Here is a 288358-nt window from a genome sequence, read left to right as displayed (position 1 = left end):
AAAAAAAATGTTTAAAATTTTAAAAACATTCACTAAAAACAAAAAAATACGAAAATCAAAAAACTCAGTTAGCGTTTGGTAGAGTTTTGTAAATGTGATTTGAGAATATAAGTTATATTTTGAATTTGTGTGTTGTGGAATTATGATTTGAGTGTAGAAAATTTATTTGGTAAAGAGTTTTGAAAATAGTTTTGAAAAGAGTTTTGATTTGAGTGGGGAATTGTTGATGTGACATTTGAAATTTGATACAAAAATTTACAACTCATAAAACTCAAAATTATTTTAAAGCACATAAAAAAATTTAAAAATTTCAGAAAATATTTTTTTTGATTATATATCAATTGCAAAAAAAAAAATTGTAAAAAAAAAAATCACTATTCCGGTCAACCGGCCGGACGTCCCGTTTTGAAAAAAAAATTGAAACACGCGCTCGGTTTTGACAGAACAGACAGAGCGCTTTGCAGATCTATGGAAAATTAATTCCACAGCTCCATCCAAACACCATACTCAAACTACCACGTTGAATCACATTTTGAAATCACAACCAAACACAGCCTCAGTTTTCAAAAAACTAAATTCAAAAAAGTCAAACCAAACACACTGATTGATTTTATTTGATCATATAACAATTATGTCAACAATAAATATAATTTTAAAAATAAATTACTAATATAAATTTGATTTGATTAAGTGATTATCGATATTCGATCAATGCTATTTTTTGTAAAGATAAAATACTCGACAAGTTTTACATATTGAGCAATTCGAATCATTGATGGGGCCTCCATGGTGAGCCATGGAAGCCCAACAACACCATCCAACTAACAAATCCAACTGAAAAGAACCTAAGTCCAATTACAAATATACATTATGATATTTGCTTAAAATATAAAATATTTTATGCAATTCTATAAGTTATAAAATACTTTCTGAGAGGGTAATTTTGAGTGAAAATTGGGCCGAGCTATGAGATGGACTTTATGGCCCAAAGTATGACAAACTGAGTAAAAAGGGCCGAAAAGTTACTCAGGCCCAAGGGAGATAAAGTTACTCCGGCCAAAAGAGATGAAGTTACTTCGGCTCGTGAATTGTTAAACTACTTCGGTCCGGGAGCAACTTGAAGTTAGATCGGTCTTGAAGGTACATCGTTCTTGAATTTATACCGGTTTTAGAGGTATACCGATTTTGGAGTTATACCGGTCAAAGTCGTTGGTTCGGTCCAAGCACACCATGAGTTGAACAAGTAAGAACCGAGATAAGGAAATATAAGTGGGAGGGCCGAACTAAGGATAGTTCGGCTTACTTTGTGGCTCAGCATAGCCAGGTTTATCTCGGTCAGATGATAGTTTGGCCATGGTGAAGACCATCCCACTTGGTTTAAGCAGTGGGGGGTGTAAAAAGATAAGCATTATCTTTTAGGAGCATGAATCCTAGGAGGACTCTGCATGGAGAAATAAAAGTTCTACTAGGATTGGGCCACTCGAAACCTATAAAAGCTCACAAGCATTACCTTGGAAGGAGGTAACATAACGCAACATACAATTTTGCTTCCTGAATACATTGAGCTTTGTCTATTTGTCAAGTTTTCTGACTTAGGCATCGAAGAGGTTTCCGGCACACACCCGCCGGCTAGCTCACGTTTGTGTTTTCAGGTGACAAAGCGACGTCGTACGGAGGAGCGTGGACTTAGTCAACAGGATTATACGAGGAGAATTATTTCTTCCCCGTACAATTGGCGCCGTCTGTGGGAAAAACAGACAGAACAAAACCTCTTGACTAAGCTTCTCATTTTCTCAATCAATGGCACACATTGAAGACTTGCCGCAGTCCGCTGTCGACGGACTAACTCCAGAAGGGGGCGCAAGGCGTGAAGGATTACCTTCTGTCCCTCCCATGGCAGACTCGGAGCCCCAAAGACATACCTCCAGGAAGGATGCTAGGGGGAGACGGACTCACAGCCCCCGTCAATCTCATTCTCAAAGTCTCGACAGACAAAGACGGAGGATTGACCCTCAAGCTCTGGAAGATCGCGTGAAAGAGCAAGATGAATTGATAAAGAAGATGGCAGCGGACATGGAAGCCTTGAAGTGCCAGATGAAGAAAAAAGAAGTGGCGACAGGAGAGGGGCGCAAAAACAAGACGCCCCCTCGCCACTCAGAAAATCGTAGTAGGAATACTACACCCTCACAAGGAGAGAGCAGAAGCCTTAGGACAGGCGACACTCAATCCTGGTCTTCCAAAACTCGTCATTCCAGGTCTGAGAGGACGAGATCTGAGAGATCATACACTGAAGGAAGCACATATTGGCCTTCACATTCGCACCAAACCAGATCTAGACAGACAGAATTACCCAGATCATCCGACTTACGAACCGTGCTCGAAGAGAAAGCACGATGCAAGGAGGATGCCAGGGCAAGGGATCCACATAGAGTTTCAGCATTACAGCGGTTGGCTCCTCGGACGCATGGAAGCGTCGAGGTTGGAATGCCAATACCGCGACCGGCCTACGAACCAACGGACAAAGCATTAGCAAGACCACAGACTTCGCCGTTTGTTCCAGCAATCGAAAACGCGCCCCTACCATCAGGCTTCCTTCAACTGAAATTCACTACATATGAAGGGAAGACGGACCCGTATTCACACTTGAGCCACTTTCGCCAAGTCATGGCCGTATACAGGCGAAACGAGGCCTTAATGTGCATACTCTTCCCATCAAGCCTTGGCGACCTAGGCTTGACTTGGTTCGAAAAACTTCCAGAAGGCAGCATAGCCTCCTGGGCTCAATTGGCAGAAGCGTTCGTAACAAGGTTCCGAACAAACACAAAAGCACTGGTGGAGATCGACCAGTTACTCTCCATCGACATAGGGGATAAAGAGACCCTTAGATCCTACAACAGTCGCTACTGGGAAACATTCAATCAGATTGGGGACTGCCCCACCAATCTCGCCATTGCATAATATAAAAGAGGCCTTCCAGTTGGGAACAGACTGAGGGACTCGATTACCATGACGCCACCTCTCACTATGGAAGCCCTGATGAAAAGAGTGCATCAGCACATCAGGGTAGAAGAGGATGACGCACGTGCCAAAGCAAAATCTAGTGCGACCGCAGTACCTGAAAAGAAGACCTCAGCAAAGGTCAATACAGTAGATCGTCAGAGCAAAAACGGACATGGCAGACGAGATAACGGAGAAGACCCTGATAAAAGATGGTTGAGAATCCGTACTGCCATAACCACGGTGTTCAAGAAACCGATATATCGGATTCTTAGCGAAATAAGAGATGAGCCTTACGTCAAGTGGCCAGCCAAGCTAGGAGAAGCCCAGAAGGATTATGACGAAAGATCGCGGTGCACCTTCCACAAAGAAAAAGGGCACCACACTGAGAATTGCACACCATTGAGACAACACCTGGAAGAATTAGTGGCAGCAGGCCACTTGGATAAATACATTGAAGGAGGGACGCAACCAGCCCCCCAGGATCACAATAACCCCAACGGAATGCCAATCGACGCCCCACCTCAAGACATTATCAATGTAATACATGGAGTCTTTGAACCTGAGCGTGTATGCGAGCTCAGGGGATCAATCAAGAAGGCTGAGCACTTTAGAGAGGTGCTAAGTGCCCAACCAGCCATCAAGAAGGAAAAGACAGAGGCAACAAATGTAATGTCCTTTTCGGATAAGGACTTGGATCGAATATACTGTCCTCACAATGATGCCCTAGTCGTCACTCTCCGAGTCAAGGATTTTGACGTCAAGCGGATTCTGATTGACCAGGGTAGTTTATGTGAAATCATGTACTACGACACATTCAAACAACTGAAGCTACAAGACAAAGACTTGGCGCCTGCAGTTTCTCCCCTAATTGGATTCAACTCCATGCCAGAATGGCCCGTCGGCAAAATAATTCTTCCAGTCAGAGCAGGAAGCGTAACAGAACAAGTGGAGTTCTGGGTACTGAAGGTCCCCTCCACTTACAACATCATCTTGGGCAGAACATGGCTGCACGCCATGCGTTCGGTGGCGTCATCATACCATCAGGTAATGCGGTTCCCCAACGACACCGGTATAATTGAAGAAGTCTATGGAGATCAGATCATGTCAAAACAATGTTTCGCTACGGTAAATGGCAGCCGCGCTGCCAAAGGATACGTTCATTCGGTAGAAGAACCAGAAAGTAATGAACTATTCGCGGACGTCGGTATAGAGGCTGATCAGAAAGCGGTGGAGGACTTGGTGGAGGTAAAAATAGATGAGAAGAACCCGGATAAGTTCTTCTTGCTTGGCTCATCGTTGTCCAGCGCTGAGAGATTAGAGGTCTTGGAATTCTTGACCTCTAACATCGAAGTGTTTGCCTGGACGCCCTACGACATGCCAGGCATTGATCCAAACTTCATCAGTCACCAACTCAATGTCCACCCATCCGCCAGACCAGTCATTCAACGCACATGCAGATCGGCACTCCACCACGCCGAAATAGTGGCAGAAGAAGTAGGCAACCTGCTGGAGGCAGGAGCAATTAGAGAAGTGCACTACCCAAGATGGATCTCCAACACAGTTGTAGTGCCAAAGAAAAATGGCAAATGGCGAGTCTGCGTCGACTACAAAACAGTCAACAAGGCCTGCCCAAAAGATAGCTTTCCTCTACCAAGGATAGATCAACTGGTGGACCTGACGGCAGGGCACAACCGACTTAGCTTTCTGGATGCATACAGAGGCTATCACAAAATCGCCATGCATGAGCCAGACCAGGAGGTCACATCCTTTACAACACCAAGAGGATTATACTGCTACAAGGTCATGCCCTTTGGCCTAAAGAACGCAGGGGCGACATTCCAACGGATGGTCACCAAGATGTTTGAACCATTGTTAGGCAGAACAATGGAGGCTTACATCGACGACATGGTGGTCAAAAGCAAGGATGAGAGTGACCATCTTAAAGACCTAGGCGAGATGTTCCAGATCCTGAAGAAGCACAAGTTGCGCCTCAATGCGTCCAAGTGTGCATTCGGAGTAGGATCTGGCAAATTCCTAGGCTTCCTCGTGACCAACCGAGGTATAGAAGCAGACCCCTCTCAAATCAAGGCAATCCAAGATCTGGAGAGACCAAACTCAGTAAAAGAAGTGCAGCATCTCACCGGCATGGCAGCTGCACTCAACCGGTTCATAAGCAGGTCATCAGACAGATTACGACCATTCTTTCAAGCTTTAAAAGCCAAGTTTGAGTGGGATGAAGAATGCGACCGAGCTTTGGAAAGCTTGAAGGAGTACATGTCTTCCCCACCACTACTTGTTACTCCAGTACCTGGTGAAGAACTCTTTTTGTACCTGGTAATCTCTCAGCACGCAGTTAGCGCAGTGTTGGTTCGTGCAGAAGGAATACAACACTTGCCCATCTTTTATGTCAGTAAGACATTGTTGGGAGCCGAAACAAGGTACTTGCCCTTGGATAAACTAGCATTGGCATTGATGATGGCCTCCAGAAAATTGGCACACTACTTTCATGCCCACACCATAGTCGTCCTCACAGCTTTTCCACTAAAAGCTTTGTTTGAGAGGGCAAACTTTTCTGGGCGAATCTTAAAGTGGGCAGTAGAGTTAGGACAATTCGACATCAAGTTCCAACCCAGGACCGCAATAAAAGCCCAATCTTTGGCGGACTTCGTCGCAGAGTTTACTCCTGGAAGTCATCATATCTGCCCAGTCGACCTAACTGACACAACCGAACTAGGGACGAAAGTTGACGCCGGAATAGCACAACCCCTAGTAGAAGGTACTCAGTCAAACTCCAAGGCAGACTAGACTAAGGACAACAAGGAAGAAACAAACCAAGGCTCACCAACAGTCCAAATAGATGTCAAGGAACAGACAGCAAGCATGGACCTTGAAGAAAACACCACTCTTGACCCCACGACATCATCTGACCCCTCCACTTGCTGGAAGTTATTCGTTGGAGAGATGTGGAAGCTCTTTGTGGATGGAGCATCCAATCGGCATGGTGCAGGACTTGGCATAGTCCTCACCTCTCCAGACGGCCTGGTTATAGAGCAAGCAATCAACCTTGGCTTCCCAGCATCCAACAATGAAGCGGAGTATGAGGCGCTTCTCGCAGGACTCAAGTCAGCACATTACATGAAGGCCACCGAACTAATGGTCTACAGCGACTCACAGCTGGTGGTAAATCAAATTTCTGGCGACTATGAAGCGAAGGATGATAGAATGGCCAAGTACCAAGAGCTGGTCAGAACAGAGATCAAGAAGTTTGATGTAGTAAGGATAGAACAAATTGGCAAGGAGGAAAACAGCCGAGCGGACGAACTAGCAGGCCTTGCCTCAATGGCAGATACATCCATCCCTCATCCATTACTCATCGACTTCTTACCAAGACCAAGCATAGAAGACGCCGAAGCAGAAGAGGTATGTTGCGCAGAATTAGGCCCCTCCTGGATGGATCCCATCATCCTATTCCTAAAAGACGGCATCCTACCAGAAGAGAAAAAAGAAGCCAATAGAATAAGAACAAAGTCGCAGCGATTTTGGCTATCTCCATCTTTAGCATTATACAAGAAGTCATTCTCAGGGCCTTACCTAAAGTGTGTTCATCCCAGCAAAGTAGAAGCATTCTTGTTTGAAATACACGAGGGGGTTTGCGGAAGCCATCAAGGCGGAAGGTCACTAGCCTACAGGGCCATTTCGCAAGGTTATTGGTGGCCATACATGCAGGCAGACTCAGAGAAATATGTGAAGAAGTGTGAAAAATGCCAGAAATTCGCACATCAAATACATCAACCAGCTAGAGAACTCCTACCATTGACTAGTCCATAGCCTTTCGCAATGTGGGGCTTAGACATAGTAGGACCACTTCCAACAGCACTCGACGGCAGGAAGTTCTTTATCGCAGCAACAGACTACTTCACAAAATGGGTGGAAGCGGAAGCATTGGCATCAATCAAAGAAAAAGATGTGAAGAAGTTCGTTTGGCAAAATATCATCACTCGGTTTGGCATACCAAAAGCCCTAATATCAGACAATGGCACTCAGTTCGACGGCAGAATCTTCAGAAGCTTTTGCGAAGAATACAAGATAGAGTTCTACAATTCTACACCGGCATATCCTCAAGCGAATGGCCAAGCAGAAGCATCAAATAAAGTCGTCTTGGATGGACTTAAGAAAAGACTAGAGAAGGCAAAAGGGAAATGGGCGGACGAACTTCCTCATGTTTTATGGGCTTACCGCACCACACCTCGACGATCAACAGGAGAGACACCATTCTCCTTAGCCTATGGAATGGAAGCAGTAATCCCACTGGAAGTTGGCCTCCCCACAATTCGAAGCGAAAATTTTGATCCAGACTTAAATGGAGAAGCCATAACATTGGAACTTGACCTTGCGGAAGAAAGAAGAGAAAAAGCACTGGTTCACATTGCTTCATACCAACGAGAGTTAATCAGAAAATACAGCAAAAAGGTACGTCCAAGACAATTCAAGATCGGCGATTGGGTACTGCGCAAGGTAATGGGAAACACCTTGGTACCAGGAGATGGCAAATTAGGGCCAAACTGGGAAGGTCCTTACAAAGTGGTTGGGTTAGCAGGCAAAGGGGCATACCACCTAGAAGACAAGGACGGCAAAGCAATCCCTAGGCCATGGAACACGACCAATCTCAAGTTATTTTACTTTTAGCTTTTCCTTTTCAAAAATATGTAATTTTTTCTTCCTTCAATAAAACAAGCGATTCTTTTTCAGCATGAATTGTTTTTTGTAAAAGTTAGCTTTAGTAAAAACATTGTAAACATTGTTCTTTAGAGGTTGGCTGGATTAAACCAACCCTTTATACTCTTCAGCCGAAGTATGGGTATGGCTGAAGAGTGGTTGGCTGGAATAAACCAACACTCTTCCTAAGCCCAGGATAAGGATCCAGGCTGCAGGACGTTTGGTCGAAATAACCAAACATTGTTCTAAGTTAGCTGGAAAAAACTAACTTAGAGGTTGGCTGGATTAAACCAACCCTTTATACTCTTCAGCCAAAGTATGGGTATGGCTAAAGAGTGGTTGGCTGAAATAAACCAACACCCTTCCTAAGCCCAAGATAAGGATCCAGGCTGCAGGACGTTTGGTCGAAATAACCAAACATTGTTCTAAGTTAGCTGGAAAAAACTAACTTAGAGGTTGGTTGGAATAAACCAACTCTTGGTACTCTTCAGCCAAAGTATGGGTATGGTCGAAGAATGGTTGGCTGGAATAAACCAACACCCTTCCTAAGCCCAGGATAAGGATCCAGGCTGCAGGACGTTTGGCCGGAATAACCAAACAATGTTCTAAGTTAGCTGGAAAAAATTAACTTAGAGGTTGGCTGGAATAAACCAACTCTTAGTACTCTTCAGCCGAAGTATGGGTATGGCTGAAGAATGGTTGGCTGGAATAAACCAACCCTCGGTACTCTTCAGCCGAAGTATGAGTATGGCTGAAGAGTGGTTGGCTGGAATAAACCAACCCTTGGTACTCTTCAGCCGAAGTATGAGTATGACTGAAGAGTGGTTGGCTGGAATAAACCAACCCTTGGTACTCTTCAGCCGAAGTATGGGTATGGCTGGAAAATGGTTGACTACAAACAAACTCATTGTACCCCTCAGCCGAAGTAATTATGTCGGCTAAGGAGTGGTCAGATGAAGTAAACCAACTCTGAATACTCCTCAACCGAAGTACCTATATCGGCTAAGGAGTGGTTGGCTGATAAGCATAGTTAGTTTAACCATTAAAACCGGAATGACAGTTGAAACAATAGAAGACATCACAAGCGCAAGCACACATCAAAACTGGAATAGAAGTTCAAGCAAATTTTTCATTCATTGAAAAATCATTACAGAAGGGCATAGCCCGGTTACAAAGAAAAGATAACAACAAAGAGAAAAAATCAAGAAAAAAGATCTTCAATTTCGGCGTCAAAGGCAGCGTCGGCATCAACTTGAAGACCGGTTTCAGGCGGAAGGACGTTTTCAGTCGCAAGAATGGTTTCAGTCGGAACCACGGTTTCACTTGGTTGATCAATAGTTAGATCTTCCACCGTGGGCTCTGACCGAACTACCTGATCTACATTCACAACCGGAGTAACCTCAGGGGCAGAGTCTGAGCCCTCAAGAAACTGCTGTTGCATGGCATTGACGTATTCCATCAGGGAGTTCGGTATGAAGTAGGCTGGAGGGTTGAAAACCTCGGTCTGAGGATCATGACCGAGCTTCTCAACGGCTCCCCTCCAGCCGCACTTAAAGAACAGCTCCTTGGCAGCCTCACATTGTTGGGCGTATACATCTTCCGCCTTCTTGAAGCCTCTCTTTTCGGCCTCTTTTGCACTCTCCTTCGCCTTTGATATTTCGGCATCTTTCTTCCTTTCCAGCTTCACCAGCTCGGGTAGATACTACTTGTCTTTCAGAGCAATGGCAGCCTTCTGCTTCTCGGCTTCGGCCGAACTAACCATTCCGGTCAGTCTGCCGACCTCACCCCGTAGTTCGGCCATTTCCTTTCTGGCCTCCTCCAACTCGGTCGCTTTTGCCTCAGCTTCTGCCGCTGCGTGCCTGGTTACTTTCCTAAGCTCCAGTACTTTCCTATGAGTGATTTGGTTTTTCTGAAGGGCCTGACAAAGCAAAGATTTCCCTTTAAACCGAAGTAGAAATTGAAAAAAGAAAGTAAAACAGCAAAACGACCGAAGTTGCTTACCAGAATCATGGATTTAGTCGTAGACCTGATGGCCTTCAGTTCAGTGTTTAACTGTTTTTGGTGATGCTCCATGTCTTTGGGCAGACACACACTCTTAGCCAGATTGATGGCCAACAGGTGGTCTTTCTCAGCAACAACCGAGTCTGTATCTCGAATGTCTCGGTCGTTAAAAGTTAGCTTTGGGGCCCAGCTGCTAGTAGTTCGGTCAGAAGGTTCCGGTTGGGGGCTCGGTGGCAAACTCGGTGGAAGTGCAGGATCTGCTTCATCAACCAAAATTTGTTCGATTTCAGCAGTCCGGGCGCGCTTGGTTCGGCGGGAAGAGGACGGCTGTTGAGAAGGGAGGGCCACAACAGCAGGTTGCGATTGGCTGGGTGGCGTTACTTCGGGCCTTGTTGTCTCGGTTAAAAGAGCCCTGACTCTGTTCTTTTTCGCCATCTCTTCTTCGGCTGTCAGTGGGATCAGTCTGATCTCGGGTAAGGAGGGGTCCGGTTCTGGGGCGTCTTCAAGAAGAAAGTCGGTTACTCTGGCTTTCCGGCGACCACTATATCGGTAGGTCGGCTCGAATTGCAGCAATTTGGCCCAGCTACGTTCAGGATATCGTAGTGCGGCTCGCAAAGTTGCAAGGTTTGGATAACTGTATAGAGAGTAAAGGTGGGCAAAATCTACGAGAAAAGACAACTGTTAGTCCGGCTAAAACATTAAAATGCCGAAGTAAAAAATGCGAGGTAGAAGACCGAAGTTAAATTACCAGGCTCTCCTTTTTTCCAATTTATAGGTCGGCCAGGAATTTGGGCTTAAAAATCCTCGAAGTTCCCAGAGACCCAGAAAAAATCGTCGTCATTAAGGTCTTTGTCCGGTGTATATTTTACTATCTTCTCTCGGCGGCGGCGAATCCTAAGGTAATAGACCCACCCATCCTCTTTTAAGCCGATGGAGTATTGATGGAAAATTTCGGCCAGGCCAAGATTTAGTCCGGCTTTTCGGTTTAGTTCGGCTATTCCCATGATGATGCGGTAAGAGTTGGTGGACAGTTGTGTAGGGCAAAGTCTGGTCTGCCTAAGAAATTCACAAATCAACGGTTGAACCGGAAACCGTAGTCCGGTTTCTATGATAGATAAAAGGGTGAAGGGGACGAAGCCCTCATTATCCCAGGGAATGACGTCTTTTTCGGCCAAAACCAGTTGGACGTCATCAGGGAGTTGGTAGTCTTTCCTGAATTCGGCTAAGCCGCCCGGAGTATCTACTAGGTATCTATACTTCCCCATCTATTGTATAATTTAACAATAAGTTATTTCGGTGCAAATATTGTGCCCAGTAGCTCGGTCGAGCCCACGCAAGAGTGCCTGGGCAACCTAAGTTTGCAAAGTAGAAAACAAAGGGGTTAAGCACAGATCACTGGACCGTGCTACAAATTAAAAGCATGGTAAAAGAGCCCTACTTCAGTTTTAAAGACAGGTTCTACCTCGGTTCAGCAAAAATGTTTGGGAGCTCGGTTTGAGCAAAGTGCTTATTGACCAAGTCTTGGAAGACATCTCGGCATACTGGCTTTGGAAACAATTTTTAGACCGGTTCATCGTCTAGGGGCAGCTTTCTGAGTTTGGTCTAAAAAACTAAGAAAGCTGGTTCAGCCCCAAAGGCCTAAGTCGGTTGAACTAGGAGTTTTGTTATTTCGGTTGAGCCTCTAGGGGCAGCTTTCTGAGTTTGGTTCAGAAACTAGGAAAGCTGGCTTAGCCCCAAAGGCTTAGCTCGGTTGAGACCGAGGTTCCTAAATAAAGGAGTTCAAACTTCGTTCGGTGGATTTATCTCGGCTAGAGTGACTTAAGAGTTTTCCCCCTACTGAAACTGCTGCTGTTTCTACAAGTTCTAGTTCGGTTATAATCTAAAGTGATCTACCTATATAGGACAAACAGTGTCCTAGTTCGATTGCTACTTGATTTTGGATTCAAGACCAGTTTTCTACAAGATAGTTCGTACACGCATGAGTTTTTACTAATTTTTTCATAAGAATACAAGAAGCAAAGCAGAAAAGGAAGAACATGTTTTTCGAAAATACAGTAAACAGAATGCCTAGAACATGTACAAAAGCAAAAACAAGGAAGGAAAATAGATTTACTTACCAGATTGGAGAGAAGGGGACTAGAGATGGAGACAGTAGCTGCAAATGAAGAACACAAACACAGGTTGGAAAGGCAGGCACAGAGAGAGAAGAATGTGAAAAGTATGAGTGAATGATTCAAGAATAGAAAGGTTGTTTTGTGAAAAAGGAGAGAGAAAAAGCGGCAAAAAAGGGCGGGACTGTTCAAAAATTTCGAAGTACGAGGGCGGCGTGATAACAGCTCACAACCTATCAGAACCTGCCACGTGTCATTGGAAAGTGAAGCATTACAGTCAGTGATTGAGGAGACGTTTTGACCGAACAATTAGAGCCGGAGTGAAATAAGCTCAGCTGGAGAGGCTAAAACGATGTTTGAGTTCGGCTGGAAAGGCTTGAAAACATTTAGCTCGGCTGGACACTTGGTAAATCCCAATCATGCTGTGCAAATGGAATTAAGGGGCAATTGAGAGGGTAATTTTGAGTGAAAATTGGGCCGAGCTATGAGACGGACTTTATGGCCCAAAGTATGACAAACTGAGTAAAAAGGGCCGAAAAGTTACTCAGGCCCAAGGGAGATAAAGTTACTCCGGCCAAAAGAGATGAAGTTACTTCGGCTCGTGAATTGTTAAACTACTTCGGTCCGAGAGCAACTTGAAGTTAGATCGGTCTTGAAGGTACATCGTTCTTGATTTATACCGGCTTTAGAGGTATACCGGTTTTGGAGTTATACCGGTCAAAGTCGTTGGTTCGGTCCAAGCACACCATCAGTTGAACAAGTGAGAACCGAGATAAGGAAATATAAGCGGGAGGGCCGAACTAAGGATAGTTCGGCTTACTTTGTGGCTCAGCATAGCCAGGTTTATCTCGGTCAGATGATAGTTCGGCCATGGTGAAGACCATCCCACATGGTTTAAGCAGTGAGGGGGGTGTAAAAAGATAAGCATTATCTTTTAGGAGCATGAATCCTAGGAGGACTCTGCATGGAGAAATAAAAGTCCTACTAGGATTGGGCCACTCGAAACCTATAAAAGCTCACAAGTATTACCTTAGAAGGAGGTAACATAACACAACATACAATTTTGCTTCCTGAATACATTGAGCTTTGTCTATTTGTGAAGTTTTCTGACTTAGGCATCGGAGAGGTTTTCGGCACACACCCGCCGGCTAGCTCACGTTTGTGTTTTCAGGTGACAAAGCGACGTCGTACGGAGGAACGTGGACTTAGTCAACAGGATTATACGAGGAGAATTATTTCTTCCCCGTACACTTTCTTATCAGAATATTTTATTGGGTTGTTAAAAAAGAGAATATTTTATTGGGATTTTAAATTTAAGATCTCTGTTATTAAGATTTTATAAGATAAAAGATATGTTACATTTTCATAATAGTTGAGATCCCTTAATATTTTTACTGAGAAATTTCACTGACAATATGACCAACTAAAATTTCTATAATAATATTATTGAACAATCTTAACTAATAAGAAGAAAAAAAAAACTATTAAATCTCTTCTATTGTTAAAAGTTAAAGATTGGTATTTCACTTGTTTCTATTTTATTTAACAAAATTAGCATAAGAAAAAAAATTTCTAACAACTCTCTTATATAATAATATTACTTGAATTATTAATTAAAATATATTTATGATATTATTAAAACTTATTAATTGATTTGATGATTTATTAATAAATGGATCATTTGTTATGTGATTAAAAATTTGAAATGGTGAAATGTAATTTTCAAAATCACATGAGTAATCTATATTTTAAATAAATTTCAGAGAGAGTGTATTTATAATTTACCACTTTACTTTTTTTTATAGGAGTTGAATTAATTATCAGTTTATAATTTAGATTGGAAAGTGTTGTCCGGGACTATGAGATTCATACAAGTCATGTTTTGATAATTAAAACATTAATTTTGCAAGATCCTTCGTGTATGTCATCTAAAAGAAAATTGAAATCGATCTATAATCATAACATATTCAATTTATCATATTTACCATTAAAAAAATGAACTGCAATAAATTAAATAAACTAAGAAGGAGGGAACTGTTAAGAGACCGGGATGGCCTCTACCCCTCCTGAAAATATAATTTTTTTTTACTGATATTACTATATAATTTTAAGTATTTACAATATAATTAGTATATTGCTCTTAAATTTTAAGTAAATTTGATTTCATCATCTCAAAATTTGAATAATTTTTTTTGGTTGTCCCTTGAGTTATTCTAATATTTTCCAATTACTCTTCATAATTAAATGTAATTAAAGTGTAATATTAAATATCAAGAATTTAAAAGTATCAATACAAATAATATGTGGTCTAAGATTTAATTTTTGTTGGGTGAGGATTAACACATTATTTTTCTTGATACCTTTTCATATCTTAAGTTATTTGTCTTTAACATTGACGTGGTGAGGCCCATAAAGGCCATAGCCCGCTACGAACAACCCAAGCCCATCACTTAGAGCCCAATACATAACCCAATTGATGAGGTCCAGAACAGCTGGAAACCAACATGGCACGAAGGACCAATAATACCCAGGCACGCGGCAGGCAAAGGGCAAGCCACATCAGCAGACAAAGATCTGCAAAGTTATTGCCACTGCACATCGCCATTAATGCAGCCCCTCACAACATTTATTACGACAATACCTCTTCATCGGGACAGCACGCCCTCACTCTGAATAAGGTAAGCTACAGCATAGACTTTTGGCCAAGGTGACAGGTCGGAAGGGACAACGAAATGATTATCAAAGGATATAAGCAGACGTTGAAGACAAGAAGAAAGTTAAGTTTTCTATCTCTACATTCCACTTCTCTCTCTCTAACTTGCTCGTCGGAGGGTTTGCTGGGGGACTCCCCGTTCCCCGTTGAACTCCTGTGTAGGTTCTCAGGTGGACTTGGCCATTCAGATATCGGTTGGAGAAGCGTGGACCAGTCCGACCCATTCCCACTGGAACTGTTGTATCGTAACTGTATTATCAGTTGGCGTCGTCTGTGGGAAAGCTTTGCTCCTCGCACCAGTTGTGTTCACTGTCGCCGGAGACCCTGTCCCAATAACCCTTTCTCGCTACCCATCGAAGTGTATGGTCACGACTAGATCCATGGCTTCTCACCAAAATGTTGCCGACCACCAAGCCGAACCCCCCAATCAAAACAACCTACTACAATATTTCATCGAGCTTACCAACAGCATTAACCGCATGGCTGAGCAAAACCAAGCCCTAATCAATGCCCTACTCCAAAGAAACCTTTCTATGCCCCCTCCACCACCTCCCGATATTCCTCCCAACCACAAACAAGCCCCGAGCCATACTATCCCGCAGCCTAATCCACCCAACAGAAAAAGCTTGTAACCCCTTCCCCTAGGTATAAACCCGCCACCCCGGGGCCCATAACCATCGATCCCGGCACCAATCCTTGAAGGAGAGGCCAGCAGCATCCAGCCCCCGTTGCCCTCCGTAGGTGACCACATCCCTCTCTGGGACGCGGAACTTCGAGCCATGAAGCTCCAACTCCAAGGGGTCATGCAGAACATCCAACATAAACCCTCTACCACAGCAAACTCACCATTTGGCACCTCTATCCGGGACAAACCTCTATCCCCCAAGTTCAAGATGCCCACCATTGACTCTTTTGATGGTACGACAGACCCAGTCGACCATCTGGAGACCTACAGAACCCTCATGATCCTCCATGCATTTCCTGACGAGATCATGTGTCAAGCTTTTCCTGTGACACTGAAGGGGTCAGCTCGGCTGTGGTTTAGCCAGTTACCAGCAGACTCCGTCTCCACTTTCCAACATCTCAGTGACTCCTTCTTCAGCCATTTTATTGGAGCCCAGCGCCAGCGACGCCCGGCAACCCAACTCCTCAACATTCGACAGACCGAGGGGGAGTCGCTACGCAGTTTCGTTACCCGCTTCAACACCGAGGCCCTGTAAGTAGCGAAAAATGATGACAAGGTCATCCTTACTGCTTTCATGGCCGGTCTGCGGTCATCCGACTTCCTGTTCTCCCTCTCTAAAAACCCCCTGACCTCCATAGCAGCCCTACTCTCCAAAGCCCAAAAATATATGAATGCTGAGAATTCCCTAGCCGCCCAACAAGATCCAATAACCAAAAATCCGACCCCTAGAGAAAAGAGAAAAGACTCAGAACCCAGAAACACCCAGTATAATATCCAAACACCACACTATACCGATCGACCCCCCCGAGCTGACCGGTCGGCACCAGCCCAACCGCCTGGTCGGTTCGAGCGGTACACACCCCTTAATTCCCCTAAGGAACATGTCCTCAATCAGATCCAGCGGGACTACCCCCTTAAATGGCCCCAACCTTCACGAACCCCTTCCAATCGGAAAGACCAGTCCAAATATTGTTGCTTTCACCAGGACCATGGCCATAACACCGATGAGTGCGTTAACCTCAAGGATCAGGTTGAGACCCTCATACGCCAGGGACGTCTTAGCCGGTTCACGGACACCCGCCCTCAGCAGAGGCAAAGGACTGAGCCCCTCAGAAACAACCACCGGCGCACCCCCCCGGCAGCCAGCCCAACCTAACCAAGGCTATGATCGCCCTCCACAGCAACCTCGGCCGCCAGGCAACCCCCCCATCTTACCCCTTTTATGGTCGGCCCTCCTCGTGGTCGGCCCCTCCACTCGACCACCCTTCACGGTCGGCCCTCCTCATGATCGGCCCCTCCGCTCGGCCATCCAACAAGGTCGCCCCTCCTTATGGTCGATCCATCCCCTTGGTCATCCCTACCGATTGGCCTCCAAACTGCCGATCTCTAACAACCCTCAACTTCTTCATTAGTATTCCCTTCGTTGGACTAAAGCTACACTCGGGAATGGGGGACTACTGACGTGGTTAGGCCTATAAAGGCCATAGCCCACTGCAAACAACCCAAGCCCATCACTTAGAGCCCAATACACAACCCAATTGATGAGGTCCAGAACAGTTGGAAACTAACATGGCACGAAGGACCAATAATACCCAGGCACGCGGCAGGCAAAGGGTAAGCCACATCAGCAGACAAAGATCTGCAAAGTTATTGCCACTGCACATCGCCATTAATGCAGCCCCTCATAACATTTATTACGACAATACCTCTCTGTCGGGACAGCACACCCTCACCTTGAACAAGGTAAGCTACAACATAGACTTTTGGCCAAGGTGACAGGTCGGAAGGGACAACGAAATGATTACCAAAGGATATAAGCAAACGTTGAAGACAAGAAAAAAGTTAAGTTTTCTATCTCCAATTCATATCTCTACATTCCATTTCTCTCTCTCTCTAACTTGCTCGTCGGAGGGTTCACTAGGGGACTCCCCGTTCCCCGTTGAACTCCTGTGCAGGTTCTCAGGTGGGCTTGGCAATTTAGATATCAGTTGGAGAAGCGTGGACTAGTCCGACCCATTTCCACTGGAACCTGTTGTATCGTAACTGTATCATCAAACATTACTGCACAATTCATATCATTATTTTATTCACCCTCTATATATTTTTATACTTTTTATTATATCATCATTTTCATTTACTACTCACCTCTGAAGTGACAGTGATGATAAAGACTTTACAATAAATATTTATTTTATATTATTTTAGTCACACATATTTCAATATCAATTATAATTTACACTTTAAATAAATAACAAAATAATGGTGATTTTTAAGCGATATTGTTACATGCACCAATTAATATACAAACATATGATATGACATTATTATTTTAAAATTATGACCCCATTTATTATACAAATTACAAAGACTCAAAACCTCTAAAATTATGTCACATCATTCATTAGTATATTAGTTGGTATACTAATTGGTACATATAGTATTATTCTTTTTTAAAAGGATATGAATACAATAATTTATTACCATTATAATTAACATCGTGAATATTAGTATTAGTTTTAAATTTAAGAAAAAAAAATCAAAACAAAAAGTATTAAATAATAATACGCAATGTGATAAAATCTATACATCAACTAGGCTTTTGAAATTATACTGTTGTACAAAAATATATATATATATATATATATATATCAAAAGAATATGAAGGAGAATATAAATTTTTTCTCCCCTTGATTGAAAATCCTAATTCTGCCTTGACTACGATTATCGAATCAACTTAATTTTTTTAACACAAATTTCACTTTACCCCTTATAGTTTGAGCCACTCCGGAATACATCAAAGTTTCAAGCCCAAGTTTCTCGGAATCCATCGAACAATACCTCTTTCTTTTGTAAATGAAATAGTAAAACAAACCCTTTGATGATGTCAATATGAAATTCAAAAATCCATCGATCACTCTCAAATCATTATGGAAACCAATATATAAACATCCTTCAATATAAAAAAATCTTGGTTGCTCTCCTCTCTAAGAACTTGGACAAGTTAAACTCTAAAAATAGCAAACAACACACTTTATACCAAACAAAGTCGCGAAGACCACTCAAGTGCACATTTAACCACTCGAGCTATGTGACTAAAAGGCGATGAAACATATTTCCCAGAAGTTCAGTTTGTAGGTAGAGATATTAAATGAATCACATCACCACTCGAGCAAACAAATGACCAATCCCTGTACATAGTCAGCGAAGTAGCAAATAAGAAATGTTTCAGATACAAAATGTCAGTACAAACTCCTTTATACAGGCACAATTTAAATTGAAATAAAATTATAATTAAAATAAATTTGTCAAATAAAATTATCAATAATAGAAACCTAACAATATTTTTTTCCTTTCATTTGGTCCTTTCTCCCCTTTTAGTTTTCGTCTTTTCTTTGTTGGTGACTTTCTTTTCCCCTTGAAATCACCCCACATTGAATGGTAATTTATCTCAATGTAAATGTCAAAAATTATAAAATATATGAAAAATAATAATATGTAAAAATATGTTAAAATAATAATATGTGAAAATATGTTAACAAATTATTAAAATCTTAACTATTTTAATTTTTTATATATTTTTTAAAGACAATTAAAACCGCCCTTAATATTAGTGTGACCATTGTATTAAACTTTAAATTTCACATAACACACATGTTTTGCACGAATTTTAGATTGACTTGAACGAATATTTGATTTACTCTAAAAATAGTAATGATATACGAATAAAATTTATATGTTATTTGTATAAAAATTTATGTGGCACTTTCTTCCTTCATTTGCAATGCAAGGAATTACTATTACCTTGATAATTTTACAAATGTCACTATCACAAAATTTTTATGTTATTATTATAGATTTTGTAAAAAATTCTATAAGCATGTTGTACGGGAAAGAAATATACCTTCTCGTATAATCCTGTTGACTAAGTCCGTGCTCCTCCGTACGACGTCGCTTTGTCACCTGAAAACACAAACGTGAGCTAGCCGGCGGGTGTGTGCCGGAAACCTCTCCGATGCCTAAGTCAGCAAACTTGACAAATAGACAAAGCTCAATGCATTCAGAAAGCAAAATTATGTGTTACCTCCTCCAAGGTGATGTTTGTGAGCTTTTTATAGGTTTCGAGTGGTACAATCCTACTAGGACTACTACTCCTCCATGTAGAGTCCTCCTAGGATTCATACTCCTAAAGGATAATGCTTATCCTTTAACACCCCCCCCACTGCTTAAACCAAGTGGGATGATTTTTATCATGGCCGAACTATCACATGACCGAAATAACACTGGCTATGCTGAGCCGCAGAGTAGGCCGAGCTATCCCTAGTTCGGTTCTTTTATGTACAAACCATGGTATGTGTAGTCCGAATTACCGAGTAGCAAGGTCCTGACCGATCTATCCAAAATACGTAATGATCGGACTAATTATGAGACCGGACTAACTCCAAGTTGTCCAGACCGAAGTAACTTAACATCTTTTCTGGGCCGGAGTAACTTTTATCTCTCTCGGGCCGGAGTAACTTTATCTCTCTTGGGCCGGAGTAACTTTGTCTCTCTTGGGCCTTTTTACTCAGTCCTTCATACTTTGGGCCATAAAGTCCATCTCATAGCTCGGCCCAATTTTTACCAAAAATTACCCTCTCAATTGCCCCTTAATTCCATCTGCACAGCATGATTGGGATTACCTGTCTACCAGCCGAGCTGAAGTTTTTTAAGCCTTTCCAGCCGGGCTAAAAAACCCCTTTAGCCTCTCCAGCCGAGCTAAAAAACCCATTAACCTTTCCAGCCGAGCTTAATTTACTCCGGGTTCCACTTGTCCGGTCAAAACGTCTCTTCAATCACGGTGACTGTAACGCTTCCCACTCTTATGACACGTGGCACGCTCTGATTGGCTGTGGACGGTTGTCACGCTGTCTTCGTACTTCGTGAAATTTGAACAGTCCCGCCCTTTTTGCCTTTCGTCTTTTTCACAAAACAGCCCTTTCATCTTTGAATCATTCACCTTCTTTATTCATCTTCCTCTCTCTTCGTGCCTCTGCTTCTCCAACCTCTGAGTTCCCAGAGCTCATGTTCTACGCTGGTGCTGTTGCTCCCCTCTTCAGCTTTATCTTCTTCTGGTAAGCTTCAAAAAACCTGTTTTGTTTTTCTTCTTTCTGCTTCCTATGTTTTTGCAAAACATGCTTGTTCATTTTTGTTTTTTGCTTCTGAACTTTCATGGGAAAATCAGTAGAACCTATGAGTATATGCTATATATCCCATAGAAAACTCGATTTTGATCCAGAATCATGTCCCAACTGAACTAGGAAACTGTTTGTCCTATATAGGTAGATCACTTTAGACAATAACCGAACTAGAACTCGTAGAAATAACAGCAGTTTCAGTAGGTTACCAACTCCCGAATCACTTTGGCTGAGATAAGCTCATCGAACAACGTTTGAACTTATTAAACTAGGAACCTCGGTCTTCAACCGAGCTAAGCCTTCGGAGCTAAGCCAGCCTTCCTAGTTTCTGAACCAAACTTAGAAAGCTGCCCCTAGAGGCTCAACCGAAGTAACAAAACTCATAGTTCAACCGATTTAGGCCTTTGGGGCTAAACCAGCTTTCTTAGTTTTTTAGACCGAACTCAAAAAGCTGGCCCGAGACGATGAACCGGTCTAACAAGATTGTTTCCAAAGCAAGTATGCCGAGATGCTTGCCAAGGTCTGGCTAATAAAAACTCTGCTCAAACCAAGCTACCAAGCATTTTTTCCGAACCGAGATAGGACCTGTCCATAAAACCGAAGTAGGGCTCTTTTACCTTGCTTTTAATTTGTAGCACGGTCCTATGATCTGTGTTTAACCCCTTTGTTCTCTACTTTGCAGACTTAGGTTGCCCAGGCACTCCTTCGTGCGCTCAACCGAGCTACTGAGCACAACGTTTGCACCGATCTAATTTATTAATAACTTATACGATAGATGGGGAAGTATAGGTACCTAGTAAATACTCCGGGCGGCCTAGCCGAATTCAGAAAAGACTACCAAATACCCGATGACGTCCACCTGATCTTGGCCGAAAAAGACGTCATTCCCTGGGGCAATGAAGGCTTCGTCCCCTTCACCCTTTTATCCATTATAGAAACCGGACTACGGTTTCCAGTCCAACCATTGATTTGCGAGTTTCTTAGGCAAACCAGACTATGCCCAACCCAACTATCTACCAACTCCTACCGCATCATTATGGGAATAGCCGAGCTGAACCGCCAAGCCGGACTAAACCTTGGCCTGGCCGAAATTTTCCACCAATATTCCATTGGCTCAAAAGAAGATGGGTGGGTCTATTATCTTAGAATACGTCGCCGCCGAGAGAAGATAATAAAATATACACCGGACAAAGACTTAAACGACGACGATTTTTTCTGGGTCTCTGGGAATTTTGAGGATTATCAAGCCCAGATCCCTGGCCGACCTATAAATTGGAAAAAAGGAGAGCCCGATAAATTTACTTCGGTCTTCTTCCTTGCATTTTTTTATACTTCGGCTTTTTAATTTTTCAGCCGAACTAACAGTTGTCTTTTTTCGCAGATTCTGCCCACCTTCACTCTTTATACAGCTACCCAAACCTAGCCACTTTGCGAGCCGCACTACGGTATCCAGAACGTAGTTGGGCCAAATTGCTGAAGTTCGAGCCGACCTACAGATATAGTGGTCGCCGAAAAGCCAGGGTCACTGATTTTCTTCTTGAAGACGCCCCAGAACCGGACCCCACCTTACCCCAAATCAGACTAATTTCACTCACTGCTGAAGAGGAGATGGCCAAAAAGAACAGAGTAAGGGCTCTCATGACCGAAACCAACAGGGCCGAAGTACCACCAGAAAGTCAAACCCAAGAAACAGTGGTGGCCCTTCCTATTCAATAACCATCCTCATCCCGCCGAACCAAGCGCGCCCGGACCACCGAAACCGAACAAAGTTTGGTTGATGAAGAAGAAACTGCTCTTCCACCAAGTCTGCCACCGAGCCCCCAACCGGAGCCTTCTGACCGAACTACCACTTGCTGGGTGCCAAAGCTTACCTTCAACAACCGAGATATCCAAGATTCTGACTCGGTTGTTGCTAAGAAGGATCATCAGTTGGCCTTCAACCTGGCCAAGAGTGTATGCCTCCCCAAAGATATGGAGCACCACCAAAAGCAATTGAACACCAAACTGAAGGCCATCCGGTCTTCAACAAAATCCATGATTCTGGTAAGTAACTTCGGCCGTTTTTCTGTCTACTTTTTTCAACTTTTACTTCGGCTAAAGTGAAATCTTTGTTTTGTCAGGCCATTCAGAAAAACCACATTACTCATAGGAAAGTGCTAGAGCTCAGGAAAATAACAAGGCAAGCTGTGGCAGAAGCCGAAGTGAAGTCGGCCGAGCTAGAAGAGGCCAGAAAGCAAATGGCCGAGCTACGAGCTGAGAACGGCCGACTGGCCAGATTGGTTAGTTCGGCCGAGGCAGAAAAGCAAAAGGCCGCCATTGTGCTAAAAGACAAGTATCTGCACGAGCTGGTGAAGCTTGAAAAGAAGAAAAATACCGAAATATCCCAACTGACGGAGAGCGCAAAAGGCGCCGAAAAGAAAGGCTTCAAGAAGGTAGAGGATGTATATGCCAAGCAGTGTGAAGCCGCCAAGGAACTGTTCTTTAAGTGCGGCTGGAGGGCAGCCGTTGAGAAGCTCGGTCATGACCCACAGACCGAGGTTTTCAACCCTCCAGCCTACTTCATACCGAACTCCCTTGTGGAGTATGCTAATGCCATGCAACAGCAGTTTCTTGAAGGCTCAGATTCTGATGAAGACTCTGCCTCTGAGGATACTCCGGTTGCCAATGTGGATCAGTCAGTTCGACTGGAGCCCATGGTGGAAGACCTGACTATTGAACTTCCAGGGGAAACCGTGGTTCCGACCGAAACCACCCTTGCGACCGTGAGCGAGCTCCCGTCTGAAACCGGTCTTCGCGTTGATGCCGATGCAGCTTTTGATGCCGAAATTGAAGACCTTTTCTCTTGATTTTGTACTTTTTCTCTTTTTTTTTTTTTGCTACCTTTTGTCTTTGTAACTGGGCTAAGCCCCTTTGTAATTGCTTTTCAATTAATGAAAATTTTGCTTGTACTCTTATTCCGGTTTTGATTTGTATGCTTGCATTTGATCTTTTCATGTCCAACATTTATCTCGGTTTTTGCTTGTTCGAACTAACTTATGCTTACCAGCCAACCACTCCTTAGCCGACATAATTACTTCGGCTGAGGAGTACACAGATTTGGTTTAATCCAGCCAACCACTCTTCGGCCATACCCTTACTTCGGCTGAAGAGTACAAAGAGTTGGTTTAATCCAGCCAACTACTCTTCAGCCATACCCTTACTTCTGCCGAAGAGTAACAGGAGTTGGTTTATTCCAGCCAACCACTCCTTAGCCGACATAATTACTTCGACTGAGGAGTACAAAGAGTTGGTTTTAATCCAGCCAACCACTCTTCAGCCATACCCATACTTCGGCTGAAGAGTACCAAGAGTTGGTTTAATCCAGCCAACCTCTAAGTTAGTTTTTTCCAGCTAACTTAGAACAATGTTTGGTTATTCCGACCAAACGTCCTGCAGCCTGGATCCTTATCCTGGGCTTAGGAAGGGTGTTGGTTTATTCCAGCCAACCTCTAAGTTAGTTTTTTCCAGCTAACTTAGAATAATGTTTGGTTATTCCGACCAAACGTCCTGCAGCCTGGATCCTTATCCTGGGCTTAGGAAGGGTGTTGGTTTATTCCAGCCAACCTCTAAGTTAGTTTTTTCTAGCTAACTTAGAACAATGTTTGGTTATTCCGACCAAACGTCCTGCAGCCTGGATCCTTATCCTGGGCTTAGGAAGGGTGTTGGTTTATTCCAGCCAACCTCTAAGTTAGTTTTTTCCAGCTAACTTAGAACAATGTTTGGTTATTCCGACCAACGTCCTGTAACCTGGATCCTTATCCTGGGCTTAGGAAGGGTGTTGGTTTATTCCAGCCAACCTCTAAGTTAGTTTTTTCCAGCTAACTTAGAACAATGTTTGGTTATTCCGACCAAACGTCCTGCAGCCTGGATCCTTATCCTGGACTTAGGAAGGGTGTTGGTTTATTCCAGCCAACCTCTAAGTTAGTTTTTCCAGCTAACTTAGAATAAAAGGTTTGCAATATTCCTAACTTCACTAAAGCCAACTTTTACAGAGAACAACGCATGCTGAAAAGAATTGATTGTTTTATTGAAAAAAGAAATTACACATGTTTGAAAAGGAAAAAAGTTAAAAATAAAATAACTTGAGATTGGCCGTGTTCCATGGCCTAGGGATTGCTTTGCCGTCCTTGTCTTCTAGGTGGTATGCCCCTTTGCCTGCTAATCCAACCACTTTGTAAGGACCTTCCCAGTTTGGCCCTAACTTGCCATCTCCTGGTATCAAGGTGTTTTCCATTACTTTGCGCAGTACCCAATCTCCAATCTTGAATTGTCTTGGATGCACCGTTTTGTTGTATTTTCTGATTAACTCTCGTTGGTATGAGGCAATGTGGACCAGTGCTCTTTCCCTTCTTTCTTCCGCAAGATCAAGTTCTAATGATATGGCTTCTCCATTCAAGTCTGGATCAAAATTTTCGCTTCGAATTGTGGGAGGCCAACTTCTAGTGGGATTACTGCTTCCATTCCGTAGGCTAAGGAGAATGGTGTCTCTCCTGTTGATCGCCGAGGTGTGGTGCGGTAAGCCCATAAAACATGAGGAAGTTCGTCCGCCCACTTGCCTTTTGCCTTCTCTAACCTTTTCTTCAATCCATCCAAGATGACTTTATTTGATGCTTCTGCTTGGCCATTTGCTTGAGGATATGCCGGTGTAGAATTGTAGAACTCTATCTTGTACTATTCACAAAAGCCTCTGAAGATTCTGCCGTCGAACTGAGTGCTATTGTCTAAGATTAGGGCTTTTGGTATGCCAAATCGAGTGATGATATTCTGCCAAACGAACTTCTTCACATCTTTTTCTTTGATTGATGCCAATGATTCTGCTTCCACCCATTTTGTGAAGTAGTCTGTTACCGCGAAGAAGAACTTCTTGTTGCCAGGTGCTGTTAGAAGTGGTCCTACTATGTCCAAGCCCCACATTGCGAAAGGCCATGGGCTAGTCAATGGTAGGAGTTCTCTAGCTGGTTGATGTATTTGGTGCGTGAATTTTTGGCATTTCTCACACTTCTTCACATATTTCTCTGAGTCTGCCTGCATGTATGGCTACCAGTATCCTTGTGAAATGGCCCTGTAAGCTAGCGATCTTCTTCCTTGATGGCTTCCGCACACCCCTTCGTGTATTTCAAACAAGAATGCTTCCACTTTGCTGGGGTGAACACACTTTAGGTAAGGTCCTGAGAATGATTTCTTGTATAATGCCGAGGATGGGGAGAGCCAAAATCGCTGTGATTTTGCTATTATTCTGTTAGCTTCTTTTTTCTCTTCTGGTAGGATGTCGTCTTTTAAGAACAGGATGATGGGATCCATCCAAGAGGGGCCTAGTTTTGTGCAACATACCTCTTCTGTTTCGGGGTCTTCTATGCTTGGTCTAGGTAGGTAGTCGATTAGTAGTGGATGAGGTATGGAGGAATCTGCCATTGAGGCGAAGCCTGCTAGTTCGTCTGCTCTGCTGTTTTCCTCCCTGCCGATTTGCTCTATCCTTACTACTTCAAATTTCTTGATTTCTGCTCTGACCAACTCTTGGTACTTGGCCATTCTATCATCCTTTGCTTCATAGTCGCCAGAAATTTGATTTACCACCAGCTGTGAGTCGCTGTAGACCATTAGTTCGGTGGCCTTCATGTAGTATGCTGATTTGAGTCCTGCGAGAAGCGTTTCATACTCCGCTTCGTTGTTTGATGCTGGGAAGCCAAGGTTGATTGCTTGCTCTACAACCAGGCCATCTGGAGAGATGAGGACTATGCCAAGTCCTGCACCATGCCGGTTGGATGCTCCATCCACAAATAACTTCCACATCTCTCCAACGAACAACTTCCAGCAAGTGGAGGAGTCAGATGATGTCGTGGGGTCAAGAATGGTTTTTTCTTCAAGGTCCATGCTTGCTGTCTGCCCCTCGCCATCTGATTGGATTGTTGGTGAGTTTTGGTCTGTTTCTTCCTTGCTGTCTTTAGTCTGGTCTGCCTTGGATTTTGACCGAGTGCTTTCTGCTAGGGGCTGCACTATTCCGGCGTCAACTTCCATCCCTAGTTCGGTTGTGTCAGTTAGGTCGACTGGGCAGATATGATGACTACCAGGAGTAAACTCTGCGATGAAGTCTGCCAAAGATTGGGCTTTTACTGCGGTTCTGGGTTGGAACTTGATGTCGAATTGTCCCAACTCTACTGCCCACTTCAAAATTCGCCCAGAAAAGTTTGCCCTCTCGAACAAAGCTTTTAGTGGGAAAGCTGTGAGGACGACTATGGTGTGGGCGTGAAAGTAGTGTGCCAATTTCCTAGAGGCCATCATCAAGGCTAATGCCAGTTTTTCCAGTGGCAAATACCTTGTTTCGGCTCCCAGCAACGTCTTGCTGGCATAATAGATGGGCAAGTGTTGGATTCCTTCTGCACGAACCAACACTGCGCTAACTGCGTGCTGAGAGACGGCCAGGTATAAGAAGAGTTCTTCACCAGGTACTGGGGTAACAAGCAGTGGTGGGGAAGACATATATTCCTTCAAGCTTTCCAGAGCTTGGTCGCATTCTTCATCCCACTCAAACTTGGCTTTTAAGGCATGAAAAAATGGTCGTAGTCTGTCTGACGACCGGCTGATAAATCGGTTGAGTGCAGCCGCCATGCCGGTGAGATGCTGTACTTCTTTTACAAACTTGGGTCTCTCCAAATCTTGGATTGCTTTGATCTGGGAGGGGTCTGCTTCTATACCTCGGTTGGTCACCAGGAAGCCCAAGAATTTGCCAGATCCTACTCCGAATGCACACTTGGATGCGTTGAGGCGCAACTTGTGTTTCTTCAAGATTTCAAACATCTCTCCTAAGTCCTTGAGATGGTCATTCTCATCTTTGCTTTTGACCACCATGTCGTTGATGTAAGCCTCCATTATTCTGCCTAACAATGGCCCTAACAATGGTTCAAACATCTTGGTGACCATCCGTTGGAATGTTGCCCCTGCGTTCTTCAGGCCAAAGGGCATGACCTTGTAACAATATAGTCCTCTTGGAGTCGTAAAGGACGTGACCTCCTGGTCTGGTTCATGCATGGCGATCTGGTGGTAGCCTCTCTATGCATCCAGGAAGCTAAGTCGGTTGTGCCCCGCCGTCAGGTCTACCGGTTGATCTATCCTTGGTAGAGGAAAGCTATCTTTTGGGCACGCCTTATTGACTGTTTTGTAGTCGACACAGACACGCCATTTGCCATTCTTTTTTGGCACTACGACTGTGTTGGAGATCCATTTTGGGTAGTGCACTTCTCTAATTGCTCCTGCCTCCAGCAGGTTGCCTACTTCTTCCGCCACTATTTCGGCATGGTGAAGTGCTGATCGGCGAGTTCGTTGAATGACCGGCCTGGCAGATGGTTGGACATTGAGTTGGTGACTGATGAAGTTTGGATCAATGCCTGGCATGTCGTAGGGTGTCCAGGTGAACACTTCGATGTTAGAGGTTAAGAATTCCAAGACCTCTAATCTCTCAGTGCTGGACAACGACGAGCCGATCAAGAAGAACTTATCCGGGTTCTTTTCATCTATTTTTACCTCCACCAAGTCCTCCACTGCTTTCTGATCAGCCTCTTTGCCGATGTCCGCGAATAATTCATTGCTTTCTAGTTCTTCCACTGAATGAACGTATCCTTTGGTAGCGCGGCTGCCATTCACCATGGCGAAACATTGCTTTGACATGATTTGATCTCCATAGACTTCTTCGATTACTCCGGTGTTGTTGGGAAACCGCATCACTTGGTGGTAAGACAATGCCACTGATCGCATGGCATGCAGCCATGTTCTGCCCAAGATGATGTTGTAAGTTTAGGGGACCTTCAATACCCAAAACTCCACTTGTTTTGTCACGCTTCCTGCTCTAACTGGGAGAATTATCTTACCGACGGGCCATTCTGGCATGGAGTTGAATCCAATTAGGGGAGATACGGCAGGCGCCAAGTCTTTGTCTTGCAGCTTTAATTGTTTAAATGTCTCGTAGTACATGATTTCACATGAACTACCCTGGTCAATCAAAATCCGTTTGACGTCAAAATCTTTGACTCGGAGAATGACGACTAGGGCATCATTGTGAGGACAGTATATTCGATCCAAGTCTTTATCCGAAAAAGACATGACATTTGTTGCCTCTGTTTTCCCCTTCTTGATGGCAGGTTGGGCACTTAGCACTTCTCTAAAGTGCTCAGCCTTTTTGATTGATCCCCTGAGCTCGCATACACGCTCAGGTTCAAAGACTCCATGTATCACATTGATAATGCCTTGAGATGGGGGGTCGATTGGCATTCCGTTGGGGTTATTGTGATCCTGGGGGGCTGGCTGCGTCCCTCCTTCAATGTATTTGTCCAAGTGACCTGCCGCTACCAACTCCTCCAGGTGCTGTCTCAATGGTGTGCAATTCTCAGTTCGGTGCCCTTTTTCTTTGTGGAAGGTGCACCGTGATCTTTCGTCATAGTCCTTCTGAACATTCCCTAATTTGGCTGGCCACTTGACGAAAGGCTCGTCTCTTATTTCGCTAAGAATCCGATATATCGGTTTCTTAAACACCGTGGTTATGGCGGTGCGGATTCTTAACCATCTTTTATCCGGGTCTTCTCCGTTATCTCGCCAGCCACGTCCGTTTCTGTTACTTCGATCTACTGTGTTGACCTTTGCTGAGGTCTTCTTTTCTGGTACTGTGATTGCCCCAGATTTTGCTTTGGCGCGTGTGCCATCCTCTTCTACCCTGATGTGCTGATGCACTCTTTCCATCAGGGCTTCCATGGTGAGGGGTGGCGTCATGGTGATTGAGTCCCTTAGTCTGTTCCCAACTGGAAGGCCTCTTTTATACTGCGCAATGGCGAGATTGGTGGGGCAGTCCCCAATTTGATTGAATGTCTCCCAATAGCGACTATTGTACGATCTGAGGGTCTCTTTATCGCCCATGTCGATGGAGAGCAGTTGGTTGATTTCCACCAGGGTTTTAGTGTTTGTTCGGAACCTTGTTACGAAGGCCTCTGCTAATTGCGCCCAAGAGGCTATGCTGCCCTCAGGAAGTTTCTCGAACCAAGTCAAGCCTAGGTCGCCAAGGCTAGACGGGAAGAGTATGCACATTAAGGCCTCGTTTCGCCTGTATACAGCCATGACTTGGCGAAAGTGGCTTAAGTGTGAGTACGGGTCCGTCTTCCCTTCATATGTAGTGAATTTCGGCTGAAGGAAGCCTGACGGTAGGGGCGCATTTTCAATCGCCGGAACAAACGGTGAAGTCTGTAGCCTTGCTAATGCCTTGTCCGTTGGTTCGTAGGCAGGGCGCGGTATTGGCATTCCAACCTCGACGCTTCCATGCGTCCGAGGAGCCAACCGCTGTAAGGCAGAAACTCTGTACGGATCTCGCGCCCTGGCATCCTTCTTGCATCGTGCTTTCTCTTCGAGCACGGTTCGTAAGTCGGATGATCTGGGTAATTCCGTCTGTCTAGATCTGGTTTGGTGCGAATGCGAGGTCCAATACGTGCTTCCTTCAGTGTATGATCTTTCAGATCTCGTCCTCTCAGACCTGGAGTGACAAGTTCTGGAAGACCAGGATTGAGTGTCGCCTGTCCTGAGACTTCTGCTTTCTCCTTGCGAGGGTGTAGTATTCCTACTACGATTTTCTGAGTGACGAGGGGGCGTCTTGTTTTTGCGCCCCTCTCCTGTCGCCACTTCTTTTTTCTTCATCTGGCGTTTCAAGGCCTCCATGTCCGCCGCCATCTTTCTTATCAATTCATCTTGTTCTTTCACGCGATCTTCCAGAGCTTGAGGGTCAATCCTCCGCCTTTGCCTGTCGGGACTTTGAGAATGAGATTGACGGGGGCTGTGAGTCCATCTTCCCCTAGTATCTCTCCTGGAGTTATGTCGTTGGGACTCCAAGTCCGCCATGGGAGGGACAGAAGGTAGTCCTTCACGCCTTACGCCTCCATCTGGAGTTGGCCCGTCGACGGCGGACTGCGGCAATTCTTCTATGTGTGCCATTGATTGTAAAGGGGAAAAGCTTTAATCAAGAGGTTTTGTTCTGTCTGTTATTCCCACAGACGGCGCCAATTGTACGGGAAAGAAATATACCTTCTTGTATAATCCTGTTGACTAAGTCTGTGCTCCTCCGTACGACGTCGCTTTGTCACCTGAAAACACAAATGTGAGCTAGCCGGCGGGTGTGTGCCGGAAACCTCTCCGATGCCTAAGTCAGCAAACTTGACAAATAGACAAAGCTCAATGCATTCAGAAAGCAAAATTATGTGTTACCTCCTCCAAGGTGATATTTGTGAGCTTTTTATAGGTTTCGAGTGGTACAATCTTACTAGGACTACTACTTCTCCATGTAGAGTCCTCCTAGGATTCATACTCCTAAAGGATAATGCTTATCCTTTAACACCCCCCCCCACTGCTTAAACCAAGTGGGATGGTTTTTATCATGGTCGAACTATCATATGACCGAAATAACACTGGCTATGCTGAGCCGCAGAGTAGGCCGAGCTATCCCTAGTTCGGTTCTTTCATGTACAAACCATGGTATGTATAGACCGAACTACCGAGTAGCAAGGTCCTGACCGATCTATCCAGAATGCGTAATGACCGGACTAATTATGAGACCGGACTAACTTCAAGTTGTACAGACCGAAGTAACTTAACATCTTTTCTGGGCCGGAGTAACTTTTATCTCTCTCGGGCCGGAGTAACTTTATCTCTCTTGGGCCGGAGTAACTTTGTCTCTCTTGGGCCTTTTTACCCGGTCCTTCATACTTTGGGCCATAAAGTCCATCTCATAGCTCGGCCCAATTTTTACCAAAAATTACCCTCTCACATGTCATTTTGGATTAGATTTTTTTTCATATTTACATTTCAATATGAAAAATTTGAAGGACCTGTGGAGTCCATCACAAGATCATTTTAATAGTTTGAACAATTCATTTTTCAGGGCTCGTTGAATAAAATATCCATAAAAAAAAATTAAGATGATCGGATATCAGTAGTTACATATTTGAATCAACACTACAAGAATTTTTACTTTTGGCGACTAAATTTTTAGTCGCCAAAAGTCATATTTTAGTTGCCTTAGTCTTTAGCGACTAAATTTTTTGGTCGGAAAATTAGTAGCCAACGAGTAGTCGGGAAATATAATTGCCGACTTAACCTAATTTAGTCTCCAATAGGTTTGAAAATTAATTAAATAAATACATTTTTGCCGACCAATTTTTTTGTCACCAAAAGCCAATTATTTAGTGGCCGAAAAAATTTTAGCTACTAAATTTTTTAGTCGCCAAAAGCAAATACTAGTGTTTTGGCTACTAAAATTTTAGTCGCCTAAAGTCAATCTTTTTTGGCTACTAAAATTTTAGTTGCCAAATACTATTTCTTTTGGCTACTAAAAATTTAGTCGCCTAAACTTCAATATTTTTTGCTACTAAAAATTTAGTCGCCTAAACTACGACATTTTTGGCTACTAAATTTTTAGTCGCCAAAAGTCATATTTATTCTTCAACTTTTGGTTTTAGCTACAAAATATTTTAGTCGCCAAATGTTTGATTTTCTTTTGACTACAAAACTTTTAGTAGCCAAAGGTTTGATTTTCTTTTGGCTACAAAACATTTAGTAGCCAAATGGTTGTTTTTCTTTTGCCTACAGAAAATTTAGTAGCCAAATGTTTGATTTTCTTTTGGCTACTAAACTTTTAGTAGCCAAATGTATGTTTATTTTTTTTCCCTTTTTATTTGCTACAAAACGTTTAGTCGGCAAAAACATGATATTATGTTTTATTGCTAATATTATAATGTGTCCATAACCTGTCTGTATTCCATTCAACCTGTAATATGTATACAAATAAAATGATACATAAATTATCAATCATTACACAATCTGCATCCGTATACAAAAAATAAGTTACTTTAACTGTCCAATTACGTACAAACAAACTATTGTCCAAACTAAAATAATAATTCCATACAACATATTCAATCATACAAAAAGTAAAGCCCTCTATATACAAAAATTACATTTACTATACCATGTGAAATGACCATTTGGCATGGTACAAATTACCATCGTAATCTGTACCACGACAAAAGGTGATGTATGTACCAAGCCAAAAATACATCTATGTACCACGACAAAAAAATCAATTTAGTGGACGGTGTCAAAAGTTGATCTATCTACCATGCCAATAATTATTTGTTCGCTGCCAATAGTTTTCTGTATCAGGAATAGTTAACTGCACAAAAGCTGGAGACGACAAAAGTATTATATTACTTCTATACAAAAGTACAATTTCTTCTCCATACACCAAAATATCTCTGCAAGTCCACGCAACGAAGTCATCTACAAAAAACAAAAAAAAAAAATTAGAATTAGACCTAAAAATGCCCAACTTCATGAATGAATTTGGGAACAAGTGACAAATAAAAATAAGTGAGAAGCAACCTTCCATAATGAATCAATTATCAGTCATTGTACAATCTTTCTATAGTCTTTTGTTATAAGGAACATCCTTAAATTCAGAACAATCATTACTAAATCTTTCATTAGTAACATATAGCAAATGTAACAATCTTTTATTTGTATGCAACATGTATCCAAATTCTGTGGCTAAACCAATATCAAAGCCCAATGTGAATAGAAAGTATTCTTTTTACCAACCTCCTCATTATTTGTTTGCAAAAGGCACTTGAATCATTAGATTGGATATAAAACCATCGGTGCTTATTAATGTATGTCAGTGCCATTTCAGAGAGGAAATTAGAACATGTGATAAAAATAATAACACGCGTATGTACATTCACAAAATTAGCAAGTTTAAAAATTCCGTCAGCTGTCACAATTTCTATTTGTAATGGGAAAGCTGCCCGTGAGAGTCAGACAGAGGTTCGGGGGATGTTTTGAAGTTTCGCCCCCAAGACGCCATTTTTTGACTGAGTTTTGGACGTGTTCGGTTCTAAATCCCAACCTATAAGCCCAAATAACATTTCGTCAGTTGTCACAAGTTATATTTGGCATGGGAAACTGTTCATTTTGGCCACACGATGGTGCGGGGGCTGTTTTGAATTTTCGCCTCCGAAACACCATTTTTTGACTAAGTTTTGGGCGTATTTGTCTCTAAATCCCAACCTATAGGTCCGAATAACATTCCGTCAATTGTCACAAGTCATATTTGGCATGGGGAAACTATTCATTTTGGCCACACCGAGGTTTGGGGGATGTTTGAAGTTTCGCCCCCGAAACGTCCTTTTTCGACTAAGTTTTGGGTGTATTCGGCTCTAAATCCCAACCTATAGGTCCAAATAACATTCCGTCAGTTGTCACAAGTCCTATTTGGCATGGGAAAGCTGCCCGTGTCAGCCACACAGAGGTTCGGGGGCTGTTTTGAATTTTCGCTCTCGAAACGCCCTTTTTCGACTACGTTTTGGGCGTATTCGTCTCTAAATCCCAACCTATAGGTCCGAATAACATTCCGTCAGTTGTCACAAGTCATATTTGGCATGGGGAAACTGTTCGTTTGGGCCACATGGAGGTTTGGGGGCTGTTTTGAATTTTTGCCCCCGAAATGCCTTTTCGACTAAGTTTTGGGCGTATTCGGCTCTAAATCGCAACCTATAGGTCCGAATAACATTCCGTTAGTTGTCACAAGTCCTATTTGGCATAGGGAAGCTGCCCGTGTTGGCCACACGGAGGTTTGGGGGCTGTTTTGAATTTTCGCCCCTGAAACGCCATTTTTCGACTAAGTTTTGGGTGTATTCGTCTCTAAATCCCAACCAATGTTTGACGCACTAGGATGATCATGACACAGTGGAACATGTTCCCTGTGGTGCACCCAAGTTCTATAAGAAAACACGATTCCTCTTCGAATTAAGTGCAGGCGTACAACTTGTGGACTATGTTTTATGTCATTCAAGCAATCAACACATGGACAACGTAATTCATCGTCTGAGCCTAAATCCTTCGTAGCAAAGTCAATAAATGACTTAACACCTTGTTGGTACTCTTTACTTTTCAACCTATCTTTTATCATCATCCAACTCTTGTCCATCTTGAGAACCCTACAAGTGAAGCAAACTTTAACGTAGGAATGGACAACAAATAAACAAAAATACTCAACAACGGAATGATATGTGTAGACACCCCATTTTTGACCGACCTTGAGACTCAGACGTCACCAGTTGAGTGCTTGGTGATATTGCATAATGTGCTCATTCAGAAGTTTCAGAGTCTCGGCTGCAAGCCCTGCCTCCGGACTTTCGAACCCTCTTCTGTGCCTTGCCTCGGTTTGCGAACCAGGCTCGGTTTTCTCTATTTCTTTTCCTGAGGGGAGGGAGAGGTCCCGTAGACCATCTCTCAGTGGCCGTGGGCTACATTTTGTGGCTGTAGGCCATTTTGCCCATTTCGGAGCCTGGTTCCCGGTTTTCGGAGCCATCAGGCCGTGTGCCTCGGTTCGGCACCGCTTAACCACCTCCGTTTGCCCCGGTTTTTGGTATACTTCTTATTTTCTCTCTTTTGAGGGACACTGAGGTCTGAGAGGCCCACTCCGTGGTCGAATGCCACTTTCGGTGCTTAACAGGCAGTTTTCGGGGCCCCGAACTGCGCGTTTTGGCCCCCGAACATTCGTTTTGCATCGATTTTCGTTCATTTTTGGTAGGTACCTCTTTTTCATCACCAGGAAGGCCGTAGAAGGGTGGGAGGCCAGCAATTGTTTCAGCAACCAGTTATATATCCTCCGGCGCCCTCCGACGCCCGTTTTTCTCACTTCCGAGCCAATGTTGAACACCCTTGGGCCATTTTCTTGAACTTTTAACCACATATTTGTGATGTACACACGTGGGGGGACACCAAAAGTTGGTGGCTGGCCAGTAATTCCACCTGACCCTTATGAACCCTTCCTAAAATTGGCATATTCTCTCTCCTGTTTTACAGTTGACAATTTTGAACCACAGGGTTGTGTTGAGGACACCTGGGAGGACACCAATCTGTGGTGGCCGGCCATTAATTCAACTTGGCCCTTTTGACCCTTGGCCGGCCGGCCATGAGAGGTGGCCGGCCGGCCACCTGCAGCTCCAATAAGTGGCCGGCCAGCATCCTTGCAACATGTACATTACAGCTATACACTTTTTTCCCACCAAAAATCTGTATCCGGGGGGACAACTTTTGGGGGAAACTTGGCTTGTTTTTCCCCCACTTTTTCCCTCCATTTCTCCCCCTATTTGGTGTATATACTTGGCTGGCCAGGTCTGGGAGAAGGGTTACAAAAAATTCCCTTAAGAGCTTTGGCATCATAGCTCCCTCTATCTCTCTCATTTCCTCAAAAATTCCTAAGTCCTACACCTCATTTCTTCATCACCACCAAGCACCACCACCACTACTCCATTTCCAGCAGCTTGGAGAGCTTTCTAGCAGCTAGGAGACATCACTTCTCAAGTCAAGAAGCATCCAAAGACTTGTCTTCAAGGGTAAGCATCATTTCCCCTCTTTTGAGCTCAATTTTGCAACATTTTTCTAGCCTCTTTTCTTACTGTTTTGAGCTCCGACCAAAACTGAAAAGGTCATTTGTTTGAGCACATTTTCTTATTTCATTAAGGGCTCAACACTGTTTGAGCCCCCCATATTGCACTTGCTTCAACACCCTCTTGAATGCCATTATCTTGCATAATATTTTGGCCTATGTGTGATCTGTTTTGGAGCATGATGTAAACTGTAAGTGAGCTTATTTTGAGCCCCTCTTCAACATTGGAGAAGGGCTCATCACTGTTTGGGACCTCCATGTGCCACTTGTCATTATACCCCTCTTTGGTCCCCATTTTTGCATGCTTTGGCAGCCCATTGTGCTTCTGTTTTTCGTCTTTTTATAGAACTGAAAATAGTCTTATTTTGGCCCATTATTCATGTTTTATTAAGGGCCTTTCATGGTTTGAGGCATCTTTTATACACTTCATGTTATATCTCTCTTTTGGGCCTTATTTTTGCATAGCATTTTGGACATATTTGCATACTGTTTTGGGTCCGGCCATCAACTGTAAAATGCATTATTTTTGGCCCCTATTCAACATTGTTGAAGGGCCTCTTTGTTTTTAAGGCCATCAATCACTACTTGCTTCTTTGGCCATCTTTTGGCCCTTTTCTTGCATGAGAATTTAGCCATACCTGTGCTGGTTTTTGTGGTTTGCCATAAACTGTAAAAGATCATATTTTGGGCCCTTCTTCATCTTTGTTGAAGGGCCTTAATCTGTTTGGGGTCAGCAGTTGTGAGTTGTTTCATTATCTCACATTTAGGGCCATTTTTGCATGCTATTTTTGCCCTATTTGTGTTTGCTGTTTGGCCATGCTTTGAACTGTAAAAATGCTTATCTAGGGGCTGCCTTGCTTCTTTCTTTTCATCTCATGTTCAAATTGTGCATGCATTGCATAGCTATAGGCCATTTCATGCGCCAAAATCCATGTTTCGGGGCTCGTTCCATGCATCGGGTTTCATTTTACCGGGTTTCGGGGCTGTTTTGCATCTCATTTTACTTCTGTTTTTTGCATTATAGTATGCCATATTCCATGTCTTTGCCATGTCTCATTAGAGTGGCATTTCGGTGCCTGAGGATCGGTCCTCGGTTTGCGTGCACGCGTGCACGCATTTCGAGTTGTCTTGTTTTCATCTGATGGCCTCCTATGTGAGTGTGGCTGAGGCTCTCTCATGTTGGTGTAAGCCCATTATTGCATTGCGTATGCCATTTCATCCATAGCATTGTGCATGCTCGGTTGTGTATTACCTTATTGCATTGTGTATGCCATTCCATAACATTGTGTATGTTAGGATTGTATCTTAGTTGCACTTCATGCATGTCATGCATATTGCATCGTGTTCGGGATAGGAGTTAGCCCGGGCACGGGAGTCGAGGTGCGTTTCGTACTCCGAGTGACGGAACGTGTCTCAATTCCCTAGTCACCGACACTCCGGATCATCCATGATGGAGTTAGGTTCTTGTTGTGTTTACACGTGCATTCATTCTATATTGAGTTGCACATTTCGACTCCTCGGCCATCATGCATCGATATGCGTGATTGGTGGCACGAGGATCAAGGCATGCATATATCTGTGAAAATACATTGCCATGCCCCTTTCCTGCTCTTTGTTGCAGCAAAATGAAGAATCAGTAATTTTTTTGGAGCTTGGCGCGCATTTCAAGAAAAGGTGTAAACAGAGGCTAATTGGGGCATCGTCATGGATTTCCGCACAAAGGCAACCCGGGCATGCATCATTCATCATCCGGAGTGGAGTCAAGGCAGTCCCTGGCTCGCATGCCAGTTTATTTATTTTCTTAGTTAATTTGTTAATTAATTAGGAATTTGTACATTATTTGGACTGTAATATTCTTTTATTTGGGACTGTATATTCATTCGGACCCTCTGTGCGAGGGCATAATTGTAATAAGTGTGCGTGAGTGTGATGTATGTCTTCCAACCCCACGTCTTTCTTCCCTTTTATTTACCTGCTTATGATGGTTAGATTAGGGCATATTTCAATTAGCATACAGTATGACAGCATGTTTGCATCATTCATCTGTTTTGCATGCACCGGGCTCGGCGCATCATACTAACTGCATTTGTATTTCAATTCCAAGTTGAATACATGTTAGCTGTAGCATTCCATATGCCATGTTTAGAATAGCCGAGCCTGCTATAGTTTGCATTCTTGCATGTGTTGCATTAGGCATTTCTGTATACTTAGGATTCATGCATGATTTCTAATGAGTTTTTGTTTTGGCTTGGAGTACTCGGTGAGTTTTGTGCTTTAGCATCCTTGCATGCGTGTGAGTGACTGCCATGAATAGCATGCTTACCATGAGACCATATGCTTATGTGATATAACTGCCTGAATGCCTGTGGGTGAAGGTTGGGTTACTTAAATTGGAACAAATCATTGACTGTGAGTTTTAAGCCCACTAGATAGTGGCAAAACCATCTTTTCTTAAGCCCACCTGAGGGTGGCGAAATCTGCTTTTTTTAAGCCTACTTGCGAGTAGCAAACCATCTTTCAAAAACAAACATGAAATGTTTTGTTCCAATTCAGGCGACCCGGTCTATACTTGTATGCTGTGCGCATCACATAGTAAAACTAGGCTAATAACCGGAATAAGAACACACAAAGTTTTCAAAACTAGATATCATGGTTAGTAGAGGCCGATCTTTGATCGGGCGAGCGGGGGTGCTCACGAAGTGACCTTCCCCAATCGTACCCAAGTTCCTGAGCCGAGGCAACTTTGGTGATGACGGACACGTGGCCTTTGGCACCGAGTCAGGGTTTCCTAAATTTCCCATTAAAAAACATTTAGGTGGCGACTCTGTATCTGGCAAAGCAGTCCATGTTTGGCACTTCTTTCAAAAATCTGTTTTTCTCAAAACGATTTGCTGGATTTGGACTCTTTGGTTCAGACTTAGAACAGTGACAAATTTGAGAGTCCTGAGCTGTAGTGCCCCAAATGAACAGAACGGGAGCTCGTTCCTCCCGGGGCGTTCGGGGACGTCTACAGTTTCTGGCAACTCTGTTGGGGATTTAGAGAACTTGACTCGAACTCGTGATATCTGTTTTTGACTACACTTGTGTGTTTCTTTGCATTGCATTTGCATTGGTGCGCCTAGGACACCGTGTTTGCCATCTGCTATTCCTGAACGGTTTGCCGGAGGCTTGTCTTGTCAAGGCATGACCATAAGGCTGACCGGTTGTGGGCTCTGCCAGTATGGGAACACAAACCCCGGTTTTACCGGGGCACCCTTTTTGACCATTCGACCTAGTGCATATTCGGATCCATAGTGACCATTCCAAACTAGGACAGGTTGCTTACCCGTTTATAGGTTGTTTGAAAACCGCTGCATGCGTAGTGAAACCCTAGCTCCTGACAAAATAAGACAGGGAAACCCTACCCCAACATAGGGGTGTTTTGGCTCTCACTTACTTGTTACGTGCTTTTTGGGGTGCGTCTCCATACGAATGCACGTATCAGTTTACAGGGTTTGGGCATCAGGTCTGCGGGTGTCAGTTCAGTATTATGGGTATCAGGCCTGCGGGCATCGGTCAGTATTTGAGAATCTGTTACCTGTGGGTATCAGACTCAGATTCTGAGGCTGAATTTTGGGGCAGAATTCAGTAGAGGGCGCACTCATTCAACTACGCTCGTATCTGTTCAGATGGAATCAGGCTGAGATACTGACTGTTTTCTCTTTTGCTAGGGTAGTTTGGGAACCATAGCTTCAGAAGGCTCCGATATCCCCCGAGCTTCATCGAACTTGTGCTGATAGACTTTGTCAGGTCAGAGATTCAGTTCAAGGGCAATCAGTGTTCCTTTGCCAGAGGCAGGGTAAAAGGGCCAGTCGGGCACAAATCACCAGTTCAGCAGTTACCAGGTCAGTGGCCCTTATCTACCCCACCAGTGAACAGTCAGGCCGAGGTCTCAGTTTCTACTGCAGGGATAGATACCAATCAGTCAGATGGATCAGCAGAACACGTCAGGGATGGAGGCAATGATGCGCCAGATGCAAGAAAGTATGAAACTCATGCAGCAGGATGCTGCCCGTCAGGAGGAATTTGCCAAACAGCAGGCTGCGATCATGGCTCAGCAGGCCGAGCTCATCATCAAGCTGCAACAGCAAAGCGGCGCGTCCGCTTCACAACAAGTTCCTCCCCCAGCAGGAGCTCCAGCACCTGGGGGGATGCCAAATGTCCAGGAAGGTACGGACATTCCGGTAGGGCCGGCTCCGCCCCCAATTTTACCCCAACTATCCAAAACACCTACCAATCTACCGAACTCTCCCTTCGAGTTTGAGGTCGACCCCACAGCGTTGATGTTGAGCAAGCTTGAAAAGTTGTTCAAGAAATCCCAGGGGGTAAAGTCCATCCCGGGCATTGAGGACGGGAACACCGACGCAGCTGTGACTCTGCCGGACAGGTTCAAGATGCCTCACATCGACCATTTTGATGGGTCAGGAGATCCCATGGTCCACCTGAGCTTGTTTTCAGATGTTTTGCTCCCGATGGGCTTGACAAGATTACAGAAGCTCTCCCTTTTTGGCAGGACCCTGTCGGGTATTGCGGTCACCTGGTATGCCAAATTGGAGGATTCAGTGAAACGAAGCTGGGAGGAGATGGCCGAGGCCTTCGTCGCACAATATTCATACAATACCCAAATCGAGATTACGACCCGTGATCTTGAGACGATGAGGCAGGAGCCGAAGGAGAGCTTCTCAGAATTCGTAGCCCGCTGGAGGGCCAAGGCTTCAATGATGACCCTTAGGCCCATTGACAAAGATCAAATTCGGATGATTGTGCGCAATCTCCAGCCCAAGCTAATGCAGAAAATGATCGTGATCCCCTTTCCTACCTTTCCAGACTTGCATGAGATGGGAGTGCAGATCGAGGATGCTATGAAACAGGGCCTCTTTGACCAGGAGAAGGAACAGCCCAGGAGGGCGTTTACCCGTAGTTCGAATGCGACCACCAGCGGTGACGCAGCTGCAAGATCTTCCGAAGTGGGCATGGTCGCTACCACCACACCAAGAGCATCCACCCCCTTTGTTGGTGCATCTACTTCAAACCCCCGAACTTCAGACTATCTACCCCAAGGCAAGAGGGTTTTCACCCCACTCTATATGTCTTTGTCTAAAGCCCTGGGGGTCCTACTCAGGAAAGGACATCTGAAACCGTTAGAGCAACGGCCTCTACCTGATCCTCTCCCTGCAAAGCATGACCTGACTAAGTACTGTGCTTTCCATCAACGAACCGGTCATGACACCGACTATTGCGTCCGTCTCCGCCACGAGATACAAAATTTGATTGACAACGGGGTCATCCCCGCACCAGGTCCTGCAAAGTCTATCGGCACTTGATAAGTGAACTTGTGGGGGGGGATAATGTGATCTGATCCGAGAATGAACCAGTTGCGGGTCGCACTCGATTTACTCCAGACGTGGGAATGGCACGCACAGTTCTGAGCAATGTGCAAATACCAGTTTTTTTTTTTTGTGCTTTCCAACTTGGGTATTGGGTCGGTTTTGTTGTTTTGTTTTGAGTCTGTTTTTTTGTTTTGAGTCAATCTCTTTTGTTTAGTGTCTGTCTTATCGTATCGAGTCAGTCCTGTTGTATAGGAGTCGGGTGATTCCGGGGGGTGTTACCTTGGGCGTCACCATTTTGTTTTTTGTTTGTCTTTTCATTTTGTTTTGAGTCTGTTTCTGCCAGGGAGCCAGTTGTGCCGACAGATTTGAATGAAACAGCAGTGGTTTTTCACGCTCTTGTGTTTGCCTCGGCCGTGTGCCAATTGTGCCAGAAAGTTTGAATGAAACGGCAGTACTTTTCGCCTACTCTTCTGCACCCCAAAATCATTGCATTGACCTAAGTTTTTCAAAACATTTTGAACACTACGGTGAAAACGAAGAGGAAGGAATTCCTCGGGTTTTGCAAAATTTGATCATTTGAGAGAAAGAGATGCATGCTAAGCCTTTAATGATTGAAATCATGCCTGTCGACATGAGTACTGAGAAGGACCCTGGCTTGATCCAGACTGGTTCCACAATATCTTCAGCGCGAGCGATTTTTCGCTTTCTTAAAAAATTTTCAAAAACAAAATGTTTTGCGCGGTCCTGCGAAGACCTGTGTGGAATCGCTCCTGAGATTGTGCAGCCTAGGATCGCTCTTAGCCTCGAGACTCAACCCCTTCGCTTCCAAACCTTGAACTTGAATTCAGAAGGTTCAACGGTCAACTACAATGTGAGGCCTGTGTGGCCATATTTGAAGCAGCCCTCGAACAAGAGGCCAGGAAAGTCAGATCAAAAGATCAAAAGATCAGAAGAAGCTTGCAAAGCTAGAACAGAAGTACCCCTCGAACCAGGGGCAAAGATATCAGACATGCTCGAAGAGCTGAAGATGAGTCCTCTTGCAAAACAGCAGCCATTCTCCTGGATTCAGATGACTTCAGGATGTCAAAACCATTTGACATGGACAAAGCTACATTTTTACCCATGAGAGGCTCGCTAGGTCGAAAACCCAGAAGGGCGACCCAGGCAGAAGTTAGAGCAAGAAAAGAGGAAAAAGAACAAAAGAGAAAAGAACAAAAGCACAAAAAAGAAAAATGCAAAGAAAAGAACAAAAAAGAGAGAGAAAATCAAAAAAATAAAAAAATAAATAAATAAATAAATAATAAATAAATAAATAAATAAATGCAAATATTGAAAAAAGAAGAACAAAGCTCGCAAGGTTGAAAACCCGCAACGGGCGCCTTGGCAAAAGTTAGAGCCTAAAAAAGAGAGGTTAGTTTTGTTGTTTTGTTTTGAGTCTGTCTTTTTGTTTTGAGTCAATCTCTTTTGTTTAGGGTCTGTCTTATCGTATCGAGTCAGTCCTGTTGTATAGGAGTCGGGTGATTCCGGGGGGTGTTACCTCGGGCGTCACCATTTTGTTTTTTGTTTGTCTTTTCATTTTGTTTTGAGTCTGTTTCTGCCAGGGAGCCAGTTGTGCCGACAGATTTGAATGAAACAGCAGTGGTTTTTCACGCTCTTGTGTTTGCCTCGGCCGTGTGCCAATTGTGCCAGAAAGTTTGAATGAAACGGCAGTACTTTTCGCCTACTCTTCTGCACCCCAAAATCATTGCATTGACCTAAGTTTTTCAAAACATTTTGAACACTACGGTGAAAACGAAGAGGAAGGAATTCCTCGGGTTTTGCAAAATTTGATCATTTGAGAGAAAGAGATGCATGCTAAGCCTTTAATGATTGAAATCATGCCTGTCGACATGAGTACTGAGAAGGACCCTGGCTTGATCCAGACTGGTTCCACAATATCTTCAGCGCGAGCGATTTTTCGCTTTCTTAAAAAAATTTCAAAAACAAAATGTTTTGCGTGGTCCTGCGAAGACCTGTGTGGAATCGCTCCTGAGATTGTGCAGCCTAGGATCGCTCTTAGCCTCGAGACTCAACCCCTTCGCTTCCAAACCTTGAACTTGAATTCAGAAGGTTCAACGGTCAACTACGATGTGAGGCCTGTGTGGCCAGATTTGAAGCAGCCCTCGAACAAGAGGCCAGGAAAGCCAGATCAAAAGATCAGAAGATCAGAAGAAGCTTGCAAAGCTAGAACAGAAGTACCCCTCGAACCAGGGGCAAAGATATCAGACATGCTCGAAGAGCTGAAGATGAGTCCTCTTGCAAAACAGCAGCCATTCTCCTGGATTCAGATGACTTCAGAATCTCAAAACCATTTGACATGGACAAAGCTACACTTTTACCCTTGACAGGCTCGCTGGGTCGAAAACCCAGAAGGGCGACCCAGGCAGAAGTTAGAGCAAGAAAAGAGGAAAAAGAACAAAAGAGAAAAGAACAAAAGCACAAAAAAGAAAAATGCAAAGAAAAGAACAAAAAAGAGAGAGAAAATCAAATAAATAAATAAATAAATAAATAAAAATAAATACAAAAATACAAAAATTGAAAAAAGAAGAACAAAGCTCGCAAGGTTGAAAACCCGCAACGGGCGCCTTGGCAAAAGTTAGAGCCTAAAAAGGAGAGGTTAATACCCGAGTGTACCTTAACCCCGAACTACATAAGGCTTGATTCCCATCTTTGGGATACGTAGGCAACTTCATTCTGAAGTCCAGCCGTAAAACAATTCGATTGTGTCCATGCGATGGTTCTAGCCATCTTTGTCTTCTCTGTATCTGAGGATTTGGTTGTGTTCGTCGCTCTGAGGACTACCTACAATGCGCTGCGGTGCCATCCAAACAAGGGGCAACTTTCCGTTGCCATACAATGCGCTGCGGTGCCATCCAAACAAGGGGCAACTTTCCGTTGCCATTCAACGCCCCACGGTGCCGTTCAAACAAGGGGCAGCTTTCCGTTGCCATGCAGTTCTCCTCAAGCAAGGGGAAATTTTCCTTTGGATCCGAGGTTGCGCATCTCAAGAGTAAGTTCCGTGCTCATTGAGCAGTGGTCGTTTGCAAAAATAGTTTTTTGAAATTTTTACTAAGGTTGACTAATCTTCTCGAAAAATACTCCATTTTTCAAAACCGGACCATTTCTCGGACCCAAAAAAAAGGAAAACTCTCAGTGCTCATAGCCCAACTTACATGATTTTAAATCAGATAATCGAACAAGCACGTTAATCTAACTCTCATGTTGGTCAAAACTGTTTTAGTAGAAAGCAAAAACAAAAATGGTCAAAATGATGAACTAGGGGCACAGTTGAGTTAGGTGTTCTGTCTTTTCCCCTTTGTCAAAATACTTGCCAGAAAGGGCACTCTACTTGTCGGAAAGGGCACCATATTCACCAGAAAAGGGCACAACAAAGGGCAGAAAGCTCTCACATCCTCCAAGCAACGAGGTATCAAGCAAAGTGCGAAGCACGAACTAGAATGGGGCAAGATATTCCACTCCATCATCTAGACTGATCTTATCACGTCCAAACTCCCCAGCAAAGCATCATCAACTGATGTTAGCTGTAGATTTGCTACACACCTAGTTGTAGCGCAACCTTTCCGTGGGAGGAATTCACTAGCTGTGAACGGAAGAAAGAGAATCTAGCAGAATGCTAGGGGCACGAGCCCACAATTTGCTGTTTATCCATCAACCACCCAGGGGAGGGATGAAAAATGAGAGATTGAAGAATAGAGAGATGTGCGATGAGAGAAAAATTGAGAAAAAGGCTTTTTAAGAAAAATAGAGCTTGAGGGCCGAGTGATGTGAGGATCACGAATGAGAGAGGGTGGGGAACGATACCCGGTGAAACAGGCTCCCTGTGCACGTCTGAGTGTCATGTCTTTTTTTTTGTTTTATCTCGATTCTTGTTTTGAGTCGTTTCGAGTGTTACTCGATGTGTCTAGGTTGTGTGCCTTCTATTTCCTTGTTGAGTTGTTTTGCTATGTTCAGTCGTAGGCTCAATACTTGGTTGAAAACTCATCTCTCAATTTCAAAAATAAAATCGTTTTGTGCTCCGAGTGCCGTGCCGTTCTCCACATCTGTGCAAAACGAGATTTGTTCTTTCGAAAACTGCAGGGTTTAACCCAGGTCATGTGAGAACAGTGAAATCAGGGCCTATCTGAAGCTATATAGGTTCCAGACTACAAAGCAAAAGCAAAAGAGGAAATGTCGGGTATCTGAGTTTGTTTCAACTTCAGTAAGTTCCGAGAATACATTCCGTGTGTACCCCTTCAAGTCTTGCCAAATGCTCCGAAGTATGAGTGCGCCTTTACCTCAAGCTCAAACTCAAGCCTACTTCAGTGCCAGAATGGTAATCAAAGTGCTCCCTCAGAAAACCAGCCCCTGCCAGATGCATCTTGGCTGTGTTTGCCACGAGTTCCTAGGAGACCAACTGCGACGGTGGAAACTAGAGTTCGGACGGCTATTGCCTAGAACGCAAAGGTTCGGAATTTCCGAGACTAAAGTCTGGTTTAAATACCCAGGGGTCTATCCTCGGCTTGAAATCTGTATGGCAGCCCCATAGATCGAGATAGCATGTGAATGCGCCTCGATTCTGGATACTGAATCAACCTAGTCTGTCACCCCGTTGGAGAATAGGGAAAGTTGTGAACATGGCCAAGAAGGAAAGGTAGTAACCGCGGTTTAGGAGTACAGTCAAGAAAGTGCAAGAAGAACCCACTCTTTTCAGCTCAAAAGGTTTCTGCGGAATTTTCAACTCATGTCTTCGATGTGCAGCTCATCGTCGGTCGGCATGCGCGAGGTGTATCCTTTTTGGAATGTATCGTGACCCCTCCGAGAGGTAAATCGGAGGTTACGTTTGGAAATTGGTCTACTTAAGGCTTGTATTCCCTTATTCGGCTTTTTGTTTCAAATATGCGTTGTCACGCACATTCCACTTGCATTGTTATGCATCCTTCCACCCGCATTGTTATGCACTTCTCATGCTTACATTGTGATGCACGTTCCAATTGCATTGTTATGCACCCACTTCACTAGCATTGTTATACCCATTCATTGCATTGATTATGCACATCTATCTCGCATTCTTATGCCCATTACTTGCATTTTTATGCACCAATTCACTTGCAATTATCATGCTTTCTCCTCGCACGTGCGACGGGTTAGACCCTCTTCGGTTAAAAGCATTTGGAATACGTTCCAATGCTCACACCATCCTGAAACGCCGGGATACGTCCCTACGTTTCTCCCTCCTCGGCTAAAAGCATTCGGAATACGTTTCAATGCTCACACCATCCTGTAACGCCGGGATACGTCCCTATGTTTCTCCCTCCTCGGTTAAAAGCATTCGGAATACGTTCCAATGCTCACACCATTCTGAAACGCCGGGATACGTCTCTATGTTTCTCCCTCCTCGGTTAAAAGCATTCGGAATACGTTCCAATGCTCACACCATTCTGAAACACCGGGATACGTCCCTATGTTTCTCCCGCTTCGGTTAAAAGTGTTCGGAATACGTTTCAATGCTCACACCATTCTGGAACAGCGGGATACTTCTCATTCCTTGCGGAACACCGAGATACGTCCCTATGTTTCTCATTCCTCGCGGAACACCGGGATACGTCCCTATGTTTCTCCTTCTTTTCTAACCTTGGGATACGTCCCTAAATCTTTGGATACGTCCCTAAACCTCTGGGATACGTCCCTAAACACCGGGATACGTCCCCTTGCTTCTTTGCATGATCATTGAGTTATGTTCGGCTTCTGGCATTCTCATTTGCATTTTGCCCCTGCCTGCGGGCACATCTCTGTTTATCTTGTACGTTTGTCTAAGTCTTCGGCCTTGTCAAAAACGGGTCGTCTCTAGGCTTTGACATTCACTCCCGTCACTTATGACTTTCGAGTTCTGTCAAAGAGGGGCAAATGTAGACACCCCATTTTTGACCGACCTTGAGACTCAGACGTCACCAGTTGAGTGCTTGGTGATATTGCATAATGTGCTCGTTCAGAAGTTTCAGAGTCTCGGCTGCGAGCCCTGCCTCCGGACTTCCGAACCCTCTTCTGTGCCTTGTCCCGGTTTGCGAACCAGGCTCGGTTTTCTCTGTTTCTTTTCCTGAGGGGAGGGAGAGGTCCCGTAGACCATCTCTCAGTGGCCGTGGGCTACATTTTGTGGCTGTAGGCCATTTTGCCCATTTCGGAGCCCGGTTCCCGGTTTTTAGAGCCGTCAGGCCGTGTGCCTCAGTTCGGGACCGCTTAACCACCTCCGTTTGCCCCAGTTTTTGGTATACGTCGTATTTGCTCTCTTTTGAGGGACACTGAGGTCTGAGAGGCCCACTTCGTGGTCGAGTGCCACTTTCGGTGCTTAACAGGCAGTTTTCGGGGCCCCGAACTGCGCGTTTTGGCCCCCGAACATTCATTTTGCATCGATTTTCGTTCATTTTTGGCAGGTACCTCTTTTTCATCACCAGGAAGGCCGTAGAAGGGTGGGAGGCCAGCAATTGTTTCAGCAACCAGTTATATATCCTCCGGCGCCCTCCGACGCCCGTTTTTCTCACTTCCGAGCCAATGTTGAACACCCTTGGGCCATTTTCTTGAACATTTAACCACATATTTGTGATGTACACACGTGGGAGGACACCAAAAGTTGGTGGCTGGCCAGTAATTCCACCTGACCCTTTTGAACCCTTCCTAAAATTGGCCTATTCTCTCTCTTGTTTTACAGTTGACAATTTTGAACCACAGGGTTGTGTTGAGGACGCCTGGGAGGACACCAATCTGTGGTGGCCGGCCATTAATTCAACTTGGCCCTTTTGACCCTTGGCCGGCCGGCCATGGGAGGTGGCCGGCCGGCCACCTGCAGCTCCAATAAGTGGCCGGCCATGATCCTTGCAACATGTACATTACAGCTATACACTTTTTTCCGTCCAAAAACCTGTATCCGGGGGGACAACTTTTGGGGGGAAACTTGGCTTGTTTTCCCCCCACTTTTTCCCTCCATTTCTCCCCCTATTTGGTGTATATACTTGGCTGGCCAGGTCTGGGAGAAGGGTTACAAAAAATTCCCTTAAGAGCTTTGGCATCATAGCTCCCTCTATCTCTCTCATTTCCTCAAAAATTACTAAGTCCTACACCTCATTTCTTCATCACCGCCAAGCACCACCACCACTACTCCATTTCCAGAAGCTTGGAGAGCTTTCTAGCAGCTAGGAGACATCACTTCTCAAGCCAAGAAGCATCCAAAGACTTGTCTTCAAGGGTAAGCATCATTTCCCCTCTTTTGAGCTCAATTTTGCAACATTTTTCTAGCCTCTTTTCTTACTGTTTTGAGCTCCGACCAAAACTGAAAAGGTCATTTTTTTGAGCTCATTTTCTTATTTCATTAAGGGCTCAACACTGTTTGAGCCCCCCATATTGCACTTGCTTCAATACCCTCTTGAATGCCATTATCTTGCATAATATTTTGGCCTATGTGTGATCTGTTTCGGAGCATGATGTAAACTGTAAGTGAGCTTATTTTGAGCCCCTATTCAACATTGGAGAAGGGCTCATCACTGTTTGGGACCTCCATGTGCCACTTGTCATTATACCCCTCTTTGGTCCCCATTTTTGCATGCTTTGGCAGCCCATTGTGCTTCTGTTTTTGGTCCTTTTACAGAACTGAAAATAGTCTTTTTTTGGCCCATTCTTCATGTTTCATTAAGGGCCTTTCATGGTTTGAGGCATCTTTTATACACTTCATGTTATATCTCTCTTTTGGGCCCCATTTTTGCATGCTTTGGCAGCCCATTGTGCTTCTGTTTTTGGTCTTTTTACAGAACTGAAAATAGTCTTATTTTGGCCCATTATTCATGTTTCATTAAGGGCCTTTCATGGTTTGAGGCATCTTTTATACACTTCATGTTATATCTCTCTTTTGGGCCTCATTTTTGCATAGCATTTTGGACATATTTGCGTACTGTTTTGGGTCCGGCCATCAACTATAAAATGCATTATTTTTTGCCCCTATTCAACATTGTTGAAGGGCCTCTTTGTTTTTAAGGCCAGCAATCGCTACTTGCTTCTTTGGCCATCTTTTGGCCCTTTTCTTGCATGAGAATTTAGCCATACCTGTGCTGGTTTTTGTGGTTTGCCATAAACTGTAAAAGATCATATTTTGGGTCCTTCTTCAACTTTGTTGAAGGGCCTTAATCTGTTTGGGGTCAGCAGTTGTGAGTTTTTCATTATCTCACATTTAGGGCCATTTTTGCATGCTATTTTTGCCCTATTTGTGTTTGCTGTTTGGCCATGCTTTGAACTGTAAAAATGCTTATCTAGGGGCTTCCTTGCTTCTTTCTTTTCATCTCATGTTCAAATTGTGCATGCATTGCATAGCTATAGGCCATTTCATGCGCCAAAATCCATGTTTCGGGGCTCGTTCCATGCATCGGGTTTCATTTTACCGGGTTTCGGGGCTGTTTTGCATCTCATTTTACTTCTGTTTTTTGCATTATAGTATGCCATATTCCATGTCTTTGCCATGTCTCATTAGAGTGGCATTTCGGTGCTTGAGGGTCGGTCCTCGGTTTGCGTGCACGCGTGCACGCATTTCGAGTTGTCTTGTTTTCATCTGATGGCCTCCTATGTGAGTGTGGCTGAGGCTCTCTCATGTTGGTGTAAGCCCATTATTGCATTGCGTATGCCATTTCATCCATAGCATTGTGCATGCTCGGTTGTGTATTACCTTATTGCATTGTGTATGCCATTCCATAACATTGTGTATGTTAGGATTGTATCTTAGTTGCACTTCATGTATGTCATGCATATTGCATCGTGCTCGGGATAGGAGTTAGCCCGGGCACGGGAGACGAGGTGCGTTTCGTACTCCGAGTGACGGAACGTGTCTCAATTCCCTAGTCACCGACACTCCGTATCATCCATGATGGAGTTAGGTTCTTGTTGTGTTTACACGTGCATTCATTCTATATTGAGTTGCACATTTCGACTCCTCGGCCATCATGCATCGATATGCGTGATTGGTGGCACGAGGATCGAGGCATGCATATATCTGTGAAAATACATTGCCATTCCCCTTTCCTGCTCTCTGTTGTAGCAAAATGAAGAATCAGTAATTTTTTTGGAGCTTGGCACGCATTTCAAGAAAAGGTGTAAACAGAGGTTAATTGGGGCATCGTCATGGATTTCCGCACAAAGGCAACCCGGGCATGCATCATTCATCATCCGGAGTGGAATCAAGGCAGTCCCTGGCTCGCATGCCAGTTTATTTATTTTCTTAGTTAATTTGTTAATTAATTAGGAATTTGTACATTATTTGGACTGTAATATTCTTTTATTTGGGATTGTATATTCATTCGGACCCTCTGTGCGAGGGCATAATTGTAATAAGTGTGCGTGAGTGTGATGTATGTCTTCCAACCCCACGTCTTTCTTCCATTTTATTTACCTGCTTATGATGGTTAGATTAGGGCATATTTCAATTAGCATACAGTATGACAGCATGTTTGCATCATTCATCTGTTTTGCATGCACCGGGCTCGGCGCATCATACTAACTGCATTTGTATTTCAATTCCAAGTTGAATACATGTTAGCTGTAGCATTCCATATGCCATGTTTAGAATAGCCGAGCCTGCTATAGTTTGCATTCTTGCATGTGTTGCATTAGGCATTTCTGTATACTTAGGATTCATGCATGATTTCTAATGAGTTTTTGTTTTGGCTTGGAGTACTCGGTGAGTTTTGTGCTTTAGCATCCTTGCATGCGTGTGAGTGACTGCCATGAATAGCATGCTTACCATGAGGCTATATGCTTATGTGATATAACTGCCTGAATGCCTGTGGGTGAAGGTTGGGTTACTTAAATTGGAACAAATAATTGACTGTGAGTTTTAAGCCCACTAGATAGTGGCAAAACCATCTTTTCTTAAGCCCACCTGAGGGTGGCGAAATCTGCTTTTTTTAAGCCTACTTGCGAGTAGCAAACCATCTTTCAAAAACAAACATGAAATGTTTTGTTCCAATTCAGGCGACCTGGTCTATACTTGTATGCTGTGCGCATCACATAGTAAAACTAGGCTAATAACCGGAATAAGAACACACAAAGTTTTCAAAACTAGATATCATGGTTAGTAGAGGCCGATCTTTGATCGGGCGAGCGGGGGTGCTCACGAAGTGACATTCCCCAATCGTACCCAAGTTCCCGAGCCGAGGCAACTTTGGTGATGACGGACACGTGGCCTTTGGCACCGAGTCAGGGTTTCCTAAATTTCCCATTAAAAAACATTTAGGTGGCGACTCTGTATCTGGCAAAGCAGTCCATGTTTGGCACTTCTTTCAAAAATCTGTTTTTCTCAAAACGATTTGCTGGATTTGGACTCTTTGGTTCAGACTTAGAACCGTGACAAATTTGAGAGTCCTGAGCTGTAGTGGCCCCAAATGAACAGAACGGGAGCTCGTTTCTCCCGGGGCGTTCGGGGACGTCTACAGTTTCTGGCAACTCTGCTGGGGATTTAGAGAACTTGACTCGAACTCGTGATATCTGTTTTTGACTACACTTGTGTGTTTCTTTGCATTGCATTTGCATTGGTGCGCCTAGGACACCGAATTTGCCATCTGCTATTCCTGAACGGTTTGCCGGAGGCTTGTCTTGTCAAGGCATGACCATAAGGCTGACCGGTTGTGGGTTCTGCCAGTATGGGAACACAAACCCTGGTTTTACCGGGACACCCTTTTTGACCATTCGACCTAGTGCATATTCAGATCCATAGTGACCATTCCAAACTAGGACAGGTTGCTTACTCGTTTATAGGTTGTTTGAAAACCGCTGCGTGCATAGTGAAACCCTAGCTCCTGACAAAATAGGACAGGGAAACCCTACCCCAACATAGGGGTGTTTTGGCTCTCACTTACTTGTTATGTGCTTTTTGGGGTGCGTCTCCATACGAATGCACGTATCAGTTTACAAGGTTTGGGCATCAGGCCTGCGGGCGTCAGTTCAGTATTATGGGTATCAGGCCTGCGGGCATCGGTCAGTATTTGAGAATCAGTTACCTGTGGGTATCAGACTCAGATTCTGAGGCTGAATTTTGGGGCAGAATTCAGTAGAGGGCGCACTCATTCAACTACGCTCGTATCTGTTCAGATGGAATCAGGCTGAGATACTGTCTGTTTTCTCTTTTGCTAGGGTAGTCTGGAAACCATAGCTTCAGAAGGCTCCGATATCCCCCGAGGTTCATCGAACTTGTGCTGATAGACTTTGTCAGGTCAGAGATTCAGTTCAAGGGCAATCAGTGTTCCTTTGCCAGAGGCAGGGTAAAAGGGCCAGTCGGGCACAAATCACCAGTTCAGCAGTTACCAGGTCAGTGGCCCTTATCTACCCCACCAGTGAACAGTCAGGCCGAGGTCTCAGTTTTTACTGCAAGGATAGACACCAATCAGTCAGATGGATCAGCAGAACACGTCAGGGATGGAGGCAATGATGCGCCAGATGCAAGAAAGTATGAAACTCATGCAGCAGGATGCTGCCCGTCAGGAGGAATTTGCCAAACAATAGGCTGCGATCATGGCTCAGCAGGCCGAGCTCATCATCAAGCTGCAACAGCAAAGCGGCGCGTCTGCTTCACAACAAGTTCCTCCCCCAGCAGAAGCTCCAGCACCTGGGGAGATGCCAAATGTCCAGGAAGGTACGGACATTCCGGTAGGGCCGGCTCCGCCCCCAATTTTACCCCAACTATCCAAAACACCTACCAATCTACCGAACTCTCCCTTCAAGTTCGAGGTCGACCCCACAGCGTTGATGTTGAGCAAGCTTGAAAAGTTATTCAAGAAATCCCAGGGGGTAAAGTCCATCCCGGGCATTGAGGACGGGTACACCGACGCAGCTGTGACTCTGCCGGACAGGTTCAAGATGCCTCACATCGACCGTTTTGATGGGTCAGAAGATCCTATGGTCCACCTGAGCTTGTTTTCAGATGTTTTGTGCCCGATGGGCTTGACAAGATTACAGAAGCTCTCCCTTTTTGGCAGGACCCTGTCAGGTATTGCGGTCACCTGGTATGCCAAATTGGAGGATTCAGTGAAACGAAGCTGGGAGGAGATGGCCGAGGCCTTCGTCGCACAATATTCATACAATACCCAAATCGAGATTACGACCCCTGATCTTGAGACGATGAGGCAGGAGCCGAAGGAGAGCTTCTCAGAATTCGTAGCCCGCTGGAGGGCCAAGGCTTCAATGATGACCCTTAGGCCCACTAACAAAGATCAAATTCGGATGATTGTGCGCAATCTCCAGCCCAAGCTAATGCAGAAAATGATCGTGATCCCCTTCCCTACCTTTCCAGACTTGCATGAGATGGGAGTGCAGATCGAGGATGCTATGAAACAGGGCCTCTTTGACCAGGAGAAGGAACAGCCCAGGAGGGCGTTTACCCATAGTTCGAATGGGACCACCAGCGGTGACACAGCTGCAAGATCTTCCGAAGTGGGCATGGTCGCTACCACCACACCAAGAGCAGCCACCCCCTTTGTTGGTGCATCTATTTCAAACCCCCGAACTTCAGACTATCTACCCCAAGGCAAGAGGGTTTTCACCCCACTCTATATGTCTTTGTCTAAAGCCCTGGGGGTCCTACTCAGGAAAGGACATCTGAAACCGTTAGAGCAACGGCCTCTACCTGATCCTCTCCCTGCAAAGCATGACCCGACTAAGTACTGTGCTTTCCATCAACAAACCGGTCATGACACCGACTATTGCGTCCGTCTCCGCCACGAGATACAAAATTTGATTGACAACGGGGTCATCCCCGCACCAGGTCCTGCAAAGTCTATCGGCACTTGATAAGTGAACTTGTGGGAGGGGGGATATTGTGATCTGATCCTAGATTGAACCAGTTGCGGGTGGCACTCGATTTAGTCCAGACGTGGGAATGGCACGCACTGTTCTGAGCAATGTGCAAATACCAGTTTTTTTTTGTGCTTTCCAACTTGGGTATTGGGTCAGTTTTGTTGTTTTGTTTTGAGTCTGTCTTTTTGTTTTGAGTCAATCTCTTTTGTTTATGGTCTGTCTTATCGTATCGAGTCAGTCCTGTTGTATAGGAGTCGGGTGATTCCGGGGGGTGTTACCTCAGGCGTCACCATTTTATTTTTTGTTTGTCTTTTCATTTTGTTTTGAGTCTGTTTCTGCCAGGGAGCCAGTTGTGCCGACAGATTTGAATGAAACAGCAGTGGTTTTTCACGCTCTTGTGTTTACCTCGGCCGTGTGCCAATTGTGCCAGAAAGTTTGAATGAAACGGCAGTACTTTTCGCCTACTCTTCTGCACCCCCAAATCATTGCATTGACCTAAGTTTTTCAAAACATTTTGAACACTACGGTGAAAACGAAGAGGAAGGAATTCCTCGGGTTTTGCAAAATTTGATCATTTGAGAGAAAGAGATGCATGCTAAGCCTTTAATGATTGAAATCATGCCTGTCGACATGAGTACTGAGAAGGACCCTGGCTTGATCCAGACTGGTTCCACACTATCTTCAGCGCGAGCGATTTTTCGCTTTCTTAAAAACTTTTCAAAAACAAAATGTTTTGCGCGGTCCTGCGAAGACCTGTGTGGAATCGCTCCTGAGATTGTGCAGCCTAAGATCGCTCTCAGCCTCGAGACTCAACCCCTTCGCTTCCAAACCTTGAACTTGAATTCAGAAGGTTCAACGGTCAACTACGATGTGAGGCCTGTGTGGCCAGATTTGAAGCAACCCTCGAACAAGAGGCCAGGAAAGTCTGATCAAAAGATCAGAAGATCAGAAGAAGCTTGCAAAGCTAGAACAGAAGTACCCCTCGAACCAGGGGCAAAGATATCAGACATGCTCGAAGAGCTGAAGATGAGTCCTCTTGCAAAACAGCAGCCATTCTCCTGGATTCAGATGACTTCAGGAACTCAAAACCATTTGACATGGACAAAGCTACACTTTTACCCTTGAGAGGCTCGCTGGATCGAAAACCCGGAAGGGCGACCCAGGCAGAAGTTAGAGTAAGAAAAGAGGAAAAAGAACAAAAGAGAAAAGAACAAAAGCACAAAAAAGAAAAATGCAAAGAAAAGAACAAAAAAGAGAGAGAAAATCAAAAAAATAAAAAAATAAAAAATAAATAAATACTAAATAAATAAATAAATAAAAATAAATACAAAAATACAAAAATTGAAAAAAGAAGAACAAAACTCGCAAGGTTGAAAACCCGCAACGGGCGCCTTGGCAAAAGTTAGAGCCTAAAAAGGAGAGGTTAATACCCGAGTGTACCTTAACCCCGAACTACGTAACGCTTGATTCCCATCTTTGGGATACGTAGGCAACTTCATTCTGAAGTCCAGCCGTAAAACAATTCGATTGTGTCCATACGATGGTTCTAGTCATCTTTGTCTTCTCTGTATCTGAGGATTTGGTTGTGTTCGTCGCTCTGAGGACTGCCTACAATGCGTTGCGGTGCCATCCAAACAAGGGGCAACTTTCCGTTGCCATACAATGCGCTGCGGTGCCATCCAAACAAGGGGCAACTTTCCGTTGCCATACAATGCGCTGCGGTGCCATCCAAACAAGGGACAACTTTCCGTTGCCATTCAACGCGCCACGGTGCCGTTCAAACAAGGGGCAACTTTCCGTTGCCATGCAGTTCTCCTCAAGCAAGGGGCAATTTTCCTTTGGATCCGAGGTTGCGCATCTCAAGAGTAGGTTCCGTGCTCGTTGAGCAGTGGTCGTTTGCAAAAATAGTTTTTGGAAATTTTTACTAAGGTTGACTAATCTTCTCCAAAAATACTCCATTTTTCAAAACCGGACCATTTCTTGGACCCAAAAAAAAGGAAAACTCTCAGTGCTCATAGCCCAACTTACATGATTTTAAATCAGATAATCGAACAAGCGCGTTAATCTAACTCTCATGTTGGTCAAAACTGTTTTAGTAGAAAGCAAAAACAAAAATGGTCAAAATGATGAACTAGGGGCACAGTTGAGTCAGGTGTTCTGTCTTTTCCCCTTTGTCAAAATACTTGCCAGAAAGAGCACTCTACTTGTCGGAAAGGGCACCATATTCGCCAGAAAAGGGCACAACAAAGGGCAGAAAGCTCTCACATCCTCCAAGCAACGAGGTATCAAGCAAAGTGCGAAGCACGAACTAGAATGGGGCAAGATATTCCACTCCATCATCTGGATAGATCTTATCACGTCCAAACTCCCCAGCAAAGCATCATCAACTGATGTTAGCTGTAGATTTGCTACACACCTAGTTGTAGCGCAACCTTTCCGTGGGAGGAATTCACTAGCTGTGAGCGGAAAAAAGAGAATCTAGCAGAATGCTAGGGGCACGAGCCCACAATTTGCTGTTTATCCATCAACCACCCAGGGGAGGGATGAAAAATGAGAGATTGAAGAATAGAGAGATGTGCGATGAGAGAAAAAGTGAGAAAAGGGCTTTTTAAGAAAAATAGAGCTTGAGGGCCGAGTGATGTGAGGATCACGAATGAGAGAGGGTGGGGAACGATACCCGGTGAAACAGGCTCCCTGTGCACGTCTGAGTGTCATGTCTTTTTTTTTGTTTTATCTCGATTCTTGTTTTGAGTCGTTTCGAGTGTTACTCGATGTGTCTAGGTTGTGTGCCTTCTATTTCCTTGTTGAGTCGTTTTGCTATGTTCAGTCGTAGGCTCAATACCTGGTTGAAAACTCATCTCTCAATTTCAAAAAGAAAATCGTTTTGTGCTCCGAGTGCCGTGCCGTTCTCCACATCTGTGCAAAACGAGATTTGTTCTTTCGAAAACTGCAGGGTTTAACCCAGGTCATGTGAGAACAGTGAAATCAGGGCCTATCTGAAGCTATATAGGTTCCAGACTACAAAGCAAAAGCAAAAGAGGAAATGTCAGGTATCTGAGTTTGCTTCAACTTCAGTAAGTTCCGAGAATACATTCCGTGTGTACCCCTTCAAGTCTTGCCAAATGCTCCGAAGTATGAGTGTGCCTCTACCTCAAGCTCAAACTCAAGCCTACTTCAGTGCCAGAATGGTAATCAAAGTGCTCCCTCAGAAAACCAGCCCCTGCCAGATGCATCTTGGCTGTGTTTGCCATGAGTTCCTAGGAGACCAACTACGACGGTGGAAACTAGAGTTCGGACGGCTATTGCCTAGAACGCAAAGGTTCGGAATTTCCGAGACTAAAGTCTGGTTTAAATACCCAGGGGTCTATCCTAGGCTTGAAATCTATATGGCAGCCCCATAGATCGAGATAGCATGTGAATGCGCCTCGATTCTGGATACTGAATCAACCTAGTCTGTCACCCCGTTGGAGAATAGGGAAAGTTGTGAACATGGCCAGGAAGGAAAGGTAGTAACCGCGGTTTAGGAGTACAGTCAAGAAAGTGCAAGAAGAACCCACTCTTTTCAGCTCAAAAGGTTTCTGCGGAATTTTCAACTCATGTCTTCGATGTGCAGCTCATCGTCGGTCGGCATGCGCGAGGTGTATCCTTTTTGGAATGTATCGTGACCCCTCCGAGAGGTAAATCGGAGGTTACGTTTGGAAATTGGTCTACTTAAGGCTTGTATTCCCTTATTCGGCTTTTTGTTTCAAATATGCGTTGTCACGCACATTCCATTTGCATTGTTATGCATCCTTCCACCCGCATTGTTATGCACTTCTCATGCTTACATTGTGATGCACGTTCCAATTGCATTGTTATGCACCCACTTCACTAGCATTGTTATACCCATTCATTGCATTGATTATGCACATCTATCTCACATTGTTATGCCCATTACTTGCATTTTTATGCACCAATTCACTTGCAATTATCATGCTTTCTCCTCGCACGTGCGACGGGTTAGACCCTCTTCGGTTAAAAGCATTTGGAATACGTTCCAATGCTCACACCATCCTGAAACGCCGGGATACGTCCCTACGTTTCTCCCTCCTCGGCTAAAAGCATTCGGAATACGTTTCAATGCTCACACCATCCTGTAACGCCGGGATACGTCCCTATGTTTCTCCCTCCTCGGTTAAAAGCATTCGGAATACGTTCCAATGCTCACACCATTCTGAAACGCCGGGATACGTCTCTATGTTTCTCCCTCCTCAGTTAAAAGCATTCGGAATACGTTCCAATGCTCACACCATTCTGAAACACCGGGATACGTCCCTATGTTTCTCCCGCTTCGGTTAAAAGTGTTCGGAATACGTTTCAATGCTCACACCATTCTGGAACAGCGGGATACGTCCCCCTATGTTTCTCATTCCTTGCGGAACACCGAGATACGTCCCTATGTTTCTCATTCCTCGCAGAACACCGGGATACGTCCCTATGTTTCTCCTTCTTTTCTAACCTTGGGATACGTCCCTAAATCTTTGGATACGTCCCTAAACCTCTGGGATACGTCCCTAAACACCGGGATACGTCCCCTTGCTTCTTTGCATGATCATTGAGTTATGTTCGGCTTCTCGCATTCTCATTTGCATTTTGCCCCTGCCTGCGGGCACATCTCTGTTTATCTTGTACGTTTGTCTAAGTCTTCGGCCTTGTCAAAAACGGGTCGTCTCTAGGCTTTGACATTCACTCCCGTCAGACACCCCATTTTTGACCGACCTTGAGACTCAGACGTCACCAGTTGAGTGCTTGGTGATATTGCATAATGTGCTCGTTCAGAAGTTTCAGAGTCTCGGCTGCGAGCCCTGCCTCCGGACTTCTGAACCCTCTTCTGTGCCTTGCCTCGGTTTGCGAACCAGGCTCGGTTTTCTCTGTTTCTTTTCCTGAGGGGAGGGAGAGGTCCCGTAGACCATCTCTCAGTGGCCGTGGGCTACATTTTGTGGCTATAGGCCATTTGCCCATTTCGAAGCCCGGTTCCCTGTTTTTGGAGCCGTCAGGCCGTGTGCCTCAGTTCGGGACCGCTTAACCACCTCCGTTTGCCCCGGTTTTTGGTATACGTCGTATTTGCTCTCTTTTGAGGGACACTGAGGTCTGAGAGGCCCACTTCGTGGTTGAGTGCCACTTTCGGTGCTTAACAGGCAGTTTTCGGGGCCCTGAACTGCGCGTTTTGGCCCCCGAACATTCATTTTGCATCGATTTTCGTTCATTTTTGGCAGGTACCTCTGTTTCATCACCAGGAAGGCCGTAGAAGGGTGGGAGGCCAGCAATTGTTTCAGCAACCAGTTATATATCCTCCGGCGCCCTCCGACGCCCGTTTTTCTCACTTCCGAGCCAATGTTGAACACCCTTGGGCCATTTTCTTGAACATTTAACCACATATTTGTGATGTACACACGTGGGAGGACACCAAAAGTTGGTGGCTGGCCAGTAATTCCACCTGACCCTTTTGAACCCTTCCTAAAATTGGCCTATTCTCTCTCTTGTTTTACAGTTGACAATTTTGAACCACAGGGTTGTGTTGAGGACACCTGGGAGGACACCAATCTGTGGTGGCCGGCCATTAATTCAACTTGGCCCTTTTGACCCTTGGCCGGCCGGCCATGGGAGGTGGCCGGCCGGCCACCTGCAGCTCCAATAAGTGGCCGGCCATGATCCTTGCAACATGTACATTACAGCTATACACTTTTTTCCGTCCAAAAACCTGTATCCGGGGGGACAACTTTTGGGGGGAAACTTGGCTTGTTTTCCCCCCACTTTTTCCCTCCATTTCTCCCCCTATTTGGTGTATATACTTGGCTGGCCAGGTCTGGGAGAAGGGTTACAAAAAATTCCCTTAAGAGCTTTGGCATCATAGCTCCCTCTATCTCTCTCATTTCCTCAAAAATTACTAAGTCCTACACCTCATTTCTTCATCACCGCCAAGCACCACCACCACTACTCCATTTCCAGAAGCTTGGAGAGCTTTCTAGCAGCTAGGAGACATCACTTCTCAAGCCAAGAAGCATCCAAAGACTTGTCTTCAAGGGTAAGCATCATTTCCCCTCTTTTGAGCTCAATTTTGCAACATTTTTCTAGCCTCTTTTCTTACTGTTTTGAGCTCCGACCAAAACTGAAAAGGTCATTTTTTTGAGCTCATTTTCTTATTTCATTAAGGGCTCAACACTGTTTGAGCCCCCCATATTGCACTTGCTTCAATACCCTCTTGAATGCCATTATCTTGCATAATATTTTGGCCTATGTGTGATCTGTTTCGGAGCATGATGTAAACTGTAAGTGAGCTTATTTTGAGCCCCTATTCAACATTGGAGAAGGGCTCATCACTGTTTGGGACCTCCATGTGCCACTTGTCATTATACCCCTCTTTGGTCCCCATTTTTGCATGCTTTGGCAGCCCATTGTGCTTCTGTTTTTGGTCCTTTTACAGAACTGAAAATAGTCTTTTTTTGGCCCATTCTTCATGTTTCATTAAGGGCCTTTCATGGTTTGAGGCATCTTTTATACACTTCATGTTATATCTCTCTTTTGGGCCCCATTTTTGCATGCTTTGGCAGCCCATTGTGCTTCTGTTTTTGGTCTTTTTACAGAACTGAAAATAGTCTTATTTTGGCCCATTATTCATGTTTCATTAAGGGCCTTTCATGGTTTGAGGCATCTTTTATACACTTCATGTTATATCTCTCTTTTGGGCCTCATTTTTGCATAGCATTTTGGACATATTTGCGTACTGTTTTGGGTCCGGCCATCAACTATAAAATGCATTATTTTTTGCCCCTATTCAACATTGTTGAAGGGCCTCTTTGTTTTTAAGGCCAGCAATCGCTACTTGCTTCTTTGGCCATCTTTTGGCCCTTTTCTTGCATGAGAATTTAGCCATACCTGTGCTGGTTTTTGTGGTTTGCCATAAACTGTAAAAGATCATATTTTGGGCCCTTCTTCAACTTTGTTGAAGGGCCTTAATCTGTTTGGGGTCAGCAGTTGTGAGTTTTTCATTATCTCACATTTAGGGCCATTTTTGCATGCTATTTTTGCCCTATTTGTGTTTGCTGTTTGGCCATGCTTTGAACTGTAAAAATGCTTATCTAGGGGCTGCCTTGCTTCTTTCTTTTCATCTCATGTTCAAATTGTGCATGCATTGCATAGCTATAGGCCATTTCATGCGCCAAAATCCATGTTTCGGGGCTCGTTCCATGCATCGGGTTTCATTTTACCGGGTTTCGGGGCTGTTTTGCATCTCATTTTACTTCTGTTTTTTGCATTATAGTATGCCATATTCCATGTCTTTGCCATGTCTCATTAGAGTGGCATTTCGGTTCCTGAGGGTCGGTCCTCGGTTTGCGTGCACGCGTGCACGCATTTCGAGTTGTCTTGTTTTCATCTGATGGCCTCCTATGTGAGTGTGGCTGAGGCTCTCTCATGTTGGTGTAAGCCCATTATTGCATTGCGTATGCCATTTCATCCATAGCATTGTGCATGCTCGGTTGTGTATTACCTTATTGCATTGTGTATGCCATTCCATAGCATTGTGTATGTTAGGATTGTATCTTAGTTGCACTTCATGCATGTCATGCATATTGCATCGTGCTCGGGATAGGAGTTAGCCCGGGCACGGGAGACGAGGTGCGTTTCGTACTCCGAGTGACGGAACGTGTCTCAATTCCCTAGTCACCGACACTCCGGATCATCCATGATGGAGTTAGGTTCTTGTTGTGTTTACACGTGCATTCATTCTATATTGAGTTGCACATTTCGACTCCTCGGCCATCATGCATCGATATGCGTGATTGGTGGCACGAGGATCGAGGCATGCATATATCTGTGAAAATACATTGCCATGCCCCTTTCCTGCTCTCTGTTGCAGCAAAATGAAGAATCAGCAATTTTTTTGGAGCTTGGCGCGCATTTCAAGAAAAGGTGTAAACAGAGGCTGATTGGGGCATCGTCATGGATTTCCGCGCAAAGGCAACCCGGGCATGCATCATTCATCATCCGGAGTGGAGTCAAGGCAGTCCCTGGCTCGTATGCCAGTTTATTTATTTTCTTAGTTAATTTGTTAATTAATTAGGAATTTGTACATTATTTGGACTGTAATATTCTTTTATTTGGGACTGTATATTCATTCGGACCCTCTGTGCGAGGGCATAATTGTAATAAGTGTGCGTGTGCGTGATGTATGTCTTCCAACCCCACGTCTTTCTTCCCTTTTATTTACCTGCTTATGATGGTTAGATTAGGGCATATTTCAATTAGCATACAGTATGACAGCATGTTTGCATCATTCATCTGTTTTGCATGCACCGGGCTCGGCGCATCATACTAACTGCATTTGTATTTCAATTCCAAGTTGAATACATGTTAGCTGTAGCATTCCATATGCCATGTTTAGAATAGCCGAGCCTGCTATAGTTTGCATTCTTGCATGTGTTGCATTAGGCATTTATGTATACTTAGGATTCATGCATGATTTCTAATGAGTTTTTGTTTTGGCTTGGAGTACTCGGTGAGTTTTGTGCTTTAGCATCCTTGCATGCGTGTGAGTGACTGCCATGAATAGCATGCTTACCATGAGGCTATATGCTTATGTGATATAACTGCCTGAATGCCTGTGGGTGAAGGTTGGGTTACTTAAATTGGAACAAATCATTGACTGTGAGTTTTAAGCCCACTAGATAGTGGCAAAACCATCTTTTCTTAAGCCCACCTGAGGGTGGCGAAATCTGCTTTTTTTAAGCCTACTTGCGAGTAGCAAACCATCTTTCAAAAACAAACATGAAATGTTTTGTTCCAATTCAGGCGACCCGGTCTATACTTGTATGTTGTGCGCATCACATAGTAAAACTAGGCTAATAACCGGAATAAGAACACACAAAGTTTTCAAAACTAGATATCATGGTTAGTAGAGGCCGATCTTTGATCGGGCGAGCGGGGGTGCTCACGAAGTGACCTTCCCCAATCGTGATGACGGACACGTGGCCTTAGGCACCGAGTCAGGGTTTCCTAAATTTCCCATTAAAAAACATTTAGGTGGCGACTCTGTATCTGGCAAAGCAGTCCATGTTTGGCACTTCTTTCAAAAATCTGTTTTTCTCAAAACGATTTGCCGGATTTGGACTCTTTGGTTCAGACTTAGAACCGTGACAAATTTGAGAGTCCTGAGCTGTAGTGACCCCAAATGAACAGAACGGGAGCTCGTTCCTCCCGGGGCGTTCGGGGACGTCTACAATATGATCGTCATATTTTGGCTTCTTAATTAAGACATATGACTTTTATATATATTTAACACCTTGTTGGTACTCTTTACTTTTCAACCTATCATTAGACGATACTCATCTATACTTCTAATATGTAAAAAACCAAAAAAAAAAAACTAGTGTAGTATCTATTTAATATGATGTGTTGTCAAGCCAAGTGAGTTGATGGCATCTTATTAGTGTTGTGGTTCACCATATCAACAGATGTGGACATATATATTCTTCTGATATGTTAAAAACTAGTAAATATTAGGACTATTGGCTTCAAATCAACTCGCTTCACCAACGAAACCTTTTTGACAATCACCACCTCCATTGAAATTTGGCTAATAAATAACAGATTTAATTCACATCTAACCATCACAATGTCAATAGTTAAAAAGTCACAATAACAAGGATAAGCTTAATTTGGCATAGCATTAGAGATAAGGATTATGAACACAACAATTCTTATTAGTTGAGCAGCGTCTTAATCCAATCAAACATGAAAAACAAGTCCTTAGACGATTCATCTTAGCAAGGCTCAATCATATATGATTTGATACAAACATTTTATTAAGTAATGATCGCTAGAGTTTTATATCTTCTCTCATTTATCAAATTAATGCAATCCATCCCCAATTTTAAAGCTTGCCACTTCTCTTTGTTGGTGTTTATTATGCATAGAAGATATTGTTTGCATATGGAGGCAAGGCGATAAAAAGTGTACATAAGCACAATGTATGTTGATCAAAGTTAGTATAATATGATATAGCTGTCATATGGAGAGTGAAAATGATAACTCCTCCCACTGTAAAACTTAAAATCTAACACTAAAACATTTAATGAAAACTTCGATCTGAGAGGCTCGAATCAGTTTGTTCTTCATATTTGATAATGTTCACTGAACCATAATAGCCTCTCAATTGTTTATCCATGACCACCTATTTTACAAGAATTAGTCAAATTGATTATACCCAAAACCTTATAAAAGTAAAACTCTAAACCAGATTCTGTTTGCTCCATGTATATATATATATATATATATATATATATATATATATATATATATATCTTCCACAATCTATCTGCTAGTTTACAAAATAAGATAGTCAAAGGCATAATGTATCAAATACGCACAAAATTGAAACCCTAAAACAAGTAAGGTGCAATTTTTGAAATATCTGTAATTTTTGAATCATCAATAAATCTGCAATAAATCTACAAGGATTTCTTTGAAATATATATAATAAATCTGCAAGGATTTCTTTGCAATAAATCTGCAATAAATCTACAATTTTTGAATCACAAGTAAGGATTTCTTTGAATCATCAATAAATTTCCAATTTTTGAAATATATATAATAAAAAAAACAAAAACAAAAACTGCACGTACATATATATATATACATATATATGTATGTATACAGAACAAGTATAGATTGTGGGAGAACGACAAATGAACTATAGGAGAGAGCTCGAGCGAGAGAGCGAGGGATAGACGCACAGACAAAGTGAGAAGCAGAGAGAGAGAGCGAACTTGTGATGTGCGGCTGCAACGGTGGTGCTTTGCGCCGATGGCAGTGGCGGTGGCCGTCGCAATGTCGCCCGTACAGTAGTCTACGATGAGGGGGGTTAATTTGTGTGAGATTTGGTTAGGTGTGTGTTCGATACACTGTTGTGAAGTTGTATACAGTATACAGGCAGAGCAACGCGCGCGCACCAATAAAAGAGGCGCGGGTTTTCTTATTTCAACCTTTTAGCGACTATGTTATTTTTTAGTCGGGAAAGGAATCAGTAATGCCGACTATAATGTTTTGGTAGCGAAATAGAAGTCAATAGCGACTAAAATCTTGGTCGCTAAACGTCATCTTTGGCGACTAAATCATATTTTAGTCGGGAAACAGCAGTATTACAAATTAATTTAATTTAATTTTTTTCAGTGTAAAATGTACAAAAACGACGACTAACAAATTATTTAGTCGCGAAAAAGTTGAATTTTGCCGACTAAATCAAAATTTAGTTGCCAATTATAAATTTTTATCGACTAAAATAATTTAGTAGCTACATATTTGAACCAATGTCGACAAATTAATTTTTAGTCGCCGAATATTATACTTTTGGAGACTAAAAATGTTTTAGTCGCCAAAATTAGTCAGCAAAGGTACATTTTTTTGTAGTGCAAACTTGTATTACAAAAATTAATGTTTATTGTTGAAATTATATTTATCGTTCATTTTTTAAAAACAAATATGATTCAAACTTATAACTATTAATGTCTAATTATCTTAATTTTTTACATAAATATTATACTAAACGAATCCAAAAAAATGAATGGTTCGAATCACTAAAATTGGTTCTAAAATGGCTCACCAAGCCCAAATGTTCTCTCAAGTTAAGAGAAACCAAACCTATCATTTTTCTTTTAAAGGGCTTCTCTAATGTTAGCTATTTCAACTTAAGACAGCGTTTAGATTTGGTAGCGAGAGGGTAATTTATGCGAAAATTAGGCCGAGCTAGGTATGGGCCGTTATGAGTCGCAGTATAAAGGGCTGAGTGAAATGGCCATGTAAGGTACTCCGGTCGTACAGATATTTTGAAGTTAGTCCGGTCCTAAGGCCGTGAAGCTAGACCGGTCCGGTAGAAGATCGAAGTTAGATCGGTCTAACGGTACTTTGGAATTAGACTGGTCTTGGAGTTACACCGGTCTCGACATGTTAGTTCGGTCTGACCACGCCATGGGTTGTGCATGAGGAGCCGACGTAAGAGCATTAAAAGGAAGAGTTAGTTCGGCTTACTCTTCGGCTATGCATAGACATATTTACTTCGGTCATATTGGAGTTCGGCCATGATAAAACCATCTCACTTGGTTTAAGCAGTGAGGGGGGTGTTGAAGGATAAGCATTATCTTTCAAGAGTATGAATCCTAGGAGGACTCTGCATGGAGGAGTAGAAGTCCTACTAGGATTGTGCCACACGAAACCTATAAAAGTTTGCAACATCACCTTTGGAGAGGTAACACACAACTTTTCTTTTTGAACACACAACTTTGCTTTTTGAATACACGGAGCTTTTGTCTATTTGTCAAGCTTACTGACTTAGGCATCGGAGAGGTTTCCGGCACACACCCGCCGGCTAGCTCACATTTGTGTTTTTCAGGTGATAAAGCGACGACGTACAGAGGAGCGCAGACTTGATCAACAGAATTATACGAGAAAGTTTATTTCTTTCCCGTACAATTGGCGTCGTCTGTGGGAAAAACAGACAGGACAAAACCTCTTGATCAAGCTTTGCCCCTTGAGGAACAATGGCGCACAATGAAGAATTACCACAGTCCGCCATCGACGGGCAAACACCAGATGGGGGGGCCAAGCGTGAAGGATTACCTTCTATCCCTCCCATGGCGGACTTGGAGTCCCAACGACATAACCCCAGGAAAGATACTAGAGGAAGACAGACTCACAGCCCCCGTCACTCTCGTTCACAAAGTCCTGATAGGCAAAGGCGGAGGATTGATCCTCAAGTTCTGGAGAACCGCGTAAAGGAGCAAGACGAATTAATAAGGAAGATGGCGGCGGACATGGAGGCCTTGAAACGCCAGATGAAGAACAAAGAAGTAACGACAGGAAAGGGGCGCAAAAATAAGACGCCCCCTCGCCATTCAGAAAATCATAGTAGGAATACCACACCCTCGCAAGGAGAGAGTAGAAGCCTCAGGACAGGCGATACTCAATCCAGGTCTTCCAGAACTCGTCACTCTAGGTCTGAGAGGACGAAATCTGAAAGATCATACACTGAAGGAAGCACGTATTGGCCCTCACATACGCACCAAACCAGATCTAGACAGACGGAGTTACCCAGATCATCCGACTTACGAACCGTGCTCGAAGAAAAAGCACGATGCGAGGAGGATGCCAGGGCACGGGATCCACACAGAGTTTCTACCTTACAGCGGTTGGCTCCTCGGATACATAGAAGCGTCGAGGTTGGAATGCCATACCGCGCCCGGCCTACGAACCAATGGACAAAGCATTAGCAAGGCTGCAAACTTCGCCGTTTGTTCCAGTGATTGAAAACGCGCCCCTACCATCAGGCTTCCTTCAGCCCAAATTTACTACATATGAAGGAAAGACGGACCCGTACTCACACTTGAGCCACTTTCGCCAGGTCATGGCTGTATACAGGCGAAACGAGGCCTTAATGTGCATACTCTTCCCATCTAGCCTTGGCGACCTAGGCATGACTTGGTTTGAGAAACTTCCAGAGGGCAGCATAGCCTCTTGGGCGCAATTGGCCGAGGCCTTCGTAACAAGGTTCCGAACAAACACTAAAACCCCAGTGGAGATCGACCAGCTACTCTCCATCGACATGGGCGATAAAGAGACCCTAAGATCCTACAATAGTCGTTACTGGGAGACATTCAATCAAATTGGGGACTGCCCCACCAATCTCGCCATTGCACAGTATAAAAGAGGCCTTCCAGTCGGGAACAGACTAAGGGACTCGATCACCATGACGCCACCCCTCACCATGGAAGCCTTGATGGAAAGAGTGCATCAGCACATCAGGGTAGAAGAGGATGGCGCACGTGCCAAAGCAAAATCTGGGGCAACCACAGTACCAGAAAAGAAGACCTCAGCGAAGGTTAATACGGTAGATCGACCGAACAGAAACGGACGTGGCAGACGAGATAATGGAGAAGACCCGAATAAAAGATGGTTGAGAATCCGCACTGCCATAACCACGGTGTTCAAGAAACCGATATATCGGATTCTAAGTGAAATAAGAGATGAGCCTTTCGTCAGATGGGCAGCCAAATTAGGGGAAGCACAGAAAGACTATGACGAAAGATCACGGTGCACCTTCCATAAAGAAAAGGGACACCGCACTAAGAATTGCACGCCATTGAGACAGCACCTGGAGGAGTTGGTAGCAGTAGGACACTTGGATAAGTACATTGAAGGAGGAACGCAACCAGCCCCCTAGGACCATAATAACCCCAATGAAATGCCAATCGACACCCCGTCTCAAGGCATTATCAATGTGATACATGGAGTCTTTGAACCTGAGCGTGTATGCGAGCTCAGAGGATCAATCAAAAAGGCTGAACACTTAAGAGAGGTGCTAAGTACCCAACCTGCCACCAAGAAGGGGAAGACAGAGGCAACAAACGTCATGTCTTTTTCGGATAAAGACTTAGAACGGATATATTGCCCTCACAATGATGCCCTGGTCGTCACTCTCCGAGTCAAGGATTTTGACGTCAAGCGGATTCTGATTGACCAGGGTAGTTCATGTGAAATCATGTACTACGAAACATTTAAACAACTGAAGCTACAAGACAAAGACTTGGCGCCTGCTGTATCACCCCTAATTGGATTCAACTCTATGCCAGAATGGCCCGTCGGCAAAATAATTCTTCCAGTTAGAGCAGGAAACGTGACGAAACAAATGGAGTTCTGGGTATTAAAGGTCCCCTCCACTTACAACATTATCTTGGACAGAACATGGCTGCATGCCATGTGATCGGTGGCGTCATCCTACCACCAAGTAATGCGGTTCCCCAACGACACCGGTGTAATTGAAGAAGTCTATGGAGATTAGATCATGTCGAAGCAATGCGTCGTCACGGTAAATGGCAGCCGCGCTGCCAAAGGATACGTTCATTTAGTGGAAGAACCTGAGAGTAATGAGCTATTCGCAGATGTCGGCAAAGCGGCAGATCAGAAAGAACTGGAGGACTTGGTAGAGGTAAAAATAGATGAAAAGAACCCGGATAAGTTCTTTTTGCTCGGTTCATCGTTGTCCAGCACTGAGAGATTAGAGGTCTTGGAATTCTTAACCTCTAACATCGAAGTGTTCACTTGGACACCCTACGACATGCCAGGCATTGATCCAAACTTCATCTGTCACCAACTTAATGTCCATTCATCCGCCAGACCAGTCATTTAGCGCACTCGCAGATCGGCACTTCACCATGCCGAAATAGTGGCGGAAGAAGTAGGTAACCTGCTGGAGGCAGGAGCAATTAGAGAGGTGCACTACCCAAAATGGATCTCCAACACGGTCGTAGTGCCAAAGAAGAATGGCAAATGGCGTGTCTGCGTCGACTACAAAACAGTCAACAAGGCGTGCCCAAAAGACAGCTTTCCTCTACCATGGATAGATCAACTGGTAGACCTAACGGCGGGGCACAACCGACTTAGCTTTCTGGATACATACAGAGGCTACCACCAAATCGCCATGCATGAACTAGACCAGGAGGTCACATCCTTTACAACTCCGAGAGGACTATACTGTTACAAGGTCATGCCCTTTGGCCTGAAAAACACAGGGGCAACATTCCAACGAATGGTCACCAAGATGTTTGAACCATTGTTAGGAAGAACGATGGAGGCTTACATCGACGACATGGTGGTCAAAAGCAAGGATGAAAATAACCATCTCAAGGACCTAGGAGAGATGTTTGAAATCCTAAAGAAGCACAAGTTGCGCCTCAACGCATCTAAGTGTGCATTCGGAGTAGGATCTGACAAATTCTTGGGCTTCCTTGTGACCAACCGGGGTATAGAAGCGGACCCCTCCCAAATCAAAGCAATTCAAGATTTGGAGAGACCAAACTCAGTAAAAGAAGTACAGCATCTCACCGGCATGGAAGAATACATGCGCTCAATCGGTTCATAAGCCGATCGTCAGACAGACTACGACCATTCTTTCAAGCTTTAAAAGCCAGGTTCGAATGGGATGACGAATGCGACCAAGCACTGGAAAGCCTGAAAGAATACATGTGCTCTCCACCATTGCTGGTCACCCCAATACCAGGAGAAGAACTCTTCCTATACCTTGCAGTCTCTCAGCACGCAATTAGCGCAGTGTTGGTCCGTGCAGAAGGAATTCAACATCTGCCCATCTATTATGTCAGCAAGACATTGCTGGGAGCCGAAACAAGGTATGTACCACTGGAAAAACTGGCATTAGCCTTGATGATGGCCTCCAGGAAATTGGCACACTACTTTCACGCCCACACCATAGTCGTCCTCACAGCTTTCCCACTAAAAGCTTTGTTTGAGAGGGCGAACTTTTCTGAGCGAATTTTGAAGTGGGCAGTAGAGCTAGGACAATTCGACGTCAAGTTCCAACCTAGAACCGCAGTAAAGGCCCAATCTTTGGCAGACTTCATCGCAGAGTTTACTCCTGGAAGTCATCATATCTGCCCAGTCGACCTAACTGACACAACCAAACTAGGGATAGAAGTTGACGCCGGAATAGCGCAACCCCTAGCAGAAGGTATTTAGTCAGACTCCAACGCAGACCAGACTAAAGACAGCAAGGAAGAAACAAACCAAGCTTCAACAAACCAAGACTCACCAACAAATAAAGACTTGGTTCAATCAGATAGCGAGGGACAGACAGCAAGCATAGACCTTGAAGAAAACACCAGCAACATTCTTGACCCCACGACATCATCCGACCCCTCCATTTGCTGGAAGTTGTTCGTTGGTGAGATGTGGAAGCTCTTTGTGGATGGAGCATCTAACCGGCATGGTGCAGGACTTGGCATAGTCCTCATCTCACCAGACGGCCTAGTTGTGGAGCAAGCAATCAACCTTGGCTTCCCAGCATCAAACAACGAAGCGGAATACGAAGCACTGCTTGCAGGACTCAAATCAGCATACCACATGAAGGCCACCGAATTGATGGTCTACAGCAACTCACAGTTGGTGGTAAACCAAATTTCTGGCGACTATGAAGCAAAGGATGATAGGATGGCCAAGTACCAAGAATTGGTCAGAACAGAAATCAAGAAATTTGAAGTAGTGAGGATAGAACAGATAGGCAGAGAGGAAAATAGCAGAGCAGACGAACTAGCAGGCTTCGCCTCAATGGCAGACACCTCCACCCCTCATCCACTACTGATCGACTACCTACCTAGACCAAGCATTGAGGACCCCGAAGCAGAAGAGGTATGTTGCGCAGAACTAGGCCCCTCATGGATGGATCCCATCATACTATTCTTAAAAAACGGCATCCTACCAGAAGAAAAGAAAGAAGCCAACAAAATTAGAGCAAAGTCACAGCGATTTTGGCTCTCCCCATCTTTGGCATTATACAAAAAGTCGTTCTCAGGACCTTATCTAAAGTGTGTCCACCCTAGCAAAGTGGAAGCATTCTTGTATGAGATACACGAAGGGGTGCGGAAGCCATCAAGGAGGAAGATCGCTAGCTTACAGGGCCATTTCACAAGGATACTGGTGGCCATACATGCAGGCAGACTCAGAGAAATATGTGAAGAAGTGTGAGAAATGCCAAAAATTCGCACATCAAATACATCAACTAGCTAGAGAACTCCTACCATTAACTAGCCCATGGCCTTTCGCAATGTGGGGCTTGGACATAGTAGGACCACTTCCAACAGCACCCGGCAACAAGAAGTTCTTTCTCGCAGCAACAGACTACTTCACAAAGTGGGTGGAAGCAGAAGCATTGGCATCAATCAAGGAAAGAGATGTGAAGAAGTTTGTCTGGCAAAATATCATCACTCGGTTTGGCATACCAAAAGCCCTAATCTAAGACAACAGCACTCAGTTCGACGGCAGAATCTTCAGAGGCTTTTGTGAAGAATATAAGATAGAGTTCTACAATTCTACGCCGGCATATCCCCAAGCAAATGGCCAGGCAGAAGCATCAAACAAGGTAGTATTGGATGGACTGAAAAAACGGTTAGAAAAAGCCAAAAGCAAGTGGGCGGAGGAACTCCCTCATGTTTTATGGGCTTATCGTACTACACCACGACGATCAACTGGAGAAACACCATTCTCCTTAGCTTATGGCATGGAAGCAGTGATCCCACTGGAAGTTGGTCTCCCCACAATTCGAAGCGAAAATTTTGATCCTGACTTGAATGGCGAAGCCATAACTTTGGAACTCGACCTTGCGGAGGAAAGAAGAGAAAGAGCATTGGTTCACAGCCTCGTATCAACAAGAGTTATCCAGGAAATACAATAAAACAGTTCGTCCAAGACAATTCAAGGTTGGAGATTGGGTGCTGCGCAAAGTGATGGGAAACACCTTGGTGCCCGGAGATGGCAAGTTAGGGCCTAATTGGGAAGGACCTTACAAAGTGGTTGGATTAGCAGGCAAAGGGGCATACCACTTAGAAGACGAGGACGGCAAGACAATTCTCAGGCCATGGAATACTGCCAATCTCAAATTATTTTATTTTTAGCCTTTTCTTTTAAAAATCGGTGTAATTTTTTCTTTCCTCAATAAAACAAATCAATTCTTTTCAGCATAAGTTGTTCTCTGAAAAAAGCTAGCTTTAGTGAAGTTAGGTATATTGCAAACTTTATTCTAAGTTGGCTGAAAAAAACTAACTTAGAGGTTGGCTGGATTAAACCAACACCCCTCCTAAGCCCAGGATAAGGATCCAGGCTGCAGGACGTTTGGTCGAAATAACCAAACACTTTATTCTAAGTTGGCTGGAAAAAACTAACTTAGAGGTTGGCTGGAAAAAACTAACTTAGAGGTTGGCTGGATTAAACCAACACCCCTCCTAAGCCCAAGATAAGGATCCAGGCTGCAGGACGTTTGGTCGGAACAACCAAACAATCTATTCGAAGTTGGCTGGAAAAACTAACTTAGACGTTGGCTGGAAAAACCAACACCTTTCCTAAGCCCAGGATAAGGATCCAGGCTGCAGGACGTTTGGTCGGAATAACCAAACAATCTATTCTAAGTTGGCTGAAAAAACTAACTTAGACGTTGGCTGGAAAAACCAACACCCTTCCTAAGCCCAGGATAAGGATCCAGGCTGCAGGACGTTTGGTCGGAATAACCAAACATTATTCTAAGTTGGTTGAAAAAACCAACTCTTTGTACTCTTTAGCCGAAGTAAGGACATAAGCTAACTCTTTTAGCCGAAGTAAGGACATCGGCTAAAAGAGTGGTTGGCTGGATTAAACCAACACCCTTCCTAAGCCCAGGATAAGGATTCAGGCTGCAGGACATTTGGTCGAAATAACCAAACACTCTTTTCTAAGTTGGCTAAAAAAACCAACTCTTAGAACTCTTTTAGCTAAAGTAAGGACATCGGCTAAAAGAGTGGTTGGCTGGATTAAACCAACTCTTAGTACTCGTTAGCCGAAGTAAGGACATCGGCTAAAAGCGTGGTTGGCTGGATTAAACCAACTCTTAGTACTCTTTAGCCGAAGTAAGGACATCGGCTAAAAGAGTGGTTGGTCGGATTAAACCAACTCTTACTAATCTTTAGCTGAAGTAAGCACATCGGGTAAAAGCGTTGTTGGATGGATTAAACAAACTTTTAGTACTCTTTAGCCGAAGTAAGGACATCGGCTAAAGAGTGGTTGGCTAGTAAGTTCAGACAGATTGCTCAGCTGAGACCGGAATAAAATATCTCGGCCACACTACTATTAGAAAGCAAGCTCAAAACAGGAATTTAAACCGAGATAACAGTTGGAAGTGAAAAGATCATGGAAAAGTCATTACAAGTACAAACATACAGATCAACCGAAGTAAGAGTTCAAAAACAAGAAAATTTTCATTCATCAAAAAGCAAATACAAAGGAGGGGCCGCAGCCCGGTTACAAGAGCAAAAAAGTAAACAACGAAAAGAAAAGTACAAAATCAAGCAAAAAGGTCTTCAAGATCGGCATCAATGTCAACTTGAGCACCGGTTGCAGCAGGAAGATCAGTCTCAGTAGCAACTACGTCAGTCGGCGGCGGTTCAACAGTCAGGTCTTCAGCCGTTGGCTCCAACCGAGCTGATTGATCGTTGCCCTGCTCATTGACTACCGGAGTAACAGTCAGTTCATTTTCTCTGTCTTCATCATCTGAATCCTGCAAAAATTGCTATTGGATGGAAGCAGCATACTCCGCCAGTGAGGCCGGAATGAAATACTAAGGAGCATTATAGACCTCGGTTTTGGGCCCACAGGCGAGTTGCTCCACAGCACTTCTCCAGCCGCACTTGAAGAATAAGTCTTTCGCTCCCTCATATTGCGGAATATAGAGGCCTTCCGCCTCTTTGAAACCTTCAGCGTTGGCATTACCGACCTTCTTCTTCAGCTCGACGATTTCGGCATCCTTTTTTCCTTCAAGCTTGACTAGCTCACGAAGGTACTTGTCTTTCATCACGATCAACGCCTTTTGTTTGTCAGCTTCAGCTGAGGTAACTAGTCCAGATAGACGAGCTACCTCAACCTCTAGCTCGGCCGTTTTTTGGTGGGATTTCTTCAGCTCGGTCGTCTTTGCTTCAACTTCTGCCAGGGTCTGCCTCGTCGTTTTCCTGAGCTCCAATACCTTTTGGTGGGCAATTTGGCTATTCTGAAGAGACTGTAATGAATGGAAAGAAATCAATAAGGAAACCGAACTGAAAGTTGGGAAAATTTTTTTTGAAGAGACAAGGGGCATCATACCAGGATCATGGACTTGGTGGCCGATCGAATGGCCTTTAGCTCGGTCAAATTCTGGTGGTGCTCCATGTCTGCTGGAAGGCATACACTTCTGGCAAGATTGAAGGCCATTAAGTTATCCTTCTCAGCGACCACCGAATCGGTATCTTGAATAAGGCGGTTCTGAAATTTCAGCTTCGGTGCCCACCGGGAAGAGCCAGCCCGGTCAGAAGACTCCGGCTGTGGAATTGGTGGAGGGATGGATTCGTCCTTATCCACAAGATGTTGTTCGGTCGGGGTAGATCGGGCGCGCTTAGATGGGCGTGATGAAGAAGGCTGTTGAGAAGGAAGGGCCACAACGGCAGGCTGCGTTTGACTTGGTGGCGGTACTTCGGGTCTGTTGGTCTCGGTCAAGAGGGCCCTGACTCTGTTTCTTTTGGCCATTTCTTCTTCAGCGGTTAGTGGGATTAGTCTGATTTCTGGCAAGGTTGGGTCCGGTTCTGGGGCCTCCTCTAGCAGAAAGTCGGTCACTCTCGCTTTTCGGCGGCCACTGTATCTATAGGTCGGCTCGAATTTTAGCAGCTTGGCCCAACTACGTTATGGATACCGTAGTGCGGCGCGCAAAGTCGCTAGATTTGGGTAGCTGTATAAAGAATGGAAGTGGGCAGAATCTGCGAAAGAAGAACTGTTAGTTCGGCTGAAAGATTAAAAAACCGAAATATAAAATAGCACGTAAGAAAACCGAAGTAAATATACCGGGTTCTCCTTTTTTCCAATTGATGCTTTGGCCAGGAATCTGGGCTTGGTGATCCTCAAAGTTCCCAGACACCCAGAAAAAATCGTCGTCGTTTAAGTCTTTATCCGGTGTGTTCTTTATTATTTTCTCACGAAGACGGCGTATACTAAGATAATACACCCAGCCGTCTTCCTTCGAACCAATGGAGTATTAGTGAAAGATTTCGGCCAGACCGAGGTTGAGACCGGCTTGGCGGTTCAGTTCGGCTATACCCATTATTATACGGTAGGAATTGGTGGATAGTTGGGTTGGGCATAGTCTGGTTTGCCTAAGAAACTCACAAATTAAGGGTTGGACTGGAAATCGTAGTCCGGTTTCAATTATGGACAAAAGGGTGAAGGGGACAAAGCCTTCATTGCCCCAAGGTATGACATCTTTTTCGGCTAAAATCAGGTGGACGTCATCGGGTATATTGTAGTCTTTTCTAAATTCGGCTAGGCCGCCCAGAGTATTTACTAGATACATATACTTCCCCATTTTATGGTATAAATTATGAATAAATAAGTTCGGTCCAAAAATTGTGCTCAGTAGCTCGGTTGAGCGCGCAGAGGAGTACCTGGGCAACCTAAGTCTGCAAAGTAAAGAACAAAGGTGTTAAGCACAGATCATTGGGCTGTGCTACAAATTAAAAGCAAGATAAAAAGATATCCTACTTCGACTGTATGGGATGCTACAGGTTTTGTCTCGGTTTCTCCAAGGTGATTGGTAGCTCGGTTTGAGCAAGGTTTTTATTACCTCGGCCTTGGCAAACGTCTCGATATCTCGGTTGTGGGAACGGTTCTGTTTGACTGGTTGATCGTCTAAGGGCAGCTCTCCAAGTTCTGTCTAAAAAACTAAGAAAGCTGGTTTAGCCCAGAGGCCTAGTTCGGTTGGTAACCTCGGCCGAGGTAAAGCAAGAAGTGGTTTAACTCGTTAAAACTATTGGTGTAAACATGAAGTGTTAATCCGGTTGTAAAGTGGCTAAACTTCTACCTAGCTTAAACAGTGTCCTAGTTCGGTTGCATCATGATTTTGGATCAAAGACCAGGTTTCTACAGGATATTGTGTGAACTCGTGTTCTATTGTTAAGTTTTTTCCAGAAAAGTACAGAGCCAAGCGAAATGGAAAAAGATGTTTTGCAAAAACACGGAAAATAAAATACAAAAACAAAATAGATGAGCAATACTAACCAGATGAATAGGCAAGGATTGGAGATGGAAGCAACAGGCAGCAAACGACGAGCTCTTTCAGAAGACGAAGAACAGTGAAGAACTCAAAGAAAGGGAAGAAGATGAATAGCAAAAGTGGAGGGATTTTGGCCTCAGGGTTTGTTTTTGTTAGAAAGCCCAAAATTTGGGCGGGACTGTTCAAAACAAAACGCGGAGTACGAAGGCGGCGTGACAGTTGCATTGAGCCAGTCAGCGCCTGCCACGTGTCATTGGAATAAGAAACGATTCAGTTGCTGTGATTGAAAAGACGTTTTGACCGGACAGCTAGAGCCCGACGTGAATTTAGCTCGGCTGGTTGACAGGTAATCCCAATCATGCTAGGCAAACGGAATTAAGGGGCAATTGAGAGGGTAATTTATGCGAAAATTAGGCCGAGCTAGGTATGGGCCGTTATGAGCCGCAGTATAAAGGGCTGAGTGAAATGGCCATGTAAGGTACTCCGGTCGTACGGATATTTTGAAGTTAGTCCGGTCCTAAGGCCGTGAAGCTAGACCGGTCCGGTAGAAGATCGAAGTTAGATCGGTCTAACGGTACTTTGGAATTAGACCGGTCTTGGAGTTACACCGGTCTTGACATGTTAGTTCCGTCCGACCACGCCATGGGTTGTGCATGAGGAGCCGACGTAAGAGCATTAAAAGGAAGAGTTAGTTCGGCTTACTCTTCGCCTATGCATAAACATATTTACTTCGGTCATATTGGAGTTCGGCCATGATAAAACCATCTCACTTGGTTTAAGCAGTGAGGGGGGTGTTGAAGGATAAGCATTATCTTTCAAGAGTATGAATCCTAGGAGGACTCTGCATGGAGGAGTAGAAGTCCTACTAGGATTGTGCCACACGAAACCTATAAAAGTTTACAACATCACCTTTGGAGAGGTAACACACAACTTTGCTTTTTGAACACACAACTTTGCTTTTTGAACACACAACTTTACTTTTTGAATACATGGAACTTTTGTCTATTTGTCAAGCTTACTGACTTAGGCATCGGAGAGGTTTCCGGCACACACCCGCCGGCTAGCTCACGTTTGTGTTTTTCAGGTGATAAAGCGACGACGTACAGAGGAGCGCAGACTTGATCAACAGAATTATACGAGAAAGTTTATTTCTTTCCCGTACAGGTAGGTTTATTTTGAGATTGATTTCGATAATTTGAACTACTCACTTTTTAGGACTTATTGAATAGAATATTCATGCAAAAAATCAATATGATCGGATATCAATAGCTATATGTTTGAATCAAATTTGTATTACAAAAAATGAATAACTATTTTTTAAATTACATTTGTTGTCCATTTTTTTAATCAAATATGATTTACACATATAGCTATCGATGTCCAATCATTTTAATTTTTTGTATAAATATTATACTCGATAAATCTTAAAAATTAAACAATTTAAATTATCAAAATCGATTTTAAAATGAGTTTATTAAATGTAAATGCTCCCACAAATTAAAATGACAACTTAAAATAAGTGAAACCCCAAAAAAATTACAATATTTGGTATGATTTGTTATGAACCAGAATTAATAACAGTGGAAACTAGTTTAGTCCTTCCGTAAACGTAATTCTTATCCAATGAGCTCCACTTAATCCTCCAATTGAATTGATTTCATGTGGCATATTTAAAATTTGAGTAATATTATATGTATCAATTAATATATATATATATATATATATATATATATATATATATATATATATATATATATATTAATTAGTGTATCAATTCATGATATGACATAATTTAAGATGTTTTTTGGTATTTGTAATTTGTATAATGAGTGGGGTCAATAATAATATCATAACTAGTGTTAGTATACTAATTGGTACATGTAGCACCACTCTTGAAATTTTGCAAAATTACATAAATTATCCTAGGATTTAACCTTGTAATAAATTCAGCTGTCATTAATCCATGTAATAAATTACATATATTTTTTTTTAGGGTAAATTATAATTTAACCCTCTGTGGTTTACCCCAAAAACACAGAACCCCCTTGTAGTTTCATTTGTAACACTTAAACCCCTAGACTTTATATCATGTTGTAATTTTTTATGGACGTAACAGAAGTGCACAAAACGACGTTGTTTTGTGCACCGCTTGATAAAAAATAAAATTAAAAAAAGAAAAAGAAAAAACAGGAAAGAGAGAGAGAGAGAGAGATTGCAACCACAGAGAGAGAGAGAGAGAGACAAACACTCTACCTTTTCCTTCAATGACCAAAACCAAAAACCCAACAAAATCCACCAAGAAAAACTAGCCCATGATTCCATAGCTTCTGGCGAAACTAGTGTCTCTTCATCGGGGAATCAAATAGTTCTTCTAAACCCACCACCAGAAAAAGAAAAGAAGAAGAGAAATCTCCTCGGAATGCCAGGTAAGATCACCAAGCTAACCCTTCAAAATCTCTAATCGAATGGTGGTTCATATAGTCACGTTGAATTGAAATTGTGTCCTTTTTATTTCTTTTTCAGATCCAAATGCAGAGGTGATTGCTCTATCCCCAAAGACTCTAATGGCAACAGATTGATTCATTTGCGAAAGCCATGGCCGCCGAGCTTTTTATACTTTGGAACGATTGCGAAAGCAAAGGCTATAGAGAAAGAGAGAGCTTTGGCAGCTGTGGAGTTCTTGAATCGGATCGGAATTGGGTAAAAGACATGGCCGATCAATCGAAGCGTGTCGTTGGTGAGTTAGAGGAGACCATTGTTGTGGATCTCTACATCACCGTTTAGGCTTATGTTGTTGTTGTTGGTAAAACCCTTGAAGCCATTGTAGATGAAGCCATTGTTGAGCTGAAAAAGAATTGTTGAGAGGAAGAGAAAGAGCAAGAGAAAGAGAAGGATAAAGATAAAGATTGATTTGGCTATGAAAGAGAGGACAGAGCTCAAGCACATGAGGGGAGAGGATAGAGCTTAGAATATGTTAAGATGTAATATGACCTACTCTATTCCTGAGAGTGATTGTAGAGAAAATAAAATCTCTCTGGTTGCAATCTCTCTCTCTCTCCTATTTTTTTTTTTTTTTTTTTATCAGGCGGTGTGCACTTCTGTTACATCCCGTCAAAAATTATAACATGGTATAAAGTCTAGGGGTTTAAGTGTTGCAAATGAAGCCATAAGGAGGTTCTGTGTTTTTAGGGTAAACCCCAGGGGGTTAAATTATAATTTACCCTTTTTTTTATAATCATAAATTATGTATTACTAATTAGAGAAAATTTTGTTTTACCTTTCAAACTTTGCCTCGACGATCAATTATACTCTTGACTTTAAATAATTTTAATTTTAGCCCAAAGTGTTTGAAATTGTATCAATTTGACTCCTACCGTCTATTTTTGTCATGTAAGTGGACGAGATGGTGACGTGGCCCCTAAACTTTGCTTCTTGTGGAAAAATTAACGTCTTGTTTGATGATTATGTATTTTAGCAAAAAAATCAAAAAGTAATTATAAATTATCACATCACTCTTTTTTTTTATTTTTCTGCATATATTTTCATAAAAAATCAAAAAATTATTAAAATAATTTGTTTACAGATAAGGCCTAAGCATCTTCATCATCTTCTTTCCCATTTTTCATCCTCATCAACAGTGGCGAAGTCGGGAAATTATGTTAGTGGGGACACTTATTAATTACATTTTTTTTATTTAAAAAAATATGATCAACATTAAGATAATAATAATTTTATAAGCTAAATTTAAGCATAAGAAATTAAAAATTATTATTAATAGGAACAAATCAAAATTCTATAATAGTGTGTAATAGCTCGGTGCGAGATGGTGATGTAAGTTTGTAATTTTAGTACAAAAAATTATGGATCAAAATTCTTAATTTTAGAAAATAAAAACACATCATTTATAACACAAATTATTATAAAATATATTTAATTTTTATTTAACAAAAAATATTAAAGTGATGATATAGCTTATAAATGATGTGTTTTGAATGTAAATAATTAAATAGTCTTAGAATACCATATGGCGTTGCCTATGCGATGCTCAAAGCATGAGAAATCACAAATCATACACAAATGTCAACTACTTGAAAATAATGAGTTAATTATATTTAATCCATACGATTTCCCACTACACTATTGGTTTAGTCTACTACATAAACAATATTACATAATGGTCTCAAAATATTAAATAATTATTTATTATAAATAATACAATAAATCCTTAACTAAATAACAAGTTAACAAAAAAAAAAAAAACATTTTATATATAATCACAAAAGTTTAAAATTGAGGGGGGACATGCGACCACTGGTCTTTCTTTTGCTCCGCCCCTGCTCATCACTTTTCTCTCTCAAATTCTTCAACCCAACCCAACACAAGAAATCATGAAAATAGTAGTTCTAACCTCACCATCTTCTTCCTCTGTGAAATCATCCACAACCCCCACCACCACCACTGCCACCATAGACGATGAACGATCTGAATCCAGAGAAGGCTGTTACTTTCTGGGATATGAAGAGACACCAATTGCAACTGCGAAATCTGCTTAGCAAGCATCAATGCCACTCTCGATCTCGTGGCTTCAAGCATTCACAAAAGCTCTCTCACCAAGCTCGCAAAACCAGTCCCAATAACCCTGTTTTCTTCAATTCCTCATTTTTGTCGACAACCAGATCGGGAAATCCAAGAGTTATGGTCTCGCTGCCGCTTAATTTTACGATGATAATGGTTTTTCATGAGAAGATTAAGAGGAAGAAGACAGATATGGGTTTTGGGTTTTTGCCGATGAGGTTTGTTGTGGGTCTGAGCTTGATTTTCTCGACAGAATGTGTGTTCTTGATTGGTTTCTGGGATTCTAAATCCCCAATTCTCACCCGGTATAGTGAAGAATGTAGCTGAGAAATCATGGGTTTTTCAAGATATAAATGGGAGATGTGAATTATTGTAGACAGAGTTGTGTAGTTTGATCAATAAGGTCTCAAGTTGTAGCTCTAATGATTTTTGTATGGGAAATTATGAAGCTATTCCAAAACCCTAACTTTAATATGTTACATTTTTTCAATCCATAACTTTCTCTCTCTTCCAATCTTGAAACTCGATATTGAACCCTTGAAATTCAATAATAGACCGAAAAGAAGGAGTTGAAGATGGTGAGGTTGACGTAGGAGTTGGAGTAGGCGGAGTGGAAGAGGCCGCAGAAGGAGACGGAGTTAGGGGCTGCCCAGAGCTTGAGAATGCGGTAGATGTCAATGAGATGGTCGAGGAAGCTGCTGTGCTTGCGCTAGTGACGATGGAGGGGAGGTTAGGGTCGATGGACTCGAGCTCGCCGCGAAGGAAGGGACGAGCGGATTCGAGAAGCTTTTGAAGGTATTGGGGGTCTGAATTGGGGATGGTGAAAGTGAAGAAGATGGCATGGTTGATTGATTGAATTGGGTTGAAGAATTTGAGAGAGAAAAGTGATGAGAATGAAGAATGGGGAAGTAGATGATGAAAGTGCCTTAATTTTCCCTCCACAAGCAAAGTTCACGGGCCACGTCATCATTCCATCCACTTACTTGACGGAAATAGCCGGTGTCAAATTGATATGATTTCAAACATTTTAGAGGTGAAATTAAAATTATTTAGTTTGGGAACATCCCAAAAAGTCAAAAAGTCAAAAAGTTACTTAAAAAGTTAAAAAGTTATCACTATTCACCAAAAGTCAACAATTACGGCTGCACAACTCCCAATTCTAATTTTCTCCTACAAATCAATTTTTATAATTTTTTATTACACATTTTTCCATAAAAAGTCAAAAAGTTAACCCAAACATTCATATTTTCAACCTCAACTTTTTAGTCTAAAAAGACAAAAAGTGCACTTATTTAGTCTTCCCAAACTTGACCTTAATGTCTGGAGTGTAATTGATTATTGAGATAAAGTTTGGGAGTAAAATGAAATTTTTTTTACTAATTAATAAAGAGTTAATTATAAAATTTGAACTACTAGTCTTGAGTAGATAATGAGACACTCAAATAATTAAATTAATTGTAATTTTTATTTGAAAATAATTTTTTTGAAATGCTTAGGAATAAAGTATAAATCTAATCCCAAGTGCTTGAAAAATTACTTCAAGAGCTATTATGTATTATAAGTTCGATCCAAATTAGACCAAGATCGATATATTTATTTTAAAAATTCTTTAATAAATGATTATCAATAGATGATATAAATTTAGAACTTTAATAACTCTTTAAACTTTCAAAATATATAGGGTAAATTACACTAACACCCCTAAGGTTTATATTTATTACAGTTCCCTCTCACATTTTGGAAATTACATCTTCTCCCTGAGGTTTAAAGTTTCATTACAGATTTCCTCCCTTAGTCTTCTTAATTTTTTGGGTAAATTACACTGACACCCCCTGAGGTTTAGGTTTATTATAATTTTTCCCTCACCTTTTTGGAAATTACATCTCCTCCTGAGATTTAAAGTTTCATTACAGATTCCCTCATTTAGCAATTTATGTTTTTTAAATACCAAATTTTCCCTCATTGAGTAAATTACATTAACACCCCTCACATTTTAAAAATTACAATCCCCTCCCTAAGGTTTAAAGTAGCATTACCAATTGCCCCCTCGGTTAGTATTAGTTGGAAAAAAAATTCATTGAAACAAAAATTAATTGAAAAAAAAATTAATTGAAAAAAAATTTTGCTAGTAAAATTTTTAAATTTCCGTTTAAAACTAACGTAAACTCATTTTTTGAATTTACGTTTTTTCCTCAAATTTACAAGCCGAGACAACTAGTTATAAACCAAAAAAATTATCAAACAAGTTTTTATGACTTTTTAAAAAATTTTGTAAATATAAATTGAAATTTGAAAACTGAAAACGAAATGGTTACCAAACAGGCTTCAGATGGTAAAAATGTCGTAAAATTTACAAATAATTAAATAAGTTACCAACGTAAGAATTGGCTTATTAAAATATTCTTAGGTTATGTATGGTTTGATTTTTAGAATATTTAAAAAAAATTAAAAATTAATTTGGTTAAGAAATAAAAAATAAAAAATAAAAAATAATTATAATTTAAGGGTAAAAAATAATTATCATTTTAACTTTTGGGTATGTTATATACATACGTATGACTGTTTTAATTTAATTTGTAAAAAATTATTTCTAACCACTTGAAAGATAAAAATTATATAAAAAAGATAATTATTTTTTATTTGTTAACCAAAATAATTTTTAATTTTTAATTTTTTCAAAAAAAATTCTAAAAATCAAACCATACATAGCCTAAAAATCTTTTGATAAGTAATTTCTTACGTTGGTAACTTATTTAATTATTCGTAAATTTTACGACATTTTTGCCATCTGAATCCTGTTAGGTAACTATTTCGTTTTTAGTTTTCAATTTTCAGTTTATATTTACAAAAATTTTAAAAAATGTCATAAAAACTTGTTTGATAATTTTTTTAGTTTATAAATGGTTGTCTCAGTTTGTAAATTTTAGGAAAAAACGTAACTTCAAAAAATAAGCTAACGTTACTTTTTAAACAAAAATTTAAAAATTTTACTAACAAAAATTTTTTTCAAATAATTTTTTTCCAATTATTTTTTTTTTCAACTAATACTAACCGAGGGGGCAATTGGTAATGCTACTTTAAACCTTAGGAAGGGGATTGTAATTTCTAAAATATGAGGAATGTCAATATAATTTACTCAATGAGGGCAAATTTGGTATTTAAAAAAAATAAATTGCTGAAAGGGGGAATCTGTAATGAAACTTTAAACCTCATTGGGGGAGATGTAATTTCCAAAAGGTGAGGGGGGAATTGTAATAAACCTAAACCTCAGGGGGCGTCAGTGTAATTTACACCAATTCCCCCTGAGATTTATATTTATTACAGTTTCACCCCTCACCTTTTGGAAAATACATCTCTCCCCTTGAGGTTTAAAGTTTCATTACAAATTCCCCCTCAGTCATTTTAATTTTTTTAAATACCAATTTTACCCTCATTTGGTGAATTACATTGACACCTCTCATCTTTTAGAAATTACAATCCCCTCCCTAAGTTTTAAAGTAGAATTACTAATTGTCTCATCGGTTAGTATTAGTTGGAAAAAAAATTCATTGAAAAAAAAAATTAATTGGAAAAAAAAAATTGTTAGTAAAATTTTTGAATTTTTGTTTAAAAACCAACGTAAACTCATTTTTTGAATTTATGTTTTTTCCTCAAATTTACAAACTAAGACAACCATTTATAAATTAAGAAAATTATCAAACAAGTTTTTATGACAGTTTTTTCAATTTTTGTAAATATAAATTGAAAACTGAAAATGAAATGGTTACCAAACAGGTCTCAGATGATAAAAATGTCGTAAAATTAACAAATAATTAAATAAATTACCAACGTAAGAAATGACTTATCAAAAGATTCTTAGGTTATGTATGATTTGATTTTTAGATTTTTTTTTAAATTAAAAATTAATATGGTTAAGAAATAAAAAGTAAACAAATAATTTTCATTTCGTTTAAAAAATAATTTTCATTTCGTTTAAGAAATAGCCTAAGAATCTTTTGATAAATCTTTCTTACGTTGGTAACTTATTTAATTATTTGTTAATTTTATGACATTTTTACCATCTGAAACTTATTTGGTAACCATTTCGTTTTCAGTTTTCAATTTTTATTTACAAAAATTTTAAAAACTGTCGTAAAAACTTGTTTGATAATTTTTTTAGTTTATAAATGATTTTCTCAGTTTGTAAATTTGAGAAAAAAACGTAAATTTAAAAAATGAGTTTACGTTGGTTTTTAAATAAAAAATTAAAAATTTTAATAACAAATTTTTTTTTCAATTAATTTTTTTCCAATTAATTTTTTTTTCCAATTAATTTTTTTCCAATTCAATTTTTTTTTTCCAATGATTTTTTTTCCAACTAATACTAATCAATGGGGCAATTGGTAATGCTACTTTAAACATTAGGGAGAGGATTGTAATTATTAAAATGTGAGGGGTGTCAATGTAATTTACCTAATGATAGAAAAATTGGTATTTAAAAAATTAAAAGGACTAAGGGGAGAATCTGTAATGAAACTTTAAACCTCAGAGGGGAGATTTAATTTCCAAAAAGTGAGGGGGGAACTGCAATAAACATAAACCTCATTGGGTGTTAGTGTAATTTACTCTATTTTTTTTAAATACCAATTTTACCCTCATTAGGTAAATTACATTGACACCACTCATATTTTAGAAATTAAAATCCCCTCCATAAGGTTTAAAGTAGCATTACTAATTGTCCCATCGATTTGTATTAGTTGGAAAAAAAAATCATTGAAAAAAAAAATTTGTTAGTAAAATTTTTAAATATTTGTTTAAAAACCGACGTAAACTCATTTTTTGAATTTATGTTTTTTCCTCAAATTTACAAACTGAGAAAATCATTTATAAATCAAAAAAATTATCAAACAAGTTTTTATGGCAGTTTTTAAAATTTTTGTAAATATAAATTGAAAATTGAAAACGAAATGGTTACCAAACAAGTCTCAGATAGTAAAAATGACGTAAAATTAACAAATAATTAAATAAGTTACCAACGTAAGAAATGATTTATCAAAAGATTCTTAGGCTATTTCTTAAACCAAATAAAAATTATTTTTTAAATGAAATGAAAATTATTTTTTTATTTTTTATTTCTTAACCAAATTAATTTTTAATTTAAAAAAAATTCTAAAATTCAAATCATACATAGCCTAAGAATCTTTTGATAAGTCATTTTTTACGTTGGTAACTCATTTAAATATTTGTTAATTTTACGATATTTTTACCATCTGAGACCTGTTTAGTAACCATTTCGTTTCCAGTTTTCAATTTATATTTACAAAAATTTTAAAAACTATCATAAAAACTTATTTGATAATTTTTTTGGTTTATAAACGGTTGTCTCAGTATGTAAATTTGAGGAAAAAACGTAAATTCAAAAAATGAGTTTACGTTGGTTTTTAAATAAAAATTTAAAAAATTCACTAACAATTTTTTTTTCCAATTAATTTTTTTTTTCAATTATATTTTTTCCAATTAATTTTTTTTTCAATGAATTTTTTTTTCAATTAATTTTTTTTCCAACTAATACTAACTGAGGGGCAATTGGTAATGCTACTTTAAACCTTAGGGAGTGGATTGTAATTTCTAAAAGGTGTGGGGTGTCAATGTAGTTTACCAAATGAGGGTAAAATTGGTATTTAAAAAAATTAAAAAGGCTAAGGGGGGAATCTGTAATGAAATTTTAAACTTCAATGGGGGAGATGTAATTTCTAAAAGATGAGGGGTGAAACTGTAATAAAGATAAATCTCAAGGGGTGTCAGTATAATTTACCCAAATATATAAAAAGAAATGTTTTGGATTAAGCAGGTTTAAAACTTTCTATCATCGGTTAACATTATGAAGTTTGTAGTTCATCGTATAATATCATAAAAATGGCCAAAATGATGTCGTTTTGACCATTTAAATCACTTTTGAGCCATAAAATTTGAGTTAAGAGACATTTTTTAATATTTTAACAATAATGCAGCATGCGTGCATTACTCCTAGCTAGGTGTACACATGAGCCGGTTTAGTTTAAGTTGACGCTTTAGAATCAAACCAATGAACAGTTATATAGAAAATTAAAATTGATTTGCTTACTAATATAATATATACAAACTTAGTTTAATTTTAATTTTAACTAACCTACCAAAAAAGGAAACCTTATGGTGTGCACTCTTAGGTTTCGTTTGTTTTCAGAGGTAGAATGGAGGGGATTCATAGTGAGAGGATTAAAGGGTGGTTTGGCATCCCCTATATAATTCATCTTTTTATCTTTTTTTCATCACATCACCTCTCTATTTTTCTGCACATCTTTTCGTAAAAAAAAAATAAAAAAGTGCACTTATTTAAATCATCTCAAACAACCCTTAATAGTAAGAGAATTAAGTAAAATTGTATTTGTTTTTATAATAGTTGCTAGTGTAAGAATTGTTAAATTATTTTTATATAAAATAATAAAACAAATAAAAAAATATAAAAAATTAAACATTAATGTTTAAAAAAAATTCCCAATATGTAAAAAATAAAAAAATTTCTAATCCCCTCACTATTTTTGTAATACCACCTCTACCTTCTCCATCTGAATCCTCCTTCCAACCTCCATCTCAATTTCCTCCTCCATCCTAATCACTTCCCCAACTCTACAAACAAACACAATACTAAATAACCCGACCTCCAACCTAATCCCCTCCCATCTATTACACCACAAAACAAACGGAGCCTTAAGAGGATGTATATCGTACGCACCCTATTATAAATTGACATAATTTTATCACAAAATTTATAATATTAATCACAAAATATATAATCTCGTCACAAATTGACATAACAAAAAAATGTCATAATCATGCTACAAATTTTTGTTATATGAACTACAAAAATTTAAATATTTTGTTAAGCTAATTTGTTACGAAATTACACATTTTATAATTGATATTATAAAAATTTCTAAGAAATTACGCCAATTGTGTAGGGTGCATATGGGGTGTACACCATAAACTTTTTCACTAAAAATTGATATATTAAAACTAAATTTACACAAAATATAAAAGTATTCAAACACAATCCATGCATATAATACGGGTAGAACACTAATATATATGTTAATTTAATGTCATTTTATTACTTATTTTTTTAACTTTAAATGTTAATCCTAACTTTACTATCTTAAAAAAAAAAAATTAAAATAAAATGTCAACCCTACTTTGAAGTACCATATTAGATCACTATCATTATTTTATTAAGTATCCACCGAATTAAAATCGCTTATCAAATGCATCTTAGTGAATTTCACATAGAATCCCACCCAAAGATGGATTAGGGCGGGAAGTTTAATTACGTTATGATCTTTTTATCATACAAATATAAAAAAATATTTGGCCAACCAAAATAGAGGAAATCCAGACTTCGCCGGAATGATATAGTCAGATGATCGGTCAGACGATTATTGTCACCCTTGTCAATCATGGTTGTTATCTTTATCAACCAGTCTATCAACCACATCCGCCTGAATGGTCTGTCGGACGATCGATATGCACAAATTTTGAAAATTTGGACGAGTTCAAATTCGATAGATGTAACATTATTAAAAAAATATATTAATTATATAGATAAAAAAATAATATTATAATTTATTTTGCGCTTAAATATATATTTTACATTGTCTATCTTTATATTTTTACACACTAATTTTGATCCATATTTAGTCTTATTAATTTTTTTTTATACAATTACGTTAAAATTATAAGAGCTATTCAAGTTGTTTGGTTTTGGTTTTTAGAAAATACTATTCAAAAAATTCTAATTTTTTATTTTTCGTATTTTTTTTGTTTTCAATGAATTTTTTTAAATATTTTAATATTTTATTTTTTTAGCACACCTAATATAAATGCACCTAAAAAATATAATATTTGTGAAAAAATCTTTAAAAAATTCACTAAATGTCAAAAATACAAAACAATTACTAAAATTCAATATATTTTTCGTATTTTTCTGTATTTATTAATTTTTTAAAATATTTTTTCATAAATATTTTACTAGTTAGATACATTTAAGTAAGGTGCAACTAAAAAAAGTAAAAAATTGCTTAAAATTTAAAAATATTCAGTAAAAATAGAAAAAAAAATTCAAATATGAGAAAACTAATTTTTTTTTCAAAATTGGAGGTACTCGTCTTCCAATAAAATTTAGGCAATTTGATTCTGTTTTTCAAAAAATAATTTTCAAAAAATTCTACTTTTTATTTTTCATATTTTAATGTTTTCAATGAAAAATATAAAAATGATATGCACAAATTCAGACAATTCGGACGAGTTCAAATTCGATAAATGTAGCATTATTGAAAAATGTATTAATTATATAAATATAAAAATGATATTATAATTTATTTTACGCTTAAAATATATATTTTACATTCTCTATCTTTATCTTTGTAGTCACTAATTCTGATCCATTTAGTCTTATTAAAATTTTTTTATACAATTACGTTAAAATTATAAGAATTATTTAGTGTGTTTAATTTCAATTTTTTAAATTCAGTTTTCTGGAAATAGTGTTTTTTTTTGGGTATTTTTTTGTTTTTAGTGAATATTTTTAAAATTTTCAGTACATTTTTTACTTTTTAAAATGTACCTTACTTAGATGTATCTAAATAATAAAATATTTGTGAAAAAATATTTTAAAAATTAATAAATACACAAAAATATAAAAAAATGTATTGAATTTTTGTATTTTTTATATTTTTGATATTTAGTAAACTTTTAATTTTTTTAAATAAATATTATATTTTTTAAGTGTATTTATTTTAGGTGTTTAAAAATTAAAAAAAATTATTTAAAATATTAAAAAAATTCATTAAAAATAAAAAAAATAATTTTTTTGAAAAGTGTTCAAATTGTAATTTTTTCAAAATTGAAAGGAGATACTCGTTTTCCAATAGGTTGGGAAAAAATCAATTTGCTTGGTTTCTTTTTTCCAAAAACACTTATCAGAAAATTTTACTTTCTTATTTTTTGTATTTTTTTATTTTTACTAAATTTTTTAATATTTTAAACAATTTTTTTTTTACTTTTTAGACATACCTAACATAAATATACTTAAAAAATAATTTTTTTTTGAAAAAAACCTTTTAAAAATCCACTAAATACTAAAAATACAAAAAAAAAAAAGGAGATTTCAGTACATTTTTTTATATATTTTTATGTATTTATTAATTTTTTAAAATATTTTTTCATATTTTTTTTTTTATTTTTTAAATAAATTATAAAAATAAAAATATTTAAAAATATTCATTAAAAAAAACCACGAAAACCAAAAAAAAAACTTAATTTTCAGAAAATTTAATCTAAAAAGCTCAAAACAAAGGCACTGAATAATTTTTTGTTTTAGGGATTCATCAGTTTATGTGGCGAGTGCAAAGCAAAAAGCAATGGCTTGGAGGAGGTTCACGACATTGCTTCGTCAGAGGTATAATTCATCTTTTATTCATTTATTTTTATCATTTTTGTTCTGCTGATGCATTGAAGCTTGATTTGATCGTTGAGAAATGTTTTTTAAATGATCGTTTGGATGAAATCTAAGAAGTAAATTTCATTCAAATTCACTAGGGTTTTCTTCTCATCTGGTTAACCGGCGACATTGATTATATATTCAGATTAGTTTTGTTTGAAACTTGTTTTCTAACATTAAATCGAATTTTTCCATGTGGTGTTTGTTCGCAGAACTGATGATATCAACGATGGAGGTACTTTTTTTCATATGTTTTTACATTGTGATCTATGGCTTTTATTTGGTTGTAACATTTTTCATTGATTTGTAAAGAGAAAGGAGAAGAAAAGAGAAAATATAAAGTAAAAAGATGCTAAAATTATTATTATTTTTTTTTTCACTTTATTTTTCCTCTACAAATCCCTGATCCAAAATAGCATGAGCTTTTCGTTAATATTCTTCATTACAATTGTATGGCAGCTAGGAAGATAGTCTCATTGGGAGTTAGAGGTTGTATTGGGTGTCTGTTTTGCGATTGGTATATTCACTTGTGCTCTCTTGCCCATTTTTTTGTTTGTCCACTGTTTTTGTTGTTTCAACTTTTTTTCTTTTCAATCAATTTCTACTTGGATTATTATTAGTCTTTTATGTTAGTAATTGCTATTTATCATTCAATACTCATTGATCTAGTAGAATTAATGAACTAGAGGATAAAAAGTCGAGTACTTAAAAGATTTGAGATACTGGTAATTGGGCTTTGGTAGAGTGAAGAAAGTGACCAAAACACATGATGGCTTGTTTGGTACACACAATAGTTTGAAGAGAAAAAAAAGAAAAAAGAAAAGAAAAGAAAAGGAAAGATAATGCTGCTGAGGCTTGATGAGACCCTAAGAGATTTTTTTTATTATTATTATAAATAACTTGCTAGAATAGAATAACAAGGCTGCTTCTATGACTTCTTGTCAACAATGAATAATAAGACTCTAATATCATTTATTGATGACTATAAATGTGGCTTAAATTAAAAAACGCATGACAAGCAGAACACACTAAATAAAAACTAGGATCTTAATAACAATTTACATAATCTAAAGTTCACTTGGGCTTGCCTTGCATTATCATGATCTTTTGGCTCAAAGGTTGCTCGTTATTTGTTCTTGATATAAATTTGACAAATGCAAATAATGATAGTTGTTGTTGTGTTTTTTTTTTTTTTTTTTAATAAATAATGAAAACTCTCTTGAAAACAGGTTTTATGAGATACAAGGAATGCAGCCATCCAAAGAAAGAAGGTATTTGGATCCCTTTTCTTTTTAATTGTTTCTCAAGTCTCACTCTTGTGTCTAATCGGGTTTGAGTAATAACGATGTGGCTAGTTTGAATATGTTTTTCTATTTGTGCTAGGTGATGGGAAATAGACTTTTTGCCTTGTAAAGTAGACGGTTCTATATATTTTCTTATGAGCTGTGCACTTTATGATATTTTTTCAGGAAGTAAATATATGTATTTTTTCTATATATTGGCAGTTTTTTTAACCAAAAATAAATAAATTTATACATTTAATTTATAATCTTTTTTAACTTATGCCCATTTTGGTAAAGTGCCTATATCATTATCAAAACCATGGTCAACATCAGTATTGAATAAAACTGAAAATGTTATTGGCTATGAATTGTTTTCCAGACTCGTTCTTTCTTGCATATTAATTATTTTTTTGTGTGCATAATATATCTGTCAACTGTTCATACACAGTGGGGTAACCATTTCATAGGGAGACATGATAATTTGATTCAAGAATCAGGTAACTGGTAACCTCTCTATCAAACCCTTTTGGGATGGGGATGAGAAGCGTCCCTGAGGGTGGTATCTTGGGTTTGTCTTTGGTGGGTTTAAACTAATCCTGCTCCTCACTTCATTGCTTATAAATTAAACTTCAGTTTTAACATTTAGAACTGACTTTCCACCTCACAACTGACATTTCCTAAGGCAAAAATTTGGAATCATTACAATTATATGAATAATGGAGCTGGAAAAAGTACCTGTAGCTTTAAGGTAAATGCATTTGTGTGCAGCCAAGGGCCCAAAGTTTGTTTGGGTGGTCCTGCTCCCCTGCTCTCAATTCTCAATTTGCAAATAGGGCTTGGAGCCATGGTAAATTTGTGGATTCCACTTGACGAATATGCAAATCATGCTATCAATGTGGATTTATGGCACTCCAAATGAATTCTAACATTTTCATTTTCTAATGATTTCCGACTTGCTATACCAAAGTTACAAGCACCTTAATCTTCGTTAGTTTTTCTTGGTTTGGCTTGTCGCTTAGTAAATTGGAACCTTCAATGAGTTTAATATCAAAGAGCACAATCACCTGGTGGATCTCCCTCTCTCTTTCTCTCTCGCTTAGTTTGTTAGGGGAGTCATATGTTTCTTAATGTATAAATTAAGTGGAGAGATATTTCAGCATAAATATATGTATATGTGTTTGCCTTCGTATGTATATGTGAAATGCTAACTTTCCTTCAATAGGTGATATTAGCAACATCCTTGTAAATGCCTCAGGTTAGAATCTAGTCATATGGCCAAATATTTGTATAGAACATCAAATATGACACATTTGTCATTTGGATACAGTTCAAACATTCCTGAATTTGGAGGATAGTGCTATTGTTTGGTGATGTAGAGTGCTTCATGGCTTGGATAGTGCTATTGTTTTCTTGTCAGTTTTCTTGTTAGTTAAGTGAAAAAATTATTGAGTTTGCAATTTTATTGCATGGTTGAGCTAATATTACCAATTTTGATCAAATAGTGTACTCTTGCCTCCTTTGTCGCTATGTTTACCTCATGTGTACATGTTTTAAATATACATAAATATATGTATATATGCACACACACACGTATATATATATATATATATAGAGAGAGAGAGAGAGAGAGAGACTAAAGGTAGGTCTTTTTGTTCCTTTTCGTCATTTGGCTTATGTTTTTTTACGTAGCATTCTGTTAAAATTCAATGTATAAAGAGAATTGTATAGAGAATGAATGATGTATTATTGATTGATATTTTGATACTTTTTCTGTCTATTACAAATGGTTCCTTATATAGATGTAGGTGTAGTGGATGGTGTGTAGTGGATGGTGATAGTGGTGTAGTGGGTTAGGTTTAGTGGAGTAGGTGAGGTGGTAGTGGTGTAGTGGGTTAGGTTTAGTGGAGTAGGTGAGGTGGTAGTGGTGGTAGGTGATGGTAAAATTCTAACAGCCCCCCGCAAACTCAAGGAGGATAGAAACTAACCAACTTGAGTTTGAAGAGAGGAACAAAACAAGAAAATACATAAAAAAATGATAGGAGACACTGTATGGTCGTGTCAGACCGTTGGTGAAGACACTGTATGGTGGTGTCATAACGTTGTAGAGGACACTGTATGGTGGTGTCATAACGTTGTAGATGACACTGTATGGGGGTGTCATAACGTGGTAGAGGACACTGTATGGTGGTGTCAGACCGATGTAGAAGACAGTTTATGGGGTCATGTCGGACCGTTGTAGAAGACAGTTTATGGGGTCATGTCGGACCGTTGTAGCAGACAATGTTGTGACAGTTGTTGTGACAGTTTACAGAGTCTTGCTGGACCCTTGTAGAAACTAACCGGAATCAATGTCGGGACAGTTTACAGAGTCTTGTCGGACTCATGAAGGAGCTAACCGGAATCAATGTCGGGACAGTTTACAGAGTCTTGTCGGACCCTTGTAGAAACTAACCGGAATCAATGTCGGGACAGTTTACAGAGTCTTGTCGGACCCTTGAAAAGTACACTCTCAAAAGGTGTGCCCAATCTTTCAAAAGGCGTGCCATCAAAAGGCGTGCCCAATCCATAAAAAGGCGAGCCATCAAAAGGCGTGCCCAATTCATCAAAAAACGAGCCATCAAAAGGCGCGCCAGACACGCGGTGATGCACGTGATCGACAGTGCGCGTGTCGGCCTCTTCGTCATGTTCTATATAAATCAATGCGGAGGCTGAGGCAGAAAACCTGCTAAAATCTTCTGAAAAACTCTTCCTTGCCTGAGAGAGAAACTCGGTAATACTCTGTAACCAACCCGTCTCTGAAACACTCAGCAACATGGCCTCTTCTTCCCGTCCAGCTACCCAAAACATGGCCTCCTCTTCTCGTGGTCTGCTCACGCTCTTTCCAGAACTGAACGAGCCCACAAGAGAAATAACTGGTGCGGTGGCCAGTGAACCTCAACCAAACACCTCTGGTTTTGCTCCGTTGAACTTTCCGATGCGGTCGGTGGAGCAAAAAATGGCGGTGCAAACTGATATTGAGGCCAATCAGTATACTCTGAAGTCATGTGTGGAAACCATGACTGCGGTCACAAACTTGTCGCACCGGCTGCAGAGCAGGACAAATGAGGTGCAACAGTTAAACTCCCAGCTGGCTCTGCTCCAACGCATGTATAAGGATGCGCGAGCAGAGATAAGTGTGCTGAAAGCAGAAAATAAGGAGCTGAAGCGGAAGGCCACCGTGATGTTCCGATTTGGAGGGACGCCATATTCTGTAGTGGAGGAGCAGGGAGGAGTGATCATGCCCAGTGGAGTGGGAAACACGAAGGCAGCACCGTCAAGGGCCGCCCAGGACGGAGGCAAAAAGAAAAGACCGGCGGCAGAGTAGAGAAGAAGTGAGGTCGATGTGTGGCCGCTGCAGAAAAGACAACAAAGCTGTTGTTGTTGTTGTTTGTTTGTTTTTTTTTTTTTTTTTTTTTTTTTTTTTTTTTTGTAGAAATGTGATGGGGGTTAATTCCCTGTCATGAATAAAACTATGTGCGGTGTGTTTTGGTTTATGATTTGTTTTTTTTTTTTTTAAATAGATATGTGATAAAATAAATGAAATTATAAAATCAATGGGGAACAGGTTGGCAGAAGAAAAGTTTAAAAGAAATGATGGGAAATATTAAAAGAAATGTGGGAGAAATGATGAGTGTAATGTCATGATGATAAAAGAAAATAAAAAACATGAAGAGACATGCCACGTGAGTTGAAGAATAAAAAATAAAAAAAAAAGGAAAAGGTTGAAAGATTAAAAAACCAGAGGTGCATGTGTGAGTGTGTGGGTCTCTTGTTTATATTAAAAAACCAGTGTATGGGAATTTGCCTTCAGCATCAGGTTGCATCTTCTGTATCTGGGTTTTCACATAATCAAATGGTAAACTGCAAGCTGCAGCAAAGAATCCTGAAACACTACTCGCCCCTAATATTGTAGCAGCCTCACCAAAACCCACAGAATCCTTGAAGAACTCCACACTCTGGTCATATGAGGCAAGCATTCCCATATTCAGTGCCATTGCTCTCACTACAGTAGGGCCTGCACCTTTCCAGAGTGCCAAAACTCCTTCATCTGCAACAATACGATAAAGGGCATGGAATGCATTCGTGTAGTTCCGGCGCTGTGCGAGAGGTAAGGTAGCATCTGTCTGCATACGAATGAGTGCTAAATCTGCTGGACTACCAACTGATGCTCCAATTGCTCCAGCAGTTAAGCCACACAAAGCCTTCTGATATAAAGGTAGGGGCTTCCCATCATTGGCCTCAATTGCTTTATTTGTCAGAATCCTAAATGATCCAAGTCGGGCAGTTGTATATGTAGCTTGTCTAAGCAGCCCAGCAGTCAGCCCCTTGTAAAAGGCACCAATACCCTCATTCTTGAACATGTTCTTTGTCACATCAGTGGTTGATCCCTGACCTAATTGAATTCTGACCTTGATCATGTCGATAGGTTGGATGACACAGGTAGCGAGCATTCCAGAGGCTCCGCCATTGACGAAAGGCTTCACGGTGGGCCAAACACCACTGGCTTTTTGCTTCGTCTCTCCCATTTCTTCTTTCTTTTTGCTAATAGTTAGCCCCCAAAATTGAACAAACAAAAAAGCAGACAGAGAGAAGAGAAAGAGCCTTCGTCAAAAACAAGAGAGAATTTTTGCAGACTAGGTGAAGGTCCGGCGGACGGCTAAGGTGAGGTTGCCGCCCGCCGGTGAAGCGAAAAAATATTAGGTTCTAAACCTGCTCTGATACCATGTAAAAAATAATGTATAGAGAGAATTGTATAGAGAATGAATGATGTATTATTGATTGATATTTTGATACTTTTTCTGTCTATTACAAATGGTTCCTTATATAGATGTAGGTGTAGTGGATGGTGTGTAGTGGATGGTGATAGTGGTGTAGTGGAAACTTAATGACTATGTAATTAGATTGATACCTTCACATATTATTGGTGTGTTTAGTACAAAGCAAGTTTTTTTTGTTTTTTTTCCATTCCATTTACACAAGTAGAATTGCTGGTAATTTAACTCGTTGAAAAATTTTGTCACAGGGAATTGATTGTCGCTGCAAGAGAATTGATCAAGAAAGAGAGGCTAAGTTACTTTCAATGTTTTAGTTCTTTTAGTAATTGTAACTACTTCATACCAAATGAATATAACTCGAGCAAATTTCTGTATCAGTTATGTACTTGTGCTTCAGTTTTTTTATTCTAAATGTTTAATGTCTTTGGGATTTTTTCACCTACTATTTGCGGTTTTCTGGTTATTAGATTCTTTATGAATAAACAATAGATAACGGTTCTCTTTGTAGTTGTTACATGGCATTTATCCTGATCGTGAGAGTTAGTTGCAACTTTGTAGCATTTGACAAAATGGAGAAGCCCATTTGTTCCCTACCTGCCTGTCAACTTACAGCATCCCTTCTTTGTTCCAGTAAGTAATAAATATTTGCATGTTTCCGAACTTCATTTCACATTCAGAAAATAGCATGCATGTTTATCATATGCCTTTGAGCATTTACACGTAGCCTTTTGTCCTTGCTTCCTTTGACTAAATGGTTCTATATGGAAGGTTCACAACTTTCCATGATTAGTCACATTCAATGAACTTGTTTTCTAACAAAGCATTTACATGTTTGCTTTAGTGTGTCTACATTAATTTTGAGACTAGCCACACTCGTAATTGAGCAAGCATAACATGTGCTAGCTTATTTGAATTACTACGCTCAGTAATCTTGTGACTTGGAGGAGCCTTTAAGAATAATAAAGTACCAAGTATATGTTTCACATTCTTAATTCTCAAGAACATTTATTTCCAACATTAATTCTATGGATTTATCATGCAAACAATAAGACACAAGTAAATGTGATGATGAATACACTTGTCATTTTATTGTTGATCAAAAAATACGCTTGTCGTTTTATTAATTAAATGATAAGATTGGTTATAAAATTGTCCAAAATACATTTCTTTGGTTGGCATTTTGGGTGCAATCCAAATTACGTAGTCCCTATTGGCTCGGATGGAGGGGCCATCAACAGTGTAGGTATGATCATCACTATGCGTGGGTGGCCGCCCTGAGCCAAATTGTGGGCACAGGTTTTGGGGCTTATAGACAATTGGCTGCTTTAACTTTCTCGCTCAAGTTACGGGTGGCCACACAGACCGGAGAAATCAAGAAAGTGAAGGTTAACCAAGTGAGCTTTGTGCGGAGCAAAATCTACACACAGCCTTCACCATTTGATCTTATGGAATATGATCTTGAACATCCATAGCTTTTCCCAAAAATGACGAACAAATGTAAGAATTGCTTCTCCACTTTTATGGTTTAATGAATGAGGTGGAGAGTAGTGAACCTGTCTTTAACATAAAAGAACTTAGGCATACGATTTCTTGACTAAGTCCTGCTATGAGTTGAGCTTCCTGGAGAAGGTAGGTATATCAACCGTAAGCTTTGTCAATAAGGGATTTGGAGTACTCTATCAATTGGAGGTTGTGATCGGAGCCATGAACACCATGTAAATCAATGAAACAAGCTAAATGTTCAACAAATTTGTATGTAGTGTACCCATTGGATAGGGCATGCTTACTTTCTCAGGTGGATATGGCGGGTGGAGATCAAGATCTGGAATGTAAAATTTTTCCTCCAATTCCTAATATGTACGTTCATGTATGTAAATGTATACAAACATGACTACCTCAAACAGTAAATCCAATTCAACGCTAGATTTTTGAGGTCACTCTAATGCAAAAGTCATTCGATCACTTGACCTCCAAAAGTTTCCACATGGAGCAAATCTTGAACACAAGCACTCTTGAACTCACAAGTATTCTCGAGAGACAAAAAGAGGGAGAGACAATCAACTACAATACCCTTACGAAGAACTCTCTTATTTATAAACCTAGGGCAAGTTTGGATAATAGCCAAAAAGTCAAAAAGCGAAAGAACTATACAAAAAAATCGAAGATTCCCTTTCCTCTCAATTTTTTACACGTTTTTTCTTAAGAAGTCAAAAATTCATCGTAAACATGTTAAGTTTTTTCACCTCATATTTTAGCCAAAAAGTTAAAAAGTTACTAAAATAGCCTATTTCCAAAACAACCTCTAGTACTTGTGGTATGGGAGGATTACAGGATAAGGGGTCACTGCTGTGCGTGAAACACAGCAGTGACTGTGGTGCCTTTATTTGAGGTGTATTATGACCTTATTTTTATGATATAAACCGTTCATTTTGTAGGGTTTGTTGAGTACTCCATGTCCACTAAAAATCATATTAATCGGATATCAAAAACTATATGATCGATAACCAAAAAAATAAATAATAAGTTTTATTTTGAGAAATAACATAAATAATATGCAATTCGATCATATAGTTGTTGATATCCGATTAATATGATTTTTGGTAGGCATGAAGCACTTAACAAACCCTACAAAATAGACGGTTTAGATCATAAAAATAAAGCAATAATACATTTCAAATGGATGCACCACAGTCACTGCTGTGCTTCACGCACAGCAGTGACCCCTTATCCAGGATTACATGTGCCTTAGGGACTAGTTAGGACAAAGCCCCAAACACCCTTGTTACAAAAAAATAATAGTAGAAACACAAAAAAGTAATGCTCTTTGGTTTTGTTTTTAAAATTTGTTTATTGAATTTTTAAAAAAAAATAAAAATTAATATGTTAATATGTTGAAAAATGAAAAACACTAATTTTTATATGATTTTTTGAAAATCTCTTTTTTGGTGTTTGTTTTCATCAAACTAGTTTATATGTTTAAAATAATAATAATAATAATAATAATAATAATAATAATAATAATAATAATAAATAATAAATAACGTTCAATTAGTACACATTAATATGTGTTTCGGAGGGAAAAGATTGGGTACACACCTGACCTTTGGCATAGTGCACAAAGTGGTTGTCTTGTGATTTGAACCCATAACCTCAAGGTTATTAGGCCAAGTTTACCATTGAACCAATGGTCTAAACAGAGTATAAATGTTGAAAATCAATAAATAAATCTTGAAAATCTAACCAAACAGAGTATAAATGTTAACAAGGCTAGAAGTTTATACTTTTTCACAGTTGTAAGGCCATGTTTGTTTGGCGATAGAGGATAAAGAATGTTTGTTTGTATTTGGGAAGTAGGTTAAAAACTAGCTTTTTGCCTTTTTTTTTTTTTTGAAAAAACATGCAAAAAAGTAGAGACGAGATGTGGCCCAAAAAGGTCAAAAAGTTGCTTTTAACCATGTTTCCAAAACAAGTATGGGATAAATATAGGAAATTACATAAATGCCGCCAAACTAACAAATGTTAGAATAATTACAATTTATATATAATAAAAAAATTAAAATGGGGAGACAATCCCCTGTGGGTGTGTCTTGCCCCTTACATAAATGCCTCCAACCTTTTTTTGTTTTTTTTTCGCCATTTCTTGTTGGAAATGGTTTGACATTGTTGAAGAGGAAGAGCAAAACAATAATAACACCAACAATCCTTGGACTAAAATTTGAATCCCATACCCTCTACAGTTTAGCTAATCCAACTGTGCAATGGGATTACCAGTCAAGCTGGAAAAATAATCCAGTCATAAACTCCTCAACCAAACATGCTTTGAGAGGTCCCACCTCACTATCACTCCAATCCCACCATTCATGTGGGATGACAAACGTGGCCAAACTGTTTTGTTGGAGGCAACTTTTGTGGCAACTAAGAACTTGCTTCAGGAAAAGGCAATATATCTAAGTTGGTGAGTTCTATGATGTAAGGTCTCATTTTGTCATTGTGACCAGAATATCCTAAAATGTGTGATTAACATAGATTCAATTTGTTTAAAAAATAGCGAAGCTTCACCAATGTTATTAAATTGAATGCTCCTTACATGTGGGCTAACATGAATATTGACGGAAAACAAAAAAAATCAAAGCCACCTGCAACACGCTGCTACTACATTTGTTAGGTTTTGTAGTTGTTGGTAGTTTTCAAGGGGCTATTTGGTTGAACTTATTTCACCTTGAACCAATTCATATGAATAGGAATTGATATATTAGAAATTTTTTATTGTTATTATTATTATTATTAACCCTGTGTTATTTAAGAGTGGGTTGTCTTTGCTAGTTAGAATTTTCCCCTTTTTTCTTTCTACGACCAATTGGACAATTTGATACTCTATATCATACTTGAGTTCTAGAGTTAAATCTAAAAAGAAGTAATCAAAGTGATCATACCCTCCATAAGGAAATTCTGTGATGAAAATAAGCTGACAATTTTTTCAAATTTAAGTAATGGCATAAGCTGCAGTTCAGAAAAAACTGCAGATGATACACTAGTTACTCTGGAAATCTTCATTCCTTCAGATGGGCCTTCTTTCATGATATGAGGCTTTTATCTTGAGGGAGGATATTTTTTGGGATAGGTGCAGTTTAATTTGATTGCTATTTTTGTAATAATATACTCTGTGTATGTAGTGCACCTAGCAGGTCTTCAATATGTTGAAACAATTACTGTCTGGTACAACTTATTGCACTTACTGCAAGAAATACTCTTGTTATTGAGAACCCTATCATGAGAAAATAGTGATTATGGTTAAAAAAAACTTTCAGGGATTTTATGATGGTCTGTCATACTTGACATTGGACTGTTGCGTGCATAGTTTCTAATAGTTTGTTGTTTTATGTTCTTTGCTTTTGGTGCTTCATCCAAGTTTATCATCATCAAATAATATAATCATAGAATGACCTCTTATGCATGAGACTTCTCAAATACATATTTGTTTTGAAGTTCCTGGTTTTGTAGTCCAAATTGTTGAACTATGAATTGGTCCTCTTAAAGGACTGTATTTTGCATGGATGTTCAAGGAATAGGCGAGAATGTTCCTTGAGATGTTCTCATCTTAATAAATTTGACCTTTAGTTCTTTGATTGCAAGAGGCAACATGTTACGATGCAAGTGAGACTAGTACTTTGTTCTACAATGACCACCGGTATTCTACAAGGATGCCCATGTTATAGATTTGTATAATGTCTTAGTTCCATTGTGATTAGTGAAAAACTTGCTGCAAATATCTCGGTCTTTACCCCTTGCACATTTTTATTTTGATAGGTGTTGTTTTGGCTTTAATGAACGATTAAAATGCAACACTGCACAAACACAATTAGTAAATGCGGGATTTCTGGGAGCAAATTTCTGTGTTCACTTAAATTTCCACACCTTTGTCTTGTTTGCATAGTTGTCAAATCGGAATTCGAATCGTGAATCGAAATGGCCTCATACCGAATCACAAATCGAATCGTGAATCGTAAAGATTCGGTCACTTTTTCTAAATTACTTAGAAAAATATATCTACACACTTTAATGTTAAATATATTTTATGAATATGAAATATTTAGACTTAGATCAATGAAAATGTTGTTTTGAATGATGATTGTGTGAGTGATTTTCCGATTACACTGCCCAACTCAGTATTCAGCTGGAGAACACTGGCAGAATAGATGACACCTGGCTAACCTGTAACAGAAAGAGAAGATTCCAGCGGTGGTTCGTCCACCCGGGGGCACTCCGACGATCAAGTCAGTATATCTCTCAAAAGATAATCAATAGTGCTTAACTCACTAGACAAAATATAAATTGCGTACCTTAGACTCATGGAGGTGCCTCTCTTTTATAGTTACCTCAATCCTAATCGCAATAGAAGCCTGACTTCTATGGATTCCTGTTCAGTACTTACTTTGGACTCCTCAAGAGATAAAGATAAACTCTCTAAGAGCTTTATCCTTATCTTGGCTAAGTCTCTTTTTTATTCTAAGACTCTTGTCCCTCATCTCTTATCCGCTTATCTCGGATTCCGATATCTTTGGAGATAACCTCGGCCTAACCAAGATGACCTCGGCATATCAACCAGGACACGTGGCACCTCGGCCGACACGTCGGTGCCACCTTGCCACGTGTTGGAACTCAAAAATATATCCCCACAATGATCATGTAGTTTAATAGGTAATAAGTTAACAAAGGCTCCTATATGAGATCACCATCTTACCTTTTCCCGTTTTTAATATTTTTTATCAACCATTTTTAATAAAAGACAGTAAACAATGACAAACTCTCAATTTTCAAAGTAACAATAATTTGACAACGATATTGATATTTGAACAATAAGCATATATACTTTTTCATGTAAAAATGACCAAATAATAAAAAATTATTATTTAGGATCTTTTATTTTAAAGCATAAAGCATTTTAAAAGGTATAACTAGCTTCACTCATGTAATATTAAACTATATTTAATTTAATAAAATAGCAAGAGATAATTCATGGTGTAAGTTACTTTAATCTTAAATATCTTTAGAAGATATATTATGATTTTTTAAAAGGAAAAAATGAGGAGAAAGGTTAAAACCATATTGAGTCTGACTAAATTTGATTGGATCTTATTAAAAATTGAATGATCACTAAAATAATATCATATATATTGATTATTTTGGCATTAAACGCTATTGGAAGTTGCATTATGTCATTTTTACCAAAAGAAAGAGAAAAAAAGAGTTGAAAATATGCCAGATACAATAGTTTCAAGAATTGCATGAATCGTAAAAAGTGAATTGAATCATGAATCGATTGTGAATCGTGTGATTCACTAGAGATTCATTTCCAAAATAGATTTGCCCATAGATTTGTATCGATTTTGCAAAAATTGCGAATTGAATCGTAAATCATAAGACTTTGATAACAGGACTTGTTTGTTGTAGTAAAAGTTATATATTAGAAGCACGAGGCAATAGGGGTGGTGAGCAGAGTTCTCAAACTTGCTCACACCGTCATTGAAGCCTTCATGTTATAGAAACTGTGTTTGAAATCCACACTTTGTGAAACTCCTTTTTTTATTGTTGTTTAAAAATTCTCAATGTTGCTAGAAACTAGAGAGTTGTCATTCTTGAAGGATTCTCTGCTTGTGCTGTCTCTGAAAGGATATTGATGCAAGCAGGCTTGCCTAGCTCAGTAGCAAGGCCTAGGAATCCCCTCGGGGTTGGTCATGGAGTGTGAACCCATGGCTTAAGGTAAGGATTTTTAGAGATGAGTTGTGGCTTGGAGGCTAGAGCTCCCATCCTTTTGGGGGACTTGCACCTTGACCATTGGGGCTTTGCTTGGTTGAGCCAAGGTGACACCGTAAGACCGCACCAGACCTTTGTGAGTACACATGATCATACCTACCCACTGTAGTGCCAAGATACAATCTTCAATGCTCTATACCCACTGTAGTCCCATGATATAACCTCCGAGGCTAAAGCTGTTTAATTTAGATTGTTGAGTTTAATTATTTTCAATGTCTCTACCAACTAGTGAAATCCAATCCTTTTTGAGATGGTGTTGTATTCTGTAAGGGGTGATTTTTTCATTTCATGAATTTTTTATGATTTTCTGAAACGGTATTAAAATACTTGAATTTGTTTTTCTAGGAATGTGAAGAGACAGGAGCAGTGGAGCATATTGCTTAAAAGAATAGGCTGGCAGTAGGAGGACAGAGAAGTGATACTGTTGCTTAATTATTAACTAATTTGTAGGATTTTTGTTATACTTTTCACTATTAAGAGCATCTCTAACAATTTAGCAAATTTTTCACCAAATTTGATTAAAAAAAAGGCAATTTCCTCAATTTGATACGAGCAGTTCCAACTGTTGCACTGTAGCGTGCATCAAAACAAAGGGGACGTTTGGTGGGATGACCGGCCGGTTGACCGGTTAGGGGTTGTGAATTTTTTTTCCCTCCCCTTCTATTTCCCATTTCGTTTTCCCTCCATTAAATATTTTTCATTTTTTGTTGCTTCCAATAATGATTTCCTTCCAAAAGTGAAGTAGAAGCAGCAATGTCAATTGGAATTTGGCCAGTTAGACTGTTGTTTGCCAAATCAAGCCTTTGAAGCCTCCCAAGTTTGCCAAACCCAATAGGGATTGTTGCTTGAAGCATTGAGTGCTGTCAATCTCACAGCTTTGCCAATGCCGATTGGAAAGGAATAAAAAATGCAGTTTTGGTTGAGATCAATGGTTTGAATTGAAGTGAGATTAGAGAGAGATTTTGGCAATGGGGATGAGAACCCATTGAGTAGAGGTTGAGAGAAGTGAGACTCTGTAATTGTTGGATTTCATTTGATACGGTGCCACTGAGATTCATGTGAAAGAGGTCAAGCTTCTCAACAGCTCCATTAGAGTTGCACCACACACCAGTCCAATTACAGTAGGGTGAAGTGTTTCCCAATAACCCATTGTTGGGAACTTTCTAATTTTGAAGCTAATTCAATGGATCAATCAGGCTTGTTTTTATGAATAGTAAAATAGATGTTTCATTATGATCATCAACCAAGACAACTGAAAAAAAGTAGAATAAGAACAACCAAACTTAATGTGTTTGGAGCTTCATGCTAGTGTTCTTCTTGATTGATCTTTGGTTGATTTCTCAGTTTCCCATTGTGCATACCGGATTCCGCACTAGATGAAAGTGGATCGGGGTTCCGCACTCAGTTGGACTATCCAGGGACTGAGATTCCTGCCACAAGAAGCACCGTTAGAGCTGCCCGGCCGGGGTTGGCCTGATAACCCCTCCGGTGTGGGAATTAATGATCCGAGAGAGAATGTATATCGAGTTGAGCTTATAGTTGTACTTGGAATTGTTCAGTTACCTTCAATGTGAAGTTCATGTTGTACATATAGTGTTCCTTGCTTGCTTCTCAAGGTGAGTTCATGGAGCTTGGATGCTGCCGGGTGTCCTTTTAGCATTGCCCATGGTGGGGGACCACCTGGTAGTTGCCATTGAATGCATATACTCATTGTAGTCATGCTGATAACAAACCACATTCCTTTGGTTCAACAACTTCCATGATTCTAGGTGTAGGGGACCAGCTGAGGTGGCAACTTGCACGTGCACAGCTCGGTACTGATGTTCCTCAGCTCGGCATCATTATGCCTTGTCTCGGCCTTTTACAGGATCACTTATGGAAATGGACTGGCCCATTCAGGTATCTTTGTATGGGCTCAGCCTATCATCTGTTCGGCCCATAGATTCAGTCTCGCAGCTCGGCCCAGCCCAACACCACGGCTGGACTAGCCTTTCTACTACGGGTTGGGCCCAAGTGTTTGAGGACTTGGGTGGACTGTTGATCATGAAGTTGGGCTTAATTGGTCTACATATATGCTCATCCAGCCCACTTGGATCTGGACTTCAGCGGATTGGGCCGGCCCAAGGCTTGGACCCGACCCATTTCACATTTAGCCCCTTCATTTGCCCCCTAGCTCGCGCTAAGGTTCCCCTTAGAGGGAGCTATTGCTCTGCCTCCCAAGCATCACGTCGTTTCAGTTTTCCCCAGTTCAGCCTTGGTGACGGTTCAATCCTGACACACAATTCCTGCATGCGTCCTTTCATAGTGACACGTGGCGATATGAGATTGGTGTGCAGAGATAGTGCGTCGATCCCATACTGAAGGTCGTGCTCCGTGTACTTGCGCGCCGGCTAGTGCAATTAATGTTCTGGCTGTCAATACAAATCCCTTCATCTGCTTTTTCGTTCCTCTAGAGAGTTTCAAAGAGAGAGAAAGGTCTCTTGCCGTTCCTCTGAACCAGTCTCGTTGGTGCCTTGCTCAGATTTTTTCTTTCGTCGCTGATCTTGCTCTGCTACCACTATTCTAATCTCTGTAAGTCCTCTTGTTACTCTTCTTCTCTTGCCTCTTTTTGTCTTAATCATTTTGTTTGGCCTACTCGCTGTCTGTGTTTCATACTCTGTTATTTGAGTCCTTTCTCTGTCCCGTTAGGTTTGTTAAATGGGGAAGTTCCGTTCTCTGGTTGATACCCTCGAGGCCATGGCTATGTTCTGCCTGGACTATAATATTCCCAACGACGTTACCCTTTCGTTAGCGAAAGTAGATGCCAAGCGAATGGGCACGAGGAATATCGTTGCTTTTCCTATTGCGGCCATAGTCGAGGGAGGGGTTCGATTTCCTTTTGACCCGTTGGTACGCCGGTTTCTGCATCAAGTCCAGTTAACCCCGATGCAAGTATCTGTGAACCTTTTTCGTGTCGTTTGCGGTGTCTCTGCCCTTAATAAACGATTGGGTTTGAACCTTGACATATAGGATATCTTAGGTTGTTATACTCTTTCTCATAACAAAGACCACAACACATATTACTTGCGTGTTCACTCATTTGATTGCCATTTGGTTACTGGGCTGCTTGATTCGGATAAACACAACGATGATTTCTTACAAGTTGGTGGAAACTGGGAGTTTCTCGCCGAAACTGAGTTTCAGTCTGAGATGATGCCCCAGAAAGACAGCTATCCAGGTTCGGGTCTCTCCTTCTAATGCCTTTTGTATTTCTTGCTTTATTTTGGATGTTGCTCTAATGGATCACTTCTTTTTTGCAGAGGCCTCTCGTTTCCAACGAAGACCAAACTGAGAGAATGCTGAAGCCATAAAAGCGGCCCTGAGGTATAAAAAGAGATCTGCACCCAAGTTATTGGAATACCAGTCTACTTATCGTTCTACTATTCCAAAGAAGGCGAGGCTCGCTGCTACCCTTCTGGACTCTGATACTGAGACCGACACGTCTCTCACTCCTTTAGTCACGAACCGTCGCAAGAGTCAAGGTGCACTTTCTGAAAGAGCGCCCTCCTCTGCCCCTAGTTTCGCAGGGAACGGGTCTGTGGCGAAGAGAAGGGTGTTGGTGGATTTAGAGGCTGAGGGCTTCGGAGCCTTCGATGCCTTGCAAACCCCTCTAGAAAAGACCGAGGTGAAGAGTCTCATGGAGGTGAAGATGGAGGTTGGAGCTTCTGGAACCCCTGCGACTGCTGCCGAGCCCTCAGCTTCAGTAGCTGCTCGAGCGAAAAAGAAAGGGAGGGAGGCTGGCAAAGCAGTGGTGGAGGAAGCTTTTGAGGATCCTGCCGAGGATGATGCTTTTGAGAAATGGGAGCCGCCAATATCGCATAAGGGTAGGCCCATTTCCACTTCTGATTCAGTTGTTGCTTCACAAGATTTTGCCTTTGATTTGACTAAGTTTTTGTTGATGCCGGTTGATATGGCCGACCATAATGGGCCCCGTGATATTCCTATCCTGAAGGGGACCCTTCAGATGATGACCGCTGTAAGTGTTTCCTGTTTTACTTGTCTTTACTGTTGCGTTGCTGTCTCCTTTTCTCTTAATTCTTCGTTGTCCTTCGCAATGTATCCAGAGAATGCATCTGTCCATTACTCGTGCTAAAGAGCTAGAAAGGGCCGTGCTGGAGGTCGCAATGAACGCTGAAAGACTGACGGTAAGCTTGGAGATAGAGAAGGAGGGGCACCGAACTGCAAGGAGGGGTGCCGAACTGCGGAGAGGGAAGCATTTCATTTGAACAAGATTGTCCCTTCGGTTAAAAGATCGAAGGAGGTTGCTATTGGGACATAGGCTCAACTCGAGGGAAAAGTGGCCGAACTGGAGGCCGTTATTGCCGTACTAGCTGCCGAGTGTTCTGTGCTGGAAGCCAAACACTGGCAGCAGGGCTGGGATGAAGCTGGGGCTGCCTATAAGGAAGAGGTGCTAGTGCTGCGAGATAAGCTCTTCATGAAGGGTTGGACGAGTGCCTTGACTGCTGCGCTGGTTCCTGAAGGCTCTTCCCTATTTCAGGATATCCCCGTTCCTTCGAGATCCTTGGGTTCGAAGACTGTTTCCACCCCTGCTGTTCTTCCAACTGAAGTTTCTCCAGAAGATGATTCTACAAGAAAGACCCAGGACAGGAATGTTGCCGCTGAAACGGTGGATGTTGAAGGGATTGAAACCCCAGAGACTGAAGCCACAGGAGATGTGGTTAGGGAGGCTTCTATTTCTCAGGAAGTTGGAGTTTCCTCTACTTTTCCTCCCGCAGACGGCCCCGACAAAATTGCTGATGCTGCTCTTGAGTTGCCTACTGTTGATGAAAATTGATGTTGAAAGGATTGAAACTTTTTTACTTTTCTATTTTGATGTATTGTGGCTCGGTCCCCATGACGAGCTTTCTTTCTGCACTTGCCAAGACAATTTTTCTTTTCTCTTTTCTTTTCTTTGCTGCTGGTTATGAGGCCATCTGTGCCTTTGGATGGTAGAATTTTCTCTTTGAATTTGCAATCTAATGTTGTTTGGCTTTTATGTCTGAATATTTTCTATACTGCCTGCCCCCGGCCGAGTACTATTGGGACCTCAGGGCCGAATAGAGCTCGGTCTGGCTCTATACTGCTTTTAAATAGATGCTTTATTTGATTTTGTACTGCTTGCCCCCGGCCGAGCATTATTGGGGCCTCGGGGCCGAACTGATGCTCGGTGCGGCATTGTACCGTTTGCCCCCGGCCGAGCACTGTTGGGACCTCGGGGCCGAACTGATGCTTGGTGTGGCTAACGGATATGTGGTATGGCTGTGCTTGAGTTCGTAAGTGGGTCTTACTTAGGTCCAGGTTGGTTTTGAAAAACAATTGCTTGCCCCCACCTGGAGCTAAGTAAGATCGGCACTGAAGACTGTGCTCTTTAGGTAGAGCTGTTTAAGTCTATTGCAACTTTGATAGCATAAGGGCATTTGAATACGATAAAGGCATGAAGAGGTGTCTTACTCAGGTCTAGGTTGGTTTTGAGAAACAATTGTTTGCTCCCACCTGGAGTTGAGTAAGACTAATGCTGGAAGTTTACTCCTGATAAAACCTGGTCATGCTTGTTTCAATGCTGTTTGTTTGAGTCAGTACTAAAGTGTCGACGTGTTGGTACTTAAGAGGTTCTGTAGATACAAAGATGTTTACTTAAGATATGTTAGTGTGGTTTCCACCAAGCAATTCCACTTGGCTAAAGTCCAATTCAGTTGCCAAACATTATTCCACCAAGCAATACCACTTAGCATGTTTGAGTGCTAACCAAATTTATATTCCGTCCAGTCGTTCTGAAACTAAGTCCATTTGGGCAAAGACCAAAGTTAATTCCGTTTGATAAACATCAAAGCTAATTCTGTTTGGTGAGGACCAAAGCTAATTCCGTTTGATGAACATCAAAGCTAATTCCGTTTGGTAAGAACCAAAGCTAATTCCGTTTGATGAACATCAAAGCTAATTCCGTTTGGTACGAACCAAAGCTAATTCCGTTTGATAAACATCAAAGCTAATTACAAGAATTTGATAAATTTGAGAAAATTGGGGAAGTATTTGCATTGGTCAACAGATAATGCCTTTACATTCTGATAGAGAAGTTGGGGGATAATTCTACTGATAGTATTTCTTGAGATTTGCTACGTTCCAGGGCCGAGGTATAACTCTGCCATTCAGATCCTCTAGGTAGTAAGCTCTGTTTCCAACAACGATTATGACTTTGTAGGGACCTTCCCAGTTAGGCCCAAGTTTGCCCTCGCCAGGCACCTGTTTATGATCCGTAACTTTCCTCAAAACTAGTTCTCCAAGTGTAAATTGCCTTGGGAAAACTTTTTGATTGAAACTTCTGATGAGCTACTGCTGATACGCTTCAAGTCTGATCAGCGCTGCTTCTCTTCGGCCCTCTGCCATATCCAGTGCTTGTGCAATAGCTTTCTCGTTACTGGAGCTTTCAAATAATTCAGACCGAAAGGTTGGGAAACCTACTTCAAGTGGGATGATGGCCTCCATTCCATAAGTTAGGGAATAAGGTGTTTCCCCCGTTGAACGCCGTGCTGTGGTTCGGTAGGCCCATAATACGTGAGGTAACTCTTCAACCCATTTGCGTTTTGCATGTTCAAGCTGCTTCGTTACTCCGTTGATGATGGTTTTGTTTGATGCTTTTGCCTGTCCATTACTCTGCGGGTACCCTGGAGAAGAGTTCCTATACTCGATTCTGAGGTCGGCACAAAACTTTCTGAAGACCTTACCATCGAACTGTGTTCCATTGTCTGCAATCAGTACCTGCGGAATGACGAAATGCATCACCACATTCTTCAAAACAAACCGCTTCGTGTTTGTCTCTTTGATACTTTCCAGCGCCTCAACTTCAACCCACTTAGTGAAATAGTCAGTTGCAGCAATGAAGAATCGCCTGTTCCCAGTGCCTCGCGCCAATGGTCCGACAATATCTAGTCCCCATTGCACAAAGGGCCATGGGCTGGTGAGTGGAGTAAGAGTTTTGGCTGGTTGATGAATGAGTGGAGCAAACCTCTGACATTTGTCGCACTTCTATACGTACCGCTGCGTATCTTGTTGCATCTGTGGCCACCAGTACCTGTGAGTGAGGGCTCGGTGTGCCAGTGACCTTCCGCCAACGTGGCATCCACAAATCCCATTGTGAATTTCGTAGAGAACATTCTCAACGAGATTTGGATGTACACTTAGAAGGTAGGGGCCAAGATAGGAACGTCTGTAAAGCTTTCCAGATGGTGAGATCTAGAACCGAGCTGACTTGTGTCTGACCTTGTTGGCTTCCCTTTTGTCTTCGGGGAGTGTACCAGATTTCAGAAAAGCAAATATCGGATCCATCCAACTCGGCTCTAAGTTGTTGCAGAGGACTGGAGATGCAATACTTGGTTCTGGTACAAACTCAACCCAAACTTTTATGGCATCCTTCGTATCCACTAATGAGCCAAGGCATGCCAAAGCATCAGCATGATTGTTTTTATCCCGACTGATCTGTTCCACCTGTATGGATTGAAATTTTCTGAGTAGGTCCTTGGCCTTGCCTGCGTACATAGCCATTCTTTCATCTCGTGTTTCATAGACCCTAGAAAGCTGGTTTACCACTAGCTGTGAATCACTGAAAACAAGAAGCTATTCTGCACTGAAGTGTTCGGCGCTACGCAATCCAGCCAATAACGCTTCGTACTCGGCCTCGTTGTTTGAAGCCTTCCAACCGAGCCTGAGAGCTTGTTCCCAGATGAACCCTTCTGGTCAAATAAGTACTACTCCTGCCCCCGAGCCTCGGTTATTGGACGATCTATCAACATAGAGCTGCCAAATGTTTCCAATAAAGAGTTTCCAAGCTTCCGAAGCGCAGGGTTTCCCTTGTTCGGCAGTGCATGGCACCTGTGCCAAACTCGGATCCCTCGGTTCGGTACTCTGGGTGGGAGCAAATTCTGCGACAAAATCCGCTAAGACCTGGGCCTTGATCGCTGTCCTGGGTTGATACCGAATGTCAAACTCACCAAGTTCTACCGCCCATTTTGCTGTTCGGCTTGAGAAATCGGCTGGGCTGAACACAGATCTAAGGGGGAATTCAGTGAGGACGTTAATGGTATGCCCCTGGAAGTAATGTTGCAGCTTTCTTGAGGCGATAAGCAGCGCGTATGCTAACTTTTCCAACGGTAGATACCGTGTCTCGGCGTCTAGTAAAGTCTTACTGACATAATAGACAGGCCTCTGTTTCTTGTCAACTTCTCGAATTAATACTGCGCTTACGGCGTGATCTGAGACTGCTAGATAGAGGTACAGCTCCTCTCCTTGTTCTGGAGTGGACAGCAGAGGAGGTGTACTGAGGTATCTTTTGAGGCTTTGCAGTGCTTCGGTACATTCGTTATCCCATTCGAATGCTGCCTTTTTCCGTAAAAGCTAGAAGAAGGGCTTCATCCGATCTGAGGATTTGCTAATAAACCGATTCAGTGCGACCGCCATTCCGGCCAGCTTCTGCTGCTCTTTAGCCTTTGTTGGTACTTCAAGATCTCGTATCGCTCTGATCTGATCCGAATTCGTTTCAATTCCTCTGTGAGTGACCATGTAACCCAAGAACTTCCCTGTTCCTACTCCAAAAGCGCATTTCGAGGCATTGAGGCGAAGCTGGTGGTTTTTTAGGATGTCAAAAACTTCTCTCAAGTCCGTGAGATGGTTTGGAGCGAGCTTTCTTTTTACTACCGTATCGTCTATATATGCTTCCATGGTTTTTCCCAGTTGGTCCTTGAACATCCGTGTAATCATTCGTTGGTAGGTTGCCCTGGCGTTCTTGAGGCCGAATGGCATTACTTTGTAGCAGTAAGTTCCCTTTGGAGTGATAAACGCTGTCTTTTCTTGATCCGGACCGAACAGTGGTATCTGATGATAGCCGCTATAAGCGTCCAGAAAGCTCATGCGCTCATGCCCTGCTGTTGAGTCTACTAGTTGATCAATGTGAGGCAGTAAAAAGCTATCTTTAGGGCAGGCTCTGTTCAAGCAAGTGAAGTCAACACAAACTCTCAATTTTCCGTTCTTCTTCTTGACTACAACTGTGTTGGATAGCCATTGTGGGTACTGAACTTCCCTGATTGCTCCTGAAGCCAGGAGTTTTTCGACTTCGGCAATTACTGCTTCGGTGTGCTCGACTGACGATCTCCGACTTTTCTGCACAATGGGCCGAGCTAAAGGGTTGATGTTGAGATTGTGGCAAGCAAATTCTGGGTCCAACCCTGGAGTATTATATGCTGACCACGCGAATACCTCCATATTCTCCCTCAGCAGTTCCAGCAGCTGAAGTTTCTCATCAGCGCCTAGCGAGGTACCGATAAGGAAGTACTTTTCTGGGTCATCCCCTTTTACCAAGACTTTCTTCAAATCCTCTACCATTTTTTCCCCTGGGGTTCCCCCTACATCTTCCAAGACTGGCTGTTCAGCCACTTCTACCGTCTGTACCCGATTGCGGAGCTGTTTTGCCTTTAATGCTACCATGAAGCAATGTTTGAACGCAACTTGATCCCCTGAGATCTGTTCTACTCCGTGTTCCGTTGGGAAACAGATGAGCTAGTGGTAGGTTGAAGGGACTGCCTCCATTTGATGAATCCACAGACGGCCAAGTATGGCGTTGTAAGGGGATGGTGTATTAATAACTAAGAACTCTATCTAGAGGGTTTTTGTTCCCGCTACGACTGGCAACACTATTCTGCCAAGCGACCATTCTGGATGTGAATTGAAACTGACCAACGGGGCTGCTGCTGGGGTGATGTGCTGCTCGGAGAGACCAAGCTTTCTGAACAAATCATAATACAATATATCTGCTGCACTACCTTGATCTACCAAGACTCGTTTTACATCAAACCATTTCCCAATTTTCACAGTTATAATTAATGCATAAGTATGTGGGTGATGTATGCCTTCTAAATCTTTGCTAGTAAATGAAATAGTGCACAAGGGGGATTTAGGTACTGTACGTACCTTTTTCGATGCAGGCTCCACTGACATGACTCGCTGAATTTGCGCAGCCTTAGCAATCTCTTCCTTCAGTGCCTCCTCGGACTCCTGAGTCGTTGTCCTGTGGATCACATTTATTATCAGTCAAGGTGGATGCTCAATGTTTGGTTCTGGCGGTGGGTTTCCTAGTTCGGTCACTTCCTTATCCTGATTAATGTAATCCCTTAGGTATCCAGTCGCCACCAGGTCTTCCAAGTGTTGCTTCAGTGCCCTGCAATTCTGAGTCATGTGCCCCCTGTCTTGGTGGTAGGTGCATCTGAGCTTCTGATTCCGCCGAGCTGGACCTCCCAACATTTTCGGCAGCCAAACGAAGAAGGGCTCTCTCTTGATCTTTTCCAAGATTCGATAGATCGGCTCTTTGAATACAGTTACAACAGCTTCGTGGGATTTGGACTTATCCACTTCATTCACTGCAATCCCCCAGTGTTCTCCTCAGTCTGATCTTTTCTTGTGTCGAGCTGTTTGTTCTGCTGACGCTACCTCGATGGGGATCTGATCGTCTTCGAGGCGTGCGTTCTGCTCAATCCTGGCACACAAATCTTTCAAAGCTATGGCCGGGGGCTTGGTAAGTGACTGTCTCAGTTTACTTTCCGGGCTTAGACCATGTTTTAAGGACATGACGGCTGTAGACACCCCATTTTTGACCGTCCTCAAGACTTGGACGTCACCATTGGAACACTTGGTGATTACCCTTGTTTGTGTTCGTCTTGAGTTCCCGGAGGTCTCGGTTGCGCGCCTTGCCTCAGGATCTCTCGACTCGACCATGTTGTGTCTGGTTTTGCACCAAACACTTGTGTTTTGCCTTGGAGGGACAGGGAATGCCTTGTGAGGCATCCCCACACATCACCGGCCATGGCTTGAGGCCACTAGCCAGTGATTTTGTGCCATCGGCAATGTATATTGCCGGTCGGCACTCTTTGTTGCCGGTCGGCCATTTATTTTACCAAAATGGCAATTTTGAATGGCCGATCACTGTTTATCTACTTTTAGTAGATATTTTGTGCCAACTGTGATAGCTGGCACCCACTTTGTTCCCCTCCATACACGTGTATGGAGGGATTTCTCTCTTGGATGGCTTGTTTTGGAAGCCTTACAAGAGGGCATTGCCTATAAGAAGAGGCTTCCTCTCTTGGCATTAGGGTTACAAAAATTTCAGATGGAGTTCTAGATTAGGGTTAGGGTTGATACATATTTCCTATCTCTATATCTTTCTCTTGTGTGTGTCTAGTGTGTGTTTGTCCATACTATTGCACACAAACACATAGTGTTACACCTTCTCTTGGTTGTTGAGGGACCAGAGGGTTGTTCTTGGTGTTCTTGACTGGATTTGAGCTTAAGGAGGCAACAAGATCATCATTTGTGAAGGAGGACTTCAAGGGTAAGAAACTAGCCCTTTTTATCCCATTTTTGTACACCACTTTTACCTATCTTGCAACTGTTTTTTGGCTTTGCATATAATACATAAAAGTTCTGTTTTTAAGGCCTCTAAATAGTTTGTTAAGAGTGTTTTAAGCTTTGGGATTGTTTGACCCCTCTCAAGCCTTGTTTGGTCCTTGTTTTGTGCTATTTTGTGTGAGCTCCGGGACTTTGGTGTTTGGGCCTCCTTACCATTGAAATCTTGAGGGATTTCAGTGGTAAGGATGGTGCCTTGAGGTCCCAAGAAGGAGAGGGTCACCCCCTCTCCTTGTTGTCCTTGAAAAGGACCATTTTTGCCTCTTGAGGGAGCACCTAGCTTAGGCTCTTGTTGACCATGTCTTAGCTGTTATTTATGCTTATTTTGCCATGAAATAGCATTGTTTTAAGTTGGTTTTGGCACACCATGCTTGCTTAGCATACATGCCTTGTAATGCCATTTTGTTGCCTTAACATGCCTTAGGTTGTGAACCATTGTTCTAGCATGTTTTAAGCTTGGCTTTGTGAAACTTTCATGTTTATTTTGCCATGATTAAGGTCTGTCCTTAGTTGTTTGGGTCGACTTTGGCATGCATTGTATAGCCCCTTTGCATTTTGGCTTGTTGGCCTTAAGGGTGTGAGTGTATAGCATGCATTACTTGCTTTGATTTAGTGGGTTGGGACCATTTTCCATGTCATTTCAGTCCACTTAGTATGCTTGTATGCTTGCATTTCATGGTCCCTTTGATGTGTCAAAGGCTTGTGTTGCATGCTCCATGTTTTGGTCATTGTGCATACTTTTGAATTCAAGTCATTTAGATGCCATCTAAGTAATCTTTTGGGCTGTGTTTTATGTGTTAAAACTCTGTTTTGGGTCATTGAATTCGTGCCATGTTTGGTTTTGTTAAGTGTGGTTCAATACCCCTTTAGCTTGCTTTGAATCTTGGACTTAGCTTGCATACCTTGATTGCATTGTTTGGGTTGGTTTGGCACCATGTTCTTGCATGATTTTCAAAGCTTAATTCACATGCTAATCGTCCATGTTATGCCTCTTTCAAGTGTGCTTGAGAGTTGCCCTTTTGTGCATAAGTATTAGCCCTTTAACATGTGTGTGTGTGTGCGTGTGTTGGCCTCCATGTTTGAGCATTTTGGCCACTGATTTAGGCTTGTTTGAGAATTGCCTAATCATGTTTAAGTCCATCTCTTTGCTTGTTTGCATGCTCACCTTGTATGTTTGCTTGCATACTTGCATGTACACATTGCATTGCCTATGTTGCATGCTAGCTCACATGCTTAGGATTGCATTGCATTAACATGCATGCTATACCTCTTGAGTTGAGCATGATAGAGGTTGAGCCCTTTTGCGTGTTTATTTGCATTGCATTACATTTTAAATTGAAGTTGCACACTCGATTCCTTGAGCCATCATGCATCGAAATGCGTGATTGGTGGCCCGAGAATCGAGGATCATGTCCCTTTGAGTCATAAACATGATAAGGGATATGGTTAGTGCATACATTGCTTGAATTGCATTGCCATGCATAGCTCTGTCCTCTGCTGCTGTCAAACAGATTCTGTAGGAACTTTTTGCCGATCGACTGCACAGAGTGCCGACCGGCAACCAATCTGTGGCCGATGGATTCATTTTTGGCCGATCGACACCAAATCACAGCCGATGATGATTCTCCTCAGCCGGTGGTGTCTCCCAATGTCCAGGGAAGCAATTCTGAGACTTTGGCAGTTTTCAGAGGGGCAGAGCAGGGAAAACAGAGACAGCCTACGCATGGCAGTGGACTTCCGAGCAAGACCCGAGCACGTGTGCATTGATCCCTCTTCCCAAGGCCCTTTTTCTTGTTTTCTTATATTAATTAATTTAGTTGGTCTGTAATAATTGATTAGCTAGGATAGTTAATTCATTATTCGAATTGTATTATTCTTTTGGTCCCTCCGAGCGAGGGCGAATTTGTAATAAGTGTGGGTGAGTGTGTGCATGTCTTCCAACCCCCACTTCTTTCTCCCTTTTACTTATCTGCTTTGATGGTTAATAATAGGTCATGTTTAATTTAGCATACCTTATGCTATGCATGCGTGCATCATTCATCAGTATTGCATGCACCGGGCTCGGCGCATCATGCTAATTACATTAGTATTTCAAATCTAACTTGAAATACATGCTACTTGTGCATTTTCACATGTCATTTATAGACTAGCCGAGCCTACTCTAGTGACATTCCGTATGCGTTGCATTAGACATTTAAACATGGACTTGGATCATGCATGGATTGCTAACGAGTTCTTTGTTTTGGCACGGAGTACGATGTAAGTATTTATGCTTTAGCATCCTTGCATGCATGTGAGTGTTGCCATGATAGCATGATTACCATGAGGCTAGCTGCTTATGTGATATAACTGCTTGAATGCCTGTGGGTGAAGGTTGGATTGTCTGAGTTGGAATAGCTCATTGAAATCCGTGTTTTAGCCTACTTGCGAGTAGCAAATTCCAAAACATTTTTTCAAAACAAACGGATATGCAATGCTTATTCCCAAATTAGGCAATCTAGTCTATACTTTTGTGCTGTGCGCATAACATAGTAATTCTAGGCCAATAATCGGGATAAGAACATATAACGTTTTCAAAATTGGATATCACGGTTAGTAGAGGCCGATCTTCGGATCGGGCGAGAGGGGGTGCTCATAGATGACCTTCCCCAATCGTACCCAAGTTCCCAAGCCGAGGCAACTTTGGTGATGACGGACACGTGGCCTTTGGCACCGAGTCAGGGTTTCCTAAATTCCCCCAAAATAAAATATTTAGGTGGCGACTCTGTATCTGGCAAAGTAGTCCATGTTTGGCACTTCTTTTCAAAAATCTATTTCTCAAAACGATTTGCCGAATTTGGACTCTTTGGTTCAGATTAAGAACCGTGACAATTTGAGAGTCCTGAACTATAGTGAACCCAATACGAACAGAACGGGACTCGTCCTCCCGGGGCATGCGGGGACATCTACAACGGCCATCTGCTCGCTGCACACATTTTCCTCCAAGTCATTGTATTCTTCCCAGTACCTCCTAGTATAATTGCGCAGCGTTTCCTCCTGCTCTTTTCGGAGGCCGAACAGTGTATCCAACTCCTTCGGGATCTTAGTGTTGGAGACGAACCTGGCTAGGCACTCTTCGGAGAGCTGCTTCCAGCCATGGATCGATCCAGCAGGGAGACGGTCGAACTATCGAAGTCCGGTTTCTCCCAAGCTGGATGGGAAGACTTTACACATCAGTGCCTCGTCTCGGTTCCATAGGGACATCATCTGTCTATAGTGGCTAATATGTGTCAGCGGGTCCGACTTCCCGTCGTATGAAGTGAACATTGGCGGGTGAATTTCTTTGGAGGTCTTATGGTCTCGATCTCCGGGGAGAATGGTGAAGAGACGAGCTTGTTCAGCGCTCAGTGTTCCCTCTGCTGAACAGTACGGTCTAGATGATCCCGATGTTGTTCATTCTGCCTATTGCCAATCAACCAAGTGCGAAGGTCCTGAGGAGGGTATTCGGTCTGTTGACTAACGGTCTTCTGCCTTTTGGCCCTTTTCCAGCGTGACCCACGGGTGTGACTGCTTGCCGCCTCACTCTGTACTAGGATAGACTGGCTTTGTTGTCCAGAATCATTCCTGGGAAACTTCTTCACCGGTGGTTCTCTGGATGAGCTCCTCCATCGCAAACGAGAGGGCTCCACTTCTGTCTTCTTTTCTGTTGGATCACCCAGTACCCTCTTAAGTTGGGCTTTCAATTCCTGTATCTTCATCCCCATGGAGTCTATGATGCGATCTCTATAATCCTTTTCCAGAAGAAAGTGATGAGAAGAACCTCCACGAAGGGTAATCGGTGCTCGACGGATTCAGGGGTTCGATTATTGTTTCCAGTTTGTTCCTCCGGGACTGTTGGGAGTGCCAAACCTTTGTCCTTTGTTTTCTCCGTCTGTGGAGTATGTGTCGAAGGGGGAATGTCCTTTATCCCCATCGCCGGAACTGAGTGCAGAGCTTAGAGATGAAGTGTTCCACGTTCACCGCACCAATTATGCTTATTGGATTCCGCACTAAATGAAAGTGAATCGGGGCTCCGCACTTGATTGGACTATCCAGGGACTGAGATTCTTGCCACAAGAAGCACCGTTAGAGTTGCCCGGCCGGGGTTGGCCGGATAAACCCTCCGGTGTGGGAATTAGTGATCCGAGAGAGAATGTATATCGAGTTGAGCTTATAGTTGTACTTGGAATTGTTCAGTTACCTTCAATGTGAAGTTCATGTTGTATATATAGTGTTCCTTGCTTGCTTCTCAAGGTGAGTTCATGGAGCTTGGATGCTGCTAGGTGTCCTTTTAGCATTGCTCATTGAATGCATATACTCATTGTAGTCATGCTGATAACAAACCACATTCCTTTGGTTCAACAACTTCCGCGATTCTAGGTGTAGGGGACCAGTTGAGGTGGCAACTTGCACATGCACACGTTCACAATTTCCACGTTTCCTTGCGAGGTTTCCTCAGCTCGTACCGATGTTCCTCAGCTCGGCATCATTATGCCTTGTCTCGGCCTTTTACAGGATCACTCATGGAGATGGATTAGTCCATTCGGGTATCTTTGTATGGGCTCGACCTATCATCTGTTCGGCCCATAGATTCAGTCTTGCAGCTCAGCCCAGCCCAGCACCACGGCTGGACTAGCTTTTCCACTGCGAGTTGGGCCCAAGTGCTTGAGGACTTGGGTGGACTGTTGATCATGAAGTTGGGCTTAATTGGTCTGCCTCTATGCTCATCCAGCCCACTTGGATCTAGACTTCAGCGGATTGGGCCGGCCCAAGGCTTGGACCCGACCCATTTCACATTTAGCCCATTCACCCATCATTTTCTTTCCTAGAAAAAGTGAGAGAAAATGATGGGTCTCTGGTGGGGTAGGAGGAGAGATAGTGAGTGGAAGTTATATGAGAGGTAATGAAAAGAAGATTGATTGATTGGCTTTTAATTAAAATAGAGAGAGAGAGAGAGAGAGCGCGCTCGTGAGGTCTTGGGTTCTAAAACAGGCTGGTAACATGCAAGGGATGAGTGGAAAATTTGAAGTTTATTGGAAGTGAGTCCGACATTAACATGGGAGAGAATGTGTTCTTTCTTACACTCAATTCTTCTTTTCCTTATTCTGTTATTTTGATAGTCAACCGCAAGGGACGACCGGTGGGACATCCGGCTGGTTGTTCGGTGGGCCCACTTCCAACGTAAATGCACAAGTGTTTTGGTGAAATCTGCTATAGCTTCTCATTTTGGTGAAACTTTTGGTCCATTCTCAATTTGATATCCGTTTGGTGAAACTATTGGAGACATAAAAGTGATATTTTTTCACCAAATTCAAATCTGATAATGAATTTGATTCACTGTTGGAGATGGTTTAAGAATGTGAAATCAGTCTGTTTATATGATTACTCACACATGCATGACTTAATTAAATACTAATTTACACTAAATTTCAGATGACAATTAGAAAGCCTTCTCGAAGTATGGATCTTAATTAGATGAATGCAACAGTGCCATTTTTACTTTAGCCTTGTGTTAGATCAGGATGGAGCCATTAACTAATATGTGAAAGGTTATTGGAACTTTTGTGTGGACAGATATATTCTATCATATCACTTTTTCTGATTCATTGAAGAACATTGAGGTTATGTTTGGTTCACAAATTTAGATACAGATTAGAAAAAAAGAAAGGAAAAATGTGTGATATGTTACTCTAGTTTATTTATATTTCATCTATCTATTTTTTATTTTGTTTTATTTATTTTCAAATTCTTATTTATGTTTGGTTCACGAATTTAGATACGGATTTCGTGAATTTTCTAGGGACGGCTAATTCAATCTATGGAAAACCATAACACCCAAAACCATCACTAACTAAAGTGGAATTAAAAATAATAATTTAACTTTTTTATATAAAAATTTAAAACTAAAACAATATCAAAACTCATCCAGTCTTAACACACAAAATTATATCTCATTGACAGTAGAAAAGCAACATTTTTTAAAATGAAAAATTCTAATATACATCCCTAGTTATGCCATATTTTTAAGTTATGACTACTAATATATTTAATTATACCTCATGTAATATTTGGTTATGACTTTTTTTTTTTTTAATTATGACTCAAAAAGTATGAAATTATACAATTTTCTTCTTTAATTATAAGATACATATAGTATACCTTTTGTAAGGTGTGTAGTCTTTCCTTTTAAAAATAAAACTAAAAACATCTGAAACAATAACCCCACCCATAGAATTTTCTAGAGGATTTTTTAACATCTTTGGATGAAAAATGACTTCCCAAATGACTTCAAGTGTTCTTAACCGATGTACTCCATGAATTGGGGTCCATAGAATTTTCTAGAGGATTTTTTAACATCTTTGAATGAAAAATAATTTACTTACTTTTTGTTCAATCAAACAACGAAAAATTACTTTTTGTTCAATCAAACAACAGAAAATGAGAATAATATTTTTGACAAAAATATTTTACGTCAAAACAAAGGTAGCCTAAATAGATATTTGTAAATTGTTGGACTACTACTATTTCTCTTAATATCAATCATTTGTTGGTTGATAGTGAACTAGCAAATATAGGATTTGAATTCATAAATAGGATAACTTTTTTAAAACTTTGACTATTTTATATCCAATATAAATCACATATAATAAGTCCTATGGGCCCATTGTGTAGTCCATTCCAACAAATTTTAAAGTTGTCAAAATATCTTTGTTACCCAAAACACAACAGGATGTTAAACACATGAGCTGGTTGTTCCTCCTTTGGTTGTGGCTTAAAAGCCAATCTTATTGGTTCTTCAGCCATATAAGACAATAAGTTGTACCCTTATTTGGCTATCCACTTGGCCAGAAATAGCAAAAATTTCATTAAGTTTTTAAGCTTATTTTAAGTTGAAAAGAGAAATAAGTTGAAAACCAAATAAGTGAAACCATACGCACTAAATTTTTTTAAGTACATCTACTAAAACATGTGTTTTCAAATTTTAAGATCACTAAGTTCGAAATAAGTGGAAACAGAGAAACACATTAACTTACAGAAAGCATACAATCAAAACTTATGATAAGCCTAAACTTGTTCCAGCAATGATAGGTATCATGAAAAATTTTTCTCAACTTGTTCGCATAGGTTCCTTCTAAGCTCATATGAATTCTTATTGTGCCCCTGTTCTACTTTATTCTCTGCTACAATGGATTTTCTAAAGTATTTTGTTCCTGTTTGCTAGAACTCATTGACGAAATTTTGATAATGGCTAATTTTGTGTCAAGTTGGGGTTAATAAATGCATGCTATGTGAAGCAAGCTTGAACTGCTGGTGATGTCAGGGAAGTTACGAAAATTAAGAGCCTTAATTGTGATTTTGAGAGGGTTAATCCGTCCTTGAATCTAGTTTTGGACTATGTAGAGTCCTTGGAGTCAGCATTTTTTTACATAGAGTTGTCTCCTCTTTTTGTATACAGGTTGGGCACTCCCTTGGTTCCTTTGTTTATATAATATGCCCTTTTTACTGATATATATATATATATATATATATATATATGAATCTAATGTCTTGAAGAGAATAATCAAAAGCAAAATAATAGTCTAGCATCTACAATTTTTATTAACTATGCGCTCTCAATGTAATAGAAATAACTGGAAAAAAGTATTAAATTAAGTTTTTTGAAAATTTAGGGTCCGTTTGGTGGAGTTTTCAAAATCTAGTTCCACACTCACTTTTGAGTATGGTGTTTGTTTAGGGTTTTCAAATCATAATTTTACACTCATTTTTCAAAACTCAATTCAAAACATAATCATTACTTTTCAAAACTCATAACCAAACACATAATTCAAAACTCCATTCAAATCAATATTTTAAAAATATTTTAATTTTGTTAAGATTTTAAATATTTTAATATTTAAATATGTTACGATTTTTTTAATTTTTTGAATATTTTGAATATTTTTAATTTTTTGAATATTTTTAAATATTTTAATTTTTAAATATTACGATTTTAATTTTTAAAATTTTAAAATATTTTATAAAAATAAATTCAAACTCTATTTTATAAAAATATTTTTAAATATTTTAATTTTTTTGTTATGTATTTGGTTACGATTTGAGTGTAGAGTTGTGAAAGTAGCATGGAGTTTCGAGTTATGTGTTTGGTTATGAGTTTTAAAAATAATTTTTTAATTGAGTTTTGTTTTATGTGTTTGGTTGCGATTTGAGTGTAGAGTTGTTTTTAAATTTAAAATATTAAAATTTTAAATTATTTTAATTTTTTGAATATTTAAATTATTTAAATTTTTACGATTTAAAATTTTTGAATATTTATTTTAATTTTTTACTTATTAAATTTTTTAGATTATTTAAATTATTTAAATATTTATAATTTAAATTTTTTGAATATTTATTTTGAAAAAAAATTATTTCCTTCGTAGTATTTTCAATTAAAAAATTGATTAATGTTATTTTTTGTTAATAATAAATTTTTTTAATTGAATTTTAAAAAGAGTTTGGTTATGAGTGTTGATCAAAATTTTCAATAATGTGAAAGTAATGTGTTTTGTTATGAGTTATAGCAATTTGAATTAAGTTTTGAAAACTCTTTTCAAAACTCATAACCAAACAAATTTTCTTACTTCATTGTCAAATCAAACCTTCAAAACTCAATTCTACACTCAATTCCACACTCAATTCAACACTTTATTCAAAAACCATAACCAAACAAATTTTCTACACTCAAATCATAATTCTAAAACACACAAACTCAAAATACAACTCATATTCTCAAATCATAGTTACAAAGCTCTACCAAACGGAGCCAGTTTTTTGGTTTTCGTATTTTTTTGTTTTTAGTGAATATTTTTAAAATTTTAAACATTTTTTTTTATTTTTTTAGATGCACCTTACTTAGATATATCTAAAAAGTAAAAAATTTGTGAAAAAATATTTTAAAATTTTAATAAATACATAAAAATACAAAAAATATACTGAATTCTCGTTTTTTTTTTTTTTTTTTTTTATATTTTGGGTATTTAGTGAATTTTTTTAAAAAAAATTTCACAAATTTTTTACTTTTTAGGTATATTTATGTTACATATGTCTAAAAAGTAAAAAAAATTGTTTAAAATATTTAAAAAATTCAGTAAAAACAAAAAAATACGAAAAACAAGAAAGTAAAATTTTCTGAAAAGTGTTTTTGAAAAAACACAACCAAGCAAGCTGATGTTTTCAGATTTAATAATTTTTGCACACAACTTTTTGCTAATTTGTTCAGTCATACAAGTGGAATTATTAGAAGAATTATTTTACATTGACGCTTAAGCTTTGTCTTTGAGCTGTAATTTGGTTCCTTAGGAAGTAGAACTAATAAGTGTGTTTGATTTGAGTTTTCTGTATTAAGTTTTTTGAAAATTTATTTTTTTGATTTTCGTGTTTTTTTTATTTTAGTGAATATTTTTTAAAATTTAAATAATTTTTTTACTTTTTTAGATGCACCTTACTTAGATGTATCTAAAAAGTAAAAAATTTGTGAAAAAATATTTTAAAAAATTAATAAATACATAAAAATATAAAAAATGTACTAAATTTTTGTATTTTTTTGTATTTTTGGTATTTAGTGAATTTTTAAAAGATTTTTTTTACAATTTTTTTAGTTTTTAGGTGTATTTATGTTAGGTGTGTCTAAAAAATAAAAAAATTACTTAAAATATTAAAAAAAATTAGTAAAAATAAAAAAAACGAAAAATAAGAAAGTAAAATTTTCTTAAAAGTATTTTTTAAAAAGTGGCAACAAGCAAGGTAATATGTTTAATATTTTGGAAGCTTATGTTTAAGATTAAGTTTGGCGTGTCCCTCTTGTCTTATTGTTTTGGATCTATTATTTGAAATGTTGGTGAGCTCAACTTTCTTGTTAAAGTCACCGAGAAGTTGATAAGATTCTTTAGTTTAACTGAAACATGATTGTATATGGATATATACAGTACATGTTATTTGGATACAGTGTGTTTTGGGTGTGACTATGAGCATTAAAGTCGACTAATGCCAAAGCACAAGGACACCAGATCATGGCTAAATATTCATATTTCTTCTTTGTTTCCTTTATGTTGTGTTTGGTTTGGTGATTTGAGGAGATATTTGGAAAGAGAAAGGGAAAAGGTGTGTGAAATTATGTGAAATATAAGCATATTTTATTCACATTTTACCTACCTTTTCTATTTTCCTTTCCAAATCCCTTTCCAAATCTTCCAACCAAACACAACATTAGTAAAATGATATTTTTATATAGCATGCAGCGTTAAGCTTGTTGACTTTACTCATGCTGAAACATTATGACACAAAAGTAACGTAATAGGGGACTTTATTGCAATTATGTAGTAAACTTGGATTGCTGGTCATGCATGCTGGGTACAGTTCCAATTAGATATGTCGAGCACATTCACCGTACCCTTGCCTTGGTGACATGTATCCTGACATGTGTACAATCCCGCTTCTTAAAACTTCTTTTGATGGAAAGGTACTCATTTAGATGCATATTTTGCACTTGTGTCGTGCGTGAGTAGCAAAATATGCTATTGTTTATGGTTTAGACAAAAGATTCATAGATACAATGTTAGCATGATAAAATAAATAAATAAAATTTAGACCTTGGGAATGAGCTCTAACCAAAAAATATTTTAGATTTGAAAGATGAGACGAAGTATGATGACTTGGTAGCATTCTTACTTATTGCTATGGAACTTATCTTTAAGCTTGCACTTTTTAAACAGTCTCCCTACCCACTTGGTTTTTGTTTCTGGGTTTACTTCACAGAGCTTTGCTGTGCAATTTGTAGGAATGTAGTTTGTATGCCATCTTCTCAATTGGGAATGGTGTGTTCTCGTTGTAAGGAGGGGTGGTTTGGCTAGGAGGCTAGGCTAGTAAAGCACTTAAATTTAGTTCTGGTATGTGGTTGGGTGAAGTATGACATGGAAAATGATAGACTTGATATGAGGAAGAGGGTGGTAGTTGCCAATTATGGGGTTGACTGGCAGCAGGTGGTTTCCCTTGTGAGCAAAATCTCCCTCTCTCTCTGGCCAGTTGGTGCAATGAACTTTGTCTCATGTTCAATGTTCTCTCTCTCTCTCTCTCTCTCTGGCCAGTTGGTGCAATGAACTTTGTCTCATGCTCAATGTTTCGGCTTCTCTTCTAGCATCTCACACTTTTTTTTTTGGGAGATGAGTAAAATGTTAAAAATTTTGCTTTGGCTTTATGGGGATATTCTATTTACTTCTTTGGGGTTTATTATTTTCAGGGCTAATGCACAGCAGCCGAAGCTATTTGTGTGTATGATCCTCATCCTCATTTTTGCTGAAGCCCTGGCTCTCTATGGTCTCATTGTTGGGATCATTCTCTCATCCCGAGTAGGCCAATCTCGAGCAGATTAAAATGGCCAAGCCTGTGATTTTCTTGAATTCTTGAATTGTAATCTAAAGTTAGAGTCATCGGCTGTTATGTTATTTTTAAATTTGATACTTTCATGGGATGCCATTTTATTATCTGAGTTCTGTGATGGATATTCTACAAATACGTCTATGATTGTTTTTATAGATGCCTTTTTAAAAAGATGTTATATTGCAAGGAACCTTTGTGAAGGTGTTGATTGTTAAATGCGTTTCACTGCTGTGGTAATGTTTATATTTACTCTTCTATTTAAAAAAATAAAAATAAAAATTGCATACTATATATGAAAAAAGGTTTGACAACATTCTAAAAATGTATTAAGATTTTCAAAATTATAGAAAATAAAAAAAATTATATGTTTTTATTTATTTATTTATTTTGAGAAAGATTAAAATGCATCAGATAGAAACCATAATTATACAACAACACAAATCCAAAATTAGCAGCTCCTGCGTGAAGCTGCTTTCTCCGCCATCAATAAATATCCTTGTCAAAATACTTATCCAGGCACCAAGATAAATTATTAATAACAACAAAACAATTATCTATTACATTTTCTTGATTTTGGCCCTCCATCGTTAGTGGTAAATGAATTTTCGAACTTAGCCTAATTAATAGCAGACCAATCCAAATGATTAATCAACTATACAGTATGTGATGGATTTTCCACAATTTGTTCATGGACAGCCTTGTTTCGATGCAACCTATTAATATATGAAATATATAAATATATATATACATATTATTCTTTGTATTCCGATTATAGACTCCTCCCTATTAGGTATGTTCAAATCTTGCCTTATTCTCTCCCTTCCTTATTCTTTCCTTTCCTTATTCTTTTCCTTGTACTGCACTCCTCATAGTCCTATATATACACCCATAGCTTTGTATCGTAGACACATGAATTGAATACAAAATCTCTTTTCTCTTTTCTCTTTTCTCTTTCGTCATATGATTATTCTGCTTTCACAACCAAATGCCCCAAAGGATTTTGACAGACTCAGCAATTGCATCCTTGTCCGGAGCTTGCTGGAACCAAAACTTGATCCATTCCTATACTGACATTGCCTCAACTGCATCAAAATCAAGACCAAGCCGAGAAACTCGCCAAATATGCTCGGAAAAAAGACATTGAAAGCACATGTGTTCAGGCGTTTCGTCTGATTCCACAGATCGCGGACACACCGGCTGGACATCAATACCACGACCTCTTGAGATTGCTCAAACAGGTAAGATTGTGATGTAATAATTTGCATAAGAACATAGCCCATTTAGGTGGTATATTGATATTTAAGTATTTATAAATTAGTTTGCTAAAAAGCATAAAAAAATTAAAAGCACTTATCAATTTTATATAGTTTTATCATTTTTAGAAAGCATAAATAATTTTTAAAAATATATTTTTGTTGTTTGATTTTGTCAAATTATTTTTTTCTTTTTCGAAAAAGATTTGGAAAACCAAACCAAAACATGGGTAATGACTTGCACTTTTTACAATTTTAAGTATTTTTTGATTATTTGGATATAGGGTTGCAAAGAAATCAAGCAGTTTGTGAGCTCGGCTCGTTTAGACTTGTTTAGTGTATTATTATATTAATATTTAGATTTGTATAAAAAATGTGAGTTACATATAATAAAATATTTTTATATCATGTCAATATATCATTTTTTATTTAATTTTAAAAATAAGTTATCTTTTAAAATAAAATTAAAATAAAAAGAGGCAAAGTGAGAAAAAAAAAAAACTATTTTAAGAGCCAAAAAGTTAGAAAATAGTCAAAGATAAAGGGACAAAATGTCAATTACCCATAAAAAAGGGAATTGCAGTAAGTTGGAGCGTTGGAGTGTTGGGCAAACAAAAGTTTGGGGGTCCGAGTCTCGCTCTCGCTCCGGTCATCTCCGCCGCGAGCTCGTTTCAATCGGTGCTTTCCTTTCTCTTCTTCTAGACTCCATCTCCACAGGTATATATATATTGTTTATTAATTTTGATTTGGGTTTTGCTAACAAATCCCTAGGCCACAAGTGAAAAATAAAAAAAATTAAAGAACACAGACACTTTTTATTAAATTTAATACATTTTTATTGAAATCAATACACCTTATTTTCATGACACTTTTCAACATTAAATAATTCTTAGGGAACGCTTATTAGCATTTGTCTTTTAATTTTGATTTTGATTTTAAATTTTGATTTGGGTCTTGCTAATTGGTGGTGCGTAAGTAACAGGACAAAAAAGTGAAGAGCACATATTTATGCATTTTTTTTTTAAATTTAATGCATTTTTATTGAAATTAATACATTTTTTTACATATTTTCATGACACTGTTTTATACACTTTCCAACTTTAAAGGTCCGATTGGGAATAGGCTATTTTAGTTGATTATTTGACTTTTTAATTATTTTAATCTGGCTAAAAAAAAGTTATATTTGGGATAATAGTTTTTGTTTTTTTACTTGATTTGATAGCTGTGAGAAAAAAAAAAGAAATGATTATTGATTGGATGAGACATTTTGTTATATCGATTATTTTAGCTAAATAACCTCTAGACAATAAGGCTTGAAACAATGCCTATGGTGCAATTGTTAGCACTGAATAGTTCGTGTTATGTTAACTTGGATTGGATCGTGATTTGGATAGAGATTTGAAAATGAAAATAAAAAAATAGGGGAAATGTAGGTATAGGGTTTATTCCATGTAACTTATAATTGGTTTTTTTGTTGCAACTATGTCTTTGGTGATTAGGAAGCCCCCTCCTCTTCCTTGGTGGCAATCACTCTGACACCAATTCGGGCTTGAGCATCTCTCCATTGGTATCTCGATTAGCACGCTGCTAAGAAGCATTTTTATAGAGGCGACACAAAAGCAACAAGAGCATGGTGACTTGATGGCGTGCCTGAAGACCATTTTTATCAAGTTGCGATTCAAATCGAGCTTGTCATCAATACTCTTTACGCGCGCCATCAAGTTGCCGTGCTCTTGTTGTTTGTTCGCAGAACTGATGATATCAACGACGGAGGTACTTTTTCCATATGTTTTTACATTGTGATCTATGGCTTTCATTTGATTGTAACATTTTTCATTGATTGGTAAAGAGAAAGGAAAAGAAAAGAGAAAATGTAAAGTAAAAAGATGCTAAAATTATTATTTTTTTTTCACTTTATTTTTCCTCTACAAATCCCCGATCCAAACAGAGCATGAGTTTTTCGTTAATATTCTTCATTACAATTGTATGGCAGCTAGTAAGATAGTTTTGTTGGGAGTTGGAGGTTGTATTGGGTATCTGTTTTGCAATTGGTATGTTCCCTTGGGCTCTCTTGCCCATTTTTTTTGTTTGTCCTCTGTTTTGTTGTTTCAACATTTTTTCTTTTCAATCAATTTCTACTTGGATTATTATTAGTCTTTTATGTTAGTAATTGCCATTTATCATTCAATGCTCATTGATCTAGTAGAATTAATGAACTAGAGGATAAAAAGTCGAGTACTTAAAAGATTTGAGATACTGGCAATTGGGCTTTGGTAGATTGAAGAAAGTGACCAAAACACATGATGGCTTGTTTGGTACACACAATAGATTGAAGAGAAAAAAAGAAAATAAAAGAAAAGATAAAGCCGCTGAGGCTTGATGAGACCCTAATGCTGTGTCTGGTTGGGGGATTTGAGGAGGGATTTAGAAAAGTAGGTGAAATGTGAATAAAACATATTTATATTTTACCTAGTTTCACATACGTTTTCCCTTTCCAAATCCCTTTCCAGATTCCCCAACCAAACACAACGTAAGAGATTTTTATTTTTTTTATTATAAATAGCTTGCTAGAATAGAATAACAAGGCTGCTTCTATGACTTCTTGTCATCAATGAATGATAAGACTTTAATATCATTTCTTGATGACTATAAATGTGGCTTAAACTAAAAAATGCATGACAAGCAGAACACACTAAATAAAAATTAGGATCTTAATAACAATTTACATAATCTAAAGTTCACTTGGGCTTGTCTTGCATTATCATGATCTTTTGGCTCAAAGGTTGCTCGTTATTTGTCCTTGGTATAAATTTGACAAATGCAAAAAATGATAGTTGTTGTTGTTGTGTGTGTGTTTTTTTTTTAATAATGAAAACTCTCTTGAAAACAGGTTTTATGAGATACATGGAAGGCAGCCATCCAAAGAAAGAAGGAATTTAGATCCCTTTTCTTTTTAATTGTTCCTTAAGTCTCACTCGTGTCTAATGCGGGTATGAGCAATAACGATGTGGTTAGTTTGCAGTGGCGGAGTCAGAAAATTAAATTAGAGGGGGCACTTATTAATTACGATATCGAAAATTTTTACAAAAATATTTCACGCAAGTTTTTACGATTGATTTCGAGAAACATCAAAAAAATAATATTATTTGTAATTAGTATATTATGGACAATACAAAAAAAAATATGGATATAAGTCTTAAAAAAAATTATATAATGATAAATTATTTTTTTATACAAAACTTGATTAAAAATTCAATATAATAATAATACCACATTATGATTGGTATGTGATATCACCCACTGATAGTAAATAAACATATAGAAAGTGAGCCTTACATGTCCAATGTAACTAACAATCCAATAAATTTCATATCTTTATAGTGAGATTACTTATACTTGCATGTCACTAATAATGGCATCACCATTACATTCAAAATTGTTAAAATCCACCTACTCTCCACCTACTTCACCCACTTAAACCTACTCCACTAAACCTAACCCACTACACCACTACCACCTCACCTACTCCACTAAACCTACTCTCCACCTACTTCACCCACTTAAACCTACTCCACTAAACCTAACCCACTACACCACTACCACCTCACCTACTCCACTAAACCTACTCTCCACCTACTTCACCCACTTAAACCTACTCCTTACCTACTACACACTCACCCTCTTCTATATATAGGAATCATGAATCATTGTAATAGAAATAATAACATATCAATCAATAATAATACATACAATTTATTCTCTCTCTTTCTCTATACATTATTTCTTACAAAAATTTTTCATTCAAAATTTTTCATAACATTTTCATAGATAATATGCTATATAGTAGTCTCTTCATTTTCAATCAAAACAACCATTATTATTCTCATAATTTTTAAAATGTCATTGACATTTCACTCTAATAATATTTTTGTAATTTTTTTATTTAAATATTTTCTTTATGTTTGCAAAAAATAGACTTTTTGCCTTGTAAACTAGACGGTTTTATATATTTTCTTATGAGTTGTGCACTTTATGATATTTTTTTAGGAAGTAAATATACGTATTTTTTCTATATATTGGCAGTTTTTTTAACCAAAAAATAAATAAATTAATACGTTTAATTTATAATATTTTTTAACTTATGCCTGTTTTGGTAAAGTGCCTATATCATTATCAAAACCATAACATAAGTATTGTGGCTGGATTGAGATTATCAATTATCATGTAATTCGAATAAAACTGAAAATGTTATTGGCTATGAATTGTTTTCCAGACACGTTCTTTCTTGCATATCAATTGTTTTTTTGTGTGTGTATAATATATCTGTCGACTGTTCATACATAGTGGAGGTAACCATTTCATAGGGAGACATGATAATTTGATTCAAGAATCAAGTAACTGGTAACACTACAACATATAAGACTTTTGGCGACCAATTATTTTGGTCTTTAAAACCATTATTTTGGTCTCTAAATGATTTTAGTGAAAAAAATATATTGGTCACTAAAAGTGCGTCTAGGAAAGTCAAAATTGACTTTTAGCGACGAATTTTCAAAAGTGTCACTGAAAATGACAATTAGCGACGAAATTTATATAGTCACAAAATGTTTGATTGTGCAGAACTAAACATTTGGTCACTAATACTTCATCTCCCCTAATTTGGTCGCAAAAAGCAAAATAATGACATTTTTAACCGCAATTATATTTGGTCGCTAAAAGATAAATGACTTTCTCTATCACACATTTTTGTTGCTAAAAATCAAAGTTGGGAATTTTGTAACCATTTAATTTCATAACTAAAAATGCACAAAAATTAAATGTCATCCAATAATATAGAAAAAGAAAAAATTGACATCCACACATCAAAGGCACTCTATTCCAAAACCATTGAGTATATAGAAAGTAAAATTCTACAAAAATTAAAACTCAAAGTTTCCAAATTCAAAATTCAAATCAAAGTAGTTCGTGTTCTCCTATTTCAAATGAAGAAGAGCAACAATTTCTTCAAAAGAAAATCTCTCAAAATATATCTTTGTCAGCTTCTTTGTATTCTTTCTCCTTCACATCCCTTTCAACTATCTTTGGCTTAGCAGATGATGCCATGCCTTAATAACAATAAATTCCAAATGCTAAAGGAATTAGATTATAGAATAACTAGGAATTAGATTAAAGATGAACAAAACTGAAATTTGTTAGGCTCAATTTGGTTAGGATGAAAATGGTGGAAAGTGAAAGAAATGGAAAAAAATATATATATATTTTTTTGAGTTTGTTTAGCATGAAAATGGTGGAAGTTACAAGAAAGTTAATTTTCTCATACAACTCATAATAGCATGGTAACTAAATTTATAGTTTCTTGCAAAACACAAAAAAATACAAGAAAGTTAAAATATGTTATAAAAAGTAGTTAGTTATAATTAGAATTCCTATTTTCCTGTAAAATTTTCATCGTAATCAAATTTATACAAGAAAATATATTACTTTCTTTTCTTTTACTTCACTCTCTATCACTTTCACTTTCCATCATTTATTTTTTTCTAATCAAACGGAGCCTTAGGCTTCACCTTATTATAGTTCACAATCTTGAAAATGATATATAGCTGCAAATTCTCTGGGATACATCTGATATTCATTAGGGACATCTTTGTCTTCTTTGTTCATCTTGGATGATGAGTAATTTTTCTCTTGATGCTCTATATTTTGAGAATGATTTTAGCAGTTGGAAACCTCTTTACCAGTTACTAAAACTAAAAAATGAAAAAAGTTTGCTTTTCAAAGTTTTGGTAGGGAAATGAAGATGAGGACTAAAGAGCTTCTGCACTGTTACTGAGAAAGGATGTATTTTATCTGGCTAATGGCTGGAAGACCATGATTGTTTGTATTTTGATGTTGGAGAGGGGTGTTGTGAAGTATTTATTGATGGCAAAAATTAGGAAGTGATGGACAAGCGAAAATATTTTGCTTCTTTTTTCCTTTCTTCAATGAAAATTGACTTCTTTTTTTTGTTTATCCTCTCTTTTTGTGCTCGCGGTCCCTGACTGACTTGTGTCTTAATTAATCCATAATCACCCACAACCTCATGTTCACTTGATGGGCTGGGAATTGGGAAGAGTGAATACGTCAAAGTCCTTGAGCAAGAAACTTATTAGGTCACTAAGGACAAAGGGAAGAACAAGGACTGAACTCTATTGACTTAGGGTAGATGAAGGCCAGATTCAATTATTTAATTACCTGTATCGCCTACATATTTTTAATTAGTTACTTTCTCATGGAAAATGTGGATGGAGTAGAGGATCAAAATCTGGAAGCAAGGGTGGAGAGGATCATCTGACCCTAGCATGAGGCCAAAGTTAAATTGGACCCCCTTCCCAAAAATAAATGTTTCTCTAGCCAAGAATGTATAGAGTTTTGCAGTCAGCAAACATACATAGAGTAGGTGTTTAATTAGTGTTTGGATATATGCTTTCTTTGTTGATCACTACACCAAATGTACATGCACAAAACGGTATAATTTCTGAAATGTAATACGACTAATAGACATTGTTTTCTGTCAAAGTACTTGAACTGAATATGATATGCAGCAGCGTGTAGAACATTTGGATATGCATGATCGTATAGATAGGTTTTTAAATTAGCAATTTAATTCCCTTGAACATGTAGATTAGTTAATTCTTGGGCCACTGAAATAAATTGATGGTCTAATGTATAAGTGGGCGTAAATATTTATTTTCTTGAATATGTTAAAAATTAATTAAGAATTAGCTACGGGACTGTTTAAAGATTTCTCGTTATGATTTTTCACTTCTACCCTGTGAACCTGTAGTGCAGTGACAAGCTTGGCCTTAGTCTCAAGTTGGATTCATTTGTGGCTGGAGTTATGATATCAACCACCGATTTTGCGCAGCATACTTTAGACCAGGTAAACTTCTTGGCAAATGTTTGCGGCAGTTGTCCTTCATGTTAAGATATCTAGCATGTTAAGGTAATTTGAACTTCTTCTTGGCTGAAATTTTATTCAACTTAATACTAGCAAAAAATTGCTAGAAAAAACCTAAAATCAATGAAATGGAGAGAGAGAGAGAGAGAGAGAGAGAGAGAAGGGACCGAGATGTAGAAAGATAAGGAAACCCTAGGTTTTGATACAAGATGATAATGAGATCCATCCATGACAATGTGTAGGGCAATCGAACAAAAACGTGAACTACTTATTGTGTTCTTCATAGATCTACAATATATATGTATATATAGGCCGAGAAAGGAAAGAGAGAGAGATAGAGAGACTCACCAAATCTGCAGAAAATTTGAAGAAGAAGATAGATGTATTGTGGATTGAAGCTTGTAGATCTCAAATCTGAGTTGGAATGAAGATATGCAATAGAGAGAGGGAAAATCTGCGATGGAGCTCGAGATAGAGAGAAGTTTCTTCGACGATGAGAGAGCGTTCCATCGAGCATCGTATTTGCAAAACTGAAAAAACAGATGTGTATTTGCATCTGGGGGAGATTTGTAATTTTCCATTATTTGGTCCCTAAATGCCAATAATGTATTCTCAACCAGATTTATTGGTCTAAAAAAGTGACGTAAATATTGCCCAAGTGCAAAAGCTAGAATATCAATAGTCATTTTTGAAAGTAATTTATCATAAGTTTAAATTTGTCCCTATGTCATTATTTTTAAAGACCAAATTTAATTAGTCTCTAAATATTAGTCTCTAAAACATTAATTTCTTGTAGTGTAACCTCGCTATCAAACCCTTTTGGGATGGGGATGAGAGGCGGCCCATAATGAGGGTGGTATCTTGGGTTTGTCTTTTGGTGGGTTTGAACATTTACAACTGACTTATTGCTTATAAATTAAACTTCGGTTTTAACATTTACAACTGACTTTCCACCTCACAACTAACATTTCCTAAGGCAAAAATGTGGAATCATTACATTTATATAAATAATGGAGGTGGAAAAAGTAACTGTAGCCTTAAGGTAAATGCATTTGTGTGCAGCCAAGGGCCCAAAGTTTGTTTGGGTGGTCCTGCTCTCCCGCTCTCAATTCTCAATTTGCAAATAGGGCTTGGAGCCATGGTAAACTTGTGGATTCCACTCAACAAATATGCAATCATGCTATCAATGTGGATTTATGGCACCCCAAATGAATTCTAACATTTTCTAATGATTTCCGACTTGCCATACCAGAGTTACAAGCACCTTAATCTTCATTAGTTTTTCTTGGTTTGGCTTGTCGCTTAGTAAATTGGAACCTTCAATGAGTTAAATATCAAAGAGCACCATCATCTGGTGGATCTCTCTCTCTCTTTCTCTCTCACTTATTTTGTTAGGGGAGCCATATGTTTCTTAATGTATAAATTAAGAAGAGAGACATTTCTGCATAAATAGATGTATATGTGTTTGCCTTTGAATATATATGTGAAATGCTAACTTTCCTTCAGTAGGTGATATTAGCAACATCCTTATAAATGCCTTGAGTTAGAATCTAATCATATGGCCAAATATCTGTATAGAACATCATTTATGACACATTTTTTGATAAACAAAGAAAACTTTATTGATGAAAGGAAGAGACATCTCATACAATCAACAATAAAGAGGGGAAAACTACAAGCATCATAGCTAAAATAAGCAATCCCAACTAGGTTGGCACCGCAAATCTAGTACAATCATATGCAAGCGAACCCCAGGTTGATGAGAAACCAACCAAAGCACAAACAAGAGAGCAAAAAACAGAACACAGAGACCACCCACACCCACTGAAACAAGAACCAAAAACAGCAGTACACCATCCACCACCACTTCAATCAAGCTTTGATCCTATCAAGATTATTGACAATGTCCTCCACTGAATACTGCAAACCTCTAGAACTTTGCTTACTCCATTGTGCTACCCTTATTTTCACCAACTCAGCTAATTTGAGCCCATCAACAATCTTTTCGTGAAAAAGGTACTCATTCCTAGCCTTCCAAACTGACCACATAACAGCTAGGGGAACATTTTTCCACATTGGTTGAACTGCCTTTTTGAACTTAAAACCTGCCCACCAACGCAATAATACCTCAACTGATCCCGGCAACACCCAAACCAAATCCCACCACTGGAACATATCTGTCCACAGTTTCCATACCACAGGACAGGACAGTAAAACATGGTTAACTGTCTCCTCCTCTGCTTCGCACAGTAAACACATCGAACTAACTTCCATATTCAACACTCTTATCCTCTTCAAAAAAGTAGAAGTTTTAAGGCTTCCTTTCCAAGCTAACCAGCCACAGAATTTCACCTTGGGTGGGGCAATGTTTTGCCACAGCATATCAGCAACTCCTACAACAGGAGCTTTCAATAACATCCACCACTTCCATGCTGAAGCTACAGAGTATGAAGTATGAACCTGATGGATTGGCCAACCATAAACATGAATCCTCAGATTCTACTGAGAGTATAGGTTCATCCCTAAGTACCTCGTGCAGCCTTACAATCTCCTCCTCCTCCCAAGCTAATAGAGTTCTTCTAAAAGGAAAATTCCAATCAGGTACTGAACCTCTTCTGTGATACAACTGCAGAATTGTGCTACCCTTCTCCTCGGATAAGCTGTGTAACCTAGGAAATTCCTCCTTCAAACACAGATTATTTAACCACTTATCCTCCCAGAATTGGAGTCTTTGCCCATTACCTGCGACTAGCTTAAAATTTGATAAATAATAACCAACCAACTCAGGACTATGTGTACCAAGCTGGACTATATCTGCCCACAATCTGGACACTGAACTGGACTCTAGTGCAGTAGGTACCCAATTTCCTCCATCCTCACCATACTTGCACCTCAACATTTGTTTCCATAAAGCTTTGTCCTCCACTCCAAACCTCCACCACCATTTAAGCAAGAGGCAAGCATTTATTTCTCTCAACTTTCTAACCCCCAGACCCCCATGCGATCTGTCTACTGCTATGTCCTCCCATTTCACCATATGAACTTTCCTCTTAAGTTCAGAGTTACTCCACAAGAATGCTGCCTGAATCTTCTCGATCTGCTTAGCCACTCCCACGAGTATTTTAAAAATTGATAGAAAGTAGGATGACAAACTAGAGAGGACTGACCTAATCAAAGTTAATTGACCAGCGAAAGACAGGACTTTCCTGTTCCATGCATCTAATTTCTTTTTCACCTTCTCAATAACTGGTTGCCTAGTGCTTTTCCTGCTGGGATTAGCCCCAAGAGGTAGACCCAGATAATTGATAGGGAGCTTTTTGCTGTGGCAATGAAGAATTGAGGCAAATTAATTGTTAGAATTTACCATCACCTACCACCACTACCACCTCACCTACTCCACTAAACCTAACCCACTACACCACTACCACCTCACCTACTCCACTAAACCTAACCCACTACACCACCTCACCTACTCCACTAAACCTAACCCACTACACCACTACCACCATCCACTACACCTACATCTATATAAGGAACCATTTGTAATAGACAGAATTATAACATTATATCAATCAATAATACATCAGTTTTTCTTACATGGTATCAGAGCAATAGGTTAAAGATCTTGGTGTTCTTCGCCTTCCGGCGGGCGGCAGCCTTGCCTTGACCGCCCGCCGGATCTCAACCAATTCAAACCTCCCTCTCCCTCTCGGCACCTCCTTAAAACACACCACCATTGTATTAGATGGAAATGCCAAGTTGGTCTAATCAGGAGTTTCCCTCTGGCTCATCTGAATCAGAATCACTTACATTGTAACCTGGGCGTTTATTGCTTACTTTCCAAACTGAGGATCTAATTCTAGAAGCTCTTGTCATCCAAATTCTTCCCTTCTGGGCATCTTGAGGGACGCCATAGCCGTTGTAATACATCTGACCCACCAACACCTGCATAGACACATCGCTGGCCTTGGCATCCTTGAGGGTGTTTTTGGAACCACCGCTTTGCACAATCGGAAACCCCCCTTGCCAGCGGCGTACGGTGGTTCTGCTCCTCAGCGCCGCCGCCCCCGGTGCTGCTGCTACTGCTCTTGTTGTTCTCCATCTTCCTCTCTGACTTGGGCCTCCTTAATTCGCAGCAGAATCTGGGTGTCTCCAGCGATACCAAGCGGTTCTGGGATATGGGTTTGGATCTTTTGGGAGTCTTGATAAGATGGTCTGTGAGTTTTTGTTGAAGCTTAGTTGTTGCTGCTCTGGGCAGTGATTTTCCCATCAACTGAACAAAGATTCATATATCTACCTGTTCGCTGCCGTTGTAATGGTGAACCTACTTTCTCTTCATCCAACTATCTCCCAACTCTTGTCCCCCTCTTTTCCTTTCTTTTATTTTATTATTGTCCACCCACTCCTTTTTTTATTTAACCACAATGCCTCTCACATGTTTTCATCCGCCGGCTTTAGCCCCTCATCATATCTTCCTATTTGTTTAATCTATCACCATCCACCACATTACACAAACCCAATTTTTTTTTTATTCGTTTTATTATTATTCCAACCGGGGCACATGCTTTCGCCCTTCATATCTCCTTCTTCTTATTATTTAAAATCACCAACAAAAAACAAAAACACAAAAAAAAAAAAAAAAAGAAGAAGACGAAGACGAACTGCACACCAAACTCATTTTATTCATGACGGGGCTCACCCCGATCACCATTTTACACCACATTTCTGCATTACCACACCTACCATTCGAGTTTGCCAAACACACTTGCTTTATTCATTTCAGGGATCAACCCCGATCACAATTTTACACCAAAAAAAAACAAAAACAAACAAACAAACAAACAAGCAACCACATCCACAGGCGGGCTTTTTCTTCTCTACTCTGCCGCCGGTCTCTTCTTCTTACCTCCGTCCTGAGCGGCCCTTGACGGTGCTACCTCCGTGTTTCCTAGACCACCAAGCACGTTGCCTCCTCCCTGCTCCTCCACTACAGCATATGGTGGACCTCCAAATCGGAACATCACGGTGGCCTTCCGCTTCAGCTCCTTGTTTTCTGCCTTTAGCACACTTATCTCTGCTCGTGCATCCTTATACATGCGTTGGAGCAGAGCCAGCTGGGAGTTTAACTGTTGCACCTCATTTGTCCTGCTCTGCAGCCGGTGCGACAAGTTTGTGACCGCAGTCGTGGTTTCCACACATGACTTCAGAGTATACTGATTGGCCTCAATATCAGTTTGCACCGCCATTTTTTGCTCCACCGACCGCATCGGAAAGTTCAACGGAGCAAACACAGAGGTGTTTGGTTGAGGTTCACTGGCCACCGCACCAGTTCTCTCTCTTGTTGACTCATTGAGGTCGGGAAAGAGAGTGAGTAGACCACGGGATGAAGAGGCCATATTCTGGGTAGCTGAACGGGAAGAAGAGGCCATGTTTTTTGGGTTGCTGAGTGTTTCCGAGAAGGGTTGGATACAGAGTATTTACAGATTGTTTCAGAATAACAAGTTCAGAGGTTTCAGTCTGGTTTGGTTTCCTCCGCCTCCGCATTGGTTTATATTGACACTGACGACGCGGCCGACACGCCGCTCTGTCGCTCACGTGCCTCGCTGCGTCTCTGGCTCACCTTTTGATGGCTCGACGCTTTCTGTCGGGCACGACTTTTGATGAAGTGGGCGCGCCTTTTGAGGGCGCAACTTTTGATGGCACGCCTTTTTATGGATTGGGCACGCATTTTGATGGCATGTCTTTATGGATTGGCCACGCCTTTTGAGGGTGCGACTTTTTAGGGGTCCGACAAGACTCTGTAAACTGTCCCGACATTGATTCCGGTTAGCTCATTCAAGGGTCCGACAAGACTCTGTAAACTGTCCCGACATTGATTCCGGTTAGCTCCTTTATGGGTCCGACAAGACTCTGTAAACTGTCCCGACATTGATTCCGGTTAGCTCCTTCAAGGGTCCGACAAGACTCTGTAAACTGTCCCGACATTGATTCCGGTTAGTTTCTACAAGGGTCCAGCAAGACTCTGTAAACTGTCACAACACCTGTCACAACATTGTCTGCTACAACGGTCCGACATGACCCCATAAACTGTCTGCTACATCGGTCTGACACCGCCATCCAGTGTCCTCTACACCGTTATGACACCACCATACAGTGTCCTCTACAACGTTATGACACCCCCATACAGTGTCCTCTACAACGTTATGACACCACCATTCAGTGTCTTCACCAATGGTCTGACACGACCATACAGTGTCTTCTATCCTTTTTTATTTTTATGTATTTTCTTGTTTTGTTCCTCTCTTCAAACTCAAGTTGGTTAGTTTCTATCCTCCTTGAGTTTGCGGGGGGCTGTTAGAATTTACCATCACCTACCACCACTACCACCTCACCTACTCCACTAAACCTAACCCACTACACCACTACCATCTCACCTACTCCACTAAACCTAACCCACTACACCACCTCACCTACTCCACTAAACCTAACCCACTACACCACTACCACCATCCACTACACCTACATCTATATAAGGAACCATTTGTAATAGACAGAATTATAACATTATATCAATCAATAATACATCAGTTTTTCTTACATTAATTAACCTCCATATCAGTTACACCAACCCCACACATCACACTTTTGTGGAAATTGATCTTTAATCTAGACTGTGAATTATGTAGTTTATATTATTCATTAAGGATAGTTTAGTACTTTAGATTATTAGGGATTATTAGGGTTTCGTTTATATATTTTGTAATTCTTCTTTTGATTAATTAACATACACAAGTTTTGTCATCTGTTATCATGGTATCAGAGCCAAGTGACAAACAGTAGCATACCTCGCAGGTCATCATCGACCATTGCAGCTCTGTCTCTCATCGCACATCGTAGCTCTCTCTCCTTCTATCGCAAGGCCATCGCAGCTCTGTCTCTCTCTTCGCAAGGCCATCGCAGCTCTGTCTCTTTCTTCGCAAGGTCGTCATCGAAACCCTAGGAAGCTTCCATCGCTGGTCCCTGGTTCATTCGGAGACCTAGGTTGGGTATCTCGCTGATCTTCTCTCTATTTCGACCTAGCGCGTGTAAACGGTGAACCTCCATCACTGCTCTCTGGTGTATAGGTTGTCGTGGTTATGAGAAGAGTGCATTGCTACTCTTGACAGGTCATTCATCTCTCTCTCTTCTCTGCTGCCTTTCACTCTGTTTTGAATGTACTGTAGTTTGGTTATACAATATGGCTGATGATAAATTGCAAGCTATTACTACTAAATTAGATGGTACCAATTATTCTTATTGGTCTCATGTGATGAAAAATTTTATAATGGGTAAAGGTATGTGGAATTATGTTATTGGTACGACTATTAGACCTGTGGAATCTCAAGAAACTGAGGCCGATGTTGCTAAATGGGATAAGGAAAATGCACAAATTCTTACTTGGTTTCATAATTCAGTTCAAACTACCATTGGTATGAATTTTTCCAAGTATTCTACTTCTAAACAAGTTTGGGACTATTTGAAGACTATGTACCTTGAGTCTAACTTTGCAAAGCAGTATGAACTTGAGATGTCTATTCGCAGTGCTAGTCAGAAAGATAAGTCCATTCAGGAGTTCTACAATGAGATGACTACTTATTGGGATCAGCTTGCTTTGATGGAACCGTCCGATTTGCAGTTACTTGACAGTTATATCAAGTATCGGGAGAAACAACATCTTGTTCAATTTCTCATGGCCCTTCGTGATCAATTTGAGCCACTTCGGGGAGCTATTCTTCATCGGTCTCCCTTGCCTTCTGTGGATGGTGCTGTCCGTGAGCTTATTGCGGAAGAAACTCGATTTAAGGTGGCTCATGGTACTCCTGCTTCCCAGTCAGTTTTTGCCACTCCTCCGCTTTTGCCCACCCCATCTTCTCATTTATTTCAAGTTACTGGTAAGCCCAAGCCTCGGGTTTCCATGGATGAGTGCAGCTTCTGTCATCAAAAAGGCCATTGGAAACATGCATGTCCTAAACTTTTGCAGCCCAAGGGTCGTTCATCTGGTTCACCATTCGCTAAGCCGACATTTTCAGGATCTCGCTCATCTGCCGCCTTTTCTGCACCAGTTTCTGAGAATGATCCATCTTCCAATATGCAGTCTATGTTTGAGCAGTTCAAGTCTTTCATGGTGGCCAATCCAAATCTTTCGTCCCAAGCCTCCGCTATGACTACCACTCAATTCGGTTTGTCTGGTTCATCCTCTTCAGGTAATATCCATACTTCGTGGATCTTTGATTCTGGTTGTTCACATCATATGACCCCTGTTGCATCTCTCCTCAGTAATTGTGTCTCTCCTTCTTCTTCTATCACTATTGCTACTGCTAATGGTTCTTCTATGCCTGTACACTCTGTTGGTTCTATTTCCTGCTCCCATTTGTCTCTTTCTCCTGTATTTTATGTGCCTCACCTCTCACTCAGTCTTATTTCTATTAGTCAATTATCTGATTCCGATTTTGATGTTGTTTTCTCTTCTTCTCATTGTGTTGTACAGGACCGGGTATCCAAGAGGCAGATTGGGATCGGGCGTAGAGTTGGAGAACTATATATCTTGGAGAGCTTGCATGTTCCTCTAGAAGTGTCTTCTACTGCATTGTCTTCTTTTTGTTTAAACAATAAGTCATCTTTGTTTTATATTTGGCATTCTAGGTTAGGTCATCTGTCGAGTGATCGGTTGAGGATGTTAGTTAGGTCTGGACATTTAGGCAATTTTCCCATTAGTGATATTTCTGAGTGTCGTGGTTGTAAACTGGCTAAAATGTCTGCTCTTCCTTTTAATAAAAGTAGTTCTATTTCATCTTCTCCTTTTCAATTGGTCCATACTGATGTTTGGGGTCCTTCCCCTATAGTTACCAAAGGTGGTTCGCAATATTATGTAGCTTTTGTGGATGATTACAGTCGGTTTACTTGGGTTTATTTGATGACTCGAAAATCTGATTTTTACAAAATATATTCTAATTTTCACTCCATGATTCGCACTCAATTTTCTACCACCATTAAAATTCTTCGTTCTGATTTGGGGGGTGAGTATTACTTGTCTGAGTTTGAGGAGTATTTAGCTACTCATGGAACTATTCATCAGTCTTCATGTTCTGACACTCCTGCACAAAATGGTCGAGCTGAGCGCAAACATCGCCATCTCCTTGATACAGCTCGCTCTTTGTTGCTCTCATCTTTTGTCCCTTCTGTTTTCTGGGGAGAAGCTGTGCTCACTGCTGCATATCTTCTCAATCGGATGCCTACTCCTCTTCTCTCAGGCTCATCTCCGTATGAGCGTCTTTTTGGTGTTACTCCCAATTATTCTCTTCTTCGCATTTTTGGTTCTGCGTGCTTTGTGCTCCTTCCTAAACGGGCGCGCTCCAAGCTTAGTTCTCGTTGTGTCCTATGTGTCTTTTTAGGGTATGGCATTAATCAGAAAGGTTATCGGTGCTATGATCCTTCCACCAAAAAGCTATATGTGTCTAGGCATGTCACTTTTTTAGAAAAACTACCCTACTATACTATACCTTCCACCCCTGTTCCTATTACTAAGGATGAATTGGTTCATGTTGACCCATTTCCTCCTAATGTTTCTCCTGATGAGTTTGTTTCTGACCTTGAGGTCTCTACTTTGCCTCTTACTAGCACTTCTAATACCTCTCCAGCTACCTCATCTCCAGCTCCCGCTTCTCCTGCTCCCACTTCTCCTGCTCCTCTTATTGTTTATCAACGCCGCAAAGCACTTCCGAGCTCACCTGTCTCTAGCTCTACTGTCCCTCCAGCTGTTTCTTTGGATCCCGCTCCTTCTGCACATCGCTTCCCAAAGCGAGATCGTCATCCTCCGAACTGGTATGGTTTTGGTAATACATGTTTTTCCCTTTCCTATCAGTCTTTTCTTTCTTGTCTTCATACATATTTTGAGCCCAGGTCTTACAAGGAAGCTTGTCATGATCCCAATTGGATTGCTGCCATGAATGATGAGTTAACTGCTTTGGCTAACACTCAGACTTGGGATTTGGTTCCATTACCTGCTGACAAGAATGTTGTAGGCTGTAAATGGGTCTATAAGGTCAAAACCCTTTCTGATGGGTCTTTGGAACGGTACAAAGCTCGTCTAGTTGCCCAAGGCTTTTCTCAGGAGTATGGAATTGATTACGATGAGACTTTTGCCCCCGTTGCCAAGATGACTACTGTTCGTACTCTTATCTCTGTTGCTGCTGCCCATCATTGGCCCTTGTTTCAACTAGATGTCAAAAATGCTTTTCTGAATGGGCATCTTGCTGAAGAAGTGTATATGCGCCCTCCACCGGGTCTCTCTCACCCTCCTGGTGTTGTTTGTCGTCTTCGCCGTGCTCTATATGGTCTCAAGCAGTCTCCTCGTGCTTGGTATGAGCGATTTCACTCTGTTGCCCTTCAGCTTGGTTTTCGCCCTAGTCATCATGATTGCGCTCTCTTTGTTCGACGCACTTCTGTTGGACTTATTCTCCTTCTCTTATATGTGGATGATATGATCATCACTGGCTCTGATTACAGTACTATTGAGGAGGTTAAGCATCAGTTGTTTCAGGAGTTCGAGATGAAGGATTTGGGATTTCTTCGGTATTTTCTTGGTATTGAGGTTGCTACTTCTCCTACTGGTTATCTTCTCTCTCAGACTAAATATGCCCGTGATATTCTTTCTCGTGCCAATCTCACTGATGAGAAAATTGTTGACACTCCTCTTGAGTTGCATGCTAAGTTTTCTGCTTCTGATGGCGTTCCTCTTGAGGATCCCACTTTGTATCGCGAGTTGGTTGGGTGCCTTGTTTATCTCACCGTTACTCGTCCGGATATCTCCTATGCTGTGCACATTCTCAGTCAGTTTGTTTCTGCTCCTCGTTCCACACACTGGGCTGCCTTACTTCGTACTTTGCGCTACCTTCGTGGCACTTTGTTGCAATGTTTGCTGTTATCTGCCTCGTCAGACTTGACTCTCCGTGCCTATGCTGACGCTGATTGGGCAGGTGACATCTCTGATCGCAAATCTACTTCTGGTCTTTGTGTTTTCCTTGGCGATTCCCTTATATCCTGGAAGAGTAAGAAACAATCTGTTGTTGCTCGTTCCACTGCTGAGGCTGAGTATCGTGCCATGGCTTATGCTACTTCCGAGATCGTTTGGCTTCGCTGGCTTCTTTCTGATATGGGTGTCTCTCTTTCTGATCCGACTCCGTTGTATTGTGATAATCAGAGTGCTGTCCAGATTGCCCATAATTCAGTCTTTCATGAGCGGACAAAGCATGTTGAAATAGATTGTCACTTTGTCAGACAGCATCTTCAGGCTGGCAGTATTACTCTCCCTTTTGTTCCCTCATCTCTTCAGTTGGCCGATTTTTTTACGAAGACTCATACTGTTGCTCGTTTTCGTTTTCTTGTTGGCAAACTTTCGATGCTTTCTGCGCTCGCATCCTCAGTTTGAGGGGGGGTGTGAATTATGTAGTTTATATTATTCATTAAGGATAGTTTAGTACTTTAGATTATTAGGGATTATTAGGGTTTCGTTTATATATTTTGTAATTCTTCTTTTGATTAATTAACATACACAAGTTTTGTCATCTGTTATCATAGACAACACCTTAAAACAATGCAAAGTTCTCTTAATGTGCACCAGTTCCCCCCTCTCTGCCTCACGGAATATAATGGTGTCATCTGCAAATTGCAAATGAGAGAATTTCAACTCATTAGGCCCCACACATGCACCTTTTATCAGCCCCTTCTCCTTTGCTCTTTCAATCAACAGATTCAAACCTTCAGCAACAATGTTGAACAGAAGTGGAGATAATGGATCTCCCTGCCTAAACCCTCTCTGAGGACTGAATTCTGCTGTTGGAGAGCACCAGGACAGAAACTTTAGTTGATGATAGGCATGTTTTAATCCAACCCACCCATTTATCCGCAAAACCAAAATTCTTCATCATTGAGAAAAGGAACTCCCAATTAATTGAATTGTATGCCTTTTCAAAATCCAACTCGAGTATAATACCTTTCATTTTTCCAGCTTTCCACCAATGCACCACTTTATTTGCAATCAAAACACCATCGAGAATGAATCTTCCCCCCCCCCCCCCCCCAAAAAAAAAAAAAAAGCTGTTTGAACTTCACTAATGATTGTTGCCAGGACCCTCTTCAACCTTTTAGACAGCACTTTAGCTAAAATTTTATATGTTTAATTGACTAGGCTAATTGGCCTATAATCACTTAACTCACAGGGGTTCTCCCTCTTAGGTATTAGGGTGATAAAAGAACTATTTAGACCCGAGACCAGCTTCCCATTGGAGTGAAACTCATACATGAATTGTAATATTTCTCCCTTCATTACCTCCCAACATTTTTGAATGCAAGCCAAATTGAACCCATCCGGTCCAGGAGCCTTGTTACCAATTATGCTTCTAGGCTTTCAACCTGCACAGGAGAAATTATGGATGCAAAAGGGCCAAGAAGCTTTGGCCTAGAACACCAAGTTTCAGCAAATAATCTCTCATAGTTCCTATGAACTGATTGCTTCACTCTAACTAGCTCCACCAACCTGACCCCATCTTCCACAACTGAATCAAGTAAATTTCTCCTTTATCTTGAACTTGCCAACATGTGAAATAACCTTGTATTCTTATCCCTACACTTAGCCCACACCATTCTAGATTTTTGATGCCATAAACTCTCCTTGTACTCGGATTCCAAACCTGCCCTCTAACTTCTCTCCTTCTACTTACTTCTAATTTTGACAATGATCTTTCTTCTGCCACCAAATCCAGTGCATGTAAATCCTCCTCTGCTTGCTTTAGTTGAGTTTCCACATGGCCAAACACCTCTGAATTCCATCTTTTGAGGTTGACTCTGAGTGTTGCTAGCTTCCTCATCAATCTGAACCGAGCCCAACCTGGTTGAACTTCTTCATCCCATGAGCTCTTCACCACTGTTTTGAAAGTAGGATGAAGTAACCAAGCATTAATAAACCTGAAAGGTTTTGGTCCCCAATTCCTCTCATCCTCCATTAATAGGACTGGACAGTGATCAGAAATTGTTCTAGGCAGACCCCATTGCTTGAAAGAGAACTCAAGCCAACTACTCTCCAAAAGGAATCTATCTATCCTGCTCCATCTCTCCCCATCTTGTACATTGCACCACGTAAAACTTCTACCCCTCATTGGCAAATCAACTAGACTCAACTGATCTACCAACTCATTAGAATCATTCATGCCTCTCTCCCTTCTTGAGCAACCCTTCCTTTCACTGAGAAATCTAATTTCATTAAAATCTCCGCCCATGCACCATGGATTAGAGTAGGAAATTTTCATTCTCTTCAATAATTCCCACAGCTGCCTTCTCTTACAAACATCATTGGGAGCATAAAGATTCACCACAGAGCAATCAAAAGATAGACCAACAGTACCTGATAGAATGATAAAGTTTCTTGAGCCATAGCAATCAACAAGCTTAAATCTCTCAGGGTTCCAAATACACAATAAGGCCCCAGCACTACCATCAGCATCTACATCCACATACTCCATTTTATCAAATGGCCAAATAGATTTAATAAACATTTCCTCCCAAGTTGCTTCGCTTTGATTCTTGAAATAACATCACATCCACTCCTCTTTCTTTTAACATGTGCTTAATTTTGCTCCTTTTCTGTGGTCTACTTAGACCACGAACATTCCATGACATTATCTTTATAAAGGAATCTATATAACACCTATACGCCTCCACTGATGATTCAGACGTCAGCTACCTGTGCACCAACAGCAATCCTCTCCAAATCCCTGTCTTCCAGCTGGACTATCTGATCTAGCACAACATCCTCCTTCCCACCAAAATCAATACCTAGTGATTTCCCCAGCTGGATTGTTGCTTTAGCCTCCTTAATTAGCCTACCCCGCCTTTTGCTCGATTCACTATTAAACGATTGTGAATTTGAAATTGCAACAGCAGCTGCTCTGAATATGCACCCCTATTGAAGCTTTTAGGTAGTATTCTGCCTTTCTGAAAAGGCTTGCCACACCTTTTTGCTACTCCTCTTCTCCTTTGGGCGTATACTCCCTTGCTGTGAAAGACACTTTCCTCTCTACCCTTAGCTGTTCTACCCTCCCCATCCTTCAAAACTACTTGGGCTCCATCTTCAATAAACTGTGACTGGGCCACACAGTCACTCAAATTTGATAATGAAAGCCCAACTGGCCTAACAGGACAATCTTCAACTTGGGTTCTATGAAGCACTACTTCTAAATTAATGTTCGGCCTAACAAGTTTTGGCCAACTCAAACTCTTTATGAACCCATCCGTGTGTATACTGCCATCTAAACATTGGGGCTGCTCAGCCATCTTTTTTGAAAATTTGTCTACACTCTTCAGAACACCATCATGATCATAGCCCCCAACTGTTGAGTTCCCTAAGCCATCATCTGACTTTCTCACTGTGGATTCAACCACCCTTCTGACCCTGTCTTCCATTACGTGTAAACTACCCTCCACTGTGTCTTTCACTATGCTTGCCACCTCATTAGAGAATGCCACATCAGCCCTGCTGTCATCTTCCTTTCCTGCCTCTACCCTATCATCTTTGGCATCTGAATTCATGTCAACCTCATTGCTGGAGATGGAGAAAAGGCCGTCATTATATTGGTAAGTGCACTCTCCAGATCTTAACCATGCTGGTGAAAGTAATTCTTCAACCACCCTTACTGGATATTGCTTCCCATTACATTCTAACATGATCACTTGATTGATAAACTCTCTACTACTAGTAATAATCCTTACTTTACCACATGGAAATGACTTTGCATTACTTGTATCTTTATCGTGTTGGATAACTTCTCCCCAAATAGTACCAATCTCCTTGAAGGTTCTAGTATTCTAAAGATTGACAGGAATACCATAACATGCCAGCCACACACACCTTTCTTGTTCAATAACTTTTCCTTTCTGCCACTCTTCTATTAATACACACTACTCATATATCCATTCCTCTAGTCTACCCTTCCATTCCTTCAGATGTTCCATTGACTTGAAAGATGGTAGTGTCATACGGCCACCACCATTGTTTATGCTCACCTCCTTTAGACCTCATTTGCAGCATTCTTCTTTGAAGGCATTAAGACAAAAGAAAGATCTGAGCTTTATCACTAAACTTTCATATAGCCATCCAGTTCTAACTTCCTGTGCTCTTATAGTTATCGGAGGATTCTCCTTTCTTATACCTTGGACAACATTAGCATAAGATCTCTGGCCAGTGCCCCCATTTGTAAGCTTGTCGTACATCCTTTGTTCCATCTGTTCAATCTTGCCTTTTTTGACCTCTTCCTTCTTCAGATATTGAGCGTCATTTCCAAACTCTGCTCTTCTCACCTTCAGACTCCTGTCATCACACCAAATTCCATCTGCTTTTTGAACTGCTACCTTTGCTACTATTTGACAATCATATCTAACAAACCCAAATAGTGATCCAGTGGCTTTCCTCCTTTTTTTCGGAATAAAAACGTCCTTCACCACACGATAACTGCTAAATAGAGTGAAAAGACTTTTTGGCACCATAGATTCTAGGAGGTTGTCCACAAAGACCGTGATCAATCCTGGTCCCCTGTGATGAATCTGATGATAGCTTGGCTTTCGTTTCCTTGTCACCAGTGTCCACCCTCCCCCTTCCATTCTCTTTCTCTTGGATGATGAATTATTGTAATGTACAATTCAAATATGACACATTTGTCGTTTGGATACAGTTCAAACATTCATGAATTTGGAGGGAACCTAAAATTGTTTATCTAGTTTGGTGATGTAGAGTGCTTCATGGCTTGGATAGTGCTATTGTTTTCTTACGCGTCAGTTTTCTTGTTAGTTAAGTGAAAAAATTATTTAGTTTGCAATTTTATTGCATGGTCGAGCTAATATTACCAATTTTGAGCAAATAGTGTACACCTCTTGCCTCCTCTGTCGCTATGTTTACCTCATGTTTACATGTTTTGAATATACATAAATATATGTATATATGCACGCGCGCGCACACACACACACACACACACATATATATATATATATATATATAGAGAGAGAGAGAGAGAGAGAGAGAGAGAGAGAGAGAGAGAAGGAGAGACTAAAGGTAGGTCTTGGCTTATGTTTTTCATGTAGCATTCAAACCAATGACTATGTAATTAGATTGATACTTTCACATATTATTGGTATGTTTAGTACAAAGCAAGTTTTTTTTTTTTTTTCGTCATTCCATTTACACAAGTAGAATTGCCAGTAATTTAACTCGTTGAAAACTTTTGTCACAAGAAATTGATTGTTGTTGCAAGAGAATTGAACGAGAAAGAGAGGTTAAGTTACTTTCAATGATTTTGTTTCCTTTGAATATCTCTAGTTCTTTTAGTAATTGTAACCACTTCATACCAAACGATGTAATTCCATAAAATTTATGTATTAGTTATGTACTTGTGCTTCAGTTTTTGTATTCTAAATGTTTAATGTCTTTGGAATTTTTTTACCTACTATTTGTGGTTTTCTTGTTATTAGATTCTTTATGAATAAACAATAGATAACGGTTCTCTTTGTAGTTGTTACATGGCATTTATCCTAATCGTGAGAGTTAGTTGCAACTTTGTAGCATTTGACAAAATGGAGAAGCCCATTTGGAAAATGAAGCCTTAATCCTAAGACAACACTTCCCTACCCGCCTGTCAACTTACAGCATCCCTTCTTTGTTCCAAGTAGTAATAGATATTTGCATGTTTCGCAACTTCATTTCACATTCAGAAAATAGCATGCATATTTATCATATGCCTTTGAGCATTTATACATAGACTTTTGTCCCGTTTTCTTGTTTAGTGCATCCTAATTCATAAGATGTAGCTGAAGCGTGAAGATTCACAACTTCCCATGCAATATTACTGTGATTTATATGTAATTGTTGCTTCCTTTGACTAAATGGTTCTATATGGAAGGTTCACAACTTTCCATGATTAGTCACATTCAATGAACTTGTTTTCTAACAAAGAATTTACATGTTTGCTTTAGTGTGTCTACATTAATTTTGAGACTAGCCACTCTTGTAATTGAGCAAGCATAACATGTACTAGCTTATCTGAATTACTACGCTCAGTAATCTTGTGACTAGGAGGAGCCTTTAAGAATAATAAAGTACCAAGTATATGTCTCACATTGTTAATTCTTAAGAACATTTATTTTCAACATTAATTCTATGGATTTATCATGCAAACAATAAGACACAAGTAAATATGATGATGAATACACTTGTCATTTTATTGTTGATCAAAAAATACACTTGTCATTTTATTAATTAAATGATAAGAAATTGTCCAAAATACATTTCTCTGATTAGCATTTTGGGTGCAACACTAATACTTGGTCCCTATTGGCTCGGTTAGAGGGGCCATCAACAGCGTAGGTGTGATGGTCACTGTGTGTGGGTGGCTGCCATGAGCCAAATTGTGGTCAAAGGTTTCGGGGCTTATAGACAATTGGCTGCTTTAACTTCGTCGCGCAGGTTACGAGTGGCCACACACAGACCGAAGAAATCAAGAAAGTGAAGGTTAACCAAGTGAGGTTTGTGCGGAGCCAAAATCTACACACAGCCTTCACCATTTGATCTTATGGAGTATGATCTTGAACATCCATAGCTTTTCCCAAAAAAGACGAACAAATGTAAGAAGCTTAGTTGCACGAAGCGGGAGCGGGAGCGGGTGCGGGAGCGGGAGCGGGAGCGGGGAAGCGTGAGCTGATAGAAGTTTCTTAGGTTGGGAGCGCCTCGGGGAGCGGTAATATATATATATATATATTAATACAGATTAGAAGTTTTTTCATAAATATTTTTTATAATACACATTAATTATTTTATTTATTTATTATATTTTTTAAATAATATGTTATTGTTAATTTATTTTTTTATTTTTAATTGATATATATTATAAATAAAAAAATATAACAAATAAGGAATAATAAAATATGTTAAAATAATTAATAAAAAATTAGATGATTTATTTTATAAATTTTATTAAATTTTTTTATTATATATGATTTAATTAGATTTATTATATAACAAATTATATTATTTATTATATAACGAATTATATTATAATTATATTATTTAAATATAACAAATTATATTATAATTATATTATTTATTATGCTCATTAGTTACAAACGGGAGGGGACAGATCTGATCGACGAGAGAGAGAGAGAGAGAGAGAGAGAGAGATAGAGAGGAAGAAGAAGACGAAGACGACCAGATCAGAGGAGATCGAGAGAGATGAAGACAGAGAGACAGAAGAGGAGGTCGAGAGAGATGAAGACAGAGAGTGAAGAGGAGATCGTGACCAGATCAGCGGAGATCGTGGCCAGATCAGAGGAGATGTAACAGAGATCGAAGGCTATCTTCGTTGACTGAATCGAAGATGTGTCTGAGAAACCCTACCATTGTTCACTGTAAGTTTCTCTGAAAAACCCTTTTTCCTCTCATTTCGACATGGAAGGCTAGGGTCTCTCTCTCTCTCTTTCCCCTTTACGACCCCGTCTTGGACTGAATCGCGTTTCTCTTTGCACAGAAACGCGATTCCTACACGTTTCTCTCTAAGAAACGCGGAATCGCGATTCTTACTCAGAATCGCCACCTAGTTGGACGATTCCTGCAACTAAGGTAAGAAGTGCTTCTCCACTTTTCATGGTTTAACGAATGCGGTGGAGAGGAGTGAACCTGTCTTTAACATAAAAGAACTTGGGCATACCATTTCCTGACTATGCCCTACTATGAGTTGAGCATCCTAGAGAAGGTAGGTATATCAACCATAAGCTTTGTCAATAAGGGATTTGGAGGTTGTGATCGGAGCCATGAACACCATTTAAATCAATGAAACAAGCTAAATGTTCAACAAATTTGGGGCAGTGTACCCATTGGATAGAGCACGTTTGCTATCTCAAGTGGATATGGTGGGTGGAGATCAAGATCTGGAATGTAAAAATTTTCTTCCGATTCCTAATATGCACGTTCATGTTTGTAAATGTATACAAACATGACTACCTCAAACACTAAATCCAATTCAATGCTAGATTTTTTGAGTTCACTCTAATGCAAAAGTCATTCAGTCACTTGACCTCCAAAAGTTTCCACATGGAGCAAATCTTGAACACAATCACTCTTGAACTCGCAAGTATTCTAGAGAGACAAAAAGAGGGAGAGACAATCAACTACAATACCCTTTCAAAGAACTCTCTTATTTATAAACCTAGGGCAAGTTTGGATAATAGCCAAAAAGTCACTTAAAAAGTCAAAAAGCCAAAGAACAACACAAAAAAAGTTGAAGATTCCTTTTCCTCTCAACTTTTTACACATTTTTTTGTAAAAAGTCAAAAACTCATCCTAAATATACCAAGTTTTTTCACCTCATATTTTAGCCAAAAAGTTAAAAAGTTGCTAAACTAGCCTATTCCTAAAACAACCTCTAGTATGTTGAATTCACCCATGTGTGAAAGGGGTGATCATCCAAGTCAAGTTTGGTTGGCAACAATGGGAAGGCAACCAACCAAAGTCCACCTTGGCGGCCACCAACCATCTTGAAGAGTCAAGGATGGAGGCTGCCCAAAGGCTCTCCCACCTACTCCCTCACCTATAAATGGAGGTTGAGAGGAGAGGCCAAAGTGTGAGTAAGTGAGTGAGGAAGAAAACCGTGAACCAAAGAGTGCGAGAGATGTGAGGCGGAGAGACCGTCTCTCTCGGTGTGAGCGAGGGAGACGGGTGAGTGGCTGAGTGAGGAGAGTGTGAGCTCCTCCTCTATTGTAATCTTTCTGTAATCTCCTCATTGGTATAGTGATAACCGGTTACTCTCCCGTGGACGTAGGCATTGGGCCGAACCACGTAAAATATTGTGTCTCCTTGTGTGTGGGTGTGTTTTTCTGCTTGTTTTGATTTCTATAAGGTCTTGGGCGGGATCCCAGATCCCAACAAGTGGTATCAGAGCCTCGTCGGTGGCGTTTCGGAACAAAAACAGCGTGGTGTTCGAAACTGCCCAGAAATCAAGTTGCTCGAAATCAGGTTTTGAGCATACCAGGAGCAAGGGCTCGAGAAGAGGAGTCCAACCATATAAAGCAGACACCCAGAGGAGTTGGCACGCGCCCCCACGCGCCGCCTGAAGAAGGCGCGTGAGTCCCAGTCTCGGCACGCGCTGCCACGCGCCCTGTAGGCAGCCGGCGCGTCGGCCCAGTCGCAGGCACGCGCCCCACGCGCGGATGAAGGAAGAAGACGAGTGGGGGGAGGCGCGTGTATGGCACGCGCGTGCCACGTCAGCAGCCACGTCATCTGCCACGTCATCCGCAGGAGGAAGAATCCTGTGTTTCGCGGCAATGGTACAGCCGCAGATCTGAGGCGTACAAAATGTTTTGGCTAGATCGAAGCCATTTGGAGTCCGTTTTTGGTGATCCAATAGTGGTTTCCGACTATTTGGAGTATTCCGGACACATCCGTACGGTCAGAGTTTGGAGATGGAGTTTCTGTAAAAAGAAGGCAGATTAAAGTGGCAGACGGCGTTAGGGACAGTGGACGGAATATTTTGTTGGAACACGGAATATTCCCTGAACTTCTGAAAATTGCAATTTGGCCCAACATTTTCAGAAAATTGTGGTGTGGCCCAGCTTTCGGGGATAGTTTTTCAGTGAGGTCCCTGGAAGTGCAGCGAAGGTTGGTCCTAGCTAAACGGACCGCTCCGGACGCAACCGCGAGGTCAGAATAGTGAAATTCTGAACGGTTTGGAAAGATTGTCAAAACATGGGTGTTTGTCATCTTCAATACTCAAAGGAAGGTTGCCGGATATTGTGGAATGTTGCGGATTCACTGAAGAGGTTAGAATGGGCAGATTCTGACCAGATTGGACAACCAGATACAGATTGAGATAGATCATTGAAGACCAGAGGAGATCAGGCTTGATCAAATGGCAGATCGAGGGAGATCAGGATTGGTCAGGGGCGATCAGAGGATTGCAGACATGATTATCTCAAGATCAAAGGTCTAGGAAAGTTCTGTCAAAAAGACACTGTCTAAGGAGACTGGTTCTTAAGTGGGACCGGTTGTGACCCCACCAGTCTTTCCTGGGAACTTTCCTGGTTGTTGAGGTGATCGGAGGATCTGGTTCAATCAAAAGAGAAGACCATTCATCGACGGATAGATGATTTGGCAACCAGTACAGGCTCAGGGAAATACTGTGGCTGTTGGAGCTACTGTATACGAGAAGGTACTAATGGTATGTGGACATGTAAAACAATAGTTGCAGAGGAGCATACTAAGCGCAGAAGTACAATTGCAGACGTGCAACAGTGCAAGGGTACGCTAGAGTGTCGTACAGAGGCGCGAGAAGAGTATGCAGCAGCGAGTTGTTGACAGTTCACAGGAACTTCCAGACAGAGAAATTGAGACAGGTAAAACGCAAGAGTGCGTGCCAAGGAGTGGCAAGTCTTATTTCTCTATGGTGGTTTCTTTAGTTCCATGGCAGCAGATGATAAAGTTGATGCAGATCTCTCAAGCAAGCTTGACGCAGGGAGACCAGAAGCCATGGGTACGAGCACTATGCACGGAGTTGCATAGTGGTAACTTGTACAGACCGGTGGAAGTTGTCTTGACAGAAGGGCTAACTGTCAAACATCAGTACGGACAAGTGAGACAGAACCGAACATCAGGGATTGCAGCACAGACAACAAGCGTATGTGGAAACGCCAGGAGGTTGTTCAGAAGTGCAGAAGGGCAAAGGCTGGTTGTTCAGAAATAAGCTCCGAGCAAGGAAACTTGAGGATGTTGATGTGTCAAACTCTGAAGTTTTCTAGTTGCTCCAGTGTTCATCATGCAAGGAGTTGCATGATAGTCAAGGGCATCCAAGCAGGGGGTGCAGGACATCCAATCAGGGGGTGTCGGATATCTTGGTTGCGCAAGTTCAAGCATAGCAGGTATAGACATTCGAGAGAGGAAGCATGGAAGAGATCTGTGGGAGATAGGAGCAGTGGCTCTCTCCAAATCAGAGAGTGGTGTGAGTTGAGTTGAGGATGTCGGATTCCCTCCTCCTCTTGTATCTCTGGTGTTTTATCTCTAGCTTCAGGGGATGCAGCGTCTCAGTGAAGAGATGCAGACTATGTTGAATTTGGGCGTGACAAGATTAGCAGCAGTGTGTGTAGTGGATCACCTCACATGGGTTGAGGGGGTGATTTGTTGAATTCACCCATGTGTGAAAGGGGTGATCATCCAAGTCAAGTTTGGTTGGCAACAATGGGAAGGCAACCAACCAAAGTCCACCTTGGCGGCCACCAACCATCTTGAAGAGTCAAGGATGGAGGCTGCCCAAAGGCTCTCCCACCTACTCCCTCACCTATAAATGGAGGTTGAGAGGAGAGGCCAAAGTGTGAGTAAGTGAGTGAGGAAGAAAACCGTGAACCAAAGAGTGCGAGAGATGTGAGGCGGAGAGACCGTCTCCCTCGGTGTGAGCGAGGGAGACGGGTGAGTGGCTGAGTGAGGAGAGTGTGAGCTCCTCCTCTATTGTAATCTTTCTGTAATCTCCTCATTGGTATAGTGATAACCGGTTACTCTCCCGTGGACGTAGGCATTGGGCCGAACCACGTAAAATATTGTGTCTCCTTGTGTGTGGGTGTGTTTTTCTGCTTGTTTTGATTTCTATAAGGTCTTGGGCGGGATCCCAGATCCCAACATAGTACGTGTGGTGTAGGAGGATTACATATGCCTTAGGGACTAGTTAGGACAAAGCCCCAAACACCCTCATTACAAAAAAATAATAGTAGAAATACAAAAATGTAATGCTCTTAGGTTTTGTTTTTAAAATTTGTTTATTGAATTTTTTCAAAAAAATAAAAATTAATATGTTGAAAAAAATGAAAAACACTAATTTTCATATGATATTTTGAAAATCTTTTTTTGGTGTTTGTTTTCATCAAAGTAGTTTATATGTTTAAAATAATAATAATAATAATAATAACGTTCAATTAGTACACATTAATGTGTGTTTGGGAGGAAAAAGATTGGGTACACACCTAACCTTTTTCATAGTCCACAAAGTGGTTGCCCTGTGATTTGAATCCATAACCTCACGGTTATTAGGCCAAGGTTTTACCATTGAACCAATGGTCACTCCTAAACAGAGTATAAATGTTGAAAATCAATAAATAAATCTTGAAAATCCAACCAAACAGAGTATAAATGTTAACAAGACTAGAAGTTTATGCTTTTTCACACTTGTAAGGCCTCGTTTGTTTGGTGGATTAGGTTGGATGGGATTACGAGTACGGTGGGTTTAAATGAGGAGATTCGTAATGTGATGGTATTAAGTTGGAGATGGAGGATAAAGGGTGTTTGTTTGTATTTGGAAAGTAGGTTAAAAACTAACTTTTTAGCTTTTTTTTGAAAAAAACATGCAAAAAGTAGAGAGATGTGACCCAAAAAAGTTAAAAGCTACTTTTAACCATTCCAAAACAAGAAAATGATTCGGAGTTTAGTATTTGGGAAGTAGGTTAAAAACTGACTTTTTAGTTTTTTTTTGAAAAAACATGCAAAAAAGTAGAGAGATGTGATCCAAAAAAGTCAAAAAGCTACTTTTAACCATGTTTCTAAAACAAGAAAATGATTCAGAGTTTAGTATGAGATCTGAACAAGAAAAAAGAGAGTATGTGGCATCAAAAATTCAGATTCTTATGGGCTGAAAATGGGGACAAAAACACAAGGTTTTTTTCATACTATGGCCAGTAAATGGCGAAGGAAGAATATGTTGGACTCTGTGGTAGAGAATGGGATCTTGATTGATCAGTTAGATTTGATTAAACAAGCAGTGGTGAGTTTTTTCAATAAGATGTTTTCAGAAGCTTGGCTGGACAGACCTAAACTAGCTGGTGTGTTTGCTAAAATAAGCCCAGAATCAGCAAGTATGTTGGAGGTAAAATTTTCAGAGAAAGAGATTTGGGATGCTGTGAAGGAGTGTGAAGGGAATAAGGCTCCCAGGCCTGATGGATTTAATTTAGCTTGTTAGCAAAGGTGTTGGAATGTTATGAAACCTGAGGTTGTGCAAATGATGAAGGAATTTCATTTAAATGGGAAGCTGGCTAAAGGTGTTAATGGTTCATTCATCACACTCATCTCAAAGGAGTGTCCCATTGGGTTGACTGATTTTAGGCTAATAAGCTTGGTAAGTTCAGTGTATAAGATTCTAGCAAAAGTTCTATCTCGAAGACTGAGGCAAGTTCTTCCTATGATTATTAGTGAAGTTCAATTTGGTTTTTTGAGTGGTCAATGCATATTTGATTGAATCTTAATTGTTAATGAGGTAGTGGACTGGTGGAAGAAGACAGAGAGCAAAGGTGTTATTCTTAAATTGGATTTCGAAAAGGCATATGATTCCGTAAACTAGGGGTTCTTGTTTTCCATGATGTACAATTTTGGTTTTGGTGATAAGTGGGTGGGTTGGATAAAGACTTGTATATCCACAGCTAGAATTTCCGTGTTAGTTAATGGGTCTTCCACTTCAGGGTTCTCTCCTCATAAAGGGCTGAGGCAAGGTGATCCTCTTTCACCTTTTCTTTGCAACTTAGTGGCAGAGGGGCTGAATATTCTAATGGAGAGAGCAAAAAATTTGGGGCTGATCAAAGGAGCTGTGGTGGGTCATAGAGAACTCTAGCTGTCTCATCTTCAGTTTGCTGACGATACGATTATTTTTTGCGAGGCTAATTGGGAGGAAATCATTGCAATAAAAAGAATTTCGAGGTGTTTAGAAATAATGTCTGGGTTATAGATCAATTTTCATAAAAGCAAAGTTTGTGGGATTGGTGTAAAGGATGTTCTGGTTAAAGCGTTTGCCAAAAAGTTGAATTGTTTAACTCAGAAATCGCCATTGAATTATTTGGGTATGCCTTTAGGTTCAAATCCAAGGAGGAGGAGAACTTGGCAGCCGGTAGTTGATAAATTCAAAAGGAAATTAGCACTTTGGAAGAGGAAATGTTTATCCTTTGCAGGTAGACTAACACTGATTAAGTTTGTGTTGTCAGGTTGGCCATTGTTCTTTTTATCCTTGTTTAAGATGCCAGTGGGTATTGCTAAACTGCTAGATAGAATTCAGTCAAACTTTCTTTGGGGTGGTGATGAGGTGAGGAGAAAAGTTCATCTTGTTAAGGGGGAGGAGGTGTGCCAAAATAAAAGCCAAGGTGGGCTTGGTGTGAGGAAGCTTAGTGAGGTCAATGACTGCTTGTTAATTAAATGGTGGTGGAAGTATGGCTTGGAAGATAAAGCAATCTGGAGACAAGTGGTGTGCAGTAAGTATGGTCATTGTGGTGGCAGGTGGTGCCTTTTGACAGTGGAGTCCACGATGTTGTCTGTCATGTGGCAGGATATTATGTCCTTAGCGTCCAGTAACTCATCTTTGAGGGAATTCTTTGTGTCAAATTTCAAGATTGTGATTAGGAATGGTCTTAGGATAAAATTTTGGCTGGATGTGTGGCTTAATGGTCAAAGTTTATCCCTTGTTTTCCCTAGATTGTTTTCACTATCAGTCGAGAAGGATGATTCATTGTTTGATGTTTTTCAAAGGAAAGGTGGGGGAGATGATTGGAATTTTAGTTTCCGAAGACCGCTTTTTGCTTGGGAAGAGGACGAGCTTCAGAACTTGATTGTGTACCTGTAGGGGGCACCCAGTTTAAGAGCTCAAGCAAAGGATTCTTGCACATGGTTGGCTCATCCATCTGGAGCTTTTTTTGTAGCTTCAGTGTGGAGTTGGATGGTTTCAAGTAAAGGGTCTAATCTCAAAATCGCTAAGACCATTTGGAATAATATTGCACCTCCAAAGGTTTAATTCATGACATGGTTAGCTTGGAGAGGTAGGATGAAATCTGTTGTTTTTATGCAAAGGATTGGGGTGTTGAAGCCTGATGCAAACATTCTCTGTGTATTTTGCAAATCTGAGGTGGAATCTTAGAATCATGTATTATTGCATTATAGTTGTATTTGAAAATTGTGGTCTGGGATTATGGGTTGGTGGGGTTTATGTTGGGTCATTCCTGGGTCTATGCATTCTTTGTTGAGTTGGTGGGCTGGGGTTAACGTTAAAAAGAATGTGATGGAAATTTGGAAAATTGTTCCTTTGGCTGTGTTGTGGTCAATATGGAAAATTCGAAATGAATGCTTGTTTAATAATGCTTAACCTAATTTTGTGGATTCAAAAGATCTGGTGAAACTCAGAGTGGCTCTTTGGGCAAAGTCTAAGCTGAAGAATTTTCCTTATTCTGTGTATGATATCATATCCAATTTATGGCAGATTTGTTACCATGTGTAATATATTGGCTCTGTTTTTGGCTGATTGGATGCTGCAGATGGGGGGTTATGTTGCTTATAAGGGTTTGTTGGCTGGTGTGCGGACCAGTTTCCACAATAGAGTAAGATGGAACTTCGTGGACGAACCTTGGTGCACCGATGGGTGAAGGCCTGCACAAGGAACAAATAGTTAGGCTGCCCGACCGGGGGTTGGTCGGAAACCCCTCTGACGGTTGAGTCAGTACCGTAGTTTGGTAGTGACAATATAGAGAAGACCAATGTGTTTTTAGAGTTAAGAGATCCCCCCTTTTCAAGGAGAGTCCGGTTACCTTTTATAAGGATCGTATGACTTATTCATCAAGCTCCCTCGTTCTCCGCCTGGTCGTCAGCCGTGATGGTAGCACATCCCTTAATAGAGAGGAGCAAGTTCCGTCATTCGTGGGCACCACGTGCCTTTTACTTTATATGGTATTGATTGATCTGTTAGCACTCATGTGTCGTTGAATGGGAGCCTTGGAGCCCATGTTATGGACTTACCCACTTCGGAGTGGGAGTGGTGCTAGGCCAGCCCCATGGTCTTTCCTCGTTGGAGTGGGGAGTGGTGCTAGGGCCAGGCCCATGGTCTTCCCCTCTTCGGAGTGGGGAGTGGGCCAAGATTGATCTCTTAGCTCGGCCCATCATAGAGTATAGATAGAGAGCCCACTTCGGAGTGGGGACCTTCGTCCTGTCCAACGAGGCTCCATACAAATAGGCTTGAGTAGGGAGTGGGGACCTTCGTCCAGTCCAACGAGGCTCCATACAAATAGGCTTGAGTACGGAGTGCGGACCTTCGTCCAGTCCAACGAGGTTCCATACAAATAGGCTTGAGTACGGAGTGGGGACTTTCGTACACTCCAACGAGGTTCCATATAAATAGGCTTGAGTAATTGTGCCCCCTTCAGCTGGGGTTCAGAGCAGCAAGGGCCCTGGTGTGTGTTGTGTGAGATGGTGGTAAAGTTGAATGTTATATTTGCTGCTGTTCAGTGAAGAAGTGCAGCTGCTGTGGTTGGTAGATCAATGGTTTGGGTTGGTGTTGGTGGATTGGGCTACTGTTGCTGTATTTGTTATTACTGCTGGTTTGCTTTCTACGGAATGTACAGGAATGGTGGAGTTATTGATAGGTTGTTGGAAGCTCGGTGGTTGGGTCTGGTGAAAGATTGTATGGTATAGGGGGGTTTGCTACTGTTGCTCTGGTCTGGTAGGAGGCCCAAGTTAATCATGGCAGGCCAACCACTTAATTCTTATTAAGGAGAGAGTTTGCTTTAATTTTTGATATAGGAGATGTATGCAGTGGTCTCCCTGCTCACTGGTTTCTGCTGATGCTGATATTTTGCTGTTGTTGTTGCTGTTCAGTTTCTTTGCTGCTTGTATAGTTGCTCTGTTTGTCTTTGGGTGTCTATGATTGGCCTCTCACCAATCTTGGATTAAGTGCTAGCATATGATTGTGTTACCTTTGCGGTGCCAACCTAGTTGGGATTGTTGAGGTTAGCTATGATGCATTTTGCATTTTCCTGCTTTGTTGATAGAATTTTGCATATATTGTGCCTTTTTTCATCAATAAAGTTTTTTATTTTTGCTGATAAAAAAAAAAGTACGAGATTAATATAGGAAATTACATAAATGCCCCCAAACTAACAAATGTTTAGAATTTATATATAATAAAAAAATGAAAATGGGGAGACAACCCAAATGCGTGTCTTGCCCCTTGCATTAATGCCCCCAAACTTTTTTTTTTTTGTTGCCATTTCTTGCTGGAAATGATTTGACAGTGTTGAAGAGGAAGGGCAAAACAATAATAGCACCAACAATCCCTGGACTAAAATCTGAATCCCATACCGTCATTGAAGCATGAGGCAATGGAGATGATGAGCAGAGTTCTTAAACTTGCTCACACAGTCACTGAAGCCTTCATGTTACAGAAATGTGTTTGTGAAATCCACACTTTGTAAAACTCCTGCTTTTTTATTGTTGTTTAAAAATTCTCAATGTTGCTTGAAACTAGAGAGTTGTCATTCTTGAAGGATTCTCTCCTTGTGCTGTCTCTGAAAGGATATTGATGTTACCAGGCCTGCCTAGCAGGAGCAAAGCCTAGGAATCCCCTCGGGGTTGGTCATGGGGTGCGAACCCATGGCTTAAGGTGGGGATTCTTAGAGATGACTTGCGGCTTGGAGGCTAGAGCTCCCATCCTTTTGGGGGACTTGCACCTTGACCATTGGAGCTTTGCTTGGTTGAGCCAAGGTGACACCGCAAGACTGCAGCAGACCTTTGTGAGTACACATGATCATACCTGCCCACTGCAGTGCCGAGATACAATCTTCAATGCTCTGTACCCACTGTAGTCCGATGATACAACCTCCAACACTTAAGCTGATTAATTTAGATTGTTGAATTTAATTATTTCCAATGTCTACCAACTAGTGAAAATCCAATCCTTTTTGAGATGGTGTTGTATTCTGTAAGGGGTGATTTTTTCATTTCATGCATTTGTTATGATTCTCCGAAACGGTATTAAAATACTTGAATTTGTTTTTCTAGGGAAGTGAAGAGACAGGAGCAGTGGAGCACATTGCTTAAAAGAATGGGCTGGCAGCAGGACTGAGAAGTGATACTATTGCTTAATTATTAACTAATTTGTAGGATTTTTGTTTTACTTTTCACTATTAAGAATGTGAAATCAGTCTGTTTATATGATTATTCACACATGCATGACTTAATTAAATACTAATTTACACTAAATTTCAGATGATAATTAGAAAGCCTTCTCAATTTATGGACCTTAATTAGATGAATGCAACAGTGCCATTTTTACTTAGCCATGTGTTAGATCAGGATGGAGCCATTAACTAATATGTGAAAGGTTGTTGGAACTTTTGTGTGCACATATATATTCTATCATATCACTTTTTCTGATTCATTGAAAGAACATTGAGGTTATGTTTGGTTCACGAATTTAGATACGGATTTGAAAAAAAAAAGGGAAAATGTGTGATATGTTACTCTATTTCATTTATATTTCATCTATCTGTTTTTTATTTTATTTTATTTATTTTCAAATTCTTATTTATGTTTGGTTCACAAATTTAGATACGGATTTCGTGGATTTCGTGAATTTTCTAGGGAAGGCAAATTCAATCTCTGGAAAACCATAACACACAACTATCACTAACTAAAGTGGAATTAAAAATAATAATTGAACTTTTTATATAAAAATCTAAAATTAAAACAATATCAAAACTCATCAAGTCTGAACAAACAAAATTATATCTCATTGACAGTGGAAAAGCAACATTTTTGAAAATGAAAAATTCTAATATACGCCCCTAGTTATGCCATATTTTTTAGTTATGACTTATAATATATTTAATTATACCTTGTGCAATATTTGATTATGATTTCTTTTTTTTCTTTTTTTATATTTTAATTATGACTCAAAAAGTATAAAATCATACAATTTTTTTCTTTAATTATAAGATGCATATAGTTCACCCTTATGTGAGGTGTGTAGTCTTTCCATTTAAAAATAAAACTAAAAACATCTGAAACAATAACCCTACCCATAGAATTTTCTAGAGGATTTTCTAACATCTTTGGATGAAAAATGACTTCCCAAATGACTTCAAGTGATCTTAACCGATGTACTCCATGAATTGAGGTCCATAGAATTTTCTAGAGGATTTTTTAACATCTTTGGATGAAAAATATTTTACTTACTTTTTGTTTAATCAAACAGCAGAAAATTACTTTTCGTTCAATCAAATAACAGAAAATGAAAAAAATATTTTTGACAAAAATATTTTACGTCAAAACAAAGGTAGCCTAAATAGATATTTGTAAATTGTTGGAATTCTCTTAATATCAATCATTTGTTGGTTGGTAGTGAACTAGCAAATATAGGATTGAATTTCATAAATAGGATACTAACTTTTTTAAAACTTTGACTATTTTATATCCAATATAAATCACATATAATAAGTGCTATGGGCCCATTGTGTAGTCCATATCCATTCCAACAAGTTTTAAAGTTGTCAAAATATCCTTATTACCCAAAGCACAACAAGATGTTAAACACACGAGCTGGTTGTTCCTCCTTTTGGTCGTGGCTTAAAAGCCAATCTTATTGGTTTTTCAGCCAAATAAGTCAATAAGTTGTAGCCTCATTTGGCTATCCACTTGGCCAGAAATAGCAAAAATTTCATTAAGTTTTTAAAGCTTATTTTAAGTTGAAAACCAAATAAGTGAAACCAAACATGCGGTATGTTTGGTTTGGTTTTGGAAGAGTAATTTTTAAAAATTGTTTTGGGGAGAGAGTTTAGAATTTTTTTTGGTATGTTTGGTTATGTATTTTGAAAGCAGTTTTGGAGTTTGAGAGTTTGGAATGATTTGATATTTTGTTATAATTGAGTAGATGTGTATGAGAGAAAAAGTGATTGAGAAGGAGAAAGGATTGATTAATAGGTAAGAGAGAGAGAGTGATTTTGGAAATTGTTTTGGAAAATTTACAAACCAAACAAATTTTTTAGAAATTTTTTCTCAAAATCACTCTACAAATCCAAACCAATGTTTTCAAATTTTAAGATCACTAAATAAGTGGAAACAGAGAAACACATTAACTTACAGAAAGCATACAATCAAAACTAATGATAAGCCTAAACTTGTTCGCATAGGTTCCTTGTAAGCCCATATGAATTCTTATTGTGCCACTGTTCTACTTTATTCTCTGCTTCAATGGATTTTCTAAAGTATTTTTTTCCTGTTTGCTATAACTCATTGACGAAATTTTGATAATGGCTAATTTTGTGTCAAGTTGGGGTTAATAAATGCATGCTATGTGAAGCAAGCTTGAAGTGCTGGTGATGTCAGGGAAGTCATGAAAATTAAGAGCCTTAATTGTTATTTTGAGAGGGTTAATCCGTCCTTGAATCTAGTTTTGGACTATGTAGTGTCCTTGGGGTCTGCATTTTTTTACATAGAGTTGTCTCATCTTTTTGTATACAGGTTGGGCACCCCCTTGGTTCCTTTGTTTATATAATATGCATTTTTTACTTATATATATATATATATATATATATATATATGAATCTAGTGTCTTGAACAGAATAATCAAAAGAAAAATAATAGTCTAGCATCTACAATTTTTATTGATCACTATGCACTCTCAATGTAATAGAAATAACTGGAAAAAAGTTCTGAAAAATAATGTTTCAGATTTAATAATTTTTGCACACAACTTTTTGCTAATTTGCTCAGTCATACAAGTGGAATTATTAGAAGAATTATTATCATACATTGACGCAAATCTTTGTCTTTGAGCTGTAATTTGGTTCCTTAGGAAGTGTGTTGGGATCTGGGATCCCGCCCAAGACCTTATAGAAATCATTGCAAGCAGAAAAACACACCCACACACAAGGAGACACAATATTTTACGTGGTTCATCCCAATGCCTACGTCCACGGGAGAGTAACCGGTTATCACTATACCAATGAGGAGATTACAGAAAGATTACAATAGAGGAGGAGCTCACACTCTCCTCACTCAGCCACTCACCCGTCTCCCTCGCTCACACCGAGGGAGACGGTCTCTCCGCCTCACATCTCTCGCACTCTTTGGTTCACGGTTTTCTTCCTCTCTTACACCACTCACTTGGCCTCTCCTCTCACCCTCCCTTTATACACATTGGAGTAGGTGGGAGTGCCTTTGGGTAGCCTCCATTCTTGACCCTTGACATGGTTGGTGGCCACCAAGCTTGACTTGGTTGGTTGCCTTCCATTGTTGACCAAGGTGTGTTCCCATGGAAGAGCATCACCTCCTTCACATGGGGTGAATTCAACAAATCACCCCCTCAACCCATGTGAGGTGATCCACTACACACACTGCTGCTAATCTTGTCACGCCCAAATTCAACATAGTCTGCATCTCTTCACTGAGACGCTGCATCCCCTAAAGCTAGAGATAAAACACCAGAGATACAAGAGGAGGAGGGAATCCGACATCCTCAACTCAACTCACACCACTCTCTGATTTGGAGAGAGCCACTGCTCCTATCTCCCACAGATCTCTTCCATGCTTCCTGTCTCGGATGTCTTCAGCATAGTCTGCATCTCCTCACTGAGATGCTTGCACCCCCTGAAGCTAGAGATAATACACCAGAGATATAAGAGGAGGAGGGAATCCTACATCCTCAACTCAACTCACACCACTCTCTGATTTGGAGAGAGCCACTGCTCCTATCTCCCACAGATCTCTTCCATGCTTCCTGTCTCGGATGTCTATACCTGCTATGCTTGAACTTGCGCAACCAAGATATCCGACACCCCCTGATTGGATGTCCTGCACCCCCTGCTTGGATGCCCTTGACTATCATGCAACTCCTTGCATGATGAACACTGGAGCAACTAGAAAACTTCAGAGTTTGACACATCAACATCCTCAAGTTTCCTTGCTCGGAGCTTATTTCTGAACAACCAGCCTTTGCCCTTCTGCACTTCTGAACAACCTCCTGGCGTTTCCACATACGCTTGTTGTCTGTGCTGCAATCCCTGATGTTCGGTTCTGTCTCACTTGTCCGTACTGATGTTTGACAGTTAGCCCTTCTGTCAAGACAACTTCCACCGGTCTGTACAAGTTACCACTATGCAACTCCGTGCATAGTGCTCGCACCCATGGCTTCTGGTCTCCCTGCGTCAAGCTTGCTTGAGAGATCTGCATCAACTCTATCATCTGCTGCCATGGAACTAAAGAAACCACCATAGAGAAATAAGACTTGCCACTCCTTGGCACGCACTCTTGCGTTTTACCTGTCTCAATTTCTCTGTCTGGAAATTCCTGTGAACTGTCAACAACCCGCTGCTGCACACTCTTCTCGCGCCTCTATACGACACTCTAGCGTACCCTTGCACTGTTGCACGTCTGCAATTGTACTTCTGCGCTTAGTATGCTCCTCTGCAACTATTGTTCTACATGTCCACATACCATTAGTACCTTCTCGTATACAGTAGCTCCAACAGCCACAGTATTTCCCTGAGCCTGTACTGGTTGCCAAATCATCTATCCGTCGATGAATGGTCTTCTCTTTTGATTGAACCAGATCCTCCGAATACCTCAACAACCAGGAAAGTTCCCAGGAAAGACTGGTGGGGTCACAACCGGTCCCACTTAAGAACCAGTCTCCTTAGACAGTGTCTTTTTGACATAACTTTCCTAGACCTTTGATCTTGAGATAATCATGTCTGCAATCCTCTGATCGCCCCTGACCAATCCTGATCTCCCTCGATCTGCCATTTGCTCAAGCCTAATCTCCTCTGGTTTTCAATGATCTATCTCAATCTGTATCTGGTTGTCCAATCTGGTCAGAATCTGCCCATTCTAACCTCTTCAGTGAATCCGCAGCGTTCCACAATATCCGGCAACCTTCCTTCGAGTATTGAAGATGGCAAACATCCATGTTTTGACAATCTTTCCAAACCGTTCAGAATTTCACTATTCTGACCTCGCGGTTGCGTCCGGAGCGGTCCGTTTAGCTAGAACCAACCTTCGCTGCATTTCCGGGGACCTCACTGAAAACTATCCCCGAAAACTGGGCCACACCACAATTTTCTAAAAATTCTGGGCCAAATTGCAATTTTCAGAAGTTCAGGGAATATTCCGTGTACCAACAGAATATTCCGTCCACTGCCCCTAACGCCGTCTGCTACTTTAATCTGACTTCTTTTTACAGAAACTCCGTCTCCAAAATCTGACCGTACGGATGTGTCCGGAATACTCCAAATAGTCGGAAACCACTATTGGATCACCAAAAACGGACTCCAAATGGCTTCGATCTAGCCAAAACATTTTGTACGCCTCAGATCTGCGGCTGTACCTTCGCCGCGAAACACAGGATTCTTCCTCCTGCGGATGACGTGGCTGCTGACGTGGCACGCGCGTGCCATACACGCGTCTCCCCCCACTCGTCTTCTTCCTTCATCCGCGCGTGGGGCGCGTGCCTGCGACTGGGCCGACGCGCCGGCTGCCCCCACGGCGCGTGGCGGCGCGTGCCGAGACTGGGTCTCACGCTTCTTCTTCAGGAGGCGCGTGAGGGCGCGTGGAAGCTCCTATGGATGTCTGCTTTATATGGTTGGACTCCTCTTCTCGAGCCCTTACTCCTGGTATGCTCAAAATCGGATTTCGAGCAACTTGATTTCTGGGCAGTTTCGGACAACACGCTGTTTTTGTTCCGAAACGCCACCGACGAGGCTCTGATACCACTTGTTGGGATCTGGGATCCCGCACAAGACCTTATAGAAATCATTGCAAGCAGAAAAACACACCCACACACAAGGAGACACAATATTTTACGTGGTTCGGCCCAATGCCTACGTCCACGGGAGAGTAACCGGTTATCACTATACCAATGAGGAGATTACAGAAAGATTACAATAGAGGAGGAGCTCACACTCTCCTCACTCAGCCACTCACCCGTCTCCCTCGCTCACACCGAGGGAGACGGTCTCTCCGCCTCACATCTCTCGCACTCTTTGGTTCACGGTTTTCTTCCTCTCTTACACCACTCACTTGACCTCTCCTCTCACCCTCCCTTTATACACATTGGAGTAGGTGGGAGTGCCTTTGGGTAGCCTCCATTCTTGACCCTTGACATGGTTGGTGGCCACCAAGCTTGACTTGGTTGGTTGCCTTCCATTGTTGACCAAGGTGTGTTCCCATGGAAGAGCATCACCTCCTTCACATGGGGTGAATTCAACAAAGTGGAACTAATATGTTTAATATTTTGGAAGCTTATGTTTAAGATTAAGTTTGGAGTGTCTCTCTTGTCTTATTGTTTTGGATCTATTATTTGAAAAGAGCTCAACTTTCTTGTTAAAGTCACCAAGAAGTTGATAAGATTCTTTAGTTTAATTGAAACATGATCGTATATGGATATAAACAGTACATGCTATTTGGATACGCGTGGTGTGTTTTGGGTGTGACTATGAGCACTAAAGTCATCTAATGCTCAAGCACAAGGAAACCAGATCATGGCTAAATATTCATATTTCTTCTTTGTTTCCTTTAGTAAAATGATATTTTTATATAGCATGCAGCATTAAGCATGTTGACTTACTCATGGTGAAACATTGTCACAAAAGTAACATAATATAGGGGACTTTATTGCAATTATGTGGTAAACTTGGATTGCTAGTCATGCATGCTGGGTGCAGTTCCAATTAGATATGTCGAGCACATTCACCATACCCTTGCCTTGGTGTCATGTATCCTAACATGTGTACAATCCCGCTTCTTAAAACTTCTTTTGATGGAAAGGTACTCATTTAGATGCATATTTTGCACTTGTGTCGTGCGTGAGTAGCAAAATATGCGATTGTTTATGGTTTAGACATAAAAGATTCATAGACACAATGTTAGCGTGATAAAATAAATAAATAAAATTTAGAGCTTAGGAATGAGCTCTACCCAAAAAATATTTTAGATTTGAAAGTTGAGACTGAGTAGTATGATGATTTGGTAGCATTCTTACTTATTGCTAAGGAACTTATCTTTAAGCTAGCACTTTTTAAACAGTCTCCCTACCCACTTTGTTTTTGTTTCTGGGTTTACTTCACAGAGCTTTGCTGTGCAATTTGTAGGAATGTAGTTTGTATGCCATCTTGTGAATTGGGAATGGTGTCTTCTCGTTGTAAGGAGGGGTGGTTTGGCTAGGAGGCTAGGCTAGTAAAGCACTTAAATTTGCGTCACGATCCTCTAGAGTAAAAAATCTAGAGTGATTTCCTAGGGTAAACAATCCAATTAAAACTCACCAAAACGACATTTTTTTGGTGAGTAAGTTGGAAAAAAAAAAAAAACCCCCACTTTTCACCTCTGCATGCCGATTTCAACCTCCGTTCATCGGAAAACTTCACCGCCGGCACCGAAGACCTCCTATTACCGGTGAGAGCATCATCACCTTCACCATTTATTTTTCCCATTTTTGCAATCTGTTTAGTTTCGGGAATCAATGAGGGTTTTTGCTGCTTCCACAAATCCATGCTTCACGATTCTTGCTTCCATGGTTGTATGTATTTGATTTTACTAGATTCGATGTATTGCTTGTTTGTTTAACAGTTCACCTTCATAAATCAACTCTTTCAAAATTTATGCCCTGTTTATATGTTTATATGTTCGCAGATCTATGTCTTCGTACTAGTTTTAATGGTTTTGATATACTATTATATGCATAGATCTATATATTTTTACGAGTGTTTGATAGTTTTTATGTATCTATATATTCATGGATTTATGTATGTGTACTAGTACTAGTGTATACATGCCATAGACATACTTTCAGTCACAAAAAAAAAAAAAAAAAAAAACCAGAGGTTGAAATCGGCGTACAGAGGTGAAAGAGCTTCACTGCTCTCTTCTTCTCCTTCCTCCTCGCCTGCTCCTCCTCTCAGCCCTTCTCTCTCTCTCTCTCTCTCTCTCGCTAATGCTTCATATTTGCAGGATCGTATTCGTCATTTTGAAAGAAAGCTGTTTTTTTTTTTTTTTCCAACTTACTCACCAAAACGATGTCGTTCTGGTGAGTTTTAATTTCAACTGTCGGATTGTTTACTCTAGGAGATCACTTTAGACTTTTTACTCTAGAGGATCCTGACAGCTTAAATTTAGTTATGGTATGTGGTTGTGTGAAGTATGACATGGAAAATGATATGAAAAATCTAGAAATTCGCTAGATATTGATTTGTGATTATATATCAATTTAAAGTAATAAAACAATCCCAATCAAACAATTAAGACAAATCGACACAACGATTTTAACGTGGAAAAATCACAATTGGAGCACCTCCAATTGCGATAAAAAATCACGGGCAACAGCTACAAAACAATCCACTAAGAAGATATAAAGGAATTACACAGGTATACTCTCAATTACCTAGTGAATCCACGCCCGAATTGAACCAACCCCTATGTGCCTCTTCCAGCCTCGTCTTCACCTCAGAATTGTCTTGACAATGAGTCACTCTAGAATCCACCAAAGCTTCAAGCTCAAATTCTTCAGAATCCACCAAAGAACAAATCTCTCTTTTGTATAGAATGAACAAACAAACCTTTGATGTATTCTTCTTAATCCATGAGTTGAATACTCAATTAAACATCAAAGAAAATTAGCAAAATATCCCCAGATATAAACCTTAATATCCAAAAAGAAGATCTGAAGGAGTAATCCTAAAATCTAACAGAAATACGTACTTATAGAAATCTAGGACTGCGAAGCTCGCTCGAGCGAAGACTCTCTTGCTCGAGCGAGGAACTGAAAATGTGTGTTTTCCATAGGTGGCTTCGCTCGAGCCAAATAACCTGCACTCGAGCGTAAAATCATCATTCTCAGGTTTTTTACAGACGCAGCCTTCGCTCAAGTGAGGACTCCTTCGCTTGAGCGAGCAAGGGCGGATAAGCAACTTCGAATGCAATTTTGCATTTTGCTTCGGGGGCACTGCCCTTTGACCCTGCCCGGGCACTGTCCCGGACCCGCCAAGGGACGCTGCCCCCTGGACCCCCGCGAGCTGACCGGGCAGCTCGATCCCCGTCATAGTCAGCGAAGTGGCAATCTCGAAAGAATTAACATCACAAACTTCTCTTCAACGCACAGTTCGGGCTGGATTCGCATCTAAGTACTTATAACCTCATTGAAATAAAAGAGCGAATAAAGTACAACTGAAAGGAGTTTTGTCACACGGAATTGCCAAGAATATCTAACATGATAGACTTGACTTGAGGAAGAGGGTGGTAGTTGCCAATTATGGGGTTGACTGGCAACAGGTGGTTTCGCTTGTGGATGCAAGCCATGGGCCCTCTCTCTCTCTCTCTCTCTCTCTCTCTGTGGCCAGTTGGTACTATGAACATTGTCTCATGTTCAATGTTTTGGACATGCGGAAAGAATACCCTTCTTCTGTTTTTTTCTTGAGAAATGATGCCCACACTTCTCTTCTAGCATCTCACACTTTTTTTTTTTTTTGGGTGATGAGTAAAATGTTAAAAATGTTGCTTTGGCTTTATGAGGATATGTTATTGACTTCTTTGGGGTTTATTATTTTAGCGCTAATGCACAGGAGCCGAAGTTATTTGTGGGTATGATCCTCATCCTCATTTTTGCTGAAGCCCTTGCTCTCTACGGTCTCATTGTTGGGATCATTCTCTCATCCCAAGCAGGCCAATCTCGAGCAGATTAAAATAGCCAAGCCTGTGATTTTCTTGAATTCTTGAATTATAATCTAAAGTTAGAGTCATCGGCTGTTATGCTATTTTTAAATTTGATACTTTCATGGGATGCCATTTTATTATCTAAGTTCTGTGATGGATATTCTACAAATACGTCTATGATTGTTTTTATAGATGCCTTTTTAAAAAGATGTTATATTGCAAGGAACCTTTGTGAAGGTGTTGATTATTAAATGCGTTTCACTGCTGTGGTAATGTTTATATTTACTCTTCTATTTAAAAAAATAAAAATAAAATTTGCATACTATATATGAAAAAAGGTTTGACAACAATCTAAAAATGTATTAAGATTTTCAAAATTAAAGAAAATAAAAAAAATTATATGTTTTTATTTATTTATTTATTTTTTTGTGGAAGATTAAAATGCATTAGATAGAAACCATAATCATACAATAACACAAATCCAAAATTAGCAGCTCCTGCGTGAAGCTGTTTTTTCTGCCATCGACAAATATCCTTGTCAAAATACTTATCCGGGCACCAAGATAAATTATTAATAACAACAAAACAATTATCTATTACATTTTCTTGATTTTGGCCCTCCATCCTCAGTGGTAAATGAATTTTCGAGCTTAGCCTAATAGCAGACCAATCCAAATGATTAATCAACTATACAGTATGTGATGGATTTTCCGCAATTTGTTCATGGACAGCCTTGTTTCGATGCAACCTATTAATATATGAAATATATATATATATATACACACATATTATTCTTTGTATTCCATATTTAGATTATAGACTCCTCCTTATTAGGTATGTTCAAATCTTGCCTTACTCTCTCCCTTCCTTATTCTTTCCTTTCCTTATTCTTTCCCTTGTACTGTACTCCTCATAGTCCTATATATATACCCATAGCTTTCTATTGTAGACACATGAATTGAATACAAAATCTCTTCTCTTTTCTCTTTCTTGTCATATGATTATTCTGTTTTCACAACCAAATGCCCCAAAGGATTTTGACAGACTCAGCAATTGCATCCTTGTCCGGAGCTTGCTGGAGCCAAAATTTGATCCATTCCTCTACTAACATTGCCTCACCTGCATCAAAATCAAGACCAAGCTGAGAAACTGGCCAAATATGCTTGGAAAAAAGGCATTGAAAGCACATGTGTTCGGGCGTTTCGTCCGATTTTGCACATCGTGGGCACATCGGCTGGACATCAATACGATGACCTCTTGAGATTGCTCGAACAGACAAGATTGTGATGTAATAATTTGCATAGGAACATAGCCCATTTAGGTGGTATATCGATATTTAAGTATTTATAAATTAGTTTGCTAAAAAGAATGAAAAAATTAAAAGCACTTATCAATTTTATGTAGTTCTATCATTTTTAGAGAGCATAAATAATTTTAAAAAATATATTTTTGATATTTAATTTTGTCAAATTATTTTTTCTTTTTTGAAAAAGATTTGGAAAATCAAACCAAAACATGGCTAATGACTTGCACTTTTTACAATTTTAAGTATTTTTTGATCATTTTGATATGGAGTTGCAAATGAACTAAGTTGTTCGTGAGCTCGGCTCAATAATAACTCGGTTCTTTAAGTAAATAAACTTTAAGCCAGACTTTTAGATTCATTTAGTATATTATTACATTAATATTTGAATTTGTATAAAAAATGTGAGTTACATATAATAAAATATTTTTGTATCACGTGACTGTCAATGTATTATTTTTTATTTAACTTTAAAAATAAGTTATCTTTTAAAGTAAAATTAAAACAAAAAGAGGCAAAGTGAAAAAAAAAAAACTAAATTTTAGGAGCCAAAAGTTAAAAAATTGTCAAAGATAATGGGACAAAATGTAAATTACCCATAAAAACGGAATTGCAATAAGTTGGAGCGTTGGACAAACAAAAGTTTGGGGTGAGTCTCACTCTCACTCTTGCTTCAGTCATCTCCGACACGAGCTCAATCTGTGCTTTCCTTTTTCTTCTAGACTCCATCTCCACAGGTATATATATACATTGTTTATTAATTTTGATTTGGGTTTTGCTAACAAATCCCTAGGCCACAAGTGAAAAATAAAAAAAAAAATTAAAAAATACATACACTTTTTATTAAATTTAATACATTTTTTTATTGAAATTAATACAGCTTTTCATATATTTTCATGACACTTTTCAACATTAAATAATGCTTAAGGAACACTTATTAGTAAGAGTGAACAACGGTTTATCCGACCCGCACAATCCGTCCAAACCGACTATACCCGCACAAATCCGACCCTACCCGCATATATAAATAAGGCCGATGTGAATCTATTTTTTCATACAAAATCAAATTCGGGTCAGATCTGGCCCTACCCGCGAAACCGCATTACCCACCCGCAAATTATGTTTAAAATAAAAAAAATCTGATCTCGCATCATTTGTTGAATTCGTTTTGGGCATCCTCCCCCCCCCCCCCTCTCTCTCTCTCTCTCTCTCTCTCTACCCTACCCAGCTCTTTCTCTCATCTGGCCCGTCTCTCTCCCCTCCCCTCCCCGTCGCTGTCACCACCACCATCTCTTGCCTCTTGCTCACCATCTCTTTCATCTCCTCCCGTCGCCATCTCTATCCTCTCCTCTACCGTTGTTGTTGTCTCTAGCAGATCAACCTCGTTCCCCTACTCCATCGCCGCTCCGTCACCACCAGCCATGTCGTTGGCTAGTTGCTGTTGTCCCCTCCTCTTCTCCCCTGTCGCCATCGCCCACCAGATCTGGAGATGCCAGATCTGGAAGATTTACAGCACAAAAAAAAAAAAAAAAGGTTTCAATTAACAAAGGTACCTAGATCTGGTTTATTTATTTATTTTTGTTGTGTTTTGCTTTGCTGGTTTCTTCAGACTTCATTTATTTTTGTTGTGTTGTGGGTTTGCTTTGCAGTATGTTTTCATTGGTGTAACTTGTAAACTTGTAACTGGTATCATACCAGTGGTATGTGATAAAGCCAAGCTCACTGTTTTGATCGTTTTGTTTTTTCATGGTTTCAGAAAATGGTGAAGGCCCTAACGTAAAAGCCTAAAAATATTTTTTTTTTTAAATAAAATAAAATAAATTCACAAACCGCCCTCACAACTGCATGACCCACCCGTTCAATCTGTAGCCCGCACTGCGGCAGACGCGGTTCCATTTTTTCCCAATCCTCACCCCATCGGGCGGGTCCATCCCGTCATCCGAACCGCACAGAGCCGATCTGTGACCACCCCTACTTATTAGTATTTGCCTTTTAATTTTAATTTTGATTTTAAATTTTGGATTTGGGTCTTGCTAATTGGTCGTCCTAGGGCATAAGTAAAAGGACAAAAAAGTGAAGAACACAATACATATTTATGCATTTTTTTATTAAATTTAATGCATTTTTATTAAAATTAATACATTTTTTCACATATTTTCATGGCACTATTTTATATACTTTCCAACATTAAAGGCTTGTTTGGGAATATGCTATTTTAGTTGATTATTTGACTTTTTAATTATTTTAATCTGGCTAAAAAAAAGTTATATTTGGGATAATAATTTTTGTTTTTTTACTTGATTTGATAGTTGTGAGTGAAAAAATGAAATGATTATTGATTAGATAAGACATTTTATTTTATGGATTATTTTAGCTAAATAACCTCTAGACAATAAGGCTTGAAACAATGCCTATGGTGCAATTGTTAGCACTGAATAGTCCGTTTTATGTTAACTTGGATTGGATCGTGATTTGGATACAGATTTGAAAACAAAAATAAAAAAATAGGGGAAATGTAGGTATAGGGTTTATTTCGTGTAACTTGCAATTGTTTTTTTTTTGTTGTAGCTATGTCTTTGGTGATTAGGAAGCCCCCTCCTCTTCCTTGGTGGCAATCACTCCGACACTAATTTGGGCTTGAGCATCTCTCCATTGGTATCTCGATTAGCACGCTATTGGGAAGCATTTTTTTCATGGCGACACAAAAGCGACAAGAGCATGGCGACTTGATGGCGTGCCTAAAGAGTATCGATGACAAGCTCGATTTGAATTGCCATCAAGTCGCCATCAAATCAAGTTTGTCATCGATACTCTTCAGGTGCGCTATCAAGTTGCCATGCTCTTGTTGCTTTTGTGTCACCTCGATAAAAATGCTTCTCAACAGCATGCTAATCGAGATACCAATGGAGAGATGCTCAAGCCCAAATTGGTGTCAGAGTGATTACCACCAAGGAAGAGGAGGGGGCTTCCTAATCACCAAAGACATAGCTGCAACAAAAAAACCAATTATAAGTTACATGGAATAAACCCTATACCTACATTTCTCCTATTTTTTTACTTTCATTTTCAAATCTCTATCCAAATCACGATTCAATCCAAGTTAACATAAGACGAACTATTCAGTCCTAACAATTGCACCATAGGCATTGTTTCAAGCCTTATTGTCTAGAGGTTATTTAGCTAAAATAATCAATAAAATAAAATGTCTCATCAAATCAATAATCATTTTATTTTTTCTCTCACAATTATCAAATCAAGTAAAAAAAACAAAAATTATTATCCCAAATATAACTTTTTTTTAGCCAGATTGAAATTATTAAAAAGTCAAATAATCAACTACAATAGCCTATTCCCAAATGGGCCTTTAATGTTGGAAAGTGTATCAAACAATGTCATGAAAAAATGTATTAATTTCAATAAAAATGCATTAAATTTAATAAAAAAATGCATAAATATGTGTTGTGTTCTTTACTTTTTTGTCCTTTTAGCAAGACCCAAATCAAAATTTAAAATTAAAATCAAAATTAAAAGGCAAATGCTAGTAAGTGTTCCCTAAGCATTATTTAATGTTGAAAAGTGTCATGAAAATATGTGAGAAGGTGTATTGATTTAAATAAAAATGTATTAAATTTAATAAAAAGTGCCTGTGTTCTTAATTTTTTTATTTTTTACTTGTGGCCTAGGGATTTGTTAGCAAAACCCAAATCAAACTTCAAAATTAAAATTAATAAACAATGTGTATATATACCTGTGGAGATGAAGTCTAGAAGAAGAGAAAGGAACGCACTGATTGAAACGAGCTCGTGTTGGAGATGACTGAAGCGAGGGTGAGAGCAAGAGTAAGAGTGAGACTCTAACCCCCAAACTTTGTTTGGGCATAGCTGGTTGCAACCTAGCCCAAAATTTCAAAATTCTGTAGAAATTTTTTTTCAAGCCCAACCCAGCCTCCCAGCACAGTCCCAAATAAGGGCCAATAGTTTTTTTGTTTGTTATTTAGATAGGCAGCCTAACATAGCCCAATACTTGTCCAAAAAAAATAAATAGGCAGCCTAGCCCAATAGGTTTTATTTGTTTAAAGAACAAATCTTCCCTTGGGCATCAATAGCTTCTCTGACTCTTCTTCAGTTCATTTTTTTCTTTTTCCCATCGGTGGTACAGGTAAGATTTATCTCTGACAATTCATGACTTTGACCTTTTTCTTTCTTTTCTTCTTCTTCTTAATCTTAATTTGGTTGAGAATGGATTTGATTAACAATGTTTTGAAATTTTTCTTTATGCAACAAATATTGTATTGCGCTTAGTTTTTTTTATGATGATGCCTTGTTTAATGTTCTATATTGCTTTTAGTTTTTGAACTTTGAAAAAGTTTTTTTGGACATACATAAAAATAATGGAAGCCTAAATAAAAATTATTGAGGATATATATAAAAAACCTAATAGTTAAAATGATTGTGAATATACTCTGGTTTAATATTAAATAGGGCTGATTTTTTTAGGTTATAAATAATGGAACCTCCACCACTCAAAAAAGGCAAAACCATTTTCTCATTCTATCAATCAAAACATAAGTCTAGTAGTACAACATCTAATGTTGTTGAAACCTCATTTTCTGATGTGCAACCGCCTTCCATGCCTCAAGCATATATACCAAGCGAATTTGATTCAACTGTTATTGAACGGGATTTTGGTTTACGCTTGCAAATTTGTGAATATCCGGTTAATCAACAGGATGAGGTTAGACGAGCTTATGTGAACTTGGGGCCCTATCAACCTAAACTCGAGTAACCTAGGTCCTCATTTAGAAAGCAGAATCGCCAATTCCAACATATTTGGTTTAAACAATTTTCTTGGCTAGAGTATTCCCCTTCAAAGAATAAAGCATATTGTTTTTCATGCTTTTTGTTTGATCAGCCGAATAAGTCAATTAGTCGTTCTGCACTTGTTGATGAGGGGTTTAACAATTGGAAGAGAGTAAATGATGGATCCAAATGTGTTTTTTTGCTTCATGTCGGACTTGTATCTTCATCGCATAGTCATTGTGTTATTAGTCATGACAATTTAAAGAAATCTTCCCAACACATTGAAAAAGTGTTGAATACGCAATCAAAAGAAGAAATTTTGAAGAATCGAATGCGGGTAAAGGCAACAATTGAAACTATTCAAGTACTTGCTCTTCAAGGGCTTGGTTTTAGAGGTCATGATGAAAGCTCGACTTCATTGAATCAAGGTAATGTAATTGAATTTTTAAAGTTCAAGGCGAGAGGGAATGATGTACTCGAGAGCATTATATTAAAGAGTGCTCTACAAAATGCCAAATACACTTCTCTGAAGATCCAAAAGGAGATTTTGCATATACTTGCTAATAGAGTAAGGAATATGATTTTTGATGAAGTTGCAGGAGGTTATTTTTGTATTCTTGTTGATGAATCCCAAGACGAGTCTAAAAAAGAACAAATGACCGTTCTTTTGAGATACGCCAAGAATGATGGTTTGCTAGGCGAACGGTTCTTTGATACCGTGGGTGTTGAAAATACATCTGCGTTGACTCTTAAAAAAGGGATATCGAATATCTTTTCTCAATTTAATCTCCCTATTCAAAACATTCGTGGTCAAGGGTATGATGGTGCTAGCAATATGCGTGGCTAATGGAATGGACTTCAAGCTTTATTTCTTAAAGATTGTCCATATGCATATTATGTACATTGCTTTGGACATCGTCTGCAATTGGCCTTAATTGCGGTAGCAAAAGATGGGCCTAGTGTATGGCAATTTTTTTTTTTTCACTTGAGTTGTATTGTCAATCTTGTTGCTTCTTTTCCAAAGCGCCTTGGTGAGTTAAAATTTTTTCACAGGAGTGAGGTTGAAAATATGTTGGCTAATGGTGAGCGTCACTCTGGTAAAGAGGCCAATCAAATAGGTACCTTGTATCGAGTTGGAGCTACTCATTGGAGCTCGCATTATGACTCTGTTAAAAACTTGATTGGGGTATGTATGAGGCATCTTGTGTAGTTGTTGAAAGTCTCAAGAAGAGTACAAATCAACAAATTCGCTGGCAAGCTAATGGTATTTACAAAGTAATGAAGAGCTTTGAATCCATATTTGTCTTGCACTTGATGGACAACATTTTGGGAATCGTGAGTATACTTTGTCAAGCCTTGCAATAGAAAACTCAAGGCATCTTAAATGCGATGAAATTAGTCTCCACAATAAAAGCTCTACTTCAAAAACTTAGACAAGATGATTGGGATATTTTTCTTCCAACTGTGGTGTCATTTTGCAATTGACATAACATTACGGTGCATGATATGAATTCTAACAAGATCACATTACAATTGAGCATCATTATCACTTTGACATATTTAACTCTACAATTGATTTTCAATTGATGGAGTTAGAACACAGATTTAATGATGGGGTAGTGGAACTTCTTTCTCTTTGTTTGGCTTTGGATCCTAGTGGCAATTTTGGATATTTTAATGTGGATAATATTTGCAATCTTGTTGAGAAATTTTATCCCCAAGATTTCACTTCTCAGGACATCCATATTTTGAGATGTCAATTAATGCATTATAAGCTTGATGTTGTTTGTGACCCTGAGTTTCATAAAATATCTACCCTTGTCGATTTGTGCCAAAAACTATTTGTGACAAGAAAGTTCGAGCATTACACCATGATCTACAAATTGATTCGTCTTGTGTCAACCCTTTCTGTTTCTACGGCGACTACAAAAAGAGCATTTTTAGGTATGAAGCATGTTAAAACTGCTATTCGTAATTCAATGAAGGATGAGTTTCTTGCTGATTGCTTGTCTCTCTACCTTGAACGAAACCTTACTTTGAAAATTGATTTAGATTCTGTAATCAATGAATTCGAATCTTTAAAGACTCGTTGAGCACAACTTTGTTAGATTGTTTTTTATCAATAAATTTAGATATTAATCTAGATTATATTATTAAATTCTCTTTTTTCTTATGTGGTTATACTTAAAATATATTGTATAATTTTACCTTAATATTAGCTCACCCCATTGACGAATCCTGGGTTTGCCCTTGACTCCAACGCTCCAACTTATTGCAATTCCCTTTTTATGGGTAATTTACATTTTGTCCCTTTATCTTTGACTATTTTTTAACTCTTGGCTCTTAAAATTTAGTATTTTTTTTCACTTTGCCTCTTTTTGTTTTAATTTTACTTTAAAAGTTAACTTATTTTTAAAATTAAACAAAAAATGATACATTGACAGTCACATGGTATAAAAATATTTTATTATATATAACTCACATTTCTGATACATATGCAAATATTAATATAATAATACACTAAACGAGTCTAAAAGTCTGGCTTGAAGTTTATTACCTTAAAGAACCGAGCTATTAACGAGCCGATCTCATGAACAGCTTGGTTCATATGCAACCCTATATCAAAAGGATCAAAAAATACTTAAAATTGTAAAAAGTGCAAATCATTAGCCATGTTTTGGTTTGGTTTTCTGAATCTTTTCCGAAAAAGAAAATAATAATTTGACAAAATTAAACATCAAAAATATATTTTTAAAAATTATTTATGCCCTCTAAAAATGATAAAACTACATAAAATTGTTAAGTGCTTTTAATTTTCTCATGCTTTTTAGCAAACTAATTTATAAATACTTAAATATTGATATACACCGTTGTAATCTCATCACCCTCACCACTACCATTGCTACCATCAAGCCACCACTACTACCTAATTTTACACACCTTTTCTCTTTTTCTTTCCAGATCTCTCAACTAAACACAGCTTAAAAGATTTTTATTTTTTATTATAAATAACTTGCTAGAATAGAATAACAAGGCTGCTTCTATGACTTCTTGTCATCAATGAATGATAAGACTAATATCATTTCTTGATGACTATAAATGTGGCTTAAACTAAAAAATGCATGACAAGCAGAACACACTAAATAAAAACTAGGATCTTAACAACAATTTATATAATCTAAAGTTCGCTTGGGCTTGTCTTGCATCATCACGATCTTTTGGCTCAAATGTTGCTCGTTATTTGTTCTTGGTATAAATTTGACAAATTCAAATAACGATAGTTGTTGTTGTGCGTGTGTATTTTTTTTTTAATAATGAAAACTCTCTTGAAAATAGGTTTTATGAGATACATGGAAGGCAGCCATCCAAAGAAAGAAGGTACTTAGATCCCATTTCTTTTTAATTGTTCCTTAAGACTCACTCTTCTGTCTAATGTGGGTATGAGCAATAACGATGTGGCTAGTTTGCAGTGGCGAAGCCAAAAAATTAAATTAGAAGGGACATTTATTAATTACAATATCGAAACTTTTTACAAAAATATTTCACGCAAGTTTTTACGATTGATTTCGAGAATCATCAAAAAAATAATATTATTTGTAACTAGTGTATCTGGACAATATAACAAAAATATGGATATAAGTTTTAAAATAAATTATATAATGATAAATTATTTTTTATTCAAAATTTGATTAAAAATTCAATATAATGATATTACCACGTCATCATTAGTATGTGATATCATCCATTAATAGTAAATAAACATGTAGATAGTGAACCTTACATGTCAAATGTAACTAATAATCCGATAAATTTCATATCTTTATAGTGGGATTATTTATATTTGCATGTCACTAATAATGACATCATCATTACATTCAAAATTTTTCATAGATAATATGATATATAGTAGTTTTTTCATTTTCAATCAAAACAACTATTATTGTTCACATAATTTTTAAAATGTCATTGACATTTCACTCTAATAATATTTTTGTAATTTTTTTATTTAAAATATTTTCTTTATGTTTGCAAAATAAAAAAAAATAAAAAAATTTCAAAATCCAAGGGGCACATTCCCCCCACCCTTACTCCCTCCGCCACTGCTAGTTTGAATATATTTTTAATTTGTGCTAGGTGATGGGAAATAGACTTTTTGCCTTGTAAACTAGACGGTTCTATATATTTTCTTATGAATTGTGCACTTTATAATATTTTTTCAGAAAGTAATTATATTTTTTTTTCTATATACTGGTAGTTTTTTAACAAAAAAATGAATTAATTAATACGTTTAATTTATAATCTTTTTTAACTTATGCCCGTTTTGGTAAAATGCCTATATCATTATCAAAACCATGGTCAACATAAGTATTGTGGCTGGATTGAGATTATCAATTATCATGTAATTCGAATAAAAATGAAAATGTTATTGGCTATGAATTGTTTTCCAGACTTATTCTTTCTTGCATATCAATTATTTTGCGTGTGTGTGTAATATATCTGTCAACTGTTCATACATAGTGGTGGTAACCATTTCACAGGAGACATGATAATTTGATTCAAGAATCAGGTAACTGGTAACACTACAACATATAAGACTTTTGACGACCAATTATTTTGGTTTTTAGTGACAAAAATAAATTGGTCACTAAAAACGTCGCTAAAAGTGCGACTAGGAAAGTCAAAATTGACTTTTAGCGACGAATTTTCAAAAGTGTCACTGAAAATGACAATTAGCGACAAAATTTATATAGTCACAAAAATGTTTGATTGTGCAAAACTAAACATTTGGTCGCTAATACTTCGTCTCAAAATGCCCTAATTTGGTCGCAAAAAGCAAAATAATGACATTTTTAACTACAATTATATTTGGTCACTAAAAAATAAATGACTCTCTACCACACATTTTTGTCGCTAAAAATTAAAGTTGGGAATTTTGTGACCATTTAATTTCGTAACTAAAAATGCACAAAAATTAAATGTCATCCAATAATATAGAAAAAGAAAAAATTGACATCCACACATCAAAGGCACTCTATTCCAAAACCATGAGTATATAGAAAGTAAAATTCTACAAAAATTAACCAAATTCAAAATTCAAATCAAAGTAGTTCTTGTTCTCCTATTTCAAATGAAGAATAGCAACAGTTTCTTCAAAAGAAAATCTGTCAAAATATATCTTTGTCAGCTTCTTTGTATTCTTTCTCCTTTGTATCCCTTTCAACCATCTTTGGCTTAGCAGATGATGCCATGCCTTAATAACAATAAATTCCAAATGTTAAAGGAATTAGACTATAGAATAACTAGGAATTAGATTAAAGATGAACAAAATTGAAATTTGTTAGGCTCAATTTGGTTAGGATGAAAATGGCAGAAAGTGAAAGAAATGGAAAAAAAACTAATCAGTGTGTTTGGTTTGAGTTTTTTGAATTAAGTTTTTTAAAAACTGAGGTTGCGTTTGGTAGAGTTTTGTAATTATGATTTGAGAGTATGAGTTATATTTTGAGTTTGTGGGGTTTGGTGTAGAAAATTTGTTTGGTAAAGAGTTTTGAAAATAGTTTTGAAAAGAGTTTTAATTTGAGTGGGGAATTGTTGATGTGACATTTGATATTTGATACAAAAATTTACAACTTATAACTAAACATACAATTTAAAATTATTTTAAAGCACATAAATTTTTTTAAAAATTTCAAAAAATATTTTTTTCGATTATATAAAAATTAACATATAAATTGCCAAAAAAAAAATATCACTATTCCGGTCGGACGATCGGCCAGGCAAAAATTTCAAAAAAAAAAAAAAAATTCTGAAAAGCATGGCTGAGACAGAGCTCTCTGTAGAGTTTTGGAAACGTGATTTCAAAACTCCTATCAAACACCATACTTAAATCAAGGTGCAGAATCATGATTTGAGAATACAACCAAACACAGCCTGATTTTTTTGGTTTTCGTATTTTTTTATTTTTAGTGAATATTTTAAAAATTTTAAACATTTTTTTTTACTTTTTTAGATGCATCTTACTTAGATGTATCTAAAAAGTAAAAAATTTTTAAAAAAAATATTTTTAAAAATTAATAAATACATAAAAATACAAAAAAATGTACTGAATTCTAGTTTTTTTTTTTTTTTTTTTTTTTTTGTATTTTTGGTATTTAGTGAATTTTTAAAAGGTTTTTTTTCAATTTTTTTTTTAATTTTTTAGGTATACGTATGTTGGGTATGTTTAAAAATTAAAAAAAAAATTGCTCAAAATATTTAAAAAATTCAGTAAAAACAAAAAAACATGAAAAATAAAATAGTAGAATTTTTTGAAAACTGTTTTTGAAAAATGATAACCAAGCATAGTGAATATTTTTTTGAATTTGTTTAGCACGAAAATGGTGGAAGTTACAAGAAAGTTAATTTTCTTGTGCAACTCATAATAGCATGGTAACTAAACTTATAGTTTCTTTCAAAACACACAGAAAAATACAAGAAAGTTAAAATATGTTATAAAAGTAGTTAGTTATAATTAGAATTCCTATTTTCTTGTAAAATTTTCATCATAAACAAATTTATACAAGAAAATATATTACTTTCTTTACTTTTACTTCACTCTCTATCATTTTCACTCTCCATCATTTATTTCTTTCTAATCACATGGAGCCTTAGGCTTCACCTTCTTATAGTTTACAATCTTGAAAATGATAGCTGCAAATTCTCTGGAATACATTTGATATTCATTGGGGACATCTTTGTCTTCTTTGTTCATTTTGGATGATGAGTAATTTTTCTCTTGATGCTCTATATTTTGAGAATGCTTTTAGCAGTTGGAAACCTCTTTACCAGATACTAAAACTAAAAAATAAAAAAAGGTTGCTTTTCAAAGTTTATGGGGAAATGAAGATGAGGACTAAAGAGCTTCTGCTCAATTCGCTTCATTGTGGTAAGGTGAAGATAGCCATGACAAGTATGGATTCTATCAATCACATCATAAATCTGGAGTGCAAAGGTACATTATACCCAGTGAGGGTTTGTGAGGAACAAATAATAGTATCTAAATCACCGTCTGATCAGTGTACATCTCAACCCACTGAATGGAAGAACGCATGGAAGACAACTCCAAAGGCAATTGCAGATGAGCAACTTATAGACATAAGCAGCAGGCATGAGGTAGAAGATGATGATGTGGACATCCAGCTGGGCAAGAAAGTAGACTTATGAGATGAGGTGGCTGCAGAGGGGAACAATGTCTTATTTGCTAACTCAGATGAACTGGACAGGGATGAAAGATTGAGTGATGTCTCTGCTGTTGCTGAAACAAATATGATGAAGGATGGTTCTGAGGAAGGTGGCGCATGAGTAAGTCAATTGGCAGGGGTAGGGTTGAGCTCTGAGCAGTATGATGACGGTGGTAGGCGTAGGGTAGATGTTGAAGTATACATCTCGGGGTTTATCAGAAGTCTGAGTAGGTCTAATGGTAATCAGCTGGGTATTCAACTTGAAGTGGATCTCAATTGGGCCCAATTGGCAGTTGGTCTAGATAGGTCAGCCCAAAGGCCTGATGGGCTGGTTCAGTTTCATCACAACAATCCTCAAGATGGTCTTGATGGGTCGGCCCATAGAACTATTGGGCTGGTTCAAATTCATCACAGTAACCCACAAGGTCCGTCTGTTTTTACAGCCCATTCTTTACAAATACCCTCATGTCCAGCTAGTAAGGAGAAATTGAAGTCAAACGAAAGATCAGTATCAAGAACTCAGTTTCAGAAAAAGCAAAAAAAGGGGAAGTTCGGGGTCAACAAGAGATTGGGGGCATCATCTCTGAACTTAAGGAAAGGAGCTGTTTTCAGGTCAGCTGTAGCTGCCATTTCATTATCCATGGCAAGTGGAAATAGTAGAGGTCGGAGAGTGTTATCAGAGGCAGAGGCTTCTATACAAATTAGTAAAGCCCAGGGCCTAGACTATGAAGCTAAAGAAGAGGAGGTGCTGAGCAAGTTAGAGGATTTGGAAGCTCAAGATCAACAGAGAGCAAAGAAGAAGGAAGGGGTGGAAAGCTAGTCTTTTATACCCAGCTGTTTAAGAGTAAGTAATTTTCATACTCATGAAGATACAATAATGGAATGTGAGAGGAATTGGAAGACCTAAAAAAAGGAGGAGGATCAAGAAAAGTCTTTTAGATAGGAAAGTGGATTTTATGTTACTTCAAGAAACTAATAAGCCAGCAGTGGACTCTGACTTGGTTAGGTCTATGTAGCCTGGGGATCATTTTGATTTCATGGGTGCAGATGTGATTGGACGAGCTGGAGGACTATTATGTATTTGGAACCATGAGGTGTTTCAATTGAAGGCTTGTTGTAGCTCTCAAAATCTCATCCTACTATCAGGTACATTATTTTCCAGTTTTGATTGTGTTATCATAAATGTGTATGGTCCTAATGAGGTGGTTAAAAGAAAAGAGACGTGGGACTCTTTAGTAAGGTTGAAATCCAGTTTTCTGGGGCCATGGTGTCTGGAGGGTGATTTCAATGAAATCAGGAGTATTTCAGAAAGAATAGGGTGCTCAAGAAGGGATAGAGGAATAAGGGATTTTAATAATATGATTGATCAACTAGAGTTGATAGATATGCCTACGTTAGGGAGGAAGTTTACGTGGTGTAATTCTCAAGCAAGGGGAAAATGGAGCAGAATTGATATTGATAGATTTTTGCTTAATTATGAGTGGGTGCATAATTTTTCTTTTAAATTATGGGGATTTGCTAGATTGTTGTCTGATCACTGTCCTATTATTTTAATGGAGGATGATAGGGACTGGGGCCCTAAACCCTTTAGGTTTCTTAATGCCTGGCTTTTACATCCAAAATTCCTTTCTTTTGTTTAGCAAAGTTGGTTAGAACTTGGTGTGGTAGGATAGGCAGGGTACAAGTGTCTTATGAAGTTTAAAGCACTAAAACAGGCTCTTAAGAAGTGGAATGTGGAGGTGTTTGGTAGGATTGAATTGAAGCTGAAAAGTGTGGAAGATGAGGCTCATTCGCTGGATTTGTTAGTTGAGGAGAGACCATTACTTGATACAGAATTGATTAGAAGAAAGGAAGTGAGGGGTGAAGTTTGAAAGTTACGTAAAATGTTGGAATAGATCTGGTTACAAAAATCTCGAGTGAATTGGGCCACTAAAGGGTATAAAAACACTAGGTTTTTCCATATTATGGCATGTAGTAGAAATAGCAGGAATTTTTTGTGTTCAATACCAATGAATGGTATGTTGCTTGAAGAGGCTTCGGGAATTAGGGATGCAGTTTAGGCTCATTTTACGAGGCTATTTTCAGAAGATTGGAAAGTCCGACCCAAATTTTCTGGCCCTTTCAAGAGTATAGGAGGACCTCAAATTGTGGCACAATTGGAGGCAGGTTTTACAGAGGAGGAGATCCGGAATGTTATAGTGTTGTGATGGAAATAAGGCACCTGGGCCTGATGGGTTCAACATGTCCTTTTTTAAGAAATGTTGGCAAATAGTGCGGGTTGATATGTTACAGTTTATGAGGGAGTTCCATCAGAATGCTAGTCTGGTTGGTGGAATTAATAGCTCTTTCATAGCCCTAATTCCAAAAGTTTTAAGTCCTTGCTTGAATGAATATAGGCCTATTAGCTTGATTGGATCCTTATACAAAATTCTAGCTAAGGTGTTAGCTAACAGAATGAAAAAGGTGATGCCCAAGATTATTGGTGAGGCCCAGTCAGCTTTTTTGGGGGGAAGGAATATTTTAGATGGAATTCTGATAGCTAACGAAATAGTGGATGGGTGGAAAAGATCTAGCTGAAAAGGTTTGGTGCTTAAGTTGGACTTTGAAAAGGCCTGACTCTATTAATTGGGAGTTTTTATTTGATATGCTGTCGAAGTTTGGCTTTGGAACTAGGTGGGTTGTGTTTCTTCTGCCAAGATCTCTGTCCTAGTAAATGGGTTGCCAACACCTGAGTTTTGTCCGCAAAGAGGTCTTAGACAAGGAGATCCGTTGTCACCATTCTTATTCAACATAGGAGCTGAGGGCCTTAATATTTTATTGAGCAGAGCTAAGAAGTTGGGCCAAATTAAAGGGGCAACAGTGGGTTCTAATGGCCTTAGAGTCACACATTTGCAATTCGCGGATGACACGATTTTGTTTTGTGATGCGAATAGGGTGAAGGTGACCAATATCAAAAGAATTCTAAGTTGTTTCGAGATTGCTTCGGGTCTGAAAATCAATTACCATAAGAGTGTCATATGTGGTGTTGAGGTGGATGAGGAACTAGTGCAAGAGTTTGCTTCCTCCTTAAATTGTCTTCACCAAAAGCTGCCTCTCAAATATTTGGGGCTTCCTTTGGGGGCAAACCCTAGCAGGAGTACTTGGAAACCCGTTCTTGACAAATTCAAACATAAATTGTCCACATGGAAGAGAAGGCTGGTATCCTTTGCCGGGCGCCTAACTTTAATTAAATCTGTAATGTCCTGTTTACCTATCTATTATTTATCATTGTTAAGAATTCCGGCTGGAGTGGCTAAGGAGATTGAGAGATTGCAATCAACTTTTCTTTGGGGTGGCTCTGATCTTCGAAGAAAAGTTCATATGGTCCGGTGGGAGGTGATTACTAAAATTAAGAAATTTGGAGGGTTAGGTGTGAGGAGGATTAAAACTTTGAATCAATGTTTACTATTAAAATGGTGGTGGAGATTTGGTGCTATGAATCAATCGCTTTGGAAGGAAGTGATTTGTGCAAAATATGTGCCAGTGGATGGAAGATGGTTCCCAAAACTGATTGGTAAAGGATCAAAGCTCTAGACTGATGTAATACATGTTGTTCTTTCCAATCCAAAGCTGCATCAATTCTATATGAATAATTCTCAGCTGGTTCTGGGGGATGGGAGAAGAGTTCTTTTTTGGAGGGACAAGTGAGTGGGTAATGTATGCTTAATGAATGAATTCCCAAGGCTTTTCTTATTATCTAATGATAAAAATGGTGTGGTTAGTGTGTTTTTTGAAAGAAGGGTAGAGGATGGTGGATGGAACCTGGGATTTCGAAGATCTTTGCTAGTTTGGAAGGAGGAAGAAGCATATAGATTATCTAGTCTGCTTAGCACTGCACCAACACTGTGTAGCACCAAACCTGATGAGCTTCTTTGGTGTGCAGACCCATCTAAGCTCTTTACTGTTTCATCAGTATATAAATGGACCGAATCACTTCTGGGATCTGCAATTCCAGTGGCTGCCTCAATTTGGAACAACTTTGCGCCCCCAAAAGTGCAATTTTTTGGGTGGTTAGCTCGGCTTGGTAAGGTTAAAACCTCTTCTTTCCTTAATAGAATTGGAATCCTCACAGGAAGTGCAAATCTTGGCTGGGTTTTTGTCATAATGAGGTTGAAACAATGGAACATATTTTGCTCTACTGCCCTTTTGTGTGGCTGCTTTGATCAGATATTATCCACTGGTGGGGATTGCAGTGGGTGATTCTAGGATTTGTGCATGGTTTGTTGGAATGGTGGTCTGGATGTGGAATACAGAAGATGGAGAAGAAAATCTGGATGGTAATACCTTTGGCCACTCTCTGGTCCACAAGGAAGCACAGAAATGTTTCTCAACCAAATTTGGAAGCTTTGTGTGAATTAGTGAAGGTTAGAGTTGCTATGTGGTTTAAAGCATCAAAACTTTCAGTGGATTTCTCTATAAATGATTTGGTCTTTAATCTGCCACAGGTGAAATATTGTATCAGGAATGGAGGTTGAAGGTTATGGCCTAAGTCTGGTGTTTTTTGGCCTCATCAATTTGCTCCTTTGTTTTAATGAATAATGCTTGGTGTTTGGAAGCAGGGCTACTGACTGGAGTTCAAAGCAGCAGTCCACTGATATTTGCTGAGTTTGTAGAATGACTGAAGGGCTGTAGTGTAGTTCATGGGAATTTCAAGGCAGTGTAGTTTCAAGGCAATGCAGTTTCAAGGCTGATGGTTTGTGCTGGTTTCTCTCTGGTTGAAGGTAATGCAGTTTCAAGGCTGATGGTTTGTGCTGGTTTTTCTCTGGTTGGTGCTGGTTTTTTCTCTGGTTCTCTCTGTCTTTGATCTGTTTGCTTTGTTGTTGGTAGTTCATGGTTGTGTAGAATGATTGAAGGGCTACAGTGCAGTTCATGGGAATTTCAAGGCAGTGTATTGTCAAGGCAATGCAGGTTCAAGGATGATGGTTTGTGCTGGTTTTTCTCTGTTATCTGTTGGTAGTCTGCTGCTAGAGGTTCATGTGGAAGCCAATCTGTTGTTCTGCTAACTGTTGTTCTGCTGCTGGAGGTTGTTGTTCTGCTAATTTTGTTCTGCTGGAGGATCATGTGACAGCCAATTTGTTCTGCTGCTGGTGGCTCATGTGGAAGCCTTTTGCTTTTATGGTTTTTCTTTCTTTGCTTGTTGTTGGTCTCTCACCAACTGGAGCTTGGAGCTTTTGCTAGTTCCAAGGCCCTCTTTATTGATGTATTCTTCCATACTTCGTATGTTCCCATCAATCAAGATTTTGTTTTGCCGATCAAAAAAAAATTAATCTGTAATCACCCACAACCCCATGTTCACTTGATGGGCTGGGAATTGGGAAGAGTGAATACGTCAAAGTCCTTGAGCAAGAAACTTATTAGGTCACTAAGGACGAAGGGAAGACAAGGACTGAACTCTATTGACTTAGGGTAGATGAAGGCTAGATTCAATTATTTAATTACCTGTATCGCCTACATTTTTTTAATTAGTTACGTTCTCATGGAAAATGTGGATGGAGTAGCGGATCAAAATCTGGAAGCAAGGGTGGAGAGGATCATCTGACCCTAGCATGAGGCCAAAGTTAAATAGGACCCCCTTCCCAAAAATAAATTTTTCTCTAGCCAAGAATGTTTAGAGTTTTGCAGTCAGCAAACATACATAGAGTAGGTGTTTAATTAGTGTTTGGATATATGCTTTCTTTGTTGATCACTACACCAAATGTACATGCACAAAGCGGGTATAATTTCTAAAATGAAATACGACTAATAGACATTGTTTTCTGTCAAACTACTTGAACTGAATATGATATGCAGCAGCGTGTAGAACATTTGGATATGCATGATCGTATAGATAGGTTTTTAAATTAACAATTTAATTCCCCTGAACATGTAGATTAGTTAATTCTTGGGCCGCTGAAATAAATTGATGGTCTAATGTATAAATGGGCATAAATATTTATTTTCTTGAATATGTTAAAAATTAATTAAGAATTAGCTACGGGACTGTTTAAAGATTTCTCATTATGATTTTTCACTTCTACCCTGTGAACCTGTAGTGCAGTGACAAGCTTGGCCTTAGTCTCAAGTTGGATTCATTTGTGGCTGGAGTTATGATATCAACCGCTGATTTTGCACAGCATACTTTAGACCAGGTAAACTTCTTGGCAAATGTTTGAGGCAGTTGCCCTTTATGTTTAGATATCTAGCATGTTAAGATAATTTGAACTTCTTCTTGGCTGAAATTTTATTCAACTTAATACTAGCAAAAAATTGCTGGAAAAAACCTAAAATCACTCAAATGGAGAGAGAGAGAGAGAGAGAGAGAGAGAGAAGGGACCAAGATGTAGAAAGATACGGAAACCCTAGGTTCACTACAAGAAATTGCACTTTTGGCGACTAAATTTTTAGTCGCCAAAAGTAAAATTTTAATCGCCAAAACATTTTTGCGACTAAATATTTTGGTCGCCGGATTTGTCAAGGGAAGATTGTCGGGGAAAGTATTGGCGACTAAAAACTATTTAGTCGCCAAAAGTCCTATAAACGCCAACTAATTTTTTAGTTGCCAAAAGTAAAGGAATTGGTGACAAAACTAGTATTGAGTCTCATATGAGGCTACATTGGCGACTAATCTGTTAGTTGCCAAAAGAAGCTAATTTAATTTAAATCACATTTTCAGCTACGAAACTTTTTGTCGCCAAAACTTTAAATATCTAGGGCGACCAAAGTTTTAGTTGGGAATATTTTTTTTGTTGTTCAGCTAAGTTTTTTTTAGCTACTAAATGTTTAGTCGCCTAAAGTAAGTTTTTTAGCTGCTACAATTTTAGTCGCCTAAAGTAAGTTTTTTAGCTGCTACAATTTTAGTCGCCTATAATATCATTTTATGTTTTGGCCACTAAATTTTTGGTTGCCAAAAAGTGTTTTTTCCTCATTTTTGGCTACTAAATAATTAGTTGCCTAAAGTGTTTTTAAAATAGTTATTAAATATTTAGTCGCCAAAAGATTTAATTCGTTTTTATCTACCAACAATTTAGTCGCTAAAAATATTCAGCTCCATTTTTAGCTATCAATTGTTTAGTTGCCAAAAATAACATTGTATGTTTTTTTATTATTATTTTAATTATTTTGTCTACAACTTGTATGTATCCACCGCAACCTGTAACAAGTATAAAAACAAAATAATATATGTATATATTATCACCCATTCCACAACGCATATTTCACTTATAACCATCAATCAAAAAGCATAACTTATAATGTTAACTTCTATACAAAGTATATATTCCAATTAGAAATAATAACTTTATACATAACAAATAAGCATACCAAAACGATGTCCTCCGTACACAAAAATTGAACTTACTACTATGCGAAATGACCATTTGGCATGATGTAAATTACCATGGTAATCTGTACCACGACAAAAGGTAATCTATATACTACGGCAATAAATACAAGTTCCATGTCAAAAGTATTATGTACCCCGCCAAAGGTTATATGTACGATTCATCCAAATTCCACACAAAAAGTAGAAGACGACAAAAAAGCGAGACTGTTCAAAAGTGTAAATTATCCTCCGTACAAAAAAATAGGAAGATCCACATGTCTATGCCAAAAGCCATCTACAAAACAAAATTAGAAAACAATTAGTTCCATATGGCATTTGAACATAATTTCCATATAGATTTGTAAAGGGATTTTTTTTCATTTTTTTTTTAAAATTTTTTTTCACTGAGGTGTAGTTTCATCCCTCAATCATAATATTTTCAGAATGAAATTAAAATTATTGAAATGATAGGAACCTAAATAACACAAAGTGCACAGGAGTAAAAGTCCTTTGGCATCTAAAAAAATGACAATCAATGTAAGGTTGTGGAACATATCTATTCAACAAGAATGAGGAAAAATGTAACCCCTAAAAAATGGATAGCAAATGTAAGGTTGTGCAGCATATTCAGCAGTAATGACAAAACATTTAGCCCCTAAAAAATGACAATTAATGTAAGGTTGTCACATTTAGCAGAAATATCATGTTGAGTAAATGTCTCATTGTACTGAGAGATCATTCAAATGGTTTTGACTACTGCATATAAGCTGTGACAATTCAATAAATTAGGCCATTGATTAGTCAATCCAAACCACCTATAATCTTATGTTTAATTTTAGTTCTATTTCACTGCTCCTAATGTTTGTATAATTCATGTTCACTTCATACACTATATATAGCAGCAATTTCTACACTAGTAAACAGAGCTTCCCTTAAAGCAATTTCTACCAAACATCTAGAAAATCACAACAATACCTAAGTTTATTGGGAAAAAAAAAAGCATTGCTATTTCAGACATTTGCATCTAGAATTTTGTCATAAATGTAAGATTTGTTCTTTGTTATATAAAAGTTTTCACAAAAAAAAATTCTTTATATGATTGCACACTTACTTACATTTAACTATTTTTAAATCCATTTTCCAAGTTCTCTTGAAGCATATCTGCATACCCTATATTTGAGTGTTTCAAAACATCAAGAAGAACATAATTCAGCGCAAGGAGCTATGATACATAAAGTATTGACTTTCAAAGTGTGTTTTCAATTTTTATTCTTTTTATCATATGCTCATATAATTGTATTGTCTCTACCTTCTCTTGATGGGCTTGGAAATTGCTTTCCTTTTTGTTTGTGTTGTTCTTGCTAAAATTCTTTCCTTTTTGTTTGTGTTGAGATCTCTAATATTTTTGCCCAAACAATTCTCTTTTGTTATAACCCCAAAAGAACAAATAGAAAAGAAATAAGAAATTTCACATCTCTCTCTCTCTCTCTCTCTCTCTCTCTCTCTCTCTTTGTGGAGCATAGACATGTTCATCTGCTAAATCCAAACCAATCCTTTTGTTTTTCCTTTCAGTATTTGTCTCAAGGAACAATCTTTGTAACCCCATTTCTTGTCTATAATGTTAATCTCTATCAAAAGGGCTATTCACTATTCACTCATATCTTACAAAGCTAGCAATAACCATTTGGTCAATATAGCCCAAAAAGAAACCATTGGTTGCATATTCTTTTCTCTTCTTTTCTTTTTTGAACGTGGCTTGTACCTACAAATAATCTTCAAATCCACAAATATTGTACTTTATATGGAATTATCTTCATCTGGGTATTCAGCTCATCTCATATGAGGTTAGACTCTGTTCTTTTAAATTATATTCAGAGCATGTTTGATATATTAGTAATGGCATTCAATTGGATGGGGCTCCTAATTTGGTGACTTCCCTTATATTCATAAGCTCATCCTACTCAATTCTAGGAAAGTGAATATTTCATTGAAATAATCTGGTTACCTTATGGAAATCAGACTGAAGTCCTTTGGAGTATCGCAACACCATGTCCTCTGTTGCTAAGTCTACTCACATTACGCCTCAAAACCTATTTGAAGCAAAGAAAAAAAAAGAAAAAAAGAACAAAACCCATAATCAACGTTGTAATAGGTTTGAATAGGAACTTTAGAAAACAATTCTACATTCATCATACACAATAATGTCAATATGATCCATTGTTTGTAGAAATTTTAGTAGCATATCAATAAAATTCTTTTTACCGAATAGTAGGATGACCATCTGAACCCTGCAATAGGATTGTGAGCCGTGACACCACGTCGTTTAGATGATTGAGTTGTACTTGTTGGGCCTCCGTGCATTTTTTTCTTGTTCAACTTGTTTCGTAAGTCACTCATGATCTCTTTGGCGCTCCTCTCTTTTCCTCATAAGTTCCTCACGATCTCTTTGACACTCCTCTTTCTCCCTCAGCAACTCCTCGTGATCTCTTTGACGCTCCTCACGAAGAACCTCCAGTTTAGCTCTCATTGACTCCATATGTTTATCACGCGCTCGTGCTGCACTATTAGGTGTCGAAGAGGGTTGTGGGCCTATCCCAAATCCACGCAGGTAATTTTTTTTTAGGCCCAAGCACTTGCCTTGATAGTTCTTCTTGGGTTAATGGCGTCTCCGCATTGATGGCTACCACTTGTAGATTGACCATCTCATCCTGTCATGGTAAAAAAACAATTAAGTATTAACCAGAAGCACAAACAATGACGAAGGATTTTATAACAACTTTGGTAATTGATATTCAACACAATTGGTTTCAACGTTCAATACTCACATGTAGCTCACCACATTTGGGGTCAATCCAGTCTCCCGTCTTCTTGGACGTGTGATTTCTTATGAAATTCAGGAAAATCTAGATCGCCATCCTCATCTACCTGTTAGGTTTGAAATAACAAAATTAAGAGCTGTATAAAGTGGTATGCAAAATTAAGAACAAGCATTGATTTGTACATTACTAAATTAAAAACTTCTCACCATAAGCAACATTGCAACTAGAAATGATCTAGATCCACTAGTGTGGTTGTACGGTAGCATACGCCTATTGGCTTTACCAGCTTTCGAGCGTTTCTGGGAAAAAAAATATTTAGTGTAGAATTTTACATATTAACGCATAATTTAATTTCAAGAATGGGGTTTATAATTATTTTGTTACCAAGTGAGATTCATCTTTCCAAGCCACATCAATTAGATATTTCCAGTCCTCCAAGCTCACTCCAGTAGGTGGATGACTATAGGGGTCATCAACACCCTGTTCCTCAAGTTCGAGGAACTCTTGCTTTAGGTTGTATCTCCAATCCTTGTACAACAAATATGCCTTTCTATCAATGATCTGTTGAGCTTGTTCATCATTATGAAAATCCTCGACGATAACAAACTGGTCCTACAAACATAATAAGAGGAGTATTACATTAATTAATTTAAGCAATTACAAATAATCTAATAAAGACATTATCGTAAGATGAATCTCATACTAGCACAGCTTGGACAACATCTTTTGTACTTTGATAGATTTTTTTCCACGACTTCACGCTCTGAAGAGGGCACAATCGCCGAATTTGCAGTCCCAACTTATTCGTTGCTAGGGTGGTATTCCTTCCAGTTATTGCATTCAACACCCGGTTGACAAAAACATTAAATTTCTCTCCTTTTTTCCTAGTTATTTTTTTTGCACTCCTTTGCCTAATGTGGGTCCTCGAGTTGACCTTGTTTTCCCTGGTACAAAAGGGGAAGCAAGTCGCAAATTACAAATTATAAAAGGGGAAGCAAGTTACAAATTACAAACATTGCTAACAACTAAGCCATAAATTATTGCTGGCTATGCTGCTGTTACTACAGTTGCTGGCTGCTGTTGCTGCTGTTTGGCTGCCTAAAGTACTGGTAAATTCTGCTACAGCTTGAATGTTGCTGCTATTGATGCAGCTGGGTGCAGCTGTCTGTTGGTTGTTGCTGCTGTTGTACCTAGTGCAGCTGGTAGGGTATGGAAAGCTCATTCATATTTAAGAAATCATAATTTGATTGTATATTCTGTGTCTGATTTGTGTATAAGTGATTGATTTGAGACTTATCTGTTAGGAACCTTATTCTGAATATGAAATTGGAAACCTATGAGAAACCAAAATTGAAGAGCTTAATTAATTTAATTTAATATTTAGATCCTTTTGAGGAGTTTAATTAAAATTTGATTAATTAGCCTTAAGATTTGATTGATTATGATAATGTGCCATTAGTATATTAAGCTCATCTAATTCTAATTTGGTAATATAAGAAGGGGAGGTGAGAATGAGTCCATTCTTGTATGTGTTTTGCTGGAGAAGTTTTAGAGAGAGAGAGAATGAGTCCATTCACATAGTACTCTAAGCTAAAACAGAAACTAGTTAGAAAGATGCATGATCCCTAACTATAGAAGATGCTTAATGCAACACATGCAATATGCAATTAATAGGCTCGGCGACTAATATGGCATATGGATCGATTTGAACAACATGTGGTTAAATACGCATTCAAAGAATTATTTGAAATTGCAATGCGGTTTTAATGATGCGCCGAGCCTTGGTGCATGCAATACGAATGAATGAATGTAAGCATAAGGTATGCTAATTAAAACATGTCTTTAATCTAACCATCAAAACTGATTAAATAAAAGGGAGAAAGACGTGGGGTTGGAAAACATAAACACATGCACACACACTTATTACAACATTACACCCTCCCGAAAGAGGGTCCGAATGAATAAGCTAACTAACTAGCTACGCTAATTAAGCCAACTAATTATTACAAACCGAGTTAATTAACTATTCTAGTTAACTAATTATTACTAACCAAATTCGAATAACTAGTTAAACTAATTAATTATTTACAACACTTAATTAGCTACAAATAATTAATTACAACACATATTTGATCTATTGCAAATTAAACTAATGTTAATCCCGGGAAGCGGGGAGGCCCATGCATGCTTGATTTCCACCCGAAATGACACTGCCTTGCTGCTAAATGCCTCTATTTGCACATATGAACACCAACAAAGTTGCCTACTTCCAAAACACCTCTGCTCCACCATTCCAACACACTGTGCAAATTTCATTGGTGGTCGACAGGGGGCTTGTCGGCTACCAATGGTGGCCGGTTGGTCACTGGTGGTGGTTGTCGGCCACTGCTGGTTTGAACTTCCTTACTGCAACAGAGAGCAAAACAGTGTATTTCTCAAGAGTTGTTTGCACACTTTGCCTCTCATTTTCATGGGGAAATCAAAGGAGGGACAAACTTTAGTTCACAAACCATCAATCAAGCAATTTCATTGCATGATAGCTTGTGAAACCAATTGTGCAAGTTTAATAAATGCAAAATGAGACCAAAATGACCATCACCCTATCATGCATGATCAAGGGCAATGGAGACCAAGGAAAGTGGCACATTTTATCACTTTTGAGTATGAAATGTTCCATTTTTCTTGTGTTCAAACTAACATCCGATTTGAACACATACAATGCAACATAAAGAATGCTTATCTTGCTTCTTTTACTTGCCAATTTTGTTTACTCATTTTAATTACCAAATCATTCATTAATCCATTAAGTCCATTGGTGAGTGTTCTTTAATGGAAAGAGGGTTCAAACCCCAAGTTGCTTTGGGCATGAAAGAGGCATTACACTGTTGGTAATGAACCCCCTAAGGGATTAAACCATTAGGTGTAGCACCTCCATTTCACACTTAGGCAAACAAGTGGTTTGAAACCATTTTCAAAACAAAACCAAAAAGTGAAGAAATAAGGGAGATTGTAGAGTTTATAAGTGCTGAAATTAAGTGGAAAAAACACTAGAACATGCAACCAACTCAAGTCAATGATAATTAAAGCCTTAAAACACTAAGCTAGTGAAGGAATTAACACTACAACCATGCCATACAAGGCTCAAACAAACTAACCAGCTCAAAAAAAAGCTAAAACGGGTTATTTTAGAGACTAAAACATGTTGGACTTGCGCCAAGTTAAGCTAGAAAAACATGCTAACATGTGAAGCTAATTAGGCATGCAAACAAGACACAAGGAGGGGAGGCTAACCCCTCCAATTTTGGACTTCAAAATGAGTTTTTCGCCACTGAAAAACCTCTAAAATTCAATGGTTAAAATGCCCAAAAAAGTTAATTTGAAAGTGATGAAAAAAGGCACAAAAGCTTTACAAACTAATAAGCAAGAAAAGTGAACTACTTCCTAACCAAAAAGAGGCCCAAACAGCACTTTTAGGCTACAAAAACAGAGTTTTTATAGTTCAAAATCAGCCCAAAAACAGTAAGAAAAGATGGTAAAACAAGCTTGCAAAACAAAGTAAACAAGGCAAGTAAACTACCTCTTGAAGCAAATGGCAGTTCTAAGCACAAAACCAAGCTAAAACCATCTTCAAGTGCTCTAAGAAGACCCTAAGTAACCTCAGCTCAGAGGTAAGAGGATTTGATTTAGGATGTGTATGCAAATGTATAGAGAAAACAAGCACTTAGGCACAAAATTGTAAGAGAGAGAGAAATCTAGAGAGAGACAGAGAGAGATTTTTGCTATGAATTTTCTAACCCTCAAAAATGGGGGAGGAACCCCCTATATATAGAAAAACATGCCTTGAGCTTAGAAACATCCTACCATACACGTGTAGGGAAATGCAGCTTAATGTGCCAACAGCTGGCACAGTTGGCAACAAATATCAACAAATGTCTGGAAAAATAGACTGGTGGCCGTCGGCCACCACTGGTAGCCGTCTGGCCACACCAGTGGCCGACAAGCACAAGCCATGGCCGACAGCCTCTGGTGGTGGCCAACAGGTCACCACAAGGTTCCAGGCACCAAGTTTTGATCCAAAACAAGGGACAAAAAGGACAAGGTCTAAAGGCTCAAAGACAGGGCGTTCCGCCGAGGACTTCAGGCGCTCAAAACGAACACAAACAAACATAATCATCATATGCATAAGTGATGACATCCCAGTCTTGAGGACAATAAAAAATGGGGTGCCTATAGTTGCCCCTCTTTGACAGGACTCGGAAGTCACAGAATGACGGAAGTGAATGTCAAAGCCCAGAGACGACTCATTTTTGACAAGGCCGAAGACTTGGACAAACAAACAAGCAAGACAAAAACGGTTACGCCCGCAGGCTGCCTACGTATCTCTTTACAAGGAATCAAACCAGCGTAATTCTAGGGCAAGATGCAAGTGATATGCATGATGCAAGAACATAACTTATGATCATGTAATGAGGTTGTAATGAAACATTTAAATGCAAACGCTATGCAAGGAAAATGCCATATTCAAACCGAAACACGGTAAATCAACCTCAAACACAAAAGTAAGTAAACACGCCACACGTGGGAATTACAAACCAAACCACATTTCATATAGAAAGGATGTAGGAAAATTATGCAAGCTTAACTACGCGATGTGCAGGAAAGACGAAGAGCAACAAAATCATCAGGTGTACCCGAGATGTCAAACAAGATCCTAACGCGTTGCACGCGGAAGAAAACAAGGATGGTGTGAACACCGGGATGCACCTGCATGTTTTTAACCGAAGGACGGTAACCGAAGGATGATATAAACATCAGGACGCACGTAAATGTTTTTAATAAAAGGAAAGTAATCGAACGATGGTATGAACATCAAGACACACACAAATGTTTAACCGAAGGAAGGTAACCGAAGGGTGGTATGAACATCGGGATGCACACAAATGTTTTTAACCGAAGGAAGGTAACCAAAGAGTTGTATGAACATCAGGATGCACACAAATGTTTTTAACCGAAGGAAGGTAACCAAAAGGTGGTATGAATATCAGGATGCACACAAATGTTTTTAACCGAAGGATGGTATGAACATCAGGACGCACACAAATGTTTTTAACCGAAGGGTGGTAACCGAAGGAGTGGTATGAACATCAGGACGCACACAAATGTTTTTAATCGAAGGAAGGTAACCGAAGGGTTGTATGAACATTAGGACGCACATAAATGTTTTTAACCGAAGGAAGGTAACGAAAGAGTGGTATGAACATTAGGACACACACAAATGTTCTTAACCAAAGGAAGGTAACCGAAGGATGGTGTGAACATCAAGACGCACACAAATGTTTTAAACCAAAGGATGGTAACCGAAAGATGGTATGAACATCAGGACGCACACAAATGTTTTTAACCAAATGATGGTAACCGAAAGATGGTATGAACATCAGGACGCACACAAATGTTTTTAACCAAATGAAGGTAACCGAAGGGTGGTAATCCTAACGCGTCTCACGTGCAAGGAGAAGGAGTAAAAGGATGTGATTCGAAGGACATGAATGACTTCACCCAAAACCCCTCTGAACAGACCGTGCATATAGTATCATTGATTGCACTAGCTCTGCTGAATGAATCGTACATGCAATGTCGTGTCTGCGCAAGAAAACTCAACAAGTACAACATATTTAAGGTGCATGTTCTATGTAAAGTAAACAATTGAGGCTCAATGCTACATGAATGCGTGTTCTACGTAAAGTATTGAATACTTGTTCTATGCTAAGTACAAAATGCATGCTCCATGTGCGATTAACATCATGTTCCATGCTGAATAACAAAATGCATGCTCTATGCTAAGTACAAAATGCATGCTCCATGTGCAATTAACAGCATGTTCCATGCTAAATAACAAAATGCAAGTTCTATGCAAAGGATTGAAATACGTATTTTGTACAATAGCATATGTAAAATGCACGTTCTACATATGTAGTGAGGGAATGCATATGTATTCTAACAAAACCAAGTTCAATAGCAACTTTCCGATCCACATCTCGAAAGAGTTGCAACATGCCAAAAGGATACACGTCGTTTAACAAGTGACGAACAACGATCACCGAAAACACAATTTCGAGCTTTCGCAAAGAGAATTTGAACTCAACAGTGACCTCCCCTTGCACCTCTCGGGAAACAAGGACAACAACAACATCAAGACACAAAATAGAAGCATTAGGCACTGGACGGCCACCAGGGAGGGATGTCGGCCACCTGTCGGCCACCCCTAAGAACTGTCGGCCACCAATGGGACCTGTTGGCCAACAGTGGTGGTCGATCGGCCACTGATGGTAGATTGGGCCATTTTGGTCTTTTTACCCATAGATCTTTAAGTATAGGTCATGGGACCTCATTTCCATACACCTCTATGCCCAAAATTCCACCCTCTTTCTCTCTAGACTTTCCTTCTCTCTAGATCCGAGCTTTATACGCGTTTTCCAACACCCCACACATATTTTCTTCGCTAAACCCTCTTAGTTTACTCCATTTTGAACCAATTGAAATTTGATTTCGACACTTTTTCTTGGAGTTTCATTAATTGAGGCTTGTTCCCCTCGAGTTTCTCTCGAGTTTCGTGCCTTATTTCGAGCTTTGACTTTTTCTTCCATTTTCTCTTTCCTAGGGTTGACTTTTTCAAAATTTACCCCATTTTCTCCACTTTCTTCACTTTTCATTGACTCTTCACCCATATTCCAGATGGCAAACGACATACCACATGATGGAGCTCCTCCAAAGGCAGAGTTTGATTCTGAGGCGGAGCTGGAGCCATTACCACTAGAAGTGAGGCCTTTCGATCCGGTGGGGTATCGTCCTTGGACTCATATTCTGCCTGCTGGAGGCATTAGGCACTTCACTGATTTTGCTACTGACGTGCCAGAGGATCGCCTACTGAAGGAGCCAGATTCCCATCTTTTAGCCGTTGCCATTGAGGTACAAACTCTATTCACTTGCACATTTAATGTTCTTTACTTGCATTTCTTGCATTCTCTCATCTGACTGTACTACTTTCATCACTGGCACCGTATTTTTTTTGCACTTTCTTTTTCATCTAACTATATTTATACTGGTTCACCTATCTTCTGCCACAGGGTGACTCTCGCACATACAGGGGCTATGGGGCCATGACGGCCAGAGATTGGTATGACGAGCTCTCCGTAGGAGTGCACGACATTGTTGACGAGGCCGGCTACGGCCTATTCTGCTCTGGATTGACACAAGTTATAGTGAGCCGTCTACTTCTTGGAGCGTTAGTGGAGAGATGGTGGGACACCACTAACTCTCTCCACATTTTCACTGCCAGAGAGATGACGATGACTCCTTATGACTTCGCCATGATCACAAGCCTAGGTGTAGGGGCGATTTGATTCCTCTCAATCTTGACATGGGGGAGTGGGAGGCTGCTTGGATTGAGCTATACTGGGGGCACGCCCACCTTTGTTCCGGACAGCTATGGTCAGATACAGTTGGTTTGAGGAGCAGTTCAGGGGGACTGAGCCAGAGACGGTAGATGAGATAAAGCAGTACATTCGGGGCTTTCTGATGTTCCTCCTCGGTACCACCATTTTTTTGAACACGGCGAACACCGTAGGATTGTACTTACTGAGGCCGACCCCGCCCCAACTATGATGTTTCTATGATTGGGACGGGGCCGGCCTCGCGGCTATATGAGCTCGACCTCCCGCGGGAGTGGACACTTGATCAGAGTCTACTAGCGAGCTTGGGAGGTACACATCTCAGTTCCTTCTTTACACTTTGCATTTTCTGTTCAACATTTCTTGCTTTACATTTGTTCAACACATGTACTTTCTGGTTTGCATTTTCTATATCTGTTCAAACACTCGATGCTTTCTGCTTTGCATTTTCTATATTTGTTCAAACACTATACACTGATCACATATCACTGCACTTTCTCCATAGCTATGGGTGTACGCATACTTCTCGACTCTTGCCGCAGAGCCTGTAGTGGAGGTTCCGTTGACGGTTTTCTATTTGCGGGTGTACGATGGTCCGCTTCGCTGCAGGACTCGCAAGCCCTTCACTTTTTTCAAACATCACTTTGACATCGTAGCTACCCATGAGGTAACCTAAAACACAGTCATCATTTTTGCTCTACATTTGTTCTGATTCACATATTAGCAACTAACGACGGCTAATAATCTATTCATCTTCTATTTGTAGATCACGTGGTAGCCATGGGCCACGATATCGACAGGGGTTCGAGGCCGGTACACTGTGGCCTTGGGCATCTCGTGCTACCGTATTCTACTTGAGGTCTGGTTTGCTGAGCCTAGTACCTAGGCGAGAGAGTCGTGCGTCAGTCTTTGGGTCTGCCTGCTCCGTTCATAGCGATGACGTTGCCAGAATCCATGAGGTCAGCAGACAACCTATATGTTGATGGGGTTATCCAGTTCATGGTGGGCTTGGAGGTAGAGTACTTCCGAGTCGAGGGCGATTATACGGTCTTCATTCAGACACACCTTATGCCACCTCTAGCCCCTACTACGAGGGCGGGGCCTAGAGCAACCAGGGAAGCCAGGGCCTATGGGAGAGGGGCTCTTCAGGCGAGGCAGAGGACCAGCTGGCCGGAGCTGCTTACTGTTCTCACCTGTTGGTGGTATACTAGGGAGGCATATCAGATTTCAATTGAGCCTGCTGCAGCGGGGCATAGATATGTCAGAGCTCATGACGTACCCCCGGTTTGCACCACATTTTTTAGTTTTCTCATCTCTTTATGATATTTGTTTCTTTTGGACACTGATCATTCCTAATTCATTTGCAGGCACCCCCAGGATACACCGAGGATCTGCTGGAGCTATTAGTCTCATTCGAGGGCATGATATTGAGGAGAGAGGTACTATTCGGCTTCCACGGCATTTAGGTAATTTCTTCAGTTTTCTTTCATTCCAGTCATCAAATTTTTGTTGATACATTGAAACTGACATGAGAACTTCCCCATACTGCACTGATACACTACATCTAAAATACTGCACTTCCATACTGTATTCATACTCTGTACCTGACTTCAGCATATACTCATTCTCCCCCATGCTTACATCTGATACGTATGTTGTGGCTGACATATGACAACTGTCTTTTCAAGTCCCACCCATACCGGGTGCACCAGCAGGAGTAGCAGTAGGACCAGCAGTGCCTCTTGCAACATGGAGAGAGAGAGACAGGCTCCAGCATGCAGCCGAGGCTGAGCTAGGGGCACCTGAGCTGAGAGTGGCCCTTTAGAGCCCATTCTGAGCGATGATGAGGCTGAGACTAGCAAGGTCGAAGAGTCAGCATGCTGAGTCATTTGAGAGTGGAGACGATGACGCTGACTCGGGTTCTGAGAGTAGGAGCGCTGATGCTGAGGAGGGCTCCGAGGCAGAGAGTGGAGATGGCTCTGGTTCAGACTCTGATTCTGGTTCAGACAGTGGCGCCGATGGAGACAGTACCGCAGAGTCCTCTCCTCCGAGGAAGAGGACGAAGAGGGCCTCTTGAGCTTAAGGCGACCAGCGCTGATTTTTTGTAGTTTTTGCTTAGTTTCTTTTTGTTAATAGTGTCAGCACATTGTACAGCTTCAGATATGTTTTATTTTTTAAAAAAACTTGTACTGCACCTTTTATAAAAACAACCATGATCAGAATGAAAATCAGGTTTTTCATTTGAAAAAGTGTTGTATTTTGCATCATGAGCACCGCATCGCATAAAGATGAGATTGAATTTGATAATGAAATGTGAACACTTGCATTGCCACAACAGTCTGAATCAAGTAACGAACCGACCAACAACTGAAATACAAACAAAGCACTATACAACTCGATAAGCAAAAATAACTCGATAAACAATAAAACAACTTGAATACAACTCAATGAGCAAAACAAGACAAATAAAACTCAATAAAGAAAACAAAACAAACAGACTTCAACAAGCATGCTAAGGCTTGAAAAGACTCAAAACAATACTCCAAAACACACAAAGAACATAACAAGGCTCATGCTACCATCACTTTCCAGCACAAGAAGGACAGCAGGCTAGAGTGGGAGGATGTCGACCATGAATAAAGGCTGTTGGCCATCAGTGGCGGCCGGTCGGCCACCAAAGTGGTATGTTGGCCATCACCAATGGCCGGTCGGTCATCAATGCGAGGAACCTCTAGAATGTTGACACCTGGCTTCCACTCACTGCCTTATCTTCTACAAAAGGTTTGGACCTCGTAGTTTCTTCATTTCAGCTGTGAATTCTTCACAAATGGAGCCATTCTTTGTCGAAAAACTCTTTGGATTGCAACTTTAGATGGCTCAAAAAAGCTGAATTTCCGGGTTTCAGCATAAACGCATTATTCCCGCTGAGTCGTTCTCCGCTTTGTTTTTCGTTTCTTCACGCTGCGGCTAGATGTTGGAACCCGATTACACACGTCTTTAGCTTCGGGAGACAAGAGATATGCCCGACAATCGAAGAATTTCAATGCTAATGGAGTCCCAGTGTGATGAGGAAATCTTGCCTCAGCCTCGTTTTGGTCACATCCAAGCTTTGGGAAGCATGTGTGGGCTCACTTTGCATGAGGCTCGTTCATTGGTTCACAATGGAGAGCTGGACATCCCTAATTTGATTCATCGATTTTTTGACACCGATGATCGAGGTGATCTTCTTTGGCGGGGTTTTCGACAACACGCCCTCTGTTTGTGTATGCTAACACACTTTCTTCTTGCCCCTAGTTTCAGCGGGTCTAGAATTCGGCTAGTTGAAGTAGCCTAAGGTTTGAAAGAGGGCAATACTTGCATTGATTTGGCGTTGGCCGAGACTTTGATGGACTTAGATGCCTTTCATCGATGAGAGACAACCAAGTTAGCGGGAAGTCCACTACTTCTACAGGTAATGCTTCCCACCCTTTCTAATATGTGTTTCTCACATCTCTCGGCACTCATGCTCTGTTTTTCTCTCAAAGCCCTTTTCTCACTTTTTTCCTCAACACACACCTCTTTATTCTTTGATCTCTCTTTTCTTTCATCCCTCCCTAGATATGGCTCATGGATAGGTTAAAGGTAGTGAATTCTTGCCCTGCATATTCAACTCGAGGCTATTTCTTTCGCCAACGGCTAGTGGATTTCCCGAACGAGGGGTGGTGGTGCCATTGGCTGTGCAACAGATCTGCTGTTGACATTGCTTGGCATTGCCCTTGGTTTGATCTACCCGAGATGAGCTACAACATGGCTTGATAACCAGACATTCAGCTGATTGGCTTGAAACACTGTGTATTCTATTTTTCGTTCTGGTTCAGGCATCAGTTTGGACACGACCAGAGTTGCCCAGAAGAGGGGGTAGAGTACCCGGCTTCATTCCCAATCCGAGGTTCACAATTGGCTCGATATCCCACTGCATGAAGGACGAGAGAGCTTTTGGCTCTTGCCCTTAGTTTTAACTGTGCACTTTCTGGCCAGTGCTTGACTTGGCTTGAAGATGAGGCGCAATCCAAGCCCACTTTAGCATCAGAAGCTTCCACAAGCACAAGCGGGGGACGCAGGAACACCTGACTTAGCTATGCCCCAAGTTTATTGCTTTGATCTTACTTTTCAAGTTTTATGCATGTAATAAAAAGTAACTTTGATTTGTATCAAGAGTTGGAGAACTTTGTATTGAAATCAATGAAATTGAAGTTGTGGGCACTGAAAATTTTCCTTTTGGTCCAAAAATGGTCTAAGTTATAAAAAGATTAATTTGAACAAAATCAACTTTTATTAAAACTTTTCAAAACCATTTTCGATAAGGATCACAACTTGACACACATGGAATCTATCCTCGAGATGTACAAACCCCGAATCCAGAAATGAAAAATTCCCTTTGACTGAATAGCACTGCTCAGCACTGTAGTCAGCTCTTTCTTTTAGAGTAAGGATCACAACTGAACTTTCAAACAACAGACAGACAAGGATGCCTTGATCAAACATATGGACACAGTTGATTTGGAGGTGTTTACGGTCGAACTTCAGAATGAAGTTGCCTATGTATCCCGAAGATGGGAATCAAGCCTTACGTAGTTCGGTTCGGGTTCACTCGAGTATTAACTCTCTTTTTGCGCTCTAATTTTTTACAAGGCCGCCCTTTCTGGGTTTTCAACCTTGCGAGCTCAGTCTTTCTTTTTTCCAATTTTTTGCGCTCTAACTTTTGCCTATGTCGTCCTTCCGGGTTTTCAGCCTAACGAGCCTCTCAGGGGTAATATATCTTCAACTTGTCCATGTTGATTGGTTGGAAAAATTCTAGGCCATCCAGGTCCATGAGAATAACAGCTCCACCCGACCAAATAGTTTTGATAATATAAGGACCTGTCCAATTAGGTTTGAACTTGCCCCTAGGGTCATGGATGGGAGCTCGATTCTCTTTCAATACCAAATCCCTTTCCTTAAGATTCCTGGACTTAACTTTCTTGTCAAAAGCCCTGGCAATCCTACGTTGATAGCCTTGAACATGGTGCAGTGCTTTTAGCCTTCTCTCATCGAGCAACATCAGTTCTTTGAACCTGCTCTGCTGCAAGTCCGCTTCTGCTATCTGGCATTCAGCCATAACTCGCAGTGTCGGAACCTCTATTTCAATTGGCAGAACAACTTCCATCCTATAAACAAGAGAGTGCGGAGTTGCCCCAGTAGATGTCCAAATTGAAGTTCTATAGCCCTAGAGAGAAAATAACAATTTGTCTGGCCAGTCCCTGTAGGTCTCAATCATTTTCTGCAAAATGTGCTTGATATTCTTGTTGGCAGCCTCAACAGCTCTGTTGGTTTGCGGCCGATATGTAGATGACGTATGAAAATCCATATTGTATTTTTTCAACAAGTCGATCACTTATTTCTTGAAATAGGAGCCATTGCCTGAAATGATCTCATTTGGGACTCCATAACGGAAAATGATATTGTTTCGGATGAACTTAGTCACATGCGATGTTTTCAACACTGCATAAGACTGAGCTTCCACCCACTTCGTGAAATAATCAAATGTATTCGTGCCTATTTGACCCTTTCAGTGTAACTGCCCCAATGACGTCAATTCCTTAGATTGAAAAAGGCCATGGTGAAGTCATGTTGTACAGCTTCGACGGCAGGATATTCATGCGATTTGCATGGATTTGGCATTTGTGGCATTGCCGAACAAAATCAATACAATCCTCCTCCATGGTAGACCAGTAGTAACCTTGTTTGAGAATCTTCCGAGGTAACATTACCCCGCTCATGTGTGTTCCACACTCTCCCCCATGGCTGGCCTCCATTAGGCACTTCGATTCTTCTGCATCAACACACAACTTGTGCATTCCTAGATGACCTATTTTATACAATTTACCCTCGCAGATGATAAATTGAGTGGCCATTCACCGTATTGCCCTCTTATCTTTGGCATTCGCCCCCGGTGGATAAATCTCATTTTCCAAGAAGTTTCAGATATCATAATACTAGGGGTTTTGATCCTATACTTCATCTATTGTGGCGATAGTTTCGTAGGCCGACGTATATCTCTGCTCAATAATAATCGGACGCATCCGGACTTTTAATGGGATGTCTATCATAGAAGATAGAGTTGATAAAGCATCAACGAGCCTGTTGTTCTCTCTTAGTAGATGCGTGAAGGTCTATTTCTCAAACCTAGGAATTAGAACGTCCAAGGTCTGGTGATAGATCTTCATCTTTTCTTCTTTGACCTTCCAGTCTCCATTTGCTTGAGACACAACCAGATTCGAGTCCCCGATGACGTCCAAACCTTTTTGCCCTTAGTTCCAGGGCGGCTTCCAAACCAGCGATACACGCTTCGTATTCTGCTTCATTGTTAGATATCTTGAACCGAAGTTTGAAGGCTAAGGGTATATAGGAATTGCCGGGTGCTATCAGCAACACCCCTATCCCATGACTATATTGGTTAGATGCTCCGTCAAAGTACATTGTCCAAATCTTTTCCTCGATTTGCAAAATAGCTTCATTTGGGAACAGGTATTCTACCGTTTCATTCCTTTCCACTGAGTGATCTGCTAGGAACTCAGTTATCGCTCTCCTCTGACAGACTTGCGAGTGACATACTTCAAATCAAACTTGGAAAGGAAAAGCAACCAACGGGTTAGCCTATATGTAAGCGTTGGTTTCTCAAAGAGATATTTGATGGGATCTAATCTCGAGATTAGAATTATGGAGTGAGTTAACAAGTAGTGCCTCAACTTCCTGGCAGCCCATACCAAGGCTAAACAAGCCTCTTCTAACGGGGTGTAACGGGTCTTATAGTTCAGCATTTTCTTGCTCAAATAGTAGATGGCTTTCTCCACCCTATCCTCAGATTCCTGAGCAAGCATGCATCCCATTGTTGTGTCCATTATTGACAGATACAAAATCAAGGGCTTCTCTGGCTTTGGCGACAACAACACAGGCGGGTTTTGCAGGTATTGCTTGATTTGCTCAAAAGCGAACTAACATGGGTCATCCCATTAGAATTTCTTTCCTTTCTTTAAGAGACCAAATAGTGGTTCATAAGTCAAGGTTAATTTAGAAATAAATCGTTTTATGAATTGCACTTTACCCAGAAAGCCTAGTACCTTCTTTTCAGTCCTTGGTGGTAGCATTTCTAAGATGGCCTTGATTTTGGAAGGATCTACCTCGATGCCCCTCTATGTGATCAAGAAACCCAGCATTTTTCCTACTGTTACGCCAAAAGTACATTTCTGTGGATTCAACCTCAACCGGTATTCTCTAATCTATTGAAAGAATTTCTTCAAGGTAGTGTAGTGGCCCTTTCTTTCCTTGGACTTGACAATCATGTCGTCCCTGTACACCTCAACCTCTTTATAGATCATGTTATGTAGAATTGTGGTTGTAGCCCGTTGATAGGTAGCCCCGGCATTCTTCAATCCAAACGGCATCACCCTATAACAGTAGGTTCCCCACGGCGTAGTGAAAGCAGTTTTCTCTCTGTCCTCGGGTGCCATCAGAATCTGGTTATACCCAGAATATCCATCCATGAAGGAGAGCAACGTATGGCTTGCAGTGAAATCCACTAATTCATCGATGTGCAGCAAGGGAAAGTCGTCATTCGGACTGGCTCTGTTTAGATCTCTGAAGTCCACAAATACTCGAATTCTACCATCTTTCTTTGGCACTGGAACAATGTTGGCCAACCAAGTTGGATGCTCAGATACTAGCAAGAACCTTGCGTCTATCTGCTTGGTGACCTCCTCCTTAATCTTCAAAGCCCAATCCAGGCGTATTCTTCGAAGCTTCTGTTTGATGGGTCGGGCCTCGGGGTCAAGAGGGATTTGATGTTGTACAATCTCAGGATCGATTCTAGGCATGTCTTCGTAGGACCACGCAAAAACATCTTTGAAATCTTTTAATAAAGCGACTAAGCGCTTGTGTTCCTCCGAAGACAACGTGGACCCGATCTGGACCCAGTGTTTTTAAAGGCTCAAGGCGCACTAAGGCGCCGAAGGTCTCTTGGAGCCTAGGCGCAAGGCGCAAGGCGAGGCGCGGGCTTTATTGAAGTAAGGCGCACAGTATTCGTAAAAAATAGAAAAATTAATATAGACTAATCATTCATAGTAGTAAGACAATTTTTTAAAAAATAAAAAGTAATCAAGATTCAAGACAAAATATAGAATAATTCTTAAAGCCATGAAAGTGCATATTACATAACATTCCAATTTTCAAAGATCAAATAATCCACATTCAATAAAATAAAAACATAAACACTAAACATCCAAAACATAAATATCCAACAAATATTAATATATGTCTTAACTTAACACTTAAAAACATCAATATCAAAAGAAAGGGTAGGTTAGGTCGGTGTCAGTCAATCATCATCCTCAACATCAATGGCAAGCAAACTATCATCTTCTTCTCCATCAGTTGATTTGTATCCCTCAACATCTTCCTCCTCTGTGTCATCTGAGCCCGCTTCCTCTTCATCTATTAATTGAAGTGGAGTCAATGTTGATGGTTTAGATATCCTCGGTTGTGCCTTTGAGCGTGAACTTGTTGCTCTACTTGCATGGCTACTTTCTTCTACTCCAGAAGCTCTAGCAACAGTAGCCCACGTCAAGCCATCATCATCATCAAACACAGGCTCATTATCTTCATCTGATTCTCCATCCATCCTCCCAAGCAACCACTCATTACTTTCATCAATATTTTGCAAAGATATGGGATCAAGAGTGTTGCGCATGTCATACCTAAATCTCAATGTTCTATTGTATTTGACATACACTAAATCATTGAGGCGTTGTTGTTCCAATCTATTTCTTTTCTTGCTATGAAGCTGCAAGTATTAAAAACATATTAAATTCTATATAATGAGAAAAAAAAAATTTGAATTCAACAAAAAATTAGTTAGAATGTTAAATACTCACATGTTCGAATACACTCCAATTTCGTTCACAACCCGATGAACTACATGTTAGGCTAAGGACTTTTATAGCAAAAGTTTGCAAGTTTGGAGTATAAGAACCATATGATGCCCACCAATCAGCTGCGATAATCCACTAGTTAGAAATAATTGTTACCAAGTATTAAGTTTTACTAAAAGTATAACTCAAAATAAACTCTATGAGTCTATAATATATTACCTGGTGCTCTTGTATTTCTTTGCCTAATCGCAACAGCCTTGCCAAAAAGACTCTCAGCCTTCATATAAATACTCATCTCATTAGTGATCAAATCTTGAACAGTGACATCCGGGACCAACCTTTGCATGCATTCATAAAACCCATTCATCACTTCATGATCTCTTTGCACCTCTAACGCTTTTGGATAAAAGAATTCTGGGTTAAGAAAATGCGCAGCTGCATGTAAAGGTCGATGCAATTGGACATCCCATCTTTTGTCAATGATTTCGAAGATTTCATTATACTTCTCTTCTTTATGATCAAATGAACTTGCAATGCATTCTTTTGCCCTATCCATTGCCTCATAAATGTATCCCATGGGAGGTTTCTTCTCAGTATCAACCAATCTAAGCACTTTGACAAGAGGACCCGAGACCTTAAGGGCAAACACAACAGTATTCCAAAATGAAGGCATCAACAAAGTTTGTGCCATTCTTTTACCTTGTGGCTCCTTTGCCCATTTGCTTGAGGTCCAGTCTTCGGAGGTGACCATCTTTCTCAAATTGTTTTTTTGTTGATGCATCCTAGACAAAGTCAAAAAAGCGGTTGCAAATCTAGTTTTTGCAGGCTTGATCAAATTCTTCAAATTTGTATAGCGCCTCATCATGTTTAGCAACGTAGGCCGATTGTAAATGTAGCCATGTACTGCAATACCCCTTTCAAATGTCTTTTTCAGTCTAGGTATCTTGAAAATGTCTTCTAACATCAAGTCCAAACAATGAGCAGCACATGGTGTCCAATACAACTGTTCATACTTAGCTTCCAAAAACCTCCCTATAATGTAACAATAATGAAGAATTATTATTTTCAAGTTTTTAAATTTTAAATACAAAACAAATTATGAGTAAACAATTTTGATATAAGGAATGAGGAAATATTCTTACCCGCCAACACATTAGCTGCAGCGCTATCAGTGATAACTTGCACGACATTCTCTTTTCCAACTTTCTCCACAAACTTGTCTAGTAATTCAAATAACTTTTGCCCATCCTTGGAATAGCTAGAAGCATCAACCGACTCAACAAACATAGTTCCTCTTGGACAATTAACTAAAAAATTAATCAATGTCCTTCCTCTCTTATCAGTCCAACCATCAGCCATTATGGAACACCCGTATTTTGCACAATCCTCTTTATGATACTTCATCAAATCTTCAGTATGTTTCACTTCTTTTTTGAGTTGGGTAACCCGCACTTCATGGTAAGTCGGTGGCTTCATACCAGGACCATATTGGCCAATGGCTTCAATCATTGGTCCAAAACTCTCATAATTTACTGCATTGAAAGGGATACCAGCATCATACATCCACCTTGCAAATCTTTGCAGTGCCCGAGCTCTCATTTCTTTTTTGTAAGGGTCATTTGCATCAATTTTTGTTTGTTTCCCTTTTGCTTGGTCTCTTCGATTTTTCACCACTGATTCAGGATTGGGTGTGAAGTAAACATCCATAGGCCCTTTTCTCTTTGGCATTTTTGATTTGGATTTGGATTTGGATGAACCTTAGCTACTACTTGTCAACTTGCGGTGTTGATTGACATTGATCTCAACAACATCATCATCTTCATCTTCATCTTCCATGTCCATGTCATCAAAATCAGGCAACATGTTCATTTCTTCTTTTTGTGTCTTTTTTTTGGACATGAACTCTCTAATCTCTTCTCTTACATGAGAAGGACACTTCGGGCAAGCAGTAACATTCCTATAACCTCCCGCAAGGTGTTGTTTCACCCGATAAACACCTCCATTTGATACTTTACCACAAAAATTACACTCAAACTTGTTTAAATTATTCTCCTCCACCAAATGGGCATATTGCCACGCCGGATCTTTTCTATTACTTTCCGATGTCATTTTCTACTTAGTAATAGTACTTACTACACAACACAAAAAATAAATAACAGAAAAACAATTTCAGTATAATGAATGTAATGTATGTTATGTGATGAATTAATTAATGTATGTAATGTATGAATCAATTTTCTATTTTTTTAATTAATGATGAATTAATTAATTAATGTACATTACATTCCATTACATTCATTCCTATGTTACATTATTTTTTCAAGAAAAACTTTGACCAATTTATTAATTCATCACATTAATAAATTGATTAACTTATGAATCAATTTATCAATTAATTAATCAACCAATTTTCTATTTTTTTAATCACAACACATTAATCACAACACAATAAATTGATTAATTGATAAATTGATTAATCTTTATTAATTAATTAAATTCTTATTAAATTCTTATTAATCACATTAATCACAACACATACAACACATTAAATTCTTATTAATCACAACACATTAATCTTTTCTAATTAATTAATCAATTTTTTATTTTTTTAATTAACTTATGAATCAATTTATGAATTAATTAATGTTATGATTCAATGTATGTACTGTAATGAATGTATGAATTAATTAACTCATGAATCAATTTTCTATTTTTTTAATTAATGATCAATTAATTAATTAATGAACATTACATTCCATTACATTAATTCCTATGTTACATTATTTTTTCAAGAAAAACTTTGACCAATTTATTAATTCATCACATTAATAAATTGATTAACTTATGAATCAATTTATCAATTAATTAATCAACCAATTTTGAATTTTCTATTTTTTTAATCACAACACATTAATCACAACACAATAAATTGATTAATCTTTATTAATCAATTAAATTCTTATTAATCACAACACATACAACACATTAAATTCTTATTAATCACGACACATTAATCTTTTCTAATTAATTAATCAATTTTCTATTTTTTTAATTAACTTATGAATCAATTTATGAATTAATTAATGTTATGATTCAATGTATGTACTGTAATGAATGTATGAATTAATTAACTCATGAATCAATTTTCTATTTTTTTAATTAATGATCAATTAATTAATTTCAGTATAATGATGAATCAATTTTAATATAATCATAATGAATGTAATGTAATGTATCTATTTTTTTATTTATGTATGTATGAATTAATTTATTTATTTATGTAATAATCATGGGTTGAACCAGTGTTGAAAAAATATAAACTCAAATAATTGAAAAAAAAAAGAAAAGGAAAAAAAAAAAAAAGAAGAGAGGATCAGACACTGAACCTGCGAAGCCGAAGGAGAAAGAAGAAAAGGAAAAAAAAAAAAAAAAAAAAAAAATGAATTTCGAAGTCGAACGACGACCTGTCGAAGACGAAGAAGAAGGAGAAGGGGATCAGTGTCGAAGACGAAGAAGAAGGAGTCGAACCTGCTCAGCCGAAGTTGATCCAGTGTCGCAATCGAAGTCCAGCTCCTGTCGCAGCTCCTGTCGCAGCTCGTGTCGCAGTCGTAGCTCCAGCAGCTCGAAAGAGGAAGAGAGACGACTTCGATTAGGGTTAATCTGAGTCCTATTCGACTGATATGGTAATGAGTTCTGATCCTCTGTGATTTTCGTCCATTCGAAAGCTTCATCTGAGTCGAATCTGAGTCGTTCGATCTGATCTACAGATTAAACGCTCAGTCGCGCCTAGGCGAGGGCCTTGCGCCTCTCTCGCCTGGCTCAAGGCGCGGCCAAGGCGCTCGCCTGGCTCAAGCCGCCTCGCCTGGTACCTGTACAGGCGCAGATGGTGCGCCTCGACTCGCCTTGCGCCTAGGCGTGCGCCTAGGCGCGACTTTGACAACACTGTCTGGACCAGACACGGATCCTTCTCAATACCCACATTAATTGAAATGATTTCATCAACAAGGGGTTTTACAAATCTCTCCTCCTTTCTATCAATCAAATGTTTCAAAACCAGAGGAATTCCTTCCTCGTCGTTTTTATCAAAATTTTGAAAGTCATGATCAATGCAACATACAAGAGGCATAGAGAAGTACTCAGAATCTACAGTGTTATTCACATCCAAAAGGTTCAGCTCATCCAATTCCTCGGTTACAATCGACTCAAACGAAAAGGAAAAAGACGACCCGAACAAAACCTCGGCATCCGGGTTATCAACCCCAGGAATACTAGACTCTGACTCAGAAGAACCGGAATCTGATTTCGACTCCACAGACTCTGTGAATCAGATTCTGGTTCACTACCTGACCCAGAACTGCTAGAAAGGAAGCCCTTCTCCAGTTGCCAAGTGAGGGATGGTGCGGTAGATGCATCCAAGATACCACTAGAAATGTTCGCACCCGGTTGGTCTCCGATCATGGAAACAGTCAGGTTATCCCCCAAGCTCCTTGAGTTGATCTGAGGACTCGAAATGAGACATGCCAATGTTGCTCCTACTTCAAGTTCATTGTTGTTGGAATCACTTTTTGTGCTCGTTACAGCCTCAGGAGTTAGTTCAATCTGTTCCTCTATGTCACTCTCTTACAGCTGCAAGTTAAAGAAAATCTCAAAGTCGAGAACTCGCTGCTTCTTAGAGTTGAACCAGGGTTCGGGGAAACCACAGAATGGGAAGTCTTCTCCCTCCCGAACAAAATAACCATTCAGGGTTCCCCGAATAGGTCGATGCACAAGTTCATAGCGTTTCCCGCTTTGCTTTACTCTGGCTCTCCCAGCCATCTCTTTCCCTTTCCTCACTCAGTCCTCTTTTGTGGACGTATAGCCAAGACCAAAGGCATGCGGGTTATGTGGCACGTCGGCCAATGCAGTAACGCCCTTCTGGCCATTTCTTCCTAATCTCATTCCGAGCATGTGTTGTAGCTTATTCATGAGATATACAGATTGGGCACTGACATATAGGCTCTCATTAACAGCCAAGATATTCTGCACTACTTGGGCCTCAGCCAAGGTAAACTCCGAAATGAAAACATCCTCTTCGCCATGCACAATTTCTAGCAAAGGTGTAGTGACCTCTGGCGAAGGATGTATAGATGAATTCCCAAACATTATGGCCACCCCTTTTCTATGGGGGTACTTCAACATCTGGTGAAGAGTGGACGAGACAGCTTTCACTTGGTGCAGCCAGCGTCGCCCAAGTAGTAGGTTGAAAGTGGCCGGAACATCCAAGACATGAAACTCGATGTCCTGTTGAGCTAGGCCGACTTGTACTCTAATCTGCACTGTCCCCATCACTTCTCTGCTTATGTTGTCATATGCCCGGATCACCTAGGCCGTTGGTACAAAATCAGCTGGCTTCAGGCCAATAGCATATGCTGTGCGCGCCGGACAGACATTGATTGCTGACCCAATGTCGACCAATACCACTGGTATCCACTTTTCTCGGCACTCTATGGATATGTATAGAGGCTTGTTGTGTACAGAGCCTTCTAGCGGTAGCTCCTTATCCGAAAAGGTCAAAGTTGGCGCAGCGCCTCCTAGGAAGACTAATCCCACCAGTTGTTCCAGGGTAGTCTCAATGGACAACTTGGCTTTATCCATCGCCAACAGTATAGCATGTCTGTGCACTCGTGAAGCCATAAGCAAACCCTAGATAGATATGTCAGCTTGAATTTTTTTCAACTGTTTCAACACAAGCTCTTCCTCTAACTTCTTTTCTTTCTGTTTCTCTACTTCTTTGTCCTTTCCGGAGGCTTCGGGTTGGTCCAGATGTGGTGGTTTGAAATATCGGTCACTTCTTGTCATGTGGTCGACCTCTTCCACATACCAGGTGTTGTCAGGAAGGCCTTCACCTCAATCCTTATCAGTATGGGCCAAGTGCAGGTCGTCGTCATCCCACCAGCTTCCGTCGGTAGCTGACAAGCAGTTGTCCGGCTCCGTTCGGGTCATCTTCTCATCACAGATTTCCCCCGCAGGGTCTTAGGCCTTTCCGGCCTTCTGTTTGTTTTGATCCACTTCTTGCTTAAGGCACCTCAGTGCGGCATCTTGCTCTGTAGGTACACTACTAACTATGCCCAACTTCTGAACCACTTGTTCTGCACCGGTGTTTTCCGGTAATTTACCCTTTTCATCGGCCGTTCTGACCATTACAGCGATTCCCGCTTTCTGTTCTTCCAGCTTCAGTTAAGTTCCAGCTTAGCCACCTAGAATTGTCTGTTGACTCGTTCAGATCAAACCAATCAATATGCACGTCCCCTTGATCTTGCTCATCCAGGTCAGCTAGATCATCTATTCCCTAGTTTGGTCCATCTTCTCGGACTACACTGATCTCCATTCCAATCGGCAACACCACTTTCGACTTATCTTGGTTGATCGGTACAATATAGCAGCTCGAGTGGTACACCTCATCAGATAAGTCCTCAGAGCCCTTGGGCAACAGACTGACATTCTCCACCAAGGTTGACCTCCCTTCATCTACCACCGTCACCACCATGGGTTCAGTTTGGATTGTTGATGTGTTCATCATGCACAAGTCTGTGCTCTTAGGGATGAACAACGTCGGTTTAGGTAGGTAGGAAGGGGTGATATATATACTGCGGTCGTAAGAGATGGCCAATGTATGGATGAGGTTTATATACTGGGGTAGAGGGGCTTGATTATGTGGTGGGAGAGGATTTGTAGTGACGTTGGGTTTTTGAGGAGGTGCGATCACCTTATTGTCTATGAGATCTTGAATCTCATGACGTAATCTGTAGCATTGATCAGTGTCATGACCATGCTGTTGGTGAAAACCTTAGTATTTGGCCGAGTTGTGTTTAGGTGTGAGAGAATCGGGCAGTGGGCGTTGTTCTAACGGTTTAAGATGCCATTTTCTGGTCAGGACCCCCAGGGCTTTGGATAAGGACATATAGAGCAGGGTGAAAACCCTTTGGCCTCGGGCCTGATGGCTTGAGGTTTGTGAAGTTGTATTGGAGATGTTGGCGAACGGGTTGGCGATTTTGGGTGTGGTGGTGACCATGATCACATCCGAAGGCCGTGTAGAGGTGCCACCAGTCGTGGCTGCATTGGAGCTATGTGTAAAGGGCCTTTTGGGCTGTTCTTTCTCATGGTCTATCAACCCTTGCTTCATCACATCCTCAATTTAAACCTTTATTTCATGGAGCTCAATAAACGTAAACAAAGGTAAGACTATCATTTTCTGTAATAATCTTCCTTGTAAGTTACGAACCACCATTTTGATCTGGTCCTTTTCAGAAGGCTGGATAGTCATCATAGAGGCCTTAACCCGCCAACGGGTCACGAAATTCGAGAAGCCCTCCTTTGGCTCTTGGCGAGTTGCTTCGAGATCACGAGTAGTAACCTCGATCTGAGTATTATAGGAGTACTACGCTATGAAGGCCTCAACCATTTCCTCCAAATTTCTCTTCGCAGAGTCTTCAAGCTTGGCATACCAAATGGCCGCTTTACTCGACAAGGTCCGGCCGAAAAGTGACGACTTTTGTAGTCTGGTGAGACCCATTGGCTGTAGGATGTCAGAGAATAGCCGTAGATGGGCTGTAGGATCCCCGGAGCCATCGAACTGATCTATATGAGGCATCTTGAATCTGTCTGGCAGAGTCACTGCGGCATCTGTATATCCATCCTCGATATCATGGATTGAATTCACGCCCTGCTCCCATTTGAAGAGCTTTTCTAGCTTGTTGACCTTCAATACAGTGGGGTCAACCTCGAATTCAAACAACGCCTCCATTTGGTAAACTAGTGCCTTGGAGGTCTGAGGTGGGATAGGACCTGTCCGAATGCCCACATTTTCCCGGATATTAATTGTGACCCCGGGTGCCGGAATTCCCACTGGCGGTGCATTGGAAGTAGAGGCTACTGCTGGTTGGGGTTGCTATCGTTGAAGCCTATTTATCAATTCCGCTTAGCGAGCTGCGATCTCAGCTTGGTGGGCTGTGACCTCAGCTTGGCAGGCAGTATCTAGCTGACAAGCATATCTTCCATGTTGATTGCAGAATGCTGAGTTATCAGAACCGGTAAACACTCTCTTTCTGGAGTATATCAGAACCGGTAAACACTCTCTTTCTGGAGTAAAAGCAGACAACTGGACCTGACTGGGCACATGTGAAGCAAATGGTGACTGGTGAATTGATAACTGCTGAACTGGTGAGTTATGCCTAACCCTCCTCCGTCTTGTAACCGGCGAGAGCGAAGCAAACACTAGCTGTCTCCTAACTAGATCTCAAGATCTGTACAGTCTCCTGACACGAGTTTAGAGTGCTTAGGGGGTAACAGAATCTTCTGAAGCAATGGTGAAAAATTACCTTGCAAAAAGAAAATAAAGCAAAAGAAAAAACAAAAATCAGATATTGCACAGCACCTCGGCTCAGACACAAACAACCACAGTTGCAATCATAAGCTGGAGACCTGTACTCAACACTGATTTCTACCTCAAAACTGATACCCAGACTTGCAACTGATTCATACATTCCTGCAGAGTTTCACTCTAAAGCACATATCAAGCAAGTGAGAGCCAAAACACCCCTATGATGGGGTAGGGTTATCTTGTCCTAATTTCATCAGGAGCTAGGGATTCACTATGCAAAACAAGCGGTTTTATACAATTCCTGTATTCGGGTAAGCAACATGTCCTAGTTTGGAACAGTTTCTATAGTTTTCGATATGCAACTAGGTTGATTGGTCAAAAAGGGTACCTCGGCAAGACCACCTAATATACCTCTCACACCTAACACTGAGAAGTGAAAAAAGGATCAAACGGTACAACGACAGTCCAGATCCAAGGGTTGTGTTCCCATCGTGGCAGAGCCCGTAATCGATCAGCCTTTTGGTAAGCTTTTCCAAGCAAGCCTCCGGTAAACCTTTTAGGAATAACAGATGGCAAACACTACGACTTAAACGCATTGATGTAAATGCAAATGCAAAGAAACACACAAGTGTAGATAAAATAACATATCATGAGTTCGAGTCAAGTTCTCTAAGTCCCCAGCAGAGTTTCCAGAAACTATGGACTCGCCTTTTTCCGTGCCTCCCTTTCAGAAGGTTTGAAAAAAAAGGCCTCACAGTTCAGACTCCCGTGGTTCTGAATCTAATATCACAAGTACAATGTGAAACTGATAAACACCAAAGAGTCCAAATCTGGCAAATCGTTTTGAAAAATCAATTTTAAATCAAATAATGCCAAAATTAGACTGCTTTGCCAGATACAGAGTCGCCACTTAAATATTTTTTGTTTTGGAAAAATTTAGAAAACCCTGACTCGTGCCAAAGGCCATGTGTCCGTCATCACCAAAGTTGCCCCGGCTCGGGAACTTAGATACGAGAGGGGAAGGTCATGAAATGAGCACCCCCGCTCGCCCAATCAAAGATCGGCCTCTACTAATCATGATATAATTTTTTATAAACATTATGTGCTCTTATTCCGATTATTAAGCTAGCTTTACTATGTGATGTGCACAAGCAAGTATAGACTAGTTTGCAAGACTTGGAACAATTCAACTCATGTTTGTTTGCGAAAATGGTTTGAATTTGCCACCTCAAGTGGGCTTAAAGATTACGGATTTGCCATTAAACATAGTGGCCTTAAGACATGATTTTTCACTCAACAAAATAGGCTTAAAACGCACATTTGTTGAATTGTTCCAATTCAAACAACAAGCCTTCATTCAAAGGCCTTCATTCAAAGGCCTTCATACAGTTTAGCATTTAAGCACATAGCCTCATGGCAAGCATGCTAATCATGGCAACATTCACACTTATGCAAGTATGCTAAAACATAAAAACTCACCTAGTACTCCAAGTTAAAACAGAAACTAGTTAGAAAGATGCATGATCCCTAACTATAGAAGATGCCTATTGCAACACATGTAATATGCAATTAATAGACTTTGCTACTAATATGACATATGGATCTATTTGAATAACATGCAGTTAAACACGTATTCAAAGAATTATTTGAAATTGTAATGCAGTTTGAATGATACGCCGAGCCTCGGTGCATACAATACGAATGAATGGATACAAGCATAAGGTATGCTAATTAAAACATGTCCCTAATCTTACAATAAAAAACGATTAAATAAAAGGGAGAAAGACATGGGGTTGGAAAACATACACACACGCACGCGCACTTATTACAACATTACACCCTCGCGAAGGAGGGTCTGAATGAATAAGCTAACTAACTACCTACGCTAATTAAACTAACTAATTATTACAAACCGAGTTAATTAACTATTCCAGTTAACTAATTATTACAAATCGAACTCGAATAACTAGTTAAATTAACTAATTATTTACAATACTTAATTAGGTACAACTAATTAATTACAACACATATTTGATCTATTGCTAATTAAACTAATGCCAATCCCGGGAAGCGAGGGAGGCCCATGCATGCTTGGTTTCCACCCAAAAAATCACTGCCTTGCTGCTGAATGCCTCTGTTTGCACATATAAACACCAATAAAGTTGCCTACTTCCAAAACACCTCTGCTCCACCATTCCAACACACTGTGCAAATTTCATTGGTGAACGACAGAGGGCCTGTCGGCTACCAATGGTGGCTGATCGGCCACTGGTGGTGGCTTTCGGCCACTGCTGGTTTGAACTTCTTTGCTGTAAAACTGAGCAAAACAGAGAAAAACAAGGTATTTCTCAACGGTTGTTTGCACACTTTGCCTCTCCTTTTCATGGGAAAATCAAATGAGGGACAAACTTTGGTTCACAAACCATCAATCAATGGCTTGTGAAACCAATTGTGCAAGTTTAATAATTGCAAAATGAGACCAAAATGACCATCACCCTATCATGCATGATCAAGGGCAATGGAGACCAAAAAAAGTGGCACATTTTATCACTTTTGAGTATGAAATTTCCCATTTTCCTTGTGTTCAAACTAACGTCCGATTTGAACAGATGCAATGCAACATAAAGAATGCTTATCTTGCCTCTTTTACTTGCCTATTTTGTTTACTCATTTTAATTATCAAATCATTCATTAATCCATTAAGTCCATTGGTGAGTATCCTCTAATGGAAAGAGGGTTCAAATCCCAAGTTGCTTTAGGCATGAAAGAAGCATTACACTGTTGGTAATGAACCCCCTAAGGGATTAAACCATTAGGTTTAGCACCTCCATTTCACACTTAGGCAAATAAGTGGTCTGAAACCACTTTCAAAGCAAAACCAATAAGTGAAGAAATAAGGGAGATTGTAGAGTTTATAAGCGCTGAAATTAAGTGGAAAAAACATTAAAATATGCAACCAACTCAAGCCAATGATAGTTAAAGCCTTAAAGCACTAAGCTAGTGAAGGAATTAACACTACAACCATGCCATACAAGGCTCAAACAAACTAACCAGCTCAAAAAATAGCTAAAACAGGTTATTTCAGAGACTAAAACATGTTGGACTTGAGCTACGTTAAGCTAGAAAAACATGCTAACATGTGAAGCTAACTAGGCATGCAAACAAGACAGAAAGAGGGGAGGCTAACCCCTCTAATTTTGGACTTCAAAATGAGTTTTTTGCCACTGAAAAACCTTTGAAATTCAATGGTTAAAAGGCCCAAAAAAGTTGATTTAAAGGTGATGAAAAAAGGCACAAAAGCTTTACGAACTAATAAGCAAAAAGGGTGAACCACTCCCTAACCAAAAAGAGGCCCAAACTAGCACTTTTAGGCCACAAAAACAGAGTTTTTACAGTTCAAAACCAGCCCCAAAACGGTAAGAAAAGATGGTAAAACAAGCTTGCAAAACAAAGTAAACAAGGCAAGTAAACTACCTCTTGAAGCAAAAGGGCAATTCTAGGCACAAAACCAAGCTAAAACCACCTTCAAGAGCTCCAAGAAGACCCCAAGTAAGCTCAACTCAGAGGTAAGAGGATTTGATTTAGGATGTGTATGCAAATGTGTAGAGAAAACAAGCACTTAGGCACAAAATTGTAAGAGAGAGAGAGAGAGAGATTTTTGCTCTGAATTTTCTAACCCTTAAAAATGGCGGAGGAACCCTCCTATATATATAGAAAAACATGCCTTGAGCTTAGAAACATCCTGCCATACACGTGTAGGGAGATGCAGCTCAATGTGCCAACAGCTGGCACAGCTGACAACAAATATGAACATATATCTGGAAAAAGAGACTGGTGGCCGACCGGCCACACTGATGGCTGACAAGCACAAGCCATTGCCGACAGCCTCTAGTGGTGGCCGACAGGTCACCACAAGGTTCCAGGCACCAAGTTTTGATCCAAAACAAGGCACAGAAAGGACAAGGTCTAAAGGCTCAAAGACAGGGCGTTCCGTTGAGGACTTCGGGCGCTCAAAACAAACACAAACAAACATAATCATCATATGCACAAGTGATAATGTCCCAGTCATAAGGACGGTAAAAAATGGGGTGTCTACAACACCCAAAAAAAAAATCATAAACAATTAAGTACAATGATCTTACCCACGCCAACTGTCTGCGTCTCCTCCCCAACTGTCTGTGTATCGTCCGCTGGCTGTGTCTCATCAGAGAAAGTCGGCGGGGTGCCAATCTCATGTGGACATGCTTCTGAGGTTGGTACTACGTTGCCACTTGGTGCTATCTTACGCCGACGTGTCTTGATTCCCGAAACCATGCTAGCTGTAATATGTAATAAACATACACGAATTATAAACTTGACATACATCATCAATGTTGAAAGCAATATGGATTATTTACAAAAGTTAATCATTCACGAGATTAAGCTCAAAAACACAATACGAAAAAAATTATATTGTTCACTTGTCAAATAAAAGGCATGTACATAAACCAATATTAGGCATAAAATTCAAACCAGACATGTTCATCAAGTTATGAGATTGAACATTGCAACAAATTAAGGAATTTTAGATAACATTTGACTACATAATAGAAGAAGAGCAAAAACTGTATTCTTAATTTGCCCCATTACATCAACAAAACAAGAAGGACGAAGAAACAAGTTCCGGCCAATCTACTTAGACAACAACACATATCGGAATTTTGAACTCATAAGTCAAAAATCTATGTTCGTATCTGTATCAAAATCACTTTCTAGCTCATCTTTTTCTTCTTCTTCATCACCTACAATTGTTAGTTAATCTTCCTCATCACAAATGAAAGCATCATCCATAACACCCTCGGGTTGTACACGCTTATTGGACTAAGAAACTTCCATTGAAATAATTTCAGGTTTAATATCATCGCGACACAAAACATCATCCTCAATAGGCTCAGTTGGTACAACAGTAGTGGTTTCATCTTGTTGCAACACATCATCAACTTCTGGCACATCCTAAATTCGTCGAAGTTGAAATTTTTCTACGACTCGCCAATTCGCACAGAACATCATATCATGAACATAGAAAACTTGTTGAACTTGGCTTGGTAACACAAATGAGTCATCTTTATACCATCTACTTTTTACATCAACCATTGTCACATGTGGTTCGACACGCAAAGTTCGGCTACTACCGGTGTATACCATTCACATTGGAACAAAACAACCCAATGTCCAAACAAATGTCATTTTCCACACTTTACAAAGGTAGCTGTAGAACTTTATCAATTGGCCTTGGTGGTCCCCTTCCACTACCAATCCACTATTTTGACATTTACGACAGTTGTCACGATCGATAGTATGAAATCGGACGCCATTAGAAATGCATCCCGAATATGTGTTGACTAAGGCATTAGGACCATTGGCTAATGCTCACATCTCATCGGTTGCTTCGGGTGACTTTTGGTTTTGCAATTGGTTCATCTACACAAGAAAGTATGTCATGTTAATTCCAACTTAGAATAATTTAACGTTATCTGTAAATTATACTATAAGGAATTTTAGCTTACGCAATCTTTGAACCATTTAGGAAATTCTTTGCATTATCACGTTGCAATGTCGCATGCACTTCCATGTTGTTGTTGCAACAAGAGCTTGTGTTCCCTAGTTAATACAATGTAATTCATGAGTAATTGGAATAATGAAGACTTCAAAACAAAAAAACAAAAAAAATTGTCCCCCAAATAATGTGTAAATTTTGTTACAGTCATACTCTAGATATTCGTCCACTTCCAAGCTATTGTGTAGGACAAACCAATGAGCCAATTCGTGGTTAGCTACGGACATGTCAATTGCCCTTGTGAGTAGACCAAACAACTGAACATTTTGAGTGAAAATCGCCAAACCTGAGTCATTGGCACCCCCATCATAGTTCCTTTCTTCTCGGTTAAACACCGTTTCAACTCCATGTAAATACATTAAACAAAACGTCGTACACTTTTTCGATATGTGGCCCTCCGCAATGGAACCTTCTGATCGAGCTTTATTGCCCACAAATCCTTTCAGAAGTCCGAGCATCCTACATGTCAACATCAGCCTGTTCGTCAGTATGGTGAGATTGAACTATATTTAAATGAAAAAAGTTCAGACTCATAGTTATACCTCTCAATAGGATACATCCATCGATATTGCACAGGCCCTCCAAGCATAGCCTCGTTAGTCCTAACTAATTGTCGCATATATTCTTCTCTATGTGCATGACATCAAGGTTGTGTCGAAGCTTTAGTGTTTTCCAATAGGGTAGGTTGAACAAAATGCTTTTTTTTTTTTGTCCAATTTGGAGTTGGATTTTCGTTCCTTTGTCTTTTTCGGTTGTTTGGATGCTTTCCATAAGGCTTGTACGTCCCCAAATTAATTTTCTCCAGTATTTGTTCTCCCGATAACTCCACAAGTTTGGACCGATTCTCAATTTCACCGTTGAAGAGTTTACTTCTTCACCAATGATGGTTCACAGGTAAGTAGCGACGAGCACCCATATACCCTATCTTACTTCGCAAACTTTGAGTTGATGCATCCATGTTACAATTAGGGCAAGCCAAGTAACCTTTTGTGCTCCAACCACACATGCTACCATATGTAGGGAAGTCATTGATGGTCCACATGACTACTACATGCATTATAAATATTTGGCCGTTTGAGGCATCATATGTTTGCACACCATGCTCCCACAAATTGTTTAACTCCTCTACTTGCAAGTAAACATCGATGTCTCTTCCAAGTGTCGATCGTCCGGGAATAAGCAATGACATCATGACAAATGGATCTTTCATACACTTCCACGGGGGAAAATTGTAAGGCAGTAAGATTACGGGCCACATGCTATACGATGTAGTCATATTTCCAAATGGATTAAAACCATCCGTGGCAAGCCCTAGCCTTACATTTCGAGGATCCGCAGAGAACGTAGGATGCTGCCTATCAAAGTCCTCCCATGCCTCACCATCAGTTGGATGCCATAATACTCCATCAACCACACGCTTATCTGTGTGCCATCTTATATATGTAGCTGTCTTTTTCGACATGTACAATCTCTTCAACCGCAGTGTCAAAGGAAAGTACCTCAATATTTTGTGACGAATTTTTTTTACCCTTCTTGTCGTTCAACTTCTAACTAGACTTGTTACATGTAAGGCAATTCTCCAATTGTGTGTTGTCCTTTCAAAATAAAGTACAATCATTCTTGCATGCATGAATGGCCTCGTATCTCAAACCCAATTCATGTAAGAACTTTTTTGCTTCATAAAGGGTCCATGGAACAGTTTCATCACACTTTGGTAGAATGTCTTTGAAAACTTGCATAACCGTATCGAAAGATTTGTTGCCCCATTTATTGTACACCTTGACGTGAAGCATCTTAATAACGAAGGACAAGATGGAGAACTTTTCACACTCTGGATATACTTTTCGTTGAGCATCATCGAACAACTTTATGAACTTCAACAAATTGTGCCTCTCCAAACTATTACGTTCTTCGTCGATATGATCATCCATAAGACTACTCATGTAAATCTCATCTAACATGATAGGCAGTTCACCCAAATTATCGTGATTGGCTGTCATTCCAGCTCCATTGCTGTCAGTATCATCATTTCGCATAGTAGGATGATCATGCGACATGGGAACATGTTCCCCCCTACCTCCCACCCCCTCTCCCCTCCAATTCCATGCCTCCTCTTTACAATAGGATTAAAGTCAGATTGTTTAGGTGTTCATGGGGTGTGTTCTATACTATAGGTTAGAACACTTAATAAAGTTATATCACAATTTTTAAAAATTTGTCTTTTTGTATCTTCTTTTAATTTTAACAAAAAATTCTAAATAAAATTTTGTACTTTCTTTCAATTTTAACAATTCACTTACCAGGTGTACAGGCAACACTAATTTTAATAGATATTCGAATAATTAATTACTTAATGAAAGTGAATGGATATGAGATAGTTGGAGCAACCATGATCCTTTAAAAGTGCAAAAGAAGAAAAAAGAGAAGTCAAAGAGAGAGGTTTGGAGATCAATTTGCGCATGTTTGTTTGTGCAGAGATTAAGTTATAGTGCTTTATGAACCTAATTAAATATTTTTGGATTAACATGGCTTGTTCTTCAGTGCTTTTAGTCACCGAGTCATCGTAAATTTTTTTTCATGGGTTAATTGTATTTGTTTAATCTCTAACATTTTAATTGTGTCAGTGTGATTCCATAGTTAATGTTGTTAGTATTTATCATTACAATTAGAAATAGTTTTAAAACAAAAATTATAACTTATAAAAAATTTCTTAATTTTAATGATAAATATCGGCAACTTCAAACTAGAGGGATAAAAGGTATTATTTGATTAGTTTAAAGTATACAATTTACACTTGGTGATTAAGAAAATTCATTTAATTTTGGCATACTTTAGTTATGAATTTTTTTTTTTTTTTTTTGGGTGAATAACTTTAGTTATGATTTATATAGTTGGGGAGAGAAATGTATGGTTTATTGTGTAGGCCAAGTGAATGAATCTTTTAATAATATGTTAATTGATTGTACCTTTTTTTTTTTTTTTTTTTTTTGATCAACCAAAAACTTTATTGATGAGAGAAAACCTTTCAAGAAAGGCAGACAAACAACAATAAAGGGGGGAACTGTTGGTGAGAAACCAACAGATACACAGAGCTAGCAAGATACAACAGAGCTATCAAAACACCAGCAAGATTAAACTAAGTAGAACTAACTAAACAGCAGGGGTATCCTCACAAAGACAGCAGAACAAGTAGTAGATCAAGTATTGTACCTTATCAAATCAAAGATCATTGTGAATAGATAGAGACCTCTCCCCTCTTTCAAAAACCAACCTCAATATTTAAACCCTAAAATCTTTAATTTACTCATCCACTTATTAATCTATGTCATTAACCTAATAATTTATTATACGGTTTACATATACGGCGCCTATCCAATCCAAACACAATTCTATTATAACACAGAAAGAAACATATAATAGCAGTATTGAAAATTCAACAATCCAAAATCCACCATCCGAAATAAAACCACTTCAACCAACCCCTTTTCTGAAATTAGAAAAAACCCTAAAAAACCATTTACGAAATTAACACAAAATGAAACTAAAAAAAATCATATACAACCCTACAGAGAGTGTGAGAAATGGGGAAATAGGGGAAGGGGGAGAGAGAGAGACTGAGACTGAGACCCAGATCGACAGAGAGGGAGAGGGACCCAGATTGACAGAGAGGGAGAGAAACTGAGAGTGACAGTGTGAGAGACAAATACCTGTGATCAGTGGTGGTGCTGATTTGCAGTGGTTGTGGTGGCGAGTGATGGTAATGATCATCGGTGGTGAGCGGTGGTGAGGTTTGGTGTTGACTGCTCTCTATGTCTCGTGTGTGAGACATAACAGAACTGAAAAAAGTGTTTTTTGTGTAAATAGGAAACTGGGCGCCAATATAATGCCTTTCCCTCTAAAAAATATTTGGAATCTTTAGCAACCAAATCCTTATATGTCGCCAAATACTCATTAACAGTGACTAAAACATTGGTCGCCAAACCTAAAATTTGGCTACTAATGTTTATTTTCGTCAGCAAAAGTTTAATATACAACGACTAAATTATTTGTCACCAAAAGTTCATCTAAATGTGCCCATTATTTGGTGACTAAATTTATTTTGTCGGCAAATAACAGTATACGGCAACTAAATGAAGAATTAGCAGCGAAAAATGTCAACTAACACCGACTAAAAATATTTTAGTCGCCTATTACATTGTATTTAGTGACTAAAGTATTTTTTGGTCGCCAATAAACATTATATGTCGACTAAAATAATATAGTAGCTAAAACATGTAACCGACGCCGACTAAATCAATTTTTAGTCGCCAAAAGTCGAACTTTGGTGACTAAAATTTTTTTGGTCGCCAAATTTCGTCGCCAAATGTGTAGTTTGTTGTAGTGGTTTTGATACAAGATGATAATGAGAGATCCATCCATGACAATGTGTAGGGCAATCGAACAAAAATGTGAACTACTTATTGTGTTCTTCATAGATCTACAATATATATATATATATATATAGGCCGAGAGAGAAAGAGAGAGAGATAGAGAGACTCACCAAATCTGTAGAAAATTTGAAGAAAAAGATAGATCTACTGTGGATTGAAGCTTGTAGATCTCAAATCTTAGTTGGAATGAAGATATGCGATAGAGAGAGGGAAAATCTAAGATGGAGCTCGAGATAGAGAGAGAAATTTCTTCGATGATGAGAGAGCATTCCATCGAGCATCGTATTTACAAACGTGAAAAAATAGATGTGTATTTGCATCTGGGGGAGATTTGTAATTTTCCATTATTTGGTCCCTAAATGCCAATAATGTATTCTCAACAAAGTGACGTAAATATTGGTCTAAAAAGTGACGTAAATATTGCCCAAGTGCAAAAGCTAGAATATCAAGTCATTTTTTAAAGTAATTTATCATAAGTTTAAATTTGTCCCTAGAACATTATTTTTTTGAAGAAAGTGTGAATTCTCATATTTTCATTACTCAAGTGAATTGGTTACAAGATATTTCTATATATACCTAATACATGAATGACAGATCTGTATCTGTCTGTATCTATCACGTTGTATCAGTATGCTAACTAATTCAAGAATCTAACTAACAGGACTGGTACTGCTATTCAGACATGCTTGTGAGTCAGTTGGTTTGACAGCCCATTCCTGAGGCTGCACCTGTACATTATTAGCCCCCCGCAAGCTATTGGGGCAAGGAAGGACCAAGAGCTTGTCCTTGAGATAGTGAAAGCGAGAAGCGGAGAGAGGCTTAGTAAACACATATTCAATTTGATCAGCAAAAGGCACATAACGAAGATCAAGCTATTTAGCCACCACTTTTTCATGAACAAAATGACAATCAATTTCTATATGCTTGGAGCGAGAGTGGAACACAGGATTAGAAGCAAGGGCCATAGCAGATAGATTGTCACACCACAAAATGAGAACTGAAAGGGCAGGAAGACTCATATCCTTTAATAGATGCTGCAACCAAGTGAGCTCAGCAGCAGCAGCATGAGCTAAGGACCTATACTCACCCTCAATGAAGGACCTGGAAATAGTGGCTTGTTTCTTGGTGGACCAGGAGATTAAATTAAGACCAAGATAGACACAGTAGCCAGATGTGGATCTCCTATCCACAGAGTCACCAACCCAATTGGAATTAGAAAAAGCATGAAGGGAAAAAGGACCTGAGGAAAAATACAGGCCATGAGAAAGAGTCCCTTTGACATACCGAAGAAATCATTTGACATCTTGAAAATGAGCATTGGAAGGAGAGTGTATATGTTGACATGCCATATTAACAGCTAAGGCCAAATCAGGACGAGTGATGGTAAGGTATTGGAGACCACCTACAATGGTTCTGTAGGAAGAGGGTTGAGAAAAAGGAAGAGAATCTGTGGGTGAAGCAAAGGATTTGACAGCCAATGGGATAGAACATGATTTACAGTCAATTAGACTAGCTTTAAACAAAAGATCAGCGACATACTTTTCTTGAGACAAAAAAATAGCCATTAGCTTGAGCATGAACAGAAATACCTAAGAAATAGGACACAGAGCCAAGTTCTTTCATAGAAAAGAAATGATGCATTTGAGTAAGAAGTTGAGTAATAAGAGCAGGATCACTTCCAGTCAATAAAATATCATCAACATAAACCAAAAGAATGGTAAGACTGGTAGGGGTTTGCTTGATAAACAGAGATGGATCAGAATGGCAGTTATGAAAGCCTTGTTTAAGGCCATATAGAACCTTTTTGAGCTTACACACTTGAGTAGAATTCTGAACAAAACTAGGAGGCTGCAGCATATAAACCTCTTCTAAGTGGCCATGAAGGAAGGCATTGGATATGTCCAATTGCTTGATAGGCCAATCAAAATGGAGAGCCAAACACAAAAAAATATGAATAGTAGGTTGTTTGGCCACATGACTGAATGTTTCATGAAAATCAACCCCTTCTTGTTACAAATATCCTTTGGCAACCAATCTTGATTTATACCTAGCAATAATGCCATCTGAATTCTTTTTAATGCGAAATATCCATTTGCACCCAATGGCCACTTTATGAGAAGGAAGAGTGACCAACTCCCAAGTGCCTTGATACTGAAGGGCCTTAAATTCTTCTTGCATGGCAGCAACCCAAACTAAGATTGAAGAGCTTTTGTAACAGAAAGAGGCTCAGTTTGACGAAGAGAAGGGCAGGCAGTGAGACAAAGAGGATGTCTAGATTTAGATCTAGTGACCGTGGGATGAGAGATGGGAGCAGGAAAAGAAGCAAGAGGAGGTGGAAGAGGTAAATCAACAGTGAGAGAAGTAATAGAAATAGCAGGAGAGGTAAGAGGAGAACACAGAGGAACTGTGGGCAGAGAAGTGGAAGAAAAAGATGACTGAGATGAAGAGGAGGACAGTGATGAAGAAGAAGAGGGCTGAGCTGAGGTCTGAGCTGAAGAAGACACAGAAGGAGGACCCTAGAAAAAAGATGTAAGATGAGGGACAAGAGAGGAAGAAAGAGGAGCAGCAGAAAAATTGGAAAAGAAGGGAAAACAATATTCATTAAAGAGCACATGTCAAGAAACATAGATTTTGCCAGTGAGAGTATCAAGGCAACGATACCCTTTCATAGTAGGATGATAGCCCAAGAAAACACGAGCCACAGATTTGGATTAAAGTTTGTGAGAAGTGTATGGTTTGAGCCATGGAAAACATTGACAGCCAAAAACTCTGAAAGAAGAAAAATCAGGAATGGAATGAAACAAAACTTCATAAGGAGATTTATTGTGAATGACACTATTAGGCACGCGATTGATAAGAAAGATAACCACAGTTGTGGCATTAAACCAATAAAGTAAAGGAACAGAAGAATGATGGAGTAAAGTGATAGCAGTATCAATAATGTGCCTATGTTTTCTTTCAGAAACTCCATTTTGAGCCTGAGTATAGGGGCAACTAGTTTGATCAATAATGCCTTGAGTTTGCAAAAAGGAATCAAACTTCTAATTAACAAATTTAGTGCCACAATCAGTTCTAAGAATTTTGAGAGTAGTATTAAACTGATTTTCAGCATAGGCTTTAAAATCTAAAAACTTATCAAAAACTTCACTCCTGTAATTTAGAGGGTAAATCCAAGTAAATCTACTGAAATCATCCACAAACGACACATAAAATTTGCAAGAAGTATTAGCAGAGTGAAATAGACCCCAAACATCACTATGAATTAAGGAAAAAGGACAATCAACTGAAGTACTAGACAGTTTGAAAGGTAATCTATGCATCTTAGACACCTGACAATCAGTTCAAGAAAGCATGTTATTTACAGAAATTTTATTGGGTAAGTGCACAGCTAAATGATGCAACTTTTGTGGTGAAGGATGCCAAGCCTTTGGTGCCAAAGCAAATCAGAAACTGAAGGAGTAGATTGATGAGCCTGTGCAACAGGATGAGATGATGACAGAGAAGATGAAGGTGAAAACTGATGGAGACCATAGACATGAGTGCCTTTATGCAGGACTTGGCTCATGTGCTTGTCCTGAATAATGAATGTGTCAGCATCAAAGATGACAACACAGTTATGATCCTTGGTCAATTGATGTACATAAAGTAAATTAGTGGAAATGAAAGGAACATGAAGAAGATTTGTAAGATGAAAACCGAAGTGAGGAGTAGGTAGAAGACCAGTACCAATGTGATAAATAGGCAAGGAGGAACTATTACTAACTTGAACTTGTTCCTGACCTTGATAAACCTGATATAGATTAAGATTAGACACATCATTAGTCAAATGATTGGTGGCTGCAAAGTTAAGATACCATGGAGGAGCAGAAGAATCTGGAAAATTGTGAGGAGAAACAGATGCATTATAGGCTCTAGGTGTAACTTCAGAGGACTGGTGATGAGGAGAAGAAGAAGAAGAAAAAGTAGGCTGAAAATTAGGATCCATTTGAAACTAGCAATCAAAAGCCAGATGTGATAATTTGCCACAGATTTGACAACCAGAACCAGATGAGTCATAGAAAGAATGTCTACCTTGACTGCGATTGTTAAATCGACCTCCTCTATAATTGGTAAATCTACCACCTCTAGTACCTCTATATTGAGAGCGACCTCTCGAACTAGATGAAAAACCACGAGGTGATCCAATATTAGAATGAGAATCAAAACTAGGATTTGAAGAAGATAAGAATGAAGATCCTTTAGTTGTTAATGCATTGTAGGCCACATGGAGATCATGTCCAGAGGAATGTTTGAGTTCATTTTCAATATGAATCGACTCTGAACATAACAGAGAACACAGATTTTCCATCGAAACTGCTTCACATCAAGTTCGAATAGAAGTTTTGAAAGAGTCATATTGTTCTGGTAAGCCATTCAAAGTCAGAAGAACTAGATCTTCATCATCAACTGGAGCAGAGGCCAAGGCCAATTGATCAGATATGATTTTGATTTGAGAAAGATAATCTTCAATTGAAGAAGATTTATTGTTGATACTTTGAAGTTTGTTTTTCAACTGGTGTATGTGTGATCTAGAAACTGAAGTAAATCACTTCTCAAAAGCGTGCCATACTTCTTCAACATGTTGAAGATGAAGAATAGATGAATAGATTGATGATGACAAAGTTGCAGTGAGACAATTGAGAAGGTGTGCATCAATTGTCTGTCATTGCTGATACTTAAGATTAGAGATTGATTTTCCATCAGAATCAATAATATCTAAAGAAGGACATGAATGTGATCCATTTACCAAGAAGACCTGTGGCTCAAAGCACATTGTGCATTTGATTCTTCTATATCAAGTAGTTGGTTGAATTGAGCTTTACAGTCACCAATGAATTGAAATTTGAAACGTGTAGGGTGAGATTGGAAGGGAGGGAAGCAGAAGCATTGTCCTCCATTGATGGATCATGAATTGCTGGCAAGAGCTTCAATGCTCTGATACCATGAAGAAAGAGTGAATTCTCATATTTGCATTACTCAACTAAATTGGTTATGTATACCTAATACATGAATGACAGATTTGTATCTGTCTGTATCTATCACGTTATATTAGTATGCTAACTAATTCAAGAATCTAACTAACAGAATTGGTGCTGTTACTCAGACATGCTTGTGAGTCAGTTGGTTTGACAGCCCATTCCTGAGGCTGCACCTGTACATTATCATTTTTAAAGACCAAATTTAATTAGTCTCTAAATATTAGTCTCTAAAACATTAATTTCTTGTAATGTAACCTCTCTATCAAAACCCTTTTGGGATGGGGATGAGAGGCGGCCCAAGGGTGGTATCTTGGGTTTGTCTTTTGGTGGGTTTGAATTAATCCTACTCCTCACTTCACTGCTTATAAATTAAACTTTGGTTTTAACATTTACAACTAACTTTCCACCTCACAACTAACATTTCCACCTCACTGCTTATAAATTACATTTATATGAATAATGGAGGTGGAAAAAATAACTGTAGCCTTAAGGTAAATGCATTTGTGTGCAGCCAAGGGCCCAAAGTTCGTTTGGGTGGTCCTGCTCTCCCGCTCTCAATTCTCAATTTGCAAATAGGGTTGGGAGCCATGGTAAATTTGTGGATTCCACTCAACAAATATGCAAATCATGCTATCAATGTGGATTTATGGCACTCCAAATGAATTCTAACATTTTCTAATGATTTCCGACTTGCTCTACCAGAGTTACAAGCACCTTAATCTTGATTAGTTTTTTTTGGTTTGGCTTGTCGCTTAGTGAGAGGGTAATTTTTGGTGAAAATTGGGCCGAGCTATGAAATGGACTTTATGGCCCCAAAGTACGAAGGACTGGGTAAAATGGGCCGAGAAGTTACTCCGGCCCAAGAGAAATAAAGTTACTTCGGTCAAAAGAGATGAAGTTACTTCGGCTCAGGAATTATAAAGCTACTTCGGTTTGGACAACTTGAGTTAGTCCGGTCTCCGAGTTAGTCCGGTCATGACGTATTCTGGATGGATCGGTCAAGACCTTGCTACTCGGTAGCCCGGTCCCAACACTTCATGGTTCATGCAAGGGAGAACCGAGATGAGGAGTAAAAGGAAGGGCCGAACTAAGGATAGTTCGGCCTACCTCGTGGCTCAGCTTAGCCAGTTTACTTCGGTCAAATGGTAGTTCGGCCGTAGTAAAAACCATCCCACTTGGTTTAAGCAGTGGGGGGGGGTGTAAAAGGATAAGCATTATCCTTTAAGAGTATGAATCCTAGGAGGACTCTGCATGGAAGAATAAAAGTCCTACTAGGATTAGGCCACTCGAAACCTATAAAAGCTCACAAGCATCACCTTGGAGGAGTTAACATAACACAACATACAATTTTGCTTCCTGAATACATTGAGCTTTGTCTATTTGTCAAGTTTTCTGACTTAGGCATCGGAGAGGTTTCCGGAACACACCCGCCGGCTAGCTCACGTTTGTATTTTCAGGTGACAAAGCGACGTCGTACGGAGAAGCGTGGACTTAGTCAACAGGATTATACGAGGAGAATTATTTCTTCCCCGTACAATTGGCGCCGTCTGTGGGAAGATACAGACAGAACAAAACCTCTTGATTAAAGCTTCTCCCCTTTACGATCAATGGCACACATTGAAGAATTGCCGCAGTCCGCCGTCGACGGGCTAACTCCAGAAGGGGGCGCAAGGCGTGAAGGATTACCCTCTGTCCCTCCCATGGCGGACTTGGAGCCCCAACGACATAACACCAGGAGGGATACAAGGGGGAGGCGAACTAACAGCCCCCGTCACTCTCGTTCGCAAAGTCCTGACAGGCAAAGGCGGAGGATTGACCCTCAAGCTCTGGAAGATCGCGTGAAAGAGCAAGATGAATTGATAAGGAAGATGGCGGCGGACATGGAGGCCTTGAAACGCCAGATGAAGAAAAAAGAAGTGGCGACAGGAGAGGGGCGCAAAAACAAGACGCCCCCTCGCCACTCAGAAAATCGTAGTAGGAATACTACACCCTCACAAGGAGAGAGTAGAAGCCTCAGGACAGGCGATACTCAATCATGGTCTTCCAAAACTCGTCACTCCAGGTCTGAGAGGACGAAGTTTGAAAGATCATACACTGAAAGAAGCACATACTGGCCCTCCCATTCGCATCAAACTAGATCTAGACAGACGGAATTACCCAGATCATCCGACTTACGAACCGTGCTCAAAGAGAAAGCACGATGCAAGGAGGATGCCAGGGCGCGGGATCCGCACAGAGTTTCTGCCTTACAGCGGTTGGCTCCTCGGACGCATGGAAGCGTCGAGGTTGGAATGCCGATACCGTGCCCAGCCTACGAACCAACGGACAAAGCATTGGCAAGACTACAGACTTCACCATTTGTTCCAGCGATCAAAAACGCGCCCCTACCATCAGGCTTCCTTCAGCCGAAATTCACCACATATGAAGGGAAGACGGACCCATACTCACACTTGAGCCACTTTCGCCAAGTCATGGCCGTTTACAGACGAAACGAGGCCTTAATGTGCATACTCTTCCCGTCTAGCCTTGGCGACCTAGGCTTGACTTGGTTCGAGAAACTTCCTGAGGGCAGCATAGCCTCTTGGGCGCAATTGGCAGAAGCCTTCGTAACAAGGTTCCGAACGAACACTAAAACCCCGGTGGAGATCGACCAGCTACTCTCCATCGACATGGGCGATAAAGAGACCCTAAGATCCTACAATAGTCGCTACTGGGAGACATTCAATCAGATTGGGGACTGCCCCACCAATCTCGCCATTGCACAGTATAAAAGAGGCCTTCCAGTTGGGAACAGACTGAGGGACTCGATCACCATGACGCCACCCCTCACTACGGAAGCCCTGATGGAAAGAGTGCATCAGCACATCAGGGTAGAAGAGGATGGCGCACGAGCAAAAGCAAAATCTAGTGCGACCGCAGTACCAGAAAAGAAGACCTCAGCGAAGGTCAATACAGTAGATCGTCAAAGCAAAAACGGGCGTGGCAGACGAGATAACGGAGAAGACCCGGATAAAAGATGGTTGAGAATCCGCACTGCCATAACCACGGTGTTCGAGAAACCGATATATCGGATTCTTAGCGAAATAAGAGATGAGCCTTTCGTCAAGTGGCCAGCCAAGCTAGGAGAAGCCCAGAAGGACTATGACGAAAGGTCGCGGTGCACCTTCCACAAAGAAAAGGGACACCGCACGGAGAATTGCACACTATTGAGACAACACCTGGAAGAGTTAGTGGCAGCGGGCCACTTGGACAAATACATTGAAGGAGGGACGCAACCAGCCCCCCAGGATCACAATAACCCCAACGGAATGCCAATCGACGCCCCACCTCAAGGCATTATCAATGTAATACATGGAGTCTTTGAACCTGAGCGTGTATGCGAGCTCAGGGGATCAATCAAGAAGGCTGAGCACTTTAGAGAGGTATTAAGTGCCCAACCTGCCATCAAGAAGGGAAAGACAGAGGCAACAAACGTCATGTCCTTTTCGGATAAGGACTTGGATCGAATATACTGTCCTCACAATGATGCTCTAGTCGTCACTCTCCGAGTCAAGGATTTTGACGTCAAGCGGATTCTGATTGACCAGGGTAGTTCATGTGAGATCATGTACTACGACACATTTAAACAACTGAAGCTACAAGACAAAGACTTGGCGCCTGCAGTCTCTCCCCTAATTGGATTCAACTCCATGCCAGAGTGGCCCGTCGGCAAAATAATTCTTCCAGTCAGAGCAGGAAGCGTAACAAAACAAGTGGAGTTCTGGGTATTGAAGGTCCCCTCCACTTACAACATCATCTTGGGCAGAACATGGCTGCACGCCATGCGTTCGGTGGCGTCATCCTACCACCAGGTAATGCGGTTCCCCAATGACACCGGAATAATTGAAGAAGTTTATGGAGATCAGATCATGTCAAAGCAATGTTTCGTCACGGTAAACGGCAGCCGCGTTGCCAAAGGATACGTTCATTCGGTGGAGGAACCTGAAAGCAATGAACTATTCGCGGACGTCGGCAAAGAGGCTGATCAAAAAGCGGTGGAGGACTTGGTGGAGGTAAAAATAGATGAGAAGAACCCAGATAAGTTCTTCTTGCTTGGCTCGTCGTTGTCCAGCACTGAGAGATTAGAGGTCTTGGAATTCTTGACCTCCAACATTGAAGTGTTTGCCTGGACGCCCTCCGACATGCCAGGTATTGATCCAAACTTCATCAGTCACCAACTCAATGTCCACCCATCCGCCAGACCAGTCATTCAGCGCACACGCAGATCGGCACTCCACCACGCCGAAATAATGGTGGAAGAAGTAGGCAACCTGCTGGAGGCAGGAGCAATTAGAGAAGTGCACTACCCAAGATGGATCTCCAACACAGTCGTAGTGCTAAAGAAAAATGGCAAATGGCGAGTCTGCGTCGACTACAAAACAGTCAACAAGGCGTGCCCAAAAGACAGCTTTCCTCTACCGCGGATAGATCAACTAGTGGACCTAACGGCGGGGCACAACCGACTTAGCTTTCTGGATGCATATAGAGGCTATCACCAAATCACCATGCATGAACCAGACCAGGAGGTCACATCTTTTACAACTCCAAGAGGATTATACTGTTACAAGGTCATGCCCTTTAGCCTGAAGAACGCAGGGGCAACATTCCAACGGATGGTCACCAAGATGTTTGAACCATTGTTAGGCAGAACAATGGAAGCTTACATTGACGACATGGTGGTCAAAAGCAAGGATGAGAATGACCATCTTAAGGACCTAGGCGAGATGTTCCAGATCCTGAAGAAGCACAAGTTGCGCCTCAATGCGTCCAAGTGTGCATTCGGAGTAGGATCTGGCAAATTCCTGGGCTTCCTCGTGACCAACCGGGGTATAGAGGCAGACCCCTCTCAAATCAAGGCAATCCAAGATCTGGAGAGACCAAACTCAGTAAAAGAAGTGCAGCATCTCACCGGCATGGCAGCTGCACTCAACCGGTTCATAAGCAGGTCGTCAGACAGACTACGACCATTTTTTCATGCCTTAAAAACCAAGTTTGAGTGGGATGAAAAATGCGACCAAGCTCTGGAAAGCTTGAAGGAGTATATGTCTTCCCCACCACTGCTCGTTACCCCAGTACCTGGTGAAGAACTCTTCTTGTATCTGGCAGTCTCTCAGCACGCAGTTAGCGCAGTGTTGGTTCGTGCACAAGGAATTCAACACTTGCCCATCTATTATGTCAGCAAGACATTGCTGGGAGCCGAAACAAGGTATTTGCCACTGGAAAAACTGGCATTAGCCTTGATGATGGCCTCCAGGAAATTGGCACACTACTTTCACGCCCACACCATAGTCGTCCTCACAGCTTTCCCACTAAAAGCTTTGTTTGAGAGGGCGAACTTTTCTGGGCGAATTTTGAAGTGGGCAGTAGAGTTGGGACAATTCGACATCAAGTTCCAACCCAGGACCGCAATAAAAGCCTAATCTTTGGCAGACTTCGTCGCAGAGTTTACTCCTGGAAGTCATCATATCTGCCCAATCGACCTAACTGACACAACCGAACTAGGGACGGAAGTTGACGCCGGAATAGCGCAACCCCTAGTAGAAGGTACTCAGTCAAACTCCAAGGCAGACTAGACTAAGGATAACAAGGAAGAAACAAACCAAGGCTCACCAACAGTACAATCAGATGGCGAGGGGCAAACAACAAGCATGGACCTTGAAGAAAACACCATTCTTGACCCCACGACATCATCTGACCCCACGACATCATCTGACCCCTCCACGTGCTGGAAGTTGTTCGTTGGAGAGATGTGGAAGCTCTTTGTGGATGGAGCATCCAACCGGCATGGTGCAGGGCTTGGCATAGTCCTCATCTCCCCAGACGGCCTGGTTGTTAAGCAAGCAGTCAACCTTGGCTTCCCAGCATCAAACAACGAAGCAGAGTATGAAACGCTTCTCGCAGGACTCAAATCAGCATACTACATGAAGGCCACCGAACTAATGGTTTACAGCGACTCACAGCTGGTGGTAAATCAAATTTCTGGCGACTATGAAGCAAAGGATGATAGGATGGCCAAGTATCAAGAGTTGGTCAGAACAGAAATCAAGAAATTTGAAGTAGTAAGGATAGAGCAAATCGGCAGGGAGGAAAACGGCAGAGCAGACGAACTAGCAGGCTTCGCCTCAATGGCAGATTCCTCCATACCTCATCCACTACTAATTGACTACCTACCTAGACCAAGCATAGAAGACCCCGAAGCAGAAGAGGTATGTTGCACAGAACTAGGCCCCTCTTGGATGGATCCCATCATCCTGTTCTCAAAAGACGGCATCCTACCAGAAGAGAAAAAAGAAACCAACAGAATAAGAGCGAAATCGCAGCGATTTTGGCTCTCCCCATCCTTAGCATTATACAAGAAGTCATTCTCAGGACCCTACCTAAAGTGCGTACATCCTAGCAAAGTAGAAGCTTTCTTGTACGAGATACATGAAGGGGTGTGTGGAAGCCATCAAGGCGGAAGATCGCTAGCTTACAGGGCCATTTCACAAGGTTACTGGTGGCCATACATGCAAGCAGACTTAGAGAAATATGTAAAGAAGTGTGAGAAATGCCAAAAATTCGCACACCAAATTCATCAACCAGCAAGAGAACTCCTACCATTGACCAGCCCATGGCCTTTCGCAATGTGGGGCTTGGACATAGTAGGACCGCTTCCAACAGCACCTGGCAACAGGAAGTTCTTTATCGCAGCAACAGACTACTTCACAAAGTGGGTGGAAGCAGAAGCATTAGCATCAATCAAAGAAAAAGATGTGAAGAAGTTCGTTTGGCAGAATATCATCACTCGGTTTGGCATACCAAAAGCCCTAATCTCAGACAATGGCACTCAGTTCGACGGCAGAATCTTCAGAAGCTTTTGTGAAGAATACAAGATAGAGTTCTACAATTCTACACCGGCATATCCTCAAGCAAATGGCCAAGCAGAAGCATCAAATAAAGTCGTCTTGGATGGACTTAAGAAAAGACTAGAGAAGGCAAAAGGCAAGTGGGCGGACGAACTTCCTCATGTTTTATGGGCTTACCGCACCACACCTCGACGATCAACAGGAGAAACACCATTCTCCATAGCATATGGAATAGAAGCAGTAATCCCACTGGAAGTTGGCCTCCCCACAATTCGAAGTGAAAATTTTGATCCAGACTTAAATGAAGAAGCCATTGCATTGGAACTCGACCTTGCGAAAGAAAGAAGAGAAAGGGCACTGGTTCACATTGCTTCATACCAACAAGAGTTAATTAGAAAATACAACAAAAAGGTGCATCCAAGACAATTCAAGATCGGCGATTGGGTGCTGCGCAAAGTAATGGGAAACACCTTGGTACCAGGAGATGGCAAGTTAGGGCCAAACTGGGAAGGTCCTTACAAAGTGGTTGGATTAGCAGGCAAAGGGGCATACCACCTAGAAGACAAGGACGGCAAAGCAATCCCTAGGCCATGGAACACGGCTAATCTCAAGTTGTTTTATTTTTAGCTTTTTTTTCTTTCAAACATGTAATTTCTTCTTTTTTCTCAATAAGACAACCAATTCTTTTTCAGCATGAGTTGATCTTTGTAAAAGTCAGTTTTAGTAAAGATAGGAATATTGCAAACCTTTTGTTCTAAGTTAGCTGAAAAAAACTAACTTAGAGGTTGGCTGGAATAAACCAACTCCTGTACACTTCAGCCGAAGTATGAGTATGGCCGAAGTGGTTGGCTGGAATAAACCAACACCATTCCTAAGCCCAGGATAAGGATCCAGGCTGCAGGACGTTTGGTCGGAATAACCAAACAATGTTCTAAGTTAACTGGAAAAAACTAACTTAGAGGTTGGCTGGAATAAACCAACTCTTAGTACTCTTCAGCCAAAGTAAGGGTATGGCTGAAGAGTGGTTGGCTGGAATAAACCAACTCTTAGTACTCTTCAGCCGAAGTATGAGTATGGCTGAAGAGTGGTTGGCTGGAATAAACCAACTCTTAGTACTCTTCAGCCGAAGTAAGGGTATGGCTGAAGAGTGGTTGGCTGGAATAAACCAACTCTTTGTACTCTTCAGCCGAAATAAGGGTACGGCTGAAGAGTGGTTGGCTGGAATAAACCAACTCTTTGTACTCTTCAGCCGAAATAAGGGTATGGCTGAAGAGTGGTTGGCTGGAATAAACCAACTCTTTGTACTCCTCAGCCGAAGTATGAGTACGGCTGAAGAGTGGGTGGCTGGAATAAACCAACTCTTAGTACTCTTCAGCCGAAGTAAGGGTATGGCTGAAGAGTGGTTCGCTGAAATGAACCAACTCTTTGTACTCCTCAGCCGAAGTATGAGTACGGCTGAAGAGTGGTTGGCTGGAATAAACTAACTCTTGGTACTCTTCAGCCGAAGTATGGGTATGGCTAAAGAGTGGTTGGCTACAAAACCAACTCATCGTACTCCTCAGCCGAAGTAATTATGTCGGCTAAGGAGTGGTTGGCTGATAAGCATAGTTTAACCATTTAAAACCGGAATAGCAGTTGGAACAATAGAAGACATTACAAGTGCAAGCACACATCAAAACCGGAATAAAAGTTCAAACAAAATTTTCATTCATTGAAAAGCAAGTTCAGAGGGGCATAGCCCGGTTACAAAGACAAAAGGTAACAAAAAAGAGAAAAAATCAAGAAAAAAGATCTTCAATTTCGGCGTCAAAAGCAGCATCGGCATCAACATGAAGACCGGTTTCAGGCGGAAGGACGTTTTCAGTCGCAAGAGTGGTTTTGGTCGGAACTACGGTTTCACCTGGTGGTTCAATAGTTAGATCTTCCACCATGGGCTCCGACCGAACTGCCTGATCTACATGCACAACCGGAGTATCTTCAGGGGCAGAGTCTTCATCAGAGTCTGAGCCCTCAAGAAACTGCTGTTGCATGGCATTTGCATATTCCATGAGAGAGTTCGGTATAAAGTAGGCTGGAGGGTTGAAAACCTCGGTCTGCGGATCATGATCGAGCTTCTCAACGGCTCCCCTCCAGCCGCACTTAAAGAACAGCTCCTTGGCGGCCTCACACTGTTTGACATATACATCTTCTGCCTTCTTGAAGCCTCTCTTTTCGGCCTCTTTTGCGCTCTCCTTCGCCTGGGATATTTCGGCATCTTTCCTCTTTTCAAGCTTTACCAGCTCGTGCAGGTATTTGTCCTTCAGAGCAATGACAGCCTTCTGTTTTTCAGCTTCGGCCGAACTAACCAGCCCGGTCAGTCTGCCGATCTCACCTTGTAACTCGGCCATTTGCTTTCTGGCCTCCTCTAGCTCGGTCGCTTTTGCTTCAGCTTCTACCGCGGCTTGCCTCGTTATTTTTCTAAGCTCCAGCACTTTCCTGTGAGTGATTTGGTTTTTCTGAATGGCCTGACAAAGCAAAGATTTCCCTTTAGCCGAAGTAAAAGTTGAAAAAGAAAAGTAGACAGAGAGGCGACCGAAGTCACTTACCAGAATCATGGATTTTGTCGTTGACCGGATGGCCTTCAGTTCGGTGTTCAGTTGTTTTTGGTGGTGCTCCATGTCTTTGGGGAGGCACACACCCTTGGCCAGATTGAAGGCCAACTGATGGTCTTTTTCAGCAACAATTGAGTCCGAGGCTTGGATGTCTCGGTTGTTGAAAGTAAGTTTCGGTGCCCAGCAACCGGTCGTTCGGTCAGAGGGCTCCGGTTGGGGGCTCGGTGGTAAGCTCAGTGGAAGAGCAGGTTCTTCTTCATCAACCAAAGTTTGTTCGGTTTCGACAGTCCAAGCTCGCTTGGTTCGGCGGGAAGAGGACGGCTGTTGAGAGGGGAGGGCCACAACAACAGGCTGCGATTGGCTGGGTGGCGTTACTTCGGGCCTGGTTGTCTCGGTTAAAAGGGCCCTGACTCTATTCTTTTTTGCCATCTCTTCTTCAGCTGTAAGCGGGACTAGTCTAATCTCGGGCAAGGATGGGTCCGGTTCTGGGGCGTCTTCAAGAAGGAAGTCAGTTACTCTGGCTTTCCGGCGACCACTGTATCGGTAGGTTGGCTCGAATTACAGCAATTTGGCCCAGCTACGTTCAGGATATCGTAGTGCGGCTCGCAAAGTTGCAAGGTTTGGATAACTGTATAAAGAGTGAAGGTGGGCAAAATCTACGAGAAAAGACAACTGTTAGTCCGGCTGAAACATTAAAAAGCCGAAATAAGAAATGCAAGGAAGAAGACCGAAGTTAAATTACCAGGCTCTCCTTTTTTCCAATTTATAGGTCGGCCAGGAATTTGGGCTTGAAAATCCTCAAAGTTCCTAGAGACCCAGAAAAAATCGTCGTCGTTTAAGTCTTTGTCCGGTGTATATTTTATTATCTTCTCTCGGCGGCGACGTATTCTAAGGTAATAAACCCATCCATCCTCTTTTGAGCCAATGGAATATTGATGGAAGATTTCGGCCAGGCCAAGGTTTAGTCCGGCTTGACGGTTCAGTTCGGCTATTCCCATAATGATGCAGTAAGAGTTAGTAGATAGTTGGGTTGGGCATAGTCTGGTTTGCCTAAGGAACTCGCAAATCAATGGCTGGACTAGAAATCGTAGTCCAGTTTCTATAATGGATAAAAGAGTGAAGGGGACGAAGCCTTCATTGTCCCAGGGAATGACGTCTTTTTCGGCCAGGACCAGATGGACGTCATCAGGTATTTGGTAGTCTTTCCTGAATTCAGCTAGGCCGCCCGGAGTATTTACTAGGTATCTATACTTCCCCATCTATCGTATAATTTAAGAATAAGTTATATCGGTGCAAAAATTGTGCTTAGTAGCTCGGTTGAGCGCACGCAGGAGTGCCTGGGCAACCTAAGTCTGCAAAGTAGAAAACACAGGGGTTAAGCACAGATCATTGGACCGTGCTACAAATTAAAAGCGAGGTAAAAAGTCCTACTTCGGCTTTATGGACGGATTTTATCTCGGTTCAGCAAAATGCTTGGTAGCTCGGTTTGAGCGAAGTCCTTATTAGCCCAATCTTGGCAGACATCTCGGCATACTGGCTTTGGAAACAATTTTGTTAGACCGGTTCATCGTCTAGGGGCAGCTTTCTGAGTTCGGTCTAAAAAACTAGGAAAGCTAGCTCAGCCCCGAAGGCCTAAATCGGTTGAACTAGGAGTTTTGTTATTTCGGTTGAGCCTCTAGGGGCAGCTTTCTGAGTTTGGTTTAGAAACTAGGAAAGCTGGCTTAGCCCCAAAGGCTTAGCTCGGTTGAAGACCGAGGTTCCTTATTTAATAAAGTCAAACTTCATTCGGTGGGCTTATCTCGGTTAGAGTTATTCAGGAGTTGATAACCTGCTGAAACTACTGATTTCTGGAGTTCTAGTTCGGTTATTATCTAAAGTGATCTACCTATATAGGACAAACAGTATCCTAGTTCGGTTGCTACATGATTTTGGATCCAAGACTAGTTTTCTACAGAATAGTTCATACACGCATGAGTTCTACTAATTTTTTCATGAAAGTACAGAAATGTAGCAGAAATGGAAGAAAATGTTTTGCAAAAATATAGTAAACAACACGCATAGAACAAATGCAAAACAAACAGAACAGGGAAGATGGATCTGCTTACCAGATTGAAGAAGGGGGAGCTGGAGACGAAAACAGTGGCAGCAAATGAAGAACACAAGCTTGGTAGTTGGAAAAGCAGAGGCACGAAGAGAGAAGATGAATAAGATAGGTGAATGATCCAAAGATGAAAGGGCTGTTTTGTGAAAAGGGAAAGAGGGAAAAAAAGCGGGAACTGTTCAAAATTTTCGTAGTACGAGGGCGGCATGACAGCTGCTCACAGCCTATCAGAGCCTGCCACGTGTCATTGGAAAGTGAAGCGTTACAGTCAGTGATTGAAGAGACGTTTTGACCGAACTTGTAGAGCCGGAGTAAAATAAGCTCGGCTGGAGAGGCTAAGCGATTTTTTATCCCGGCTGGAAAGGCTTAAAAACGTTAGCTCGGCTGGTCACTAGGTAATCCCAATCATGCTGTGCAAATGGAATTAAGGGGCAATTGAGAGGGTAATTTTTTGTGAAAATTGGGCCGAGCTATGAAATGGACTTTATGGCCCCAAAGTACGAAGGACTGGGTAAAATGGGCCGAGAAGTTACTCCGGCCCAAGAGAAATAAAGTTACTTCGGTCAAAAGAGATGAAGTTACTTCGGCTCAGGAATTGTAAAGCTACTTCGGTTTGGACAACTTGAGTTAGTCCGGTCTCCGAGTTAGTCCGGTCATGACGTATTCTGGATGGATCGGTCAAGACCTTGCTACTCGGTAGCCCGGTCCCAACACTTCATGGTTCATGCAAGGGAGAACCGAGATGAGGAGTAAAAGGAAGGGCCGAACTAAGGATAGTTCGGCCTACCTCATGGCTCAGCTTAGCCAGTTTACTTCGGTCAAATGGTAGTTCGGCCGTAGTAAAAACCATCCCACTTGGTTTAAGCAGTGGGGGGGGGGGGTGTAAAAGGATAAGCATTATCCTTTAGGAGTATGAATCCTAGGAGGACTCTGCATGGAAGAATAAAAGTCCTACTAAGATTAGGCCACTCGAAACCAATAAAAGCTCACAAGCATCACCTTGGAGGAGATAACATAACACAACATACAATTTTGCTTCCTGAATACATTGAGCTTTGTCTATTTGTCAAGTTTCTGACTTAGGCATCGGAGAGGTTTCCGGCACACACCCGCCGGCTAGCTCAAGTTTGTATTTTCAGGTGACAAAGCGACGTCGTACGGAGAAGCGTGGACTTAGTCAACAGGATTATACGAGGAGAATTATTTCTTCCCCGTACACTTAGTAAATTGGAACCTCCATTGAGTTAAATATCAAAGAGCACCATCACTTGGTGGATCTCTCTCTTTTTCTCTCTCGCTTATTTTGTTAGGGGAGTCATATGTTTCTTAATGTATAAATTAAGTAGAGAGATATTTCTGCATAAATATATGTATATGTGTTTGCCTTCTTATATATATGTGAAATGCTAACTTTCTTTCAGTAGGTGATATTAGCAACATCCTTATAAATGCCTCGAGTTAGAATCTAGTCATATGGCCAAATATCTGTATAGAACATCAAATATGACACATTTGTCATTTGGATACAGTTCAAACATTCATGAATTTGAAGGGAACCTCAAATTGTATATCTAGTTTGGTGATGTAGAGTGCTTCATGGCTTGGATGGTGCTATTGTTTTCTTACTTGTCAGTTTTCTTGTTAGTTAAGTGAAAAAATTATTAAGTTTGCAATTTTATTGCATGGTTGAGCTAATATTACCAATTTTGAGCAAATAGTGTACACCTCTTGCCTCTTTTGTCGCTATGTTTACCACATGTTTACATGTTTTGAATATACATAAATATATGTATATATGCACGCACACACGTATATATATATATAGAGAGAGAGAGAGAGAGAGGGAGAGACTAAAGGTAGGTCTTTCTGTTCCATTCCGTCATTTGGATTATGTTTTTCATGTAGCATTCAAACCGAATGACTATGTAATTAGATTGATACTTTCACATATTATTGGTATGTTTAGAACAAAGCAAGTCTTTTTTTTTTGTCATTCCATTTACACAAGTAGAATTGCCAGTAATTTAACTCATTGAAAACTTTTGTCACAGGAAATTGATTGTTGTTGCAAGAGAATTGAACGAGAAAGAGAGGTTAAGTTACTTTCAATGATTTTGTTTCCTTTGAATATCTCTAGTTCTTTTAGTAATTGTAACCACTTCATACCAAATGATATAACTCAAGAAAATTTATGTATTAGTTATGTCCTTGTGCATCAGTTTTTGTATTCTAAATGTTTAATGTCTTTGGGATTTTTTTACCTACTATTTGTGGTTTTCTGGTTATTAGATTCTTTACGAATAAACAATAGATAATGGTTCTCTTTGTAGTTGTTACATGGCATTTATCCTGATCGTGAGAGTTAGTTGCAACTTTGTAGCATCTGACAAAATGGAGAAGCCCATTTGGAAAATGAAGCCCTAATCCTACGACAACACTTCCCTACCCGCCCGCCTTTCAACTTACAGCATCCCTTCTTTGTTCCAATTAGTAATAAATATTTGTATCTTTCCCAACTGCATTTCACATTCAGAAAATAGCATGCATGTTTATCATATGCCTTTGAGCATTTATACGTAGACTTTTGTCCCGTTTTCTTGTTTAGTGCATTATAAGATGTAGCTTAAGCATGAAGATTCACAACTTCCCATGCAATACTATTGTGATTTATATGTAATTGTTGCTTCCTTTGACTGAATGGTTCTATATGGAAGGTTCACAACTTTCCATGATTAGTCACCTTCAATGAACTTGTTTTCTAATAAAGCATTTAGATGTTTGCTTTAGTGTGTCTACATTAATTTTGAGACTAGCCACTCTCGTAATTGAGCAAGCATAACATGTACTAGCTGCATAACATGTACTAGCTTATCTGAATTACTACGCTCAGTAATCTTGTGATTAGGAGGAGCCTTTCAGAATAATAAAGTACCAAGTATGTCTCACATTGTTAATTCTTAAGAACATTTATTTTCAACATTAATTCTATGGATTTATCATGCAAAAAATAAGACACAAGAAAATATGATGATGAATACACTTGTCATTTTATTGTTGCTCAAAAAATACACTTGTCATTTTATTAATTAAATGATAAGATTGGTTATAAAATCGTCCAAAATACATTTCTCTAATTGGCATTTTGGGTGCAACACTAATACTTGGTCCCTATTGGCTCGGTTGGAGGGGCCCTCAACAGTGTAGGTATGATGGTCACTATGTGTGGGTGGCCGCCATGAGCCAAATTATGGGCAAAGTTTTCGGGGCTTATAGACAATTCGCTGATTTAACTTTCTCGCTCAGGTTACAAGTGGCCACACACAGACCAGAGAAATCAAGAAAGTGAAGGTTAACCAAGTGAGCTTTGTGCGGAGCCAAAATCTACACACAGCCTTCACCATTTGATCTTATGGAATATGATCTTGAACATCCATAGCTTTTCCCAATAACGACGAACAAATGTAAGAAGTGCTTCTCCACTTTTCATGGTTTAACGAATGAGGTGGAGAGTAGTGAACCTGTTTTTAACATAAAAGAACGTCGGCATACAATTTCCTGACTAAGTCCTGCTAAGAGTTGAGCATCCTGGAGAAGGTAGGTATATCAACCATAAGCTTTGTCAATAAAGGATTTGGAGTACTCCATCAATAGGAGTTTGTGATTGGAGCCATGAACACCATGTAAATCAATTAAACAAGCTAAATGTTCAACAAATTTGGGAACAGTGTACCCATTTGATAGGGCACGCTTGCTATCTCAAGTGGATATGGTGGGTGGAGATCAAGATCTGGAATATAAAACTTGTCTTCAGATTCCTAATATGCACGTTCATGTTTGTAAATGTATACAAACATGACTACCTCAAACACTAAATCCAATTCAACGCTAGATTTTTTTGAGTTCACTCTAATGCAAAAGTTATGCAATCACTTGACCTCCAAAAGTTTAATACCCTTACGAAGAACTCTCTTACTTATAAACCTAGGACAAATTTGGATAATAGCTAAAAAGTTATTGAAATAGTCAAAAAGTCAAAGAACTACATAAAAAAGGCGAAGATTTCCTTTCCTCTGAACTTTTTACACATTTTTTTCGTAAAAAGTTAAAAAATCATCCTAAATATATTAAGTTTTTTCACCTCATATTTTACCCAAAAAATTAAAAAGTTACTAAAATAACCTATTTTCAAAACAACCTCTAGTACGTGTGGTATGGGAGGATTACATGTGCCTTAGGGACTAGTTAGGACAAAGCCCCAAAGACCCCCATTACAAAAAAAAAAAATAATAATAATAATAGTAGAAATACAAAAAAGTAATGCTCTTTGGTTTTGTTTTTAAAATTTGTTTATTGAATTTTTTTAAAAAAAATTAAAAATTAATATGTTGAAAAAAATGAAAAACACTAATTTTCATATGATTTTTTGAAAATCTCTTTTTAGTGTTTGTTTTCATCAAACTAGTTTATATGTTTAAAATAATAATAAAAAAAAACAGCGTTGAATTAGTACACATTAATGTGTGTTTGGAAGGAAAAATATTGGGTACAGACCTAACCTTTGGCATAGTGCACAAAGTGGTTGCCTTGTGATTTGAATCCATAACCTCATGGTTATTAGGCTAAGATTTTACCATTGAACCAATGGTCACTCCTAAACAAAGTATAAACGTTGAAAATCAATAAATAAATCTTGAAAATCAAACCAAACAAAATATAAATGTTAACAAGACTAGAAGTTTATACTTTTTCACAGTTGTAAGGCCACGTTGTTTGGCGAATTAGTTTGGATGGGATTACTAGTACGGTGGGTTTGAATAAGGAGATTAGTAATGTGGTGATATTAAGTTGGAGATGGAGGATAAAGAGTATTTGTTTGTATTTGAGAAGTAGGTTAAAAACTAACTAATTAGCTTTTTTTTTTTTTAAAACATGCAAAAAAGTAGAGAGATGTGACCCAAAAGAATTAAAAAGCTACTTTTAACTATGTTTCCAAATCAAGTATGGGATTAATATAAGAAATTACATAAATGCCTCCATACTAACAAAGAGTAATTACAATTTATATATAATAAAAAAATGAAAATGGGGAGACAACCCACATGGGTGTGTCTTGCCCCTTACATAAATGCCCCAAAACCCTTTTTCTTTTTCTTTTTTCATTTCTTGCTGAAAATGGTTTGACAATGTTGAAGAGGAAGGGCAAAACAATAATAGCACCATCAATCCTTGGACTAAAATCTGAATCCCATACTGTCATTGAAGCATGAGGCGATTGAGGTGGTGAGCACAGTTCTCAAACTTGCTCACAGTCATTGAAGCCTTCATGTTACAGAAATTGTGTTTGTGAAATCCACACTTTGTGAAACTCCTGCTTTTTTTTATTGTTGTTTAAAAATTCTCAATGTTGCTAGAAACTAGAGAGTTGTGTTAGGATTAAGACACACTCAGAAATCAATCACACAAATAACATGAGATTTACATGATTCGGCAGTAGCCTATGTCCACGGGAGAGACATCCACTATAGAATTTCCCGAAGGGAGTTTACAACACTCACACCTCACTCTCTCTATATAGCACTCTCACTCACAGATTACATACACTCTGTGTTTTCTTATACTCAGACCCTCCTTTTCACTTTAATTTATGCGCAACTAAGGGAATACAAAGTCAAGAAAAAAAGTTATTGGGCTGCCAACTACCAACTGCCAACTTCCCTCTTTCCTCCTACTTCTTGACTTGGAGCCAATTCTTATTAACTCATTAATTCCAGAGAGATCCGTACGATCAGATTTTTGAATCAGAGTTTCTGTAAATAGTAAAGAAGACGATGAAGGAATTCACATCAACTTCAGGATCCATGATTAAGTTGAATCCTTCCAATTATGTAATCTAGAAGCCGCGGATGGAAGACATCCTATATTATAAAGACCTATTTCACCCTATTGCTCTAAAAGGGGTTACATTAGAAGAAGTAAAGGATGAAGACTGGATAAAGATGAACCGGAAGACTGTCGGTTATATCAGGCAATGGATAGACCACAGTGTGTTCCACCATATCGCCCAGGAGACAGATGCATATGTCGTTTAGACAATGTTAGAATGAATGTACCAGTCAAAGATCACCTGAAACAAAGCCTTGGTGATGAGAAGGCTTGTAAATCTGAAGTTGAAGAATGGTGTGTCTGTCGCCAAGCACACCAGTGAATTCAAGAATCTGGTGAATCAACTTGCAACTATCAAGATGCCCTTGGATGATGAAATGCAAGTCGTTCTACTGCTTAGTTCTTTACCGGACAGCTGGGAGACGTTGGTGGTTTCTCTCAATAACTCTACACCAAAGGGGAAGCTGACCATGAGCATGGTCACAGACGCCATGTACAATGAAGAGACAAGGAGGAAAGACATGGGAGGTAATCAGTCCCATGCTCTTGTCCCAGAAGATGGAGGCAGGGATAGAGGTAGATGAAAAGGCAGAGGAAGAAGTAAGAGTAGAGGCAGATGGAACAACAGGAGTAAATCCAAAGACAGCAAAAGTCAAGAAAAAAAAGTTATTGGGCTGCCAACTGCTAACTGCCATCTTCCCTCTTCCCTCATATTTCTTGACTTGGAACCAACTCTCATTAACTCCTCCATGTGGGCTGGAGCTAACAATTCTCCCCTTCCACGCCCATATGGATAACTGACTTTTCACTTGAAGTCCATCCCAATCAAATTCTTGCAAACTTCTGGTTTGTCTCTGGTAACAACCTTGGTCATCATGTCAGAAGGATTTTTGTCCGTGTGAATCTTCACCAGCTTCATCAATTGCTTTTCTATCACTTCTCGTATCCAATGATACCAAACATCAATATGCTTTGTACGTGAATGGTACATGGAATTCTTACTTAGATCAATTGCACTCTGACTATCACAATGTACCTTGTACTCTTCCTGTTTTAGACCTAATTCTTGGAGAAACCGCTTTAACCACAACATTTCCTTTCCAGTATCTGTGGCAGTAATGAACTTTGCCTCTGTTGTAGATAAAGCAACACACTTTTGTAGTTTAGACTGCCATGAAACAGCTCTCTTGCAACAGTGAACAGAAATCTTGATGTAGATTTTCTACTATCAAGATCACCCGCCATATCGACATCTGTAAATCCCTCCAAAATTGGTTCAGCTCCCCCAAAGCATAGACACATCTTTGAAGTTCCTTTCAAGTACCAAAGAATCCATTTGATCACCTTCCAATGCTCCTTTCCTGTATTGGCGAGAAATCGGCTCACAACGCCAATTGCGTGAGCTATATTTGGCCAGGTACACACCATTGCATACATTAAACTTCCTACTACGAAAGAATAGACGATTGCCTCCATTTCTTTTCTTCAGAGCTAGTCGTAGAACACGAACGCTTTGTCACCTTGAAATGGTTGGCTAGTGGTGTGCTGACTGGCTTGGCATATTCACATAAAACCTTTCAATCACCCGTTCAACATATTTCTCCTGTGACAGCCAAATCTTCTTGGCTTTCCTGTCACGAACAATCTTCATGCCTAAAATCTGTTGTGTTGGGCCTAAATTCTTTATGTCAAAATACTGTGACAAGTCCTTTTTCAACTTGTTGATCATAGCAATATCATGTCCGATGATCAGCATATCATCGACATACAACAGTAGAATGATGAAGTTTCCATCTGAAAACCTTCGGAAATATACACATTGGTCTGCTACCATTCTTGTGTACTCGTGATCCACCATGAATGAATCAAACTTCTTGTACCATTGTCTCGGCGCCTACTTCAGGCCGTAGAGAATCTTTTTTAGTTTGTAGACTAGATTTTGTTTTCCTTTAACTTCAAATCCTTGTGGTTGCTCGATGTAGATCTCTTCCTCCAAAATCACCATGGAGAAAGGCAATCTTGACATCCATCTATTCTACCTCCAGATTCAAGCGAGCTGCTGATCTCAGAGCTACTCGAATGGAAGTCATCTTCACAACTGGGGAGAAGATCTCATCAAAGTCAATTCCCTTCTTCTACCCAAAACCTTTGACCACCAAGCGAGCTTTATGCTGCAATAGTTTACCGTTGCCATCTTTATTCAACTTATACACCCATTTGTTCTTCAAGGCTCTTCTGCCTCTTGGAAGTGGAACAAGCTCATAAGTGTGGTTCTTCTGCAAAGAACTCATCTCCTCCGTTATGGCTTGCATCTAATGGTCTTTCTCTATATGACTGTTTGCTTTTGAAAAACTCTCGGGCTCCCCCTTATCAGTAATCAAAATATACTGAAAAGCGGGATATTTGGTTTATGGCACGGCAGCTCTTCTAGATTTCAACAACTGAAGCCCAGTTGCCTCTAACAGAGGGGGTTGCTCCTCCTGCTCAACACCCTCTTCATCCAGGTCTTCATCTCTTTCCTCCTAATCCTCTATTTCTGGCATAGGATCCTATAACTCTGGCACTTTTTGTTACACATCATCACATCTAGCATTTTGTGATGGCTTGGGAGATAGTAACAAGTCTGGAGTGATGACATCTCTAGAATTTGCAGACTTCTCAAAATCTGCTACTGTTTGGTCTTCTTGGAACACAACATCTTTGCTCCTAAACATCTTCTTGTTCACTGGGTTCCACAACTTGTACCCAAATGCTGCATCTGAGTAGCCCACAAATATGCATGGAGTGGACTTGTCATCAAGCTTCTGTCTATTTTCCTTGGACATGTGTGTGAACGCCTTACACCCGAAGACTCTCAAATGAGAATATGATACCTTTCTTCTCGACCAGACTTCCTTAGGTATCGCAAAATTCAATGGGACTGAAGACAACCTATTGATGAGATAACAGGCTGTTCGGGCAGCTTCAGCCCAGAATGACTTTGGCAACTTTGCTATTCTGAGCATGCATCTGATTCTTTTAACAATAATGTGGTTCATCCTCTCTGCCACACCATTGTGTTGTGAGGTACCGAGAATTATTGTTTTGTGTCGGATATCTCTGCTGGCACAATATGCTTCAAAAGCATTGGAAGTATACTCGCCATCATTGTCTGTGCAAAGACACTTTAATTTTTTTTCGGTCTCTCTTTCCATCATTGTATGGAACTCCTAAAAGTGCTGGAATATCTCATCTTTCATCTTCAGGAAATACACCCACAACTTCCTTGATGCATCATCAATGAAAGTCAAAAAATACTTGCAGCCGCCAAGTGACTCCACTTCGATTGGGCCACAAACATCCGAGTATACCGTACTAAGCACTTATGTTTTCCTCTTGCTCGTTGAACTAAATGATACTCGATGCTACTTGCCATAAAGGCAATGATCACACGGCTTCAAGACACCCCCTTTCGATAAGGGTATCCTCGATTGCTTTGCCAATAGATGCAATCCCTTCTCACTCATGTGAGCTAGTCTTCTGTGCCACAAGTCTGGTGACTGCTTGTCTTTTGCTGCATTAAGACTTCCTAGACAGATCTTCGTTTTAGTCTTGTACAATGTTGAAGACATCTCTCCTCTGGTGATTGTCAAAGCTCCTCTTGTCAACTTCCAACAGCCATTTCCGAATGTACTTGTATAGTCCTGTCGGTCCAGGGTGTTTCCAGAGAGAAGATTGAGGCGCAAATCTGGAACATGCCTCACATCTTTGAGAACCAACTTGTATCTGACATTAGTCTGAATACTAATGTCTCCAATACACACAATCTTCGAATAACTAGAATTTTTCATTCAAACAGTGCCAAAATCTCCAGCGTTGTACGAGCTGAAGAGTTCTCTGTGGGAGGTGGAGTGATAAGATGCAGCTGTATCTATCACCCACTCTGTACAACTGTGGTCAACCACGTGAAGGCAATCCTCCTCTTCACCAACTGCAAGAAGTATTTCATCAATTGTTGTGGTTGTCGTGTTCTCATTTCCCTTTGACTTACTGTTTTGGCCTTTATCTTTCCGGTTTGGGCAGTTCCTCTTTATATGACCCTCCTGGCCACAGTGAAAGTAAGTGAAGCTAGAGTTACCTTAACTTTTGCTGTCTCTGGATTTACTCATGTTGTTCCATCTACCTCTACTCTTGCTTCTTTCTCTGCCTCTTCCCCTACCTCTGTCTCTATCTTCTGTGACAAGAGCACATGATTGATTACATTCCATGTCTTTTTTTCTTGCCTCTTCATTGTACATGGCGTCTGTGACCATGCTTATGGTCAGTTTCCCTTCTGGTGCAGAGTTACTGAGAGAAACCACCAACGTCTCCCAACTGTCTAGTAAAGAACTAAGTAGTAGAACGGCTTGCATTTCATCATTCAAGGGCATCTTAAATTCACTAGTGTGCTCGGCGACAGACACACCATTCTTTAACTTCAAATTTACAAGCCTTCTCATCACCAAGGCTTTGTTTTGAACGGTCTTTAACTGGTACATTCCTTCTAACATTGTCCAAAGGACATATGCATCTGTCTCCTAGGCAACATGGTAGAACACACTGTGGTCTATTCATTGTTTGATACAATCGATAGTCTTCCGGTTCATCTTTATCCAGTCTTCATCATTCACTTCTTCCTGTGTAACCCCTTTTAGAGCAATAGGGTCAAACAGGTCTTTATAATATAGGATGTCTTCCATCCGCGGCTTCCAGATTGCATAATTGGAAGGATTCAACTTAATCATGGATCCTAAAGTTGATGTGAATTCCTCCATCGTCTTCTTTACTTTTTACAGAAACTCTGATTCAAAAATCTGACCTTACGGATCTCTCCAGAATACTCCAAATAGTTGGAAACCATTATTGGATCACCAAAATCAGACTTCAAATGGCTCAGATCTAGCCAAAATATATTCAACGGTTTAGATCTGCAGATGTACTGTAGTTGCGTAGCACCGGATAACTCCTCCGTCCTTGGGTCGAGTCGGGTCAACCCGACTGGTTGACTGGTCAACAACGTGCTAACGTGGCTGACACGTGGCACTGATGTGGCTGACATGTGGCAATGAAGTGGTAGACACGCATCGATGACGTGGCATTAACGCGTAGAACACTCTCATTCTTCCTTTCGCCATGTGTCAGGCGTGTGTCTGAGACTGGGATGACGCGCCGGTGCTCCCACGGCGCGTGTGACGCGTGTGTGAGACTAGGATTCACGCGTCTTCTTCAAGTGGCGCATAAGAGCGTGTAAAACCTATTCTAGGGCTCTGCTTTGCAATTCTGGACTCCTCTCGTCGCGAGCTTCCTTCCGGTATGCTCAAAAATGAATTTCGAGCAACTTTATTTCTGGGCAATTCTGAAAAACACACCCTGTTTTTCCAAAAATCAGCTAACAAGGCTCTAATACCACTTGTTAGGATTAAGATGCGCTCAAAAATCAATCACACACAGATAACACAAGAGATTTACATGGTTCGGCAGTAACCTACGTCCACGGGAGAGACATCCACTATAGAATTTCCCGAAGGGAGTTTATAACACTCACAAGTTGTCATTCTTGAAGGATTCTCTGCTTGTGCTGTCTCTGAAAGGATATTGAAGCTATCAGGCCTGCCTAGGTCAGTAGCAAAGCCTGGGAATCCCCTTGGGGTTGGTCATGGAGTACAAACCCATGGCTTTAGGTGGGGATTTTTGGAGATGACTTGTGGCTTGGAGGCTAGATCTCCCATCCTTTTGGGGGACTTGCACCTCAACCATTGGAGCTTTTCTTGGTTGAGCCAAGGTGACACCGCAAGACCGCACCAAACCTTCGTGAGTACACATGATCATATCTACCCACTACAGTGCCGAGATACAATCTTCAATGCTCTATACCCACTATAGTCCCATGATACAACCTCCGAGCATTAAACTGTTTAATTTAGATTGTTGAATTTAATTATTTCCAATGTCTCTACCAACTAGTGAAAATCCAATCCTTTTTGAAATGGTGTTGTATTCTGTAAGGGGTGATTTTTTCATTTCATGCATTTGTTGTGATTTTCTGAAACGGTATATTAAAATACTTGAATTTGTTTTTCTAGGAAAGTGAAGAGACAGGTGCAATGGAGCACATTGCTTAAAAGAATGGGCTGGCAGCAGGAGGAGGACTGAGAAGTGATACTATTGCTTAATTTATTGACTAATTTGTAGGATTTTTGTTATACTTTTCACTATTAAGAATGTGAAATCAGTCTGTTTATATGATTACTCACACATGCATGACTTAATTAAATACTAATTTACACTAAATTTCATATGATAATTAGAAACCCTTCTCGAATTATGGACCTTAATTAGATGAATGCAATAGGGCCATTTTTACTTTAGCCTTGTGTTGGATCATGATGGAGCCATTAACTAATATGTGAAAGGTTATTAGAACTTTTTTGTGCATAGATATATTCTATCATATCACTTTTTTTGGTTCATTGAAAGAACATTGAGGTTGTGTTTGGTTTACGAATTTAGATAGGGATTGGAAAAAAAAGAAAGGAAAAATGTGTGATATGTTACTCTATTTCATCTATCTGTTTTTTATTTTATTTTATTTATTTTCAAATTTTTACTTAAATTCATGAACCAAACACAACATAAAATTCATATAGTTCCTTTTATATTAGGTCACTTCTTTTGTTTTGGCACTTAAAGTTTGTTTATTTTTATTTTTCCCTTCATGTTTTATGTTTTTTTCACTTTACTATTAAAGTTATGTTATGTTCAAAATCAGACAAAATAAGGCTGCAAATGAACCAAGCTGTTCATGAACAAGCTCAGCTCAACTCTTTAAGGGCTCGGCTCGGTTCAGTTCATTTAGTAAACGAGCCGAGCTCAAGCTCGAATGTTAGGCTTATTTAGCAAACGAGCTGAGCTCGAGCTCACATAAGCTCAACTCGTCAAGTTCGGCTCGTTTATCTTTATTTAAATTATATGATAAATATATTATTTATATATTAAATAATATAAATAATATTTAAAAAAATTATCGAGCCGAGGTGAGCTGAGCTCGAGTTTCATTAATGTTAACGAGCCGAACCGAGCTCGAGCCTAATTTCTTATCAAGCTGAGTCTGAGCTCAATAAACGAGCTCGATAAGTAAACGAGCTGAGCTCGAGCTCAACAAAGTTTGGCTCGGCTCGATTCGTTTGCAGCCCTAAGATAGAATATATCACAATAACTGTTACATAGCATAAAAATATATATATATATATATATATATATTATATTTGAATTGTCATCTAAAGTTGGAGTCATCAGCTGTTATGCAATTTTTAAATTTGATACTTTCATGGGATGTCATTTTATTATCTGATATTCTACAGATATGTCTATGATTGTTTTTATAGATGCCTTTTTAAAAGGATGTTACATTGTAAGGAACCTTTGTGAAGGTGTTGATTATTAAACGTGTTTCACTGTTGTTGTAATGTTTATATTTACTCTTTTATTTAAAAAATAAATAAAATTTGCATACTATATATGAAAAAAGGTTTGGCAACATTCTAAAAATGTATTAAGATTTTCAAAATTATAGAAAATAAAAAAATTATATGTTTTTATTTTTTTGAGGAAGATTAAAATGCATTAGATAGAAACCATAATTATACAATAACACAAATCCAAAATTAGCAACTCCTGCGTGAAGCTGCATTGGCCGCCATCGATAAATATCTTGTCAAAATACCTATCCGGACACCAAGATAAATTATTAGTAACAACAAAACAATTATCTATTACATTTTCTAGATTTCGGCCCTCCATCCTCAGTGGTAGATAAATATTCGAACTTAGCCTAATAGTAGACCAATCCAAATGATTAATCAACTATACAGTATGTGATGGATTTTCCACAATTTGTTCATGGATAGCCTTGTTTCGATGCAACCAAATGCCCCAAAGGATTTTGACAAACTCAACAATTGCATCCTCATCCAGAGCTTGCTGGAACCAAAATTTGATCCATTCCTCTACTGACATTGCCTCACCTGCATCAAAATCAAGACCAAGCTAAGAAGCTCGCCAAATATGCTTGGAAAAAGGGCATTGAAAGCACATGTGTTCAAGCGTTTCATTTGATTCCACACATCGTGGGCACACCGACTGGACATCAATACCACGACCTCTTACGATTGCTGGAACATAGGAGTTTTAAGGGGCTGCAGAGGGATATGCTGATTTGATATGCTGTTTAGGGAAGGCTGAATTATTATGCTTATGTTCAAAGGGTTTTGGTAGCTCCAGTAGAGGGATTCTTGCTGACTTGTTTTCAAGGGGAGTGCTTTGTTGGTGTTGATATACACAATTCAAATGCTGGGCTGATATAAGCAGAGGGTTTCTTGTTGATATTCACTATTCAAATGTTTAGCTGGGTGGAGGTAATAGTTGTTAGGACATGTTGAAGATTTTTGCATTATGAACTGAGGGGATTGGCCTGTGATCTGTCTGCTTGTTGTGCTCCATAGTGGATATGTTGTTGGTCTGCTTTACCTCACTGGTTGTTATGATGCTAGGCCGATCTGTCCAAATATAGTTTGTGGTTGCATAGTCTTGGTGCCTTGGTGTTTTGTTTAATTGATCTGTTTGCTGTTGTTGATGATCTGTTTGGGAACATTTTTGCGAATTGTGAAGCATCGATCAACTGAGGAGTTTGAGAGCTTTCCATACATTTGCACACTGTTAAGCTCATCTTTATGGACTTACCATGTAATCACATGGCTGCTGGTTGCATTGCTGTTGGTCTGTTGGATTGTGATTTACCTGCTGTTGTGTTCTATGATGGCTGTTGATGCTATGGATTGATGGTGTTCTGCTCCTGTTCTGCTGTTATGGTTTGTTGTTTGTTTTGCTCTGGCCTGCTGCAGCTGTTTTTCTTTTTTTGATTGTCTTGTTTTTCTATCTGTTTGTTAGTTTTGGGTTGCTTTTTTTTGGTTTAGTTTTGGTTTTCTTTTGCTTAGGTGAGGTTGGCTTCGGTGTTTGTGGTTGGTTACTCACCAACTCTTGATGGTGTGCTAGCCTATGATTGGGCGGTCTTATCGGTGCTAACCTAGTTGGGATTGATTTGGTTTGCTATGATACTTTTTGCACTCATCCTTTTCTTCTTTTTTATTGATGTATTTATCTTATAATTCATCAATAAAGTTACTTTTCCTTTGCTGATTAAAAAAAATAAAAAAAAAAAAGATTGCTCAAACAGGCAAGATGTGATGTAATAATTTCCATAAGAACATAGCCCATTTAGTTGGTATTTGCAGCTTCCACAATTTTTTCCGAAGTCAGCAAAAATCGGTCATAGCTCCATTAGCAATGTCGTTGCCCAGAGTAAAAAAATATCCCGATTTTACCGAATGATTACCATCTTTGCAAGTTTTCCGAATGGCCTGATCACACGTCCCCTCAATAGGGATGTGGATGTTTAAAATGTGCTTGGCCATCTCTTGTGGAATAAAATTCGTACCAGAGGTTCTTCCCATTCTTTACGGTCATCATCAATAAAATGATTTACCCTAAATGAAGAGAAAAACCTCCCCCTTTCTTAGCCCACTAAAATATTATGCATAGTTAGAATCCATCGACTCTCAAAAGGATCAATTTGATTTCCATTCTCAACTCTCTTAAAAATCTCCTATTTAATTAAATCCCTACCCCATAAGATACTATGCCTACGAAGCACGGCTACTCCAAAAATATTGCCGTCCAAGTGCCAGGTACGAGTACGGGTACGCGTACCAGTATGGCTGCATGTGTACCGGGTACAGCAAAAATGTACCGGATATGTTTTATACGGCCTGTATACATTTGGTACGTTGTGGGTACGCGAAGGGTACTCAATGGGTACGTGGTTGGGTACGCTGGGGTCAAAACCAAATTTTCAAAATTTTTTGGGGGCACCGGAGCAATTATCTTCTACCCACATTGAAAAATTAAAAAAATAGGGGGTGTTGAGTAATAATAAAAAAAACACATAAAAGGAAATTATATCTATGGTTTGAAGAAGCCCTAAATCATTCGAAGAACAAAGTCAAGTCAACTTCTCCATTCGAAGACCAGAGTTCGTCGAATCTACTATCCATCAAAGACGACACTGAAGGTCGATATTTCGGTGAGTTCCTCTCTTTCTTCTTCGATTCTTCTTCCTCTTCGATTCTTCTTTCTCTCTTTGATACTGAAGCTCGATTCTCTCTTTCTCTCTTTTTCAGAGTTTTTCAAATTCTTCTCTTTCCTTTTATTTCAGAATTTTTTTCTTCAGGTTCTTCTTTCTTTTTCTTCTTCTTCTTCCTTTTTCAAACTTTTTTTCGTAATCCGAATTCATTTCAGATTTTTTCTGATCCGTTTTTTTTGTTTTTATTTTTTACATTTTTCTCCTATAGCAGTTGGAATTTGATGCAAGCTACAGCCTTATTCCTCTTTAATCATCTTCAAAAACAATTAGGTAATGCAAAATCACCCACTCTGTGCACTTTCGTCTTACTGTTGTAATCTTGTAGTAGACATTAACAGTTATATAAAATAAAAGGTAAAAAAATTAATCAAAATTATATAAAATAAAAGATAAAAAAAATTAATTACTTTCATCATAGAGTATTGATGTATTTAAATTGTTATTTGAATATTTGAAAATTATATACTTGAATGAAGTCAAAGAAATTAACAAATTATTTTGTAATTTTTATTTTTAATTATGATATTAAACTTTGATTTGTATGCTAAATGTTTAGCTATAAAAAGAAAAGAAAAGAAAAAATTAAAGTACCCCAGCCGTACCCGTACCTTACTTTTTTTAGAATTTGCTGTATCGGCGTACCCATACCCATATCCATACTCGCACCCGTACTTCCTAGTTCTACACCAACCCCATGAGGAACTGTTTGAGGGCAGAAACTCAAGGAGTGCCTTGTGTTTACAACATTTAGCCATCAAAACTCTGGAAATTGACAGGTGAGCCTTTGTAAGGATGCGCGATGGTACTATAACTAATAGAGATTGATTAAACTCTATGAAGCACGGGTACTCCAAAAATATTGCCGTACAAATACCAGTACGGGTACGCATACCGGTACGATTGCACCCGTACCGAGTACGGCAAAAACGTACTAGGTACGTTTTATGTGGCCTGTATACATCTGGTACGCGAAGGGTACTCCATGGGTACGCGATTGGGTACGCCGGGGTCAAAACCAAATTTTCAAAATTTTTTGGGGGGCACCGGAGCAATTATCTTTTCCCCACTTTGAAAAATTAAACAAATAGGGGGTGTTTAGCGATAATAAAAAGAACATAAAAGGAAATTATATATATGGTTTGAAGAAGCCCTAAATCACTCGAAGAACAAAGTCAAGTCCACTTCTCCATTCGAAGAACAGAGTTCGTCGAATCTACTATCCATCAAAGACGACACAGAAGCTCGATATTCCGGAGAATTCCTCCATTTCTTCTTCGATTCTTCTTCCTCTTCGATTCTTCTTTCTCACTTTGACACTGAAGCTCGATTCTCTCTTTCTCTCTTTTTCAAATTCTTCTCTCTCCTTTTGTTTCAAATTTTTTTTCTTCAGATTCTTCTTCCTCTTTCTTCTTCTTCTTCCTTTTTCAGATTTTTTTTCGTATTCCAAATTCGTTTCAGATTTTTTCTGATCCATTTTCTTGTTTTTGTTTTTCACATTTTTTTTCCTACAGCAGCTGGAATTTGATGCAAGCTACAGCCTTATTCCTCTTTAATCATCTTCAAAAACAATTAGGTAATGCAAAATCACCCACTCCGTGCGCTTTCTTCTTACTGTTGTAATCTTGTAGTAGACATTAAGAATTATACAAAATTAAAGATAAAAAAATTAATTACTTTCATCATAGAGTATTGATTTATTTAAATTGTTATTTGAATATTTGAAAATTACATAATTGAATAATTTTTTTTCCCCGCTTTTATTTTGTAATTTTTCTTTTTAATTATGATGTTAAACTTTGATTTGTATGTTAAATGTTTAGCTATAAAACCGGGAAAAAAATTTGAACTACCACAACCGTACCCGTACCTTACTTTTTTTAGAATTTGCTGTATCGGCGTACCTGTACCCGTATCCGTGCCCGCACCCGTCCTTGCTAGTTCTATGCCAACCCCATGAGCTTCTGTTGAGTGCAGATCCAATAGGAGTGCCTTGTGTTTACAATATTTAGCCATCAAAACTCTGGAAATTGACAGGTGACGGTTTGTAAGGATGCGCGACGGTACTTTAGCTAACAGAGATTGATTAAACTCTATGAAGCATGAGTACTCTAAAAATATTGTTGTATAAGTATCGGGTAATTACCGGTTACAGCTACACGAACTGGGTACGGCAAAAACGTACCGGGTACGTTTTATACCGCCTGTATACATCAAGTACGGTGTGGGTACGCGAAAGGTTCTCCATGGGTACGCAGTTGGGTACGCCGGGGTCAAAACCAAATTTTCAAAATTTTTTAGGGGCATCAGAGCAATTATCCTTTGCCCACTTTGAAAAATAAAACAAATAGGGCGTGTTTAGTAATCATAAAAAAACATAAAAGGAAATTATATCTATGGTTTGAAGAAGCCCAAAATCATTCGAAGAACAATGCAAGTCGACTTCTCCATTCGAAGAACAGAGTTCGTCGAATTTGCTATCCATCAAAGATGACACTGAAGCTCGATATTCCGATGAGTTCCTTTCTTTCTTCTTTGATTCTTCTTTATCTTTTCAACACTGAAGCTCGATTATCTCTTTCTCTCTTTTTCAGAGTTTTTCAAATTCTTCTCTCTCCTTTTGTTTTAGATTTTTTTTTTCTTCAGATTCTTCATCCTCTTTCTTCTTCTTCTTCTTCATTTTTCAGATTTTTTCTGTATTCCCAATTCATTTCAGATTTTTTCTAATCCATTTTTTTGTTTTTGTTTTTTACATTTTTTTCCTACAATAGATGGAATTTGATGCAAGCTACAACCTTATTCCTCTTTAATCATCTTCAAAAACAATTAGGTAATGCAAAATCACCCACTCCGTGCGCTTTCTTTATACTATTGTAATCTTGTAGTAGACATTAAGAATTATACAAAAGAAAGGATAAAAGAATTAATCAGAATTATATAAAATAAAAGATAAAAAAAAATTAGTTACTTTCATCTTAGAGCATTGATCTATTTAAATTGTTATTTGAATATTTGAAAATTATATCCTTGAATGAAGTGAAAGAAATTCACAAATTATTTTGTAATTTTTGTTTTTAATTATGATATTAAACTTTGACTTGTATGTTAAATGTTTAGCCACAAAAGGGGGGGAAAAATATTTGAGGTACTCTTGTCGTACCCGTACGAAACTTTTTTTTAGAATTTGCCGTATTAGCGTACCTGTATCGTACCCGTACCTGTATCCGTACCCGCGTTCGTGCTTCCTAGCACTACGCCAACCCCATGAGCAACTGTTTGAGGGCAAAACCTCAAGGAGTGCCTTGTGTTTACCATATTTAGCCATCAAAACTCTGGAAATTGACAGGTGAGGGTTTGTAATGATGTGCGATGGTACTTCAGCTAACAGAGATTGATTAAACTCTATGAAGCATAGGTACTCCAAAAATATTGCCGTACAAGTACCGAGTACTTACTGGGTAACTGTACGCGTGCCGAATAGGGAAAAAACATATCGGGTACGTTTTATACAACCTGTATACATCTGTTATGTTGTGGGTACGCGAATGGTACTCCATGGGTACGCGGTTGGGTACGCCGGGGTCAAAACCAAATTTTCAAAATTTTTTGGGGGCACTGGAGCAATTATCCTTTGCCTACTTTGAAAAATTAAACAAATAGGTGGTGTTTAGTAATAATAAAAAAGCATAAAAGGAAATTATATCTATGGTTTGAAGAAGCCCTAAATCATTCAAAGAACAAAGTCAACTCAACTTCTACATTCGAAGAACAGAGTTCGTCGAATCTGTTATCCATCAAAGACAATACTGAAGCTCGATATTCCGGTGAGTTCCTCTCTTACCTCTTAGATTCTTCTTCTGCTTTCTTCTTCCTCTTTCTTCTTCCTCTTTGATTCTTCTTTCTCTCTTCGACGATGAAGCTCGATTCACTCTTTCTTTCTTTTTCAGAGTTTTTCAAATTCTTCTCTGCTTTTATTTCACATTTTTTTTCTCTTCAGATTCTTCTTCCTCTTTCTTCTTCTTCTTCCTTTTTCAGATTTTTTTTTGTATTCCCAATTCTTTTCAGATTTTTTCTGATCCATTTTTTTGTTTTTGCTTTTAACATTTTTTTTCTACAGCACCTAGAATTTGATGCAAGCTACAGCCTTATTCCTCTTTAATCATCTTCAAGAACAATTAGGTAATGCAAAATCACCCACTCCGTGCGTTTTCTCCTTACTGTTGTAATCTTGTAGTACACATTAAGAATTATTCAAAGTAAACTATAAATAAATTAATCAGAATTATATAAAATAAAAGATAAAAAAAATTAATTACTTTCCTCATAGAGTATTGATGTATTTAAATTTTTATTTGAATATTTGAAAATTATATACTTGAATTAAGTGAAAGAAAGTAACAAATTATTTTGTAATTTTTGTTTTTAATTACGATATTAAACTTTGATTTGTATGTTAAATGTTTAGCTACAAAAGAGAGGGGGGGAAATTTTGAAGTACCCTAGTCGTACTTGTACCTTACTTTTTTTAGAATTTTCCGTATCAGTGTACCCATATCGTACCCATACCTGTATCTATACCCGCGTCCGTGCTTCCTAGTACTACGCCAAACCCATGAGCAACTGTTCGAGGATAGAACCTCAAGGAGTGCCTTGTGTTTACAATATTTAGCCATTAAAACTCTGGAAATTGACAGGTGAGGATTTGTAAGGATGCGCGATGGTACTTCAGCTAATAGAGATTGATTAAACTCTATGAAGCACGAGTACTCTAAAAATAGTGTCGTACAAGTACCGGGTACTTACCGGGTACGGGTACGCATATCGGATACGGAAAAAACATACCAGGTACGTTTTATACGGCCTATATACATCTGGTACGCTGTGGGTACGCGAAGGGTACTCCATGGGTCTGCGGTTGGGTACGTCGGGTTCAAAACCAAAATTTCAGAATTTTTTGGGGCACCGGAGCAATTATCCTTTGCCCACTTTGAAAAATTAAACAAATAGGTGGTGTTTAGTAATAATAAAAAAACATAAAAGGAAATTATATCTATGGTTTGAAAAAGCCCTAAATCATTCGAAGAACAAAGTCAAGTCAACTTCTCCATTCGAAGAACAGAGTTCGTTGAATCTGTTATCCATCAAAGACGATTCTGAAGCTCGATATTCCGGTGAGTTCCTCTCTTTCTTCTTCGATTCTTCTTCCTCTTTCTTCTTCCTCTTCGATTCTTCTTTCTCTCTTCGACACTGAAGCTTGATTCTCTCTTTCTCTTTTTTTCAGAGTTTTTCAAATTCTTCTCTGCTTTTATTTCACATTTTTTTCTCTTCAAATTCTTCTTCCTCTTTCTTCTTCTTCTTCCTTTTTCAAATTTTTTTTCTTATTCCCAATTTGTTTCAAATTTTTTTCGATACATTTTTTTCTTTTTGCTTTTAACCTTTTTTTCCTACAGCACCTGGAATTTGATGCAAGGTACAGCCTTATTCGTCTTTAATCATCTTCAAAAACAATTAGGTAATGCAAAATCACCCACTCCGTGCATTTTCTTCTTACTGTTGTAATCTTGTAGTAGACATTAAGAATTATACAAAATAAAGGATAAATAAATTAATCATAATTATATAAAATAAAAGATTAAAAAAAATTAGTTACTTTCATCATAGGGTATTGATGTATTTAAATTGTTATTTGAATATTTTAAAATTATATAGTTGAATGAAGGGAAAGAAAGTCACAAATTATTTTGTAATTTTTGTTTTTAATTATAATATTAAACTTTGATTTGTATGTTAAATGTTTAGGTACAAAAGGGGGGGGAATTTGAAGTACCCTAGCCGTACCCGTACATGTACCTTATTTTTTTTAGAATTTTTCGTATCGGCATACCCGTATCATACCCGTACCTGTATCCGTACCCGCATCTGTACCCGCATCTGTGCTTCCTAGTACTACGCCAAACCCATGAGCAACTATTTGAGGACAGAACCTCAAGGAGTGCCTTGTGTTTACAATATTTAGCCATCAAAACTTTGGAAATTGACTAGTGAGGGTTTGTAAGGATGCGCAATGGCACTTCAGCTAACAGAGATTGATTAAACTCTATGATGCATGGGTACTCCAAAAATATTGCCGTACAAGTACCGAGTACTTATCGGGTACGGTACGCATACCAGATACGGCAAAAACGCACTGGGTACGTTTTATACGGCCTGTATACATCTGGTACGCTGTGGGTACGCGAAGGGTACTCCATGGGTATGCGGTTGGGTACGTCAGGTTCAAAACCAAAATTTCAGAATTTTTTGGGGCACCGGAGGAATTATCTTTTGCCCACTTTGAAAAATTAAACAAATAGGTGGTGTTTAGTAATAATAAAAAAACATTAAAGGAAATTATATTTATGGTTTGAAGTTACCCAAATCATTCGAAGAACAAAGTCAAGTCGACTTCTCCATTCAAAGAACAGAGTTCGTCGAATCTGTTATTCATCAAAGACGACACTGAAGCTCGATATTCCGATGAGTTCCTCTCTTTCTTTTGCGATTCTTCTTCCTCTTTCTTCTTCCTCTTCGATTCTTCTTTCTCTCTTCGACACTGAAACTCGATTCTCTCTCTCTCTCTCTCTCTCTCTCTCTCTCTTTTAGAGTTTTTCAAATTCTTCTCTTTTCTTTTATTTCACATTTTTTTTATTTAGATTCTTCTTCCTCTTTCATTTTCTTCTTCTTCTTCTTCTTCCTTTTTTAGATTTTTTTCGTCTTTCCAATTCATTTCATATTTTTTCTGATCCATTTTTTTGTTTTTGTTTTTAGCATTTTTTTCCTTCAGCACCTGGGATTTGATGCAAGCTACAGCCTTATTCCTCTTTAATAATCTTCAAAAACAATTAGGTAATGCAAAATCACCCACTCTGTGTGCTTTCTTCTTACTGTTGTAATCTTGTAGTAGATATTAAGCATTATAAAAACTAAAGGATAAATAAATTAATCAAAATTTTATAAAATAAAAGATAAAAAAATTAATTACATTCATCATAGAGTATTGATGTATTTAAATTGTTATTTGAATATTTGAAGATTATATACTTGAATGAAGTGAAAGAAAGTCACAAATTACTTTGTAATTTTTGTTTTTACTTTTGATATTAAACTTTGATTTGTATGTTAAATGTTTAGCTACAAAAAGGGGGGGGGGGAAATTGAAGTACCCCAGCCGCACCTGTACCTTACTTTTTTTAGAATTTGTCGTATCGGTGTACCTGTATCATACCCATACCCGCACCCGTGCTTCCTAATACTACGCAAAACCCATGAGCAATTGTTTGAGGACAGAACCTCAAGGAGTGCCTTGTGTTTACAATATTTAGCCATCAAAACTCTGGAAATTGACAGGTAAGGGTTTGTAAGGATGTGCGATGGTACTTCAGCTAACAGAGATTGATTAAACTCTATGAAGCACGGGTACTCCAAAAATATTGCCGTACAAGTACCAGGTACGGGTACTCGTATCAGATACGGAAAAAATGTACCGGGTACATTTTATACGGCCTGTATACATCTAGTACGCTGTGGGTACGCGAAGGGTACTCCATGGGTACGCAGTTGGGTACACCGGGTTCAAAACCAAAATTTCATAATTTTTTGGGGGCACCGGAGCAATTATCCTTTGCCCACTTTGAAAAATTAAACAAATAGGTGGTGTTTAGTAATAATAAAAAAGCATAAAAGGAAATTATATCTATGGTTTGTAGAAACCCTAAATCATTCGAAGAACAAAGTCAAGTCCACTTCTCCATTCAAAGAACAGATTTCCTCGAATCTGCTATCCATCAAAGACGACACTGAAGCTCGATATTCCGGTGAGTTCCTCTCTTTCTTCTTCGATTCTTCATCCTCTATCTTCTTCCTCTACGATTCTTCATTCTTTCTTTGACACTGAAGCTCGATTCTCTCTTTCTCTCTTTTTCAGAGTTTTTCAAATTCTTCTCTCTTCTTTTATTTCACATTTTTTTTCTTCAAATTCTTCTTCTTCTTTCTTCTTCTTTTTCCTTTTTCAGATTAATTTTCGTATTCCCAATTCGTTTCAGATTTTTTTTTATCCAGTTTTTTGTTTTTGTTTTTACATTTTTTTCCTATAGCAACTGGAATATTTTGCAAGATACAGCCTTATTCCTATTTAATCATCTTCAAAAACAATTAGGTAATGCAAAATCACCCACTCCGTGCGCTTTCTTCTTACTATTGTAATCTTGTAGTAGACATTAAGAATTACATAAAATAAAAGATGAAAAAATTAATCAAAATTATAAAAATTAAAAGACAAAGAAATTAATTACTTTCTTCATAGAGTATTGATGTATTTAAATTGTTATTTGAATATTTTAAAATTATATACTTGAATGAAGTGAAAGAAATTCACAAATTATTTTGTAATTTTTCTTTTTGATTATGATATTAAACTTTGATTTGTATGTTAAATGTTTAGCTATAAAAGAGAAAATAAAAAATAAATAAATAAATAAAAATAAAAATTGAAGTACCCCAGCCGTACCCGTACCTTACTTTTTTTAGAATATGCCGTAACGGTGTACTCATATCGTACCCATACGCGTATCTTTACCCGCACCCGTGTATCCTAGTACTATGCCAACCCCATGAGCAATTGTTTGAGGGAAGAACCTTAAGGAGTGCCTTGTGTTTACAATATTTAGCCATTAAAACTCTCGAAATTGACAAGTGAGGGTTTGTAAGGATACGCGATCATACTTTAGCTAACAGAGATTGGTTAAACTCTATGAAGCACAGGTACACCAAAAATATTGTCATACAAGTACCGGGTACTTTCTAGGTACGGATATGCATATCGGGTACGGCAAAAATGTACCGGGTTCGTTTTATACGGCCTGTATACATCGGGTACGCTGTGCGTATGCAAAGCGTATCCCATGGCTACGCAGTTGGGTACGCCGGGGTTACAACCAAATTTTCAGAATTTTTTCAGGAAATCGGAGCAATTATCTTTTTCCCACTTTGAAAAATAAAACAAATAGGGGGTGTTTAGTAATAATAAAATAACATAAAAGGAAATTATATCTATGGTTTGAAGAAGCCCTAAATCATTCAAAGAACAGAGTTCGTCGAATCTACTATCCATCAAAGACCACACTGAAGCTCGGTATTCCGGTGAGTTCCTCTTTTTCTTCTTTGATTTTTCTTCCTCTTTCTTCTTCCTCTTCGATTCTTCTTTCTCTCTTCAACACTGAAGCTTGATTCTTTCTTTCTCTCTTTTTTAGAGTTTTTCAAATTCTTCTCTTTCCTTTTATTTCATAATTTCTTTTCTGCGGATTCTTCTTCCTTTTTCTTCTTCTTCTTCCTTTTTCAGATTTTTTAAATAATCCAAATTCGTTTTTGATTTTTTCTGATCCATTTTTTTTGTTTTTATTTTTTACATTTTTTTCCTATAGCAGCTGGAATTTGATGCAAGCTACAGCCTTATTTATAGCGACCCCGGTCTTTTCCCATTTGATTATTGTATCCGGACTTAGGTTCCGTAGATTCCGTTACTGTATAATTGTTGTTGTCCTTCATTATTTTCTTATTTTGAGTCTTGGGTTGTGTTGGGAAGATTTGGAGCAGGTTGGTTGAGCTTAGGAACCAAGTCTAGTTACCCAGATTTTGGCTTGTCCGCTCGAGCGGGGGTTTGGACGCTCGAGCGGGGAATACACTCATCCAGTATGTCCTGTGTAGTGTTGGCCGCTCGAGCGGGGGATTGGACGCTCGAGCGGGAAGTCGTGAGTGACGCTCGAGCGGGGAGTTGGGCGCTCGAGCGGGGACCTGTCTGCAAAAACTTCTGGGATTGTGCATTCGCCGCTCGAGCGGGAGTTTGGCCGCTCGAGCGGGAGTCTGTGAGTGGCGCTCGAGCGGGGGTTTCCACGCTTGAGCGGGGCGACTGGTATAAAAATCTGAGATCCGACTTTCTGGATCATTTTTTCATCTCCTTTTTGATTTTAAAACCCTAGAACCGTCTTCTCCCTCTCCCTACACACCTTCTCTCTTAGGTTTGATCTACTTAGAGTGTATTTCTACCCTAAGTCCTTTGTTAAAAAGATAGAGTGGGTCGAGGGCTTCCGTTTAATCAGAACAATCTTGGGTTTGGAGCACTTTGGTTTTCGTCATCTTCTCCATTCGAGTTCTTCGCTTCAAGGTAGGGATTTCCTACTCCATTTTATAGGTTTTGTTCTAAGTTTTGGTATTTTGATATGTTGGGGATACTTTGGTAAATTCTGGGAAAAACCTTAGTTGTATTATTAAATTAATTTGTATAATTAATTCATGGAGTTGGGAAAAGATGGTTTAATTCATGAAATTGGGGAATTCATTGATTAAATGGCGTAGTTGGATAATTTGAATTATTTGTCTATTGAATTGTTGACATAGTTATTTTCAGTTTAGAAATAACTGTTTTGGGCTATCGGTGGAGGATAGTCGTGATTGTTGTAGACATTGCATGTGGATTAGGAATAACTGAAACTAATCACATTGATTAAGTCATTAATTTTGACTATTGCATTGATACAGAAAATACGTGTATTGATTGAGCATTGCATTTGCATACATTGTTTTGTGTGGGAGGAGATAGGGGATGTACTCCACGGTTTAGGGGAAGATAGGGGATGGACCTCTAAACCGGATTTATGTTTGGGAGGAGATAGGGGATGGACTCCATTAGCATCACTTTTATGTGTGCTTATTTATATAGAAGTGTTTTATTGATACAGCACTAAAATGTGTATCAATCTGGAAGTATGAAGTGTTTTGAATTGAGCTTGAGTCTCATTTGTTTGTTGATATTGGAAGAATGTGAATATGATATATATAATTCACTGTTGTAAGTTCGGCCAGGTTCTGAGCCATGTTGATTAAGTTGGAAAGTAAAATGTATCTTAGACAATAGTGTCATGAGGCTGTAAAATGAAGTAATTGATTATCTTGGTTAACCATCTGTTGAATGTTGTTGCTTTATTCATTGCTTATATGTGGTTTAGAATATTTCTACTGGGCTGTGGCTCACCCTTTATGGGAACATCATTTTCAGGTTCAGGTGATAAACTACCTCCAAGGACTTAGCTTGGGAGGGTTTGGCTTCTGGTTTGAAGAAGACTACCTTTAGTTAATTGTCTTTATTTATTAGTACATGTAAACATTCAAGCCTCGGGCTTTTCTTGTATTGAGTTAGAACTCATATTTTTGTATCCAAGTGTTGACTTGGAAAGATGTAAGCCTGTAAGGCATTTTATTCAATGTTACATGTAATGCTTTATTTAGTAATACTCTGATGAATGAATTAATAAATTGTCTTCTTTAAATAATGCATGTCAATGATATATATAATGGGTTAATTTTGAGGGCGTTACATTATTCCTCTTTAATCATTTTCAAAAACAATTAGGTAATGCAAACTCACCCACTCTGTGCGCTTTCTTCTTGCTGTTGTAATCTTATATTAGACATTAAGAATTATATAAAATAAAAGGTAAAAAAAATTAATCAGAATTATATAAAATAAAAGATAAAAGAATTAATTACTTTCATCATAGAGTATTGATGTATTTAAATTCATATTTGAATATTTGAAAATATTATACTTGAATGAAGTGAAAGAAATTCACAAATTATTTTGTAATTTTTCTTTTTAATTATGATATTAAACTTTGATTTGTATGTTAAATGTTTAGCTATAAAAAGGTAAAAAAAAAAAATTTTGAAGTACCAAAGCCATACCCGTACCTTACTTTTTTTAGAATTTGCTGTATCAGTGTACCCGTATCGTACCCGTAGCCGTATACGTACCTGCACCTATGCTTTCTAGTACTCTGCCAACCGCATGAGCAGCTGTTTGAGGGTAGAACCTCAAGGAGTGCCTTGCGTTTACAATATTTAGCCATCAAAACTCTAGAAATTGACAGGTGAGGGTTTGTAAGGATGCGCGATGGTACTTTAGCTAACAGAGATTGATTAAACTCTATGAAGCATAGGTACTCCAAAAATATTGCCGTGCAAGTACCAGGTACGGGTATGTGTACCGATACGGCTGCACGCATACCGGGTACGTTTTATAAGGCCTATATACATCTGGTACGCTGTGGGTACGCCAGGGTCAAAACCAAACTTCCAGAATTTTTTTAGAGCACCGGAGCAATTATCTTTTGCCCACTTTGAAAAATTAAACAAAATGGGGTGTTTAGTAATAATAAAAAAACATAAAAGGAAATTATATCTATGGTTTGAAAAAGGCCTAAACCATTCGAAGCACAAAGTCAAGTCCACTTCTCCATTCGAAGAACAGAGTTCGTCGAATCTGCTATCCATCAAAGGCGACACTGGAGCTCGATATTTTGGTGAGTTCTACTCTTTCTTCTTTGATTCTTCTTCCTCTTCGATTCTTCTTTCTCTCTTTGACACTGAAGCTCGATTCTCTCTCTCTCTCTTTCAAAATTTTTCAAATTCTTCTCTCTCCTTTTATTTCAGATTTTTTTTTCTTCAGATTCTTCTTCCTCTTTCTTCTTCTTCTTCCTTTTTCAGATTTTTTTTCGTAATCCCAATTCATTTCAAATTTTTTCTAATCCATTTTTTTGTTTTTTTTTTTTACATTTTTTTTCCTACAGTAGTTGGAATTTGATGCAAGCTACAGCCTTTTTCCTCTTTAATCATCTTCAAAAACAATTAGGTAATGCAAAATCACCCACTCCGTGTACTTTCTTCTTGCTGTTGTAATCTTGTAGTAGACATTAAGAATTATATAAAATAAAAGATAAAAATTTAACCATAATTATTTAAAATAAAAGATAAAAAAATTAATTACCTTCATCATAGAGTATTGATGTATTTAAATTGTTATTTGAATATTTGAAAATTATATAGTTGAATGAAGTGAAAGAAATTCACAAATTATTTTGTGGTTTTTCTTTTTAATTATGATATTAAACTTTGATTTGTATGTTAAATGTTTAGCTATAAAAAGCGTAAAAAAAAAAATTTTGAAGTACCAAAGCCATACCCGTGCCTTACTTTTTTTAGAATTTGTTGTATCGGTATACCCGTATCGTACCCGTAGCCGTATACGTACCCGCACCTATGCTTTCTAGTACTCTACCAATCCCATGAGCAACTGTTTGAGGGTAGAACCTCAAGGAGTGCCTTGCGTTTACAATATTTAGCCATCAAAACTCTAGAAATTGACAGGTGAGGGTTTGTAAGGATACGCGATGGTACTTTAGCTAACAGAGATTGATTAAACTCTATGAAGCACAGGTACTCCAAAAATATTATCGTACAAGTACCAGGTACGGGTACGGGTACCGGTACGGCTGCACGCATACCGGGTACATTTTATACGGCCTGTATACATCTGGTACACTGTGGATACGCGAAGGGTACTCCATGGGTACGCGGTTGGGTACGCCAAGGTCAAAACCAAACTTTCAGAATTTTTTGGAGCACCGGAGCAATTATCTTTTGCTCACTTTGAAAAATTAAACAAAATGGGGTGTTTAGTAATAATAAAAAAACAAAAAAGGAAATTGTATCTATGGTTTGAAAAAGCCCTAAATCATTCGAAGAACAAAGTCAAGTCCACTTCTCCATTCGAAGAACAGAGTTCGTCGAATCTGTTATCCATCAAAGGCGACACTGGAGCTCGATATTCCGGTGAGTTCCTCTCTTTCTTCTTTGATTCTTCTTTCTCTCTTTGACACTAAAGCTCTCTCTCTCTCTCTCTCTCTCTCTCAAAATTTTTCAAATTCTTCTCTCCCCTTTTATTTCAGATTTTTTTTCTTCAGATTCTTCTTCCTCTTTCTTCTTCTTCTTCCTTTTTCAGATTTTTTTTCGTAATCCCAATTTGTTTCAGATTTTTTCTGATCCGTTTTTTTGTTTTTGTTTTTTACATTTTTTTTCCTACAGCGGTTGGAATTTGATGCAAGCTACAGCCTTATTCCTCTTTAATCATCTTCAAAAAATATTAGGTAATGCAAAATCACCCACTCCGTGCACTTTCTTCTTACTGTTGTAATCTTGTAGTAGACATTAAGAATTATATAAAATAAAAGATAAAAAGTTAACCATAATTATTTAAAATAAAAGATAAGAAAATTAATTACTTTCATCATAGAGTATTGATGTATTTAAATTGTTATTTGAATATTTGAAAATTATATAGTTGAATGAAGTGAAAGAAATTCACAAATTATTTTGTGGTTTTTCTTTTTAATTATGATATTAAACTTTGATTTGTATGTTAAATGTTTAGCTATAAAAGGGGGAGAAAAAAAAATTGAAGTACCCCAGCTGTACCTGTACCTTACTTTTTTTAGAATTTGCCATATCGGCATACCCGTACCCATATCCGTACCCACACCCGTGCTTCCTAGTACTATGCCAGCCCCATGGGCAACTATTTGAGGGCAGAACCTCAAGGAGTGCCTTGTGTTTATAATATTTAGCTATCAAAACTCTAGAAATTGATAGGTGAGGGTTTGTAAGGATGCGTGATCGTAGTTTAGCTAACAAAGATTGATTAAACTCTACGAAGCATGAGTACTCCAAAAATATTGTCATACAAGTACCGGGTTTGGGTTCGGGTACATGTACCGGTACGGCTGCACGCGTACCGGGTACATTTTATACGACTTGTATACATCTAGTATGCTGTGGGTAAGCGAAGGGTACTCCATGGGTACGTGGTTGGGTACGCCGCAATCAAAACCAAATTTTCAGAATTTTTTGGGGGCACCAGAGCAATTATCTTTTGCCCAGTTTTAAAAATTAAACAAATAGGGGGTGTTTAGTAATAATAAAAAAAAACATAAAAGGAAACTATAACTATGGTTTGAAGAAGCCCTAAATCATTTGAAGAACAAAGTCAAGTCAACTTCTCCATTCGAAGAATAGAGTTCGTCGAATCTGCTATCCATCAAAGACAACACTGAAGCTCAATATTTCGGTGAGTTCCTCTCTTTCTTCTTCGATTCTTCTTCCTCTTTCTTCTTCCTCTTCGATTCTTCTTTCTCTCTTCGACACTGAAGCTCGATTCTCTCTCTCTCTTTTTCAGAGTGTTCCAAATTCTTCTTTCTCCTTTTAATTCAGATTTTTTTTCTTCAGATTCTTCTTCCTCTTTCTTTTTCTTCTTCCTTTTTCAGATTATTTTTCGTATTCCCAATTCGTTTCATATTTTTTCTTATCCATTTTTTTTGTTTTTGTTTTATACATTTTTTTTCCAACAATAGCTGGAATTTGATGCAAGATACAGCCTTATTCCTCTTTAATCATCTTCAAAAACAATTACGTAATGCAAAATCACCCACTCTATGCGCTTTCTTCTTACTGTTGTAATCTTGTAGTAGACATTAAGAATTATATAAAATAAAAGATAAAAAAAAATTAATCAAAATTTTATAAAATAAAAGATAAAAAAATTAATTACTTTCATCGGAGTATTGATGTATTTAAATTGTTATTTGAATATTTGAAAATTATATACTTGAATGAAGTGAAAGAAATTCACAAATTATTTTGTAATTTTTCTTTTTAATTGTGATATTAAACTTTGATTTGTATGTTAAATGTTTAGCTAAAAAGGAGGGGGGGGGGAATTTGAAGTACTCCAGCCGTACCCGTACCTTACTTTTTTTAGAATTTGCCATATCGGCATACCCGTATCGTACCCATACTTGTATCCATATCCGCACCCGTGCTTCCTAAATTAAACTTCTCTGAATCCTTAATTCCCAACACCCCCCCCCCCCCCCTCAAAACAGATTTTGGTAAACACAAGTTGTCCCATTTTTTTTTTTTCAAAAGATCCCTTTATTATCTTCATCTTTCTAGAGAAAGTTCAGGACAATACTCCGAATTCTTTGGGTAAAATATTTTGGGGCATGGAAAATTGAGAGTAAATAAATTGGAATTGAAAGGAGAGAATGTTTGGCCAACACACAACGACCTGCAAAAGATAAGAGACTCCTTTTTCATCCCTGCAATTTAAGTTTAAATCTATGTAAAATGGGGTTAAAGAGTTGCCTTTTCTACCTATTAAATCTAATGAGGCACCCAAATAAATTCCCGATTTTTCTACAACCTTTATACCCAAACAAGTTCACAAAAATTCCTTCTCTCGATCAGACATATTTGGGTTAACAAATAGATTAGGCTTATGAGAGTTTATTCGAAGTCCTGATTGATGACAAAAACCATCAAGAAACCATTGTTGGAAAACAAACTCAATTTGAGTTTGAAAATGGTGATTTCTAGAAAAGAGATGAAGTTCCTGGAGAGTTCCAGAATAAAGAAGAGGAAGCCAAAATGAAAAAGAAGAGCAGAGAAGCTGCTGGAAGAATGGAGAAGGAGGAAGCTTCAAGAAAGCTCGATTGATGAAACTTAACATTGAAGACACACTGTAGTACACACATTTTATACATGGTTTGTTGAGTCTATAAATAGATAGTTTGTGGGATTGTTTTAGATAGAGTGAAAGAAAAACAACATCTCCAGGAGTGGGAGATTTCTGAGAGAGATTGAGAGTTAGAGTTTGTAATTTGTTTGAGATTATTTGAATAAAAGAAGTGTTTGTTCAAATTTATTCCTCTCTTTATATATCATCACAACCGGTATACACCCCTCTCCCACTACTCAACAACCATTTCAAACACCAAATCTCAATGACTCTTTTTATGAGTGGATCCCATACTAATCCTGTACGACTCACCAGACTGTCCAATGATCGGAGAGATTAACTTTGCTCAAAAGCTAAATAAAGTAACTGGAAGGAACTGTTAAAATAAGTCACATTGCAACTTCACATCATAACCGGTGATATGCATCAAATTCCAATGGATTTTTTTTTTCTTCATTTTTCGGAACTTTATCCTTGCCATTCAAACTAACAAAATCTTCAAGCCACAACACATTAGAGAAGAAAAAAGTTGAAAAACCTAACAATAAAAAGCCAGAAAACCAGAAAATTCACAACAAAATATGAAAGTTCATACTACTTTGTATAACTCGAAAATTGTTAGTAACCTATTTCAATAATGACACTAGAAAGTTTGCTAGCACGACCATTGTTCATTTAAAACAAAAAACAAGAACTAGAACTACATAGATAATTTAAACCAAGTGTAGGGCTTTTTCATCTTCTTCTCAATCATTTGCCGAGTGACATCAAGCTCTTTGCGATTCATGTCGAGCTTGTCATTGATACTCGTCAAGCGTGCCATCAAGTCATCATGCTCTTGTTGCTTTTGTTTTTTCTCGATCAAAATGCTTCTTAGCAACGCGCCAATCAAGGTACCAATGGAGAGGTGCTCTAGTCGGAATCGTTGTTGGAGTGATTGCCAAGGAAGAGGGGCTTCCAAACCACCAAAGACATGGTTGCAACAAAAAAACCAATTACAAGTTACAAGGAGTAAACCCTATACCTATATTTCCCTAACTTTTCCATTTCCATTTTCATTTTCATTTTCAAATCTTTACTCAAATCATGATGCAATCCAAGTTAACATAAGACTGACTATTCAGTGATAACAATTGCACCATAGGCATTGTTTAGACCTGTTTGGCTAGAGGTTATTTAGCTAAAATAATTAATAAAATAAAATATTTCATTCAATTTATAATTATTTTATTTTTTTTTCTTATAACTATCAAATCAAGTAAATATATATATATATATATATATATATATATATCATTCAAAATATAACTTTTTTTTAGTCAGATTAAAATAATCAAAAAGTCAAATAATTAACTAAAATAGTCTATTCCCAAACGGCCTTTAATGTTGGAAAGTGTGTAAAACAATGTCATGAAAATATGTGAAAAAGTGTATCACTTTTTTGTCTTTTTACTATGCCCTAGGACCATTAATTAGCAAAACTCAAATTAAAATTTAAAATCAAAATCAAAATTAAAAGGAAAATGCTAATAAGTGTTCCCTAGACATTATTTAATGTTGAAAAGTGTCATGATAATATGTGAGAAAGTATATTGATTTTAATAAAAAAATGTTTTAAATTTAATAAAAAAATGCCTGTGTTCTTTAATTTTTTTTTTTTTTTTTTTTTTTACTTGTGGCTAGGGATTTGTTAGCAAAACCCAAATCAAAATTAATAAACAATATATAGATATATACTTGTGGAGATGGAGTCTAGAAGAAAAGAAAGAAACGCACCGATTGAAACGAGCTCGTGTGGGAGCTGACTGAAGCTAGAGTGAGAGTGAGACTTTAAGCCCCAAACTTTCTTTGTCCAACACTCCAAGGCCCTCTTTATTGTCAGAGATACAATTGAGGGAATTGATAGCGGCTGTCCAACTCTCTAAGGCCATGTTTGTTTTCAGAGATACAATTGAAAGGATTGATAGTAAGAGAATTAAGTAAAATTGTATTTATTTTAATGATAGTTGTTAGTGTAGAGAATGTTAAATTATTACCCTATAAAAGAAATATAAAATATTAAAACAAACAAAATTATAATTTTTAATTAACAAAAAATACAAAAACATTAAACATTAAACATTAATGTTCAAAAAAAAAAATACCCAACATGTAAAAAAAATAAAAAATAAAAAATAAACCTTAGCCGAATGACTAAATACCTAATACCACTTCCACCTCCTCCATCTCAATCCCCCTTCCAAGGCCCAACCTAATCCGGACCTACATCTCAATCCCCTCTTTATCTCCCAAAACAAATATAATATTAGTGGGTCTCACATCCATCTCAATCCTAATTCCCCCTCTATCTCCCAAAACAAGAGGAGCCCAACACTCCGACTTGTTGCAATTTCCCTTTTTATGGGTAATTTACATTTTGCCCCTTTATCTTTGACTATTTGTTTACTTTTGCTCTTAAAATTTAGTATTTTTTTTTTCCACTTTGCCTCTTTATGTTTCAATTTTTTTTAATTTACTTCAAAAGTTAATTTATGTTTAAAATTAAATAAAAAATGACACATTAACAGTCATGTGATATAAAAATATTTTATTATATATAACTCATATTTCTGACACAAATACAAATATTAATATAATAATCTACTAAACGAGTCTAAAAGTCTATCTTGAAGTTTATTTACTTCAAGACCCGAGTCTTTAACGAGCCGAGCTCACGAACAGTTTGGTTCATTTGCAATCCCATATCAAAATGATCAAAAAAACTTAAAATTGTACAAAATGCAAATCATTAGCCATGTTTTGGTTTGGCTTTCCAAATCTTTTTCAAAAGAGAAAAAATTAATTTGACCAAATTAAACATCCAAAAATATATTTTTAAAAATTATTTATACTCTCTAAAAATGATAAAACTATATAAAATTGATAAGTGCTTTTAATTTTCTCATGCATTTTAGCAAACTAATTTATAAATACTTAAATATCAATATGCACTGCTATAATCTCATCACCCTCAACACTACTATTGCTACCATCATGCCACCACAACTACTGCAACCGCCACCACCCTCCACCACTACTACCATTACCATTATTACCACCACCGATGTCATCAGCATCATATACACCAACATGATTTCACCACCATCATCATAATCGCAACTGTCATTACCATTATCACTACCACAACCCTTTACCGCCACAACCATCGGCACTGCTGCCATAGCTATCACCATCATTCAACCACTACTACAAAAATGCGCAGAAGATAGAAAAGTTATCCAGAACGTTGTTGCAAAAATGCATTATTGGCTTCACATAGAATAAGAAGTCATTCTATTGATCATCCTAGTTAACATAGTTCGGCTGAAGCATAATCAAAAAACAGATCCAAATCCCCTAAACAACTCGAACTAATTACTTCTACACAAAAAGCAGTTTGGTTGAATGATGTCACTCTTAAAACCAAAAGAGAAAAGAAGCCATTGTTATGTAGGCAATAAACATGATAATAGGGTCATAAAAAATGAGGATTTTGCAGTACAACCATTTTCTCATCAACATGGTTTTATTGCAAGGCCAAGGCATAATCAGGGGCAACTCCATGTTGGCCTAATATCCCTCATAAAAACACATCTGCACAAAATCAAATGCAAATCCCTCTATATGTATTTACACATGAAAAATTCTATTCATATATAAAATTCATACAAAAAATTTCACAAGAATGATGTGACAACACCATTATTTTAAATAAATAAATTTTCAATGGTATTTTGTTTTGAAGTGAATGATCCATAATGAGCCACATCATTATATATGAATTTTTTGTTTGTATAACATTACTCGTGTATGGAAAAAAAAAACTTACCACACTTGGTTGATGGCCACCAGAAAGCACGGACACACTACTTTAACACCTGAAAAGAAAGAAGCTCTCTGGCTGGTGGGTGATTAGTGGGGAACTCTCCGATATCTAAGTGAGTTCTGGCTCAAGAATTCTCAATAATACAGTAAATGAGAGTGTTGTTGGTTGTGTGTACCTAGTTGGATATGTTTGAGGTTATTTATAGTGGAGCCCTACTAACAGTTGCAATTGGTTGAGAGAGATTATTCCACCTCTAGTGGGATCATGTCCCGCATCCACGTCACTCTAGGATTGGATAGGAGTTGCCACGTGTAGTCGACTCCCATTGACCTGGTCCACCCTTTGGTCAGGATTGGCCATTCGACCTGTTAGAGCTCGGCCACCAGGTTGTCTGTGGCTGATTGGCTGCTCGAGATTCATCTCCCACAATGTGTATGTGTGTATATTATTACATAATATGGCAATGGTTTGCACAGATGATGTGTTTTGCTTAGGAAAGACTCCAATTTTCAGAGGGAGAGAATTGGTGACTTTAGTTACAAAGTTCAATTTTGCAGACTTAAAGCTTTAGAGTATTCATCCACTTCATCCGGATTGTTTCCAGAGCTTCGAAAAGCAATATTCCCATCAACATCAGTGTGGTTCAGATTTTTACCCACACACCTGTAAATCTTCCTTGGATAATAAGATTTCCCATATTCTATCACCTATTAGAACATGACCTAAACATGCCATGTAATTAATTAGCTATGATGCTAGTTTCACTCAGATTTTAAACATGACAACTCTAGCTTCTTCAATGATGCTTCCTAAAACATGAATAATAACTGCTACTTTATCTAATAACAATAACAATGCCACTAAGTAGTGACAAAGCGATTGTCTCCAAATAACAATAACAATGCCACTAAGTAGTGACATCACAGCTGTGATGTGAGAACATCACAATATATATATATGTAGCACTGGTACAACAAGATAACAATAAACCAATATTTCAAGAATCTTATTCCCAACAATAGTCTGATTCTAAGGTCAAATATACATAAAGCCTAAGATATTAAATTTCTAATGGAGCCTCTCACATCTAGCAAAATCTAATTCTCTTATTAAGTCTCACCACATAAACATCTAGCAGCTTGAAGAGCAAAATATGTGAGAATAATGTCAGCACCTGCGCGTCGGAGGCACATTAGAGACTCCATCATGACCCTTTCCTCCTCAATCATTTTCAGAACCCCACCCGCCTTAATCATTGAGTATTCACCCGAAACCTGTATCCAAAAAAAAAAGGATAACATAAATGAAACAAACTTAAAATGGATAGAAGGAAATTAGATCATAGCATGAAGTTGGAAGGGAAGCAACTAAAGAACAGCTCCAAAATGCATATATGAACCACCATAATAGGACAAAACAATTTGTAAGGTTATACACAAAATAAATGCTGTGTCCTTTCGTAACAAATGCTTTGACATGATACAGCTAAGTCTATGTTCTCTGTCTGTTTATTTTCAAAAAATGTAATGCTCTTCCCCTTTTACAATGCAATGTGATTATCCCTTCCACTTAATATCAGACTCCCCAGTACAGTGCAAAAAACAGTACCAGAGAAATGAAATCGAGTCCAAATGGCATTAGAGAGAAAAATGCAAAAAAGAAATTAAGGCTACCTGATATGCAGCAATTGGCAAGGGGGAGTTATCGCGAAGAAGCCTAATGATATCCAAGTAAGGAAGACCTGGTTTTACCTGCAACCCAATTAAAATAAACTTCAGCATAAATAAGGTCCCACAACAAAGTGTGCAATCAAAGTTTTTTCTTTTTTTTAAAAAAAATAAAGAAAAAGAAAAAAATGAATAAGCAATGCTAACCAGAAGGATATCAGCTCCTTCAGACTCGTCTTCACGGGCCTCAACCAGTGCCTCCCTATAATTGGCTGGGTTCATCTGATAACTTTTGAATACAAAGCATGGGCAAAAGTGAGCACTAGCAATACTAGAATATAATCTACTAAACAATACCAATTAATAGATTTATCTATCAACTTTGATGAACCACATACGTTTTCTTGTCCCCAAATCGTGGATTTGACTCTAGTGCTTCACGGAAGGGACCATAAAACGAACTTGCATACCTGTAAGCAACATAATTCAAACTAACATGTAAAATACAGCAACTAACAACACAGGACTGAACTAAAAGAAGAGAGAAAAATAAATAAGTTAAAGTTAACCAAAAGTACTCAAAAGTCACTCGTCCTCACGTTGTGAGTAACACAATGTTTGGTGAAAGAGAAATTAAAAGCATGAATGTGCAAAGATGTGAAACAGTGCAGGGTCTACATAGACAGCCCATGTTAGAATGTGACAAAGATGTGAAAAACTGAAGGGTGAAGAGTTTTTCACCATCTTAGCAAAATAGCAAGTGAAGAGATGGACCATGGCTACAGTTTTATTTTTATTTAATATTAATTATTTATGTGCTTGTTTATTTCAGGGGGGTGGGGGGATGGTGGGGCACATAACTGAACTTAGATGTAGGAAATGAAGATAATCATGCTCTTATAAACTCTAAGTGAGCTTACACTGTAATTCAAATGAAACAGGAAGAAATAAACTACACTTTCTTCAAGTTCAAGGTATACTGAAAAGAGTTAGCATAGAATGATGCATGCTAATCACCAATAAAAATAAGGTAGCAGTTTGCTTGCTGGCCTAACACAACCTCAAACAGAAGTTGAACAACCCAGTCTCAGACTAATGAAAAAAGATCACTTCGCCCAGTAAAGAAAAATAAAGTTAGAATTCATTAGTTTCCAATTTATTCCACCAAAATGACTATATACTCTCCAATTAACCATTATACAATGGTAACTATGGGGGTGTTTGGGAAGAAAAAAAATAGCCAAATTTAGGCTAAAAATCACAAAAAGACAAAATAGGCTAAAATAGCTAATAGGACAAAATATCACATCAAACCCATAATCATTTCACTTTTTCTCTCACAAACATCACATCCAACCACAAAAAAATCCAATCATCTTCCCAAACACAAAAATTTTAGCCTACTTAAAATAGCCAAAAACTAAAATAGCCTACTAAAATAGCCACTTCCCAAACGAGGCCTATGTTACACCGACTCAGGTCAAGTATGTGTCAAGGTGTCAAATTTATTT

General features: G+C 39.5%; 6 protein-coding genes, 2 long non-coding RNA genes and 1 pseudogene across 14 annotated transcripts in view; 5 read left to right on the top strand and 4 right to left on the bottom strand.

Moving 5' to 3' along the window:
• The first annotated feature begins 90698 nt into the window (after window positions 1-90698).
• On the top strand, window positions 90699-127407 carry LOC114273726 (uncharacterized). Of its 4 annotated transcripts, none has more exons than XM_082872613.1 (7): window positions 90699-90821; window positions 91076-91098; window positions 91323-91380; window positions 92093-92134; window positions 97209-97250; window positions 97469-97590; window positions 127052-127407. In XM_082872613.1, the coding sequence occupies exons 1-7, from the start codon at window positions 90784-90786 to the stop codon at window positions 127087-127089; spliced, it is 363 nt and encodes a 120-aa protein (XP_082728739.1). In that variant the 5' UTR covers window positions 90699-90783; the 3' UTR covers window positions 127090-127407. The 4 variants fall into 4 exon arrangements, 3 of the variants coding, with proteins under 3 accessions (XP_082728739.1, XP_028071330.2, XP_082728741.1); XM_028215529.2 differs by lacking the exon at window positions 127052-127407 and adding an exon at window positions 104620-104816; XM_082872615.1 differs by lacking the exons at window positions 91076-91098; window positions 91323-91380 and having other exon boundaries at window positions 90748-90821.
• LOC145792124 (mitochondrial dicarboxylate/tricarboxylate transporter DTC pseudogene) lies at window positions 95683-97057 on the bottom strand (annotated as a pseudogene). Its single transcript, XR_014331267.1, has one exon. The product of XR_014331267.1 is annotated as a mitochondrial dicarboxylate/tricarboxylate transporter DTC pseudogene (transcript).
• A 1616-nt stretch (window positions 127408-129023) lies between the features above and the next one.
• LOC114306408 (uncharacterized) lies at window positions 129024-164521 on the top strand. Of its 3 annotated transcripts, XM_082872612.1 has the most exons (5): window positions 129024-129161; window positions 129944-130217; window positions 135268-135363; window positions 163822-164022; window positions 164291-164521. In XM_082872612.1, exons 2-5 carry the CDS (start codon window positions 130086-130088, stop codon window positions 164327-164329), a joined length of 468 nt encoding a protein of 155 aa, XP_082728738.1. In that variant the 5' UTR covers window positions 129024-129161; window positions 129944-130085; the 3' UTR covers window positions 164330-164521. The 3 variants fall into 3 exon arrangements, 1 of the variants encoding a protein (XP_082728738.1); XR_014331268.1 differs by lacking the exon at window positions 163822-164022 and having other exon boundaries at window positions 135273-135363; XR_014331269.1 differs by lacking the exons at window positions 129024-129161; window positions 163822-164022 and having other exon boundaries at window positions 130077-130217.
• On the bottom strand, window positions 133321-135905 carry LOC145792127 (uncharacterized). The gene is made up of 2 exons (XR_014331271.1): window positions 135730-135905; window positions 133321-133549 (listed from the first exon to the last, which is right to left on the bottom strand). It is a non-coding gene; the product is annotated as an uncharacterized LOC145792127 (long non-coding RNA).
• LOC114281601 (retrovirus-related Pol polyprotein from transposon RE1) lies at window positions 142555-144089 on the top strand. Its single transcript, XM_082872608.1, has 2 exons — window positions 142555-143624; window positions 143909-144089. Exons 1-2 carry the CDS (start codon window positions 142619-142621, stop codon window positions 143944-143946), a joined length of 1044 nt encoding a protein of 347 aa, XP_082728734.1. The 5' UTR covers window positions 142555-142618; the 3' UTR covers window positions 143947-144089.
• An 11864-nt stretch (window positions 164522-176385) lies between the features above and the next one.
• Window positions 176386-252597, top strand: LOC145792126 (uncharacterized). Its single transcript, XR_014331270.1, has 3 exons — window positions 176386-176781; window positions 250830-250871; window positions 252082-252597. It is a non-coding gene; the product is annotated as an uncharacterized LOC145792126 (long non-coding RNA).
• On the top strand, window positions 176888-207103 carry LOC114306409 (protein MAIN-LIKE 2). Its single transcript, XM_082872611.1, has 7 exons — window positions 176888-176932; window positions 193320-193415; window positions 204139-204372; window positions 204531-205166; window positions 205360-205521; window positions 205621-206138; window positions 206222-207103. Exons 2-4 carry the CDS (start codon window positions 193374-193376, stop codon window positions 204804-204806), a joined length of 552 nt encoding a protein of 183 aa, XP_082728737.1. The 5' UTR covers window positions 176888-176932; window positions 193320-193373; the 3' UTR covers window positions 204807-205166; window positions 205360-205521; window positions 205621-206138; window positions 206222-207103.
• Window positions 213059-215933, bottom strand: LOC145792123 (uncharacterized). The gene is made up of 4 exons (XM_082872607.1): window positions 214942-215933; window positions 214019-214831; window positions 213803-213921; window positions 213059-213711 (listed from the first exon to the last, which is right to left on the bottom strand). Exons 1-4 carry the CDS (start codon window positions 215525-215527, stop codon window positions 213247-213249), a joined length of 1983 nt encoding a protein of 660 aa, XP_082728733.1. The 5' UTR covers window positions 215528-215933; the 3' UTR covers window positions 213059-213246.
• Window positions 252598-286070: 33473 nt separating the features above from the next.
• The window catches only part of LOC114306410 (delta-aminolevulinic acid dehydratase, chloroplastic), a 6634-nt gene continuing 4346 nt past the window's right edge, over window positions 286071-288358 (bottom strand). Inside the window, exons 10-13 of the mRNA XM_028251646.2 lie at window positions 287246-287317; window positions 287055-287136; window positions 286854-286931; window positions 286071-286454 (exon numbers count right to left, since the gene is read on the bottom strand). Of these exons, the coding sequence (XP_028107447.2) occupies window positions 286290-286454; window positions 286854-286931; window positions 287055-287136; window positions 287246-287317 (397 nt within the window). The 3' untranslated portion in view covers window positions 286071-286289. The remainder of the gene's footprint in view (window positions 286455-286853; window positions 286932-287054; window positions 287137-287245; window positions 287318-288358) is intronic.

This window comes from Camellia sinensis, chromosome 6, assembly GCF_055761805.1.
Source record: "Camellia sinensis isolate YWXY chromosome 6, ASM5576180v1, whole genome shotgun sequence".
NCBI lineage: Eukaryota > Viridiplantae > Streptophyta > Magnoliopsida > Ericales > Theaceae > Camellia > Camellia sinensis.
This window is presented reverse-complemented; position numbering and strand designations above follow the sequence as displayed.

Excerpts from the sequence above, each read along its gene's own strand:
- LOC114273726 (XM_082872613.1), top strand. The coding sequence starts at position 90,784 with ATGGCTTGGAGGAGGTTCACGACATTGCTTCGTCAGAG. Across the intron at positions 90,822-91,075 it reads ACGACATTGCTTCGTCAGAG|AACTGATGATATCAACGATG; the intron begins GTATAATTCATC and ends GTTTGTTCGCAG. Across the intron at positions 91,099-91,322 it reads TGATGATATCAACGATGGAG|CTAGGAAGATAGTCTCATTG; the intron begins GTACTTTTTTTC and ends ATTGTATGGCAG.
- LOC114306408 (XM_082872612.1), top strand. The coding sequence starts at position 130,086 with ATGGCGTGCCTGAAGACCATTTTTATCAAGTTGCGATTCAAATCGAGC. Across the intron at positions 135,364-163,821 it reads CGCAGCATACTTTAGACCAG|GCCTGCCTAGCAGGAGCAAA; the intron begins GTAAACTTCTTG and ends TGATGTTACCAG. Across the intron at positions 164,023-164,290 it reads CAAGACTGCAGCAGACCTTT|GGAAGTGAAGAGACAGGAGC; the intron begins GTGAGTACACAT and ends TTGTTTTTCTAG.
- LOC114281601 (XM_082872608.1), top strand. The coding sequence starts at position 142,619 with ATGGCTGATGATAAATTGCAAGCTATTACTACTAAATTAGATGGTACC. Across the intron at positions 143,625-143,908 it reads GTCTGGTTCATCCTCTTCAG|GACCGGGTATCCAAGAGGCA; the intron begins GTAATATCCATA and ends TGTGTTGTACAG.
- LOC114306409 (XM_082872611.1), top strand. The coding sequence starts at position 193,374 with ATGATATCAACCGCTGATTTTGCACAGCATACTTTAGACCAG. Across the intron at positions 193,416-204,138 it reads CACAGCATACTTTAGACCAG|ATGGCAAACGACATACCACA; the intron begins GTAAACTTCTTG and ends CCCATATTCCAG. Across the intron at positions 204,373-204,530 it reads TTTTAGCCGTTGCCATTGAG|GGTGACTCTCGCACATACAG; the intron begins GTACAAACTCTA and ends CTTCTGCCACAG.
- LOC145792123 (XM_082872607.1), bottom strand. The coding sequence starts at position 215,527 with ATGCCAAAGAGAAAAGGGCCTATGGATGTTTACTTCACACCCAATCCT. Across the intron at positions 214,832-214,941 it reads TGCAGCTAATGTGTTGGCGG|GGAGGTTTTTGGAAGCTAAG; the intron begins GTAAGAATATTT and ends GTTACATTATAG. Across the intron at positions 213,922-214,018 it reads AAGAAATACAAGAGCACCAG|CTGATTGGTGGGCATCATAT; the intron begins GTAATATATTAT and ends GGATTATCGCAG.